The following is a 247,621-nucleotide window of genomic DNA, read 5'->3' as shown; positions in this document are numbered from 1 at the left end:
CCTGGGGCTGCTGTTCTTCGCCAGCATGAGTACAGGATGCTCCTGTCCTCCGGCGGTCACTCACGCCTGCATCTGCACACCACTGGAGACAGGCAGCCTCGATCTGTGGGCCAAAGTCCTACTGACAGGGACAGTGAGCTGGCAGCCCTTCTGGTTTGTGTGTCTGGGGCATCTTCAGCTTTCTTCAGGGTTTTTCTTTTTATTGTTTTTTTTAATTTTTTGTTTTGTGCTTTGGTTTTGGTTTCTACTTTTACAAGCCCCCACCACCGGGCATAACTTATTGCCTTAGCATGTCTTACTAAATATTATGCAACAGACCTATACAAACATTCACTTAGTGTCAGTCACACCATTTTTTAAATGCGGTATATTCACTTGTAAATAGTTTGTGTAAAATTTGACAGAAAAGTATATTTACTACACTGTAAATACATGTGATGATATATTGTATTATTTTGCTTTTTTGTAAAGCAGTCAGTTGCTGTACATGGATAACAAACATTTGATTATTCTCGTGTTAGTATTATTAACTTCCTACGACTGGGTTACATCATTTACAGAAAATGCTGTGTATTGTAAACTTACATTGTATATGATAATTTACCGCCTTTCCATTGGGCCTAAACTTTGACAGTTCCTTGTCTATAACCTTGTTCATATTGTAAGCAGTTGTATGCCAGCAGGAGAAATACTGCCCAACCGACAATACTGATCGTGATAGGAGAAATTCAGAGAAATGTGTCTCAGACCATTGTTGCTCCCCACTCCATGTTCCTCCTGTGTATGTACTCCTCTCCCCCTTTTTTAAAGTAAAATGTAAATTCAATCCGTTAAGATGTTGAGAAGTTATTTAATTTTTTTCACATATATCAAGTTCTGTTTTCTGGTTTTCCCCATTCCTCCCTGATCTTTTGACATTAAGGCCATTTCCTTTCTTTTCAGGACGATTTTTGGACTCTTTCTCCCCTCACCCACATGGGAAAAATGCTTCTCTTTCCAGACTGTCTAAAATAATTTTGGTGAAATGTTTTTTTAAGGCCTGCCAAACTCAGGGATGACTCTAGTCTCTAGGGTAGGCTGGCCTATTTTTAAATAAGCAGTCAGATAGAAATGCCAAGACAGCCTGAGATCAAGCAGTCAGAGGGCTTGTGTTAGATCCCCACAGTTCTCTGGCTTCTCACCTCACCTTCTGGGCAGTAGGTGCAGGTAGACCACCTCCACTGAGTTTTGCTATTTCATTTAGGCTGCCTCCCTTCGCCTAAGGGAGAAAGAATCTACCCCAGAGGCACATGGGCAAAATAGAAACACAGCAGTGTCACTGAACAAAGGACTGAAAGAGATGCCTGCAGCCACAGGAAGTGCTGGTCTATTTGTGGGCAGGCTGGGAAGGCAGGGGGCCCCACCTGGAGAGTTTGTGGATATTCTGGGTCCATCCCAAAGCCTACACCCTCCCCACGGCTGGAGTCCTGTGAGAGAGGGTGTATAGGTAAAGTCTCTTGGGCAAGTTTTCTAGCCACCCTGGTTTCAAGACCACTGGAATGGAGAACTGGAAATGCAAATAGTACAAATAGCTTTTTTTTTTCCTTTCCTATAACCTAAATCATCTTACTCAAAAGTAGCTGCCAATTTAAAACAAGCCTTTTTGCAATGTTATTTATGTTTCCATAAATGTTAGGACCACACTATAGCAACATAATCATTGCTGGTTTGAAACTCACATTTTGTTGTTACAAGCCTTAGCTACTCATAGATGAAAATTTCATAATGTAATGTGGAACTCTAATTTTAATAAATAGGTCTGACTTTTTAAAAAAAACCTTCTACAAGTCCCTTTATATTGTGTATGTACGTACGTATTAAATGTGCACCTATGTGCCTATTTAAGGTTCTCATATTGTGAGATCCTTAACGCATTGTCTACATCTGGGACAAAAAGCCAAGTAGGTAGTGATAAAACAGATTAAGCCTCCAAGATTATAGGGTTCAGAACTTCCCCACCCAACACTAGGAACCACTTTCTCCATGTAAAATGAAAAAGATAGTAGAATCTGAGTGGGGCCTTTTTCTGTTCATAAGTTCAGAAGGCATTGACTACCTTCATGGAAAGAAAATAGAAATATATCCTGTGCTGATTGTAGTCTTTGGTTCATGCCCTGCCCTGTGTCAGCCACTGCAGATCAAAAGAAGCTTGGCCTCTGCCCTCTGTGACCTCATGATTTAGTGGAGGAACTGCCACAGAAATGTCCCAAGTCTTGGGGTTACGAGAGAGGAGCAGGGCGACTGGCAGCACTAGAAACTGAGGCACTGAGGCTTGAAAATCCCCAGGAAGATTGTCCGAGTGTAGATAGGTCCCAGGATCTGTTGAAAGTGATCTTGTGTTGGTATTGTGGAGCATACAATGCATAAGAGGCAACTGAGGCTGTAGAGAAACTGCAAGTAGACCTGTGTCCAGACAGAAAGCAAAAAGACTGACTCGTGTTCTTACTTCCCTCCGTCTGTCTGTCCTCCGTTGGGGTTACAGTCTAATTTCCTACTTATACACATACATGGAGGCACACCTTAGCCCAGAACCACAAAAATAGCTGTGCTCTTTCTGTCCCTGCATATTACCAGGGAGCAAAGAAAGAAGACAGACCACATTCAGAACAGCACCCTCCAGTGGAAAATCCCAAACAAACAAGACAAGCAGGATGTAGCTCAGTGAAAGCCACTGCTTAGCATGAGGATGCTTTGAGTTCAATCCCTAGCACTGAAAAAAGGAAACTGTACTTCAGATTGAGGTTTCAATGATGAGGAAAATTTCTGAAATCCATTCCATCAGTTTATGCACTGATGAACAAGCAACAACTGTTATAACTCGGGCCCCAGTATAAAATCCAAGGGAGCAAGAGACCAAAAATTTAGGTAGCAAAGGCTTTACTTCCAGGCCTGGCGGTGAGTCTCCGGGAGCCAATTTGGAGACTGTGTCCCAGAGACTGAAGGGAGGACTTTAAAAAGAGGCTGGAGGAAAGGGGGGGGGGGAGAAACAAAGAAACCTGTAGAGCCATCAAACTTGTTGACCCGAGTCTGGAAACTGTATTGCTGTCCACTTAGCTCTGACAATCTCGGGAGTTCCTGGTGTTTCTCAAATTACTCCCATCCTACAGACTGACATTATCTCGGAGTGGCACATCTGCAGCAATATTTGGAGAAGAAAGTGGAGAGTTAATTATCCCAGGACAGCTCGTTTTCGCTAGTGGGTACGAAGGGGTCAAGAGTTACAAGAAGCTGAAACTTAAGTTTTACAAAGATCTGATATCTAACTCATTTGATGCATACAGAACAAAAGGAAAGCACCGATTGGGGTTTGGGCCATAGTATTTCCCGGTAATTTCTTTGAAGCTAAACAGTTCTTAAAATTGGGGCAGGCTCATTTTATGACAGATCATCACTGGGTCAGGAAGAGGTCACCAGAAACCCAAATTCTTTATGGCCTAGATAGATAGGTGAGGGGAGAGGGAGGCAATAAGGCGCCACACAGAACAGAAAACGGTGGTTATGTTTTATTTTTTCTTTCTGGAAAGGGAATCAAGGTCAGGTAAAGGGTTAAACTCATACGCAAATCTCTCTGCACACAAGCAAGTTACTTTAAACAAGTGTAAATTAGTGGGCCATCCTAGTTTTCTTTAGCTCTTTAGCGGAGAATAGAGGCACCTAACAGTGACTAACAACCCTTGTTAGCTTGTTTTAGCACAACTTCTGTAGTTTGTAGAAGGCAACAATGGTTAACATATCAATTAGGTGAGATTCTTGCAATTCTTTACAGAGGAGAGTATTGCTCAACATATCAATTAGGTCACTTAACATATCAGTTAGGGAAAAAAGGATTAAAAAAACACATTTAGTAAGCCATGTTGCAGGTTTGCTATAATACACATATAACAAAGCTATTTTCTTAGAGTACAACATTCCCCACTGATTTTGGTCAGTGAGTCAAATCACTGACTCATTGGCATCTGTTTATAACCTTGCATGTGTCTTTAAAATCATAAGCTTTTAAGATCTTTGACATAGTTTATCAACTTGTTTACAATACAAGGCCCAGTAGGAGGATTAACAAAGGTCTTGCAGCTGTCATTAAAGTTGTTAACCAAAAGGAGAAAGAAAACCAACATTTAAATTTACTCTGTTTTATCATACAAGTAACAATTTTTAAGTCAGACAGAGGCCTCCTCGGGGTCTCTGCAAAGGAGGAGAACACAAAATTATCAGTTACATTAGACAATCTTAAGTTTTAAAGTGTCCTTGGAAGAAATGACAGTTCACTTATCTGCAGGCTGATTGTCTTTTGAAGCCCGAACCTGCTTGCAGTAGGAACAGTGAATCCAGGCAGGCTTTCAGCTACTTTGACAGTCCATTGCAGCTCAAGAGATTCACGGTGAGGTTGCTTGTCCAGGTGCCTAGGCTCTTCAGCTCGCAGTGGGCAGCAGCAAAATAACCAGTGGATGGAAGTCAGAGCTAGCTGAAAAGTCTGGGGGAGACTTAATAAGATCTTGATTAGTTAAATCAGCTAATTTTTAGAAACATTTAAGGATAAGAGGAAGATCTCTCACATAAAACCTCAAAAGAGGAAATATCTGCAACATAGGGGGTGCATCACGCACGCAAAAGGGGCAAAAGGAAAAGAGACTCACCCAGTTTTCACCAGTTTTTAAGGCCATTAGTAATTATGGTCTTTAAAATCTGATTTATATTTTTACCTCTCCTGAACTCTGAGGCTGGTAAGCCCAATAGAGTTTTCTAATTGATCTACAAAGCTTAGGTTAATTTGAGTTACTAGGCTATAAAAGCCAGGCCATTGTTGGACCCCATGGATAAAAAGGGAGACCAAATCAGGGAAACTGCTATCAGAGCTGACTCAGACTAAGTAGAAAACATTTTTACCCATCTAATGAAAGTATCAACCATTATAAGTAAACACTTACATCCTTGAAGTTCAGGCTTTTTATTTTTGTAAAACCTATTTTCCAGTGTTTTTTAGGCATAGTCCCACGATAACCAGTGGTTTCTATTTGTTGCAGTACTTTTGGATTTACCAATTGGCACTGAGGGCATCTGAAGCTCACAGACTGGGCTAGCTTGATATTAGCCCCCAGGGATCTCTCGGAAGTTGAGCTACCAGATGCTGGTCTTTTCAAGTGCAAATGGGCTCTGACAAAGAAAGTAGGTGGGATCAGCAGTAATGTCAAGCTTATCTCAATCCCCACTGATTTTGGGGCTTTCTGGCTGTCTTTTGGAAGGTGGTATTTGCCAAATTATTTTCCCGTATAACAAGATCATCTTTTGCCCAATGGCTTATACAGCAGATAGTAGCCACTCTCCTTGGCATCAGGATGGCAGCCAACAAGTCCAAATTTGGGAAGCATTTTAATCTTTTGACCCCAGAAGACAATAAGCACCATTTTTGATAAAGACAACTTGGGGCCTCAGTGTGGGCAATGGGTTTAGCCCACTATGCTGATGTCTCTGGCTCTAAGATTTGTTCCCATAGAATCTGAGATTTTGTGTAACCGCAGCTCCCATGACCCGCTTACCTTGATAGACGTAACTGCTTCTATCAGAGAAGTAGGATGGAACTCTAGATAGTGGCTTATCCACTAGATAAGGTCGAAGTCCCATGAGGTGATCAATGACCTCAGTACAATTGTGGTGAGGCAATGAGGGGTCGTCCTCACGCAGCAAAGTAGCAGAGTTTGAAGCTGCTGTTTCCAGAAATAGTATGATAATGTATGGCTCAGGAAATAGACATCCATCGGTCTGGTGGGGCCTTGATGAGAGTCTCCAGTGAATAGGAGGAAACAATTAAGAGTTTGTGTCCAAAAGTCAATTTTTAAGCCTCCTTTATGAGGGGGCCACCGAGGAAATCACCACAGACAGGGTGGCCATCTGGCTGCCACAGAATCAAGTCTCTTGGAAAGATAGGCAACAGGCCTCTGCCAGGGTCCCAAACTCTGGATCAGTCCTGTGGCTCCTAGAAATTTTGCACTTGTCGTTTAGTCACAGGGACTGGAATCTGCTAGATGGCTCACAACAACCAGTGCAGTCTTTCTTTGTGTAGACTGGTTCTGACAAGGTCGGAGGGACTAGCATCAGAGCATTTACTTTCTCGGCTGGCCCCTCTGATGTGATTGCTACTCTTTGAGTGGCCTGATCTGCCAAATTGTTCCCTCGGGTGACTAGCAGCAGAGGTTTACTCTCTTTCCCATGGCTAGTTTTAGCACCTCAGTCAAAGCAATGAGCTCCGCCTTTTGGGCAGAGATGCCAGGCTGTAACCACTTAACCCAGAGTACCTCCTTTTCAGTGGTCACTGCTGCCCCGGCCACTCATCTGCCTCTGCCATTCTGGATGAAACTGCTTCCATCTGTGAAATTCTTCAGGTCATTGTCAGGCATAAGGGTGGCTGGGTTTAAAGCTGAAGAAGTCTTGAAAACTACTGATTCTAGGTCTAGGAGCAGGGCCTAATAGTGTGAGATTCTAGCACTCACATTTTCGGGAGGGGTTTTGATAACAGTCTCTAAACTGTGGGAGGTCACTACAGAAATCTTCTGTCCAAAAGTGAGTTTCTTAGCCTCTTTTAAGTGGCATTGCCACAGCAGCCAGAATTTTTAGGCATGGAGGCCACCCTCTTGTTACTGGATTGAGCCTTTTGGAAAGATAGGCTATAGGCCTCTTCCAAGGGCCAATGTCCTGGGTTAGGACTCCTTTGGCAATGCCCCTGAGTTTGTCTATGAACAAGGTAAATGGCTTGGTAACATCAGGGAGTCCCAGGGCTGGGGCCTCTGTCAAGGCCCACTTGAGCTGCTGCAAGGTCTGTTCACATTTATCAGTCCAGTTTAGTGAGTTTTTCCTCTAAGGGAGCCATATAGGGGGTGAGCTGTTTCAGTAGAATCCACAGCCTGGAGTATCCGACAGCTCCCAGAAATTCGCGCACTTGTTTCTTAGTTTCTGGGAATGGGATCCGCAATATAGCCTGGACTCTTTCTTTAGACAAAATCCACCCCCCCTTTTTTTTTTTTGCAATTTGTAGCCCAGATGAGTCACAGCCTGACGGCACAATTGGGCGCTTTTAGCTGAGACTTTATAGCCCAATTGCCCCAAAGTCCTTAACAGTTCCTCAGTTGCCTCTCGACAAGCTTACAAGCTTCTGGGGCAGGGGGGGTCGAGGCTATTAACAAGTCATCCACGAACTGGAGGAGCACTATCTCAGGGTGTTTTCCCTAAATTCTAAAAGATCTCTTGATAATGCCTCATCAAAAAGAGTGGGAGAGTTCTTGTAACCCTGAGGTAAACGTGTCCGGGTCAGCTGTTCTTTTACCCCTGTATCTGGGTCAGTCCATTCGAAGGCAAAAAGGGGTTGACTCACCAGAGTAAGAGGCAAAGTGAAGAAAGCATCTTTCAGGTCCAGAACAGAGTACCAGGTGTTCTCAGGATTTGGCACTGTTGGGTATAGACTCAGAACTCATCTATTAACCTCTCTGAGATCCTGTACAGGGTGATAGTTATTTGTCCCTGGCTTCTGGACTGGAAGCAAGGCCATGTTCCAGGGAGAAACACAAGGAATGAAAATATCATTTTCTCTTAGCCTCTGTATGTGGACTTTAATCCTTTTCCGGGCTTGCAGGCTTATTGGGTATTGCCGTAAGCAGATGGGGTGTACCTGAGGCAAGAGCTCCACCACAAGGGGGACTTGGTTGACTGCTAGCCCTAGAGGATTGTCTTCTGCCAAGACTTCTGGAATCTCCTGTTTCCATTTGCTCAACAGTTTTAACTCTAAGTCAGTTTGTGACGACTCAGGTACACCGGACAAATTTCCCAGTAGACGGTAATTTTTCCCTGTTTTAAAAGACCTTTTTGCTATCTCTATCAACTGGCTGAGGGGCATTTTTTCAAAACTCTCAAACCTTTGTAATTTTTTTTTCTAACATGTGGGGCCGACTGAGTTGCAAAGAGAACAACTGGCAATACTAGGGAAACCTCCTTACCTCTGGATGTCCAATCGGGGTGGGACAAAAGGAAAACATGGTTTTGGCGTTCCAGATCAGAGAGCAGGCTTTTTCTGGATGGCACACCACTTTTTGTCCCAGGGTGCCACGTGGCAGGCCATCATTTTACTGAAATTACATACTTAACGAAAAGAGGCTTTTTCATAGGTAACAAAAAATTGTGCAGATGTTTACAGCACATGCAAGAACTTGTATCTTATCTCTATTATCACCTATAATCTCATATTAATGGAAACACTTTGCAGCAAAGGTTTACCAATCTTATAAATAAATCTACCAAAACCGATCTAATACTGTCAAATTCTGAACAGATTTACTTCTTGTCAAACCTGTTATTTGCAGTACTATAAACCAAGACAAATAAAATTCACATCCTCTCAAACTTTCTGTAACTTACAACATACCTCCAAGTTCTATCTTCTTTCACATTCTGGCATAGCCAGACATTTTTACTTGAAGACAAACCACTTTCTTTGTCCCTCCTTTTTACTATTACCAGTCAATTACTTTTTCTCTCGCTTCTCAGACAACAATAAAACTCTCAACAAAACCCTTGAAGTCACCTTTTAGTAGTCTAAAACATATTTAATTATTTTATGTCTTTTTACCACATTAAAATGCTGTATTTTTAAAAAACTATAACCTTTTAACTGGCTCAATTATAGTATGATCTGGTTTTCACTTGGTAAAGTTGATATGATTCTTAAAAACCATAAATATACACATTTATGTGCACATATGTTTACATTTTAACCAGAAAGAAAAATACACCTTTTAAAAGGCATGCTGAAGTTGCAAGCAATCAATTGAGGACTAAAATATTAAACAAGGCACCACAACATTAAAGACACAAACAAAGGTTGCTTCGTGCACAGTTTGGTGAGCTAAAGAAAATAATTTTTTATTATTATGAACCTTGAGTCTAATAAGCCATATGGATCCTGTAACAGAAATGGGCAGCGAGCCCCTAAGTTAGTAACAAATCCAAACAGACAAACAATTTTAAAGTACAAAAACACTGCACATCAATATCTAAATCCCTTTGTCCATTTTGGAATTGTAGAAGGGGTTCCTAGGAGAGAATGTTCTGTTAGATTTGGGGTAACCAAAAGGAGAACAATTAGAACAAATGAACACACAGACATACAAGACAGGACAAGCTGCAGCAAAATGGCCTTTGCTCAAAAATTAGTCAAATTTTGGGATCTGGAGGAATAAACAAATTAACCAACAGAGCGGTTCCCCACCTGGAGCAGAGTCACAAATGGACGGAGGTTTGTCCCAAAAACCAAAAACCAAAAACCAATTGACTCTGTCTCCAGGAGGTTCCCACTCCCCGAACTGAGGGCGTCCTCTCAAAATTACAAATTGACCGTGGCCCAAACAAACCCTCCAGAGCACTTACTTTCAAATGTTCAGAAATGAGTCTGGGTTCTTGCTTCCATCCTGGATGAGCCCCCAAATGTTATAACTCGGGCCCCAGTATAAAATCCAAGGAAGCAAGAGACCAAAAATTTAGGTAGCAAAGGCTTTACTTCCAGGCCTGGCGACGAGTCTCCAGGAGCCAATTTGGAGACTGTGCCCCAGAGACTGAAGGGAGGACTTTAAAAAGAGGCTGGAGGAAAGGGGGGGGCAAAGAAACCTGTAGAGCCATCAAACTTGTTGACCAGAGTCTGGAAACTGTATTGCTGTCCACTTAGCTCTGACAATCTCGGGAGTTCCTGGTGTTTCTCAAATTACTCCCATCCTACAGACTGACATTATCTCGGAATGGCACATCTGCAGCAATATTTGGAGAAGAAAGTGGAGAGTTAATTATCCCAGGACAGCTCGTTTTCGCTAGTGGGTGCAAAGGGGTCAAGAGTTAAAAGAAGCTGAAACTTAAGTTTTACAAAGATCTGATATCTAACTCATTTGATGCACACAGAACAAAAGGAAAGCACCGATTGGGGTTTGGGCCATAGTATTTCCCGGTAATTTCTTTGAAGCTAAACAGTTCTTAAAATTGGGGCAGGCTCATTTTATGACAGATCATCACCGGGTCGGGAAGAGGTCACCAGAAACCCAAATTCTTTATGGCCTAGCCTAGATAGATAGGTAAGGGGAGAGGGAGGCAATAAGGCGCCATACAGAACAGAAAACAGTGTTTATGTTTTTTTTTTTCTTTCTGGAAAGGGAATCAAGGTCAGGTAAAGGGTTAAACTCATATGCAAATCTCTCTGCACACAAGCAAGTTACTTTAAACAAGTGTAAATTAGTGGGCCATCCTAGTTTTCTTTAGCTCTTTAGCGGAGAATAGAGGCACCTAACAGTGATTAACAACCCTTGTTAGCTTGTTTTAGCACAACTTCTGTAGTTTGTAGAAGGCAACAATGGTTAACATATCAATTAGGTGAGATTCTTGCAATTCTTTACAGAGGAGAGTATTGCTCAACATATCAATTAAGTCACTTAACATATCAGTTAGGGAAAAAGGATTAAAAAAACACATTTAATAAGCCATGTTGCAGGTTTGCTATAATACACATATAACGAAGCTATTTTCTTAGAGTACAACAACAACCACACAAAAAATCCATTTGTTTGCCAGTACTAGAGACTAAAAACAGGACCCTGGCACTGAGCTGCATCACCAGCCCTGCTTTATTTTCAATTTTGAGACATCATCTCAAAGTTACCCAGGATGGGCTCAACCTTACAATCAAGAGGGAGGGCCACCTGCATATGCCACTGTGCTTGGCTTTTGTTTTGTTTGTATGAGAGGCCATTTTGGCACCAGAAAAGCAGAGGAGAACAATAGCAGGGTAGAGTATAATTCTGCTCTATAAAACTGCTAACGTCTGCTTTATAAGGTCACAAAGTTGTCCTTACTTTTCTTCCATCGCTGCTGACTCAGTACCACATGGAGAGCTGCTGGGGAACGGAGAGACCAGCCAGGGTCCTGTTGTGAATGGTGCGCGTGGCAGCAGGGCATTTCATCCAGAGGAAAATCCTGATTGAACACAATTCCACAGTTGGGAGGCTGAGGCAGGAGGGTCGCTGTGAGTTCAAGGCCAGCCTGGGCTACATGAGTGTGTTTATGGCCAGTCTGCACTACATGCCCTGTCTCAAAAGATAATCCCAGTTAAAACCCCAGCAAAAACAGAATATCCAGAGAGAATGATCTGAGTCTACCTTACAGAATAAGAAGAAAGCATGGTTAAATTAAGAAGGTAGTTGGAAAATTTCTTTATTTGTAAAATACATAAGTGTTTTGTTCTTGGGTTTTTTTGTTTGTTTTGTTTTGTTTTGTTTGTTTTGTTTTTGAGACAGGGTCTCGCTACACATTTCAGACTGGCCTTGAACTCATTGTGTAGCCCAGGCTGCCCTCAAACTCACAATGATCCTCCTGCCTCAGCCTCCTGAATGCTGGGATTACAATTGTGTGCCATCACGCCTGGAAAATGTTTTTAATATTTAAAACTGTGATGAGAGTAGAAGAAATGTTTGACTAGCATTTTACAAGGCCTTGGGTTCATTCAACCGAAAGTACCACAGAAACCATGAAAACCCTGTTGGGCTAGATAATCATAATTGGGCTAGATAAACAGAATGAAGCCAACTAGTAGGCCCAGTTTATGTTATAGTTTTAAAAAAAAACAAATAACCCTCAAGTTTTTTGGCTTCAAAGTCTCAAAGTCTATTTTCCAGCCTGTTTAATGCCATCACCGACTAGCAGGAGGCTCTGCTCACCTGGTTTCTCCAGGTCCCAGAGTAACCGCTCAGCCAGAAAAAGAATTCAGACTGCACCACTCTATTGACCCTTCTGATGGTGAACATGTTTCCTATCTGTGCAGCCAGTAGGAGGCCCCAGCCATACCTAGCTGTTGAACAGTTGGGAGGTGGCTAGTGAGCACAAGAATTCCCTTTCATTGTAAGTAGGTGAACAATTTCTTGTGACTGGCTGGTGGCCACCAGGCTGGACAGACCAGCATCAGTCATTGAGGGCCCCCTGCTGGGATTGCAGGCCTGCTGCTCGCTCAGAGCTTCAGTGAGCACAAGAATCAGAAGAGAACCATCTTCAAGCCGGGCACAGTGGCTCATGGTTGGAGTCTCCACACTCTGGAAGGCTGAGGCAGGAAGATGGCAAGTTGCGAGCCCAGCCTACACAATTTAGGGACTTCATCCCAAAATCAAAAATAAAAAGCTGGGGATGTAGCTCAGTGGAAAGGCCCTGGATTCAATCCTTAGTTCAAAACAACAACAAAATTGGGCTGTCTTTAGTCAAGAGGAGAGCAAGCTGGAAACATTGGCAAAAATATTAATGAATGCCACAGCAAAAATGGATTTTAAACATAAAAGCAGTGGAAAAATCCTAAAAATTGTGCTTTAACTGCCTAACGCATTACAATGTCACCAGCTGCTGCCACACACCCCTCATCACAAAAGGCTAACTAGTGGTCTTTTATTTCACTATAAGCAGTCAGTAAAAATCAATTCTTAAAGAAGATACAAGTAGAAAAAATGAAAAGGGCAAAGAATATGAGCTGCTCTGTACCTGTAGCTCATTGCTAGATGATAAGCGTCACCCCTCTTAGCAAACAGCTTAGAAGCTACTTAGTGCTGGCCCAGACCAGGGCGTGACAGGCTTGCGTGCACTGAGGAAAGTCCCTACTGTGCCGAAAGGGAGCAGATGAATGGAGAGACCAGCTGCAGTCCTCAGGAAGAGGGGGTTTCCTGCTATGGCCCTTCTGTCTTCAATCCTAGCTACATAAAGATTGAGACAGGTAAGACTTTCACTGAAGACATAATTATATCCAAACTGAAGATGACCAAAATGTTGATGAAAGTACCTACATTCACCTGGCACTTTCTGGAAGCTGTTTCCTTATGCCGCCTTTAAAAGTGGCATGGTCAGCCAGGCGTAGTGGCACATGCCTGTAATCCTAGCACTTGAGAGGCTGAGGCAGGAAGATGTGTGAGTTCAAGACCAGCCTGGGTTACAAAGTGAGTTCAAGTACAGCCTGAACTGCAGAGAGAGACTCTGTCTCAAAAAGACAAAAAGAAAAGTGGCATGGGACAGTTCTTGCCTACCTTGTGTGAGGCCCTGGGTTCTATCCCTGACTCTGCTAAGAAGTGGGGGTAGTGGGTTGCTAAAGAGTAACGCTTAAAGGCTGGGGTGCAGCTCAGGTGCACGCACCTGCCTGGTAAGCATGAGGTCATGAGTTTTATTCCTGGTACCAAAAAACAGAGACGACAGAAGAATAATGCTTATATTGGGGGGAAACTGCTAATATCCCTGGTTTTGAAACTACTTATGACAGGACCGGAGATGTATCCTGGTGATAAAGCATTTGCATGGCGAGCCCTGGGCCCTGGGCTCCTGCAGTCCTGCACGCGTGCGCACACACACACACACACACACACACACACACACACACGCACACACACACACAGAGGCCTCATGAGGGCTGATCATCCTCAGTCATGTCAATAAGCAAATAAATGTGACTTTGTGGGGAAAGATGGAAAGGAAATACATCTAACATTTGTATTGACTAATTTTTGTTTCTTAAATGTTTATATTTTTGCTTTATATTTTTTACTTTATATTTTGCTTTAAAATCAAGTCAGGTTGCTAAGAGATGAGAATGATGCTGATCTTTTTTATCTTTCTTTCCTTTCAGAACTAGGAATCAAACCCAGGGTCTCATACATGTTAGATAAGTACCCTGTCACTGAGCCATACCCCAATTCCAGTGCTTTTTTCATGTACTATTATTATAGTGGAATTATTCAGGTGTTAAATTAACGACTATCTCCTGGACATTCTTAGCTCTTGCCATGTGTCAGGTGACTTTTGACCTCATGGAAATTTTGGAAAGCGAGGCGTTTCTCTTCCCTTAGTGGAATATTCCCATGCTGGATGTAGACTGGTCACTACTGGCGCTTTGCTGTCAGTACAGGTCCATATCCAGTTAACAGTCTGGCAGAATTAAAGGGCTTCTGGGGAAAGGTCCTGGCTTTTATGGAGTTCTCAGGCTGCTATGGACCTGTCCATACCTGGAACTGTATAAACACATCGTGACCTAATGATAAGCTAGTCAAGGTCCTCAGTCCTTTGGGCATCGAGCCACCTGCTCCCCAACCCTGTTCTCCTCCTGCCTCCCTGTCAGCACTTCCTTCCTTCCCCCTCAGCCCTCTACCCCGCATCCATTTCTGATCTCAGAGTGATCCCTATGACCTCAGGAGAGGACCTGGTGTGCTGGCCAGGGCAGGGGCAGCGGACAGGCCACGCATCCCTGTACATCACACAGGATCGGAGCAGCTGCAGGAAGTTCTCCAGCAGGGCAGTGAGGACGGCTGGGACTGGGAAAGCCTCTCAGACATGGCATTTAACCACCTCCAAGAGCGTGAGGCTGATGTCATCAAGTGGCAGGAACATGAGTTTGTCAGACTCACAGTTATTCTTTAGAATTTTTCTATTGATGAATGATTAATCTTAATTTATGAGTTTTTGTATTAAACAATTGAGTACTTAACAGGAAAAATCACAAAAATAAAATATTATTTATTTATTTATTTATTTATTTATTTTGGTACTGGGAATCATGCTTGTGCCACTGAGCTAAATCCCCAACCCCAAAATATTGAATTTTTTTTTATCGGTACCGAGGATCGAACCCACGACCGCCTGCTTGCAAGGCAGGTGCTTATGCCGCTGAGCTGAAATATTGAATTTTAATGTATATTGAGTGTTTATTTAACAAGCATCAAAATTTTCAACATTGACTGGTTTTTGGTATACAAAGTCTAAAAAGAACATCAGAAATAAACTCCAATATGAACTACAATGAAAATACCAATAGTACTCTACAAACTTTGCTTCACCTGAGGTGGTCTGTACACGAGAACAGCACATTCCACATACACACAGTGCGTACTTTTGCTTTCCTGGCCTTTTTGTATGACATGTTTGCCATTTCAGTGGTCTTGCTGTTTAATCAGAAGTTTCTTAATTATTCAGTGTGTAGTTTACAGGAGCATAATATATCAGTAAAATTAAGTTCTCAATATGTGTTGTGCCTTTAGAATACGCACTGACAGTTTCACATCAGCTGCGTACTTGCTCACAAAACCTAAAAGATAACATCAGAAATAAATTCCTATGTGAGCTACCATGAAACTACCAATGGAGCTCCACCACAGAAATAATCTACTTCAACTGTCACTGCCAAGGCAGTCTTCACACGTGACAGCTGCACATTCCGGGCATGCATCTCACTTACCCCGAAGTACGTGTGCTTAGCTTTCCTTTCCTAGGTGGCAGAGTATGGTCGCTTCTCTTCCTGTGTGTCTTTTATATTGTGCATCATGCATTCAGGAGGGAAATAAGATTCCAATAAAATAAAATACCAATTATGTAATGAGTGCTTACAATGGACATCAACTTTTTCATGTCAGCTCTTTATTTGCTTAGAGAACCTAAATGAGAACATCAAAAATAAAAAACTACATCAACTACAATGTAAACACAAGTCTGCCACAGAAATTAGCTTTGTTTCAACTGTCGCACCCAGGGCAGTCTTCACTCACCACAGCTGCATGTTCCATGCACATGTGGCGCTCACACTGACAGCAGCGTGTTTTGCTGTCTTGAACTTTCTTCTGGGGTGCAGCTGGCACCTTCTTTGTTTTCCTTTTGTCGTAGTAGATCTTCGTGATGCACTGCCTGTCTGTTCACCTGTCAGCTCACCAGTGTGCTCCACACTGCGGGATAGTTTCCTGGGTAAAAACATTTTTGTTTTTCCTCCACAGTAAAATATCTGTTATGAGCTCCAGTCCCAATCCTCTAAGAAAATTTCTCGGTGATATTTTGCACTTATTTTCTTTGTACACTATTAAACTATATATGCCACAGAAGTTTAGGATCCAGTAAAACACAACTTTTGGCCAATGCTTTTGACATCATAGTTGCTTCAAACTGATCCCAAAAATCTTCTCCACGTTTAGTTTTGTTATTGAAAGTTTCCATCTCAGACTTGCATTTTGTCAAGGTTGCCTTATCAGTATTTCCATCACTGTGCAGTGTTGCCATCAACTGTACCACTTTGTTTTTCTTTGCATAGGAGGCCAATGTTGTATCTTTCTGAAGTCCAAAGATTGTGCAATACAGTTCTCTAATTGAAACTGCAACATTTCATTGAGAATTTCTGCTTTGTTCCTGTGTACAGTCTATGCGTGGGTCAACTTGTGCTCTATTAGCAAATGTATAAATTAGAAGTCAGTAAAGCAATTGTTTTTTGGGGGGGTGCCGGAAATAAAACTCGGAACTTTGCAATTGCCAAGCGGGTGTTTGTGCTGCTGAGTTAAATTCCTGACCCCCTAAGCCAATTGTGAAATGTCACAGTCCAGTTGGTTTGGCAGCTGGGTACAAGTCTGTTCACAGCATCACTGGTTTTCCTATTATATGAATAAGGACCTGATGGCTGAGTTCCAGATAAAAGCATAGTAAGTCTTCACATCTATAAGGGCATAAGGTTTTATGTCACATTCTGATCCATCCCTCTTCTATAAGTCTTTTACATTCCTTTGATCACCATAAGAAATCCGGGCTAAGTGCAGCTGTACTATGAATACTGTCTGTTCAGCTCGTGAGGTGTCCTGATAAACACACTTTTAAATATGGCTGTGAGTGCATGCAGAGCAGTTTAGGCTCATTCTGGCCTTTGTGTGCTTCACAGCATCTTGTAACATTTTGTCTGTTACAGTTTCCAACACTGAATGCTAGTGCTGGCATTCTAGCCAATGTTTCACCCTAATAAGGCCCTCACTCTATTTTTGGACCTCCTTCTAATACTCCATTGTTCCATTTGGTTGCATGGCCATTTTGCAACACTTTCACTAGTCAAATATGTCCTCACATTGCTGCTTTCTCTGTCCTCTGAATCACGGAGGTCTGCATTCCCAGAGTATGTATCAGTTGATTCTCACTCTGTTTCACTGTGGTAGCAACTTTGGCTCAAATGCCAACATCAAAGATCATCATCATCATCATCTACCCACACCACTCTTCCTATATGACATCGTGTATTTTACCATAATGGATCACCTTCATAACCTATGCATGAATAATTTGATGATTCACGTTTGATCTCCTCCAAAACTTGTGAATCTGGTTTTTCACATGCCACTGTATTGAACTGGGCTACTTCAACCAGAAAAATCAAAAGAAAAATTTTTTAGCAAATCCTGAAGTTGTATGGGTCTGTTGGATCCTTTTGATGCTCAGGTAAAGATGCAAAACCAGCGAGCTGGAGCATAAAGGGTCCAAATCCTGTTTCGTCACTTTTGCGCACGTGCACACTCTGCCTTTCATCATACCAAGTGGGTAAGCAGGTAGGTTGCCTCAGGGAAAGCAACTGAGACACACATTGGGCTTCTATAATGCTAATGTCTAAGTTTCCAGTAGAAAAGTTAGGGATGGGTCCACTGAGCCCAGGCTTATGCTCCACGGTTAAAGATGTCTCTGAGGGTGGAGGAAGGAAGACAATCCAGGAAGAGGACAGCATTTCACTGGTCTACAACACAGTAAGTCCGGAGTCCGTGATATACAATGTGTGGGTTACAGCAGTAAATGTGTCCTGAGTGTGATCAGTGAAAGGACAGCGAACTGCAAAGGCCGGCTTGCTTTGGGCATAGGCTAAGGGCTTAGTAGTTTCTGTTTTGGACAGAAGGGGGCAGCAGAGAAGGGAGAGGAGGAGACTGACTATCCCTGTACCTTGAACTTGAAGGTAAGAGGTCTGACTCAGGCAGGAGGCCCACAGGTAAATGCTGGTGCCCCGATTTCTGCAACTAAGGGCAGGATTTGGAGCCCAGCTGGATAGAGTAACAAGGCTTTGCCATTTCTTAGAAACATGGAAGGAATTCTAGCAGTCTGTGTGTCCTGTTCCTGGGGGTCGGAGAAGGATCTGTGGCTCCCATCCTGACATGACCCCCTGTGGCAGAGGAAAGACGAGTCTCAAGAGGCCCTGATACACCCCATGGGCCCCCAGCACCCTCTGCAGCCTAGGCTATATAATATATATAGGCTATATAATATAATATATATAGCCTAGGCTGCAGGCATATATATATATATGTAAGTGCAACCCTCTGTCTCTGTGGTGAAGAAAAGTGCAAGAGAGGTTGTACTTCCCCTTCAAAGTAATAACTATTCATGATTTAAAAAGAAAGATGAAATTGAATGCAGATGACTTGTGCCCTGGGTGAATGATTTGGGGATGACAATGTGCAGTGTATGTACTACTGTTGCCCTCTGATTGACGTGTTTTGTGATTTTGTTTTGGTTTTTCTTTTTTTTTTTTTCTCCGTTAAGTAGAATGGATTTGGGGAAAAAGAAAAAAGAAATATTAGCAGGTTGGTAGCAAAAAGAAATCATGAGCCCTGTCCCATGTCCAGATGGTGTCGAGACCCACAGGAAGCAGAGAACTGGGCCCCCTCTTAGATGGGTTCCGGGCCACTCCAGGGGTAATCACCAACTACCAGGCCTTGGCAGGTGCTGGGTGGGCACAGTACATGCCTTTTCTCATTAAACCCTGCAGGACCCATTTTATGACAAGAAAGCAGGCTCAGAGAATTTAACTTGTCCAGAGCCTGGAGCTGAAACAGCAGTGGGTGTTGGTTCCTAGCTCAGCAGCCTGGGATTCTAAAACCTGGCTCTTAGGGCTGGGGATTTAGCTCAGTGGCATAAGCACCTGCCTTGCAAGCAAGGGGTGATGAGTTCAATCCCTGGTATTGACAAAACAAAAAACCTGGCTCCCCTGGCAGATAATTTATTTTGTAATTAGAAGAGATGCAAGTAACAGTGGTACGATTAACAACAGAGGAAGAAGTACATATAATCATACTATTCTGTGCATCTTTAGCATAGATTTAAAAAATTACTAGTTATGTTTGTAATACGTAGCGATGCACTGGTGCACACCCACCCCACATCTTGATCCTTTCTGCTTGCCTTCCTCGCCCTTCCCTCCTGCATCCTCCCATGTTTTTGTTTATTGAAGCAGGGTCTCAGTCCTGGGGGCTGGAAGGCTGAGATCAGGTTTTATGGGTTGTGCTCCCTGGGGTACGGGGTCTTCAAGCTTCTGCTGGCTGTCTATACTCCTTGGCTCTGGCTGCACCCCTCCAGTTTCTGTCCCATGTGTCACATTGTCCCTTCTATGTACAGTCTGCCTCCGATCCCTCTTGTAAGGTGCTTCTGTTTGGGTCTAGATGTCCCCCCAAAGCCTCATGTGGTCACAGGGTTTTTTTTTCAAAGGTGGCTGTATCTAGAGCATGTGACTGATTTGTAGTGCAATGCTGGGGTTAATGGTGCTGAGATTAAGGGTGGATGAGTGCTGGATCAGCCTTATCCCAGGAGACTGGATACAATGTAAGGGACAAACAGAGGACTGTCTCACTCTCCCTCATTGTTTTTGCTGTCCTCCACTGCCCTGAGCTGTTGCATCTCTGCCATGTGCCACCCTGCCTTGGAGCTAGTTGATTATGGACTGAAACCTCTACACACAGTGAGCTAAATAAACCTTTCCCTCCTTAATGTTAGGTGTTGTGTATTTAGTCTCAAAAACAAGAAAAACAACAAAGACATAAGGAATACGTGATTGCATTAGCCTTCTCCTAGTAACTCAATATAATATTCCCCACTCCAGACCTTACATCTTTAAAAATTCCTTTTTATTTTTAAATTTAACAAAATCTATGATAAATGCATGATTAAAAAATCCCTTTCTAATTAAGCAATGTCTACAGGTTGGGAATAAAGACATGGATATCTTCGGGTGAAGGGGCAAAGGTGTTTGCCCATTCCTTAATTTACTCCTTCTCAGAACTTAATTGCATGTATATGGGACACTGTGGGAGCTAGAAAAATTGAGAGAGAGCCAGGCACAGTCCCTGCCCTCAGGTACCTCATGCTCATTTCTGTGACCTTTCACACTTACCCCCCAGATACCCTTGTGATAATAATAAGCGGTGACAACAGCTTGGTTCTGAGGTTTACCTATATTACCTCCTGTATTGGTTACTTTTCTCTCATTGCTGAGACAAAATATCTGATGCCCACAATTAGGGAAGGAAAGGTTTGTTTAGCTAAAAGTTTGTAGAGGTTTCAGTCTATAATCTGCGGGGTTCCAAGGCAGGGTGGTACATGGCAGAAGTCAACAGTTCATGGTGGCAGAAAATGGCAAAAGCAACAAGAGCAAAAAGGGAGGAGCATGGGAGAAGACTCTGTCCCTTATATTGTATGCAGGCCACCCACCCTAGGGTGAGTGGAGCACTCGAACCTATAATGCCAGGATTAGACCATAAATCAATCACAAACTCTAGAAGCCAGCCCCTATGACTGCATAAAGCTTTGGAGGGACATCCAGACACAAACCATAACACCTCCCCAACTCAGACCTGTCCCCAGTGCAGGCTGGGGCTCCTCACCTGGCCTCCTGAATGAGCTGCCACTTTCACAGAATCTAGAGGGACAGGAAGAAATAGAGTAGGAAGGAGACAGGAGGAGGGCCCCCAAGCAGAAGGAGACAGGAAGACACTGGAATAAGAAGGGCAGGAGAAAGGTCCTACAGCTGCCAGCACAGGCAGTGGGGCCTCATGAGGTGCTTCCCACAGAGCAGGGACCTGACCAATTTTCTGTTTCTTCCTGGAGAATGGGTGGGAAATCCAGCTGTGCCTTCCATCTGTTTCCCAGCATTTTCCCAGCCTGCTGGAAATCAAAGGTCACCTGGAAGAAGCGGGGGACAGAAAAGAGGCTCATAGCCTTTCCTCTCACCTATCAACAGGGCACCCTGCTTTACTGGAGAAACTCCCTCTGACAGGCAGTCTCCAGCCCTGCAGTGGCCCCCTCAGTGAACTACATCCTGTTCCCACTTTCAAGGATCCAAGAACTTTGCAAATGGCACCGTCCTTGGTGCTCAGCAAGCCCTTCTGGAACCCCAGAATCTGGGACTTCCACACAGATCACACTCAGTCATTACTATTTAAGTGTCAAATTCAGCAGGGACCAGGGGCTGTGGCTCCTCCTCTGTCTCCCATCACAGCTCATACGTGTAGGTGTGTAGGTATTCAATGAAAAGAATGTGACAAACTGAGAGGACATGCTTGTGATCTGCTGTGCTGGTCCCAGCAGTCTGGTGGTGAACAAGAGAACCAGTGCTAACCCCACCTCTAAAGACCTCACTCAACAAAAGAGAAACTGCAAAGGGACCCATACAAAGAGAGCCAGGGGGATCAGGGCAGCTCTCTTGCAAAGGGACTTTAATTTGGCGAGGTCTTGTCTTGGGGGAGAACAGCAAATCTGGCTCTGGGCTGCAGGCTGGATTCCCTGGTAGTCACACGTAAGTCTGAGCCCCAACTTCCACCAGTGAGGCCAGTGAGGTTTCTTCTTCCCTGCCCACACCTCTTGGGGGATTTGTTGCCAGGGAGAGCTCTGAGAGCCATTTATTTCCGCAGCTCCCACCAGGGGGCAGACCCAGTTTCATCTTCTTTCTGTGCTGAGCATCTCAGGCTAGAGAAACCACAAGAGGGAACCCTTAGCAGGGTCCATGAGCAGGCACAGCCCCAGCGCCCACTCCTCACGTCTGCCGGGCTTCCTAGATCTCCAGTACTCAGCCTCTTCCCTCTCCCCTTTTACCCCCCTCCCCTTCCTCCCCCAGTTAGCAGGAAAATGGAAAGGAAGAATATCTAGCCCCTCCGCATGCATGTACTTTAACCTTCAGGGCCTGTAAGACAGGTATTACAATCCCCATCGTACAGACAGGAAAACGAGACTCAAAAATGTTGGCATCTTGCTGAGGGGCACACAGCCAGCAGAGAAGCCCGCGCTGCTTGCAGAGCAGCCTACCACCCTGAGTCTGTGGCTTCCCTGCTCTGCTTTCCCACGTCCCAGCCTCTCAGATCTTCACAGTCTCTTTTCCCAGGAGGTGCTGCCTTACATGGCTCCCAGAGGAATTAAAGTGTCAAAGGGAAAGGGAACTAAAGACCAGGTTCATCTCTGGGTGGGTGAGATTGCCAAGGAGGAGGCCGCCCCCTCTCAGAGAAGCCCTGTGGCTGTCCCCGCACAGGAAATACATAAGGTATTCAAGGTGAGCTGGAGAACCAGAGTGGATGCCAAGACTGGGAGAGCAGAGGCCTCAGGGTCCTTGTGCAGAACTGTGCCTGCCCCCATGCACTCCTTGCCTGGGCCACTCCATGGCTGTGGCTCTTGCAGGTAAAGACAGGCATCTCCTCTGGGCAGGGGTCTCCTGGAACTCAGACTAGGAGGTAAGGCAGGATGCCAGAGAAGACTTCTTGGAGGAGCACACATCTGGGAAGCGGAAGGCCTGAGCAGCAGTGGCTGGGCTTGGGGCTGACTGTTCCCCACGTGGCCTGTCCTGCTAAGCAAGGGACCATGGAGCGGCCTGAGTCCTCAGGGCTGGGCAGCTGGCTCGGGAACCTGTGTGAGAGCTGCCCTGAGGCTCCCTGTACACTACTAGAAGGAGTCTCAGGTCAGGCACTGCCACCAGCACTCAGGGCGAAGCTCCTGTCCTAGTACTGAGTTTGGGGGTGCAAGGTTTCAAGGGAGGGGGCCTCCCCAAAGTATGGGTGTCCCTAAGCCCCAAGGAGGCCATTAGGAGTGCCTCCTTTTTCTTTCTCCTGCTGCCCCAGTCTTCCCTCTCTTTGCCTTTCGGTGTCCCTGGGTTGGTCGCCCGCCCTAGCTGGCTCCACGCGTGCTGTGGAGAGGACTCTGGGGACCCGCGCGGCGGAGCGGGGCCGGTAGACTGTGCTTTTCGGAGCAGCACGGAGCCGGGCAGAATGGAGTCCCGATGACCGAGGAGTGAGTAGGAATCCGGGTCCTGACTCGCACAAGCTGTGTGGCCCGGAGTAAGTAATCCAGCCTTTGGGGCGGGGCTCAGCCTCCTCCTCTGAGTTGAATGTTAGCAACCTGGGAAGCCGCTGAGCGCTCGGAAAACGACAGGTGCTGACAAAGGGAGGACCGAGCCTCCAGGTGCTGGGACCGAGCCCCCAGGCCGGATGGCGGGAGCGGGCGCGGGCCCGGGTCTCCAAACCGCGACTCCTCCCGGGAGGGCGGGGCCTGGGGCGGCTCCCGATTTCGGGGCCCTCGCTGAGCTCGGCAGCGGCGCGGCGTCCCCGCTCCCGGCTCGGCAGGGGGAGGGGCGAGCGCGGTCACGCGGAGGGAAACTGAGTCCGCGGGGGGGCGGTCGTGCGCGGCGTGGGCGGCCCCACGCGGGAGGCGCGCGGCTCCTTTTGTCTCCGCGTCCCCGCCGCCGCCGCCCCTCCCCCGCCCCGGCGCCGCAGCTGACACCGAGCGGCCGCGCGTCGCACACCCGGGCGGCGGCGGCGGCGGGCGCGGCGATGGCGGTGGCGGCGCGGCGCGGGCGGCGGCGGACGCGGCGCGCGGCGCGGGGCTCGCGGTAGCTGCGGGCCCGGCGCGGATGGCGGGCGGCGCGGGCTGGGCGGGCGCCCCCGCGGCTCTGCTGCGCTCCGTGCGCCGCCTGCGCGAGGTGTTCGAGGTGTGCGGCCGCGACCCCGACGGCTTCCTGCGCGTGGAGCGCATCGCGGCGCTCGGACTGCGCTTCGGCCGCGGCGAGGAGGTAAGGCGGCCGCGCCGCGTCCCCTCCCCCGCCACCCTTCCGGGAGGGATCGGCCCTGTGGACCCCGTCCCTCCCTGCCCCGAGGCCGTGGGCGATGGACTCCGGGTGTTCCCGCCCGCATGTACCCTGCCTCTCCACGCCGAGCCCCGTGTGGCCCGCGTCATGCGTCCCTGCCCCCTGCGCTTCCTGGCGGTGCGGCGCCCTCCGAGCGGTCTGCAGATCCCCTCGAGGTCCGGGGCTGGGAGCTGTCAGATGGACCCAGTCACCACCGCACCCAGTGGAGACCAAGACGCAGGCGTGTTGTGTGCGCCCGGCTGGGCCTGGCCGAGGCCAGGGTGAAGGGCACCAGACTGGTTGCGCTGCAGTCTTGGCGCCTTGACTGCACCTGTCCTGCCTGGAACATGGAAGGAGATGTCTGCCTGAGGCCACTGTAGATCTCTAGGTCACGTTAGTGCCTGGTGACCTCATATGCAGACTCCGATGGGCAGGCCCGGCTGGCAGCTGGCTGTGTGGGCTGCGGCAGGCCAGCCAGAGCTGAGCCCGGTAGCCCAAGGCAAATGGTGTGTTTTCTTGGGGGTGGAGGTGGGTGGCAAGCAGGAGTTGTGTGCACGGATAACGCGACTGGACCTGCAATTGGTGTTATCAGTGGTGGACAACATAGTCTCCATAAATGCCAAGAGGCAAGTGTCCTCTTACTGCTGTCATCACCGGGACCGGTGACTGCTGGGGTGGGGGCGGGCACTGTCCTGGCTGGACAGCATCAGTGGTGTCATTCTCTTCTCACTTTTCAGTGGTCAGGGGTTTCTTCTGGGGACAGAAGCCCTGAGCGTTGGGTTTCCAAGGTGACGTGAGACTTGGGGCTCTGTGTGGGGAGCCTAAAGCCATGAGCCTCAAATGGGCACTGGCTGGCATTCTCTTCCTGGGACAAACGGGTCAGTAGTGGCATTTTGGAGCGTGGGAGGAGCAGGGTGATGACCAGTAAGTTTTGTACCTCCCTATCACGTAACAAGTGGGAGGGGATGGTGACCCCTGCTGGTGCCCCTGGGCCAGACCGGGAATCCCTGAGAGCGGTAGGTGGAAGGGACTGAGGCAGTTGTCAGGTTTGAGTACTTGGGTCCCTGTCCTAGGAAATGTGTGCTGTGATTCCCCTTGGCTGCTTGCTCAGAGTCATTTGCTGCTACCACCTTGATCCGTCTCTGTCCCCAAGGCCAACAAAGTCCCTCCTTTGGCCAGTGGCTCCTGCGTGAGGCAGGCTGAGCAGCCCCCAGCAGGAGGGGCTCCCCAGCTGGGGTACCACCCAGCTGGGGTATCACAGAGCTTTGGCCCTGGGAATGGCCTCTCAATGAACAGAGCTGGAAGCCTCCAGCCCCAGCTTCCCCCACCTTACCCCCGTGCTGGACAGCTATTGTCATTGGAACCTCTCTAATTCCAGTGACGGACCTGCTGGGCACTTCATCATCGTGGTACTTCCTAAGGACTCGCGTGTGCAGCGTTTAGATGTTTGAAAAGAGCCCTGCCCCCTTTCACTCCTTCCCCTCCTCACACCCAGCCTCCCTTCTCCATGCCAAGCCCCCTCTTATCAGAAGCCCAAGCGAATTCCAGATGGCCTAGCAGGGGCCTAGCTCTGGCTTTCCCCCGTGGTGCTGCCATGAAAATTTGTGTGACTCTTTGCCTGGCAGTGACATGCAGGGGCCAGATAAGAGACTGGGCCCCCCTTGGCACAAGGTACAGAGTGGGGCTTCCTTGCCAATGCTGCCAAGCCCTCCACTCACACTGTTTCTGGCCACAGAAGCCCCCAGGAGGCTGATTTCGAAACCTCTGCCAAGCCAGGGATTCTCTTTCTGCGGAAGGACCAGTGACTTCTGCCTCATTACAGAAGTGGTCTATGTGTATACTAGCAATTTCAAAATAAGATGCCTGTGTGACGCTTGCATTGATCACATCCTCAAAGAGCTGTTTCTGTGCTTGTCTGTAGGTCTTCTCTAAAATGAGATGATATTGTGCACAGTTTTGTAACCTAGTTTTTCTCCAGTGATGATCATCACCTTTCTGCTTTGATAAGTTTTCATCTCAGTTCATATGCAGACTTTTTTCACATGTCTGTATTTGATCCTAAAATGTACAGTTTGGTTGTTGTGTTTAAACCCATTCCAGCCCCAGGACTGTGCATTGCATTTGGTATTGCGACCCTCAGGTTTCTCTTATTCTAACACAATCCTTTCTGCACCCTCATCCCAACCCTGGAATCCTAATTCGAGATCAGGCCTGTGGTGTGTGCGTCCTTGACTGCTTGGATCTGAACCTGTCACTTGCCTCTTATTCCTAAAGTTTCTTCTTGGTCACATCATCTCAGTGCATGAGCTGAGAGATGTTGAGAGCCTTTCTCCTTCAGATCACTTCCAGCGCTGCCAATAGCTGGAGAGGCAGGCACCATGGTGTTTGTGGGAATCCAGGCTGATAAGATTCAGGGCAGGACCACGGACAGAGCCTGGAGGCTGGCAGGATGGCTCTGCCCACTCCTGGTGGAAACACATTTTGCAGCTGTCTCTGGGCGCACCAAATTCCCAGATGCATTTTGAAACAGGGGTGTCCTTCTCCAGAGGTGGAGCTCCATGACAAAATGCTGTGTATCTTAACAGTTTCTGTTTCATGTATTTAAAAATCAGGTGATGACATCAATGGTGCTTTAGGATTCACTAGATATGGGTTCAGTGTCTGCATTTTTCCAGGTGCCCTCAGGATGTTGGAGGTAGCAGGGTCCAATGCCTTGTACAAGTAGGTTACAGAATGTAGCATAAATAAGTGGTTTGATGAATGAATAAATAATGGGGAAACCTCCTTTCTAGAAGAAATCCAAATAATTTGTGTAAATGATTCCCCATTGAGAAAAGGAAATGTGAGGACACCCGGACCACTCTCATTAAACAAACAGCAGTTACCTCCATTCTGGCTAAACCTGGCCCTGGCCCCCATGTCCTGGTATGTACAGAGCTGGCTAAGCCTTTTCCCTTTAGTTGGCTCTGAGCAATATAAACAGGGCTGGCTGAGGTGCTGATGCGTAATCTTTGAAGCTGGGTGACAGTTTCTGTTTCCTACCTCGTGACTCCCAAAACATGGTTGGGCCCGGTGGGATGCAGAGTCACCACTCCAGGGCTGTGAACTGGATTTGAGCCTCAAGATAGGAGGCTATGACTTCCCAGAGCAGAGAAGGTGTGCATGTCGGAGCTGAAGCACCAGCCTCCTGAACATGAAATTCTACGTCGTTTGTGTTATGCAGATTGGACTTTCTGCTTATCCTCCTCTCTGCGCATTGCAGAGGGGCTTTCAGGCCTCCCACACAGCCCAGCTCTCAGTACTCACGTAAATCCTGCCACTCTCTCAGTCACTCAGCCTCTAGCCACTCCCTCTTCATGAATTAGTAAAATCCAGGTTATGGCTGGGGTTGAGGCCCTTGTTCTGTGAACTGTCATCTGGATTGGACTCAGGACCTTTGGCTGCCCTTAATAAATGTGTCTTAGTGTCTTTGTTCTCACCCTGGGCTGCACTGGAGGCTGTAGATTGGAATGAGCTTGCTAGAATTCCAATAACTTTTCCATGGAGTTACAAACGTAAACTCCCCAGACCACAACAAGGATGGGAAAGGGCCCGATATAGGGGAGTACAACTTCACCCCCTTAAGTATGAGAGGTGTAACAGCTTCCTTCTAAAGTATACAGTGCAGAAAGAGAGGCAGAGGCAACTCGATGGTGGAGACACCTGCTGGACTCGGGTGTCAGTAAGGTCAGTGTCCACAGGGTATAGCCAGTGTCACCCTGATGAGTCTCCCTCCCCAACCCTAGCCCCTGCATACACATGAGGAGAGCAGCAGTCATAGCCCAACAAGGGGCCAAATACCTGGTGCATACTCCTCAGAATGCTCAAGGTCATGGCTGAAGAGCTGTCACAGCTGAGGGCAGCCTAGGGAGCCAGGGCACTAAATGTAACATGGTGTCCTGGGTGGGATCCTGGAGCAAGAAGAGGAGGAAATTAGTTTAAAATGCAAGAAATTCAAATCAAGTGTGCACCTGAGTCAATTATATATACATATGGTTTTCCTCTAATTTAGTGACCTAGGAATCAGAAGGAAAAAGACAATACAGTGTGATGAGAATGTTCCTTTTAAGGAACGCAGAGCTTGGAAGGGACCCCACTGTCGTGACTCTGGGAGCTGTACCATGCCAAGGGCGTAAAGCGCCCTGAGCCACGCTGGCTTCTGACATCGGCTGTTTTTCTAACTGCTCTAGCTCTTTCCCTTCTCCTCCACAAAGTGGGGGGTAAGAATAGCCCCATTCCTTGGTGCTTGGCTGAGTTAAGCCTGGAAGGGCTTCACCGAATGGCTTCACAGACAGAACGCACAGAATTGCTCCTGCTCGTGCTGTTATTTCTGAAACACTCGACAGCGTGTTTGGCAGGCTGCTCTGGGCTAGGGAGTTGCTGGGGATTAAGATTGAGAACTGGGACAATCCCTGGTGTTTGCAGCCTTCCCTCCTCGCCCACTCTAATCTGTCAGCCTCTCTTCTCCCTTTCAACTGTGGCAAAATGGAAGACACTAAAACAGCCAGAAAGCCTGGTGTGTCGCTCAGGGCTGGAACATGAGCTCAGCATGCCGCTGGCCCTGGGTTCAACCCCCAACACCAGACAATCAGTCAGTCAATCAACCTGTCAATCAGTTGGAGATACCTTGGTCCACTCCTCCTTGTTATATATTCACCTTCTCTTTCTGGGTTGAAGACCATCCTGCTTGCTAGGAAACAGGAAACCTAGTAGCTCGCAGGTCTCTGTCATGATTAACACAGTGCCCTTTCCCCTGAGTCACAAGGCTGTCTTTCCTACTCAGAATAGAGGGGTTCTGTGGCTTCCAAAATAGGGTGTCACTTAGGGGAGTAACCAGCTTTAGCTAACCTGAACCCGGCCCATAATTTCTCCCTCTTTTGCAGCTTTGCCTGGACATGGCTGGAAGCAACCAGGCAGTGTGCTTCCTTGTTTACATGGAGAGCAGGTGACACAAGGTCTCCCCTTGGGCGCCCCAGCTCCTGCTCCTCCAGATTGCTGACAGCTATCAGGAAACACCGATGCCACTTGGCTGAAGCCTGGGTGTTGGGCCCAGCAAAGGGATGGGCTGCTGAGCCAGCCCAGTCAGAAGCCAGCCCGGCAGCCTTCGGAGGTACAGGAACTTCTGGAGAAGGAGAACCCAAGAGGTACAGCTGGATTCTGCTCAGAAGGGGCAGAGATTGGATGCTAGAGAAGAGAGGACTGTGTCCCCTACATCTGTGGCCAGCGGAGAAAGCAGGGAAGGCAGAGGCCAGACCAGCTGCTCTCCTAGGCGGGAGAAGACCCAGGCAGCCACACCAAGTATGCAAATAGAGAAGGGGCTGGGAAGATGCCTCAGGGCTGTGACACTTGATAAGAGGAGGCTGATTCTGAGGCAGAGTGTAAGAAAGCTCTGCGGAGAACAGGCCCTCTCCCTGTCTCTACCCCACAGAGCCCCAGTACAGAATGGCGGCGCTGGCCAAACAGAAGGAAAGCCCATGGCCTGGCAGAAAAGCGGATGTGCCCGTGACCTGCTGGGGAGAGCGGAGCAAAAATGGGCACACAGAGACGTTCTCATGCCTGCGTTTCCACCTCTCCGCATTCCTGTGCTCCCGGGCTTGCAGGTCATCGTGGGGGCCCAGAAAAGGCAACATCCTTTTGGGGCAGAGGGTGAGCCTGAGGCACCATGCTCTGGGGACCTGGATTGGGGGACAGGGCCAGTCCTGGCTGGGAGCCTAGCGCTCCAGGGTCCCTCAGACTCATGATTGGGGGACTTGTCATCTCCTCAGACAGCTTCCATGCAGCCTGAGGCCACCTGGCCAAACCTCACTAAGTGACAATGTATTCTCAAGGCCCTGGGGTCCAGAGCAGGAGGAAGTACCAGGGTTGGGGGGACTGGCAGGGGGTAGGGTGTGGGCTCTGCCTTCTTTGTTGGGATCTGAATGGGGAACACACTGGCCACTTTGGGGGAATTCGGGCCTTAATCAAGAGGTACCCTCAGAGGGGGTTCTGTGGGAGAAGAACCTTGAAGCACCGGCGAGCTCTCTTGGAATGTTTGGCTTGTGGAGTGACACTTTTTTTTCTTTTTTTCTGTGTGTGTGTGTGTGTGTGTGTGTGTGTGTGTGCATGCGTGTGCGTGTGTGTATGTGTGTGTGTGTGTGTGTGTGTGTGTGTGTATACTAAGGATTGAATCCAGGGTTTTCACATCCCTAGGCCTCTTTTAAAATTTTTATTGTGAGACAGTGTCTCACTAAGTCCCTAAGTTGCCCAGGCTGGGCTCAGGCTGTGTTTCTCCTGCCTCGGCCTCCTGGAGTGCTGGAATACAGGTGTGAGCCTCCTATCCAGCTGCTCTCCCACCTTTCCGCATGAGTGCTGAAGGGCACAGGGTCACCGGGCTAGGCAGGCAGAGCAGCCTGCAGACCCAGCCCGGGTCAGAGGCCAGAAACTTTCACCAGCACCAGAAGGGAAATGGAAGAGGCCGCCAAGTAGAAGGAGCTGCACAGGGGGAGGAGCACTGGGCCTGGGCTGGTGGCAGGGGGTGCTGGCCATGATCCTGGGACCTGGGTGGGTGGTGCTGAGAAGCTGCTCCTCCTTCAGGTCAGAGCTCCACCATCCGAGGAGTTCCATGCCAGCTCGGAGGTGCAGAGTCAGGCCCCCGAGTGCTTGTGCCCCGCAGCTTGGTGCAGGCAGGAGTACAGGTGTTCTGGGGCCCATTCATGTGGATCTGCGGCCCTGGAGTGTGTGGGGAATTCCTCCCCTCCTCTGCTGAGCATCCCACCAGGCTGGGGGCACTGGTACCTCGCTGGAGCTGAACACAGTCAGGCAGACCTGGGGCGGGAGGGAGGGGACACATCCACTGGCCTGGAAGCAGTGTGATCAGGCTGAGCTCACCAGCCTCCTTGCTCAGCCCCGAATTTTTATAGACTGCTTTTATCATCAGCTCTCCAGCTGAACGTTTTTTATTCCATTTACCTTGTTTGTTCCCACTCTGTGCCAGCCCTTTTGCAGATACTGGGTGATGGGACCTGGAGCTCACATGCTGGTGAGGGCAGGAGGCTTGACAGGAAAAGAGTAAACCCGACGTAGTAAATGAGCATTGCCTGCTCAGGGTGATGTCGCGTGTGGTCATTTAAGCAGGACCCAGTGACTTTTTGGTATTGGTGGGGCTCCCCAGGACCCAGGAAGGAGTGAGGGCTACCCACCGGGCAGAGCAGAGCAGGCCAGCAGTCAGAGCCGCAGCAGGGAAGAAGCTGAGGGGGGTTCTGTAGGTGCTCCCAGAGGGTGTGGGCTCTTGGTCTGAGTGAGGTGGCCCCCAGGGAGCCACCAGCTGACTGAGGCCTGGCTGGTGTGAGTCAACAGCAGGCCTGGGGGGAGAAGGAGACCATGGCAGGACTGATGCTGGTGGCATGCGGCAGGGGATGGCGGTGGGGCAGTGGCTGAGTTTTGCAAACAGAGCTGAATAGAAGCGGAGGAGAGGTCAGGAGAGAATCTGGAGACAGGTTTCTGTCTGCTGATGGAGAAGACCAAACAGGGCTGGAACAAGGACCCAGCGATGCTGAGATGCCCGCCTGACCTCCAAGTGCAGATAAAGAGCCAGAGGAACAAAGTCCAAGGCCCACGCCTCCACCCCACTCTTCCTCACCGACTTTTGCTCCTGCTCCTCTTTTTCTGCCCTAATGCTGTGTCTCACTGCCCACCAGAGAGGTTTACACAAGGAGAAGCCCAGAACCTGAATCAGGTGTCATTTAGCCCCTGCAGCGCTGAGGTGCAGGGACGCTGCCGGGTTGCCTTGGGCATCTTGCTTGGAGAATGTCGCCCTCGTCTTTCTGGGATGCTGCTGCCCACCTGCCAGCCGCTGCCTGAGAGCCACCCTGCGCCTGCTCCCTGGGCGGCCCAGAGCCTGCTGAAGCTGTCATTGCTTGGATGTACTGGGCTCCTGACCGCTGGCTGTCCCTAGTGGATCTTGTTGGGGTTTCATCCAGGGGCTGTTGGTACCCATCCACCCCTTTCTGTTTCCCACTTCCAATGTATTGTGATTCCCCCAGGAACCACAGCTTAGGGTCACCAATTCCCTGCAACCTTTCATGCTTAGGGACATAACTTTTGTGCTTTTGGGGACACAGGGAGCAGGGCATCCCAGAACCCAAAAGTTTGTATCCCAGTGAGCCCTCAGTCCTCCATGTAGCCATAGCCAAACTATAGATACAGAGATCCCTGGTCTTTATACCCAAGACTTCGACTCCAGCACTGACCACTTACAGGCACAGAGCTCAGAGAAAGCCACCAGCTTCTCCCAGGAGCCTTTACCAATTGCATACAGACCTTTGGGAGCACTGTCTTAGTCCAGGGCCAGCGGCTGGACAAGATAGACAGAGGCCTGGTTTGCACCAAAACAAAACCTGAAAGAGACCTTCCAGCCAGTGCTTGTGTCATTTCAGAATAGCCCTGCAAGAGACAGGGACTTCCTGCACCCCCGGCAGGTGCATTCTACATTGGTGAGGCTCTGGTGGAGCTCTCTTTCACATGAGGAGCTGAGGTCTGTTTGCTCGAATTCCATCTGTTCATCCTGCCCGTTCTCCCTCCCTTCACCTTCCCTCCCTACTTCCCGGCTGCCATGATGTGAGCAGCTGTTCCTCCACCACGCCTCTCTGAGCTGTTGATTCCTACCTTGGACCCAGTTAGACATGGACTAGAAATTCTCAACTGCAGACCAAATAAACCTCTCCTCCTTTAAGGTGTTGGTGTTGGGTATTTTGTCCCAGCATAGAGGAAAGCGGATGAGGCGGTGTCCATTTATGTACCCATTTATCCATTCATCTAGCTGCTTGCCATCCCTCCGCCCAGTCGTACATCCAGCTCTCCACCTGCTTGTCTCTCCACCCAGCCACCCCGCCACCCACCTGCCTGTCCTCCCACCTGCCCACTGAGGATCTGCGCACCCATCCTCATCCGTTTTCAGCCCCTTCCCCAGCCTGTGCCTCTGTCCCCTCAGCCACCCAACATCTGCCCTTCACTGCCTGCCATACATGAGGCACAGGCACAGACCCAAGGGCAGTGATGGCATTTTCACAGGGTGCTAAGTGGCTCTGTGCTGTGAAGGTACGGGAAGAGAAGGGCAAGTGAGCACCCCGGCTGGAGCAGGGGCAGATGGTGACCTGAAGGAGGAAATGGAAGCTGGGTTTGGCTGGCTCGGATGAATTTTGGAAGACAGAACCCCCCGGCACATGTCTGCCCTCTTTGGGATGAACTATTTTTATAATTTCACACTTCCCACATGGGCTGTTGGTTCCGGCAAGGGCAGAGACCTTCCTGAAAGCAGTGACAGTGCAAATTATTTTTAAAGGTGCAGTTGTGAAGGATGGACTTCAGTTTGCTTAGCTATAAAATAGAAATTGTAACCTTTATCTCTGGGACTGTTTAGAGGACCGGAAATGAGATAGATATGCAAGACGGTGTCTGTTGCATTTTTCCTTAGCTCCCCCACTCTGGGATCCTGCAGACATCCCTGCTGCCTCCAGTCCCAGGAGCGTCCCCTGGACCATCCTGTGGCTGGGACCTTCCAGGCACAGGGCCTTTCTGCTGCCCCTGGGGACATCCATGAACCGAAAGCAAGAGGGAAAGCGAGGAGCCGTCCCCTCACCTGCCACTGCCTTCGTGTCCCCCACTTCCTTTCATCCTTTTCACCCCGGAGGGTCTGACAGGTGAGGCGGCTTGTGCTGGGGTCCCCCAGACAGTGGAGGAGCTATGATTTGAAACTGGCCTGTCTGGGTCAAAAGCTGTGTGCTAAGCTGCCTGCATTTGGGGAGCCCAGGCACTTTGAAAGTCAGAGAGGCAGAGAAAGCTCAAGACAGAGGCTTCTTCTGTCTCCCTGAGCCTTGGTGGTGCTGGGGAAACGGGCACCAGCTCCGCGGAAGGCACCAAGGCCCTGCAGGACCCGAGTGGAGCTGAGGGGGCGCCTGGGAGCTCACCTGCGTTCTGCCTCTCTACTTCCTGTTCGGATAGTGGTTAAGTAGGCCCAGGAGTCGCTCGCAATTCTTGGCTGCTCTGTTCTGTAATCCTGGGCAGGCCAGGCTGTGTGGCGCTGGGGTCGAACACACTGATTATTCTCTGACAACCTGGCCTGTCCACTAGAGCTCTGACCACATCCTCCAGCTGCTGCACCTCCCCTGGCCCCACTGCCAGTCCTTCCAGCCACAGGCCCTGTGGCCACGGTGGGCACCAGCAACCTTTTACTGTCTGTGCCATGCTCCCCTCTGCCTTCTTCAGCACCCCAGTTCAGGCCAGGCTGGTTGTCATGTTGGAAACTGGAGTTCTGCCTCAGGTTCAGGTTTGAGACCCAGCCCCAGAATCTAATTTTCTGAAGTTACTGAGCATCTCTGTGTCTCGGTCTCCTCATCTGTCAAGTTGGGGGTGATGCGGGCGGTATGTGTAAAGCCCTCACTGCCCCACCTGAAGCACAGGAAGTGCTATAAGCCAGTGTGACCACAAGCACAATCTGGCTTTTTGGATATGCTCACCACGCATCACAGATTTGCCATTTCCTTTTGGGGGAAAACACTGAAAATCCCTCCTTTAGCAAGTCTGAAGTATACACTACCTATTATTGCCTCCCGTCACCTTGCTGTGCAGGCAGTCACCAGGCCTGCGGGTCAGGGACAGTCGGTGGCTTTGAGCAGCTTCCCCAGCTTCTGAGAAGCACTTTCCGCTCTGGGATGGAGATCAGCAACACACCTGTGGGCAGCGCAGGCCAGTCTTGTCCAGGTGTCCCTTGGAGCATGAGGACAGGGAGTTCCCTGTACTCAGGGAAGGGCCGTCCTGGCCAGAGGTGACACTGGGGCTCAAGCTGGAATGGGATCCTGCTCAAGCTGGAACGCTCTGCCATTGAGCTGCACCCCAGGCCCCTCGTCCCCTCACCCTTCACAGTGGACACACATTCTTATTTCTCCAGTGTGTTATAATCTATTTCATTATCTGTTCCAATGCTCAAAGGTATTTTGTTTTGTTTCAGTGGAATGTGGCAGGAGGGAAGGACGGGTGCCCCTGAGGACCTGCCCCCTGGCAGGAGGGACGGCAGGGAGGCAGGGAGAGACCGACCAGGCCAGAAGCAGGGCCAGCTAAGCAGAAGGGCCAGGCAGCCCTGGGGAGCTAGAAATGAGTCCATCAGCAAGAAGCCTGGAGGAGCTGAGCAGGGCCAGGCGGATGGGGCAGGACGGGTGGGGCAGCTTCCTGGCCTCTGCAGAATTTCACTGGAGCCCTGTGGTTCCTGCCTAGGTGACTGGGTCGGGTCGTGGGCCCTTAGTTGGTGCAGGGATAACCACTGGCTCTAGATGTCCTCATGCGTGCTGAGCCCACAGTTCAGAGGCCTGCCCTTACTCAGAAAGTCTCTACTTCAAAACAAAAACTGCCAAACATTATTGTCAATGTAGAAATTTCAGCTGGGCACAGCAATGCATGCCTGTAATCCCAGTACTCAGGAGGCTGAAGCAGGAGGATCACCTCAAGTTGGAGGCCAGTCTGGGCTACATAGTGAGTTCAAGGCCAGCCTAAACTCCAAAGGGAGACCTTGTCTCCAAAAAAAGGAAAAAAAGGAGAAGAAAAAGAAAAAGAAAAGATACTTAGATCCCTCGTAGGAAAAGAAAGCTAACTGGCCCTGAACGAGATTTCTGTGGCTTACCGTCCACATCGTGCCCTTGACAGTGTTCACCATGTGGCTATGATCAGTGAGAGCTGTTGGGCCTCTGTCCACCTACTACTGTTTCCGGTGTGAGAATCTCAGGCCCAGGACTGTCCCCACCCTTCACCCCAGTCACTGCTCCCATTTAGGGTTCCCTCTGCCCACAAACTCAGCCCACCTGGCAGGGTCCTGGGGCAGGTGCTCAGTCCTGGCTCCCAGTGGACTCTGCAGAGCCCACTGCTGAGCTGGTGCATGCAGAGTGGACCCCATGGGAAGCCCCCAATGGTGGAAGGGTGAGGGTGTGTGGAGCTGGAGTCGGGGGTGGAGGGAGGAGCCTGGACAGCCCCCGCCAGGCTGAACCTCGCTCAGGGCCCTCTCTCCCCTGGACCCACTCCCTGTCCCCTGGCCTCTGCTCCCAGCCTGGGTACCAGCAGAGCACTGGCCTCTGGTGTGTGTGTGTCTCAGAATCACTGACCTTTGGGGTCCAGCCCCCTTTTCTGGCATTATCTGGACTGTCCTCTGTGTCTCCCACCCTCCTGAGGCCTGAGCATGCCTGTTTCTCCTTATCCCAGGTCAATGTGAAGAGTACTCTGCATTCATTTAATAGGCCTGAGGTGGTATTTCAAACCATTTTTGTCTCCAAGGTACTGGGATTGAACCCAGGTCTTTTGCACTAAACCACATCCCCAGTCCTTTAATTTTTGAGACAGGACCTCAGTAAGTCACTAAATTACCCAGGCTGGGTTTAAACTTGTGATCCTCCTACCTCAGTTTCCCAGAGTGCTAGGTTTATAGGTTTGCACACCTGGCTTATGTATTTATTTTGCAGTGCTATGGAGACTACATTTTTTTTCCGTGTTGCTCTTTACTCCTTGTTGGTAGGTTGAGTTTTGGTCCTGGGGATCAACCGTGCATACTAACAATGTGCTCCGCCACTGAGCTACATGCCAGGCCCCTCATTCCCTCTCTGTGGACTCATGGATTCCTGTTTCTCCAGTGTGTCATAATCTATTTCATTATTTGTTTCCATGCTCAAAGGTATTTGTGTTTTGTTTCAATAACATCTTTCTCTTTTTTCCCTGTATTTTATTAGTTAATTTTAAAAGTTACTGAGTTTTATTATGGCATTTGATTTTTTTTGACATTTGATTTTTTAAAAATTTGTTTAATTTTTGTTTTTTTGAGACAAGGTCTCACTGAGCAGTTCAGGCTGGCCTTGAGCTCACTTTAGAGCCCAGGCTGGTCTCAAACTTGTAAGGATCCTCCTGCTTCAGCCTCCTGAGTGCTGGGATTACAAGTGTGCATCACCACACCTGGCTAATATTTTTACAAATTTTAATGGTCTAAATTAATGTTTCATATTTAGTGTGTTTTGTTACTACTAAGGTTAAAGTACTCTTTTTTCCATTGATTTTTTTTTCCTAGTTACATGTCACTAAGAATATAAGAATCCAACTGAGTTTTGTAAATTGACCTCTGTCTCACTGCTGCCACAGTGGGGATCTTGTCCAGGTTCTTGGTGTCCTGAACAAGGAAATGACCAGGACGACCAAAAGGAGCACTAAGATCAAGGGTTTATTGAAAGCAAAAGAACCCTCCATAAGGAGAAGAGTTCACAGTCCTGAGGAGGTTTGATGTTGAAGAATTTAGACATTAGGGTAGAGTCAGGTGTGGCGGTGTACACCTATAATCCCAGTACTCAGGAGGCTGGGTCAGGAAGGTTGCTGTGAGTTTAAGGCCAGCCTGGACTACATTGTGAATTCAAGGCCTGTCTGAACTACATAGTAAAACACTGTCTCAAAAATCAGTAAACAAAGCCGGGCATGGTGGCTCACACCTGTAATCCCAGCACTCGGGAGGCTGAGGCAGGAGGATCCTTGTGAGTTCAAGACCAGCCTGGGCTACAAAGTGAGCTCAAGGCCTGCCCAAACTGCATAGAGACCCTGTCTAAAAAAAAAAAAAAAAAAAAAAAAGACAAAAAAATCAGTAAACAAAATAAACATGAGGATTTGAGGCAGAACTGAGAGACTGGTCTGGGACTTTACTCTTACTGATGAGCAGGGACTCTGTCAGTTATTTGGGTGATGCATTTTTTCACTAACCCTTGGAGTGGTGCCCAAAGCCCATGGTGGGGTGGGAATGGGGAGCTTGCAACTGCCTTGCTAATGTTAAGCATGGCAAGTGGGTCCAGGTTTGGCTAAAGGTGGCTGAAGACACTGTGTGCACCTCTATAGACTGTGTGTGAGCTGGGTTAGCTGGTGACTTTCTCTTTTTGTATTTAAACCTGAATATCTTGGATCTGGGTTAAAGTTTAACTCAGAGAGCGAATGCAGCCCACCAGCCTTTCCCTACCTGCCTTTACCTACCATGAGAGACATAATCCTCATCAGTCACTCTGAGATGCCAGGGGACTGCAGGTCTCTTCTGAAACTGCTTCCGGCAGAGAGGGACACTGTTCCCGCCTACAGATTGTGGAACTCTCACCCTGACTGACCTAAGGGTTGGTGCACTACTGTGTAGGATTTGATAATATGGGGTGTAGTTTGGGTAATAGGGAAGTAGCGGGGAGCCTCCTTAAGGTCCAACGCGGAGAACCAACCAATGGAGTCTCCTGGAATCTGGGAAAGAATTGTGCAGTGTTTGGATCTGCCGCTAGAGGGTGGGGTAGAGTTACTGCCTCAGTGAGGAGCCGGAGGTCTTCCACACCCAGGCTTTGACCCTCCGAGAGAATGCGGATGTTGCAGGGAGACTGAGAAAGTCCAAGAAGCCCACATTTAGGAAATCCGTCTGCGAGGCTGCAGACTTGTATGTGCTGTTCTTTGACAGGATATTATTGTCTTCAGTGGGGAAATCGACTGGGATCTTCTAGCTTTAACTATGAGTGGTGCTGATTTTGCACTTCTGGGGATTCTGTGGTGCCAGGCAGCAGGATCTACCTGTGACTAAGCAATCTAGGGAGCTTTTACACAGTCTCAAAAGGCAGAACTCGCTTTCGCCTCTGCCAGTATTGAAGAGCAGCCCCTACTTTTAATAAGTCTCCTCCCATAGGGGAGTAGGGTGTCATGGGACAATTAAGAATTCCTGGTTAAACGCTTGATCTTCCAGGTGGCAGGTCAAAGCAGGAGTAAAGAAACTCTGTCTGAGGTTTCCTTCCTCCACAATGACGGCTCCAGACTTACAGGAGAGTTTGGTTAAAACATGTAAGCTGCCCCCATAAATGAGGAAACAAGTTTGCTCACCTATGATGCCCATGGTTCCCCAGAGTTCATTGGAGGTGATGGAGATGTTTTCAGACTGGACACTGCAGACTGCCCCAGGCTCCCTCAGTGCTGTCCACACTGAGTTCCCTTTAGAGTTTTGGTTGGTTGCATCCCTCTTGGGGGACTGGAGCGTTGATCCTCCATTTGCATAAGTGAAAGGCAGCATCTCAACCTACTGGGTTAGGCCAGTGTGTTCAGATTGAACCAGGGACCAATCTTCTTATGTTTAAAGCCAGAGCCTTGAGCCGGGAATTTAACTCAGCAGCTTAAGTGCCTGCCTGGCAAGCACAAGGTCATGAATTCATGAGTTCAGTCCCTGGTACTAAAAGAAAGAAAAAGCCAGAGCCTTGTTCTTGCCCCAAGTTTTATCTTTGGACAGCTTGGGCTTTGGGGTCTGGCTAATTGCAACAAACACCAGTTTTGCCTGCCTCTGATCTTGGCTCCTCTCTCCCTTTTCCTCTTCTAGATCCCAGTTGTTGAAAACAGAAAGGTCATAGCCAGCTCTTGGACCACCGAACTCTGGGTCCCATTTGTGACTTCTGCTAAATGTGGGGTGGAGTAACTTATGTAACCTTGTCCCTCATGTGAGAGCCCTTCCCTCCTAGGAGGGAATCATGTTTTAAAAAGCATCCTCTTGCCAGCTCTGAAGGATGGCTGGATTTTCTTTTCCTTGGGCAACCTCTCTGACCCTTCTCATTTACTTGGTTTTGTGCTGCTCATTTTTTGTGTCTGTGACAAGTGCCTGGATGATTTTGGCCCTTTGCATCCTTCCTCCCACTGTATTGTAACCCCCGTTGGGCTCCAAGGCAGGCACTGTGCCCTTGCTTGGGCTGATTTCTGTCTGTGCTGTTAGCAAATACTTCACTGGCACAGCACTGGGCTGTTTCTAATAGTCTTTGTTTCTCAGTTGGGGTGCAGCAGGTGGCTGAAACAAATTTACATCATGCCAAAACAGAACAACAGCCGAGGATAAAGTCTGAAACTCTTCTGTGCACCTAGAAGAATCTTCAGAAAATTGGCCTAAGTGTTCCTTGTATTGTTGGGTATCTGCAGCTGAAAAGGAGACTGAGACAATTCCTTCCACCGTGGGATCTCTCCCAAAAGCAGGCCAGGTTGTGAACTGGGAGATAAGAGGCTACAGTCAGTGGGGTTTAAAGCTGTCTTGAGGTCAAAGGAGAAGGCTGAGGGCTTTAGGTTTCTCTGGGGAGCTGGCTGCAGATGAGATTTCTGAGTGACTTGTGGAAAGTGGTACCAGTACACTGACTTTGAGACTATAAGGAACAGTTAAGAGAGTCACCCTTGGTATCCTGAGAGACGTGATGGACTAAGAGGAGATCCTCAATAAGATCACTCTCTGGCTCATGAATTATCTTACTTTTCTCTTTTGCCGGAACAACATACCCAACACCCAAAAGTCAAGAAGGAAAGATTTATTTATCTCACAGTTTGTGGAGGTTTCAGTCCATAATCAGCTAGTTCCAGAGTAGGGTGGCAGGGCAGAGGGCCAACACTTCAAGGCATCAGAAGGCACAAAAGCAGCAAGATCAGAAGCGGGGAAGACTAGCCTCTTTTCCTCCTTCAAATTGTAAGCAGGCTACCAACCCTTAGGGCAAGTATAGCAATCACTTCCCTGCTGTTTGCAGAGGCTCAGAATGTTTACAAAGTAAGGACCCTGGCTCCCAGCTGGATTGTTTAGTTAAACTTCTAAACTTCTCAAATTGACACAATGTATCAACCATTACAGGAGCCTTTCAAAGCTAGTATCTCTTGATCCTCTGAAGAAGAAAAGTTTTTGAGAGAGAGCTAAGTAAAAACCTGAACCTGAGGGATTTGGGACCGTTTTTTCCTTGCCTTTTGCTGAACAGATCCAGTTAAAGAATAGTATTGTAAAATAAATAGCACTGTAATTTGGATGGCCATTTTCTGCCAAGTGTTTTCCATTCCCTACTTTGTACTGGCTCCAAGCTACATTAAAATAGGAATAAACTGCTTTCCTCAGATTATTGGGATCTGATTGTTTCTAGGTTTGAGGGATACAGCCTAAAAAGTGGGTGAAATCCACCGAATGTTCCATGCTTCATGGGAAGAGGAGAGAAGAGCAAGTCTAGCGCTCTTCCAGGAGTGTCCCCATGGCAGGATTGAAAGGTCAGCAGACACTGACTTCTGGGGTGTCCCTCTAACGCTGTGGTGGTGAACCTATGAGGCACATGCTACAATGTGCTGTTTGCATCACTGAAAGCTCTAGAAGGTTCGCCATCAGCGAAGGCTGCCTGCTGTCAGATGTCTCTGATGAATAGCGTGGCACTGGTGCCCTTTATGCCTTGTGTCTCCTGTAACCTGTGCCCCTGAACAAGGGCTTATAGGCCAAGACGATGCCTTCACTGTATGTTTTATCCAACGTTGGGGGCTGCCTTTGTCTCAGTATGCACAAGGGAGGAGATAAGGAGGAGAGAGCCACACCAAAGGTGGAGTGTCGGGTTGGGCGAGCTGGGCATCTTGATAATTGCATCTAAAAAAGCCAACAGGGTTGGTAGAGACTGTAAAGATTTTGAAAGAACCTTGTCTGAGCAACTTTTAAAGCAGCATGAAGGAGCACTTCTAAAAAGATAAGCAAAGTGACAAGAAACCAACTGGCCCTTTAAATCCAGATGCAGGAATCCTGAATCCTGCTGGGAACCAGACCTGAAAGTAAGCTGCCAGGAATTAGAGCAGAAAGGGCAGCCTGGACGGGAGTGCACAGGGAGGTGGAATAAGGGGAGGTGTATTAGAACCCTGGAGTGAGGTCAGATGTCTGAATCAGCGGTGACAAGGCGTGTTTATGAAGCTGCACACACATAAAACAAAGAGCTTAGTGCTGCGTGGAGTAGTACTGTGCCAAGTGGAGCCTAAAATGTCCCATTCTGTGACCCGATGATCCTCTCTGTCACAGGCAGACACCCTCGCAGCCTTTAACTGTCTGACCGATGCCTGCCAGGAGCACCCAGAAACCAGACAAAGTAGAATTTGTCCCCTTACCTCCCGGGTCACTTCCCAATATAATGTTAGCAGATCCCAATATAATGTTAGTGAACAGAGAATTGATCAGGACACCAAAAAGGAACAGCAAGATCAAAGATTTCCTAAAAGCCAGAGTATACACCCCGGGGTAGCAATGCCCACTGAGGAGACCTCCAGCCCTGAGGAGATCCAGGTTGAGGGCTGTAAGCCTTAGAGTTTGCAGTGAGATTGAAGGGTTGATCTGAGGGTTTACTTCTGCCCATGAGCAGTTTAACTCTGCCCTAGTTGGGTGGTGGAGTTTTTTTTATCTTTTATGGCCCTCGGAGGAACTGTCACTGTACCAAGACCCACACAGGGTGGGGGTCATCACAGCAGCCTCATTAATGACACAGTACCTAAGACCAGGTCAACTAAAGGTTCCCCAAGACCACTGGGCACATTCCTGCAAACAGACTGTGTTTGAGCTGGTCTCCTGGTTACTGGCTCCTTTTTATTTAAATGGAGATACCCTGGAGCTAGGTTAAAGTTTAGCTCTGAAAGTGGATCTAACCCCAAAAGCTCACTCCAGGGTGGACTCTGCCTTCTCATGCTGCCCATTTTTAGCTACCTCCTACTTCATCGCCACTAGTCTGAACTCACTTATTGCTCCTATTCCTTTTCTGGTTGACTTCTTTGGATTTTCTAGATGAGACATCACATCTTCAGAAATAATCAATTTGTGATGCCTTCTTTTCTCATGCTTATGAGTCCAGTCATTTTCCCTTCTGAGATGGGAGCCACTAGCAATTCCTAGAACTAGTTACACAGAGGTTGGCTTGAGACACTTCTGCCCTGATGAGAGAGAAGGGAGTGAAGCATGCTGGGACATTAGTCACATGGCCCCATCATGAGTTAGGAAAATGGGCTGGCTCGCATAGCAGCCTGGCTGCAGCTGCCTGGACAAAGCCAGTCTCCCACCAGAAGTGATGCGTCTTGGAGAGGTTGAGGCTGGCGGGGCTGTAGGAAGGGTCTCAGGCAGAAGGAAGTGTGCTGGACAGAGTGAGTCAGGCATCTCAGCAGTGGCCCAGAGTAGGGTTCCAACCTGTTAGGCAGGGAAGCCAGGTCAGAAGCAGCAAAGCAAGGGGAACGGACAGGCTGATTCCTAACTGCTGGGCACAGATGGCTGCAGAGTTGGCTCCGGGCAGCCAGAAGCAGCTGGCAGAGATGAGATAGTCCTTGCCCTCCACAGTGGAGCCAGTTGGTGGACGCTGGCAGAAGCAGGACCCCTTCACCTTTTCTTTTTAATTTTAAAGAATGTGTTGTTTGAGGCTTTGCACCCCAAGGTATCGCGTTGGTGTTTGGATCAGGATCTGTGTTCACTACCGTGTCTGTGCAGCCCACCACCTCCTGGCTGCATTCTCCCTTCGGTATAGCTGTCCTGAGAGTGGATGGTACATTGTATCAAATGACCTCTCAGTGTCCATCCAACAGTTTGAGGAGGACTGCTCTTTCCCCAGTTGATGCAAAAAACTATCTGGAAGGAGCGAATCTGTGATTGGCCAGGCCTGATCAGGTGCTCATCCTCTGCCCCTCCCATGCCTGACTTTGGGCCACCCAAAACTGGGACAGGGGAGGGTTCGTTCCCAAAAGCAGAGTCAGGGTGTGTCTGCCGATGACAGTGGGCAGAGATTATAGACACACGAGACAACCTGGCCTCTTGGCCCATAGATGTCCATTCGCAGTCACCCTGGGAAGGTCCTTGGCTTCTGTGGTTCTCCCTGAGGACAAGTACTGTGCCTAACAAGGACACAGTCAGTGTTAATTGAATGGGTGAGTGACAGAGGGGTCGGGGCCCCTCCCAGAACTGAAGAGCCCAGCTCCTCCTCCCTGTGACCCCCAAATTGTGCAGTATGGAAGCTTCTGGGCTGGACAGGTCATGGCCCACCTCCCAGCTCTGCCTTGAGACTCTGCACCCTCCCCACGCTCCTCCGTGCAGGGCTCCCCAGGAGTGAAGGGTGGTGGTGACACGCTTGGCACAGTGCCCACTGCTCCTTCAGTGCCACCTTAGCAAATGGCACAACCATGTGTGGCTTTAGGGACATTTAGAAGACGGAGAACTGCACTGGCTGCCACCATCTAGGCTCGTGTGAGGGAGACACAGCAGCCAAGTTCACAGGGTCATTGCAGTTGTGCTTTCCTCTCTGGTGCACCTGCTGCCTCCACCACGCAGCCCCACGTTGATAATAATAGGGACAGTATGGACAATGGAGAGCCCGAGAAGAGCCCGTGCCACTGCAGATATGGCAATAAATTGATTTGTTGTTGTTTTGAGACAGGGTCTTGCTGTATATTCCAGGCTGGCCTTGATCTCACTATGTAGGCCAAGGGGGCCTTAAACTCATGGTGATACTCCTGCCTCAGCCTCCTCGGTGCTGGGCATGTACCACTGTACCCAGCAAATATAAATTGAAAAATGATACCTGTAGCAGAAAAGAGCCCAAGCTCTTGTGAATTTGGCTTCATCTCTTCCTAGCAAATCCATAGCCTTTTTTGGCCTCAGTTTCATCACCTGTAAAATGGGGCTAATAATAGAAACTGCTTCGTAGGCTTGTGATATATAGGTGGATTAATATGGGTAAAGCTCTTAGACCAGCGTCTAGCTCACAGTAACCACTCTTAAGTGTTATCATCATCATTGGTGTTGTCTTCATCACTATTACTCCAGGGAGCTCTCAGCCTAGCAAGGTGCTGATGGCCATGGTGGGACCGTGACATCTCTGGAATTGTTGTGACTGCTATGGGCTAAGTCTTCCCAGGAGAGGGTAATGGCACAGACTGTTCCCTTCCCCACCTCTGCCACCCAACCACCCTGGTGATGGCATCAGCAGCCCTGTGCTGGCTCAAAGACGGACCCTGGGTGAGATCTAGCCCCTGCCACTCTCTGCTCCACTCAGCCTGGATTCTCGTCATCAGATTCTCCCAGGGACTTTGGAAGTGCATATTCTAGGGATACCCCCGCCACACACCCCAGCTGCCAGCCTCCAAAGGCCTGTGCGGTGTGTCTAGGATGAGATTATGCTCTCATTCCTCCCTCCCAAGAGGGGCCAGGATCCAAACACCGGCTCAGACCTTGTTCACGGTCTTCCAGAGGAGATGGCTGAGCCCCTAACCCTCCTGAGCCTTGGTTTCCTACTGAGTTAAACGAGGGCCTGGCAAGACAAAGGCAAAGGCAAAGGCATTCACACACCCCATGCCTTCATCCTGACTGATGCCCAGTACTCTGTGGCTCAGGTCTCCTCCCTCCACGCAGGCCTCCACTGGGGGAAGAGGTATCTGTTATGTATAAGGGCCTAAGTCCTGGATGGGGCAGCTTGCTCCTGCTTCTTCCTGCTGTGCTTGTGGGGAGAGGGAAGGTGGGAGGTACCTCTTGTGTCAGTTACTTTTCTCTCATTGCTGAGACAAAATGCCTGGTGCTCAAAATGAAGGAAGGAAAGGTTTATTTAGCTTAAAGTTTTTGGAAGTTTCAGTCCATAATCAGTTGGCTCCAAGGCAGGGTGCTGTGGCACAGGTGCAGCTGTTCATTGTGATGGAAAGCAACAAGAATGAAAAGGGATAAAAAGAGAAAAGCATGCCTCCTTCCCTCTCTTGTATTATCTGCAGCTACTCACCCCTGGGCGGGTGCAGCACTCACACCACCAGTCCCAGAGCTAGACCACAGACCAATCACAAATGCTAGACTCAGCCACTTTCGAAAGGTCTGCCCCCATGACCCCACGAGGTTTTGGGGGGACATCTAGACACAAACCGTAACACCTCTGCAGAGAGCTCCCTCTGAACCAAAGGACTACAGGTCACACCCAACCAGGGATTCTGCCTGTTCCTGAGGAATTTCCCCGACTGACACAGGCCCTTTGTTTGGAGCTGGTCACTAATTTCAGGGCCTCCTTCCAAGGACAAAGACAGTAGCAGGGACCAGGAAGGCGAAGCATGGCAGCCCTTCTTGCTCCTCATCTCCACCCTGGCCAGGAGGGGAGGCTGCAGCCAGCTTGGGTGGTCTGGAGGGAGCCATCTTCTCCTGCACTTGAGAAGAACCCATCAGAAAGGGCTGGGGATTTAGCTCAGCGGCATAAGCACCTGCTTTGCAACTGTGCAGTAATAAGTTCGATCCCTGGTACCGTTTAAAAAAAAAAAAAAAAGAACCCACCAGAATCCACCCTTCCCAGGGGGGCAGCCTGAGCAGAGTGGAAGCTGCCAGCTGCGGGCAGTCGGGGTGGGGCGAGTGGACTAAGATGGCCTCACCCTCTAGGGATCACCAACACCACCCCCCTCCTCTCAGCCAGATTCCACTTTTTGCTGAAGAAATGGCCCATTTAGTGCTCTGGGAGAAGGAGAGAAACTCACTGGTGATGGTGGCACAGCATGGGCACCCCCTTGCGTGTGGAGAATCCTGGTCCTGCAAAGCAAAGGACGGTGCGGCTGGGGTACAGCATGGTGCTAGAGCACGTGCAAGGGCCCGAGTCTGATCCCCAGCACCACACAAATAGAAAAGTTCTCATGGCGGGGCAGGTTTACAAAGGGCACCTGTTCCCTCCTCACATGAGTCTAATAAAGGCTTTGGTTAGAGACGCTAATTTTGGCCCAGGGTGTCTCACACTTTCCCGTCTGCAGTGCTGGGAACCTGGCACACGAAGCAAATGCTCTGCCCTGAACTGCACTGCAACCCCGTTTAACAAGTGACTGCTTGATTGTTGCTAAGAAATGTCCTCCTAGGGCCTGGGGACAAGAAGCTGAAACTCTTGGGGTACCACTTGTTTCTTCAGTGAAACTGGGACCCTAATCCCATCTGTGCTGCACAGCAACAGTGGAATGGGAGGGCTGGATCACATTGGTCTCTGCTCCCCACCACCACCCCCGGCCTGGGAGGTCCTCATGGTGTCCCATGGTGTCCCTGCCAGGCTGGGCAGGAGGTGTGCAGTGAATGCCAAGATCCTGAGGGACAGACAGGCTGGCTCCCAGCAGTGGCCCCCCAGGCCCCACACAGGTGGCCTTGCCTGCTCGGAAGGCTGTGCAGCTCCCTGAGGACCCTTGTGGGACATTATCAAGCTTCCCTCAGCCTCCACCAGGGTCTGCCTGACGCTGCCAGTGACAAGGAGGAGTGTGATCCATTCAGGCCATTCAGAAGCAGACAGGTCATTAACGAGCCCCTGCACGGTGATTCCCAAAGGTCAAGAGCTCTCAAATCTGTATGCTCCCTTGGTTCCCATGGCAACAGCATAGGGTGCCACTGTCCCATTTCACAGGGGAGAGCCTGGCTCAGGGAGAGTGGGGTTCACCAGGGGCACCCTGTGGGTTTACAATGTGGCCATGTGTCTCCTCTCTTAACTCAGAAGCCCCATTGTGTGTTCCCAGAACCCAGTGTCCTTCCTTTGTGTTGACAGCAGCGATGCTGGAATTTCTGGCGGCAGCCACCAGGGTTTGCTTTGCTGTCAAAACTGAACCTCATCCCTGGGCATCAGGGGTGTCCTGGGAGGCCGGAGGGATGGTAAGGGTTCCTTGTGGTTTGAGAGTAGAGGAGGTGTCTGTGCAGGGCAGGGTGGGCTGGGGCTGGGCTGGGGTGGGTAACAGAACGGGGTGGGGATCAGCAGTGGGCTGTGTGGGCTGCAAGGGGCACAGTCCAGGCAGCCCAGAGCTCTCCACTCCTACAGCCCACTCTTCCCTGGACAGCAGCTGTGCTCATTAACATGACATGAACCAGGCTGATGCAGGGAGTGAACAGCAGCTTCTGCCCCCCACCAGGGACTCAGAGGTGTCAGCAGAGGATCTCACGTGGGGGCCACAGCAGGATGGATGATGGGGCAGCTGTCCTCTGGTGCCTGGCTTCACACCCCGCCTGCAAACCCAGGGTTCAGAAGCAGGCATCCCTGTCTCTGTTGGGTGAACTCCCTTCCCGAATTGTGAGGAAACCAGGCTACAGCTTGACCTCAGGACCCCAGTTTCCTCCCTACCCCAGAACCCCAGGTTCCAAGTGATTACACAGATGGGACTTCCTCTTCAGAATTCAAAACCAGAAGCCAGGCATTGGAGCACATGCCTGTAATTCTAGTACTCAGGAGGCTGAGGCAAGAGAATCATGGCAAGTTTGAGGTTAACCTGGGCAACATCATGAGTTCAAGGCCACCCTGGATCACATAGAGAGACCCTGATTTGAAAAAACAAAACCAAACAAAAGAACTCAGGAGAGATCCATAGAGGTCAGTGGGAAGTTTGTGGCCCCAGCTATGGCTGGGGATCAGTGGCATTGGCATCTCCTCGGAGCTGCTCAGAAATGCATCCTGGGTTCCACCCAGACCTGCTAGCCAGACCTTGCATTGAACAGGGCCCCGCTGTGCCCAGGTGAGCCTGGCCTGGGCCATTGACAGCCCTGAGTTCTCCGACTGCCACCATGGGGAGGGGTCAGGACAGTGCTGGCAGCCACCTGTCCTGGCCAGGGACAGACCTGTATCTAAGAGCCCTAGGGACTTGCCTTTGTCGTCAGAAAAGGACCCTAAGGTGTCATGTGCAGACAGCTAAATCACCTACTGCCTCTCCAGGCCTCACCCTCTCCTGGCACCCATCAAAATTATCCTCCCCAGACCCTGGGGCGGGAATCAGCCTCACCTCCTCCCTGCCTCAAATCCAGCAGGTCCTATCACCAACAGAAGGGGTACCCTCTGCTGCCCCGTCCCTGTCGCCCGCAAGGCCCTGGGCCCCCTCAGCCTCTGCTTCTCTACTGCGGAGGCCTTGCTGCTGGTGTCCTGCTCCCCCCACACTTTACCAGGAGCACCAGGCACCCTCCTAGGTGCAGACCGGCCTCACAGGGCCCCCAGTAAGAGCCTCACCGCCAGAAGCAGCGCCCTCCTGTCCATGCCCTGCCCTCAGCACCAGAGCCGAGAGGGACTCCCCAAACCCACGGCATCCCCAGAGCCTGGCCTCTGCTCCTCTCCTTCCTCTTGCTTCTGAGTCACCACCCCTCACAGCTGCCACCTTCCCTCTGCCATCCTTTAACCCAATGTGGCCACCTCCGCCCAGGCCCATCCACAGTGTCCCCCGCCCTCTGCACTCCAATTCCTCTGGGCTCCGAGGTGGGGGCTTTGGACCATCTTTTCTAGGCTACGTTATGATGGACTCTCCCTTACCTCCTCCTGCAGTTCTGAGCGCAGTTTGTGAGAAGAATGATCTTCTCCTCCCTCCCCCTAGCTTAAAAATGATCCTATTCATTTTTTAAATTCGGTCCATTAAAAATGGCTGGAGGCAGCTAAGGGAGGATCGGCCCTTAGTTTGCAGAGGTGCCTGGGCTAGCCAGAGCCTGCACGGCCAGCTGCCAGGCTGGGGCAGCTATCATTGATGTACCCCCGGAGCACATCTGCTTCCAGGCGAAGCCTCCGCAGATTGTTCCTCTAAATCTTAACACATAACGAGGCTGACTGGCCCAGAGAGGTTGAGTCATTCCCTCTTGGTCACACAGCTAGTACGTGGAAGAGGGACAATGCCAGCCCAGCTCTGTCCCTGCAGAGGCTGAGAGACATATAGCCAGTAGACATGTGGCAATATGAACAGTCCCTTCGGTGCTGTACCCATGGCTATTTTTACTTCACTCAAAAAAATACAGCAGGACATTTGTCCTTTCCCTGGGAGCTTCTGGGGCACGCATCTGTCTCCCTGCAGGGCTGAGGAAATGTTTAGCAGAGACAGGGACAGTTAGACACAGCTGGTTAGACAGACACAGGCTACTTCAGAGACCACCCAAGCTTTCGCCACCTTCATTTCTATTCAGACACCAAACAAAGCCCTCATGGGTGGCCACAGGGATTCTGGACACTGTCAGATGGAGCGTGAATAACCCCCATGCTGGGGTTCTCCTACAGGAAGCATCTCCAACTGTGGCCAGAGGAGGAGACACTGCCCAGGAAGCGGTGGCCTGGGTGCTGGGTAGACGGGTGATCCTGCTAGCTGGCCCTTCTGCATGCCTGGCCTGCCAGGGCAGAGACTGTCCAGTACTACACCATCCCTGCCCTGGGCATGCGACCTCCCTCCTGTCCTTGAGGAGGGGGCTCTTCACTGGGCCCTCAGGCTGTGGGAACAGGCACCAGTGCAAAATGACTTCAGCAAGTATTTTGTTTTGTTTTTGAGACAGAGCCTCACAATAGTTTAGGATCTTGAACTCACCGCATAACCCAGGCTAGCTTGCCGTGACCCTCCTGCCTCAGTCGCCTCAGTGCTGGGATTACAGGGAAGTGCCACCATGCCCATCAATGAGTTTTTTTGTTTGTTCTTGTTTCCTTTTTAAACAACACAAAGGCTTCCAGTAGGGCTGCTTCAGAACTGGTTCCATCAGAAAAGAGAGGCATCACCCAGGACCAAGCCCTCTTTTATGGGTTCTTCCTTGTGCAGCCTAAGATGTCTGCTCTCCACCAAGGGAAGGAGGGCGGGAAGCACTTCCTGTGGGCAATACTCCCCTTACCCCAAACACACACATCGGTCTCTCCCAGGAGCCCCCAGAAAGTATCCCTTCATGTCTCATTGGCCAAGGATGTTTGACACACCTTTACCTAAACCAATCACTGGCAAGGGGAATGAGCCCGCCTCACTACCTTCACCCAATCACACTCATGCCCCAGGAATGAGGCACCTTGAGATACCTGGTCAAAGAGGAAGTGGACACTTCAGCCACACTAGGGCGTTGTTACAGCAGAAAAGACAGCACAGTGGTGACCAAGAGGATCTGTTTCAGTCCTTGTCATTAGTTTTTGGCTTTGGAGAAATAGGGAAGTAAAAGGCTCAAAAAGGTTGAGTCCTTTCTCAGGGCCACCCTATGACTTGGTCCTGATGAAGCTGCATTGCACCACCCTTTCATTCCCATCATCTCTACTCTAGCGTTCTTCCTTCAATCCCAGGCCTTCTGCTCACCCCCCAGAAAATACTACAATCATTCGAACCTCCAAGCTGGCAGAGTCCTTCGATGTTAATGTCATTCCGTGCTTTCGTTTTCCAGATTAGGAAAATGAGGCCCAGAGGAGGGAAGGAAGGGGCGCGCCAAAAGCACATGGAGGGTAGAGCTGTTATGCACCTAAGGCCAGGGAAGCGCACCAGGCCCGAGGTTGCACAGGGCTGAGACCTCCCACCCCATTGCCTGGATTGGAGCTGAGGCCAGTTTTGTGAGGCTTTTGCCTGGCTATCCTGCCCTCCCTTCGGGAAAATTAACAGAGAAGGCTGCATTTGCCTACGCCCTTTGTCCCTCGGACTCAAGGACACAGGCCCTATTGTGGGCCTGACACAGGCAGCTGGGCTGCCTGGGAACTCAGGACAAACAGGCAGCTGGAGCATGTCGCCCTTAGCCCCAAGGGAAGGCAAAGCCCCCTGGGTGGCCAGGACCTAGAGAGGGAGCTGCCCAGTGTCTTGGGGCCCCTCCTCCTCTTGCAATTGACTGCTGTAGCCCAAGACCTGGGCTGCACAAGGGAAAGCCGGCACACCCCTGGGCTGTTGGGGGGCTCAGAGGGAGGATGTGTGGCAGGAGCTTCCAGCAGGTGGGAACCCAGCAGTGGCAGAATTCTCCTTCCTTCGGTGACCGGGAAGCTGCTTGCAGACTTTCTCCTTTGGACCCCTTTCTTCCACCTCCCATCTTGCCCACCCACCCACCTGCCTCTCTTGAGCGCCCCGTGCTGCCTGACACCCTCTTCCCCAGAGCCCCTTCACCTGGCCAGCTGCTAATAGGACAGTCCCCTTGTTCTGCTTGTGATGTCCCCCTGCCTCTCCCCAGGAGCACTGAAGGCAGGCTGGACCCTCCAGGGGTCCATGACTGTGACTGGTAATTCTGGCCCAAGGGGACCAGGGCAGCCCAGGCCTGGGCCGCCAGCTCCTGTCTGAAGCTGAGTCTGCCCTTTGATCCTGGCCGGCACTGGGAGCCCCATCCTCCTCTCTCTCAGCTTTTCCCCATCTGCCCTGTGATGTTAGAGTTTTGGCCTTTCCACATAAGGAAATCACACTGTATGTCACTTTTTGAGAATGGCTTCTTTCACTTAGCGAAATGCACTTGAAATTCATCCACATGGCTGTGTATCAGTAAGTCTGTTCCTTTTCATTACAGAACTCTTTGCTTAATCCACTCACTTAGAGGAGATTTGAGATGTATCTAGCTTGGTGTAATTGTGTAGAATGTGGCCTTGGACAGTTGTGTACAGCGTGTGTGTGCGTGTGCCTGCACACCTGTGTGGATAAGTGTAAGTTTCCATTTCTCTAGGATAGAGAACAATAAGGGAGGGTTCTCTCTACCCCTAATTTGCTGAGAGTTTTTATCATGAATAGATATTGAATTCTGTTAATTGGTTTCTCTACATTTTTTGGTAGGTTTTATTTATTTTTATATTACATTGATTTTCAAATGTTGAACCAGCCTTGCTGGATAAGCCCTACCTACTGCGGACATGTCTCTATTTCCATATGATTTTTCAGGATTTAACTGCTGATATTTTAGTGAAGATCTTTGAATCTGTGCCCATGAGGGATATTAGATATTAGTCAGGGCAATATTGGCTTTGTAAGATGAGAAATGCTCTCATTTTCTGAAAGAGATTGTGGAAAAAGAAAAGCAAAAGAATACACATACACATATCTTAAATATTTGGCACAAACATCTGAGCCTGAGGTTTACACTTTTGGAAAGATTTAAGTTAGGAAATCTATTTCTTTAGTACCCATAGGATTACTGAGATTATCTGTCTCAGAGTTAGTGTGCTCAGTCTTCCTTGTTAGCCCGCCTGGCCCCCACCCTGCTTTCCTTATTTCTTTGTGGTGCTGGGATCAAGCCCAGGTCTGTTAGATGCCAGGCAGGTGCTCTACACCTAACACTCCAGCCACTGCGTTTGCCTTTCAGAGTCTGTGATAACTCTGCTCTCATTTCCAATATCAGTCATTTGAATCTTCACACACGCATGCACACACACAGAGGCTGGTTACAGATCAGTCAGCTTTATTAATCTTTCCAAAGAACTGGATTTCAGCTTCATTGGTTTTTCTTTACCATGTTTTTGGTTCTTAATTTTCCTGACTTCCGCTCTTATGTTTATTAAATATCTTTCCTCTCTGTTGGTTTGGATTTGAATTTTATGTGTATTTTTATTTTCATTGAATTTAAATTACTTTTAACTTCCTGTTTGGCTCATGAATTATTAGACATCTGTTGTCATTTTGCAGCACTGGGGGTTGAACCTAGGTGCATCCTACTAACCATACCCCAGAGCTTTTTATTTGGAGAGAAGGTCTTGCTCTGCTGTCCAAGGTGAGCTCAAACTTTTGATCTTTCTTCCTCAACCTGCAGAGTAGCCTGGATTACAGGTCACCATCATACCTAGCTAGACATATGTCAATTCCCAGCTGTTTGGATTTTCAGTCTTTCTGTTACTGATTTTTAGCTTAAGTTCATTATAGTCAGAACATGTGCCTTGTATTATTTCAGTTCTTTTAAATCAATCTGTTAGGGGCTGGGGATTTAGCTAAGCGGCATAAGCACCTGCCTTGCAAGCAGGCGGTCGTGAGTTCGATCCCTGGTACCGATAAAAATGAAAAAGACAAAAAAAATATATAGTGAAATCAATCTGTTAAAGGCCCAGAATATGGGCTGCCTTGGCGAGTATTCTGTACACAGGAGAAGAATGTACACACTCTTCTCCTATTGGGTGGTCAGTTTCCCACAAGCCAATCAGGTTATGCTGGCTAGTAGTATTGTTCAAGTCTTTTATATTCTTGTTGATTTTTCATCTAACTGATTATATTGATTGTTGGAGAGGACTGTTGAAGTCTTTAAATTTAATGGCCAACTTGTCCATTTTTTTTCAGTTCTATTAATTTTTTCATGTATTTTGAAGTTCTGTTCCTAGTTACATGCCTGTTTGGCAGTGTTATATCTTCTTAATAAGTTGACCCTGTATTCCTTGGTTATTTTCTCTGTTCAGATTAAGTGATTCCTAGCTAATTTCTGTGATTATATTGCTGGTTTTTTGTTTTTGTTTTTGTTTTTGTTTTTTTGGTTGGTTTTTTTTGTCATCTCCAACCTGCTATTGGTTCTACCCAGAGAATTTTTTAATTTCAGATAATTATATTTTTTAAAGTTCTAAAATGTACATGTACCTTTTGGGGGGCTTTTTTCTGCTGAGGATTTCTGTATTTCCATTTATTGCAAAACTGTTCACCTTGCCAGAGATTTAGCTCAGTGGTGTAGCTCAGTGGGCTAAGTGCTTGCCTGGCAAGCATGATGTCATGAGTTAGATCCCCAGTACCAAAACAAAACAAAACAAAAAAACCCAAGAATGTTCATCTTGCTGGGTGTATTCAGGGACTCCTGTAATCCCAGCACTCAGGAGTCTGAGGTAGAGGGATCATTGCAAGTTCAAGACCAGCTTGGGATACAAAGAGAGCTCAAGGTCAGCCTGAAATGCATAATGAGACCCTGTCTCAAAAAGACAAAAAAAATTTTTCATCTTTCCCTCATGTTATGTAATTACATTAACTGCTTTAAGATCTTTGTCTACCCTAGTTTCTGTTCCTGGCAACAAAAACAAGACAAAATAAAAAAAAAATCTTTAATAATGATAACCTCTGGGTCATCTTGGAGTAGTATCTATCTTAGTCACTTTCTTGTCCCTGAGATGTAAACCCAAAATCCACAGTTGGAAGAGGAGTTGAAGCTCACCATTTCAGAAGTTTCATCGTTGGCAGGTTCAAAAGCAGAAATGGCATAATGGGAAGGGCCTGGTATAGAGGGAAGCTGCTCACATCATGGTAGCCAGAAAGCATCCAGAGCAGGGAAGGTGGGGGCAGACCTTTCCAGGCCACACCTCTCATGCCCCCCAGCCAGGCCCCACCACCTAATAGCACATTCAGCTCCATCACCCCCACAATCCAGTCACCTACCCCAAGCCCCACTTCTGAATGCAGGAGAGTTTTGGGGTCATTTTGGTCTAAACCAGAACACTATGGGCTGTCTCTTCCCTGGTACATTGCCGCCACCTTTTCCTGTTTGTTTGTATGTCAGGTAACTTTGGCTTGCGTCCTGGCCATTTCAAATACTATATTATGAAATTCTAGGTCCTGATACAATCTTCTGAAGACCATCAATCTTGTGTTGGTTTGTTTTCAACTGGGAAATAACCCCAGTTAGGTTGGAGGCTTAAATCTAGCTTCTTCTGGGATCTGTCCTTTTAATGGTGGTTCAATCTCTAAAGCCTTTACGGTGCTATTCAGGTGCACCCCAAGTGTGCACACCCTAGGGCCAGTCTGTTCAGCCTACTGTGGCCCATTCTGAAAGCCTTTGGGATATTATTTCTGCTGCATTCTATAAATGTGCTGGGGCCAGGACTTTAAGGGAATTCAACTGAGGTTCACTCCTCAGCTTCCTCCTCTGTGGTCTCACCCTTGCCAGCTCTCAAGGGCCCCATAGGCGGAAAGTTTACTCCTCTCAGATTTTACATCCCCTAGCTTGACTGTCTTGGCCGCCACCACCACCAGCTGTGGATTTGCCTTATAGGAAGGAAGCTGAGAGAGAGAAAATAAACAAACAAAAAGGACCATTCTCTCATTCTATTTGTCCAAAATGGACTCCTTCCCCAACTTCTCATCAGAAAGAGTTTGCATTCCTTTTTTGTATTTTGTTTGTTTTTTGAGGTCATTTGACACTAGATAGCCCAGGCTGGACCCAAGCTTATGTTGCTTGTACCGCGGCCTCACAAATTCTGGGAAAAAGATAATTTCTTTTGGAGCCTTTTCTCTTTACACTTGCTGTGTGATTTTGGAATCTGAGCCACCTGTGATGCATTAAGTACTGGACACCTTATAACACCCAGCTGAACTGAATTGCCCAGCATGGTGCTGGTGCGGAGGGTCCACCTGAGATTTGTTGCCAACAATATAAAAGCAGAAGTGAAGGGGATGATGGTGGGCTGCTGATTTTCACAGAAGAATTTGTCACACTGCTTTCCTGATACGAATTTAGCTCATTGTCATAGGAGCTCCGGTCCTCGCTGTCACCAAGGATGACTGCAGTTCTTTTCAGGGCAGCTCCAATCTTTACCTTGAGCATTGCTTCCTGGCTGCAGGGCAGACCTGTCAGCAGCTGGCACAACTCCTTCACCCTGCTGGCCCAGACTTCCCAGCTTCCACTGCTGACCCTTGGGCCTTCCTTCCCAGTGCAGATCCCTGATGCAGACTTGCATGAGATGTTGTTGTAGGCCCCAGCCCTTCAGCTGGATTCATGTAGGACATTGCCGTGGGTTGCAGGCGTGCGGCTGGAGTCTTTGGTCTCTAGTTTATGGACAGAGCTATACGTTTCTGCATCTGACTCTTTGGGTGAATATTATAAAATAATCCTATAAAGTTATGTGTCCTGTATTAAATCTATCCCCCTGTAAACCCCAAATACAACACTACCTGAGTCAAGATCAGAAAATATGCAAAAAAAGAAAAGAAAAAAGCCTACTCCTATATTCATTTGTGTTACTTCCAGGTCCTGTTTTTCTCACCCATCCACTTTACAGCTTCCTTGTCTGTTACATCTTCTGATCAGGGTTTTTGGTTGTAACCAGCAGCAAAGACAAAGTATGGTATATCTACTGTATTCCAGCCAGAGCCAGGAAGCTGAATTGTTTCTTAATATTGACTTCTAATTAGCAAAATCTGTCTGTCATAGCATGTATCTGTGGTGGCCTCTACTTTCACAGGTCAATGTCTTTTTTTTTTTTTTTTTTTTTTCTGGTACTGGAAATTGAACCCAGGGCCTGAGCTACATCCCATCCCTTTTTATTTTATCTCTTGGGAGAGAGAGAGACTCTTGTTAAGTTGCTAAATTTGCCAGGCTGGGCTCAAACGTACAATCCTCCTCCCTTACCCTGCCAGAGTGCGAGGACTGCAGCTGTGTGTCCCCTTGGCTAGCAGTACATCTTAAAATTAATTTTCCCTTTAACATTCAAATTCTTAAGCAAGGGTCCCATATGCCACAGATTGAGAACAGAATACAGATCTATGCTTTACCTCGTCAGAGCAAGCCCCCAACTTGTGCTAATAACAGTAGTGAGCTTAATTATTTTAGTAGAAATAATAATTACTGTGTAAGAGCAAGAACACTGGAGTAAGAACACACACTCCCTGCGTTCAACTCCTCCTACGAGTGAACGATCTTAACCTCAAATACCTGCGTCTTCCTGTGTCTGTTTTCTTACCCATGAAGTGGGAAAAGTTTTTGTTGTCTGAGTGATTGCGAGCCTTAAATAATGATTCTTAGAACAGTGCCTGGCACCAAGGCAGCCGCCTTCAGCATTTGCTAGGAATGGCTGTCATTTTTTGGCCGCTGGAGGAGCAGAGGGAGGCTCAGCCCAGCAAGATAAACCAGTTATGTTGTGGCCTCGGTTCAGAGGCGGCCACAGAGCCCTCAGGAGGCAGAGGCTTGCTGGAATCCATCTGGCCTGCAGCGTTGAACCTGATCTGGAGAGGCAGCCCAGGGAATGAATGGGGGAAATCAGCCTAAAGAGAAAAGCACCAGAAATAGAAGGGGAAAGCCTGGTAATTGAGTGGTCCAAAAAAAGGAAAGATCAATATTTTACTGCCAGGGAGACAATCACTTTCCCTGGCAGCACACTCAGCAGCCCAGCTGTGAGTGCTTCAGTGACAAAAGCTGCTCCTGTGGTCCCTGAAAGGCCCAGTGTGCGAGTGTCTGTCCTCGCCTGGGAGCCAGCAGGAAGCCCCCAGTGCTAAGAGCCTGAGCCCACCTGCACACATGGCCGTGCGCCACGGCCCTGGGTGGTCCTTCACTGTGTTCCCTTGGTACCTTGGGCAGCCTCTCCTCTGTCTAGAAAGGGAAGGGTCGGTTGGTGAAATGCAGCCCCTGGGTGTGTTACAAGGGGTTTCCAGTATCCAGAGGGGTCCTGTGATGAAAATGGGGCTTCTGGCTCTTGGGAATAAAGCTCTTACTACCCAGGGCTCATGGGGATTAAACCAATACTTCAGCACCACCTGCCCTTGGCCCAGGTGAGGTCAGTCACCTAGAGAGGCTGCAGGAAGACAGCATACTCCCCGGCCTGTGAGGGTCAGGGGTTATCTCTGTGAACCTTGCATCGTGGTATATGCCAGTAATTCCAGCCACTTGGGAGGCTGAGGCACAAGGACTGCAAATTTTAGGCTAGCCTGAATAATTTAGCAAGACCCTGTTTTAAAACATTAAAAAAAAATTTAAAGAGCTGACGGTGTAGTTTGGTAGTAGAGTTCTTGCCTACCATGTACAAGGCTCCACATTCAATTCCCACCACAAGAAAGAAGGAAAGAAAGAAAAAAAGAAAGACAGAGAGGTGGACAGACAGACAGAAAGTTACCACCATGGTGATTTTGGTTTAACATTTCTAAACCTCAGCTGTAAAATGACGGATGATGGTGGTGGCTGCTATCCACATTGCAATGGCAATGGGAGGAGACCGCACCCACTTAGCACCACTCTGTGGCTCCCTGAGCCCTCCATGGACCCAGCAGGGAGAGGTCAGACCTCCTCACATAATGATGCTATGATTTACTTTGAAAGTCATTGCACCTACTGTCGTGGTATTTATAGATATTAAACTGATTGTCTCCCTGGCAGTAAAATATTGATCTTTCTTTTTTTGGACCACTCAATTACCAAGCTTCCCTTCTATTTCTGGTGCTTTTCTCTTTAGGCTGATTTCCCCATTTATTCCCTGGGTCCCATCTCCAGTTCGGGTTCAAGGTCTGCAGGCCAGATGGATTCCAGATTATAGTCACTGCAGCTACTGTCATGGTATTTATAGATATTGAACAGGCTGCCTTTTTAAAAAGAATTTTGCCATGCTCCTGCCTGCTTTCTGTAGGGCCACCCTGCAGCGTGCATGACATGCCTGCAGCCACTGATGGGGACCACCACTTCTTGAAGAACCCGGTGGGAGTGGCCTCAGAGGGGCAGTCACAGCAGGCATGAACCTGCAGCTGGAGCTGGACCACAGCACAGGGTGCTCTGCAGATCATGAGGTGCCCTTGGAGACCCTGCCTACCTGCCCAGCACCCTCAAACACCTCAGCTGCCACCTGTTTTGGCCTGGCTTTCCTGAAGGAGAGGATGAGTAGTCCACCCTACCTATGTCCTCCAACCCCCTGGGAGATAATGGACTTTCGGATTCGAGGATCTAAATCCATTTCAGAATCCAGAATCTAAATGCTGCCTCATCATTATGGTCCAGCACTCTAACTGGGGCACAGCTCCTGACTGTGGAAAGGACTGGAGTGGTGGGCGCTGCAAGGCAGAGGGGTGCGGGTTGCCCTGACTCATCCCCATGTTCACAAGTGCCCTGCAGTGCTGGTGAGTAGCGTGCAGGAGGAGATGAAGTGGCTGCCAGCTGAGGCCGTGGGTGGACTCCCAGCTCCCTGCAGGGGCACCTGGACATTGCTATTATTGGAAGCCATGCCATTGCCTGGCAGTGTCAGGCTGGGTGGGGGAGGAGGGTGGCAGCTGCATTGCTGGGCTGCTCTGGTCAGGCAGGAGCTGGCACAGAGGCTTCCTCCCTCACTGGAGCTCTGTGGGCCTCTCTCAAGGCCACTGAGTACTAAGTTCAGGGATGTCTCACAGAGCACCTTACACAGCCTATCCACCATCCTCTCCTCAGATCCACATCAGGCCCGCTGACAGAGGTCCTGACACACAACCACCAAGCTCAGGAGGTCGTGAAAGGGTTTCTTTGCCTGTTGTGTTCATCTTCCGGAGCTTGCCGGACCCAGCCCTGAGATGCCAGGCTACTGTGACCAGGGCTTCAGACCCCTGCTGCAACAGTTATACTGCAGAAGTATCCTGTGGGTGTGCAGGAAAAAAAATCAGTTTGCGAACAGACAAATCTGCCAGCATAACTGGGCTCTGGTGTATGTGACAGGCAGAGTGGGAGGCAGGCAGGTCTCCCTGTCATGATGTGAACAATCACAGTAGCAGCGGGAAAATCCTTTCCCTACCTGCTGGGCTCTGTGGGCCCAGAGAAAGCTCAGATCCATCATCTGCAGCCCAGCCAGAGAAGGTTGTGGAGACAGTTTGTCTGGCCCTGCTGTGCTGCAGATGGTGATAGCTAGGGAGAGGGCAGGGCACTGCCAATAAGTGGGACCATGCGTGCCGTGTCCACGTGGCTGTGTGTGATTAGCCAGCAGGACCAGCAGGTGAAGGTACCACCCTCAGCCCCAGCAGAGTGCCTGACATGTAGGAGATGCTCAGCGAATGGATGAATGAATTTTGTATGTGTGCTGTGGAGGGGCTGCCACTGAGGATAGGCTGATTTAGAAGTAGGTTTCGGGAAGAAATGGCAAGAAACTGAAATTCAGGTGTTGTACCTTTTAAGGGGGAAAATGATTCTGGTTAATTAGAAAGATACTTCTTACAAAACAGACCATTGCCAAACAAGGGGAAAAATACACAAATCTAGCAAGTTTAAACTCAACTGGCTCTGACTGGGGATCAAATTAAGACACAATAATTTGGCAACTGTTATTAAAAGTCTTAACATCTTGGCTGTTCTGTACAGGCATTTGTATTAGTTTATTTAGCAAATATTTATGAGGCTCCTGCTGTGTATCTGCCCGCTGAGATAGGCTACTAGTTATATGGTCATAATCAAAACAGATACGCTCTTTGCGCTGAGGGAACTTACTCTGCAGAGGGAGATACAAATTCCTCAGAGGATCACCCAAACATGGAATCACAAATTGCATAAACAGTTTGAAGGAAAGTTTAGGGTACCACAAGATGGGGGAGCAGCACCCAGTCAAGGTGGTCAGGACAAGCTTGTCCGGGCTAGGGACAGAGGAGACCTGAAGGGTGACCACACGCTGCCAGGTGCTCAGGGGGAGCACAGGAGTTCAAGACCCAGGAATCGAGCTACACCTCTGCTACTCAGGAGGTGAATGAGGAGGATCCCTGAACCCAAGGGTTTGGGGCCAGCCTGAGTTAGACGGTGAGACCCTGGCCCACAAAACCTGAGCTGGGGAAAAAAGAAAAGAATTGAGATGTTCCCTGTGTATGAACCAATTCCCCACCATGAATGCAACCAGTATGTCCTGCAAATAGGTCCTAATAAGAGCATGTTTTTTTAAACCTTGAGCTAAGCTAGGGATACAGCTCAATAGTATTGTGTCTGCCTGGTAAGCATGAGGTCGTGAGTTCAATTCCTGGCACACACACCAAAAAAACCTAGGTAGGAGTTTAGCATATGCTTAGCGTGCATGCGGTCCTGGCTTTGATCCAAAGGGCAGCTCATGCCAGGGCTGAGTCAGTCAGAAAGGGGCTGGCAGAAGGCCAGTAGCTGGGGGAGAATAAAGGGAGAGAGTAGAAGGGATGGGGCTGAAGGGGGACCTTGCAGGCCGTGCAAGGGGTGGGTTTTATCCTAAGGGACAGAAATCGCATGATGGTTTTAAGCAAAGCAGTGGCGACTCACTCCATTTAGAGTGCAGAAGGGATTGTAGGGTGGAAATGGGGGAGGCTGGGTGCATTGGGAGAGCTGCATAGTCTAGGAGGGAGGAGATAGCAGCTATGGGGGGGGGTCCAAGAGGGCCATGTGAGGTGGCCCTGGGATAGGGCAGGGTGTGCGTCCGGTGTGGGGGAGAGGGAGCAGCACTGATCATGCTGGGCGGCCAGGAACCATGCAGTGGTGGGAAGGAAAAGCTGGGTTCGGCTCTGTGGTGCTGAGTGAGCTGTTGGAGGAGATGATGGCTGGTTTGTCCCAGGGACTCGGTGGCCGAGGCCATGGAGAACAGTGACTGATGTAACCGAGGAAGTCAAACATCTAGAATCCCCCAGGGGTGAGCTGCACTAGCAAAATGCTGGAAGTGACAGAACCACCAGCTGGGGAGATGATGGGGGGGGATGGCCCGGATGTGGCAGGGCATCTTTGAATCATTGTCCACAATGTGGGTGCACATGCCTGGCCGCGTGGCCAAGGGTTTCTGAGGCTCTGTTATGCGGGGAAGAAACTCCCTGACGTCAGGAGCCGACAACTGCTTTCGGCTAAACCTTTTTCTAATTTACTTTTAAACACTTTGTATTGATGCATAATGACAAATGGGAACAGAAGTGTCTGGGTCAGTGCGTTTGAACTGAGTCACCAGCACCCATGTGAAGAAACAGATGCACCTGTAATCTCAGGTGCTCAGGAGGCTGAGGCAGGAGGATCACTTGAGCCAGTGAGTTTAGAGGCAGCCTGGGCAACACAGTGAGACCACAAATAAAACAAAACAGACCCAGCCGCAGCCCAGACATCTCCCTGGTGGGCTTCCCATCCCACAGTGCTCACAGATAGAGCCACTCTCTACAGCGACCTTGGTTTTACCTTAAACTTCATTTAATTTGCAGTTTTATTTAACTGCATTTAATTAACAGGTTTCCATAACTGCTCCTTCTTGTTGCCAAAAGAGTATTAACCAAGGATTTCAGAACTACAAAATACAGAGTTTTTTTTAAAATGTGGTCAAAATTATGGACCTGGAAATCATAATACTAAGTGGAATAAGATAGACACACAAGCTTAAATCTTGCATAGTTTTCCTTCTGTGAGAAACCCAAAGTACAAATAAAAAGCAAAAACCTATGTCTCTTGAGAAAAGTGGGTTTCCAGGGTTTTTGTAATAAGTTTGTGTTTGTTTCATGTGAAAGAAACCATATTTTTAAAATAGCAGCATGATTTATAATAGCTACATCTTGAAAACAGCCCGTATGCCCATCAACAAATACATAAAGAAAATGGGGGGCTGGGGGTTTAGCTCAGCGGCATAAGCGCCTGCCTTGGAAGCAGGTAGTCGTGAGTTCGATCCCCGGTACCGATAAAAAGGAAAAAGACAAAAAAAAAAAAAAAAAAAAAAAAGAAAATGTGATGTTTACATTTGGTGGAATACTACAATACTACTTTGCCCTAAATAAGGAACACTTGAGTCATTTGTAGGTAAATGGATGCACACGAGTTTAAATATCACATTGCTTCTCTTGTGTGAGAAACCCTAAGGGTAGGCAAGGAGCACAATGGAGAATATTGGGAGGAAGGATGAAAACATAAGTGGGAAGGGGAGCAAGGGTGGGGGGAAGGAAGGAAGGGAAAAGAGATTAAGAAAACAGCGGAAGAAGAAAATGGAAACAAAGCTTTTGTAAATGGGGAGGGGAAGAAAGGTTAAAGGAGGGCAGGGCAATGGGAGAAAAAAGATATAAGATATATTATGTGTAGGTACAAATCCCCAGTGATGAATGTGAGGGCTGTGTAGGGCCAATAGGTACTTGCAGAAAATTTTAAAATAAAAAAGGAAACATGGCGAAGTGCGCTGGCTCCCTGGGCCTCCATCATGGGCCAGGCCTGCCGGGGAGCTCGAAGGGAAAGGCCACAGCCTCTGGGCAGCGGTGGTGTCTGCTTGTCCCCACCATGTCTTCTGGTCCTGGGGGTGCAAAGTGGCCCCACAGCCACCTGGGCCTTGATACGGACCCCAGAGGGAGAGGATTAGGCTGGGACGCTGGTTTCCTCCTGGCTCAGAGGCAGGGCCCCTTGGGTGTCTTACTGGTGTCCCTTTCCTTCTCACAGGTGGAAAAACTTGTGAAATATTTGGATCCCAACGACCTGGGAAGAATCAATTTCAAGGACTTCTGCCGTGGGGTGTTCGCCATGAAAGGTGAGACACTCTGGGAGGTCCTCTCGCCCGTCCTGTCCAGCTGGAAGCCAGTGGGCCTTGGGTCCCAGAGCCAGCGTGGGTCCCAGAAGGGGGCTCTGCCGAGGCTACCCTCAGGATCTGGGAGTACGGGTCGCATGGGATGTGGGGCTCCCTGAACCGCTGCCTCAGGGCCTCCCACAGGCTCAGGGAAACTGGATCCCTGTTAACAGGCTCCCCTTCTCTGTTCTTCCCCCTGTCTTTTCTTACTCATCTCCCCCTGAGATGACCACACGGGAATCTGGTCACGACCTGGGGGACTTCCAGCTCCTGGCCAGTTCCAGCACACCCGGACAGGCTGGCCCCTCTCTCCCTCCTCCCACGTTCCCTTGTCCATTTCCTCCACAGCAGGCGGAGGCTCTGGCCCCTCTCCGTCATCTGCCTCTCTGTCCATTGCAGGGTGCGAGGAGCTGCTGAAGGACGTGCTGTCCATGGAGAGTGCGGGGACACTGCCGTGCACACCTGAGATCCCTGACTGCGTGGGGCAGGTAGGAGGCAGGGCCTCTAACCCTGCCCTCAGCTTACCTTTTGCTCCGCTCACCTTTGCTCCACGGTTCCGGCGTCTGAGAGAGCAACCGGGCAGCCCGGTGGATCACAGTCAAGAGATGGATTGAGGGGTTGGGGGACAGGTTCAGTGAGGGCCCTCGGGAAATCGCAGCCCAGGCTGTGTCAGACAGAGCATCCTGCTGCCCCCCGCTGCTGCTGAGGAGAAACTGAGTCACAGGGAGGGAAAGTAAGGGGCTTGTGGTCATGCAGGCAGGGCTGGAGTTTCTTTTGCTCCTGGTCCACCACTTTTTGAGCTGTAGATCCCTGTGTGGTGTGTTTCCCCAAGTATTCTCTAGTTCTCTGGCACTAACCGGGGTCCGGAGTCGAGGGTCAGTCCCGTGAGACCTCTGCCCTTCTGATGCCAGCCATCTACAAATGTGGGGGTTCCCACGGCTCCCCATTTGATAATTCACTAGAAACTCGTAGGAAAACGCTGTATTTAGGATTATCGGTTAGTCAAAGAGCGTAACCACTTAGAGTTAACCACACTCACAGGACGAGACGGGGCAGGTTGGGACCGCTCCTCGCTCCGGGACACCAGCCTCCCTCGTGTCAGCACGCTAACCCTCATGGCTGCTGTGCTGTCAGCATCGCCCAGTGGTGTGTTTACTTGGGGTTTCATCCAGCAGAGAAACAGTCTGAGACGCACTTGTTAAGCCTCTGGTGTCCCTCTGGCTGAGGTGGCTCAGAACTAGGTAAAGACTTTTTGGTTTCTCAGCCAGGCCAGCTCTCATCTCTGGATCTGATTGGTGCCTCATTCAAACCCACAGCCGCCCCCATATTTCTCACATCTGACGGAGGCCCACGGTGCCAGAGGCTAAAGGAACCCTTTGCGTACTTCTTGGGGATCCCTCTGGGGAGTGGGCTCAGCTCTGGGCTCTGTGGACACAGCTGGAAAAGGGGTTCATAGTGCAGAAGACCACAACACCGAAAAGACAGAAGGACAACAAAGTTAGGGGGCTGGGACTGTGGCTTAGGGTACAGCATTCGCTCAGCTTGCAAGAGGCCCCAGGCTCATTCCCCCGAGCAAAATGTTACAGATCTAGTTGACTTTTGTTTGCTGTTGAGAGTCCCCGATGGACAATAGCACAACACAGGGCTTTTCCTGGTGCAAACAAGGAAATGGAATGGTAAATGAAAAAAAAAAAAAAAAAAAAAAAAAAGCTGATTGGTTCACGTCAGGTTGCCTCTGGTTACTTTTTTGTAAGGATTAAAGCTGAGGGGATTTCCTTATTATTGTGACAACACTGACCTGTTCAGGAGTGTGGCTGTCCTCTCTGCTCTAACCCTAACCCTAACCCTCAATTTTTGAGAAGGTCAGAGAAACAACTTAGTTTCTTCTAGTGGTATGAAACTTCAGCATGAGCAACTCCATTTTGCTTCAGTCTGCTGGATCTAGTGCTGAGCTCAGTAGCAGAGACCAAAGCCAGGCAGCAGGTGGAGCCAGGGTCACTGGACCTCAGGGTGCAGTGATCACAGTGAAAGCCCCAGGACGGGTCAAGATAATATGCAAAGCTGGCAACCCAGAACAGGGACTAGAACTAGGGTCCCCAGCGTGGGGCAAACACTGAGTGCTCCCAGAATGAACCTACCACAGATTGCTAGACAGGCTGCTGAGGCAGGTGATGGGCTCTGGGTCACCCAGAGCCAGGTCCCTACCCTACTTTGGGCACTGATGAGCCATGTAGCCCTGGGACAGTTCTTCTCAGCACCTCAGAGCCTCAGTTTCCTCAGCTGTAAGGCAGGGCTTGCCATACCAGTCAAGGTCCACTGCAAAGATTCACTGAGAAAACAAACTGGTGCCTCCTGGTGCTGCTCTCTGTGTGTTTTCCCCTTCACCCTGGGCCCTAGGGCTTCAAAATAATGTAAAAATAAAGCGGTCGGGGCTGGGGATTTAGCTCAGCGGCATAAGCACCTGCCTTGCAAGCAGGCAGTCCTGAGTTCGATCCCTGGTACTGATAAAAAGGAAAAAGACCAAAAAAAAAAAAAAAAAAAGCGATCAGGGAGCTGGAGGGCAGAGTGGGATTGAGGTCCCAGTCCCCCAGTGATGCCCAGAAACAGGGCCATGAACCCTGTATGTTCTGGCTGCTTTCCTGACCCAACTCACACTTCCGGAACAGATAGCACATGGAGAAAACTGAGAAATGGATGCAGAGGCGTTGGCCTCTGAGAGAACACACAGCTCTGTAGGGCAATATTGTGTTCCCTCCCAAGGCCAAAGGTTCTGAAGGGAGAAGGACAGTCAGCCCATCTCAGCAACACCCACGCTTCCCTGCATTTTCCTGTGGGACCTTACAGTGGTGATGTTTTGGTTTTAAAATTCCATCCAGGTGAACTCCATTCTGTCCTCCATGGCTCTACTGTCCAGAGAACAGCGCAGTGGCAATGAGTGAGCAGGACTTGTTGGTCCTGCTGAGTGGAACAGCTTGATTACCTGGGCTGGTTCTTCCCATGGGCTCCTGAGTGCCAGGAGCTGGTGAAAGGGACAGTTCTGAGGCCAATCTGCCAGGTAGAATTGCTCCTGTATCGGGAGTTCTTCATAAAAGGGATCAACTGGAATGGTAGCACACACCTGTAATTTTAGCACTCAGGATGCTGAGTCAGGAGGATGGCTTAGGAGGAGGTGAGCCTTAGCTCCTGTCTCAACAAAACAAAACAAAAGGGTGTTAGAGGGGGCCAGTGTGGGGCGCATCCTAATCCTATTGGCTGGCCCTCGGTGGCCTGCTATGTCCCTGCTGTCCCCTAGGGGTCAGCCTGAGAACGAGAAGTCTGAGATCCAGTTCATGATGCATTTCCCAGGTGCCTCCCTCCAGGGAACGTGTATCTGAGCAGAGGCTGGGGAGGGGATGATGGTTCTGGGTGGGAGCACAGGAGCACAGCCCCTGGTGTGCACGGTGGGCCCTTCATGGAGGGAGAGGAGGCCCTCTTTGCTCACCCTCCCAGAGATGAGTTGAGAGTTGACATCGCCACTGGATTCAGGTCATTTTAAAAGAGTAAAATTCTTCAGTGCAGCTGGCAGGTAAGAGGCTATTCTCTGGCCCCTGACAGCGCCCTGCTCCTCTGACTGCTGCTCTGGCCCTGTAATCAGGTCCATTCCGGGTGGTTGGCACCTGTGCTGCCCCAGCCCCGGCCTTGAAGGATATTGCTTGCCCTGCCTGTGTCTTCAGAGCCTGCAATGTCCTATGGGGAATTCACCGAGGGTTGGTGATCCCAGCAGGTTGTCAATGGATTTCCCAATCCAGGGGGCATAGCCGGGTCAGAGTCAGAGGGACTGCTGGGAACTCCAGGAAGGACCTGTGTCCTGTGGTGGTGCCCCAAGCTGCAGGCTGCCCAATGGCCTCCTTATTTTTTTTTTTTTTTAATCCCTGTGTGGTGTAGGACCCCATGGGGAGGGTAACATTGAAGTGGGGAGCCGACTCCCAGAAGGTGTCAAAGCAAGAGGAAGATTGCTGGGAGCCATGGTCATCCTTTGCAGGGGTAAGCTAAAGCCTGCTGCAGCTCTGTGAGGTCCAGGCCCTTGGTCATTTGCCCACACGGGCTGGTTAACAAGAAATCTGAGGAAGCAGAAAGTGTGTCACCTAATCCACACCAGAATGCAGTGTCACCACCTTTCCAGTATGCAAACTGGAAAGTCATCCCCAGGCCCACAGCAGCCAGCCTCTAGTCCTCTGCGCCCATGCACCCATCTCCACCACTGCCACCTACCAGGCGCCTTATTGCCCCTGCCACTTCTCCCTGCAGACCCCCAGGAACTGACCCTCCCGTGGCCCCTCCTCACCAGAAGTAACACCTGCTGCCAGCTCCTGCTGTCTTCTGTCACCTCCCCTCAGCATAGCACGGTTCACACCCCCAAACTGGCAGCCCCGACCTCTCCTCTCCTCTCCGGAAAGGGCCATGCTTCTCTTTTGTACATATTTTGTCTTTCCCCTGAGCTGTTCCTGTCATGAGCTCCTGTCTGCTCATCCCTTAAGACCTGCTAGGTTCCCTCCGCCCCAGCATGGAGAGAAGCCTGGGTCCTCTACACCTGCCTCATCTCCCCCCCACCCCGGGGCTGTGCCTTGTGCGCTGCACGGTCACATGAGGACCCCTCCAGGAAGCAGGACCCAGCCCCGCTCCTGCCCTTCACACCAGGGCAGCGCCATGGTGATATAGGAGTGGAATCAAAACCTCCAACTGTGATAGAAGGGAGCTCTTATAATTTCCAGCCTGTGGGTGTCTAATATGCCAAGTTCGTGTTCTCTACAATCAAGAGTGAATTCTAGGAACAATGGAGGTGAAGAGTAGGAAATATTTAGTGAGGGATAGAACGCTCCTGCCAGAGGGACATGAAGGAAAGTGGGAAAGTGTGTTGCCCAAGGACCCCATTCTTAGGGAAAATTTTACAGAGCACAACAACATGGGTACAAAGTGGGCTGTACAGCTGTGATCGACCAATAAGATTGTACATATAGCTTCTTGGGCAGTGTTGATCCAATGGGGAAACAAGTCACAGTGAACAGCAGAACTGCTCAGGTGGGTGACATACTGGGGGTCTTGGTTGCCCCCTGGGGTGACTGATGCCTTTCTAGACTATTAGACCAGATGTTATCGCCTCTCTCATCCCTGGTCCTTTGGTTGTTATCTTGAGGCCTGGCCTCCACCTCCCGTCTCTGGTCACATTGTGTTTGTACCTGTGTCCTGGCTTTCTCCAGGGCCTCTTACTGCCTGACTGCCTGTAATATTTCTGCCTAACTTAGCTGTCTATAACAACGGCCAGCATCCTTACTCCCCTCTCGAAGCACTGCTAGGTTAGGCTGATTTATAAGAATTTCTGTAGACTTGGACTTTTAGTCCCTATATGCTCCTTTTCTGCTGCTCACATTTCTGTCCTCCCTAGTGCCTTCCCTCCCTTGAAGCTGTAAACATGATCTCCTCTAGGAACTTCTCAAGTACTTTGGGGAAAAAGTGTTTACGCCCCACTCTTTGATCCACAGGGAGCTTGTTTTGGATCATGGTGGCATTAGTGACCTGTCGTCTCTTACTTTCCAAACTTTGCCAGCTAGTCAGGTTCCTACTGCCAAATAGCCCCATTCCCCCTCATTTGGAATTTTCTTTGTCTGGGGTGGGGGTGTCTCTTTCTGGACTCCAGTCTGTTGCATTGATCTGTCTACCTGTTTCTAAGCCAGAATCACTATTTTACTGCTTTTGCTATATCTGACAGGGAAGGCCTTCCTCATCATACTTTTTGAAAACGGTTTTTGTTGCTCTTCGATAGTTCTTCCAGAAATGTCTCTTTGTCAAATTCTTTTTTTTTAATCCTTCTAAAGATTCTGTTTGAAATTGATTTGAGCCAGGAGTGGTGGCTCATGCCTGTAATCTCAGCACTCAGGAGGCTGAAGCAGGAGAATCATTGCAAGTTCAAGACCAGCTACAAAGTGAGCTCAAGGCCAGCCTGAACTGCGTAGGGAGACCCTGTCTCAAAAAAGACAAAAAAAAAAAAAAAAGAAAGAAAGAAAGAAAGAAGTTGACTTTGTACATCAGATGGAGGGAACTGGCTTCTTTGCAATACTGAGCTCTACCATCCAGGAGCAAAGTATATATTTCATATCATCATTTATCCTGGCCTTTTTAAAACTCATTTTTGTTCCTCCTCGTATCATGACAACCTTTTACATACTGTTTTCTTATTTGCTTAATTCTACATATTAACATAGCCATGTAATTTTTCAGGTATGGGGCGGGGGGACAAACACTGGAGATGAGTTCCTTTATTTTATTTTTTTGAGACAGGGTCTCACTAAGTTTCCCAGCAAGCACTTGAACTTCAGTCCTCCTGCTTCAGCCTCCTGAAGTGCTGGTATTACAATTTTTCTGCATAATTTTAAATGACTATGTCCTATTTCTTCACATCAAAACAATCCAATTTATATGTCAGTTTCTTATAGCTGGCCTATATATATACTTTAACTCAATTTTGAAAATTAAGAAAGCAATGTAATAATCACCCCTGCTACACAGTCTTTCCACACAGCAGCCTTTATTGCATTAGAGTAAATCAGAGGCTCACAGATTATCATCCCCATGAGCCGAATCTACCAGGAGTCTTTCCAAATGAAGCTTCATCGGAGCACAGCCACTGCTACTGTTTACCTTTTCCCTATGGCTGTTTTCCTGCTGTAACAGCAGGGTTCGGTATGAGCATCCCTTGATATCCGTGAAGGATTGGTTCTGGAACCCCTGAAGACCCCCAAATCTATGAGTCCCTAATATAAAATGCCATTGCAGGCTGGGGATTTAGCTCAGCAGCACAAGCACCTGCCTGGCAAATGAAAGGTCATAAGTCCAATTCCCAGAATCAAACACAAATAAAATGCCATTGGATTTGCACGCATGTGTAATCTAAGCACATCTCCCTAGATACGTTAAGTATTTCTGGATAATTTACAATACATAATACATTCCACATGCTATATAAACAGCTGATACACTATATTTTTAGGAAATGACAAGGTAGAAAGTCTGTACATGTTCAGTACAGATGAAAGTGTGTGTCTGTGTCTGTGTCTGTGTCTGTGTCTGTGTCTGTGTCTGTGTCTGTGTCTGTGTCTGTGTCTATGTCTGTGTCTGTATATGTGTGTACTTTCCATGCTAAGGAGCAAACCCAGGAGCTCTCTTGGTAAGTGCTATACCACTGAACTACACCCACAGCTACCCTTCCTCCCCCTCCTCCTCCCACTCCTCCTCCCCCTCCTCCTCCCCCTCCTCCTCCTCCTCCTCCTCCTCCTCCTCCTCCTCCTCCTCCTCCTCCTCTTCTTCTTCTTCTTCTTCTTCTTCTTCTTCTTCTTCATTTTTTTTCGTTTTGTTGCTTGGGTTTGAACCCAGCACCTCTACCACTGAACAACCCCACCTTTGTAAATATTTTCTATCCATGGTTGAATCTGGAGGTGCAGACCCCGAGGCTCCAGATGGCCCAACCATAATCCCCACTGTATATGAACTTCAAATCCTGAAGTCATTACTGTTTCTTGCAGGAAAAGCCAGCTTCTCAGGTAAATTCAGATGTGCGAAGATCGGTGGAAACTGTTGAAAGGGGGGAGATACTGAAATCTCTCATCCACCTGCCAGATTCTTTTCCAGGAATTCAGTCAGGATTGTGCCAGGTTCTTACAGATTCTTTCTGCCATCTTGATACTGGTGTTGCTCATTTCTTAAATATTTCAAGTTTGACAGGCTAAAATTAGAAACTCTACCTTGGATGATACAATTTTATTTCTTAAAGTACAATTTTAGGACTGAGTGTGGTGGTACATGCCTATAATTCCAGCACTTTGGAGGCTGAGGAAGGAGGATCGCCATGCGTTAAGACCAGTTTAGGCTACATAATGCATTCAAGCCTAGCCTGAACCCCAGAAAGAGGCCTGTCTCAAAAACAAACAACAAAACATACTTTTCGGTCTTTAAGAATTCTTTTGTGATTTGCCTGACCCTGGTTTCTCTAGTTGTATCCACTTTTATTTATTTTTGAAGAACTAAAAATATGAACTTTGTAACATGTTACCTTTTTTAATCATTTATTTCTAATTTTGTTTACAACAGCAAAATTTTACATTTTTTATTGCCAGTTCATCCGTCTTTTCCATTATGATGTCAGCCTTTGGTGTAGTGCTTAGGATGGCTTTCCTGCCCAAAGAGTAAAACTGCTTTTTTAAAAACAATTTTGTGTGTTTGATTTTAATTGATACAGCTTTAATCCTCGGAATGAGTTTCGCTAGCTAGAGTGAGGAAGGACCCAGCTCACTCTCTCTCTCACCTTCCCTCACCCATGGCCATGGGCAGCTCCTCCGGGCTGAGCCAGCAGCCATTAACAGGCAAGAGGTGGGGTTCTGGGAACCCCAAAGGCTTCCACACCACTCAGAAGAGCTTTTAAACCCACAGCCGGAAGACCTGATGATCATTGCCTCCTTTCGTGCCTCCTAATACAAAGCGTTTCTAAACCACTTGAGACAATGACACTTTTAAGTTCTAAAAATACTGTTTCTGACAAATAGCGCTGTGATTCAGCTGTGCTGTGGAGGCGTGGGTTGGAGGGGCTTCCTTAATCTTAGATACAGCCTCTGCGTGGTTACTGTGCTCCAACGCATGCCTCCCTCCAAAAAAGAAAAAGAGGAATGATTCCTTACCGTAAGGCTCACAGCTTCTGGGAGGGTAAAAAAAGATCCTTGAAGTGGGCACAGTGCTTCCTGCTGTATTCTCAGCCACTGGGAAAATTGAGGCAGGAGGATCACATAAGGCCAGGAATTTGAATCCAGCCTGGACAATGTAGTGAGACCTCATCTCCAAATGCCAAACACAGGCAAATGCCAGGGAGCACCCCTGAGGACCGCCTCCGGGGCCAGTCCTTACACTCAGCTGTCTTTAGGACTCTGAACTCAGAGCAGGAGAGTGGTCTTACATCCCGTGCTCATGAAGCTCAGTATTGGAGACCTCTGCAGTGGGTTCCAGTGGGTAATACTCCTGCCAAGTGTTACAGCACACATGGCGGGAAGAAAGAGCAAGAGGCAAAATAGGGGTACAGTGGGGACCCAGGATGACCAGTTGTTTGCAAAGGAACAAAAGGCCACGAGCCACCCAGAAACTTGGTGCTTACTCATTGAGGAAAACACTAAGGGCATTGCAGCAGGATGTGTTCGACACACAGCGAGGCGGGCAAGGCTTGTAACAGAGGGGAGGAAGCATTTTTGCAGAAGGGACAGGAACAGCCAGGTTCAGGTGATGGTTAATGAGTAACCTGCTTTGTAGCCAGTTCTGGGAAGAAGTTTCCTCTGGAGTCACACAGGTCTCAGCCAAGAGGTTGTCCTGTATTTTATTCCCATGGTGTCACAATGTCTCTCTGAGCTCAGCCGTGACTGTGGGTGACAAACATTGCTAGTGGATCATCAGCTGCTTGCTTTCATGAGGTGTACACAGCCTGACCAGACCCACCGGCCACACTGAGAGCCAGTTCAGGGAAGTCACCCCTATACGGCCTGCACTGCTTGGAAGTAGACACAATCTCATTGAGGTCTGGGAATAGTGACGTGGCGGTCCGCTACAGTTGAGCAGAAAAGAAAAGGTTTGATTTCATCTCCCTGTAGGATTTTAACCAGTTTTCTATCTCATTTTGTAATCTTCTTTCAGCATTCATTTCATTCTCTGATTACACATACCTTGATCTCTCTCATTTCTTCTTTCTTTCCTCCTCCCACTCTCTTCCAGTGTTGGGGGTTGAACTCAAGACTTTCATACCGAGCTGCATCCCCAACCCTTGTTTATTTTTTAATATTGAGACAGAATCTCACTAAATCTCTAAGTAATCCAAACTGGGTTTAAATTTGCAGTCCTCCTGCCTCAGCCTCCCAGAGTGCTGGGATTACTGGCATGCGCCACCATGTCCAGTTGAATTATATAAATTTCTGACACATGCAACTATTGAAAAACACAGACACATGTGACACCCACAGCCACACAGGAGGGATGTTAGTTCTCAGAAGCAGTACAATATAAAACCATGTTTCTCAACCTTGGCTGTACACTGGAGTCAGGTAAGATGCTTTCAAAACATACCTGTTTTGCTGATGATTAGCTCAGTGGCATAAGCATCTACCTTGCAAGCTCATAGTCGTGGGTTTGATCCCCAGTGCCAAAAAACAAAAACAAAAAAAAACCTGTTTCCCATATCGCAAAGATTCTAATTTAATTAATTGGTCATCTATTTTTGAAAGCTTCCCATAATTCTGAGTCACATCCAAGGGTATTAACTTGAAGTGTGCAAACTAGAGCTTCTTGTGTGTGTTCCCTATGTGTTAGAATTCCCTTGGAACTTGTAAGATTCTCCAGGCCCAGGCTGCACCTCAGATTGGACCCCTGATGCATGGAGAGCCAGGCCTCTGCAGTTTAAAGCTTCCTCAGCAGTTCCGGGTCCCTGAAGCCAGGAGTGCCCAGGTGACCAGTCTGTCAACGCCCCTTTCCCTGGTAGCAGAAGGCAGAGGCGGAATGAGAAGGTGTCTTTCACCGTGAAAACAGCTGATGCAGGGGCTGGGGATTTAGCTCAGCAGCATAAGCACCTGCCTTGCAAGCAGGCAGTTGTGAGTTCGATCCCCGGTACCAATTAAAAAAAAAAAAAGAAAACAGCTAATGCCCAGCAGAGCCTGCATGCTCAATGTTGGTTCCCTTGGTACATGGCCTGGAAGGTGTCCTCAGGGAAGAGTGGTTTGGAACTGCTGGGCCAGCCTCTGACATCTGCAGTTCCCTGTAGATGACACCATCTGGAGGCTCAGGCCCAGCAGGGAGCATTCTTGGTGGTCAGTGAGCCGTGCTTTGCTTTCCCAGAATGAGGCCCTGCAGAACCCCCAGGAGACTGGGCGGGAAAGGGAGGGGTGGTGCTTCCCCTGTGGAGGCCTAAACAGGAGTGTACTCCCCAAAGGGCCTGCCCACCACCCAGTCAGAGCCACCTGGAGATGGGAGATGGCATGCACAGGCTGGGGTTGCATCTGTAGTTGGGCAGAAGGAAAAGGAACTTTTTCTTCAGCTTTTTATTTTGAAAGATTTGAGCTTTCCAGAAAAATCATATGAGCAAAACAGTGAAGCCCATCTACGCTTCACTCAGATTTATCAGTGTTATCTTGTGTGTGTTCTCCACCCTATCCCTGCAGGTGTGTATGTGAGTTTTGGTGTGAAAGCATTGCTTTTGGTTTTGAAGTTTTTTTATTTTGCCTGACCATTTGCTTTTTTTTATTCTTTTAGTACCAGAAAACCTTGTGTTTGCCAGGCAGGTGCTGTGCTGCTGAGCTGTTTCCCCTGCCCTTGCTAGACCATTCTAAGGTTGCAGACACTGTGGCACTGGATTCTGTTTGTTTATTTGTATGTTGGTTTGTTTGTTTCTTTTGAGGCAGAGTGTTGCTGTGCTGGGAGCTGGTCTCTCAGAGTGCTGGGACTATAGGTGTGTGCCACCGTGCCCTGCCAACACTTTATTTTTAAGCACCTAAACATCCTTGATGTGAGGATAGTCTCTCACATGATCACAGTAGCGTCACATGCAAAAAATTTAATATGGAGGCAGCATATTTTCCAACATAAGCTTCATGTTCATATTTTCCCAGTTATATTTCTACAGCTCTCATATTTGATATCTGATCAAAGCAAAAATTACAATATGTTTAGATATCATGTCCCTTCAATCTCCCTAGTCATTTATTTTATTTATTTCTAACAACATTGACATTTTTTAAGACTCTTTAATTCAGGTTTGCCTTTATTGATTTTCTAGTCCTTTAGTGATAGTGCAATTTAAATCTAAATTCAAAGCAGGGACTGGAGTTGTAACATCTTGAGCGTGAGGCCTGGGTTCAATCCTCAGCACCAACAGAAATGTCTGGGGCCTAGTGCTTGGGAAACTGAGGCAGGAGGATCAGTGTGAGTTTGAAGCCAGTCTGGGCTACAGAGTGAGACCCTGTCTCAAAAAACAAACACACAGACAAAAAGTCTGGGGGAAGAGTGATCTGCCAGGAAGAGTTGTTTTGCAGCTCTTTAGTGTTTATTTTGACGCAGGGTCTCACTAAGTTGCTAAATTGCCCAGGCTGGGCTTGCACTTGCAGGCTTCTTGCCTCGGCCTCCTAGAGTGCAGAGATTACAGGCATGGACCACCATGCTCAGAAGGAGTAGGTATCTCTCTTTCTCTCAAGGAAACTGTACAACAGGGTGAGTAACAGGAATCTCCCTGGGTCTTTGGGGTCTTTTCTGTCTGAGAAATGCAGAGAAGCGGGCTGAGCTCCTGGGGTCTGGGTGCGGAGCCCAGGGTGGCCCAGCCTCACCCTGAACCACTTGTTCCTTCTCCACCCTCAGCCCCAAGGTGCATCTCCCAGGCTCCCAGGTTCCCTAAGTGGCACTGTGTCCCCACCCTTCAGTTCACTCAGACCAAGGGCCAGGCATCCTTAATTCCTCCCTCCTTCCACCTCTAACCCATCAGGCCTGTTGGCTTTACCTCCAAAATACATTCTGACCCGTGTATCTGTCCCCTTCTCCCATCCCACCCTGTCAGAGCCTGGCGACCGCCCCCATGGGTGCCTGCTGTGCCTTTCAGATTGATGCTCCACGCAGCAGTCAGAGTGTTCTCAGCCAGCACTGCAACTCCCAGGCATCCTGCGGTTCCCATTCTGCTGGAACCTTTAACCTCGGCCCCGCCACTTTCCTGAGATTCTACTGCTTCAGCCTCATCAGCCTCTTTGCTAGTTTGTTTTTTCTTTTTTACTCAGGGCCTCTTTTATCTTACTGTTCCCTCAACCTATGTCCCTTGTCCCCAAAGCCCTTGCGCCTGCCACTTCCTCAGAGAAACCTTCCCTTCTCTACCCTGTCTCTCCCGGTCATAGCACCCCACTTACACCCATCACATGGGTACCACTGTGTGCTCCGTCTCAGTCACCTGTGTGTGTCCTGCCTGCCTCCCTTCCGGACAAGAAGCCTCGCTGTGTCCAGCACCCAGCACTGTGCCTGACACAGAACAGCTGTGGCTGCATATTTGTGGGTGAGGATCGCAGACCTTGGAGGTTAACTTGTCACCAGGCTGAGTCTAAAAGGTTCCCAGGGCTCAGATAAATAACCTATCCCACCCTTTCTGTAGAATAACTGCAGGTGTGTGGAGTCCTATAAAGGAAAAACAGTTTTCAGGACATGTCAATAAGAGACAAGATAATGGTTTGTTAGGGATTTTAGGTCATACTTGCAGGCCCTCAGAGAAACAAGGCACATTAGGAGCTGGAACTGGGTATGTGGATGGGTTCTTGGGGTGTTTTCAAGGTGGGTGGTCTAGGACATATATTCCCGCCATCTGTTACGTTACCCACCTGTAAACCATGTCAGAGTGTAAGCAGTTTCCATGTGTTTGAAGTTGAGATCCACTGCACACAAATACTGCTGTTTCCTTGAGGCTGGAAGAAGCACAGTTCACAGGTAAAAAGCACACATCCAGCCCTGAAGAACTTTTGGAGTGAGTTTCTTACCAGGGAAAAGCCTTGAGTAACTTCCATGTCCTGAAGCTGCAGTGCTGGTTGGTTGGTTTTTAAGTACGATTTTTAACATCTTGATTTCCTTGTCTCTTTTTTGCTCTAGTTTTTATTTTTTCAATCCTACCTCAAACTCCCACCTAGGAACCCAGGAGCATTTGGGGGACCAGTTCAGAGGCTGCAGAGCTCACACCTCAGTGCTGTGGAAGAGGGCCTGCTGAGGGCTTCTAACCATGGGAGAAACTCACAGAAGACACATTTCGTATTTCAACCAGGTGCCAGCCCGAGCTGTGAGGGTGTTTAAGGAATGTTTCCTTTCCTGCTATCTTTGGGTTGAAGGTTAGAGCAGCCTGGAATACAGCATGTCTTGTTCTGGAATGAGAAGGCCAGGTGGCCACGTATCAGAAGGAATATCCACAATGTGTGACCATGGATGGTATATCACTGGGGTTTGAGCCCTATGCGTTGATTGTAAATGCTTTATACATTAATGTCTTGGTTCTTTTACTCAATGTTAGATTGTGCTGTTTTGGCCCGCACCCTCGGCCCGGTTATGTGTTTTACCTGCCTAACGACAGTAAGGTGTGGAAAGAGCCTAGGGCTCCTTCCCTACCCACTCCTCCTCCCTTTCCCGCAAACTGTTTCCAACAGTGGCTGTCACCCTGGCATGTGGTGAGGCCTGCTAGGTTTCTGCTCCTTGCATCGCTGCTGCTGTGACAGACGGGACAGATTCTCTGCCAGGCTGTGTGCCCAGCCTCTTCATTCTGTCGATGCTCTGTTTTCTCCCAGGCCTCTGGCTCCCCATCAGGCACTCTTGGGGGATGTTGTACCTGCAGACGCCAGACTGGGTTATTGCAGGATGGGGCCACTGACTTGGCTGGGAATTGGGAGACGTTGCCATCCAAGCCCAGAGGCAATCTTTGGCTTCAGGAGTAGGGAGATGTGGACTTATTTGATGGACTCTAGAGGCAAAGGGTTAATTTATATTTGTTTTGTTTTATGAGGTGGGGATTCCACTTTATGCCCGGGTTGGCCTCGAACTCCTGGGCTCAAGCAGTCCTCCTACTTCCGCCTCTTAAGTAGCTGGAACTGCAGGCCCATGCCACCATGTCCAGTGCTAAACAGTTAATTTAAATTTATGGAGAGCCTAGGCCTGGGGGTCTGAAGAGTCTGGATTTGTGTCACCTGTCCTGTGGTAGTCAGGCCACCCTGAGCAACGTGCTTAATCTCTCAGAGCCTCACTATCTTCACTTGCTGAGTGGGGGTGTAACCAGTATCTTCTTGAGAGAGTTCTTGGAAAAATGAAAAATGGGAACGCATGAAAAGCACCCAGCGGGGTGCAAGAGAATGCAGCAGTGTCTTCATTCATAATGCATAGACTGCAGAGCACATTATTCTTGAGTGAATGTCTTTTGCACAGCCTGCTGACCAGCTGGTGGCCAGACCTGTGTCCCAGACCTCCTCACACACATGCACTGCCCACTCCAAGGCCTGCTGCTCCTGCAAGAATGGGCCCACCCAGTCTGCCAGACCCTGATCTGCCAGACCCTGATCCACTAGGCCTACCCCTGGGACTGGGCCTGATCTAACCTTCAGAGCCCAGCACGCCGAGGGAGAATGCACAAACATTCCCCAGGAGGGGTAAATAACTCTTCTCACTCATTGCTACATTCCTGCCCATGACCTGGGAAATGAAAACAGCTAAGAATAAGACACTCATGATCGATTATTTTATTTGCCATATTTTAATTTTACAGTTCTGGGAATCAAATCCAGGACCTCACACACGCTAGGCAAGTGCTGTACTACTGAGTTACACCCCTGGCCCCAAATTTTGCCTTTTTTTTTTTATGGTACCGGGGATCGAACTCATGACCTCACGCTTGCCAGGCAGGCGCTTATGCCACATCTCTCTCTTTTTTTTTTCTTTTCTTTCTTTCTTTTTTTTTTTTTTTTTTTTTTTTTTTTTTTTTGAGACAAAGTCTCCCTTTGTACTTCAGGCTGGTCTTGAACTTAATATGGAGCCCAGGCTGACCTCAAACTAGCCACAGTCCTTCTAGCCTTCTGTCCCAGCCTCCAGAGTGCTGGAATTATAGGCATGCTCCCCCACACCCACAAATTTTGCCTTTTGAGAGGATGCTGGTGGTATGGGCTTCATGCACACAGTGGAGGTCCCAGGCCACACGCCAGCTCTAAGTCTCTTTGATCAGCAACAGAGGGTAGACACCAGAAGAAGACTGGTCTCCAGCCTCTGTGTCCAGATTTAACCAGTCTGCAGGCAACAAGTACATTTTTTTTTACCCACTTAGGTGTTTAGTTTCTGTGATACTGATATAGGAAAAATATAACTCCCATCCTGTAGATATCAGATATACCAAGTTTGTGCCCCCTAAAATTGAAGAATGAATTCTAAAGGACAAAAAAGGTCAAGAGCAGAAAAAAGTTTATTGGGGAATAGAAATGAAGAATAGAAATAGCTCCCAAGAGGCAGGAGAAGCCCCTAGGGCTTGTTGCTAAGGTCATTTCTCCAAGAATGTTTTACAGGGCAAAATCATGAGGTTGGTACAACATAGGTCAAACTGTAATCAACCAAAAAGATTACAAAAATAGCCACTTAGCTAATATTGAGCCAATAGGAAAGCAGGACACATAGCAAGGAATATGGATGACATAAATTGATAATCTATAGTCTTAGTCCTTCTTTAGTCTACTCATAGTAAGTCTTAGATTTTTGTTTGCTTGTTTTTTGGGACAGGATCTCGCTATATAGCTCAGCCTGGCCTTGAACTCAATACATAACCCATCCTGGCCTGGAATTTACAGCCATCTTCCTGCCTTAATGTCCCTAGTGCTAGGATTACAGGCCTGTGCCATCACGCTCAGCTGGTAGTTTTAGTCTTTGGTTTCAGTGTGTTTGTGTGTTGTTGTTGTTGTTTTGTCTTTTTGAAACTGAGTTCCAAGCCAGGTTGGCTTACATAGTAAGTTCAAGGACAGCCTGAACTACATAGCAAGACCCTGCCTTAAAAAAAAATGGCAAAGAAAAATATATAGAGGTGATAGATGGAGGATAATTATATGGCATTTTAGCAAAAGCAGACATTGTGGGGAGGGACTAGATGAAGATAAGGGATTTGGGCTCCAGGGGCAGTAAACTGTGGGAGGGTAATTAGGAATGTAGGTCAGATAAGATTGTTTAGATACCTTATACAGATTCCCATCTGCTCTGGTTTCCTCCTCCTCTTCTTCCTCCTCTTCCTCCTCCTCCTCGTCCTCTTCCTCCTTCTCCTCCTCCTCCTCCTCCTCCTCCTCTTCCTCATGCAGGACAGAGACATCCTGAAAATGAAAAAAAAAATTTTTTTTTAGACAGGGTCTGGCTACATAGTCTAGGCTAGCCTTGAACTCATTGCATAGCCCAGGCTGGCCTCAAACTGTCAGCGATCCTCCTGCCTCAGCCTCCGTCATGCTGGGATTACAGGGACGGGTCACCACACCCAACTGAAAATTTATCTCTTTGTAAAGGAAGATTTTTGCCCTGCTTTCAGGTATATCTTGTCTGCTCTTTGATGACATTGGCCTTTAGCTCAGAATAATCCTTATGCCAAAGTGGTGTGTTGGGAGTGGCATATTCCGACCCTCTTCAGGTCCCTGCCTTAGTCTCCCCTAACCCCTGCTTTGTGCGCAGAGGGGATTTGGACTAGGCCCCCTCTGGCCAGGGCCTGGGGGCTAAGCACCCTCTGTGCTGAAGATGCAACTTGACAACCAGCACCACCACAGCTGTCCTTTCTCCTGTCCTGTGGCCGTGACCTCCCTGTCAGCTCCTTCTCCTCGGAGAGTTTTCGGCATAAGCTGGAGGAGACACCACCCATGCCTCCCCACCATGGGCCAAGGTGAGCCCCCCATCAGACCCTCACTGCACTCTGGATTCTGCTGATTCCAAAGGAGGTGGTGGCCCTTTCCTCAGAGAGTGCAGTCCTGAATCCACAGGTGCCACACAGGCAGCTGAGAAGGTCCCTTCCTCTGGACTTTCCAGTCTCCGCCCTGACTTCAGTTCTCTGTCACGAGGCGCAGTGCAGCACAGCTTCCCTTCTCGCACAGACCTCCTCTGTGCTATGCATTCCATCTCTATTCTCTTGACTCAGTAAAAATAGCCCCAAACTGAAGATTTCTTCACTTCCTTAAGATCACTACCGGAAACCTTTGACGACATGTTCTTTTTGATCCAACACATTCTTTTTAGGATTTTACAGCAGAATAAAGGAATCCTTCTCGGTGAAACAAAATCCTTTTCTATCAGGACAAGAATTAGAGCAAAACCAACCCCTTGCTTTCTTTGGTCTTGCAAGCTAGAAAACTTCAAGCTAGTAAGACTGGGGACTCAGTAGACTCTCTCCATTTAGTTACTGTGTCCCCCATATATAGTGTATTTTTCTCGTTAGTCTAACTGTTAGTGTGACTTTTTATTGTAAATAATTTCACAGATGTCAGGGGAGAAAACAATTGCTCATTTAATAAGGAGAAACTTTATTGGAAAAGGGTTATTGGGGTGGGCAGGCTGTCATGGTGGAGAGAAAGCTGGACCCTAGCATGATCAGCCACCTGTCCAAGGTCAGGTGGAAGGGCTTGTCTTATAGGGTCCAGTAGACCAGTGGGAAAGACTCAGTGCAGCAAGGAGACCAGAGAGGCAGCAGTCACAGACGCTGGATTGTTCTCCCCGAGGGTGTCAAGGACAAGTTGGGGGACGCCTCTAGTGGGAGCCCTTCACCCACAGCTGTAGGGAGAGACTGCACATTCTGTGGATTCTGACAGAACCAACCAGGCTCTGGTCCTTGTCCAAAGCACCAGGCAAGGAGAGGAGCATTGAGGTGGGGCAGGGAGTGAGCTGGGATCGGCGTGGCTGTGCTGGGAGGCCAGAGGAATGTTTCAAGATCTGTCTTTGAGGGACTGACAGGAGCTTTGGGGTTTTCTAGATGGGGAGAACAAAGGTGAGGATTGGGAGTTTGCATAACTGGCAGGGGCAGTCATCCTGGTAAAGCCCCGGCCTGGCTGATTGGTGTCTGGGGACTGGTTCCTCCAGGTTCTGGAAGTCACCATCACTGCAGGAAGGGGTGTTTGCTTTCTATCAGGAGATGACAGCTTCTGCCTGGCTGTGATCTCCACATGAGGTGGTCTGTGAGGCTCTGAGGGGGAGTCTGCAAGTCCACTTCCCCACAAATTGTGAACTTTAGGCAGTCCTGTCTTGGTGTCCTCAGTCCTGAAGGCAGCTGAGGAAGGAGAGGTAGCCTGGCTGAGTGCAGAGCTGAGCTGGATCTGAGGCCACTTTAAGGTGAGAAAGGAGACAGGAAACAAAGGCAGATGTGCCAGGCTTAATCTTGCTTTTGGTTTCCGTTGGGTGTCTTCGGGTTCAGTCTCTATGTCCCTATTTCAGAGTTGTTCTTCCACCTCTGTCTGCTAGGGGGTGACCCTTGGGGCCTCAGGGTATTGGGGGCTGCAGCCCATAGGCTCTGTGTCTCTATCTCCCTGGCTTCATCTCTCCCTGCCTCTCCCTGCCCCATCCCTGCTCTCTCTCCGTCTCTTATCTTTCTGTTATCTCCAGTCTTGGCCCAGGGACCTTCCCCGGCACCCAGTGTTTGCATGAGCCAGACAAAGGGTGAGATATGGGAAGGACATTTGGGGTTTCAGTGGGGTGCAGACACTTTACATGCCCAATGCCCTTTTAACCTCCATCCCATCTCTGCTCCTCCAACCAGCACAGCCTGGTGGGTACTGATGCAGAAGCTGAGGCTCACTGCTCTGTCGCTGGTCTGAGGTCTCAGGACAGGGTCAGAACTTTCATCCACACCTGTCTCTGGGACCTCGGGTGGCCAGCTCCCGGCCACTGTTCCTGAGGCTCTGAAGTTTCCCAGGCTTCTCCACACTCCCCTCCTCACCTTGTCCCAGCCTGGGAGAAAGGTCAGGGGGCTGGAAAGTCAAGCCAGTTTCTTGCTACAGGCTTGAGGGAAGAGCCCTCTTAAAAACTCACAGGCACCTTTGGGACCCCTAGCTGGGAGAGCAGGGCAATTTCCCAGTCATACTGGCAGCGGCATCTTTGTCACAAAAATGCAAAACTAACTGCCTTGCTGGACCCAGGGTGTGGTGTGAAATGTGTTTGGGTCATAACTGCCACTTCCTCCTCAGGAAGAAACAAAATGTGGAATCACAGTAAGTATGGGGTATGGCTGGCAGCTATTCCCCAGAGACTGAAAGGCTTGTGACTACACCCAATCCTGTGTAAGTCTGTCCCTCTATGGATTAGCTAGAGTCAGTACACTACACAGCTAGTCTCAGAGTTTGCCTATAGGAATTGTACCTCTGGGACCTGTGCAGTGTACAACTTGTGCAGCTGAACATGGCCTGAACATGTGCAGCTGAAGTCCTGGCCTTCACTTATCATGGTTGCCTAGCTGTTGCAATAGCCTCTCTGCTGACTTCCTGTCTTTAATCTGCTCCCTCTAAGGTTGGCAAACTGCATACTTCCTTTGGGTTACCTCCCCAGTCCTGCTTTCCACATCTCTTCTCCCCTCAGCCAGTTACCAGGTTGTCAGTTAGTGCTGTGAGCCATGCAGGGACCCTGGGAGTGGACTCCTGCCTCTGATGGGTGATGAATGGGCTGTGCTGCTGGGCGAATCATGTAACTTCTCCAGGCCGATGTCTTCATTTGTAAATTGGAGACACGGCGCTAGCTGGAGTGATTATAGTTTATCACTAGGAAGTCAGGGCCACCGGGTTGGTCCCTCAGCCTCAGAGCCTGGCATGTACTAGGTCCCAGTGAATGCATGTGGGAGAAATGAATGGGTGACACCTTGTGTCACCCTCTTTATCTCTGGGTCTGACAGATTTCCTCAGAGTTTTGCAACTCCCAACTGGCCCTTCCCACCTCCAGGCTTCTGCCAGCCTGGTGCCCTCTGCTCTGTCCTTCGGGATACTTGCAGCTACCCAGAAGGCTTGTCCAGTCCTCTCTGCTGACCGTGGCCTCCCTGCCCAATGCTGGGGCTGGGTTGCAGGGCATCTGCATGTTCCGGGTACAGCTCGGATTTTTTAGGCCAATTTGGCGTGAGGACTGCCCTGTGAAGCAAGAGTTGGCCTGAACCTGAAGGAGAGCACCACAGGCCACTCGGCACCACTCTGCTAAGGAGCAGAGGTGTGAGGTGCATTTCCTGTGTCCTCCTGAGAATCGGGGGAACCGGAGCAGAGCAGGGGACTCAGGGTACTGGAACTAGGGTCACCGAGGTGTTGTCTCCTGCTTCCTCCTCACTCCCAGCCCCCACCAGTGCCCTCACTGATGCCCTTGCTAATTCCCTGGATGGAAGGTAAAAAGGCAGGTGCCATGGTGCCAGCCTGGGCAGGATGGGCGGGATGGATGGCCCTGCTGCCGCCTGGGTCCCCTGGGCCCAGAACGGCCAGGTCCTAAGGCCTGGTGGGGTGGGGATGGGCCACTTCATGTTCAGGATAGGGACTGTTAGAAAGTTAATTTTGGGCCTAGGAGGGTAAGATCACTGGAGTCCCGTGTCTGTTTGGCTTACTGGTCTTCCAGTTGTTTACAGAAAAAAGAGCATTTAAAACATCTGGCTGAGAGGCAGGCTGGAGTTCACTGGTCTCTGCCATCCTCAAAGGAGGTGGTGGGGCTGCCCAGCTCTGAGTTAAAGACCTGGGTCTGAATCATGGCCCTGCCCTTCCCAATAAGACCTTTCTGAGTCTCAGTTTCTTTGTCTGTGAAATGGGCACCCTCAAGGCACAGTCCTCAGGCTCACCATGCATTCCAGGAAACACACAGAGCCCTTGACACCACTGAGCAGGGCACATCAGAGCCTGATGGTGGCACAGGGCACTGGAGATGTTGGTGGCTACAAATATAACTACTTTGCTTCTATTTTCTGGCACAGAACCGTGTATCTTGAACCTCTTCATGTTTCCTCTCCCTCCATGATGAGAGGTAGCTGGTGGCTTTATTTTGAGGTGTATTTTCATGGCAACCAAGTTATGCTTGTGTCCCATCAAGTCACAGGAGTCGTCCTATGTAACTAAAGATGGACAGCCCTGTGCTGTGGACCTGGTTGGGTCACATGCTGACCTCTCCACCAGTGCCACTGCTCCCAGCCAGGACCCAAACTGCCCACGGCCACTCCGCCCGCTCCTGCCTGATAAATACCTAAGGCCACCACCCCAGAGGTGCAGGTATGCAGGTGTGCAGGTGAGGTGGACACACACCCTCCGCCCCTGCCATCTGGCCTGGCTTTGACTCAGTGTCGCTGCCGGCCACACCTCTCGGGACTCACAGACCCTTGGCCATCCAGAAGTGTGCAGCTGGGCAGCAGCGCATGACACCAGGTGCTTGCTCCACTTGGCTGTGCGCACACCACTGGCTGTGCACAGGTTCAGCTCTGTGCAGGCCCTCTGGGCTGTCATGGGGGGCTTGAGCGTGCATGACAGTGGCACACAGACTTGGCTGGCGAGCTTCTGCTTTCCCCACTGCAGGTTACTCTGGCAGCATTCTAGGTCCCTGCCACTCCCGGTGTGGCCCGTGGACCAGCTTGAATCTCTACATCTCCCTGAATCCTGCTTAGAAATGCAAACTGAGGACTGGCCCCAGAGCTGCTGCAGCCCAAGCTGCCCGTTGACATCCCAGGTGATTTGCACCGTGCTCAGGAGAGAGCCAGGCACTTCCCCAGGTCCCAGGTTTGCTGCTTTCCTCTCACTTCTGATGCCTCCATCCTGATTTAATTAGTCTGTGGTTTAGTCAATCATTAGAATTTGAAAAACTCCCGAGGGGGTTTTAATGTGGGGCCAGCTGCACGGTTGGATGAATATTAGGGTCAGAAGGATCAGTTTGGAAATTTGCATTTAAAGTCTCAGGACGGCTTCAGTGAAGCACTGGGAGAACAAGGGACCATCCCAAGGTCCTATGGGGGGTTCTGTGGTCAGCTCAGCACTCGGGACCTTGGAGGGGCCACCTCACACCAGCTCCTGAAAAATTTTCCTCCCCACCTCTAAGCTTTTGATCCCCACACAAAAAAACCTGGATGGCAGCCTGATTGTGAAGTGCTTGGGCACTTCACTGGCTACTAGCTCAGGATTCCAGAAATCTCCAGAGCAAGTAGAGCTTAAGCTGTCAAAATGGAGAGGTGGTAACCACCCCTGGAGCCTGGGAAGCACAGTCCTGTTACATAAGAGTGTTTGCCTCCTGCTGGGAGGCAGCTGCTAGAAAGCTCAGGGTTCCAGGGAGATGTGGGGATGGTGGCCCTGGCACTGCCACTTCGCAGCTATGCTACCTTGCATTGCTCCTTAGGCCTCTCTGAATCTCAGTTTCCCTGTCTGCAACCTAGGTACACTGGTTCTGGTAGGTTAGTATGCTGAGGAATTAGATTTTTTTAAAAAAGGCAACAGTCCCAAACAGTGCTTGGTGGTACTAGATCAGAGCCCAGTGGGACCACCAAGGGCCCTTGCACTTGGCACAGATGCAAGAGGCCCATGGTTCTCAGCTGGCTCAGGCATCTCAGGCCCAAGGAGCTGGAGCCCTCAGCATCTCCCTGTACCCTACTGAGGCAGCCAGCAGGTACCTTTCTTTCCTCATGTTTGAAGACACCCCTTTTTTTTTTAAAACCAGGAATCAAACTCAGGACCTTGTGCTTGCCAGGCAGGCACTGTGCCATGGAGCTGTATCCCTGGCCCTGCTTATCTCTCTTGTGTCAGCCCTGCAGCTCAGTGACCGTCCCTATGTGCTTGTATGTAGCTAGGGGGACCTATGCTGCCACAGCAGGACTCCCCAGCCTTCCTAGGCTGATCAAGTAGCAGCACTTTAAAAAAAAAAAGCAGCAGCCCTTGATCGTGCTGGCCTCCCTTCTCACCATGTGGGCCCACTCCCAACAGGGCAGCAATTACTGTCTTGGCTATTTTATTTTTAGTCCTCCCTCTGAGAGCCCTGATCAAAGAGACATCAGCACCGCTGCCTCATTGCAACAAGCAGAGAACAAAAGGGTTGGGTGTTTCTAGCCAGGCCGGGGACACAGTCGCTGGATGGGACCATTTGGTGCAGCACTTTCATCTTCCAGATAGTTATGATAACCAAGGCTGTAGAAGACCCAGGACTTCCCCAAGGCTGCCCTAGCACTGGACCAAAACCTGGTTCTCTGGTCCAGATCTGAAGTCAGCCGGTATGGTAGTGCATGCCTGTGAGTTTAGCATTTGGGAGGCTGCAACAAGAGGATTGCTGGAAGTTAGAGGCCAGTGTAGGCACATGGGCTTGGCTGGCGAGCCCGAACTATGTGTTAGGCCAGCCTAAACTACACGTATCATACTGAGACCTTGTCTCAAAAAAACCAGCCAAAAAAGCAAACAAACAGATCTGAGGTCTTCCCTGCTCCCTGTGACTGGAAGGAGTGGGAGTCGGCGCCCACCATGCTCCCCACTAGGCCAGTGCGAAGTACAACACCCAGGCTCCATGGACCAGCTCAGGATCTGAGGAGCAGCTGGGAATCTGCATCTTTGGCACGTGCTTACCTGACCAAATTCTAAAATCGCCACTGTGGACTCTTCCCCTTGGTTCCAAAGGCCAGGTCCATGTGCTGGGACTCTCCTCTCCAATTCTGCACCAAAATTCACCACCCAGAGCTCACAGCCCGAACCTCATTCACCTGGCACACCTACCAGCAGTGCCCCCAGTGAAGAGGACAGAGATGGTATTGTGTCACATGCCCTGGACCCAGGTGGCCTGGGATCAAATTCTGCACCTCCTGTGACCTCAGTGTGTTTCTCTACCATGGCAGCTGCCTTTGTTTCTCCCTGCAGGGTGAGGAAGGAGCCTCCCGCCCTCACACTGTTATGAAGAGAAGAGTTAGTATGAACAGGCATTTGGATTAGTCTCTAGCACACGGTAAGTGCTAGCTAGTGTCAACTTGAGTGCCCATTTTTTAGGCTGAGAAGGTGATGCCTGCTGGGAGGTCCTGCTGCCACTGAATGACAGATTGGCTGACTGTCTACCCTTGTCCCCCACTGCCCCTGCCTGGGTGTGCAGAGCCATCGCCCTCATGCAGGCCAGCTGCCAGCTGTGCTGGGCTGGGATAACCCCTCAGTCTGCTCCCTCCCACCCCCGCACCCCTCCCACCCCGCCTTGGGGTTAGGATAAAGACCCCAGTTCCATCAGCTAGTGAGCAGTCAACAAAAACCACTGTGGCCGCCTGCACAGAGCCAGAGCAGCTCAGCTTCCCTTAGTCCTGAAAAGCCCCTTATGGGGACACAGGGCCACCGGGGATGCTGTCACCCTCAGTGCTGAAAGCCCAACATTTACTATGCTCATATCCATTTACACCCAGGACTTGGTTGCGTTTTGCAGAAGAATTCACTTAATGTCTCTAATTGGAGCTAAGGAGATGTTTTCTAGCGTGGCTATTCTGGTGTCACCGAGGCCACTTCCTTGTGCAGGGAAGAAGAGAGCTCAGGCAGGTGCCCTCCTCACACCACCTCTGTCTCTGCTCCCTGGATTCTGGAAAGGTGCTGCCCCTGGGTCTCCCCTTGCCTGCCTTCACCCCAGTCTTCTGGTTTCTTTCTGTCTGCTGAGTGGTTCCGGCGCTGTGTTGGGTCTAGGACCACTGACCCCCATCCTCAGCCTTGTAACCCCTCTCTCCTCGGGTCACTCTGAACCGAAGCCATTCAAGGCTGTGGAGGGGCTGCGCACAGTGCCCGCCTGCCACCTCTCTCCACCTCACAGCAGCTGCAGAAAGGCAGCTCCATTTCACTCTTTTTCTCTTCTTTCATCCCGCTGTGATAGAATCAGCCTGGCGGTCAGCACAGGCCAGCTCTCGGGGCCCATTCTAATGAAGGTAACTGAAAGCCTGACAGCCAGCACTGGCCCTTTGCAGAGTGGCCGGGGGAGGGCCTGCCTTTGAGGGAGCCTGCCAGCCCTTGTTTGCTCCAACCTGGCATTAGACACAGGCCGGGCCACACAGTCCCAAAGGAGGGGCCCAGGAAGGGGAAGGGGACAGAGAGCAGGTTTATTCAGGGTGAGCTGGGCTGGTCCCTTGCTTTTGGACTCTGTGTTTTCAGGAGCTGGAAAGGCAAACAATAGATTTGGGTCACCAGGGAGCGGGTGGGGGAGGAGATGGTCAGATATAGCAGGAATCTGATGCCAAGTAGCTGGTGCTGAGGATTTAGGACACAGGATTTGGGCACTCCTGATCAGAGAGTCTCCCTCTTTCTCTGTCTCCTAATCTCTGCTGGGAAACTCACACAGCTCCAGCAGACCCAGGCTACCCCACTGTTCCAGGCTTCCTTCCCTGCTTGGAACACCTGTGCAGAGTGGAAGGGGCTTTGGATTTTGTTTTGTTTTGTCTTTTTCCTTTTTATCGGTACCGGGGAACGAACTCACGACTGCCTGCTTGCAAGGCAGGCACTTATGCCGCTGGGCTAAATCCCCAGCCCCGAAAGGGGCTTTGGAGACAGGAAGGCCTGCATCCAAATCCTAGCTCTCAGTGTCCTGCGATGGGTTACTTATTTTTCTGAGCTCACCTTTCTCATCTGTGAAATGGGAAGAATAGTACATGCTCAGGTAGGCTGAGTTTGTGTGAGCCCTGAAGCTCTTACATTGTTTTTAAGCTTACATTGCCTTACTTTGACAAATTTGACTGAATACAAGATCACATGGCCACGCCAGCAGGGCCCCTACTCACATACATGAGGAAGCTCACACTTTGGTGTCTTCATACCAGTAGGATCAGGTACGGCCACGCCCACCTGTGTGGTTGTGAAGGGGAGATGAGCTACATGTGTGGTGTCCAGTGCTGGCTTTCTTTGTTACTGCCTCTCAAGGTCTCATGAGTGTTAGGTGGCTGCAAAGTCACCCAGGTAACCCCAGGTGTCCAGCACCTGGCCCGGTTGTTCATTAGCTCACCTAATTAGCTCACCATTAGCCAACATGTGATGCTCACAATGGGCCAGCTGGTGTTCTGAGCACTAGGGTGCAAGGGCCCCTCCTAAGACTTTTGTCTGGAGGGGGAACAGGAAAATCGGTGAATAAAGGGACAGGCAGTTCCTATGAGAAGCTGAGGGCCTGAGCTATTGCTGCTTCTGGAACCCATGGGCACCTCTTCTGCCCCCTCCATCAAAGTGGCTGTGACTTCCCCAGGGCATCAGAGTCCAAGAACAGTAAGTTTCCCAGACTTTGGAAGCCCCCTGCAGTCTTCATGCCCTGAGGCTGGGTACAGCTGCACACACGTGGCTCCGTGGCTACAAACCCAGCGCTCCCCTGGCTTCCGCCTCTTCCCAGAAGGTGAACCCATGGAGATGGATTCTGGGAGACAAACGTTAGAGCTCAGACAGCAAGTGGAAAAGCAGAAGAGCCTACGTATTGAGTCAAGCCAACCCAGTAACCAGAAAACAAGTTTATCACTGGGGCTCTCTCATGCCTGGCAGAGAGGAATGGATGGTGCCTGGCAGAAAGAAGTAGGTGGACCCAGGTGTGGGAAGCATGGGAAGAATGGGGACAAACACTTCTTAAGCACCTGTTCCATGCCCTGCTCTGCCAAGTGCTGGAGATGTGTTACTGACAATCTGTGGGGTAGAAACTTACATCCCCATTTCACACATGTGAGCCTTGGGTGCCAGATGTGAAGATGGGAACCCCCAATTGTATTACAGCCCAACTGTACCCTCCCCTGGCACTTGAGCTGGCTTGAAAGTAGGTGGCCTTGTCAGGCAGTAAGGTGCCTTGGGTTAGCCCTCAAATGCTGCTTTAAAAAGCAGGAAAGAATCTTCTCACCTGAGGCCAGGTCCCTAAACCCTGGCAGAGCGCTACCTGGGGCCAGGTCAGGCCCAGTGCCTTCGAAGAGCAGAGAGCAGTGTCATACAGTGGAGGCAGAGGTGGGAACGGAAAGGCTGGCAGTCACACTGCTCCTTGAAAGCTGAGTCATGATAATCGTAATAAAGCTTCATTTAGAAAAGAAACATTGCATCATCTTACTTCCTGTGGACTCTTTTTTTAAAAAGTCAAATACATAAAACACGTACAGAGGAGAATAAAGCTGGTTACCAGGGAAAGGTGGAAAAAGCAAGTTAGGGTTAGGGTAAATAAATAGAAAGGACAAGTCTAAAGAGCAAATGTATACTATGAAGACCACAGCTAAAAATATGTGTTGTGTCTGCGGTGCGGGGTGCCAGGAATCAAACCCAGGGCCCTAAGACGGGGCTGTACCACCAAGCCACGCCCCAGCCTGTGAATTCAGGATTTGTGCTAAGTGAGTAGAGGGTAGCTGTTCTGTAGGAGACAATGGTTATTTGTTCCACCGTAGTAACCGCTTGACTATTCATGTCTTGCATACCTTAAATATCCACGGTGAACGTCAGTTAGCTCGAAAGCTTCACTCAGTGGTGCTGCCATGTGCTCCGGAGAAGAAGGTGGGACTGAAAACACGGAAGGTGGCCGTGGTGTACGTCTGGTGGAGACAAGCGCTTTGAAACAAGGCCCAGCAAAGGGCAGAGGGCACTGGCCGGTGTTGTTCCCTCGGGAAGAGAGGGGACAGGTGACTGGAGCAGAGCGTGAGGTCCGTAAAAACAGAGACCTTGAAGGCAGGCAAGCAGGTTGTTAGGTGGTTTTGTGGGAAGAATGGGGCTGTGGCTGAGTGGAGGGCCAGAGCACACAACTGAGGAGGCCAGGAGGGGATTTCCAGAGGGAAGTGACCAGCCCTGTTTTGTGTTTTCGTTTTTGTCTTTTTCCCACACTGGAGATGGAACCCAGGGTGCCAGTATACCATATGCTGGGAAAGCTGCCCTACCTCTGGCCTTATTTTCTCATTTGTTTGTTAGTTTATTTGTCTTTTGCAGTACTGGGAACCTAAGGCCTTTGCACTGAGCTATATCCTTGGCCCTTTTTATTTTGAGACAAGTTCTCCCTAAATTACCTAAACTGGCCTCGAACTTGCCATCCTCCTGCCTCAGCCTCCTGAGTGGCTCTGATTATAGGTGTGTACCACCACCCCAGCTCTCCTACTTGGTATTTTAAAGAGCTCTGTACAGTGCATACATGAAGGCAGCACTGGCTTTAGGGAGGCCTGTCAGGTGGCTGTTCATTGGAGCAGGGAGACAGATTGCAGTGTGGCCTGGGCTGGTGGCAGTTGTGGGTCTGGCAGGACTTGCTGCTGAGTGTGGGGACTCATCTGGGGCTACTCTGAGGCTCACCTGACCTCCTGGCTGAGTGTTGGTACCCTTTGCTGAGGTGGGATGGGTTTTGGGGACTGAGAAAAGAGCAGGTTTGAGGGAAGCTTGCATTCAGGTTGTGGATGTGTTAACACGAGACGCCTCCTAGAAGTGGTCTTCGTGCTGTGATGAGGGTCCTGGCCCCTGCAGTCCCAGCCTCGTTCTCCTCCTGTAGCAAGAAGGACTGGCAGCAGACCCTCCCCGGGATCACAGTCCCTGCTAGAGCATCTCACATTCGGTCCCTGTGAGGATAGTAAGACTTGGTCCCTGGCCGTTTTCAGTACAGCTCCAAACCCTATGGGGTCGGCTGAGGCCCTGCTGTAGGCACCAGTGTAGTGTAATTCTGTGTACCTCCAGGGCCATTGCTGGGTACCCCAGACAGTCTGCTACAAGGCTCAGTAGTCTGGGGCAGAGGGGAGAGGCCCAGGCTGGACATAAGCACGTGATGACAGCAGTGTTTAATGGAACTGAAAGCCACAGGTTAGACAAGACCCACCCTCCCCCCAAGGATGAGAAGAAAAGGGACTGAAGCAGAGGCCAGGGAGGGTGAGAGCCAGCCAGGACCGTGGAGTCATTGCTAGGGACCGAGGGGGAAGGAGGGTGGGTGGATGCCCTAGTGCCAAAGTAAGAACGTGTTAAGAGGAGAGACTCCCTGGGCCAAGCACGCTGGTGATTTTTCAGGTACAAACAATCATTTGTTTCAACTAGTCCTGAATGGACGGTGGTTTTTAATTGTGTTTTGTGACATTGGGGATTGAAGCCAGGGCCTTGTGTGTGCTAGGTCTGTGGTCTGTGCTGTACCCTTGAGCTAAATTTCCAGGCTGCATGGGAGGATCTTTAAAGCTGGGCATAATCAGGAAAGGAATGAACCAGTAGGGACAGAGAAAGGGATAAAGCATAAGGTACTGAAGGGGGACCCCAGGAGCAAAGATCTTTCCAAGGGACACAGTTGAGGGCCCAAATATCAGGGTGCAGTGACGAGCCATGTACTGTAGCAGGTGGGAGGCAGAGTGTATGTGTCATTTAACGACCGCCCCCGCCCTCAACAGCCCTGTCCTGCAGGTATGGGGATCCTCATTACATTACATTAGTCCGTATCTATAAATCTCACCGTCCATAATAAATACTTGCAGTGCTTTTGTGGTCATCTGGAGACATTCTAGAGTGTTGGTAATTTAAGCTTCCCTTTGACAGTGGAGGTGGACAGGCTACCTTTTCATTTCAGCTCTCATACTCTAAATGAGTATCCTCTTTGGGTTCATTGAATGCCATGTTTTCTTCATTTTTGATCTTTTTTATAGGTGATTTCGCCCTTTTTTTTTTTAGAGTATCGGGAATTGAAACCAGAGCTTCCCCACTGCACTACATTTTCAGTGCCCTCACCCCCAGTTTTTGAGAAAGTCACTGAATTCCCCAAATGAGGTTTGAACTTGCAATACTCCTGCCTCAGCTTCCTGAGTCACTGGCATTATTGAATATGCATCACCATTCCCAGATAGTGATTTCACTACTTAAAATGGTCCCTAAGTGCTGTCTGGGTTCCTAAGGGCAGGATGGCTACCATGTGTGTTATGAAGAACGCGTCAAAGAAGCCTCCGCAGGTGCGGATGAGTTTCAGCTCTGCGCTCATGCATTCCACGGTAGTGAATCTGTATCGGATTTTTGAAAGGCATCTTTACACAGAGAGCGGCATAAAGCAAGGTTATGTATCCACTGCATGGCGAGTCAAGCTGGGTGTTTCTCTTAGGAGTAGTTGTGCAGTGATGCTGATTATTCAGCCTTGGTGGCAACTTTGTAGAACATTGATCCTGCAAATGAGGAAAGCAGATCTTACTGTTATTAACACTCTGGGCCACTGAGAAGCCAGGCTGGGAGATACTGGCAAGTGCTAGGTGATGCAGACAGGGTGATCTGGGACTACAGCCTCTGCTGTTGGGGCACCAGGGGGTCTCACACCCATGAATGTGGCCTTGTGGTCTAGTGGGGATGGCAGGGGACTTGGCCTGAAAGGAACACTTTTTAGGGCACCCAGGGCAGCCTCTGCTCCCCAGCCCAGGCCTCCTATGGGCTGGGCCCTCTTTAGTTTCCACCTAAACACAGCAGTTCCTTCAGGCTTCTGGGCGGTAGCCGGGCTGTGGTTTCCCCACGGGGGAGGAACACTGGCTCAGTGTCAGTGAATGCCAGGCGCCTTCAGTTTCCCTTTGCTGAGCCCAGCCCTGAAAGCGGAGCCACAAAGGAGGTGTGTGTGCCTGAGACAGGGCGGACCCAGTGTCCCCACCGGCGTCTCCAGCACTGCTGTGGCCTCTGTTTATTCAGGAATGGCTCTGCAGGCTGGAGTGAGTAAGCCTCCCCAGGCCTGGCTGCAAGACTGCCATCTCCTGGGCCCACCGCCTTCTCTCCAGGGAAGAGCCTGCAGCCCTGCGGAGCCCTGGGTGGGGTGGTTTGTTTGTTGTGGGCTTGGGGTGTTTTTCATTCCAGCCTCACTAAGATAATTCGGGCGATAACTGTCATGGACTGTGTTTGCTTCGGTATGTGTCCTTTGACTGGATGAAGGATGTAAAATTGTCTCTGCCCGTAACTATCCTTGAGGGCAGGGGATTTAGCTCAGCCGCACAGTGCAAGGTCCTAAGTTTGATTCCTGGTACCAAAATCAATAGACATAACCTCCCTTGAGTAAGAGTGGAGAATAAGTCTCTGAGATAAGGGACCAGCACCCTGGCGTGTGCCTTGGGGGAGACAAGAGCCTCCTCATGGGCTGAGAGCTAGGAGGCAGGGAGCCTATGCAGCCATGAGGAGGGACAGTGTCCATGACTGGTGAAGTCTCAGGGAACCTCCTGGGCACACTTGCTGAGGAGCTGCTCTGGGGAGGATTTGGGGGTGACCCCACAGACAGCATAGTCTGTGGGTCCAGCTGAAGGGCCATGGAGGGAGCTGGGGGGGGGCCCAAAGCTCTCCTACCCATTGTACACAGATAGGACCCCCACAGCTGGGGAGATGCAAGGCTATTGGGGCAGAGTGAGGACCCTCTCTTGGGCACTGGGTCTCTGAGGAACACGTAGCTTTGATACCTGCATGTTCACTGATCCCTGCAGGGGACCTGGCGCCAGCACTGTCCTGGGCTCAGGAGGGATGTGGGAACAAGTGGAACAGCAGCTGCTCCCGGGACACAGCTGCTTGTCCTTAGTGGCAGTGTGGTGCCCGGCCTGTGCATCCCACCCAGTGAATGTCATTTGAGTAATAAGGACACCAGAGAGTGAATGAGGGAGGAGTGGGTTTCACCAGGGTCACTTTGGGAACAGCACCTGAGCAACCTGAGCCTCTGTTTTCTGGTTAGGTACAGTTTTGTGTTGCTGGGTTTCCTCAAGCAGCCTCTCTGAGCCTCACTGTCTTGTCTGCACAGCAGGAGTGATGTCTGCTCCACAGGGGTGTGGGGCATGAGTCTGCATCTCGGGCTATGTGGGCATTGGTGTCATATCTTTAGTATTTGTGCTGCTGAAGCCAGCACTGCTGCTGTATCACTGAAACCAAAGTGATAACACCCCCTGGTGCACGGGAGTCTGGCACATGGTCTCCCCAAGCATGCTCCTCCCGGAACACCAGAACACCAAGTTTTCCCGTTGCTAAATGTCAAGTGAGGAGGTTTTGTTCAAGCCTGCCTTTACACAGCTGCCAGGTTTCTCTGCAGCCAAGGATCGCAGTGATGTTGCCAAGGGACACCTCGAATCACCTGCTGATTTGCCCACAGGACCCTTTCTTGCTCTCGGAGGTGGGAGTTCCCCAGAACATTTCTGGAAGCAACAAAGCCCGTTCTCCATCCCTGAAACCTCGGCCTCACTCCACTCACCTTCTCTGGTGGCACCAAGGGAGGTGCCACCATCTGTCTCATGGGCCTGGAACTGGGTACAAGGCAGCTCCTGAGTAGTAGTACCCTGCCCCATCCTCACCCAGGTGGTGGAGCTGAAGGCTGTCCTTGGGTCCGTCCACAGGGCCAGGCTCTCCCCAGATGATGTCACAAGCAGACGTGGGTGAACCCCAGCGGCCTGGCTTCAGCTGCTACTGCTCAGAACCTGCCAAACTGGACAGAGGTGCCTGCTCCCCAGGGATACTGGAGAGCAGAGGGAGGCCCTTAATGGTCCACTTTTTTTTTTCTTTTTCTTCTGAGACAAGGTCTCACTAAGCAATTCAGGCTGACCTTAAAACTCACCATGTAGCAGAGGCTGGCCTCAAACTCATGGTGATCCTCCTGTCTCAGCCTCCCAAATTCTGTGATTACAGGCAGGGGGAGGAGAATGATTTATGTGGTAGTGAGTATTCAGTCCCCTGATGGTGCTAAGAGCAGAGGAATGGGAAGTCTCCCCTCGGTTTGCCCTCCCCAAGGCCAGGTCAAAAGGAGACCTTCTCTACTTCCCCTTCCCACCTCCCCCTCTTTTAGGATGGTTACATGAGTCAGAGATGTTTGTTGAAGAGGAAATGGGTTTTCTCACCGTTTCACCCCTCCAGTTGGGTTTGAATGAGTAAGAAAACCCATCATTCCATGTGCACCGGTTGACAGAAATAGAGCTGGGCATCTCTGAAGACTTAGCCTGGGTTCCAGACTCAATAAAACCTGCTGAGGCTGCTGGGGCTATAACCCCAGCCCTCAGGAGGCTGAGGCAGGCGGGCTGGTTGAGGAAGCAGAGGTCATCTGTGACATGTCCCTGCTGAAGAAGAGGGGCCCTTGCATGCAGCTTTTTCTGAGTAGCAGCTTGGGGTCGGGAATCTCCTGCTGTCTCCTAAACCACTGCTTAGGGCCTCTGACACTGAAATTTAAGAGGCTGCTTTTATCTGACCTTGCCAACCATCATCACGGGGTACAGTATCCTCCTATCAACGACAGCCGAGACTGTTTCAACACATCAGAAGACTGAATCATAGTAACCTCCTTCTTGAAGAAATTATTCTTACATTCTCCAGAAGAATTCCCCTCTCCCTTTCTCTGAGACAGGATCTCACATAAACTATTAAATTGCCCGGGCTGGGTTCAAATTTACCATCCTCCTACCTCAGCCTCCCAGAGTGCTGCAGTTATGGGTATACACCACCCATCTGGCTGGGTTTCCATTTCTTTTTTCTTTTCTTTTCTTTTTTTTTTTTTTTTTTTTTTTTTTTGTCTTTTTCCTTTTTTATTGGTACCGGGGGTCGAACTCACGACCACCTGCTCGCAAGGCAGGTGCTTGTGCCACTGAGTTAAATCCCCTAAATTCTCATCTCTGCCCCTCTGAGCTCTGTGCCATAAAGACAATTTGTAGTGGCTACGTCTGTTAAGCACCTGCTGTGTACTAGGCTCTAAGTATTGTATTGTCTAATTATCTTGCTCTTCACAATAATCCTAAACATATGCTACTATTCTCTCCAGTTTACAGATGAGGAAACTGAGGCACTGGAAATTAAATTTGCCTGCAGTCATTTAGCTGCTAAGCAGTGAGGCCAAGACTATGCTCATGCAGAGAACCAGAGTCCCACTGGGGCTTGTTAATGTTGCTGGAGTAACTAGGCGCTATTTATTGAGTGCCTACACCAAGTAGACATTGTACTAGACACTTATGCCTTATTTCCGTTTTATAGAGGTTGAAACTGAGACCCCAAAACATTCAATGACTTCCTTGCTGGGCAGGGCAGCACATGCCTACAATTCCTGCACTGGGGAGGCTGAGGGAGGAGGATTATTTCAAGTTCAAGGACTAGTCAGTTGAAGGCCAGCCTGGACTACATACTGAAACTATTTGGGGGGGGGTATCGAAAAAGACTTCCTTTTGGTAAGTAAAACTGGGCAGCCCTCAAACCCACCCAGAAGTATTCATTGTCCATGGTCTTCCTCTTTGGCACTGCTTTTCAGGACAAATGCCAACCCTGCTACCTGTGGGTTAAATAAAGAAGGGTCTGCTAGAACGAACCCCTTCCACTGCCCTCTTGTAAAGCCAGTCTCCTCTTGCCATTCTGCCATTCTCCGAGGCTCCTGGGGCTTGAGGGGCTTGGCAGGTCTGACTTGCATATTCATCTCCATGGTGAGACAGCCCCCTCTCCCAAACAATGAAAGCTCAAGGATCTGCTACTTTCACCATGGGTGATCCTGCCATGTGACCTGCTTTCTGGAGCCCAGTCATCCTTAGGGGCAACGTAGGATAAGTTTTTCAAGAGAGGAAGGGAAACCAAGCTAGATTGCTTGCACTCAGCCACACCCTAAACTCCACAGGAAGCTGTCGGTCCCAGAGTGGAGCCAGGAAGGTACCTGGAGCCTGCTGTGGGATCCAGGACACATCTGAGTGTCACACCTCTAATGAAAACCAAAAACTGGGTGCCATACGTATGAGGGTGCACAGCATCCCTGGAATGTGCTGTCCCTGCCTTACAGATGAATAAAGTAGGTGTCACAGAGTTGACGTAATCTGTACTGAGTAGGATTCAAAGGCAGGCCTGCCTTACTCCCAAGCCAGAGTTCTTCAGGATGCACTACTCTAACTCCCGCATGGGAGGGACTGTGGGGTGGACACCAACAAGTCCGAGAATAGGCTGAGGCTCTGCATACAGATCCAAAGGTCAGCTCAGAAACTGCAGGCTGAGTTCCGAGGAGTTGTTTCCACCTCATGTCAACTGCTGCAGCCTCCCTTCCCAGGCAGTCTTTGGCTGGATGCCCCTCTTGCCAAGGCTGTGCCAAGCAGGTTTAGGCTCTAATGAGCTTGTGAACTGCCTTGCCCTGGTAAATGGGGGAGCCGGGGACTTATTTGCCTGAGAAACGCTGGGGAGAAGGAAGTTGAGAGCAGGAAGTGGGCAGAGAAGCTTGTGTGTCTCTGTGTGTATAGGGGTGCTGGACCAGAGCACACAGGTGCCCAGCTGATCCTGCCTGTGCCACTGTGCTGGAACACGGACGACTCAGGAAAGGCACAGGTGGCCTGGAGCCAGTCAGTCAGGAGAACAATCTGCTTGCTCCCCTAAATTACATAATGCAACATGGAGTCAAAAAGAAACCATATTTGTAGTATGAGCTGCTCTGTATTAATCGCATCATTTTTGTCTTTAGGTGTTTTAACCCCGAGCATGATACAGAGTTATGAGGGGCCGCATTTCTGATGTAAATTAGATTTACTGCTATTCTACGGAAAGAGGTCCTCCTCTTTTTGTCTGGTGGTTTGATTCTTGTTGCCGCTCGATTCTTTGCACTACTCAGCTGGTTTTACAGATAGCTGTCCCTTTACACCAAACGACAGGAAACATTGTGGGCAGGAATCCGGATAAAAGTCAATAGGAGCCATCAGACTCGGGCTGGCGGCGGTCTGGCCGGTCCTAGTTGGGGGTCCAGGAGCCGAGTCCGAAAGCCGGGAGCGTTGGCCGCAATCTCGCACAGCGGTGGCGGCCGGGTGTGCGTGGCACGAACGAGCACGCACAGCCTCGGCCTCCGGGAATCCCCGGCCCAGCTCACTTCGCGGCGCGGGCTCGGGCGGGCCCAGGCGAGCTCCACCCACTGACCCCAGCCCCACGGCCATTGGCTGACGCCCCGCACCTGCCCCTACCTTGAGTGGGCGAGGCTACCTGGGCCCCGCCCCCCGGCTCGGGTTCTCCGCCGCTCTTCCCGCGCCTCCCGGCCTGAGGCCCCGCCCCCCGCGTCCCCGAGCCCGGGCTCCTCGTGATGTCAGCGCCGCTTTGATACAAAGAGCCCCTTCGGCCCACGCGGGTCTCCCGGCAACCGGGCGGGCGGGGCCGGGGCCCCCTTCGGCGCCCATCGGAGCGAGCGGCCGCGCGCCGCCGCCGAGCAGTTGCTCCCGTGCACTCCGCCGCGGGTCACCGTGTCGCTGCCGCCGTCCGGCTGCCCCGCACCCGGCGTCTCGTCCCCGCCGCGGACCCACGGGCGGCCAGACGGGGATGCACACCCCGCCGGCGTCCGGAATCCTGGTAAGTGCGGCCGCGGTGCGCCGGGGTTCGGGAAGTTGACTGCTCCCGGGCCGCGCCTCCCGGGAGGTCGGGTCACCTGAACCGGCCGGGTCAGCGGCCGAAGAGCGGCGCTGTCCCTGCCGCCCGCCCCGGGCGCCAGGAGGGGTGGCCAGTCGAGAAAGTGTCTTGGGGAGCCCGGAGGCTGGGAAGAGGGCTCGTCGCCTGGACACTCCATCCCGCGCCTCCTGCCCCCCGAGCCTGGCGTTGTCCCCCGCGCGCCTCCGCCGGGCCTCAAGGAGCTGTGCACTGCGAAGTTTTCCGTAACCCTCGGCGGCTGCACCGACCAGGTTTCCTGGTTTTTCTCTTTCCTCCGGGAGCTCTGCGGGTTGAGGAGAGAGCTAGCTCAGCCCGGGGTATGGGTCGGGGCCCTGGTTTATCTCGGGGAGATGCTGCTACGGCTGGGCTGGCGGTAGGCACAGGCTCCCAGCCCTTCATCCTTCAGCCCCGAGTGGACCACACTCGTCTTTGTAGTAGTTGTTTACACAACCCCATCTCTGCCGGGACAAGTGTCTCTGCGGACCTGGACTGTGGAATCTGCTTGGGGAGCCTTGGCTCACACAGCCCTGGACCAGGCTCTTTCCCATTCTGGCAAACCTGGCTCCGTCTCCATTTCTGCTTCTCTTTGCTCCTGCTCTTCTGGAGCAAGGCTAGAAATCACTCATCCCTTCACCCCGAGAAGATGTCAGTTTTTATTGACTGACTCATTTACGGGCCTTCTACTCCAGGAATTTCGAGGAGTCTGGGTTCTTGTTTCTACCCACAGGCTGTTTGTGGCAGACCCCTGGCTGATTCCTGGTGACTCACCACACCTCTGCCCTGTCTCCCCAGAACAGGAGGTAGGTGGGCTCTTGGGGTCCTGGCTGTGGCTCAAGGAAGCAGTGGGGCAGGCACATCCCCACGGGGCGGCCCTAGGCCCCTCTTCAGGTGGAAGATAGCCAGGATGGGGAGAAAGAATCTTGGAGCAGGGGCTATGAATGCGGTGGACCCGCTTCTGCAATAGATATCATTGCCACCCAGCCCCAGTTTCCTCCAGTGCTGGCGCCAGGGCTCTGGCCCACAGCTTGTCCTGTCAATTGGCATTCATATCTAGGGAATATTATATGTGGGACACTTCCCTTCCCTTACGTGTCTGCAGGCCCCAGGGTTCCTTGAATACTTACTATAATCTAGTCCTGCCTGGTTTCCTCTAAGGTTGGACTGGTTGATCTGGGCTGTTTTGAGCTCCATTGTGGCTTTACTATGGAGTGTGTGACCTGCATGAGTGAAGTTAGTGAAGACCACAGAATGAGCCCCTAGGTGGCACACCTTGGACAAGTGCTTAGCAGAAAACAGCTTTGGAATGTTTTCGACCCTAGGCTTTAGGAGAAAGGGGTGGGGTAGGTTACTAAGGCTAGCCAGAGAGATAAGGCTGGGCTGAAGGGAGAGATGACCAGCTAGCTGGTAGAGAAGCGTGACCTTTGTCCCAAGGGAGATCTCGCAAACAGGACAGACTGCCTGGAGCCTGTCCTTGGAAAGGACTTTAGACAAGTGAGGGAAGAAAGGCAGTAGGAGTTAGGGGGTAGGGAGTTCTAAGCTATCTCCTTTGAGGTTCCAGGCTGGGGAGGGTCCTTTCTCCCTGTGCGCTTCCCTAAAAGCATCTTCATTGCCTCCCAGCCATATCCCCTCCATAGGACCTTTTTTTTCCTTTGGTACTTGGGATTGAACCCAGGAAGCATTCTGGACTATGTCCCAAACCCTTTTATATTTTTTACTTCAATATAGTATTTCGTTAAATTGGCTGAGGCTGGGCTGTGACTTTTCTATTCTCTTGCCTCTGCCTCTTTCTTTTTCTTTTCTTCTTGATACAGGATCTTGCTCTGTAATTCAGATTGGCCTTAAACTCACAACAACGATCCTCCTGCCTCAGCCTCCCAAGTGCTGGGATTACAGCTGTGCAGTACCATGCTTGGCTGCTTCAGCCTCTTGAGTAGCTGGAATTACAGGTGTGTGCTGCTACAGCCATTTAGATGTTCTATAGATGTTCAGCTAGGACCTTCACAACCTGCCCCCTGAGGTGGCTCAATGCCTCCTTTCCCAGGCTGGAAGTCCCTCTGGGTGATCTGTTATTCCCAGAACTTTTTTTTAACAATCAGTCCTGCTTCCAGCAACTTCACAGTTTGATTTCTGTGTCTGTTGTAGGTGAAGGTAATGAGAAGGTCAAGGGAGAATCTCCCATAGAAACAGCAGGGGCATGGTGGCATACATCTGTAATCCCAGCACTCTGGAGGCTGAGGCAGAAGGATCGCTGCAAGTTTGAGGCCAGCACGGGCTCCAAAGTGAGTTTAAGGCCAGCCTGAACTGCTAGCAAAACCCTGTGTCAAAAAGACTGAAAAAAAGAAAGAAAAGAAACAGCAGGTAGGCAGTTCCAGAGGGCAGGAATCTTAGGGTAGGGAACCAGCCTGGACGGAGCATCCATCCTGGTTGTGTTTTAAAAAGGACGCAAGGAAACAGCCTTATCTCATCTGCATGTGCTAACGCCACAGTGACCTGGCCTGGCCAGGTGTGCAGGCAGGACCCCAGCACTGGGCTCTGTTTCTCTGGTTGTTTCTGTGTGCTCTTGACTTCATAACTGGGTGTTTGTGGTGTTGAATATCTGGCCTTGCAATGAGGAAGGCCACTGAGATTTCACAGCTGGGTTACTGGGTGGTCCTGGCCAGGGCCAGCTGGGCACCACAAGATGAGCATGTTGATTTGGCAGGCCCACCTGGTGTCCTGCTGGACATGGTGCTCTCTTCTGGGTGGTAGGACAGCTTCGTCCGTATGATGGCATTTCAGGGCATAGAACTTCCCTGTTTCTGTATGTCCAGTCTCCAGGACATTGCCTGGCAAATGGCAAATGCTCCTGAATTCACTCAACAAACATTTGAGTGTCTCATTTGTGCCATATTCTGTACTGAAGATGCAGTTGTGAACAGAACAGGCAAGGATCCCTGCTACAGTGTGGCCAACCTGCTAGAAGGCGGGCAGTGTTTGAGCTGGATGGGAGTGAAAGCCTCCTCAGGAGGAGACTGCTGGGATTTAAATGCCAGGGACATTGGGTTTCTAAATATGGTAATTAGGAAAGTCTTCACTGAGAAGGTGACACCTTGACAAAGGCAGGAACAGCCAAAGGAGCTACAGTCACAAAGGCACAAAGGCTCGGGTGGTGGCTTCTGTCAGGCAGCAGCCAAGAGTCCCAGGAGAACAGGGTGAGATGGGACTTCATGGCACAGGTTGCTGTCCGTTGCTCTGCCCTTTGCAGCCCCTTTATGTTGAGGGCATTTGAGCACGAAGGCGTTTTCCAGGGAAGAGCTCTCTGTGTCACTCAGTTCGGGTTCCGTCAGATAAGTGCCAGGCTGTAGTGTTTCCTCCGCTCACATCAAACTAGCCAAACCCTCTCCGGTGGTGAGTACCTGCTGAGTCTTGAAGCTGTTTGGGGCCATCTCCTGGTTCCTGTGGGTGAGCTCCCAGCAGGGTAGAGTCAAGACCAGCTCACGAAGTAGCCGATAGCGTGTCCTTGTCCACGCTGGCTGGGCCCTGCCTGGGCTCCGTCCTGATCCCTCTTTGTACTTCTACTCTTGGGTTGTTGACAGCACAGTTCTTTGTCCTGGTTCCTCAGGGGCCCCAGAGAGGCACTTAGGTACCTGAGTGGCCGCTTTTGGGTTATTCAATGTCCAGCTTAGGCCCCTAAAGTGTGTGTGTGAGAGAGAGAGAGACATTCGAGTGGGCTTCACTGTGGGGCTCTTGGCTAAAGCATAGGATGCCCCTGAGCTCTGGTGACTGGGTGAGTTAGTGGCCAGCTGTCCGGGACAGCATATGCTCTCTTGGGAGGACTTGTGAGCTTTGAGCCGCCACAGTTCCAGGCACTGATCTGGAGCCTCCACGAGGTTGCAGTTGGAGGAAAGTGCACCAGAGGCCTAGGCACACCTTTGTCATCTGCTTTTGTGTGGAGCTGTTATTTTCTTGTGCCAGGTGTCTGACTGCAGGTGACAAGTCTTACCCAAGTGTCTGAGGCCTCATTGTAACAGTTAATGAAGTGGAATTGGCACTGGCCGGTCCCCATGGGCTCCAGTCAAAGCTGAGGCAGTGACTTGGCTCTTGTAGACCCGAGGCCTTCCTGAGTAGGAGCTAGGTTCTCAGAACCTTCCCGAGCTCCCAGGGAGGCTATGGGCTACTTCCTAATTTTTCCCATTGATCTGGAAAGAAGACGGAGGTGGGCAAAGCAGGCAGTCACAAACATGTACACACCAGAATGTGGGCTGAGGGTTGCTTGAGGCAGCTGTTATGGCCCAGAGCCATCAGGTCTGGGTGACCTCCAGCTCAGCTCTGCCTGGTAGACTGGCACTAATAACACCAACATGTCTAACCCTGCTGCTTGATTTCCTTTGACAGTGGGAAGCTTTCCAACTCTTGTTGGTCGTATTTTTAGTTAATTCAACCTGTTTCATCTTCCTAGACAAATGGGATCTTTCCCAGCCACAGTCAACAATATTCAAATAAAACAAAGCTCTGTCAAAGTTGCTGGTATCTGTGCTTCTGCCCATGCAAGCCTCTTTCTTTTAAAGGACCAAAAAGAGACAGTTTAGGCAAAGTGGGAGTGTGGGAGAGTGGGTGGGCATTTTTTGTAGTCATCTTGGGTTCCTCCCACTCTTCTGTACCCTGCATAAAATGGAATCCATACCTCAAAGGCAGCCCCTGTCATCTGTGTGGACTTAGGGTGCAAGAGCTGAGTGTTCTGCTCTTTGAACCAGACTGAAGTCTCTGACTTAGAGTAGGAGAAAGAGTAGGAGCAGGTTTCTCCTTCCTGCTCACTGGTTTTCCTGGGAGAAATACCCATCTTGTACAGGCACCTTCCTCTCGTGGGCAGTCCCTCAAAGCTTTTTTCTTTTCTTCTCTTGGTCTCTGAGAGAGGGTCTCAAAGTCTCCACCATCTTCCTACCTCAATCTGCTGGCTGCTGGAATTATAGGTGTACACCATCATGCCCAGCTAATCTTGGTTCTCAAGGCAGAACAAATGATTTGAAGCCAGAAAAACACCTGGATCTAGACTCTGCTCTGCTGCTGGAAGTTTGCACAAGCATCCTCATGCTTCTGAGCCCCACTTCCCCATGCGTAGAGTGGAGTTAGTGGTGAAGGTAAAGTGGGCCCCGTGATGTAAAACACTTCGGAGGGGTTCCGGCTGTTACCTGGATGGCACTCCATGGACAGCTAGGGAGTTGGCGAGGCAGATGCCTGGACTCCGAAGTCGGGGCTTGGATCCTGACTCTGCCACTTGGTACTTGCAAGCTGCAGAATTTCCTTGTGCCTTGTGCAGCACAAGAATGATGCAGGTAGCTGCCTGACAGGATTGCTATGGGAACTTAGCGTGGAAAGGCACGGGAGCACTTGAAAGAGCGTCTGACATGAGCCAGAGCTGCTGTTTCACTTCCTGCACCCTCCCACCAACTTGCTTCTTGGGACCCTCAACCTCAGCATGTAATAGTTTCTCGCAGGACATTATGAGTGCTGAAACAGGAAGGTAGACAGACACCATCACCAAGGGCCTGCACTGTACGGGAGAAGCAAAACTCTACTTCCTCAGTTTCTGTGTTTTTAAAGAAAGCACTGACGGCTTTGCAGACATAGCCTCTGGGCCCCAAGTGACTGGCACCTGCATGGCAAGCTGTAAATGAGATGCAAAGCACATTCCCAGCCGACAGCCTTCTCCCCAGGATTCACAGTAAGGTAGCCCACAGGGTGGCACCTAGCCCTTCCTCACAGAGGCTGTCTGCTCCTTTCCCATGGCAGACCTGTGCACCTTCTCCTTGTGCTCTTCCCCTCCCACTGGACCCTGCCTGTCCATCCACCTGTGCTTAGCTGGAAAAGCCAGGCTGGAGCAATGTTGCCTATCTACCGCTGGCAGCCACTGCTCTGCCTTACTAAAGCTGTATGGCTTTGGCTGGCTACAGGCCACAGAAGACCTGGAAAGGGGCCAGGCTGGAAGGTGCAGGCCGTGCAGCTGCCCGGGCACACTAGGTGACCGTCCTTGGTAGTTTTCCGAGGAGTAAACCTACCTGCTTGGCCAGCTTATCCCTTTAGTCCTGCAGTTCCACTGAGGAATGCTGGTCTGCCTGGACAGATGATTGAGAGAGCCTCCAAATGAGGTATCTGAGAATGGGCAGTCTCCTGGCCTTGCTGAGGGTTCTTGTGGGCAGGGCCAGTCTGGCCAGCCATTTTTGCATGATCCGATGCATAGCTGCACCAGTTGCTGTATTAGCAAAGACAGATCTTGCAGCAGCCGTGGTGAGGGTATAAGTGTACTTCTCTGTACAAGTGCGCGTGTGATTGTGGACTGCCCTGCCTTGTATATACACACAGCTGTGTGTATGTGACTAAATTCCCCACTCTCCATTTATGGTCACATCAAATTTTGCAGATTTGATTCTAAGACACATTATATATATTTTTTTAAAACTGGGAATTGAAGCCAGGACTTTTGCACTGAGCTACATCCCTAGGTCTTTGTTGTTTTGAGACAAGGTCTAGCTAAGTCACTAAGTTCCTCAGGCAAGGCTTAAACTTGTGATTCTCTGAAATATACCTTGCATCCCTTTACATTTCAACATCTGAGTTTGGTTCATGTTGTATTTGGGCTGGTGTGTTATTTCATTGTAAGTACCTTTTCTTTCTTCCTGTACTTAAAATAACAATGCAATTTAAAATCAGAGGCGTCTTGGATTTAATGAAACATGGAATCTAGGTAACCTCTGGAGGAGTTACATAATTTGCCTAGTTTCTCCAAGGAAGGGAGTATAACTGCCCTGTAGTGGTGGTAGGGTCGTAGGAGGGGAAGTCATGAGGTGGTTCACGGGGCAGGCTTGGACCCCGGGCCAACAGGGCTCAGATACCAGCTGGCTCCCCAGCTGTGTGGCCTGGGGAAAACAGAGCAACTTCCCTGAGCCTCAGGTGTGGATGCTAACAGTCACCCTGGTTAAAGACAAGGCAGCTATGCCTGAATCTCTGGCTGTGTGTCATCTAAGGTCACACTGCCCTGCTCCAACTGGGTTAAGCCAGAGAGCTGGTCACTGACGTGAGGCAGCAGAGCAAAACTGGTGTTTCAGAGCTCCTTGACTCTCCCACATCCTCCTCCTACTTTGCCTGTGTTTTCATTTTCAAATGTTTCCCTTTAGCAATTAAAAAAAAAAAACAAAAACTCCTTTTCCTTTCTCTCTCTGTTTTGTTTTGTTTTTTGACAGGGTCTTACTGTGTAGTCCAGGCTGGCCTTGAACTTACAGTAATCCTCCTGCCTCAGCCCTCCACCCCCATACTGAGATTACAGGCATGTGCCACCATGCCCCGTCCCTTTCCCTCCCTACATGATGCTTCCACACGTAGCTTCTGTGGTGGGGAAGTGGAAGAGGGCTGTGCTCCACGCCGAGTAGCATGGATCTCCAAGCTTGTGCTTGGTGGTCTCTGCAGCCTCTGTCCAGTGCCTGGTGCCACCCGCACTGTTGGCTCCTCCTGTTCCTGTGACCTGTGGGGCTCAGCAGAGACTCCCCAGGCGCTCCGTGTTGTCCACAGGGTGGCAGACACTGCACTCTAAGAGCACGGGGAACCCTCCGTGTCCTTGCTGCATTGAAGTCCGACCTCCTCTTCAGACCTTGGCCCTGCTCGTTATGTGACCTTTTCTATAAATCACGTCACAACTCTGAATCTGAGTTACAATGGCTGTTGCACAGGCATACCTGACACAAGAGAACACTTAATAGATGTGTGCTCCTCCTCAGACATTTAAGACAATGGATTTTGTGTTTCTTTAGCTAAGTGCCAAGAATTCCCAGGAGTGCCGGCCCAACCGCGGTGTTCGACAAAACGCTGTGAGACAGATAGGGGAGTTGTGGGCAGAGAGTACAGAGGGACCTGCGAGCAGGAGCCCCCATTGGATGACTGAGCTGCAGGGGGCTGGCAGGACAGGGAGAGGAAGAGCTTCAGTGGGAGGCTGTGCAGGGTTTGGCTAGAGCAGTAAGGGTCTGGCCTGGGCTGTTCTCAGAGGCCTGGGTGACATCTTTTTTTTTTTTTTTTTTTTTTTTTTTTAAATTTTATTTAAGGAGAAAAAAGCAGAGAAAGGGTACAAGTTATACAGATTTACAGAAAAAAACAGTAGGAAATCACTAGTTAATGGATTACATATTGTCATCTTAGAAATAATTGTTCAAGTCACAAAATTAAAGCTTGTAAAGTGGACATTCCAACAGTGAGACTGCAAACAGTTCTGTTCAATGATCCAACAAAACTCAGTGATATCATTATCTGTCTTATACACTTATATATACATGCAGTTATATCGTTTGGAGCACTTTCTTTTCCTCTCTTTTGTACAATGACAATTACCCATTTTGGATTTTGTTGCTCCCACAGTTCTTACTACTTTTTTGGAAGGGAGTAGAACCAAGTGTGACATAACAGAACAGAGTCTATCTTGTGGAGGGGCATGGCTGACAGGGCCACACCAGGCGAGGCTTGGCCAGAGCTGCTTGCAGGAAGGAGACTTTTAAGTGCAAGCATTTTTTTTTCTTTGTTTTTGTTTTGTTTTCTTTGGTATTTTGAGATGATAAGGTCTCACTGTGTGGTCTGGGCTGCCCTTGAACTTGCTGTGTAGTTCAGGCTGGTTTTGAACACCTCTCTTCAGGTTTCTGAGTGCTGGAATTACAGCAGAGGGTAATTTTAAGTCTTGTTTTCTTCAGAAGTCTCCTTTCACCTTTCCTTGGCCCCCTCTTGAGGTTCCAATGAAGACCAGTGGCTCCCTTAACTTTGTGTACAGTGTGAGGGACTTGAAGCCCCTCTTTGCTGAGCTGGTGTTGATGCCCCATGTGTAAGAAGCAGTGTGTGCCAAGGACAGGGTGGAAAAGGGGCAGGAGCCTGTGGTGTGGAGCAGAGGTGGTGGGTTGTCCTCAGGCTGAGGTCTGCTGGAGGAGGCTCTGCTGCTGGTCTGAGATGCTAGGACCTGTCTCTGTGGCCAGTGGGGAGCTCACAGGGTCTCTGAGGGGCTTCCCAAGCTACAGCTGCAATCAGACCTTATGCCTCCTCACTTCTCCCCACTGTGGGAAGCCGGGGATGGCCCCTGACCTGCCTCATCCCTCCACGCACCAGGATCTCCAAACTGAGCTACAGTTCAAGAGAGCAGATGCTAGAACATGTAGCTGGGTAGTGGCCTTCAGAGGCTACAGGACAAAGAAGGTCACTTGACCTGACCCTGCTAGGAGAATTGCTAGGGCCCCAGGCTGGTGAGAAGTATTAGAATATGGAGCAGGGAAGGGCTTGGCAGGAGGCAGATGGTTCTGATCTGATCTGGTTGGTCTGGAAGAACAGGTCAGGGGGAGCCTTGACCATTAGGTGTGGGTGAACTTTGGCACCCTGCTTGACTTCCCATGGCTTGAAGGCTTCTGGGGCAGAGATGGGTGGGGTAGGGACTTCTCCCCAAACCTCGGACAATGTGTCACTCAGTCTAGGTGTGCCTTCCCTGAAGTCTATAGTGGCCTGTCCCTGGGAAGCCCCACATTAACCCCTCTTTCAAGGGTACCTGGCTGATGGATTTCCAGAGGGGAGGGAGTGTGCCCAAGATACTGCCTTTCTGTCCCAAACCTTCACTTAGGGTCTAAGGTTCCATTATGATGATAAAATATGGAGCCTCCAAAGTAAGCCCTACAAGTTCTTGGCTGTGTGAGTAATTAAGCCCTCATTTCAAACAGCCACATCTTTAAAAGCTATAATTTGTAGCCCAGAATAGCTACTTATTCCAAGAGCCAGGAGAGTCCTCAGTGTGCGCCCTGTCAGTGCGCAGCCTGTGGCTTCTGCCTTGACACATGAGTTGCCCCAGCATGTGGCCCGTGGGTTTCTCAGGAGAACTGGAGTTGTGGTGGCTGATGGGAATAGGAGCTGCCTCAGAAGCCTTTGGGAACTTAAAGGGGTGTCTGAGGTTTGGAAGCCCTGATTCAGGTTTGCACAACAGTGACTCTGAATGCAAAGGGGAATAAAGAGAGTAACAGCAGCTTAACTTCTGGGGAAGGTAGGTGGAACACTGTGGACAAAGCTCCCACTCTGATAAGGAGGAGATTGTATTTCCTTGCAGATTTTAGGGGAGAAAACAGGAGCTGCTATAATGCATGGAACAGGTTGAGTGGAAGGTACTCTTTTCCTTTGCCCTCTGTGTGGCTCCATGAGCCTCTCATCTCATGTAGACAAGGAGACTGTGTGCATTCAGGTAGGTGATGAGGGAAATGCCTCCCTTGACCCGGCGCTTCTCACTGGCTGGCATGCCTGGAATTCTTGGACTGGCTGCTGAATTTGGTTTCCAGATGTGGAAGCGATTTAAGTTCTGTTTTCATAATCCCTGACAGTTTGTCTCTGAAGTCTACATTCTCATTTGAAAATCAAGGCTGTTGCTCTGGCTGAGGGGCAGGAGAAGACCAGATGGCCTGTTTAAATCCTTTTGGTCAGGAAGTGGGTTCACCAAGGCAATTAGATCTGAGACTCAGGGCTTTGGGGATAGTCACACCCCCTCCGGGGCTTGGTCAGAAGGTGGGTTCATCTTGGCTTCACCTTTCCTGTGTTTTCCTTGGAGATGAATCAGCCAAATTCAGCTGTACCTTCTGTTACCATTACTGACCCTGACAGCCATGGCACAAGGGGGAGATATGTTCGGGTCACCACCATGTCATAGGGAACCTGGATCTCAGCTGGGTGGGGTCCCCACGTGTCCCAGGAGTAGGAGGACCCTCCTTTCCACACTGACCACAACAGAAGGAAGGGATCTGCTCTGGGTTTTAAGTAGCCAGAAATACTGTCTGGTACAGGGAAACTAGAACTGTCTTGTTCAATTCCTGGACCCTTCTGGCCACAGGATTAGAGGTTGTGTGTTCAAAGCCTGTGGTTCTAGGGCCGACTGGCTGTCTCTTGTTCTGTAAACCAGTCACTATTTAGATAAAGTAGCTTTTATATCTGTCTTGTAACTGCACTAAATACAGTTTTGCACATGTAGAATTTGACTTGGCAACACTCATGTCTCTGAACTGTGTGCATACCTCTTTAAAATTAAGCTACAATAGCTGTGCTACTGAGAAAGCACAAGAAAATAGGAATAATTAACTTAGATTCCCATGTAAGTAGTGTTTCCAAAGCATCATCCTGCTCAGCACAGATCTAACAAATGTTGGTTTCAGAAAATGCAGTCTCTTAAGAAGCAGCCAGGAGCTCGGAAATGTAGCCCGGGGGTAGAGTGCCTGCCTAGAATGTGAGCCCCTGGGTCTGATCCCCAGTAATGAAATTAAAAACGGAAATAGTGGTATGTCCTGCTGAGATACTGGTAGGTGAATCCTGAATCTCTTGATGAGATTCTGCAGAGCCAGTAATTCTCTTGGGGTGTGAATTTAGTTGACCTTAAAGGCATTCAGTTTCATTATTGGGGTGGGGAGGTGGTTTCCCTGGAGGTGGGAGGTAGGAGGAGAGTATTGGTTGCCAGGGGTAGGGACCAGAGTACTTCTGCAAGAAGCTTGAACAACTGCAATTCTGGAGGCTAGAAGTCTTAAGATCAAGGTGCCGGAGCTGGGATTTAGCTCAGTGGCTCAAGTGCTTGCCTGGTAAGTGCAAGGTCATGAGTTCGATCCCTGGTACAAAAAAAAAGAAGATCAAGGTGCCAAGGCCTCTTCTGAGATCTGTCTCTGGTTTGTACATAGATATCTCCTCCCTGTGTCTTTGTGTGGCTGTCCTGTATTTCTGGGTCTGGCTCATCTCCTTTTTTAAAGACACAGGTCATTTTGGATTAGGGCCTGCCCTAATGTCTTTATCTTAATCACTTCTTCAAAGAACTTGTCTTCAAATCCAGTTATTTTCTAAGGTTCCTGGTATTAGGACTTGAGCACATGAATTTTAGGGGGATAAAGATCAGCCCATAGCAAAAAAAGTGTCTTGGGAACCTCCCTTCATGGGAAGAACAAAAAGAGAGTGGGCAGAGCCTGGCACCTGATTGGAGAGGGCAGCAACGAGGGATCTACTGTGGATGGTCTTGATCAAGCACTTCTCTAGTGTTCTGACATAAGAATAATCTTTGAGAGCCTGGATCAATCATTTTTTGTCTTTTTGAGACAGTCTCGCTGTGTAGTTCAGGCTGGCTCACTTTGTAGCCTAGGCTGGTCTCGAACTCACAGTGATCCTCCTGCCTCAGCTGGGATTATAGGTGTGAGCCACCACACCCAGCTACTCTTTTTTTTTTTTTTTTTTTTTTTTTTTTTTTTTTTTTTATGGGTACTAGGGATCCAACTCACAACTGCTTGCTTGCAAGGCAGGAGCTTATGCCACTGAGCTAAATCCCCAGCCCACCTGGGTCTGACCCTTTGGAATTCTGACTGCTTGCATAACACATTTTTTGTGCTAAAGGCCAATAATCATGGGTATATCAAATCCTTGTTTATTTTTTAGAATATTCCTATTGATGAATTATGAATTTTAATTTTATTAGCTAATGAGTACTTAACAGAAAAAAATATAAAAAAGGAATACTGGATTCTTAATATTTATTATTTATAAAACATAAAAATTTTCAACATCAAGTGTTTTTTGGTGTACAAAGTCTAAAAAAGAACAACACAAATAAGTTCCTAACTGGACCTGGTGGCACACACTTGTAATCCCAGCACTTGGAGACTGAGGCAGGAGGATCACTGAGTTTGAGGCCAGCCTGGGTTACTAAGTGAGTTCAAGGCCAGCTGGAACTGCATTAGATTAGTAAAACTGTCTCAAAAAAGATGAAAGAAAGAAATCCCTACATGAACTACAATGAAAATACCAATAATATTCTACAAAAACTAAATCTTCGCTTATCACACTGTAGGCAGTCTTCCCTAACATGTTCCACGCACTGTATTACTTACAGTGACAGCACATGTGTTTTGTTTTCCTGGCCTTTTTGCAGGACATACTTGACATCTCTGTAGTCTTCCTGTTTTGTCAGGAGGTTTTTGTTATGTTATGCAATGTACTGTTAGTAGAAACTTTACCAGTAAAATAAATTATTAAATTCAATATACATTGTGCATTTAGGATATCATTTTCACATCAGGTGTATACTTGCTTACCAAACCTAAAAGATAACATCAGAAATAAGTTCTTAGGTAAACTACAATGAAAATACCATAGCACTCTAAAAAAATCAATTATCTCAGCTAAATAATAAGAAAATAAAATGTCAGTAAGATAAAATATCAAATACGTAATGAGTACTTAGAATAGACATCAGCATTTTCACATCAGCTGTGTACTTGCTTACAAAACCTAAGAGATACCATCAGAAATAAAAATCTATATGTGCTACAATGTAACCACAAACAAAAGTCTACCACAGAAATCATCTTTGCTTCAGCTGTCACACCCAGGGCAGTCTTCACACATGACAGCTGCATGTTCTATGTGTGCATCTTGCTTACAATGACAGCATATGTGTTTTACTTTCCTATGTTACAGGCTATTCTTTGTCACCTCTCTTCCTGTTTTGTCAGGAGCGTCCTACTGTGTTGTACTACATGCGCATAGCAGGGAAATAAGATGTCAATAAAGTAAAATATAAAAAAAATAATGTATCAGATGTCCAAGTACTTAGACTAGACATGAACATTTTCATAAGCTGTTTACAAAACCTAAGAGATAACATCAGATATGAAACCTGTGTGAACTACTGTCATGGTTTATGTCTGTGTCCCCCAGGCCTCATGAGTTTGAATTGAATTGTGCATTTGGTATTTGTTCAGTTTCTAGTGCGTGGATTGATGGTGTCAGTGCTCCACCCACAAAGGGGTGGAGCCAGGATGTGATGTAATGGCAGGAAGAAGGTGTCTCTTTCTCTTTGCTGGTTTGAGCTTGCTGTTTGCAGCCACCGTAAACGGCGGCTCAGCCATGCCCGCTTGTCTTGAGCCAGCTAAGTGTGGACTAAAACCTTCAAAAACTGTAAGAAATAAACCTTTCCTTTCCTAACTTTGGGCTTCAAGTATTTTGTCTCAGCCACGAGCATAAAATAACTAAGACAACTACAATGAAAATACCAGTAGAACTCTACAACAAAAGTAATTTTTGCTTTAATTGTCACACCCAATGCTGACTTCACACATGAAAACCACATGTTTTATACACAAGTATCGCTTGCAGTGCTAGCGTATATGTTTTGTTTTCCTGTCCTTCCTTCTGGGGCACAGCTGACATCTTTTGGTTTTCCTGTTGTCACAGTGTGCCTGTTCACCTGTCAATGCACCAGTGTGCTCCACAATTTTTTTGCATAGTTTCCTGGGCAAAAATATTTTGCTTTTTATTTTGCTATAAATGATTTCTTCTGAGTTCCAGTCTCAATCCCCTAGGAAGATTTCTCTGGGGATATTTTGCATTTGTTATTTTATTTGTAAACAACGAAACTATGCCACACATGTTTAAGATTGAGTAAAACACAACCATTAGCCATGCTTTGTGTTTCAGGTGACATCATAATTGCTGCGTAACTCATCAACATCTATTCTGCCTTTGATTTTGTTGTTGAAAGTTTCTGGGCCAGGGATATAGCTCAATGGCATAAACGCCTGCCTGGTAAGCACAAGGTCCTGAATTTGATTCCTGGTACCAAAAAAATTAAAAGGAAGAAAGTACATAAGGGGCCAGAGATTTATCTCAGTGATACAAGTGCCTGCCTGGCAAGTGAGAGGTGGTGAGTTCAATCCCTGGTACAAAAAAAAAAAAAAAAAAAAAAAGAAAGTACGTAGGTTTCCATCTCAAGCTTCTGATTTGTCAGTTTCGCTCTCAGTATTTCCGTCACAATGCAGTGTTCACATCAGCAGTTCTGATTTTTTTTTTTTTTTTTGCCATTTATGAGGCCAGTGTAAATCTTTCTGAAATCCAAAGATTATACTGTATGATTCTCTTTTTTTGAGCTAGGTCTGGTGTCACATCCCTATAATCCTAGCACTCAGGAGGCTGACATAGGAGAATCTCTGTGAGTTTGAGGCCGGCCTGGGCTACACAGTGAGTTCAAGGCTGGCCTGAACCCCCAAAAGACAAACAAACAAAAAAAGGGGACAATTCTCTGTTTTGAAATTATAACATTTCATTTGAAATTTCTGCTTTGTCCCTGTGTACAATTCCTGCACTAGTCAGCTTGTAGTCTGTTAGCAAGCAAATGTATCATCAATGGGAAATTGGTAAACCAATTGGTAAATCACATTCTGATCAGTCTGGGAAATGGGAGCAACAAGTCTGTTCACAGTATCATTTGGTTTATTGCTATATGAATAAGGGCCTATTGATGATATATAGGATAAATGTCTAAACTGAAAGCATAATTAGTTTTCTCATCTGTCTTGGTTACTTTTCTCTCATTGCTGGGACAAAATAGCTGACACCCAAAATGAAGGAAGGAGAAGTTTATTTAGCTCACAGTTTGGAGGTTTTGATCCATAATCAGCTGGCTCCAAGGCAGGGTGGCTTGGCTGAGAGGCAGCCGTTCATGGCAGTGGCAGATACCAAAGGCAACAGAACAAAAAGGGCAACAAAGAGGGAAGAGCACACCTCCTTCCCTTCCTTATGCTGTATGCCAGCTACCTGCCCTGGGTGGGTGCAGCACTCACAACCACCAATCCCAGTGCTAAACAATGAGCCAATCACAAATGCTAGACACAGCCACTTTCACAAGGTGCATCCCCCATGACCACATGAGGCTTTGGAGGAACATCCAAACACAAACCATAACAGCATCTAGAGGCCATCAATTTTTTTATGCCATGTTTTGACCTATCACTTTTCCATGAGTCTTTTTCATTCCTACAGTGATCATGAGAAAGCCTGGCTAAGTACAATAAATGCATTCAGTTCAGCTAGTGAGGTGTCATAATAAACCCGTTTTTAATAAGGATATTGTTGTGTATGTAACATTTTACTTGTATTTAAGCTTTTATGTGTTTTACAGCATCATGTAGCATTCCTTTCTTTTGTTTTGTTGTTTTTTTTTTTTTTTTTCTGTTTTTTGAGACAAGGTTTCATTATGCAGTTATGGGGCTGGCCTTGAACTCTGTAGCACAGGATAGCCTTGGACTTGCAGCAATCCTCCTGCCTCAGCAGGAGTGCTGGGATTATAGGCATGCACCACCATATCCTGCATTCTTGTAGCATTTCATCTGGTACAGTTTCTAACACTGAGTGTCACTGCTAGCATGCTGTTTCACCCCTGCCAACACCTTCACTGTATTTGTGGATCTAGTTCTAACATTGGATATTCCATTTGGTCATGTGACGATTTTACAACATTTTTGACTAGTCAGATACGTACTCAGATTGCTGTTTTCTTCATCATCTGAGTCAAGGAGGTCTGTGTTTCCTTCCTGTGTCTGTATGAGTTGATTCTTGCTCCATTTCACTGTCACAGGTACTTTGGTTCACACGGCCACCGTCACCATCATCATCACCAGCATCATCCACCCACACCATTCTTCTGCTTTAGAAACATGTACTTTACCATCATGGATCATCTTCATGCATGAGTATGCTGCTGATCCACTTTGACCTCCAAAAGCTGCAAATTTGGTTTTTCATGTGGCATTGTACTGAGCTACTCTTCGAGAAAAAGCAAGAGAAAACTTTTAAAAAATCTTAGGGTGCTGTAGGTGTATCATACCCTTGCGATGCTTGTAAAACCTGTTAAGAGCATTGTGTGCATGTAAAGCCCAGTTTGACACTTTTAAACATGTGCACACATCTTGCCTTTTATCGTACCAAGTGGGTAAACACAAGGATTGCTTCCTGTATCCCCCAGGTCCAGCTACCCTTAAACTAAAGTTAAAATTTATACAGAAAAGTAAGGGATACGGTTGTGCTTTTTAATCCTCATGGAGTGCCTTGGGGCTCCCGGCTCTGTGTTTTCTGGTGCTGTCCCTCTAGGGTAGTGTTCTTAAGATTGTTTAAATAAATAAATAAAATAAAAAAATTTTTTAAAAAAGATTGTTTCACCAGTTCATAGTCCTTTTAAGTGGAATTTAAACTGTCAAGGATGACATTTTTCCTTAGTTCAGCAAGTTTGGGCCAGGATCTCTCTTTATGTCTTCATGTATGGTTCTTACTTCAAACAAATCAAAAAATAAACATCTATGGGGACAATTATAGCTCCAGGGACACTACATGCCCTGGAAAGCTGTTTGTTGAGGGTGGGGCCCAGCCACCAACCTGTGTACTCCCCAGAGTTTTGCCTGAAGCCAAGTACTATAATGGGTCACAATATGTACCCGTCTCTGTGGTTCCATTAACCATGTGAGCACAGAAGTTACCCACAGTGTTTCACCTACACCCCAGGCAGCCCCTGACCCTGGAGAGACCTCTGTCCAGGGATTTGTGTGTCCAGTTGCAGCCCAGAACTGCTGCCATAAGTGCTTCCTCTGTGTGTATAACTTTTTTCCTAGAACTGTTTGAGAGGAAATTAGACAAAACAGCAAAGCTGAGGACATTTCACTTTATGACTTACATCCATTAATACACAATGTAAGTTTAGGTCCCACATACCGCCCAGTGTATAGACCATATGTCTGCAATATGTCTGCTTTAAGAATTTTAAAACTTTTTTGGTGCATAAATGTGTATGAGTGTTCCATTTGGTTAAACAGACTCTATATAGGTATGTATGTATATAAGTACGTATGTAAGTATGTTTTGTGTTTTGAAAAAGCTCACTGTATAGCTTAGGCTGGCCTTGTGCTCTTGGCGGTCCTCTTGGCTCAGCCTCTGAATTCTGGGATTACAGACAGGTGCCCCCATGTCCAGCTGTATCATTTTAAAATGACTTTTATAGCAGAGTTGTCTGACCTAATTGAAGGTGATACTTACTTTTGTGTTCCTTGATTAATTTAGAACAGTTCTTAAAGTTGTGGTCCCACCAACGGCAGCACCTTTTCAGACCTTGTTAGCAATGCTTTTAAGTTGGGAGGGGTGCCCAGTACTGAGGATTGGACCCAGAGCTACGTCTTCGGCACCCTCTTTTGTATTTTGAGACAGAGTCTAGGTCACTAAGCTGCTCAGGCAGGGCTTGAACCTACAGTTCCCCAAAGTGCTGGGATTACAAGCTGGTCTCCCTGTACTTGTCTTTTAGAACCTGCCTAAGCCTATGGAAATACGCATTTTCAGACTTCTTCCCACTTGGGTAGAAACTGTTCACTCTGACTTTCAGCTACCCTTCTCCCACTTCTACCCTGTGATTCTCATACACATTCACGATAAAGTTTGAGAACCTGTGGTCCAGAAAAGCCCTCCATCTTTTTTATGGCATTCTTTTGGTAATAGACCAGGTCAGTTGTCTTGTAGAAGTTCCTGCATACTTTCTCCCTGGTGATGTGTGACTTGTTACTTTATGTGCTATTTTCTATTTTTCTAAGGCTTATTTAAATGTGAAGTATGTTGTGAAGACCGAATCAGGAGCTGCTGTGTAGCTTATTTATTTATTTTGGTTTTTTGGAGACAGCATTTCACCCATGCATTACAGGCTGGTCTTGAACTGATGATGATCCTCCTGCCTCAGCCTCCCAAGTGCTGGGATTACAGGCATGTGCCATTTGCTGTGTAGTCCAGGCTGGCCTCAAACTCACAGCAATCCTCCTGCTCCAGCCTCCTGAGTGCTGGGTCACAGGTGTGTACCACCACGCTCAGCCTGGTGTGTACCTACCTCTTCTTTTTTTTTTTTTTTTGTCTTTTTCCTTTTTATCAGTACCGGGAATCGAACTCACAACTGCCTGATTGCAAGGCAGGCACTTATGCCGCTGAGCTAAATCCCCAGTTCCATCTTCTTTTTTTTTTAAGTGGGGCACTGGATCAAGTTTACTGCACTTGCAACAGACTTTATTTTATTTTATTTTATTTTATTTTATTTTATTTTATTTGTTGGTACCAGGGATTGAACTCATGACCACGCGCTTGCAAAATAGGCACTTATGCTGCTTAGCTAAATCCCCAGCCCTTTACAACAGACTTTAAATAAATCTCAGTAATCCGAGTAAAGGGGAGGGGAGGAAAGGAGTGGGCAAAGAAAAAAGAGGGGCATTGTCAGTGCAGCTAGTGGGCAGAACCCAAGTCCTACAGGCCCACTGCCCCCTGTGTACCTCTTATTTTGCCATACTAGGAGGCCAGATTCTAATGTTCTTTTTAATTATCAATGCTATTTGGTCGCTGTGGTAAAGGACATTACTCTCCTGTGCAGTAAACAAATGCAGGGGCTGTTCTGAGTTGCGTTGATCCACATATGGGGTCATGCTTTGGTAGTGCCCCAGTATCTGCTGTCTCATCAGCCTCTAATGTGTGGGGTTGTGCTCTGCAGCTGTTGGGGAGGTTTTCTGTGTGTGCTGGCTCAGATTTATCATGGTCCCACCTGATTGGACCCTCATAGCTTTTGGTTCCATCTTTAAAATCTCCAACCCTGAGTTCAGTTAAACTCTATGTATTTCTGGAACTTTGTTATTTGAAGCATAAACTGTAGGAGCGTTACGTTTTATTAAATAATCCTTTATCATTTTAAGTGTCTTCCCGCCTCTTCAGTGTCCTTATCTGAGATCAATGTGGCTCTACAGCTTTCTTTCCGTTAGTATTTATCGTTTTTCATTCTTTTACTTTCATGTGTCTTTGTTCTTAAACTTAAATTGTGTCTTGTAAAATAGCACAGTTATTTTGAATCTAATATGACATAATTTATCTTTTGATAGGATTGTTTACTCCAGGTGTGTTTAATATATTACTGCTGTACGTGTCATCTATTTTTTGTCTTAATATGATGTTTGATTTTTTTCTTCTTTTCTTCCTTTATGATTCACACTTTTAACTCCATTAGTTTTAGTAATATAGTTTCATTTTTGTTTGTTAACTGCCAGTTTTTGGGGTAGTTAGAGGCAAGGTCTCACTCTATAGTCTAGACTGACCTCACACTCACTGTGTAGCCCAGGCTGGCCTGAAACCTACTATCTTCCTGTGTCAGCCAAGTGCTAGGATTATAAACATGTACCTCCCTGCCCAGCTAACTGCCAACTTTTGATGTGCTCTGTATCATTAGGGAAAAAGTGGCCCTGTGTAAGCAGAGGGGTTGGGGCATTTCCCCAGAGGTGGAGGATGTTTCCAGTGGGCTTGAAAGCTACATCTTACTGATGCTTCCCATGCCACTGTGTCTGCTGGAGTTCAAGACGATCCCTCACTGGACACACAGTTGCTTGAAAGCGAGAAACATCCCTGGCAGCCCTTTTCTCCTCCAGATCATCAGACTCCTGGTGGGGCGGTGTAAACTTGGAGCAGAGGCCTGGGTGGAAGGTTTGGAGACAGACGTGGTCTCCAGCGCTGAATTAGGGCTCACAGGCTTCAGAGCAGGGTGCACATTCTTTTGAGCCAGGCAGAACACCTTTGGCCAGGCCTGAGTGGACACCCCGAATCTGTCTCAGATCTACTCTGTTGGGACTTCCCAGAAGACCCTTCACTCCGAGACCCTTTGGGAACTTACCCATCTCTGGTTTGAGTTCAGCCTCAGGGGCTGTCTGATGTCCCGCCTCTATAAAGTTTTCTGGGAGCTGCAGCATGCTTCCTTCCCCAAATCTTCGGACACCCCTTAGCCATCGGTGTGTTAGAAGGATGCAGAGTGTGTGGGTTGCTGCTGGCGACTTGCAAACAGGGGTCATAATCACAGCAGGAGTTCCTTACTAAGCTCTGGATTGCATGCCAACCTCTACTGCTGCCACCTTGTATGGTGAGAGCAGTGGACCTCCATGGGCTATGGGAGATCTGAGCCCAAATAACCCCTTCCAGTCCCCTTTGGACATGGAGGCATTGGCACCTGCAAGTCAGCTCCCTAAAGTGAAGCTTCTGCCCATGGGAGAGACCCAGCGGGACCCTGCCTGACCCATCTCTGATTCCAGGTGGTCCGCTGGCTGGGGACATGTGTCGGGTTCCCTCACTGGCTTGGCCCTGCAGCCAGCAAACTCCTTCTCCATCAGCTCCCTAAGGTGGTGTTACACATGCACCTGCAGGTGCCTGGCTGTGAGGGAAGCTGGGATGTGCCTGCCCAAGCTATTTTTATCTGGCCTTGTCCCCACAGAGCTGTGCTTGGCTCCAAGTTACTGCCTGTGGAGCAGAGATGTTGCCAGGGCTGGGTGGGGGTGGATGAGCCCCAGCCTCAGAGCCTCCTGGACTCCCTTACCCAAGGCAGCTCATCTTAACACCTGTTAGAGGCTGTAACTAATGTGCAGACAGAGCTTCCAAGGGAGTGGGCAGGACAGGACCCTACTGGGGGGAGCAGAGGCAGCCAACCTTTGCGGGACAGGGTATGGAACTTGCAAAAATCTGGACTCCCAAAGCTGAGTCCAACCTATCTCCAGCCCAGTGTGTCACTGGGGGTCGCAGGGAAAGGGTCCCAGGGGCTGGATAGAATGGAGCCAGTAGCCCAGGAGTCTTCTTTCAGCATGATGATGGCAATAGTAATGCACATGTACTGAGCACTTTCTCTGTGTGTGGCCTGCAGAGTGCTTGAAACACTTGCCAACTCATTTAACTGTACTCATTGTTACTGGCTTAGGGAACTGAGGCACTGAGAGGTTCAGTAAACTAAAGGCTGTAGAGCTTGTGAATGGTAGAGCAAGATTTGAACCTATTGCAAGTGTGTCCCTAAAGACTAGCACCCTTCTCCCCCGTAGTACTGGGGATTGAACTCAGGGCCTATGCACTGAGCTATGGCTCCAGCTCTTTTTAAAATTCTTTGAGACAGGATCTTGCTAAGTTGCTAAACTGCTCAGGCTACTCTGGAACTTGCAATCCTCCTGTCCCAGCCTCTCGTAGTGGTGGTATTACAGATATGTACCACCATGCTTGGCCCCTCCCCTCTCTTCTTGCCAAGTTTTTAAGCGTCCTTGAGATATGCCGTGTCATTGTAGATTCTCTACGACAGTCCTGTCACAGAAGTACTCACCACTGTTTTTAGAAGTTCAGAAATTAAAGAACTTGTGCAGTGGTCACACAGTCAGACAGTGACCACATCAGAATTGGCACAGGCTTCGGGCTCCTGTGGTTGTATCTTTCCAGCTCAGGATGCCACAGCCTCAGTCCAGCCTGTGCTTGTTAATCACCTACCATGTGTGCCTTTCTGTTGGGGTTCAGACATAAAATCCCCGAGGCTCCCCTTCAGCATCTTTTTCTCTCAAAGGGAGCAAAGAAACGTAGTCCCTGGCCTCTGAGCATTAGCTACCGGGAAAATACAGTGGTGTGGTGGATGTAAATTTGAGACGGTTCCTCAGCTGGGCGAGGTAAAAGAGGGTGAAGGCCAAATGAAGCAAGCCCTGCTGCAACCCCCTGATGATGGAGACAGTGGGCCATTGTGAGCCATTCCAGGGCTGGGATGTTGCCCGTGTGTATCGGGTTTTGGCCTTTTCAGCCTGCATTGAATTCAGCCTTTGCCAGCTCCCTACAGAGGAAGAGGTGATGTTGGGTCCTGCTGGCGGATGGATTCAGCTCTCAAGACTGGAGAGGGTCCCTGCAGGCAGCCTATGTGCCTCCAGACTCCCTCTCCAGTGGGCCCCAGCTCTGGCCAGCCCCAGCTGGAAGCAGGATGGAGAAGTAGACATGAGGACACAGTGGCATAGACCTGCCCTTTCAGGGCAGCTGGCTAAATCCTGTTTCCCCAGCCTTGGGCCTCAGAGCTCTCTGTATGCAACCCCCAGCCTGGCTTCCGGCCTGCCCAGAGCTTGCCAGCTGACCAGCTGGGGACCCTGGCTGCAGGGGTGGCTCAGCCACTGCCACACACAGCCCCTCCAAAGGCCAGACCAGGACTTAAGCTCCCACACTGTTGTCTGATGCTTGTGAAATTGTTGTAGCCTCTGAGGTAGAGGTGAGAATCCCTACTCTGTAGGGGTGGTCTCAGGGGCACACAGTTTACAAGTTTTTCAGTCTACCAGGCTCCAGTACTGAGCACTCACGTGGTCCTACCTGCAGGATCCCCAGGTTCGTAGAGTTACCCACTGTATCTGCTCTGTCTCCTTCAATCCTGGGAGCGCTTGACATAGGGAGGAGGTGAACCTGGGGCAGAGTGGACCCAAACCAACTAAGCCCATGTGGCCCATGGGAGCTGGCCCTGGGCCCTAGGAAGACAGGAGCCCTGGGAGGCTCAGACCCTCTAGGTCTTCATGCAGTGTTTCCCGTTGAGTATTGGATCCTTCCCTAAAGCCCCCAAAGGACCAGCTACAGTTTTCTGTGCAACTCTTGAGTTCTTGTTAAGTTCGAGGCCTGGACCTGTCCTAGTGCTAGGGCCACTGGATAGTGACCGGAAGATCTTGCACAAATACCTGTTGCACACACTGGGGGAAGCGTTCAGGAAAGGGAAACTCTGAGGGGCAGTGTCAGAAGCCACCATGGGCTCCGACCTTGCCCACTGACATCTGGCTGCCTGGAAACCTGGGCTCCTGGGAAACCTGTTCCCTGCCTGTGATTCTGCCAGCCTTCCAGAGCAGGGGTGGGAGCCACAGAGCACCACTGTGGGTAGACAGGGCTGCCCTTTTGGTCTCTGGCAAGATGAGATAGGGCAATATCATCCTCTCTGCTGCTACCCTCAGCATGCCGGAGGCTGCCACAGCCTGGAATTCCTTCACCAGAGTCAGCCCTGGGTTTGCCCGGAATGGCTGGCATTTTGCATCCACCTGAATAGAATTTACTTAACCTTCCCCAAGTGGCTTCATCTTCTGACCCTCCGCATCCCCAAAGATCTCGGGGGCACAGAGGTATGGCTCCCTCCTCTGGGAGCTGAACACAGGTGTTCTGTGTGGCAGCAACCTATGCAAGTGACCTTCCTGGAGGGTCATTCACAGCCTCAGAAATCTGTGTGCCCAGCCATCTAGCACCTTGTGAGGGTGGCTTCACTATGGGTTGCTTCACCCTCTTCTTTCTCTGCAGCTTTTAAAAACATCACAGAGACACTGGCTCAGCAGGGTTTTGTTAGGACTTCAGGTTTTCTAGCTAGTAAGGAATGGCCAGGGAAGGAGAGGAGCTACCTTCCAGCACCTTCCACTCTGCCCCCAGCACCTCACTGTCTGAGGTATGGAGGAACAGGGCAGGCTACCCCCCTCCAGCAGTTCTCTACTAGGCCCAACCAGATCTTCCCCAGGGATCTAGGAATAGCAGCTGAGACCAGGGATTGTGGCTTGCTGGGAGGAGCAAGGGCAAACAGGTTGGGTCCAGGTCAGTTATCAGACTGCAAGGGTCTTAGGGAGGAACAAACGAGTACTGCCCTGAACTAATAAAGGTATACAGTTACTTTCCCTATAGCTGTTGTTAATAGCTATCCTTATATTTAGGGGGAAGTGTGAGGAATGGTTTTGAAGTTATAATTAAAATTTCCACTTGCCGTGGGCAAACAGTTGTGGGTTGAGTGAAGAGATGTTAATGAAGGAAGTAGCTTATTTAAAGAGGAAAAGCTGGACTGAGTGTATATAGCCAGAGGGTGGATGAAGGCCTGGCCTTGCGTGTCTGAGCCTGGCTTCACATCTCGCTGAGTCCTTGAAGCTGGGAAGCTCCAGGGCAGGAGCCCATCCTGGTGTCAGAGGGAAACAAATCCAGCAGCAGCTTGGAGCCCTCCCAGGGATGGTGTGAGAGATGGACAGACATCACTTTGTGAAAGGTGGAGACCAGGCAGGTCTGGACTCTAAACATCTGCCAAGGAGGCGCTGATCTTACTGGAGGATGGGACATTTATGTCCCTTCTGCCTGATCTGTGACTGAGTCAGACTGCTTGAGACCAATCTTGTCACCTGTCAGGAGCTTGGGCCAACCTCCAGGTGCATCACTCTGCTGCTGTGGGTTGTCAAGTGAGGGGCCAGTGGACCCCACCCATTGTGGACCATGAGTTGGTTTACCAGTTGACAGATCACGCCACATACACCTGGGATCTGTGTCCAGGCAGCCCAACCTGCCCTGCCCAAAGGCTGGCCAGATGCCTGAGGTGACACACTACCTGCTTTCTGGGAGCCAGGTGGACTGCACCTTCTTCAAGATCCCAGATGTAGGGGAGACTAGGTGATGGTGACGCACAATCTGGTCCCAGTCTCCACCATCCCAGGCAGGACTCTGCCTATGAAAAGGGGGAAGGAGTCCTACTCACAGGCCTATGGTGAAGATGGGAAGAAAGGCTCTTGGCCAAGTGGTCAAGCTTGTCTGTCAGCTTCTGCCTGTGTGGCCAGTGGGATGAGGTTTGCAGTTCTTCACGGACAGGTAAGGACACGACCACATGCAGTATGCGCCCGTGAGCTCTGGCTCCTGCTTTGTTTCTCTTGAGTGACCCTGGGCTAACCAGTCTCCTGTGAGGGCTGGAAGCAGGCAGATACAGAAGTTGCTGCATCAGGCAGAGCATCTGGGCAACACACTGAGTAACATGATTATAAAGTGCATCTCTGCCTTGTTACTTTGAGGTTTGAAAATGCATGGAAGTGCTGGTCATGGTGGCTCACGCCTGTAATCCCAGCACTCGGGAGGCTGAGGTGGGAGGATCATTACGAGTTCGAGACCAGCCAGCCTGGGTTACAAGTGAGCTCAAGGCCACCCTGAACTGCATAGCGAGACCCCATCTCAAAAAAAGAAAAAAAAAAGAAAATGCACGGAAGTATGGAGACACTGGTGAGAAGTGGAAGCACAATTAGGACAGCAGGAGGAGGCAAGGTCCCCAGGCTGCTGATCAAAGGACTCTGACAAGCTATGCTCTGAGTCTGTTTCCTTAGCAGTAACCTGAGAATCACATTATGTGTCTTGGAGGTTGTTACAAAATGCAAATGGGATAAAGTGTGAAGTCTCAGGCTCTGTCCATGGAACAACCTGACTATGTGATAATGGTTTCCTTTCAATTCTATTGGATGCAGCTTCATACTTGCTGATGAAGTGCTTGGTTAGGGTAATGAAAGATCTGATAGGTTTGTAGCTACTTGGGATCAGATTAGTGACATCTAGGGGCTGGGGATTTACCTCAGCGGCATAAGCACCTGCCTTGCAAGCAGGCGCTCATGAGTTCAATCCCTGGTACTGATAAAAAAATAGAAAAGAAAAAAAAATGTAAAAAAAAGATTAGTGACATCTAGGTAGAAAGGACCCTGTAAACATTAGGAGTGATTCTAATTACCCAGTGCTTTGTTTTCTGATGTCAGGTGCCTGATGCCAACTTTATTGGGCCATCTGGTACCTAGCCTGTATTATGGAGCAAGCAGGAAGCCCAACTCACAAATCATGCTTAGCCTGGGGGTCTCCTGCTGGGGCTAGAGCCCCAAGGGATGGTGCATGTGTCTGGGGCAGGTGCATTCAAGTCTGTCTCCCTCAGATGTTGTACAACCTGTTCTTCTCTTTTCTTTTTGAGTGGGAAAGGTGTACTGGGGAATAGGAAGACAGAAGGGATCCCAAGTGGGTTGCCCCAGAACCTGTTGCTAACTCTGAGACTGGCAGAGGCTTTTCATAGCCCTCATTTCTAGAGCCCTTTCTGCAATCTGGGATGAGGGAAGCACTTTGATAGAGCGCTGTGCCAGTGAAGGAGCGCACTGCAGAATGTTGGGGAGCATCTCCTGTGGGAACAGATAGATGCGGAACCACCTGGGAAGTATCTACCTCCTCAGAAGCAAAGCATGACCAAGGAATAGTTCATTAGGAGCTGCCCTACCATTAGGGTAAACTCTGGGGAGCAGAGCCAGAGCCCTTCTCGAGCTGGCTTCCAAAAAAGGCACATGTATTTCTTTGTTGTGTACCAACATTGTGCAGTGCTGTGCTGGGCACTGGACCCCAAATGGGCAAGTGGGGACCAGAGCTCAAAAGCGAAAACAAAACCTTTGCCAGAGCCAAGGCTGGACTCATCTCCCCAACTGGCATCACATCTTCTGGCCAGAATTTGTTCATTGTGGTCCTACTGGGTGCCTGGGGCTGAAATACCTCATTCAGTATACCCAGTGGTCCGGTCAGACTCCTAGGCATTCTTACTTTACCAAGGAGAGGATGAGGTTCCAGGACTGCAGAGTCATGGAGGGTTGATCTCGAGCTGGGCAGACTTCCCTCTGCCATGCTGCATTCGACGCATGAGGCCAGGGTGGTTCTGACAGCCACTCAGTGTACATGTCTCCTTAGTGCAGATCGCCAAGACCCTTTCTCCAAGCCACTTGGCATCCCATGCACTCTGATGAGGGCTCTAGGGTGCTGGCCAGGGGTCCTGAAGGCTGTGGCTGGCATGGCTGCAGCCCTACTCCATGAACGCTGTTTATTTGAGGTCCAGCTTCTTGCAGCATGAGGCCCCCCAAGACTAATCTGCTTTCAGGCTTTCTCATCCTCAAGGTGTCAGGTTCTTGGCCTTCTTGAGTTCCCATCTCCTCTGTTCCAGGCCTGATGATGCCTCTGCTGTCTGAAAGGAACACGCCAGTCGCAACATGCTGACTCTTGTTCCTTCTGTTCTGTTGTCTTTCCCAGGACAGCGAGGTTTCGGGCTCCACCTTTGCTGATGGCGAGCTCATCCCCAGGGAACCTGGCTTCTTTCCTGACGATGAGGAGGACGACAACCAGGAAGCTATGACACTGGCCCTGCCTGAGGGCCCTCAGGAGTCAGACATGGACAGCCCGATGGAGGGTGCCCAGAGCCTGGAGGGTTCTGTCGGGAGTCCCGGCGAGGAGAAGGAGCAGGGAATCGGGGGCCTGTTTCTGCCAGAGGACAAGTGAGTGAGACAGGAAGGAGATGGGATGTGGCCTCTGGGCCAAAAATGCAGGTCCTAGAAAGTCTCTCCAGGAAGTGCACGTTGAGACATCCTTAGGACTCACAGCACAGGTGTGACTTTCGGGGTTTCTTCATAGCAGGAAATGCTAAGCAGTTTAAGTGTTCAGCAGTAGTAGTAGTTCTGAAATCATAGGCAGCTGTGCCAAGTCAAGTTTTAATCCTGTTTTATGGTACGGGATTCACAATCTTATTCGTTTTTAAAAACAGGTTACAAGAATGCCAGTGAACTAGGATCTTAGCTTTGTTTTTAAAATACAACATGCCTATATATTAGGAAATAGCTGGAAAATATATTCTTTAGAAATTGAGGGGTTATTTCTGGGAGATAGGGTGATTGGTTATTTTAATGATCTCCCATCTGCTTTGGGATGTAATATGTATTTTCTGTATTGAGAGACCCATCTCATTAGATGTTTGAGAGTAGTATAAAGACCTAATGATTGAGGGGGCTGGGTGTAGCTCATGCTGGAGTGTTTGGCTGTGCATGTGGCTGTGTTTGATCCTTAGCACCACGGGCAGTCCATGATGATTGGAAGTGGTGACCCAGGTATCAGAAGGTGATGGGAGAGAAGGAGGAGGGCGGTCCCATCATGATCGGACCACGTGGAATTGCCAATATATAATCGTTCTCCTCTTTTCCCTCGGGAAGTAACTTCATGTGATTTAACCTGACACATTTGCTTCAGGCTGGTTTGTCAAACTGCTGTCGTTCTGAGGGTTATGATTTCTAGACAGTACCCTATGGAGCACTTTACCTATCATGGGGTCCGTGTTGCTTCCTGAAAGCAGTTCAGGTCCTGTACCCGTGATTAGCTAACCCAAGGAGAAGGGCTGTGGACAGGAGACCTGTTGATCTCTTTTGTTGTTGTTGTTTTTATTTTGGAGACCAGGTGTCGCCATGTAGTTCATGCTGGCTTTGAACTCACTGTGTAGCCCAGGTCAGCCTTCAACTCATGGTGATCCTCCTGCCTCAGCCTTCTGAGTACTAAGATAACAGGTATCCACCACTACACCTGGCTGACCTGTTGATCTTTTTTTTTTTTTTTTTCTTTTTTGTCTTTTTGAAGCAGGATCTCGCTGTGTGGTTCAGGCTGCCTTGGGCTCACTTTGTAGCCCAGGCTGGTCTCAAACTTGCCACAATCTGCCTGCCTCAGCCTCCCAAGTGCTAGGTGGCACACAGGAGTGTGCCACCATGCCTGGCTTGACCTGTTGATCTTGTAGTTAATCATCTGCCATCTGGTGGTCCAGTTGTTGCCTGTGACTGCCACCAGGAGGCTAGCCAGTAGTGGGGGGAGGGGCAAGAGTTTAGTAAAATTTTTAAGTAGAAGAATAGAGCAGTATGACTAATCCACCCTACAGTGCTAGGGAACCTGAGGATAGACTAATAAATAAATAGATAAATATAATACTGTCCCAGGAGACTTATCTTTAGATCCTGTCAAGGGGTTGGGGATTTAGCTCAGCGGCATAAGCGCCTGCCTTGCAAGCAGGTAGTCCTGAGTTCGATCCCTGGTACCGATAAAAAAGAAAAACACACACAAAAAAAATAAATAGATCCTGTCATTAACACTGATTCTTAGATAATCCTGGAATACCTCAGGGACATGGTTAAAGAATTACTACCTTAACCCTGACATGCTTTTTGCACTGGTCGGATTTCCCATTTTTGAGTGTGATGGCTCAGAGAGGTTGGGGAAATCGTGATCTGTGGGCCATAACAGAGAGATACTGCTGCACAGTGACAGGAGGACCCGCTTGGCAGGTGGGGCGTTGCAGTTCTCGTCATCCTTGGGTTGTAGACAGGCTCAGCCAGACCCCTTGAGCCAGAGTCCGTACCACAGGTCACTCGTAAGAGGGCCCTAGGCCTGCGGTCTCTGGCCCATGTTCTTTGGGCTTAGGATTCTTTGGACTAGAAATCTCCCCTGCTAAACTGAGATGCTTCTCACCAAATAAGGGCATTGTCATTTCATTATAAAAGATGTGCACATTGATTAAAGAAACCCTGGAACAGGTAGAAAAAGTGAGAAAAGGGAGGAACAACCTCCCGTAAACCCAAGTCCTGTTGCCATTTTAATATTTTTCCTATATCTTCTCCTCCCACATAGACCTTATGCACAGTCTTTTAAAAAGCATCAAAGTTATATCTAACTTAATTTGTATTCATCTCACTGCATCATTGCCAATGTTTTTATAAGCCTTTCAACAACTGTTGGATAATCCAATAACTTGGTTCACTAATAAGTGTTCTAATTTAATAACTGTAATTTGATTGTAGTTTTAAATCTAGTTTGTAGCTAAACCATTCAGTGGTAACCAGAGTTTCAGTACTTTGGGAAAGCTCAGGTTTGCATCTCTCCAGTGCAGAGAGCTTCCGGGGAGGTCTCCCCTCGAGGGGGCGTCCTGCAGATCAGACTTGATCAGACTTCATCAGGTTTCCGCTGTCAGCAGTACTGAGGGGTGCCTCTAGCCCTTCACTAACCCGGTGCTTGCGCCCCTAGGTCCTTGGGCCACACCCCATCCATGACGACCTCAGACCTTTCTACACACTCCACCGCCTCACTCATCAGCAACGAGGAGCAGTTTGAAGACTATGGCGAGGCGGATGATGTGGACTGTGCCCCCAACAGCCCCTGCCCTGATGATGAGACCAGGACCAACGTTTACTCAGACCTGGGCTCTTCAGTGTCTTCCAGGTGGTCCCTTGGTCTGGGGTAGTATTTGGAGCCCCAAAGAACAGGAGAACCAATCCAGCCTCAACCCAGGGGATCAGGCAGGCAGATTCCTGAGCTCACTGCCTTTCCTTCTGGCACATGCCACATGAGTCGGCTCCTGGGGGTGAAGGATGTTGTCCTTGAACCCTGATTGGGATTCTGGAATTCTTCCTTCCCCTTCCACCTTGGAAAAGAAAATAATTACTGACCTGGGAGGCTGAAGAATGAACTTTCAGGGGTGTACAGTGTCATCCTGCTTCCTATAATCTCAGTGTTAGAAGCTTCTTCAGAGTGCTTTCTGTGAGCCCTTCCCACCCACCTGAGTCATTACGTCTCACATTGACTCTGTTTTCTTATCTATTAAATGAGCTTAATTACTAGATTTTTCTCTTTGAGAGTGCTAGGAAAGCAAGGCTGTGTTGCTTTATTTCTGCTCCCCACATCCCCCATGTAGTCCTTGGGGCAGGGTGGGACAGGGCACGGCCTAACAGCAGCTGAGAAGGTGATCTCCTCCCCTTCTCTGGATCAGTGCGGGACAGACCCCGAGGAAGATGCGGCATGCATACAACAGCGAGTTGCTCGATGTGTACTGCTCTCAGTGCTGCAAGAAGATCAACCTGCTGAATGATTTGGAAGCCAGGCTGAAAAACCTGAAGGCCAACAGGTAAGGCTGCAGCCCAGTGGTGGCAGAAGCTACCAGGCTGGGACTGGGGGGGAGAAGCAGCAGGCAGGCACCCACTCTCTTAGCAGGACCAAGAAATCACATTGCCCCTTCTGGGGACCAAGAAGATGAGTGAGGTCCCTTCAGTGGAGGAAAAAGTCAGTCTTCAGCATGGGAGTCAGGGTAGACCAGAACCTCATCTGTCCAGTGACTGTTTCTTCTCTCTTTCTCTCTCTAGCCCCAACCGGAAGATCTCTAGCACAGCTTTTGGACGGTAACCACCCCAACCCGCCCTTGCTAGATATTCCTGTTTATGTGCCCCTGCTGCCTAGGGCTAGGGCTCCATGCCATCAGCCCAAACACAGCCTGTGCTACGTGCAGCTAAATGAGCAGAGAGGCATGAGGCTGTCCCAGGGGCACAGCAGAACAGCCAGGTCTGCTTCTGAGAAGCAAGGCCAGCCGCCTCCTTGGCCTCCTCCCAAGCCTGCCCTGCACCAAACATCATTCAACTTTTAGTGACCTCAGCCTGGGTAATCTGTGGGGTGCCAGAGACACAGCACACCCCCAGCTGCCTTCCCTCCATTCTGGAGCAGAAGCTGTGTTCCTGCTGGCAGAGACCCAGTGCAATGCCCCCCATCAGAGCACCTTGTCTGAGGAAATCTTGCAGCAGCTGACACTGGTTCCCCACAGATTGGCCCAGGTCCATACCCAGGGAATTCGGAGCTGCCAGTGAGCACCCAGCTTGCAGACCAGAGCTAACATGGCCCAGATCCTGGCTACTGCCTGTCGAGTGATAGGGAAAGGGGTGTCACTGGAGGGTAGCAGCTGGAATTTTCCAGGGGTGACCTCTTCAAGTGTCCACCTGTTTGCATTTTCATCCCTCAGCTGAGTTCCCTGAAAGGAGCAGGTGGCTCTGCCTCCCCTCACCCTCCTTAGGTTTCCCAAGATGGAGCCCTAGAGTGGAGGGGAGCATGCCTTACAAGGAGCCTGTGGAGGCCCACAGGGCAGACCTGTGGATCCATGCCACCTCTGTGGCATTTTCTAGCTGGAAGATGAGGCCCCTTAGGCCCACCGTGCTCGCTTGGTAGCTGCCAGTAGCACTGGAGTGAAACGGGTTCAGAGGTGGCAGGAAGGAGCTGTGACCAGTTGGCTGTGGCTGCCAGAGGCTCTGGAGAGATGGGCATAGCAGCTCCTCTGCTGTCCTCTGAGCATAGTCTGCAGGGTGTGGAGCTCAGGCCTCAGCTCCTCCTGTGCTGAGTGAGGGCCACCTGCTTCACTGGGGTTCCTGGCATTAGATGCTTGCCCAGCCCATGGCTTGAGCTCTGAGAGGCCTCCACAGCCGCCGCCCTCCTCACACCTGCAGGCAGCTGATGCACAACAGCAACTTCAGCAGCAGTAACGGCAGCACAGAGGATCTGTTCCGGGACAGCATTGACTCCTGTGACAATGACATCACGGAAAAGGTAGACCCTGAGTGGTGTAGAAGGAAGGGACTCAATGTGTGCCTGCTCCTGGAGGCAGTGAGGAGCACTCTGGGCTGCCATCTGAGACTTGAGAGATTCTGTAGCTGCCCAGGTAGGGGATGGGGCACAGGTCTCAGGCTGCCCCTCCCATGACTGTTGTGTTCATGCATGGTCATCTAGAGGTCTCAGTCATGAACATGGGTTTCTCAGTGCTGTGGCCTCAGAAGCCTTCTCCATTCCACCCCTACCCCACCATGCAGGTGAGCTTCCTGGAAAAGAAGGTGACGGAGCTGGAGAATGACAACCTGACCAACGGGGACCTAAAGAGCAAGCTGAAGCAGGAGAACACGCAGCTGGTACACAGGTCAGGCTGGGGTCGGGCTGTGGTCTTTGCTCTGAGGGTTGCAGGGCTGACCCTCTGTCCTCTGGAGCTTAACTTTGACTGTTGGTCCAAAGGATTTCCCAGGTGTACAGCCTCCAGAATGGTCTGAGACAGACTCTGGGGTCTCTTGACTCATTGGTTGCAGTAACAGGGTTTCCTGGGGACCAGTGCTGCACGGGGGAACCAGGAATGGGTCCAAGCACTGCTGTGTGTGGAGGTCCGTGGAGTGCAACATTCCCAGCACTCGGCAGTGGTGCTGGACTCAGTTGTCCTCTTCAGATGCAGGAAACCTGGTATCTGGTTTGGGACCTGGGCCCCTACCTTGTGGGACACCGTGGTGGGCTCTTATACAGCCCAGGTCAGCCAGGTGTATGATCTGCTGGCAGTGAGGGGTACCTGAGACTGATGGGCCAGAGAGGCCACAAGTAATGGGCTTAGAACCATTCATGGGCCTGGTCCTTTCCCAGGTCTGGGATGTTGGGGCCATTGGCCAGGATGTACCCATTTTTTGGAGTAACGGTGCCGAACAAGCTGAATTGTTGCCCAGAGGGGCCCTGGTTGGGAAAGCAGAGCAAAGAGATGCGACCTGAAACTCTGTGTCCAGTGTGAGGCCTACTACCCTCCCTGTGCTGCCCCCTCTTTCATGGTCAAATGTCCTCTGCACCTCTCTGGTGCATGTGACAGACACACCTCTCCTTAGATGTTGGGGGCCCTCATTCATCTATCAGCAAAGCTGCTGGCCCACAGGTCTAGAAAACACTCCCCACCTCCATTAGTAGACATGTTAGGACTTCCTGTGCCACAGCCTGTATTGGGAGGAGACGACAAAGGCCATGAGAACATGCCATGAGTTGTACCCTCCCCCAGAGTGCACGAGCTGGAGGAGATGGTGAAGGACCAGGAGACCACTGCTGAGCAGGCGCTGGAGGAGGAAGCCCGGCGACACCGTGAGGCCTACAGCAAGCTGGAGCGGGAAAAGAGCACGGAGCTGGAGCTGCTCAACACCAGGTGCACAGCGCCCAGAGCCTGCTACCTCTGTATGCCCTGCAGCCTCAGCCCTAGCAGAGACTGTGTGCCTGTTACATAGACAGGAAAACTGAGCCCGTATTCCAGTAATTCCATTTTGATACCTTAAAAAAAAATGGATGTTTTCATTAGGGAATCCATAGAAGAGTGCTTATGTCAGGTAAATGGAATAATACAGATGTCCACAAGATAATAGGTTAGAGCTGGGTGTGGTGGCACACACCTGTAATTCCAGCACCCTAGAAGCCGAGGCAGGAGGATTGCCACAAGTTTGAGACCAGCCTGGGCTACACAGTGAGTTCAAGTCCAGCCTGCAAAAAAAAAGTTAGAAGCTTTGACCTGCTCTGATGGCTAGAGCTGGAGCTCCCCCTGGTGTCAGATCCTCATGACCCTGAATACCTGGGCAGATGGACCCCAGCCAGATGCCAAGGGGAATAAAAAACCAGTCTGTGGGCACTTGTGCCTCAGGTGTAGGCGTGGCTTCACTGCTGAAACCTGAAGCAAGCAGAGAATGAGGCAGTACAGGATGGGCTCTGCACTGGCTCCTCATTAGCCCGTGACCTCAGGTGTACTGTGTCGTCCCCCCTTCTGTGTGCTGTCCCTCCCTATCTTCCCTGCCGAGCCTGGGGACAGAGGGGAGCTGAGGCACACTTGCCCGTTATAAGGCCTTGCTCTGCCTTTGCTGTTAGCCAAAGCTGCCTGGCCCCTGACTGTTCTTACATACATCCTGGAGCCTAGCAATAGTGTATTGAGCACTGGCTGGCAGGTAGTTTTGTGCGAGGCTCCCTTCCCAGCTCCCCTGTGCCTGGCACCTGCTTTGTCACCCTCATCGGCGGGGCGCATCTTAAATTTGAAATTGTGCTGTAAAAGCTGCTGTTTATACACTTTGGTTCGGGTGAGGGAGGTTGTTGCCTTAAGGGTGAAAGCTGTCACCTGTCTGCTACTGATGGCTGCCAGACAGGGGTGCCTGTAACCCCAGTTGAGAGAAGACAGCAGGAGAGTGGGCCAGAAGATGAGGCATATAAATCCCAGGAATCTCCTAACCCTGCCCCTGCACAGCTCCCCAAGGCGCTGTTCGTGCACATGGTCACTGAAGGCAGGCCGCCTTCCCCAGAGGGTCTGAATTCCTCTCTGGCACTGGCCTGAGGCTCTGCTAGGGACCCCTGTAGGCAGCAGTGGATGCCAGGAACCCATCCTCATCTCAGGGTGTGCTGCAGGAATCTGCCAGAAATGGTGCTGTGCACACTGACCCTCCAACTCCCCTGACTCCCAGGCCACCTGAATACCAGGTTCTGTCTGCTGCTGAATCACTGCCAACAGCCCTGTGTGAACACCGGCCCAGGGCCACTGCCACGGGAGCCAGGGCCTGTATACATCAGAGGCAGCCGCCTGAGTGTACAGAGGGCACCTGCAGAGCTGCTGGGGCGGGAGTGTGGAGAGCATATGTGACCATTGCCTTCGAAGGACAAATTCTGACAGGAGGACCCATCAGAGCCAATGACAGGAAGACTTTCTCAGTCTAGCAGAAAAACGTCCCTCCTGGGTTTTTTGAGGCTTCAAAGGATACATGGAAAAGGAATTCACTTTGCGGCAGGGTAGAGTGGCACACACTGTGATCCCATCACTTACTCAGACAAATGTTTCCTCTTTGAGGAAAAATAAGCTTTGGCTGCTAACAGGAAGTTCAAGGGTACACAGACTGTGTGTACTTCATTCAGGATGCTTTGGGTCCAGAAGTGTTTCAGATTTCAGGGTTTTGTTTCAGATGTTTTAATATTTACATATGCATAATGAGATATCTCCAGAAAAGGACCCAGGTCTAAACATGAAATTGATTTGTTTCATGTACAGTGACATATATCACCTAGGGTAATTTTATACAAATTTTAAATTTGTATATGAAACAGTCTCGTGGGATTTTCCATTTGTGGGATCATGTCAGTGCTTGGGATGTTCTTGATTTCGGAGCTTTTAGACTTCTGAATTAGGAGTGTTTAACATATATTTATCATTCAACATAACTGTTCTTTTTTGTCTTTCTAAGATAGGGTTTAACTATGTAGTTCAGGGTGGTTTTGAATGCACTTTGTAGCCCTGGCTGGCCTCAAACTCAGAGAAAATGCCTTGGCCTCCCCAGTGCTGGGATTACAGGCATGCACCACCATCCCCGGCCTCCACACAGCTATTGTCTCTCTTTTTTCTCCCTTTTGGTTTGCTTTGGTTTGGTTTGGTTGAGTCATGGTCTCTCCATGCAATTCAGGCTGGCCTTGAACTCACAGGGCAGTCTATGTTGGTCTCAAATACAATGATTCTCCTGCCTCACCCTCCAGAGTGCTGAGATTATAGGGTTCTCCACCACAATTGGCTTGTCTCTTTTTCTTAGGTGTTTTTTTGTTTTGTTTTTTTATATTTTCCCTTTTTGTGTTGTTTGTGTTTTCCCTTTTCCAGCAAGCAGCAGAGAGCTGCAGGTTGTCATTCTCTTGTGAAATGATTTCCATTCCGCATTCCTAAGATTGTGTCCTCCTTCTTTCCCCAGGGTGCAGCAATTAGAGGAAGAAAATACCGAGCTTAGAACAACTGTGTCACGACTCAAGGCCCAGACAGAGAAACTGGACGAGGTGAGCAGCAGGTTGGGGCAAGGTCTGAATCCACAGTAGCATTGTTGACCACGAGGGAGGGGCCTTTAGTTTTAAGTTTCTGAAATTCTAAAAAAACTGCCGTACCATAAAAGTTGCCAGAAACATGTGAATGATGATGTGTGTTTCTGACTTGCCGAGTTTTCTACCGTGAATATATAGCACGTGCTGTGCATTCCTTATGGTCCTGAAGGACCCTGGTTAGTTTCCAGTTCGCGGTAACAGCTTCTTCCCAGCTCCCCTGCACCATTGGATGACCTTAGAGGCCTGAGATGTTCTTCACTGTTTCTAGAGTTGTAGAAGACCTGGCTATTTTTGTAAGCCATGACTCAGAGAGCTCTGTCATTTGAGGTGTCCAATAGCTCCCTAGGGAAGTGCCTGGGCATTATGTGCCCGTGTCAGGAAACTCTCCTGCCCTGACTGGGTCTCTGGCTGCAGGAGCGACAGCGCATGTCCGACCGGCTAGAGGACACCAGCCTTCGGCTCAAGGATGAGATGGACCTGTATAAGCGCATGATGGACAAGCTCCGGCAGAATCGCCTCGAGTTCCAGAAGGAGCGGGAGGCAACACAGGAGGTATGTCCCAGGCTTGAGGCTCCTATGGCTCCCCACAGTGTTCCTGCTCTCACCAACCGGCCTGTCCCCCCCTGCAGCTCATCGAAGACCTGAGGAAGGAGCTAGAGCACCTGCAGATGTACAAGTTGGACTGTGAGCGGACGGGCAGGGGCCGAAGCTCCTCCTCTAGCTTGGGAGAGTTTAATGCCAGGGCCCGAGAGGTGGAGCTGGAGCATGAGGTCAAGCGACTAAAGCAGGTGGGCCTGGGAGCTGATACCCAGCAAGCCTCTGGGATTCCGGTGCAGAGAACACTACCCCAGTACATACACTGTTAAACTATCAGGGCCAGCCAGCCTGTTGCACCTCAAGTGGTCAAGCCACAGCTCTGGCTCTCTGATGGGTCCCAGGATCTTTCTCTCGTGTCGCACACTACCGTCCTGTCATTGGTGCTTGGGGTGAGGATGAGTTGACACCAGCTACAGATTAGTGCCTGACTGGCATGGGTCTCCAGAAGCAGAGCTCTCATTTCACATAGTTCTTGGGAGTGCTGCGTTCGTAGGAGACCAGTCCGGCAGTGAGGGTGAGGAAGTGGGTCATGAGAGAGGAGTAAGTACCCTGCGGGTGTGATGTCTGTTCGGGTCCCCCAGCTCAGCCAGACCCTGCAGCTGGAGGCTGTGGCCCAGTCACACCTCTGAGTTTGTATCACCACCTGTGGCAGAGGTGCTGGTGGCTAGGTGCCCATTAGGAACCCTAAACCCAGCCCATCTAGAGGAGCTCCCAGGTCTCGGGTTTGAGCCTTAGGTGCCTTCAGGCAGCAGGTGGAGCTTGGGGTCGTGACCCTAGGGTAAGCTGTCCTCAGGAACAGAGACACCCAAAGCAGCTGTCCAGTGAGAGGGAGTCTGGAGCCTGGCTTTGAGGAGCCGTGGGAATGAGCCATCTGCCTGCCCAGAGCTGCCCAGAGACAGCCCCTCTGAGCAGGACCAAAACTACCCCTCCAAGCCAATGAACTCGCAGGACACCAGGCCCCTAGACCAGGACCCAACCGCTCCACCCTGATACCCTGATACCACATCATCTGTAGGGCACTGGGACTGGCTGTGACACACACAGGGAGGGAACTGGTGGCCACTGGGAAGCAGTGGATGCAAAGAACTGGGCTCCAGCAGGCTCCGTTGCTTCTGGGAGCTGATGGTTATCTTTGGTTTTTTTGTTTGGCTGGTTTTTTGGTTTTGGTTTTTGGTTTTTGAAACAGGGTCTCACTGTGCAGTTCAAGCTGGCCTTAAGCTCACTTTGTAGCCCAGACAGGTCTCAAATTTGCAACAGTTGTCCTGCCTCAGCCTCCCAAGTGCTGGGATTACAGGCGTGCACCTCCATGCCCAACTGGTAATGGTATCTTTATCCTGTCCCTGCAGGAGAATCACAAGTTACGGGATCAGAATGATGACCTGAATGGACAGATCTTGAGCCTCAGCCTCTATGAAGCAAAGAACCTCTTTGCTACCCAGACCAAAGCCCAGTCTCTGGCTGCAGAAATAGACACAGCCTCTCGAGACGAGGTAGCCCTGTCCTCTTGTCCTTTGTGTGGGTTCTTCCCATTTCCTCCCTTCTGAAACCGTGAGCCCCAGGCTTCCCACAACCCAAATGCCAGGCCAGCACCTTCCTCCATAGAGACCCATCAAGGGTCTCTTGCCTGCTGCCAAGCAGGCAAGGGAACCAGTATTTCTTGTTTGCACATGTTTTCACTTAGCTAACTCTGGGGCTGTGTGACATCTCAGGGACACAGGTTCCTCCAGTTTGAAAGGGGGAGAGACCCAGGCTTTTCTGGTCATGGACCACTTTGTCACAAATACCAAAATACCTAACAGTCCTTTAAGGTGAAATGAAGACCCCATGTCACTTATTTCCTTCTTCTGCCTGGGACTTAGAGCTCAGATGAGGCTTCTAGTCTAAAGGAGTCCCTGGGGGAGCTGGCACCCTGGGGGAGCTGGCACTCTAAAGGATGTGCTGAGAGCTGCCTGAGGCAGGGCAGGGCTGGGGTGGGGAGAGGGTGCCCCTTACAGGTGGAAGACACAGCTTGCGGCCCCAGGAGTTTTCGGCCTTGGGACTGTGAATGTGACTGTCCATTAAAATGCCTCTGGCAGTGTTCTCAGCCTTTATGAAGGAGCACTCTGGCCTCTCCACAGACCAGTTGCATTGCCACAGACTCTTGGCCTCTGAGTGCTGAGGTTGGCCAGAGGCTACCTCACCCAGGGCCCCTCTTGTCATCGGGCACTGGCTCACTGCAAGTCCAGGAGTCTGGACTGTGGTCAGCTCAGGCCCAGCCCCTGACCATCTTTCCTATTCCTACAGCTCATGGAAGCCCTAAAGGAACAGGAGGAGATCAACTTCCGGCTGAGGCAGTACATGGACAAGATTATCCTGGCCATCCTGGACCATAATCCCTCCATCCTGGAGATCAAACACTGAGCCAGGCTACCTGCAGAGCAGCCTCAGGACCCTGGGACCCAGGGGCAGGCCTGCTCAGGGACACAGGCCAGCTCCACACTCACATTCACACTATAAATGTACCTCTGGCTGCCATGCATACCGTGTGCTGTTGTACGCGTGGAGGGGCCCTGAGCACACGCATGGTAGGGTGAGCATGGGGCCGTGGTTATGAGTGACCCCTGCACAGCGAACTGTGCCTGCACTTTGTGGGCCTTTTGCAGTGGGCAGAGGGCCCTGGAAGCGTGAGGGGGCAAGATGTGCTCTCAGGAGTTACTGTAATAATGAGAACTGGAAGCGCGTGTTTCAGATACTGGATAAAATGACTCTACCTCTGGGGATGAGGAGGAGGAAATACCCTAGGGAGAGGGCTCTTACCCCGCCTGACCTGCTGGGAATAGGAGCAAGATGGTGAGCTTTCCAGGAGTGACATTGTCCTTGCCAGGCTCTCTGGTCACTTTTCACATCTGGGTATTGAGGCTTGGAGGGGAGGAAGAGGTGTGGGAGGAGCTTCTCCCCTGGGCGTGGCCCTGTGTGGCTGGGGTGCGTGGGGACCAGAGGTTCACTGGGCAGCTGCATGGGCCGTTGTCTTCTGGTGAGGTTCTTAGCATTTTTAAGTTCTCTGTGTCTGCTCCATCCCTGCTTACCTACCTCCCATTTCTGCTTTTGTTCTGTTTTTAAAACAGTGAAATATAGGCACCATTCACTTGGGTATTAAATAATCAAAAAGAAAGGAAGAGATGGGGACATGGAGGTGTGTGAGGCCAGTGCTTGAGAGAAGCAACCAAAGAAACGACTTCTGGGGAGGAGCCTGTTCCCTAGGCTGCGTCTTGATGCGGGCCAAGGCCTGTCCCACCCATCATGGCTCCACATGGCTTGCTGAGAGCAGTGCTTGGGCTGGGTCTCGGAGTCCATGCTCTGGGTGCTCCTAGGAAGCACGACGTTCCTGTCCTCGCCCTGAGGAGCAGACCGGTGTCTGCTTCTGCCCCCTGGGAGCTCTTCTGCCTCAGGGAGAGGGAGGGGGAGGCGCACAGTTGACAGAGTTGCAGAGAAACCTTAGTCTTCCGACCTATGGTGGGAATTCACACCATGGATTTTTTTAATGTGATCTTTTATTCTGGGGGCTTGGAGTAGATACTGTACTTTCCTTTGAGTGTTCCAGTTTATCTCCATTTTGTATAGCTCGTGATTTGTTTCCTTAACCCAAGTTGGTAGAAACAACATGTGGTTTTATTTCTTCCCCCGTAGCTCCTTGTTTTCCTAAGCACATCTAGTGTAAGAAGCAAGGCTGGGGTGATGCCAGGAGGAGCAGGAAATGTGTGTGCAGAGAAGGAAGGGCACGGAAGGTGGAAGAAAGGCTTGGGACTTGGCTGTGCTTCCCGCTTGACAGGGACAGGGCTGTGGCCAGGACCAAGCTTCATTCCATTGCCATCGCCTTGCACGTTTGTTAGATCTCTTTATAATTGTATGTATGGGGTTTGTTTCTTGCTTCATATAAGGGGTTGCACTGACTATCGCCATCTACACCCAGCAGTCTGGGTAACAGTTGGTCTCTGGGAGCCTCAGCTCTTGGCATCCAGGTCGCCTTGGGCTCACCACGAGTCTGAGAAGACACAGGCCAAGACCCCCTGAGGAGTGGGTGTCTTGAGAACTTGCTAGTAGGCCATGACTTCAGGGTAAAAGACAGTTGATGGTGTTGGTCCGGGTTTGCTAGTAAAAGGTATCCCTCAGAAGCCAGTGAAGTCAGGGTCCTGGCCTGTGAAGGGCTTAGTCTGGGGTTCAGTACTGTACACATGTGTGCTCCTTAGCTGCATTGGTGCAGGTTTCCAGAGAAGGCAGCGGAGGCCAGGGTCAGAGTCAATAGGTGAAGGGGTCTGCCAAAGGAAAACCGGGCAGGCGGAAAGCTGTCGGCCTGCAAGGCCCTGCGGGCTCCTCCCTGTAGGGGGCGCCAGGAGAACTGAGTGTGCCAGGAAATGCAGTCTGGAAGCCACCTAGCTGGAGACCAGTGCCGGAGAGGCCAGACGGCCTTTTAACTGAGGAATTAAATTCCACGAAGCCCACCTTCTTACTTCCTTCAACCAGGATGTATGTCTTACAAAATCTCATCAGTCAGCTTGTTTTTTAAGATGATCTTGTGTTTTTGAAATGCACTGCTGGGCTTGAAAGTTGAGGCAGACAACTCAGGGTCTCAGGTCCCCAGCCCCTGGAGCAGGCTCCAAAACCATGCTTGGTAATTCAGATTTAAACAACAAATAACTTTTAACTTTTAGAATAAATATGATCCATGCCGTACTTGGGACATGTTGAAAATAAGGTTTTAAAAACTTGAATCTCCGGATGTTCTGGTTTAATCAGTGTAGGTGTGGCTTAGGCCTTGAAAATTTTTATGAGCACTCCAGCTGATTCTAATTCATCTGAGTGTCTTCTCTGGGAGGTTTGGTATTTCCTATTTTTTATTTGTTGCCAAACTTGACAACCCCAACAAATAGGAATTACCAGAAATTTGCCTGAAGTTAGTGGGTGATTTTCTGCAATTGAGGAAAGTGGGGGTTTTTGTAGAAGAAGGTGCTTTTGAGCCAGGTGAATAGCACATGCCTGCAATTCCAGCTACTCAGGAGGCTGAAGCAGGAGGATGCAAGTTTGAGGCCAGCTTGGTCAACACAAGATTCTGTCTCAAAAAACAGACCTAGAGATACAGCTCAGTGGATTTGCTGCCCAGTACCAGAAAGAAAAAAAATGCACATTTTACCTGACACTGAGCTGCCACTCTGTTTAGAACCTCTTGAAGCACCATATCCTGGAAGAGAAGTTTGCAGCCTTGGCTGTGCACAGGAGTCATCTGAAGAGATTTTCGAAAGTTCTGATGACTGGGCTCCCACCCCCACCACACACACACACACACACACACACCCCACACACCTATGGTCTGGATTTAACTGATGTGGGTGTGGCCCTGGCATCTGGAACTGTACAGACCTCCCCAGTGATGCTGAGGTATAGCTCAAGGAGAGGCCCCTTTATCCTGAAGGTCATTGCCCAAACAGAGAGGAAATGAGGCTTGCTGAGCCAGGGCTAGAAGAAAGCCAGTCCTCTGTGGGTACAGTCAGTGGTGGCTTTTTCCTGCAGTGATGCTGTCGAATGGTCTTTGCCCAGGATAGGAGGCCAGGTGCCTTCAGGACTGGTGGATCCTGCTGTTCTCAAAGCTGAAAGGTTATTGAGCCTGAGTGGGTGGCAGGCTCTGCCTGATGCCCCCATAGTCCCAAGTGACACGTGTTTGGATATACTGACCAAGACTCACACCCCAGTGGGATTAGAACAGTCAGCTGAGAGCTGTCCCCTGAAAGCAGTCTGGACCACAGCAGCCACCTACTTGTACCACAGAGCAGGAGGGGTCACTGGCCTTGTGGACTCTGCCCATTTCCTGACAGCAGCTGAAGGAAGTTCCCGTTCTTTGCAGCCTGCTTGTGCCACAGAGGCTCCAGGTGCCAGTCCTCTGGCCAGTCTGATCCTGGCCTAACAAGACTGACCCACTGAGGGGCTTAACAGCCAGCCAAAGCCTTGGGCAGGGCCTAGCAAAAGAAGGAGAAATACGATCCTCTTGTTGTGCTGTGTGTATGAGACATGAGCAGTGCCAACCCAAACTGTAGATGTGACTGGAACAGGGCAGGCTTTTGGGCAGTTACCATGTGAAGATCCCCAGAGACCCTGCCGAGGGCCGAGGTGGAGTCCGGGTTGAGGAGGGGCCGTTTAGGTGCTGGTACTGGCCCCCTCCACAGTCTTGACTCCCATGCTTCCTCTCTGGACCCATGGTCCCCTCCCTAACGTGGCACTTACAGTTGGTAAGACTGAAGTGTGCCCCATTAAAGGCCTCAAATTAGAGGGGCATGGAGCACTGATCATAGGGACCTCCCGGTCTGATGCCCTATTTACCCTACGTGCACTGGTGGAAGGCAGTAAGGACTGGAACCGTGGGCTTCTTCCTGGCAAGACAGCCCTGAGCCCCTCTGCCATCCCCCAGTTGCTCACCGAAAGAGAACAGCTGTGTTCCAGAAGGGGTTCCTTCTCAGTGTGGAACCAGGTGGGGGTGTGCCGCTGTCCTTCCTGGGAACTGGGTTTCCCCCATGACCTCACTGCCCCAGCCCTGTAGGCTCCCCCTTCTCTCCATTGTGACTGTCACGTTGGGGTGTCAGCCCCAGCCAAGGACAGCATCCCTGGCCACCTCCTGCAGGCCTAAGTGCTGATATCCCAGCGGTGACCCTGACTCCTTGTGGGGGCCGTTGCTTTGCTGTGCTGCGCAGGCTGTGATTTTTGTCTGCATGGTTTGGGGTCTTTGTCCGTGTGCCTTTCTCCCTTGTCACCACTGTACAGGATTCTCCGCGTTACCCACTGCCCCATTTTCTACGTTCTCCCCTTCCCTCCTCAGCCCTGGAAGTGTAACACACGTCTGCTTTGTAGCCTTGCGCCTCCGCCGTGTAAGGCCTTGCTCGAGGACACATCCATGAGTATCAGCCCACCACTCCTTGGCTCACCCAGTCTTGTACAGAATTTTTCCATTGTCTTAAGCTCGAGGGTGCTTAGGCCCTTAGCCTGCAGATAGTTTAGAAGCCTTGCTTCCCAGAAAAGGGTAACTTTGTGTAAAACAATGTCTCTCACAATCCTCTTCCTGTTTTGCTGTGGATATTTATAGAGGGCAGAGTGCACTTTTAACCTGGGGCAGTGGCCCTGGTAGGGATGTCAAGGTGCTGTGGCAGCTACAGTATCCACTCTGCCTCCAGAGGAAGCCCTCCCTGGGGGGTGAAGGACCACAGCTCTGGAGTATAGAACAGCTGTGGACCCCAGCGGGGCTGAAGGAAGAGGCTGCTACTCTCCCTGCCTGCTCTCAATACCTGCCCAGCTGCCCTCGTCTGCCGAAGGTGCTCAGACCAGAGTGCCATTAATAATACCGGACTGTGTCAGGACCTCGATGGGATGGTGCATGAGAGAGGACTCGTCCCACTGGCTCCCCTCTGTCCAGCTCTTGTCACCCTGGGCAGGGTCTCCTGGGGCCCAGGGCAAAAACACTGCCCACATGGCTTCACTGGTCAGGAGTTAGATTGTTTTGACTCCATGGTACTCAACTTGGGTGTTTTTGCCTCAGGAGCCCATGTCTGGAAACAGTTCTGGGGCTAGAGAGGGACCTGCACTTTCAGGTCCTGGGGAGCAAAGTGTGGGTGAGGTCCCAAGGCTGAGTCCCAGGTCCTGAGCTCTTCGCCTGAAGCCTGCTTTCCTCCAGCTAGGAGCAGGCTCTCCACGGCAGGCACCTTCCAGGGAACTAATGTACAGACAAGATGTAAATAAATCATTGGCTTTTCTTGCCTGACTTGCTGTGAGTTTCTGTGGTTGGAGGAGGATGGGCAGAAGAAGAGAAGCCTGGCTTCTGGTTCCAGGCTCACCGTGACATCTCCCTTACCAACAGCAGGCCTGCTGGTGCAATGCCTGGGGTGTTTGGTGCTAGGGGTCACCCTCCAGTCACCAGGGTTTTAGCCTGCTGTTCCCAGGGGGAGGAGATGTGGCTCCCACAAGTCCTTACAGGGTCCCCATTCCAGCCTTGGGGCCTTGATGTTTTAAAAGTCTGCAAACAATCATGTCGTTTCCCAAGGAGGGCCCCCCATGGTCTATCTGGTGGGGCCTTTGGGCAAAGCTTCCTCCCAGCAGCCTCCATGATACCCCAGGTCACAGGCCTACACCCTCCTCTCCAGCCCTTGTTTCAGACCTGCCAGTGTTGGGCTCTGCATGCCCCCAGGTCCCAAAGTGACCTTGGTTTGAGTCATCCAGATGTCCGCCCTCTCATCTGCCTCTTCCTCTTACTATTACAGGGTTCCATGTATTACAAGGGCTTTACAAGCCCGGGAACTTGGCTCAGACCCTCCACCTTCCAATGCAGGCCATAGTCATTCCCACAGCCCCCCTTCTCCAGTTTCCACCACCACCTGGGCCCAAGGGAGCCAGCACCAAACACTGGGAGGTGTAGGTTCTCAATCTGTATTTCCTCCTTTCTTCCCAGCTAGGGTCTTCACCTTTGTCCACTAAAAATTCAGGATATCCCAGTTAATTTGAACTGAGTTTCAGATAAATTTTAGCCTCATCCTAATTTGATGACATCTGTAGAGGCCTATTTCCAAATAAGGTCACATTCACAGGTCCCACATTGGCACTTTGTGTCTTTTGAGGGGACACCACCTATTTTAGGGGGCATTGAACTTGCCTCCATTTACCATTCTGGAGAGGGATGAGAGCAGGTGCCACTAATTGTATAGGTGATGCCCTCACCAGGTGCCCTCCCAAACCCACTTTAGAGAACGTCCACTACTCCTAACCATCATGAAAGATGTCATCCTGTGCCCCGCACCTGCGAAGGAGTTTCATCAGGTCCCATCAATCACACAGCCTTGAGTTAGCTGCCATGGGGCATCTGCTGAGCCCAGGCCAAAGTCTCCTGAGTATAGATGTTATTCAGCTAACCAGCAGTAATCCACCAAGCACCACTCCAGTGCCAGACAAGTACTCATGTGCCTGGGGTTGGCACAGCCAAGGCCTCAAACCTCAAGGAGCCCCCAAAGGCCCAAGCGAGAAGAGAGAATCAATTTCAGGCCAACAGATAGCACTGAGGGGTGAAGGTCGGGGGGGTCTTAGAGAGCTGGGGCCATGGGGTACAGCCGGATCAGGGTTCAGGACAGCTTCTCCAAGGAAGGGGCTTTTCAGCAGAGCCTTGGGGGACTGTAGAATCTAAGGGAGCCACCCCTGAGGGGAGAGCCCAGCTTCCCCAGGTGCTATAGGTGGGAGATGGCCACAGGCAGGGTGGGGATGGGGGACAGCAGGCAGATGGATGAGCCCTGAGCAGATGTTTGACCAGTGCCTGACAAGATGGCTGATGAGTGGTGCTGGAGCTTTCAGGATGTGTGCATGAGGTTCTCCAGCTCTGGATGCACATTTCACTCACCTGCGCTTTTTAAAATTCACAAATACACCCCACGGGAGTGATACCAATTGGCTTAGTGGAGAAGGGGTGGGCCACAGGATGGGACAGCAGGTAAGAGGGCCTGGACCTGGCGGGAAACAGCAGCACGGTGGGAAGCAGCAGTGGCACGCGCTGAAGGGCTTAACCAGGGGGCATCCTGGCCAGGCCTGAGGTTCAGAGCAGGGTACAAGAAGCGAAGCTGCACCTTAGGTACTGTCTGTTGCTGGGACCGCTGGGGCAGAGTAGAGAACAGGAGGCATCTGTGATGCTGCGCTTCCTCACAGTTCCGGGGCTGCAGGTTTAAGATCGAGACACCCACAGGACTCGGTCCATGAAGCCTCTCTGCTCCCTACAGGCTGCCATCTCCCTCTGTCCCCACAGACTTCGAGTCCTCCAGTGTTGGTTGTCTCTCTTAGTGTTACTAGATTACAGCTCACTTTTCTGGCCTCATCGAATCTTAATCACCCCTAATACAGTCACATCTACTGTAGTTAGGGCTTCAGCTCATTGGGCAGGGTGAGACATAGCTCAATCCACACGAGTGAGAGGCCTTTTCCTGGCTAGGGGCACAGCTCAGTGGTACAGCGCTTGGTAGCATGCAGCCCTAGGTCAAGCGCATGCTTCGGCAGCACATGTAAGACTGGAATAATATAGAGGTTGGCATGGCCCCTGCACAAGGAGGCATGCAAATTCACAAAGCCCTAGGTCAGATCCCCAGCACTGCAAACAAACAAAACAACAAAAGATTTTTTCCTTGCTTTGATGTATGAGAATGGATTTTCTCACTGGATATGGTCACTCGGGCAAAGCCAGGAGTCTCCCAGCTTTGCTGGGACAGTCTATCTCCAGGAACCCCTTTCCCCAAAAAATGACTGCAAGACCCCTGCAGACTCTCTTTAGTCCAGGATTCAGGCCCTGGACTCTGGGGAGCAGATCAGGGCAGCACTCTTAATCACTGGATCCAAAGGCCTGATTAGTGCTCGGGGTCTTATGCCAGGGCCAAGGCAGGTCCTCTCTGTGTCAGGCCAACTGGTGGCTGGTGCTCTCCAGCCCAGGAGAAATGAGATGAGGTATTATTATCCCTCCCTCTGCACACCTCCACTCCGCAGTCCCTGTGCCTAACCCAGGGTTTGCCACACAGGAACCTCCAATCAGTAGATAATACCATCCTCTCTCTGTGTCCTTTGGTACAGTATAGGGAGTTAATTCCAGAACCCCCAGCAGATAACCAAAACCCTTGGGTGCCCAATCCCTTATAGAAAATGCTGCAGTACCTGCATATAACTTACATATAGCCTCTAAATTATTTCTATGGCCAGCCACAGTGATACATGCCCGTAACCCCAGCTACCTAGGAAGCTATGGCAGAAGGACCACACGTTTGAAGCAGCCTAAATAATTTCACAAGGAGTGAGAAACTTACGTACCCCAAAATAAAAAATAAAAAGGGCTGGGGTTGTAGCTCAGTGGCTCAGCACCCCTGGATTCAATCCCCAATACTAGAGAGAAAACCTCTATAGATTAAATGTAATAACCTAATGCAATGCAAATGCTGTGTAAATGTTATACAGTACTGTTACTTAGGAAATGGCATGGAAAAATGTTTGTACATATGCATTATAGATCCAGGGTTCTGTTTTGTTTTTTATTGTTGGGGTATAGGGAGATTTTTTGTTTTGAGACAGGCTTTTGCCAAATTACCCAGGCTGGACTTACATTTGCATTCCTCCTGTCTCAGCCTCCCAGAGTGCTGGTATTACAGGCATGTGGCACCTATGGCAGCCCATTGGATAACACCAAGTCCCAGGGAGCCTGTGGACCTTCATTCCCTGCCTTGTGACTCTCTCTGAACTTTTCTAGTTGTCTGACCCTCAGCCATATTTTCAGGTTGGCCTTCCTAGTTTGTCCAGTTCAGCAGGTCACCCCATGGACAAAGCGAGATCTACCTAGTCTCCAGCAGAGCCTGGACCAGGTCTTCAGGTCCTTTGTTCTGAAGTTAGGGGTTGTGCGCATGGACTCAGAAAGTTGTCCATGCACAGGGAGTCTGCAAAGCACCTGCCCAACCTGTCCCATCAGACAGTCCTCCAAGGGTCCAGCCACTGTCTGTCTATCCCTGCATCTTCTGTAGGATGCAGCCCTAGGGCTGGGTCAGTGCCTGCACTCAAAGTCACAGAGTTAGGGAATGACAAATGTGATGGCCTCTAAAGAGAGCCCCTCCATTTATTCCCTCTTTGGGTATGGCTTGCTGTCCCCCCCGCCCCAGGTGTTTATTTCCTTTGCCTTGAATCTGGGCTGAGACTGCTTTGATAACAGGAAAAACACATTGCTGGCTGCAGAAGTGGCATTCTGGGACTTCTTGAACTCTGACCTTCAGAGAATTAGCAGTTCCTGTTTCCTTCCTCCTGAAGTGCATCTTCTGGGAGGGCTTGGCTGCCATGTGGAGAATGCCCAGAGGTTGCCTTTTACCTGTCTCAGCATGGCACACACCACCAGACACGGCACTGCCTGACTAGCCCACAGAATCAGGAAAAGTAATGAGTCCTTATTTTCTGCTGGAAGAATGGGGTTGCAGGTTATATGGCCATCGCTCCCTAAAATGGCAGGTTTTCTAGTTTCCCCTCCACCAGACTTTACTGGAGATCCATTTTTTCCAGCAGGAATCCACCCAAGCAGGACCAAACGGGCACAACTGGTCCATCAGTCCCCGGATGTCAACCAAGCAGAGCTGCTGCTGCCCAGGACCCTCATCAGAAATCCTGAGTGCCTACCACAGTGAGATCGTCTTAAGGGAAAGACAGATTCCCACAGGCTGCAGCTGGGGAGGATGCTTGCTGAGGAGTCTACCTTCTTTGGGGGGCTTTGGAGAAGGCCGGGTACCCATGAGCCCTCGCTGCCCTTTGAAATATCAAAATAAGAGTACATGCCAACAAGTAGAAGGGTCAGGAGAAGGTACTGGAACTAAACACTGAGAAGGGGAGACAGGAAGAAATATCTAAACTGTTAACCTGAAGTAGGAAAAGCAGTCTAACAAATGAGGCCATGCCCTCTCCAAAAGGTTTCACTACCTCTTCCCTCTCATGAGCAGCAGCCAGCAGCCTCAGTTTAGAGCCTGCTGCTGGCTGTGAAAGGTGATCAAAGGGAAACGTGCCAGGCTGCTCCTGGGCTGAAGGAAGAGGGCTCAGCCTTGCACTCACCTGTTAACTTTAGCAGTCAATACTGAAGACACCTCTTCAGTTTTTAATGAAGGCTGGGCTGTGTCTAATAGCCCTCTCATTTTGTGGATGAGCAGACAGGACATGGTGGCTGAGGGTTAGCCCCTGCCACACCAACCCAGCATCATTAAAGTTTTATCTACTCCGTGAAACTTGCAGCGGAAAGGTGTGTGACTCCAGGGGATCTCCTCTGCTGAAAGATTACTGCCACTGTGTCACAGATCACCCTCAGACCAGGGTAGCTTCCAGCAAGAATGATCTGTGTCTTCCCACCGTGGGTTAGGTGCAGAGTTCCTCTAAAACTCTGCTGGGTCGGGTTGAAGCTGTTTTCGGCTGAAACCTGGTTCAACTGGAGGCTGAGATGGCCACTGGCCACGTCTGGCAGGCAGTGCTGGCCTCAGCCTCCATCACTGGGCTGCCTGCCGTCCTCAGGGTTCTCGGGACAGCAGTTGTAATATGGTGAAGGCATAAGGTACCTCAGTTTCAATTTATACAACTTGTACATCATTTGTGCCACACTATTTTCATCAAAGCAAACCATGTAGCGCCCCTCTCCCACCCCCGTATATGGGTGGGTGGGGGTTTGACCCAACCTTGGATGAATAAGGCTACAAAGAATGCGTGATTAATTTATTCTGTCTGTTTTTGACAGTCTTGCTATGTAGCCCAGATAGCCTAGAACTTTTGATCTTTCTGCCTCAGCCTCCCAAATACTGGGATTACAGGCTTGTGCCACCATACCTCACTCAATTTACAATCTTAACCCTCCCTCTTTGCTCCCAGAACTTGCTATCCCGCTTTATTTTTCTCCCTGGTATAGTATTTCTCACCATGCCAGAGCTTGTGTTGGTTTCTTTAAGAAGGAAAGCTCCCCAGGCCAGGGATCTGAGCTGCTGTAATCTCAGGACCCCTAACACTACCTGGTACGCCATATATATACTAGGTGCTCAGTGAGGCTTTGTTGAAGGCACAAAGGACTGAATGTACCCAAAGCCACACAAAGGGAAATATGGCCTGATTTCTGCCTGTCCTGAGTGCTAGGTTCCCCAGCCAGCTCACAGCTCTTAGTCAAGTTTTAGAGCATCTGTGACATGCAGAAGTTGTACATTTAACACGGTATACAGTAATGATACACAGCCAGAAAACAGAGTGAGACTCCATACGCTCCCTCCTGGGAGAAAGCCTCTTAGGCCCACACAGCTGGCACAGAGGACCTGGAGGGACCGACCCATGGTGACCCTCCATGGAGCAACCACAGTGTAGATGAGCACTGATATGATTCATAGCAGGTGCTCAGAGAGGAACGGGTTCAAGAATTACTAGTATTTAGGTTTTTAAAAATTATTTTAATCGACTTTATTTTTTAAGGACAATTTTATGTTCTCAGCCAAACAGTGGAAAACAGAGTTCCCACATCCCCCTACCCTAATCCTCCCAGCACCCTCGGCCAGAGTACATTTGTTACCTCTGCTGAACCTATATGGCACCTTGTTATCGTAGGCCTCCCTGCTGGCGCTGCATGGAAACCACTGATCTTTGTACTGTCTCCGTAGTTTTGCCGTCTCCAAACATCACACAGTTGGAACGATATAGTATGTAGTCATTTCAGGTGGGCATCTGTTTTCATCAGCTTCATGACACGGTAACAGAATGCCACAAGACAAGGTAATTTTATTTTATTTTATTTTGTCTTTTTCCTTTTTATCGGTACTGAGGATCGAACTCACAATTGCCTGCTTATTTTATTTTTTTAAGACAGATCTTGCTATGTCATTCTGGCTGCCGTTAACTCACTATGTAGTCCAGGCTGGCCTTGAACTCTAGCCAATCTGCCTGCCTCAGTCTCCCAAGTGTTGGGATTATGGGTGTTGGGTGGGGTAATTTATAACACACAGAAGTTTAGTGTCTCACTCTGCTAGTGGCTGGGAAGGCTGAGATCGAAGGGCTGACATCTGGCCAGGGCCTTCTTGCTATTTCATGGCATCTCACAGTAGAAGGATAAAGAGAGGGCACGAGGGAGCCAAATGGACCCTTTGGTATGGACCCTGCTCCCAGGACAGCAATCACTGCGGTTGCAGCCCCCAGCCCTCTTCCTGAAACCTCCACACTGGGGTGAAGCTCCCAGTCCACGAGCCTTCTGTGCTTCTATGCCTCCTTTATCTTCATGGCATAGATGGAAGGTTCTTCTGTGTTCTCACAACTTGATGACTCATCTCTCTTACTGTGTCACAGTCTTTTTTTTTTATGCTGAACTTGACATTCATTTTAATTTTTTTTTTTTTTTGGTGGGTCACAAAAGAATTGAGTGCAAGGCACAGAGAATTAATTACTGTACGTCCTCTGCCCCCAAACAAGCACAGCTTCCTCCCAGCCAAGACGGAGCAAATGGAAGGATTCACATTTTAAGGATGTGGGAAATGTTTTCCCCACAACAGTTAGAAGAATCAGGAAAACATGCAACAGGAAAACTGCAAAACATACAAGCTAAAAACCGAGTCTGATTTTCCCATCCAGCTCCATATATATAAATTTTTAAAAAATTTTTTTTTCTTGTCTTTTTTAAACAGAGTCTCACTATGCAGTTCAGGCTGGACTCAAACTCACAACAATCCTCCTGCCTCAACCTCCTGAGTGCCGTTTCCCACCACGCCCAGCTGCAGCATATTAGCTACTGAACTAAAAGGCCTTCATACTGAGCTACATCCCCATCCCTTTTTATTTTTGAGACATGGTCCTGTTAAATCAGCAAGTTACCCAGGCTGGGCTTGAATTTGTACATCTGCTGCCTCAGCCTCCCAAGTGCCAGGGCTACAGGTGTATGCCACCACACCTGGCTATTCTATTTTATGAATTTCAAACAGACTTCTTTTTTTTTTTTAAAGACACTGAACTATGCAGTTCAGACTGGCCTTGGGCTCACTTTGTAGCCCAGGCTGGTCTCGAACTTACAACAATCCTCCAGCTTCACCTTCCCAAACGCTAGGATTACAGGAGTGTGCCACCATGCCTGGCACCATCAAACTGACTTTTAAAACTATTTTATGTGCCACTAAAAAGAAAAACAAAAGCCTATTAGTTGTATGATGCCATCAGTTGGAATAATTGCCATCCCAATTTCTGATTTATTAAAATGTGCAAAAGCCATCGGACCTCAGAAATATACTGCACTGTTTTATACTCACATGAACACATACACTGTGCTTCTCTAGTGGTGGAACATGAGGGCCTTTGAATTCTCCTCGATGTATTAAAAACCTTTCCTATCTCTTCAGTAAATGGTGCTGGGAAAACTAGCTATCCATAGGAAAAAGAATGAAGTTAAATGCTCATTTTACATCATACACAAAAATTAACTTGAACAGATTAAAGATGCAAAAATAGGCCTATAACTACAAAAAAAATTAGAAGAAAACTTTTAGGAGAAGCCTCATGATGTTGGATGTGGTAATGATTTCTGGATATGACACCAAAAGTCCAACTAGACAAATAGAACCCCATTGAACTTCAGAACAGCGCAGCATAGGACAAAAGCAACCTACAGAATGGGAGAAAATACTTGCAAACTTTTTTATCTAACCAGAAACACTTAAAATAGATTTTTTTTTTTTTTGTATTGGGGATCCAACTCATGACCTTGAGGCTTGCCAGGTAGGCACTTACACCACTGAGCTAAGTCCCCAGCTTAAAATAGAGTTCAAAAATATAACTCAAATTAGGGCCAGAAATTAAGCTCAGTGGCATAAACACCTGCAAGCGCAAGGTCATGAGTTCGATTCCCAGTACCAAAAAAAAAAAATATATATATATATATATATACTTAAAATAGAGTTGGTGCACGCCTGTAATCCCAGTAGTTGGGAGACTGAGGCTGGAGGATGCTGTGAGTTCATGGCCAGCCCAGTATGGGCTATATAGTGAGTTCAAGGCCTCTTGAACTACATAGCAAGACCCTATTTCAAAAACCAAAAAAGGGCAAGGCACTTGAATAGACATTTCTCCAAAGACAATATGCAAATAATATCCAACATCATGCACCATCAGAGAAATGCAAAGCAGACCCACAAAGAGACAGCACCAACACCCATTAGGATGACCACTATTCAAAAGAAAAATCAGGCAACTACCGCCAAGGATGTGAAGAGACCAGAACTCTTGTGGACTGTTAGTAGCAATGTAGGGGTGGTATAACTAGTATAGTAAACAGTATGGGAATTTCAAGTCCTGCTTGATAGGGCGTGTCTGTAATCCCAGCACTCTGGGAGGCTGAGGCAGGAGGACTCCAAATTTGAGCCTCGTCAGGGCAAGTTAGTGACTCAGCAAGACCCTGTCTCAACAAAACTAAACAACAAAAAACTGGGATGTAGCTCAGTGTGAAGGCCTTGGGTTCCATTCCGAGTATTGCTCCCCGCAAAGGGTGAGATACACAAACAATGGAATACTATTCACCCTGACAAAGGAAGGAAATCCTGCCACACTTTACATGAGTGAAAATTTAAAACATTATGCTAAGTGAAATACGCCAGTGTTTTAGGTGAGATATGTAGAAATCGTTATTTCTATCCAGGGCCTGGTGGAAGAAAATGAGAAAGGTTGGATGGGTAGGGTTTCTGTTGTGACAGGTTCTCACCTGTCACTGCTAAAAACACTTGTGCACACCGCGACCATTACTGCATGTACACTTAAAAAGGTTTGTGTTTTACACACACGCGCGCATGCGCAAAGCTTTCCTTAATTTCTTCCAGATCTCCACAATTTACATTTTTAAAAAGTTCCCCACGACTGGAGGGCTTCTCCTCCCGCTGGATCCACCCCACTCTCCCCTCCCCTGGAATAGACGCCCTGGCCACAGGCCCACAAGATTAGAGGGACCTACTTTCTTTTTTGAAAAACTTTTTATTACATTGAAAGATCTACAAAATAAAAGAGCCTCAAACAAGAGCACACAGTAGTGGCCTAAGAAGCACCCGCGTCTCCAACCTTTCACCTTTCACAGGACTGGAACCAGACCGAGACCTCCTGCGTGGCGGTGGAGCAGCTTTGCTCTCCAGACCCGCGCGGCCCCTCGCCCGCGTCCTTCCCGCAGAGGGTGGCGGAGCGCGTCTCGCCCTTGTGCACCGCACGCGCTCTGGAGCTTCCCCCGCTCCCCCGCCATCCGCACCCCGATCATACCCCCGGTTCATCCCCACGGTGCAGATGCTCGGCTCCGGATCCCCGCCTTGCCCAAGAGCCTCCGGGGTGCCCGAAGCGGTCCCCGGGGCGAGGTCCTCCCGTCTCAGCGGACGTGGACTCACGACTCACTCTACTCGAGCCGCACGCGGTGCAAGCAGGTTTGCTCCAGAGGCCGGCAACCCCGCGACTCCCAGCTTCCCAGAGCGCCGACCTGCCGCACGTGGGGAGCAGCGCTCCCCCTCCTTCCAAGCCGTGGGCCCCGCCCCGGAGGGGGCGTGTCTGGGGGCGTGGCCACCCGCCGTCCCGCGCCTGCGCCGCCTCCCCTCCACTGAGAGCTTCCAGCGCTCGTTCGGCTGTCAGGCGCGGTGGCCAAGTGGTAAGGCGTCGGTCTCGTAAACCGAAGATCGCGGGTTCGAACCCCGTCCGTGCCTGTAGGTGGAGCTTTGGCTGGGGGAGAACGTGTGTATACACATGCTCCCTTCTTAACGTGGTGTTTTTTCCTTTTCGGATTCTGTTCAGACGTCCTTCAATCCCTCTCTCCTCTCCGGCAGGCTCCACGTCCCTGCTCCGTCCACCCCCACGCAGCCCCGTTTCTCTGCCATCCGAGGGATGCGGGTCCCCGTGCTATCCGCCCGCTCACCCAGCGACCTCATTCCGGTGAATACCTGCCTATTCCTTCCTCTGCACTGCGGAGCTGACCCTTGAAATCTGGCCATAGCCAGTCATGACACTGCCCACATCATGGTTAGGGTAAACAGTCCGATTTGACACGACGCGACATGCGTGCTTTGATTCCTGGCCCCTCTTTTGTATCCTCCACTTCACCTGTCACGTTTTCAGTTGAACTTTCAGTGTTGAATGTGCTGCTCCAGATAATCTAATAAATAGAACTTCACCTCCCCCATTCTGCATTCCATACATCTGCTAATGTGACCAAGAAATAAAAAGCACATTACTTTTCCCAAGGCCTATTGCACAGTTGAACGGGGAACTTCAGGTGAACTGAATGTCACTAGTCAGGCTATCAAGATACAGGATATGCAGCTCCCAGCCTGAAGATACTGATCGTATTTCCCAATAAATGACAGACATGCCCTTGGTTTGGAAGAGAATGCTGAGCTATGGGGCTTGCCATCAGGAAATTTTAATGCAAATGAAAATGCTTTCTGTAAAGGGCCTAGATCGAGCCCAGGTGTTCAGGGAGGGGGAGGAGAGTGGTTCTGTACTGCTGGCTGTTATGGACTTGAATCCCGATCCTCATCTTGATTCCAGATGCAGGGGGCTCCTAGGCAGGACGGTGAGTGCAGCAGCTGGGAGAGAGGATTCCACTGCTGCCCTGAGGGATGAGCCATGCCAAAGTCCATTTGAAAGGTACAAGGCACAGAAGGGTCAATGTACAGATTTGGGGAAGCGGACCCCAAAGGTGAAGAGTCATAGACAGGGGTCAAGTGTGGTCCCCAAGTGTAGGTCGGTGAGAAGACATGGATGTAGATAGCAGGATAGGGAGAAGCCAGCAACCCAGAAGACCTGCAGTTAACCTGCAGGCCAGCAGGTGTCCACACACTGGTGGGCTGGAGGCTGGTCAGGCACTCAAGGGTGGGCACAGCTATGCTGAATTTACAGCACGACTGCATGGATTTTGCTTGCCCTCTCGGCTCAATTTTAAAGTTGAAAAAATGCTTTACATGCTTTTTATGCTCCACATTCTTAGTTTCAACCTCAGGGACTCACCCTCAGGTAAGTAGAAGAAACTCCAGCCGCCCTCCCATCTCTCCCATGAATCATAGTGGCCCTTTTTTTTTTTTTTTTTTAAAGGGTACCAGGGATCGAACTCACAACTGCACGCTTGCAAGGCAGGCGCTCATGCATGCTGCTTAACTAAATCCCCAGCCCCATAGTGGCCCTTTTCACAGGAGGCTGGCCGTTGTGACCTCCCGGTGAGGACGGTGTGACCCTGGAGCCCCCTCCAGAAAGTCTGCCCTTCCAGATGGACAGGACCAGAGCTGCAGAGGCCACCCCTCCCCCACTCCAGGCTCCCTGTGGCAGTCCTCTCCAGGATCCTCCCCCAGGGTACAGAACAGATCCCAGGGCCTCTGCACTGCAGTGTGAGAGCCACACTGGCAGGCACACTCTTTTGTGGGCAGGTGAAACCTCCAGGATATTTTAAAATATATAATCTATTTTATATCAGGCTTCTTCCTTCCTGTGAACAATTATTATTTAACTTAAAAGCAGAATTTGGCAACTATCTATGATGCCTCATGCTGTGAGGTTTAGTCCAATATTCCAGCCTAAAGAGGTATATTTTTAAATCTCTTATTATACAATGGAACAGATTCAGAAGTCACACAAACGAGAGGAATGTGTTAATGAGTTCTAAGGGAAACACCACCCAGGCCAGAGGCGTTTGTCAGCTGCTCCGGAAACTTTGTTCACATTTCCCTCCAAGTCACCACCCCCATAACCATGAAGACCACACCTCTTGTTTCTGTAGTAACCACTTCCTTGCATTTTATTAGCTAGGTGAACTTTGCATTTTTACCTTATAGTTTAATCTTGCTTATTTTAAAATTGATATATCCCTTTAAACTTTTTTTTTTTTTTTTTAAGTCAGGGACAGTCTTCTTCCCTCTCATTTCCTTGCAGTGTAGGTGTTGAGGAACCTGGGCCATCTGACCTGTAGGGTCTCCAGTAGGCTGTAGACTGGGCTGACTACAAACGCTGGTGTCATTTCATGGGCTCCTCTATCCTTTGCATTTCTTGCAAATGATCATTTAGGAACCACACTGGAGGTTAAGAGTTGGGTTTGATGCCTTTGGCAAAAAGCTGTTATTACCTCCTGTAAGAAGCCTCTGGGCCCCCCCCAGATATGGAGGCTCAATTTCCTGCCTGGGACCCTTCACCTATCTCCTGTGCTAGATGGGAAGCCCCTTGGGCTGGGACAGTGTCCCACACAGGTCTGGAATGGAAGAGCCCTGGCCTAAGGCAGGTCCTTGCTTCAGGGGTTAGGGAAGTGTTTCCTGAGGAGGTGACCTGGCTGGGCTCTACAGGATGAATAAGAATTCACAGAACACCATAAGATCAGTACTTCTATCCTTGTCCTTTTTGATGCTCAAATGCCATGACTGAGGTTGCATTATGCAGGCAGATCCCCATGGTGCTTCTAATGTACAGGAGAAATCAGGTTTTGAATTTAGAAAAAAATATTCTCTGTAGGGTAGGTTTGGTTAACAAAGTCTAAAGGCCCAACCTCATCCTTGAAGACAAAAGTAACCCCGGGAAATCATGGATGATGGCAGTGAAAGCTACCAGCCAACCCTCTCAGGTCATAGCCAAAGAAACAGGCAAAGAGAAGGGACGTGACTTGTCCCTTCTGGAGGGGACCTGGAGGTCACCCCAGAAGCTCCACCATTAGCACATAACCTAAGCTCTTCCCAGGATGAGCACAAATCTGCTTGGAAAAGTCATCTCCACTGTCACCCTGTGTTGCAATCAGGGGTTGCAAGCAGAACAATTACATACAGAATACATAATATATAACATTATTTTGATGATGGTCACCCAGAGTTAAATACAAAAAAAGTGCAGGAAATCTGTCCACAACACTAAACACCTAGAAAATCCAGCAGAGGGCCTGGGTTCCACAGCTGAAGACCTAGAACCATGACAATGCCTCCCCTGAGTCCAGATGGAGGCCTAGAGCCCAGGACAATGACTCATGCAAGCCAGTTCTACAGATTTGTGATGGGAAGGCCCAAAGGTCAGCAGTGGAAGCTAGAAAGTCTATGCCAGAGGGGTGAAGGAGCTGTGCCAATAGGTTAAGTGTTCTGTCATGAAGCCAAGAAGCAGTGCTCAAAAAAGGACCATGGCTCCCCTGAAAAGTACCACTGCCATCCTCAGAGACAATGAGGTCCCGAGCTCCTCTGACAATAACATCTGAGTACATATCAGGAAGCCAGAGTGACAAACTTCTGGAGATTAAACTGCATACATCTTTCTCTCCGCAGAGCTCCCAAGTGAACCACAGCCACTCTCAGTGACAAGGTCCCAAGCTCCTCCAATGACAATGGCTAAATTCGTATCAGGGAAGCCAGCCTGATAAGCTCCTCCAGGGGAACCAACAACTCCAAACAACAAACACTTAGGAGAACCCACAATGCTGCACTTCTTCGCCAGGTCTCTTTTTTATGCTAGCAACAGTCCTTAGGTGGGCCGTCTACACTCAGTACCAAGCTGACTCAGTTCAGCTGGTGTTTAGTTGACCACCAGTTACCAATCCACTATACCCTGAGATGGTCATCTCTGTACTGGCCTGTGGGCCACCAGGCATGTCACTTGTAGAACATTCACCCCTGCTCAAGGAGGAATATATATAGTTCCCCAAGCCAGTATTCAGGCTGTGGGGGCAAGGGAGGGCCACAGACACACTGCAACGGTTGGACTCTTCAGGTGGTCCAGCCCTAGGCAGAGATGGGTGTGTGAGAGAGAACTCTGCTCTACTTGGGAGAAGTGTGAGTAGGTAGGAGCAGACCTCTGGATCACTCCTTGGAGGTAAGTCATCCCAGGGGCCTTAGATCAGGTGACTCTAAGAGGACAGTGTGTTGATGCATCCTCTACAGGTGGGACAAACCTTTCCTTAAAGGGGTAGCACCTCACACTAACACACACACACACACACACACACACACACACACACACACACACAATGTTAAGAATCAGTTTTGCCCGGGAAGTGTTATGGTTTATAGTATATATCTGGATGTCCCCCCAAAGCCTCCTATGCTCATAGGTGAGCCTCCGGGAGGTGACAGGGTCATGAGAGTGTGACATCTATTCCACTAAGGAGTTTACAGCTAAATGTGACATTGGGAGGGGGTCACTGGGGGCTGGGCTGGGCTCTGCAGGATGGCTCTGTCTCCCCCATCCTCCCTTGATCACCCCTGCATTCCACTGCCAAGCCATGAGCTCTTCTCCTCTACTATTGCCCCTCTGCCATGCTTCCCTGCCTCGGAACTGGCTGACCTATGGACTGAAACCTCTCCAAACTGTGAGCCAAAATAAACCTGTCATCCTCTTAGCTGTGGATGTCAGGTGTTGTGTCTCAGTGATGGAAAATTAAGACAAGAGGCAAGGGCAAAGCTAAGACTCACAGGGCTCTGGCCAAGCCCTTCAGGGAGATGGTCACACCTGTGTTGGCAGTGATCCTCTGTCGCTGTGGAGAAGCTAACCCTCTGCTTTTTCCTGAGGGCAAAGATCATGTCTTTGAGGGACCTGGCAGACAAAGGGATTCTTTTCACAAGTTGGCTGAATGATCCAAGGGAGCAAAATCAATCGATCAATCAATCAATCAATTACCACTTCTCTTCCTCCAGTTATGGAACAATCAAACTGGGAAAAGTCATAGAGGCAAGAGATTGTACAGGAAGTGAGGGACTCAAGCAGGTCCTGAATGCCGACAAAACTGGTAATCCCAGTCTGGCCCTTCCGGAGTAAAGTGTTCACTCCAATCTTGTTTTGCCCCAGGCTTTGAGACTTGCTCTGTCCAGACCTATACTCACGGAGAGAATAAAAATCTATGTAAATTGCCACATGAGCAAAATATGCAGAGAAATTGAGCCCCATGAATTCCACAGGCACATACAAAAACTTCAGCTCTGAATAAAGTGAAGCCTGTGTGTGTCTTCTGCCAAAGCTTTCTGGTGGATGGCAAAAGCTGAAAAGAACCCAGCACAGTTTTATTGATGGCACCACAGAAGGGGCATCTGATGGACGGCACAGTCCAGAAAAGGAAGCTGAGTGGAGGGACATCAGTACACCGTGACCTGGGGCGAATCATTTCACTTCCTCAAGCCCAGGATCTTCATCAGGATCAGGGGGGTTCTTATTCCTACACTGCCACTTTCTAGCATTTCTAGACTGCTAGAAACATGGAAGGCGTCCATCATTAATAAGACAATGGCATCTCGGTGGGCCTATTGAATACTTTGCTGGGTTCAGGCCATGGAGGTCACAGCAAAGGTCCCCCCTTTGGCCTGTGGGGAATGTGCTTATCCTCTGAGAGGAAACTGGTACAATCAACACACGTCAGAACTACGTTCTCAGGGGAGGATATGCAGACTCGAAAAGCACTCAGCAGACATTTACTGATTGTGCTCTCTGTGTCAGGTGCAGGGCTGTAAGAATGTGTGAGAGACAAACACCCCATGTGCGTGTGGACTTACGTTCTGGAAGAAGGCAGAGCATCCACAAAATAAATGACTGAACAATGTGGCATAGGACAAGGGACAAGGGCCATGGAAGAGGCAAAGAAAAAAGAAAAAGAAAAACATGGACTAACAGATACAAAGAGATGCATCTGGGGCTGCAATTTCTTTTTTTGTCTTTTTCGTTTTTATCGGTACCGGGGATCAAACTCACGACTGCCTGCTTGCAAGGCAGGCGCCTATGCTGCTGAGCTAAATGCCCAGCCCAGGGCTGCAATTTCAAATAGGGAGGCTAGGGAAGGCCTAGGAAAACTCAGAATGAGGACAACCAGGAGACAGGTGTTTCCAGCCCTGTGGGATTTTGTCCCAGTTTGCCAGCTCCCCCCCAACCATTGAGCCGCATGGCAGCAGGGACACTAAGATCTCCTTCCACGTGATACCACACACACCCTCACACCACTTCTGTGTCTGCCGGGACAGCTTGTCAGGGAGCTTGGGTCCTGTGTGTGTTCGGTGGGGGTTATGTGTGGAGGCAAAAAGAGCAGAAGCTGTGGGTAGACTTGGAGAGTAGACTGCTATGGAAAGGGCAAGCGTGACATAAATGCCCTGGAGACTAAGAGTTCTGCTCTGAGATTTCACTCAGGACAAGCTGTGGTAGCGGGCAGCACGCAAGACCAGGGAGGAGTAGGGTGCAGTGGGGCTGGGCTCAGGGCTGGACTTACTGACCCTGGCAAGTTGCTTGGCTGGTAAAATGTGCACAGTAATAAGAGCTATGTAGTGGAGTCCTTGTGAGATGGTAAGGAGAAGCTCGGGGTCCAGGGCTTTGGCACCTAGGTTTTTCACTGAGAGCTTTCAATGTCATCGCCACCACCATCAGGCACTGCCCTTGGGCAACATCCCTCCAACTGCAACTGCGCAAGGTAACCTTGTGGAAGGAAATCAATCAAAGAGTTTGCAAGCAGCATTTTAAAATGGAATTGAATAGGATGACTAGAATATATACTTGTGTACATAAGATATGTGTGTGTATGTGTGTGCATTGTACACATGTCTACATAATGCACACATACCCCTACTGTGGGCTACGATGTAGGGTCTGTGAGCCACGGTGTCCGCAAAGGCAATGTTTCTAAAGGGGACATAGGTAGTACTTTGTAAGTTTAGTAAAGTACATATCACTATCTCTATTTTTGCCATGTTAGAATTCCACTGGTATCGTTATTTACCAAACATTTGTTTTTCTTTTTGCAAGGCTGTGTGACAGCGGGCAAGTCTCAATCCTCTCCGGGTTTCTTTCTGCACGTGGAGACAGGCCCAGCCCCACTGTGTTTCTGTGCTTGACCTTCCCATAGCAGTTATCTCCAGAAGCAAAGGACAGGTCCTGCCTGCTCATGGACTAGCTGGGGCATTTTCTAGGGATGTAAGAGAAAGAGGAATCTAGGGCCTTAGGATCTGCCTTTCTCTTGTACACTGAGTCCTGTGGCTGCCCCAAGTTTGCAGAATTTCCTTTCTTGTCCTGCTTTGATTCTATTGATAGGATTAGGTGCCCCCCATGGCCATGCCCTTTGATGTGGTCAGGGGGTAGGGAGGAGGTTTCAGTCCAAGGGAGCAAATCTTAATCTTTTTGGGCTTCTCTGAGATCAGCGCCTGGGTAAACCCATTACATCCCTGCCCTTTCATCCCCCCAGGACACCGGCCCTTCCAGACTCCTTGAATCTCATAGATCCCAAGGGTCCTTCAGATTTGGAGACAACAATAAAAGGGGAAGAGAAAATAGAGCAGGTGCCCTACCCCCTCCTCCAGCACCTGCAGCATCCCCAGCCATCGGTCAGGGCATCTTTCTCTTTCTTTCCTTCTAATCCTGGGCTCCCACAATATGGAGATTATAGAAGCCTGGGGCCAAACTCCTTCCCAGCACCGGGTGCTTCTGCCTTCCATCCCTCCTGGAGCCATGTTCTCTTCTGAGCACCTGCTCATGCAATCTGTCTATCCAGCCAGGAATCCCCTGGCCGGCAGTTAAGAGCAGAGAAACCATTGAGGCTGCCACCGAAATGAGGATGTAAGACATGATTGGGATTTGTGAAGGCAGGGAAGAGACGATAGCAACCTAGCTACCATCCATGCCAGGCCACTAACAGATGTATCTTAGTGTTTTTTTAGACTCCAAGGCTCCACCTGAAAGTGGGGAGACTCAGTCTCAGCAGCTATATTGGCTTCCCCATCACCCTCTCTTCCATAATCCCTGGTGTCCTGGCAGGCTGGAGGCCGGGCTTTTTGGCAGAGGCCTATATATGGTCTAGGGGGTCTTGGCTGACCACACGCAATTCCGGATGTGTGTTGTTTTGGCTTCTCTATAGACAATAGGACAGCAGGTCCCCACCAGATGGAATTCCACTGCCTCTCACCCCTCTTCAGTCTTGAGAAAGCCTCCCCTCAGCCTCGAACTCCTCCTCCACTGCCCCCTCCCCCGGAATTGGCATTTCAAAAAGCACTGTGCAGGCAACCAGCACCAGGAGCTGCAAACACAGATCTCAAGAATGCCCGCTGCCAGGTACCATAAGTGGCTCTTTGCGCTTATTTTCTCCTCGGTTTGCCACCAACGCTCTGCAAGAAGTGCCCGGGCAGCCCCAGGTTCCCAGAGTGCGAGGTCGAGGCCGGCCGCAGGCGCGCTCGCCGGGCAGGGGGCGCGGCCCGGGATCCGAGCGGCCGGCAGGGGGCTCCCCGCGCCGGTCTCCGCGGAAGGAGGCGCTGGCAGCGGCTCGGACGGGTCAAAGGAGGAAAAAGGAAAATTACTGAAGCTCGGGGGCGGGAAGGGCTGCGTGACCAGCAGGAAGGCACCCGAGACTGTCGAGTCAGGCCGCAGGGGTCCAGACCCAGTCCCCAGGGGGACACTGGCAGTGGGGAAAGGGGAGGCCGGAGCCGCCCCTGCCCCCGCCGGGTGTCCTCCGCCGGTGCCGCAGGCTGCGGCTGGCATCGCGGCCGGGGGCGGCGCCGCCGAGGGGCGGGCAGAGGGCGGGCCGGGGCGGGGCGCCGTCCGCTCGGCTGTGGAGGCGGTGCCGGCGGGCGCTGGTCGCGTCCGCCCGCCGAGAACCGCGGGGCGCAAAGCCTTCCTGATGTGTCACCAGCACGTGGAGCCAGGTCGGGTCGTGCGAGCAAGCTGAACCCCCAACTTTCGAGGGGGTCTCGCTACTGTGTTCTCGTCCCAGTCGCGCCAGGCGCGCCCCCTTCGGGGATGGAGCACCGACAGCCCCCGGGTCTGGGGCAGGGGGAACGAGGCCGGGGTTCCGGGCCAGATGCGCGCGGGCCGCCCGAACGTCGGGGCGCGGAGCCCTGGCTTGAGGCTGAGCCACCAGGGTCCTGGCGGCGGCGCGGACTCGGCGCGCGGAGGGCGTGGCCCGCGGCGGGCTGGGGGTGCCTGCGCCCCAGCCCTTCAGCCCTTCAGCCCTGGCCGGCGCCCCTCGGAGCCGAGCTCAGGTAACGCGGCGGCGCGGCGCGGCGCGGGAGCGAGTGAAGTTTCTCGACGCATAACTCGTGCGCCCGGCGGGGACGCGGGGTGGGGAGGCTCGGGCCCCGCACCTCCCCCATCGCGAACTGTCCTTCGGCCTGCGCCGGGGCGGCCGGGCGGCCTGGAAGCTTCAGAGCTCGCTGCTGGTCGAGGTCTGGCGGGACAGGTGACCTCTCTGGGGGAAGGTGCTTGGGGGAGCAGAGTGCGGTGCAGAGAGGAGGCGGGCTGAGGAAGTCCGTCGGGGGACTCAGCGCACCCCGAACTCCGAGGCGGACGGGAGCTGAGGGCTGGGTCTTTGCGGGCGAGATGAGGGTGTCGGTTCAACTGGCCTACAAAGTCCCAGTCCTCGGCCCCCAGGACCGGCGTCTCCTCCGCTGTCCTCGTCCCAGCCTGGCTTCCACCCGGGTTCGCCCCTCGGGGCGTGGGCTCCAGCCCCTGCCCAGACTGGAGCAAAGGGTTGCAAGTCGCACGCAACGCAGACTGCGCAGATTGGGGGGACCCCCGCGATGCGCAGGGTACGTGGCAGTGTTCTCTAAAGTGTGCGGCGAACATTCCCTGGGGGCTGTGCTCTCCCGGTGGAGGTGGACCTGGGGTGAGAGGAGAGACAGCCGCACTCACTGGTGGCCGAGCCCAGCCGGCCCACCATGGTCTAGCTTTTGGGCTGTTCAGGGTGGCAACCTTGAGCTTGAAAGTGGGGAGGACCAGTTTATTTCTAGACCTGCTTCTGAGGAGGTGGGTTTGGATGTGGTGCTTTAGCCCCTGTGGAGTGGGAAACCTCTGTCTCTCCCCCAAAACCATGTCTTTAAAGATGTGTGTTTGTGGATGTGTCTCCTACTGGCTGATCTTTTGTTCCCTGACACATGCAACATTGGTGTCCTATGCCAGCCCTCTTCAAGTTTTATGATGAAATTCTTTAAACTGAATTCCTCAATAAGTTTGATTCTACCTCCCTCCCCTGAAGAAAACCCCCCACTAACCTCTGAAATCTGAAGTTGACTTTTTTGTCATTTTCTGTTGTGTTTGGTTGTTTTCTCAGGGAAAGCCTTGCAAAAACATGCAGTGAGGTGACTTAAGTTGTGTGAAGAGCAAGTTGACAAAATAGGCCACCTCTGGCCCCCTTCTTGGCATTGGGAAATAGGAGAGGTTTCTAGAAGCATGGAGGAGCAATTAGAAACTAGCCTGGCCAGGCTGGCTCACCTCTTGGGAGGTTGTGCAAAGATCCATAAAATGGCATTTTCTGCCAGTTGGGGCACACTTGTAATCTCAGCATTTGGGAGGCTGAGGCAGGAGGATCACTGTGAGTTTGAGGCCAACCGGGGCTGCTTAATCAAGTTCAAGGCCAAACAGCCTGCACTATGTAGTGAGACCCTGTCTCAAAAATAAATAAAGTAAGTAATTAATTAATTAAAAGCAGCATTTCCCCCCAGGCTCAGTGGTGACCTCTGTTTGCTGCCTACAGAGATGTCCTTGTGGGAATCATGCCAATGTCACCATGCCTGTGTTGGTAGGACATAGGTCTGGGGACAGGTATAGAGGAGAGTGAGGAGAGCTTTGGGGTTACTGAGACAGAACTGGGCCCAGGAGCTCTGCTGTTGGCTAATTTTGGCCATGCAAGCCCTGTCCTACAGGTCTCTGTTAGTGGAATATGCACATGCCAGCATTATGGGAGAAACAAGTTTCTTTGGCTGTGGGGTAGATTTCAGAGATTCTTGACAAATTCTAAATTTTGCGACTATTGTCTGGGAGTGGAATTGGTAGGAATTAAAACTGGAGATCTTGCCCCTAATTAAAAATGCTGTGTTGGGCACCGAATCAGATTGGGAAAACAAAGTTCTCCCTTTGAACCAACTTTTCTCCCAGCCCCAGGATCAATATGGAAAGTAAATGAGATGGAAATCTCCACAATAGTTTATGGTCAGGAGTGGGCTTCAGAAGAAAAGCATGCCAAGCTGGATACTTATACCAACCCTGGAGGGGATGGCAAGAAAAAAAAGGCTGGAATAAGGCAGACAGGAGAGAGGAGCCCTTTTGGCCTGGTTTTAGTGTCTTAGTTTTCTCTCCAGCTGTGCTTCATTCTGTCTGGCTGGTCAGGGCTTTAGGGATTTTTAGGAAATGACTTTGATACTGCATCTGTTTGAGAGAAATAAGTGATTAGAATTTTTTCCTTGATTTGTTTGTTTGTTTGTTTGTTTGTTTGAGACAAAGTCTTACTTTAGTCCAGGCTGTCTTTGAACTCACTATGTAGCCTAGGCTGGCCTGGAATTCAGCAATCTTTTTTGTCTCAAGTTTCTGGGTGCTGGGATTATAGGTGTGTGCCACCACGCCCAGTTCTCTTACAATTTTTTTTTTCCTTCTCACAATGTGATTGAATCAGCTAGGCAGTGGTCTGAACTGGCCTGGTCTGCAGAAGCCAGTTGTTGCTGTGATGGAAGTAGATTCATTTAGGATTTGCATTTTAGTTGAGTGCTTTGTGACTTTGTTGTCCCTTTTGAATTCTCTGTCCTATAACAAACCTCTCCTTCCTGCCCCAACCCTACCTCTAATCCTTCAGAAAATGGATAGGAAATGTAGCTGGACAGTCAGGTTTGTTTGCCCCAGAGCCTTCTTCAGGAAGCAGCTAAATGCAAGGTGGAAAGCTGGTGGGAGGGGAAAGATTTTAGCCAGATCCCCAGGGAGACCCACACTGGACTCCAGGTTCTGCCTGCTGGGAGGAAATTCACATTCCCTCAACTCTTAAGTAAATTGCAACCTGGTGAATAATTAACTTCCCCTTCTGGCTTTACTTTTAAATAAAACCCCCACCTATTAAAGATTAGAGATCAATTTTTGCCCAGTGGCACTGGAATGACAAAGGATATGTTGGACTAAGTGGTGTCCTTCTCCCTACCTGTAACCCTAGCAAGCCAGGCAGTCCTGGAGCAAGTTTACTTCGAAATGCCTCCAGGGTTTCAATGTGGCCACCCCTGCAGGGCCTCAGAGCTGCTTCACTGGGTCTCTTTCTGTGTCCCTGCCTGAAGCTGAGCTGTCTGAACTGTCCTGGATGGTGAGGATTTTTGCTCCTCCACTTTGTGTAGCAAAAGCTTGGCCTTCACTACTTTGTGGAATTGAGTCCCCCGCCAGGCTGGTTTGCGGCTTTCTGTGCGGGCTGGTAAATATTTGGGTAGTCTGAGTTCTACACTGAAGCACAGTGCTTTAATCTCTGATAAGTCCCCGAAAGAGAGTTGTCTGTGAAGGAAGAACCATTTTGGTTTCCAAGAAGAGTTTTTTTCTTTGGAAGCAGCCCAATAAAGGCCATGAAGGTGTATAGCGGCTCCAGTTCTAACTCCTCAGCCAGCTGGGTGGCCTTTCCCAGTGACTTGTCTGTGTCCCAGTTTCTTCCCTTGTGAAATAAGGCTTTTGATACCTACCTTGTCAAGGTGTGGCAAAGCTTGTATGAGAAAATGTATGTGTAGTTCCAAGAACAACCCAGTGAATCTTCAGTGGTTAGCCCTCATCCTCTGGGCTCTTTTCTCTTGGAACTGCTTGGGTATGCTTGTTGCTTGTTGTGGAGAGATGGAGGCCTCAGGCTTGTGGGCCTGACACATTCTCAGGTTGACTCCGTAGTTCACCAGCATGTGGCTTTGGATAAATTATTTAATCCGCCGTTTGCAACAGCTTCATGATCAGAAGGCGGGGTGATACCCCAGAGGTGTTCCCTGGCCTAAGTCTGGGTTCTTTTGGTTTTTATTATTAACCACCTCTTTGCCAGATGCTGGGGCAACAAGAGATATTGTGGGTAAAGATGGGCTTGGTTCCTCACTGCCCACATAGCTTTTACCCCAGTCGTTAAAGTGTGTGAGGGGTATCGGGAGGCCTCATTTTGTGGCTGAGACTGAAATTCAGAGATGAATGGGCTCTTCCTAGGATCTCTCCGCTGGCCTTTGGGGCAGCAGAAACAGGCTCCAGCCTTTGGGGTGCAGTCTTCCAGATCTGAAACCAGCAAGCTTCAGCTGTAGCTCAGGAGGTAGATGGGTCCGGATTAGCTAGAGCCCTGCCTTGCAGATGTGGCACCTAGCACATCTGCTCTGCAACGCAACCAGCCTGGAACGCCCAATGTCCGCTTGACATTGAACACATTTCATAAGAGATCCCAGAAAGGCTTTTGAGCTGCCACAGCCACTGCAGGCCTGCTTGCTTGCTGGCACCCAGTGGGCAGGCTCAGCACACTCTTACTGGGACAAAGAAATGGGGAAGGAGAAAAAAAAAAATCATGTTCCAAGAAACAGGCTGATAATAATGATCAGATTGGAAAAATCAGAATTTTAGGGGACTTGTCCTTTTTTTATGTCACAGTGATATTTTTATTTGGAATTTTACACGGGAGGTGGGGATCCACCCTCATATTTTCAGTGCTTAAGTCTTAAGTAGCCCTGACTGTCCCTGGAGCTTATAGTACAGGTGACTTCTCCCCCATTGAGCATGCTACCTCCTCCCTTTGGCACGCGCTGGGGAATTTTGAAATTTCCCTATAGCCAGACCACCTTATGTTTACTGCCCTGGAGAACTAGACAGAAAGGTGCTGGGTGGAAAGAACTGTTTTAATCTCAGGTCTGCAACACTGGGACCGAGCACCCCTCTGTCCAGTAAGTGAGTGAGTGAACTGAATGAACTGTCCCCCTTTGGAGCCTTAACAGGCCACTGAGAGTCAGAGCCAGGAGGTGATGCTGACACTGAGGGGAGCCCAGCTAGAACCTGGGGCTGTGGTCAGGAGGAGTGGGAGGGACTCACTGCACCTATGAAATTTGGACCTTCCTAGGAAGACTATGTGGTTCATTCTCAGGAAGCCAGCTTGTGTCTGTTCCGTCATTGGCTTTTTGGCCTGGGAGCTGTGGGGTTGAAGGGCAAACACTGGCTTCTGCTTCTTGGTGATGAAGGTTTAAATTCTCGTGTCCCAAGCAAACATGTTGGAAATAATCCTTAATCTACCCCATTTGTGAGGTAGACCTCCTCTCCAAGGCTTCTGAAAAGACTGAAACTGCTTTGGGCTTATTTGATGCTACCAGCTGGCTACTCAGGACATTCTCAGAGACAGGAAATGTTTTCTTGTTTTATTTTGTTTTGTTTTTTTAAACGGAGTCTCACAGTATAGTCCAGGCTGGCCTTGAACTCACTATGTTGCCCAGGCTGGCTTTGAATTTGCCATGATCCTCCTGCCTCAGCCTCCCAAGTGCTGCGATTATAGGTGTGTACCACCATACCTGACTGCTTTCTTGTTTAAGACAGGATTGGGGAAAGGGCGTTGATGTTAGAATTGGGAGTCTGGCTGTCCTGGAGATTAGCTGGATTGAGCCTGGAGATTTAGTTTACCTATCTGACAATAGGAGCCTACTTTCTCAGGCATTACAAAGACTGTAAAAATGAAATATGAGGTGCCAGCCTTTGGGTGGAGGCTGGTACATCATGGCCGCTCCCAAGTGACACCAAAGTTTATCCTGGAGTGTATAGGACCAATGAAGAAACCTTAGGGAGGTTCAGTCAGGATGATCTGGGACTGGCATTCTGCTTGCCAGCTGGATATCTGGGGAGAAACACTACAAGAAAGGCCAGTCCTAGCTGAGGGAAAGGTGGTCCCTGCTTCTGGAGAGAAACTTGCCTGGTACAGCTTGGGAGAGGATGAAGGGAAGTGGGCTGGAAGTCACCTGCTTTCCCAGTGGTGGTTCCTGCAGCCACTGTGGAGCACGGGTCCCGGGAAGATGCTCTCAAATCCCAGTCTGTGGAGCTTGCTGGGGATTTAACAACATGGGGCTGGGACCCATTTTTAAAAAGGAAATATGTCTGCTCTTGGAAGTTGTAGGTGATTAAACCAATACTTGGATTTAGAACTTGAGTGTGAGTAAAATGTTAAGTCTCCAACATGCCTGGCTGGGAAAGTCAAGCAGACCCCTTGTTCCCAGTGGTTTGGTGTGGAGGATGGACCCTCGCCAGTCCCAAGACATCCACACACATACACTCACAATCCTCCCGGGTCTGGTAGCGGGAGCACTCATCTGCTCACGTCCGAGTGCATGGTGTACGTGAATATTGGCCAAATTGCTGAATGTTAAATCATCTGGCAAAAGATCACATTTTGACAATGAGTTTTTTCTGGAGAGATGGCCTTAGAGGAAGCAGTGCTAGGATGCTGGGAAACCGCTTTAGCTCTGACCTGGAAAGGGGACAGGGTCCAGGACCATGGCCTGAGATGGAAGGGGTGTAGGCATGGAGCAGAGGGCAGCCGTGAAAATGAGAGGAGGCAGAGTGGGGCGGGGGCCGCCGCCAACCTGTCCTGGCAGTCTCTCTTTCACCTCTTGGTGGATTTTGTTGTGATTAGACAAGTTGTGACAAACATCCCATTGCTCTTTGGGCCGGAGAATTGTGAGGAGTCCTGCCTGGAAACCCAGCCTCGCTCACTTGGGAGCCATAATTAGGCAAAAGAACAGTTCATGGGCCCTTGATTCAATAAAGACCCTTTTATGATGTTGGTTTTTCCCAGAAAAATAATACCACTTTGCTCCGTTTATTACATTTCGATGTGTAATCATATTAGAACTGAGCAGCCCAGGGGACTGAAGTTACGTACTTTGGGTTTTCACCAAAGCCTGTTACCCGCTCTTCAGAGAAAAGCTTGTCTTCAGGAAAAAAATAAAGAAGAAGAAAAAGAAAATGACAAGGAACATTGTTGAGGATTTTTCTGTCCTGGCATTTAGAGGACACTTTCTCCCTTCAGGGTGAGAAGTGATCCAGGGAAAAATCCCAGAGAGTTGAGATGTGAGTGGTCTGAGGCACTGGTTCTGGGAGCTGTGTTTCTCACCCAGGCAGTGCATACTTCCTGCTGTATTTCTCAGATTGTAGTATGTGTCCTGCAGAGGACCAGAGAAAATGCCCAAGAGGGCACCTGTGTCCCCTCTGCCAGGAGTCCAAGTCCCATAGGGATCTCCACCTGGACAGCCAGGTTGCAGGTGGTAGTGTTTGCAGATGGCAGCCCTCTGCCTCTTGCCCCCTCCTGTGAGGGGTGGTCCTACAGTGCAGTGGCAGCTTTAGGTTTATTTGGAGGGTGTGCCAGGTCCCTGTGGACAAGTGACAGGACATTTTTTTTTTCTGGCATTTGGTGTTTGGAACTGTGCCGAGCTGGGGCACTGTCCTGTGCATGCTGCCATCTCCTTTTGTTATCTTGCCCCCAAGACCTGCACTCAGGCAGACAGAAAGCATTTCCTAATCATGGAGTAAAATTGCTCCAAGAAATCTGCCCAGTGCTGGGGTGAGGTGAAAATCAGCAGTGGAGTCAAGAATCTCTTTCCCAATTCAGGGTGTAGCAATCTCAGCCGATGAGGAAATTTCTGGTAGTCATTCGTAGGAGTATTTGATTAAGAAACAGAGGGTATGACCTTTCAGAATGCCTAAGACTATATGTTGCATTAAAAAGGGAAAAAGTACACCTACTTCCAGAACATCTGAAAAGATACCCTTTAATACAGAAGAACTGTGTTTTGTAGAGGATGGGTCCTCTGTATATGGATAATGTGTTGAATCATTCTTGCAGTATCACTACTATAAGATTTTCTTAACCTTATATCTGGCTTTCTGGATATTTTACACTTTCTGGAAGAAGCGCAGTTACATTCTATGTATATGTATATTTTTACTTCCCCCCACCAAAGGAGTATAATTAGAACATCTGAAACCAGATTATCCAATTAGTACATTTTTCTTTCTAATTAGCTGTTAGGAATTTGTGATGAGATAAATTATTTTAGATTTCCAAATGGAACTTTGGCCACAGGGAGGCTCTGAGGAAGTACACGAGGGAGAAAAATAATGGATTTGTAAAGTTATGGCTCTCTCTCACTCACCTGCTGAGGACCTCACATGCCTGCCCGTTGGGCAGCCACAGTGACCAGAGATAGTTTATTGTCCTTGTCCCCAGTAAACAGCGTTGGAAAAAACTTCATTGAAGTTGGCATCTCTTGCTCCTGATAATGAAGCAGGCAGACAACAGTTGGCATTAAAAGCTACTTTCGCCATTTTTCGGCAGTAATGTCAGTGGCTGTTCCTTAGAGGCACAGAGAAATTCTGGCAGTGTGAATTCTCTCGGTGTGTGTTTACTGTGTGCCTATGAGTGTTTTCTTTGTGTCCAGTGGCAGTGAGGGCCTTCTGCCTGAGACCAAGGTAGTGTCCAACCACAGCCAGCAGGGTGAAGTTGAGACCCAGAGGCCGTCCTTTATAATTATTGCTGATGGAGGTCCACTGCCCTTTATCCCAAATTCTAAACTTCACAAAACTCTGAAAAGCAATACTTGTTTTTGTAACTAAATTTGTGGAAACCTGACCCAAACTGACCTGAGACTATTAGAGTCTGAATTTATCCCGGGGAGTGTGAATAGTCAGGGGTTTCATTGCAGAGATATTAAAAGTGTTTGATTATGGCTGCTGTCCTGCTGGAGCACTGCATTCCCTTCCTAAACCCAGGAGAACTCTGAAACACATCTGTCCTGAAGGTCTGGAGTAAGAGATCATGGCCTATAATAGCATTCATTTGATTAAGGTGACAACAGCTGTGTCCCCAGAGATAGAGAGTTTTCTCTTCAGCCATGGGAGGAGCCCACAGGCTGGAGGAGACTCCAGACAGCATGTCACCATGACAGTTTCACCTAACTGGGGCAGGTGGCTGGGCTGCCCCCAAGACCCCTGGGGTCCCTCCTTCACCTGTCCTTGAAAGTACAACAAGTTTTGCTTCCTCTCCTATCCTGGATTTAGCTCAGTATCAGCCAGAAATAAATACCAACCAGAAACAGAGGGCAACTCAGTGCTTGGTACAAATATTAACTAGAAACAAGGGCAGGGTACCTTTTCTGTCTAATTCCAAATAGTAAATACTTTATGTTGTGAGGACCATTGTGTCTGATTTGTAACCAGAGATAGTCCCTGACTTATGGTGATTTAGCTTATACTTTTTTAACTTTACAAAATATGCAAAAACAATAACATTTCGTTTTCTTTTCTGTTTTTTTTTTTTGTTTGTTTGTTTGTTTTTGGTCTTTTTGAGACAGAGTCTTGCTTTGCAGTTCAGGCTGGCCTTGAGCTCTCTTTGTAGCCCAGGCTGGCCTCGAACTCACAATGATCCTCCTGCATCAGCCTCCTGAGTGCTGGGATTACAGGTGTGTGTGACAATAACACATTTCAAAGAAGCCATATTTAGAATGCTGCTCCTTTCCTGGGCCAGCAGTATGCTCGGTTTAATTCTCACAATGCTGGCCACAACAGTGAGGTACCGCTATCTAATCAGCCCTGCGATCAGGTGGGGAAACAGCTCCTGTACCACACCACTGAGCAGGGACTTTGTAGAGGTGGCTATATAGTAAACAAACATTTTTAACTCAACAATGGGCTTTTCAGGACATAACCCCATTGTAAGTTGAGGAACATCTGCTTCGTGTTACTGTAACCTGAAAGCAGCCATAGACAATACATCAGTGAATGAGGGCACATGTTTTCCAATAAAACTTTATAGAAACAGGTTGCAGACTGACTTTGGCCCATGGGCTAGCTCACCTATGCCTGGTCTAAGGGATAAATGCATCCTTGAATGTAGACTTTTCTGCCTGCTCTCCTTGTTTCCTTCCCCAGGGGTGTCACATCTAAAGGGGTAAAAGTGATACTGCTCCTGTCAGGAACCACACTTGCCTGGGCTGCTCTAGATGAAAGGAAGGGGCTGCCCCTATAGCAGGAGTGTGTGTTGGTATAGACAGATGCATTTGGGCCCTGATCCAGCCTTGCGGAGGTGCGCAGGGACCTCCCGTCTGCTGAGGAGCTTGAGGGTTGAGTCAGGCCCCACGTCCTCCTGGCCATCAGCTTTGAGCCAGGCGAGGCTGCTGACGGGGAAGCCCAGTCTCCAGAGAGCTTGGTGGGGCAGGGGACAGGGAGGCTGGGAGCAAGTGTTCTTACCAAAAGAATTTCTGGCAGAGGGAGATTGGTTATCGTAAATGTAGCAGCTCTGATGGATGAGTTTCAGCTCTCCTGGCTTGGTTCATTCCAGCCAGAATGTCCAGCAAGGGTGGGCCAGGCCAATGAGGCCAGCAAGGGTTTTCACTGCAGCCAAGGCTGAAATCCAGCCCAGGCCTTTGACCCCCACCTCCATAGTGGGCTGACCTGGAGCAGGCTGGCCAGGATAGGAGGGTGGGATGTAGCTGACATTTGGCCCCTAACCTGTGAGCCTGGCCAGACCCTCTGTTGTCCAGCTCCCGCCTTGGTGGCTTCTTTATGCAGGAGGGGTTTCCCCCTCTGAGGTTTTGGGACTGGTGCTTTTTGCCAGGACCACCTTCCTTGCCAGCCAGGGTGGGGCTGATGCATAGTTTTCTTTCTAGAGCAAATTCCAAACAAGGGCTGATGCCTCACTGGCTTTTTCTTTTTCCTTCTGTGTAGTTCTATGGGTTGCTGGCTATTTTAGGGATTCTCAAGTTCAAGTAGAGCCTCCTCTGCACTCCCTGGTAAGCCCTGCTGGCTCCTTGGCACATCCAGAGGAGGGGCACACCTCAGTGGCTGTGTGTCCAGTACAGGCCAGGTAGATGTGGACTTGGGGCAGACTGGTGTTTGGTGATGGGTTAGTTCGGCCAAGGCCAAGCTGAGAAGGACCACTTTCACATATCTTGTGTATCAGGGGACTCTGACAGTAGCCAAAGACAGTCCTCCTGACCCTACCTCTTTGTTTTGGAGCACCTGGAACAAGTACTGCACCATGATGATAAGACAGCCCAGAGGAGGGATGCTAGCACATGGTGTCCTGGGGGCCACAAGAGGAGCCCCTTCCCATTGCAGATTCCAGGGTGCTGAGAAGACTGAATCACCAGTTAGTAACTGCACATGTTGGTCACACGGGTGGTGCCAGGATTGTGCTCTAGTGGATGGACCTGTAGGTGCAGAAGAATGTGCACGCACAGTGTGATGTGCGCTGGGACAGTGGAACAGAGAAAAAGGGGTTGTTGCTTAGATCAGGACTGGAGCCAAGGGAGGTCACCCAAAAAAGGTGGGTAGAGTTTGGAGCCCAAAGCAGGGAATGGCTATGGTGGCTAGTATGGAGTAGCCATTTGGGACCAGGACAGGCACAGTTCTAAGCCCGTTATGCAGATGAACTTAGTCCTCTCAGCTGCCCAGTGACACAGCCAAACCTGAATCTCACCAGGCACAATCCTGTAGCTGCCTGCCTGGGCTTATGGGCGCTTGGCCAGTAAGTGGTGAGCTGGACCTTGCCCTGTTTCCATGTGGCACTTCATGGGGCAAGGAAACTCCAGGCATCTGAGCAGCTTTGGGTGGCTGTCAGAGCTTGGGGACACGGGACAGGGCTTCTTAGTAGGCAGAGTGTCCAGTTGACTCAGATCCTAGTATGTGGGGACCTTGTGGGCTCTGTTTTGCTTGTGGAGCGCATGGCCATGATCCTGGTTAAGCAGAAGGCTCCAGTGAGGGGATAGATTCTAAGGGCAGTGGGGGTACCAGGCACTTCCCCAGCGCGAGGAGGAAAGAGCCAGCGAGGCCCACTCAGCCCAGCACTCCTCAGAGGTGCACGGTCTCTTCTCCATGGTCTAACTCTGCCCTTGGCACTGAGAAAAACATACTCTTGTTGGGAACCACCAAGCACCCTGTACTTGTTCCTTCTTTTTGTGCTCACATCGCCCTACAAAGTGCAGTGTGTTACTCATTTTTACAGCTTCGAAAGCCCATGGCCTGGAAGCAGAACAGTTTACCCACACGTGCACGTCAAGTGAGCCCACAGTGACCCCAGGCTGGACTGTCAGGTGTGAGGCCATGCTTTTCACCACCACAGCCCCCCATGTATCCCAAGAAGCTGAGTGTCTTGCACAGACAGCAGGAGCCGTGGCCAAGTACACATGGAATGGGTGCAGTGCCAATCTGGGCAGGACAGGTTCCTGGCAGCCTAGGGGGCCAGATTCCAGCCTTGCTGGGGCCCCAAGTGGTGTGGCCTGGCTTTAGTGGACAAGTTCCCTGTCCTGAGTTGCATCTGTGAAGGCTGGGGGTGTCTGTGAAGAGGGGCCTGTTGGGCCTTCTCTCTGTGTCCTGGTGCTGTTGGGAGTTGACCCTTTGCTGTTTTGGAGGCTCTCCTAGCCCTGGGGCAGGAGAGTGTCCCGTGAAGACAGATCCTCAACAAGGCCCTGATGCTAGAAGCTTTGAAAAAAAAATTTTTTTTTTAAGTCTTCCCCTTAGAAAAATTGGTGACTGGCTTCTTCCCTTTCATCTTCTTGGTGGCTCCTTGGCTGGTTGTCATCTTCATTTCTTTGAGCCTGCACTTCTAGCAGAACCTATCGGCCTGTTCATTTGAACCTGAATACTATCTGGTGCATTCCAGAAATCTTCAACCTGTCTTGTTACAGGCTGCGGACTGTCATGGTAGAAAGGCTTGGGGTAGAGCTGCTTTTCCACTCGGGCCACTCAGAGAAGCGGTGGGAATTTTGCTTCTTCAAGAACCTGCTTATGGATACTCCAAGCTGTGACTGCTGGTGAAAAACAGGATCCGAGCCAGGTGCCTGTGCTCTGGGAAGCACATGTAAATTGTTCTGCCATAGGTGCTGGGGCCAGTGGAGGCAGTGCCTGTCTGGATTGCTCTTCTTTCTTCTTCTGAAGCAGGCCTGTTCTCTTTTGTCCTCATTCCATGTCAGGCCCAAGACGCTCACTTGGCCTCCGGGGCCCACCTGTGAAAGCAAGGGCCACACTGTGGCCTTTCTCTCGGTTCTCAGCACATCCTCTCGTTCTAGTCCTTGGCGTGCTCTGAGTGGGGTCTGGGTGAAAAAAGGCTGATTATTCCTGAGGATGCTAAAAACCATCCGCTAGGGGACCCTGCAGCCGCACCACCGTCACAGAGCTTTGGGGGTGTGGGCAGAGTGGGCTAAGCAACACCATCTCCACCTTGGCGCACCTGGGCCAGCAGATGACTGCCGACTCACCTGGAGACCGTTCAAGGACAGCAAGAAAAATGAGGGACTTTCAGGGGCAGCTGTGTTTTCTGACTCAGTCATAATGCCCCTAAAAATCCTTATTGTTCTTGCAGTGTGCATCGGGCAATTGCAGCTGCCACCAATCTATCCCTAGCCCCTCTGGGACAAAAGGGGCTTTTGGGGGCCAGGTTGGAAAATAACGTCAAGTGAGACTGAAAGGAGACTTGCCGATCACTGAAAGAGTTGGTTTTCCAGGACATTGATTTGTTGTGCAGCTTTTCTTGATGAAGGACTTGGGGACTGTAGGCTGGGGGGCTGGGTGTTGGGGCGTTCATATGCAGGGTGGAGCCCAACTGAGTGTGGAAGGCCCTGTTTCTTGTACATTGAAGGTTGGTAAGAGCCCAGCTGCCTAGGCAGTGCCCAGGAAAGTCACACTTTCATTAAAGCAACTGTGGTGGGCTGGATGGGATGCCCTATTCCCCCCTTTCCTGAGAAGTCAGAGCAGGAGGGGAGAAGTCACCTGGCAGGAACCTGCATTGTTTTTTAAAATAAAAGGGGCCTCTCTGGCTACTCTTTGAGACCTAGTGACCTGGCTGTCTTAAAAAAACAAAACAGGGATTCAGGGTCTTTCTCCTCTCTGCAGTGACCCTGAAGCTTGCTTTTTCTTAGCAGGATGTTCTCTGTCCCTTTTCGACTTCATGGTTTCTTCTATTCTCAGCAGGTGCCCCCACTTTTTCCACTCCTCCCTCCACAGATATTTTGATTGGTCTATTGTCTTATCTTGGGAGGGCTCTACTGTCAAGAAGTAGAAATAGTCTTTTAAAATAGGAATTCCTTTGTCGTATGCCTCCCTTAATACCACAGATCCAAAGGGATGTCACCGAATTCTCAAAGCAATGGAGTCCAGTGGCTTGCCCACAGGTAGACAGACCAAGTATACTTAGTGACAAGCAGCACTGGGCCTGCTGTGCTGGGCACACCCTGTGACTGCAGGAGAAATTTATCCCAGTGGGAACAACTCTGAGCCCGCTCCCCACCAGCAGCCCCCCTGGGAAATCTCCCAACACCTGTGAAGATGGTCTGGGGCCAGGGGCCAGGGGCTGGGCAGGCATTTGCAGGACTTTGAACTTCAAGACCTGCCTTCCTGCTAGCCCAGCCCTAGCTCCAGGGCTTGTCCTACTGTTACCGTAGGGATTGGGTGCACTTAGGACCCTCAGTTACATCCTGCCCAGGAGAAAGTCCACCTACAAGGTGAAATTTAAACATGAGTGATATTTAGCTCCCCTTGGTAAAATAGGGGTGAGGCCCCCAGACAATGAGAATCTCACACCTCCAGTGGGCAAGGGTGGTGCAGCCATCCTTTTAGCCCTGAGCACCTTTGCTGGCATTACCAACTTCAGATCACCCACCCCCTCCTCCTAGGTCCCTTGCCCTGCCTTTCCACCCCCCATACCGTCTCATTCCTGTATGTGTTCTTCATTCTGTACCCAAAATGTTTGCAAAAGATAGCACCTCAGTTTTGTCTTAAAAAGACGATACATTAAAAGTAAACTGATTACTGCTTTTCCCAATTACAAAAGAATTATCGTCATTTGAAAAATTGAAAATCGAATTGCTTTCAAACACTGTTCACCAAAAGGATGAAAAAAGCTTATGAATGTCCTTACCCTGGGATAATGTCTGCTAATGACAGATGTCCTTTCTGCACGCGTCCCCTGCCCAGGTAGGAAACTGACACTTCTACAAGAGACAGCCCCCAATGCACACGAGCCATAGCTCTGTGCCCATGGAAGACTAGTTTCTTTCTTTCTTTCTTTCTTTTTTTTTTTTTTTTTTTTACCAATTTGGGGGTTCTGCAACCTCTGTCCGCCTCTAGCTAGGAAGGTCTTGGAGAGAGTCTGAGCAGCAGTGGATCTGTCTGAACTCGGATGGGTGGGATTGCCAGTGAGAAGTGCAGGTCATATCCAACGGATGGCCAGGTGGGCTTCTGAAATGCTGCTTGACCCCCATTGCACCCAGAACCACTTGGGGAGTATTTTTTAAGAAGCCAATCCCTGGGTTCACCCAAGCCCAACTGGGTCTGAACTGCCAGGGAAGGGATGTCACAAAGATCCCCACGGTGGGTGTCTTGATTTTTTTTTTTTTTTTTTTTTTATTGTCCTCCTCAGTAGATTCTATTAAGAGCTAGGGGAGAACCTTTGGATCACCTGCCTGTAGGTAGTGATGGAAAATTCCCTTCAGCTCTGCCTGCAAATCCCCACAGAGGATGTGACCATTTGTATTTGGCGGGTTTCACTCCCATTATTTTGTGTGCTCATCTTTGATCCTACTTTCAGACAGGGAACAGGCTAAGGAGATGGGAGCAGGGGGCATTTATTCACAGATACAGAGCTGGGGTATGACAGAGCTAGCATTCAAACCTGTAGCTCTTCACTCTGAAGATTGGTGATGCTTTAGTAGCAGGAGTAGTAATATTCATAATTATTAGTACATGTAAGAAATCTATTACAAGGCTTAATAATAAGCAGCACTTGGTCAGCCGAGCCCTGAGGGTGTGGGTGGGGGCCACTGTCTCTGGAGGAGACAGTAGTAACCTGTCTGCCAGCATCTTCCCTTAGAGTCTCCTCATGCTCCTTAACCCCCACCAGCTGGAGCCACAGCTGCCCACTCAGTCTGAACCACTGCTACAAAGACTTACCCCATTTTACACCCCAAGAGGCATGGCCTGAATTTCCTGGCTGCTGGATGCCAATGGCAGGATGTCTTGTTAGCCACTTTCCTGCTCAGAGGTGCCCAGGAAGCACCACAGCTCTGTTGAGGCTTGCTTGTCAGTGTCCTAGGGGTCAGAAGCCCTGCTGGGGCTGCATAGATCCCCCCTCTCTCCTCCTTCCAAGAAGCCTGGCCTAAGGACTGACTAGGTCAGCTCCAGAGGGTATGCAGAGCTGGCAGGCCAGCCTTGGAGATGGGAGCCAGGGGCTGAGGGCACCCCTTTCCTGCAGCCCTGGGGCTCTGGGCCAGGCTTCCCTTTGAAGAAAGGGCCTCAAGACCTTGGCCACTCCTTCCTTGCTTGGCAAGGGCGCACTTCGTCTTCAGGCCAGCAGTTACTCCTTTCCCTACCCAGCTCGTTGCTGAAGAGTGCACACACTTGGAAATGGCACCTGTGAGAGGCAGCCAGCATTTCAGTGGGAAAGAGTGCATGGATGTGTGCTCAAGCCTTTATTACCCACACTCCTTAGGTACTGAGTTTGGAAGCTCACTGTCAGATGCTGTGGGTTACCTGGGTCAGGAAACCCCAGCCCTCTGGGTATAGTGGCACATACCTGTAATCCCAGTACTCTAGAAAGCTGAGGCAGGAGGATCACAAGTTGGGATCCAGCCTCAGTGACTTAGCCAGGCTCTGTCTCAATAAATACATAAATAAAAAGATGAGAGTGGGAACACTATGGATGCTATTCAGTGAAGGCCCTGGATTCAATTCTTAGTGGGGGAGGGAAGCAAAAGGAGGGAATAAATCAATGAACAGAAAGAAAAACTCCAGCTCAGAGCATCCCAGCTGTTAGACATGGCTTAGACAAGAGCCTTGAGCACAGGGTTGGGTGGTAAAGCCTTGGGTATGGAGTCTGGTCAAATGTAGTCACTTAGCTGAGGACCCTCGAGCCTGCGTGTTTGGTGGGCTGCAGCCTTTCCTGTAGGAGTGTGTGTTTTCCAACTCATTCTGCATTCCCTTTCCTTCCAGGAGTGCACTTGTGTGCACAGGCGGCTGCTGGGCCCAGGAAGATACTCCCAGAATGGCAGTTGTGACACACTTCCCAGGAGGTCAAGTTTGGCTCTCAACCTGGCAAATGTACCTTCTCTTTTTGGTTCTACAAGAATGACTTCCTGGCAGTCTTCTCTGGCCTCCCATCTGGCTGACTCCTGTTGGGATGGAGGTTCTGGATAGGAAAGCCTGCAGTCCTTGCCTCTTTACCCTGGATTTCCTTGTGATCCAGGCCACTAAAGCCCAGGGCCCATGGAGGCACCTTTCCCTTCCAGAGCCAAGGATAGGGCTTCTCCTGTTAGTCTAGACCCAGTAGGTCTAGGTTCATGCTGGTCCTGGGCCACTGTGACTCCTGCAGAGCGCCTCCCCCAACCCCACTCCAGCCCATTGCCTTGGGGTAGACACCCAGCATGGGAAGGAAGGGCTTTGAATTTGGCTTGACTAACGGGGAAGCAATTGGTGCATTCTTTGTTTTGACTCATGTCTAATAGCAGACATCTGTAATCTCTGTAATTCTACAGAGAAGCGGCCTTGGGCTTGAGTGAGGGGGGATCCATCTGTTCCAGGTGACATGGCTCACTCTTACAAAGTTGTCTGGATATGGGAAAGGTGATGACCCATTTTTCTGATGATACCTCTTTCCCCTATCCTGGATCTCTGGGGTTCAGGTGGGGCCAGCTCCACCCACTGGCTTTGGACACAGACATCTGATCCAGGCCTGCCCACAGGCTCCCCCAGGGACTTGTATAACAGCCATGGGGAAAGCTTTCTCTTTCTGTGGGAGTTGCTAAGTCCACAGGATATAACCTTGAAGCTGCGATAGCCACTCTGTTACCCATTTGAGGATGAAGCCAACAAAGAGGGAAGAGAACTAAGATGGACAGAGTACTGTCCAGATCTGCCACTTGCTGCCCAGGAAGCTCCTGAATCCAGCCATGCTGGAAGCCAGCTGTACCCCTGGACTACCCTGATTATGTGTGCCAGCACTTTTTAAATTTTTCCCTTCCTTTAAAACCAGACTGAGTTAGGTTTCTTATCATAGAAAGCCTTCTAATGTAGGAAGTGCTTTTCTGTGGTCTTGCTTTTTTTTAAAAGTCCGCTTTATTGAGATGTACTTCACATGCAGTGGAATCACCCCCTTTAAGCATACACATCATGAGTTTTGCATGATGCACCTTTATAACTACCACCGCAATTAGATGCAGAGTAGTTCTTTTTCTTCCCAAAAAGTGCCTTATCTCCCTTGATGGTCAGTCTCCCCTCTCTCAGAGAACCACTGACCTGCTTTTCTAGAGATTACTTTGGCCTTTCTTCTAGAGTTTCCAGTGAGCACTCCATGTTTGGTTTCTTTTTCTCAGCATGTTTTTGACACATCCTTGTCCCATGCATCCGTGGACCATTCCTCTTACTGCTGGGGAGGATCACATCACGTGGGTGTGCATCTGTGCTCAGCCATGTACATGATGCACATTTGAGCTGTTTGTAGATTTTGGCTATTATAAATAAAGTCATTTTGAAAGTGTCATGTATCAATCTTTGGGTGAATGTTTTGACTTTTATGCATCAGGCTCATTTTTCAGTTGAGGCAGTAAGTTTGGATAGGTAGATTGTTTTGTTCAGAGCCATATGGCTGATACTCCCGGTGCTGGCACAGTGACCCAGAGTGGGGAGCAGGAGGGTGGAACACCGTGTTCCTTAACAAAGGGAATGCAGAGCTGCTCGGCAAAGGGGCCTTTGGGTTCCTGGTTCGCAGTACCCCTTCAGACCGGTGTTACAGTGTATCTGTGTCGTGCCCCCCCCCAATGGATTCCTAGGTTTGAAAGATAAAGTCTAAATAGGCTGCAGTCATGAAGCCAGCATCTGTTTCCCCCAGTATACTTAAGATGTATCCAGAACTGGCACTCACTGTGTGCTGTGAGCCAGGAGCAAGAGGGGCTGAATCATTCCAGCCAGAAACAAAGAAACCTTTTTTTGGCAGGGGGAGTAGCTCCAGCTCATTACAGAGGCTTTCCAGAAATGTAGAGTTTGTCAGGTTGGTTGTCCCACTAAGTCCCTTTCACACATGCTCCAGCTGGCTCTCCTGTGTGGACTCTGCCTGTCAGCCTTTGGAGGTTATGGAGTATATTTCCTTGATACTCATTCTGGGAACTCCTTGAGTCATTTCCCTTGGGACTCTGAGCCACCTTTGGTCCAAGTGTGCTAAAGCCAGAGGTATGTGTGGACCTCCTCGTTTTGGGAGCTGACCTTTTCTTTATTTGAGCCAGCTTGCAACTGAGCAACCTGGTACTGCGGTTTTGCTGTGACATCACCCTTCCCACTTCTGAGACCTCCAGGCAAAATAAGCTGGCAGCCAACCCACTTTTCCCACTTGGGACCTGATTGTGTACTACGTACTCTATGTGTATTTTCTCCAGGCCTCTCATCAACCATAGAGGTAATGCATTCCCAGTTAAGTATAAAGGAAACTGAGGCACGGAAGTCAGCTGAGATGCAGTTGTGTCACATACTTACATCGAGTATGTCTTCCTGAAGGCGTTCAGCTCCTTCTGTCCACCAGACTCTTGGATACTTACTGTGCTGTGGACAAGGATTCTAGGTGTCCCATGTGCTTCACCCCAAGCTGACCTGCTTTTTTGAGTCTGAGTCCCTAGTAGACTTCAGTGCCGAATATGGGACTGGCTCTCAAGTGACTGCCAACGAGGCTGGCGAAGGCAACCAGCAGCGCAGGGGACTTCATTCTCAGGGATGAAATTTGAGTAATAGGAGCTGGGAAGGTAGACTCCTGTGCTCTTTTGGTGTGGCATTGTGACACCTTGCAGAATTTGCCATCCTTCACCTCCTCACTCCTCTGTTCCCTTGCTCTTTCTTTCTGGGATTCTCCCTGCACCTTGAAGCACAGCACTTAATCCCTTGCCGAAGGCTGTTTCCGGGGGGACCAGTCTAGTTCCAGGTCTGCACTGTACTGCTTTAGTAAACCCTGGACTGAAAGATAGATGTGTGGACTGCAAATAAATTACATACTCATGAAATGGGGATGGGGAAGTAAAGAGACAAACAGTGGTGCTAAATTCAGCAGCCACTATTTCCTTTCACTTTTTCCCTTCCATTCACGAGGTCTGGTCAAGTCTTCTCTGAACCCCCAACTTACTTCTCAGTCTGGTAGAATTGAATCAATACTTTAATTCTCCTAATTCACTAAGTATGTGACACTCGCAAGATAGCCTCTCTGAGCTGGTTTTCCCATCTGTAAAATGGGGATTAAAATCTCATGACACAGGACTACTGAGAGGGTTAACTTGGTTCTGAGCATGGTACATGGATGTAGGAGGCTGTGTTAAGGCCGTCTGTTCAGCATCACCTTTTTTTTTCTTTTGGAGACAGGGTCTCTATGCAGTTCAGGCTGGCCTTGAGCTCACTTTGTAGTCCAGGCTGGTCTCAAACTTGTAAGGATCCTCCTGCCTCAGCCTCCCGAGTGCTGGGATTACGTGAGCCACCACGCCTGGCTCAGCATCACCTTTTTGAAAGCCAGCCTGTTCTCTTTGAAACTATACCTCTTCTGAGCTGAGTCACCACTGGATAAGTGGTACTGTTCCCTCGTCCCATCCCCAGCTGTCAGATCCAGGCTAATACACACATCCTGTGTTCTGATCACAAGAATTGCCAAAAACCTGGGCATGGGACCTGAGTCCAGCCAGCCATTGAAACAGTACCCCAAGGTTTTGCTGGAATAGTGAGGATGGAGGTACCTTGGAGCTACTAGGGACCATGTTTACTGTTTGATCTTTTTAGAGTGAAGTTAGAAAAGTGAAGCCAAAAGATGAAACAGGATAACTGACAGAGTCCTGATGATGTCTGTGCTATAGGGCCTGGATCAAGCTATACCAGAACTCAGCACGTTTTATTTAGGGATGAATACATTCTGTAGAATTTTTTTTATTGGCTTATGCCAATTCAAGTTGAGTTTTTGTTACTTAAAATTGAAGTGGTCCTAAGACAGTAGATTATTTATGAATGATTACTGCTATTCTTGTGATTAATTGTAAACACATTTTGGGTAGATGTATCTGTAGGAATGCATAGGCCAGGTTCCCAGAGGCTGCTCTTATCCTCATATGTGAGGCCCTGGATGAAGGCAGGAGGCATGTTGGTCCACGTACTGCTGATCCATTGCCAGTGTCTGTGTCAGGCATATGGCAGGTGAATAATAACCATATGTTGAATGAACAATGAACTGGGCTTGTGCATTGTCTCCTCCAGTGTGTCCTGCCTTCCAGACCCCATGGAAGGGGACAAACTTTGTTCCCTGTTTGTCTTTCACTGACTTCTGAGCTCACTAGAGTGGCCACCCAGGAGTCCATCTTGGTAAACTGATGTCCTGTTTTTATAATTTCATAATTTTCCTATAAAGTGTTCTTTCTGGAGCCTCATTTATTCCTATTCCCATTCATTTATTCAACTGCAAGTTTTTTTTTTAGTGTGTCCATTTTGTGAGGTACCAGGGAGAGATGCAAAAAGAAATAGTTCTTTGCCTGCCTTCAGGGAGCTTCTGTTTTAGTGGCATTGTATGCTGACACTTTTGGTTCAGTGAGGTTTTTCTAGATATTTGGATTACTTGCTCACATACTTTTATAACCAAAACAACAAACTCTAAGGGGATTGTTTGGTCTTAAGCTAAGTTGCAACAAATGCGGTGGGTGGGTGGCTCTGGGGTTCTGAGGCAAGTGCCCACTGTCTGCAGAGCTTTGACATCAACTTTCTGAGAGAAGCTCATGCCAACCTGGAATTACAGACTTACGGATAGAGGCTCAGAGAAGCAGTTCACTGAGCAGAAAGGGGATCTGAATCCATCTTTGTGTTGTATCAGGGAGCCCTGGAAGGGGGTCCCCCCTGAATTTATAAAATGCCTTAACTGACAGTGGGTGATTATGTATAGTGTCTCGTAGAACTGTGTGAATATCCTTGAGGCTCTTTCCACATTCTCCCTTGGATAACAGTGACTCATTACATTTCCCACACCTCTCATCTTGACTGTGAGTCAGAGCTTCCTGTTGCAGGCATCTTCCATTTCTATACCCTGCACTTTGTACCAGGCACTGACCCCTGAAAACCTCAGTGCCTTAAGCATGTGTTAGTTTTGTTCTTCAGCATCCATTCTCTCTTCCTGTTTGGTCCTGGATGTTTCTGTAGGGATTTTTTTTGTGTGTGTGTGTTTTTGTTTTGTTTTTTTGAGGATGTGTTCAGTCATGTGGCATTGGTTGTGTTGTTTTGTTCTACTTTGCAGTGCTGAGAATTAAGCCCAAGGTGTATTGCATGCTAGGCAAGCACTATACCCTAGAACTACATCCTTGGGCCTTTTTATTTTGAGATACTGGCTTGCTAAGTTGCCCATGCTGGACTCAAACTTTTGATCCTCCTACTTAGACCTCCTTGTAGTTAGACTTACAGATGCGTACCATCAGGCTTGGCTTGACAACCAAGTGGTCACACGATCCTAGTGAAGCCAATCATAGTTTGGCTCATCCTGGATTGGTCATGTGATCTAATCAGAGCTATTCCCTGGAACATTGTGAATTCTCTCCCATGGATCATGTGCTAGGTGAGTATCTAACTCTGGAGCTGCCAAAGGCTTTGGCTGGGAACCTGAGATAATAAAGTTCTGAAATTGGCCTGCCCAGATCAGACCCCTCTGTCTTTCTGTCTACCTTACACAGGGCAGTAGGTTTCTAACCCCCTTTTAACCTTTTAATTAGAATAAAACAGGAGTCAAATCAAATAGAACAAAAGAATTTATATACTTTTTGGGAAAGGGTACTGGGGATCCAACTCACGACCTTATGCCTGTCTGCCAAGCAGGCACTTGGGCCACTGAGCTAAATCTCCAGCCTCAACAAAAGAATTTATAAAGGAAATCCCCAGACTCTTGCCTTATTCTTTCTTTTTCACCCCTGATTCACTCTGAAGGCAAATTATTTCACATATTTCTTTTGTGTTTTAGGTGATGGATTACTCTGTAACTCTGGATAATATACTACTGACCTGGTTTTATGGGGGGGGGTTGTTTTTAATTTAATTCAGTGTTGAAGATTGAACCCAGGCTGCCTCATTCATACAAAGGAAGAACTCTACCACTGAGCTGCATCTGCTATTTTTTTCTTTTGGGGACACAGTTGCACTAAATAGTGTACACTGCCCTCAAACTTGTGCTCCTCCTGCCTCTGTTTCCCAAATAGCTGGGCTCACAGGTACCACCATGCCCAGTTTACTTGTGTTTCTCAATTCGTAACTTCAGACCAACATTCATTGATTTGTCTGTAAGAGCAAGACAATTTAGCTTATTCATATCCCTGACTTCCTTTTTTTAAAAAGCAATTATAATCTAGCATATATCTGCTGGCTTCCCTTAGTTCTTTGTAAACATCGATTCCATCCCACCCTACTTAGGATAAGAAGCATCAAGGATGTCCCTGCCATCTCCTCTTCTTAGTCACATCCAACATTTGTTGTAGGGTCCATGTCATTATAGTCACATTTTCTTCCACTTGACAATTAAGTCTTTGCATCTTTGGCTACAGGTTGATTCAAAATATGAAAATCCAAGAAATAGCTTTCACTTGATGAGATTTTAAGTGTCACTTACTTTTTTAAGTGTCACTTACATTTTTACCCCTTCATCCCCTGCTAGTTTGATTTGGGTTTGTTGGGTGTGGCTACCATGTCCCAAACACCCACTCAGATTTTACTGAATTACGACAAATGTGTCCATGTGGCTTCACTGCACACAGGGAAGGCTCCCCAAGCTGGTGTGGCCTGAGGTCTGCACTGTTATATGGAGTTTTGAGCTCAGGATACTATCCATGGGCTAATTCTCTGTGGTCACTGTCTTGAAACTGTTAATGATTTTTAACCAAAGGAGCTGCACATAATATAGTGATCCAGAGTTCACATCTTGCTGAGAGAGGCCTGAACTTTCCAAGAAACAGTTCCTCTGTTCAACATCTGTCAGGCACTTGAGAGGGAAAATGGGCTCCATAGGCAGGTCCTGAAACAGCCATGGAAAATCAAGTGAGGAGCCATGGGCTCTGAGTTCCTTGCTACAGTGTCCAAACCTTGGTCATTCTGGTGTGAGGGAGATAGGATTATCCTCATTTAGAGACAAGGGTCTGTCCAAGTCTCAGTGCTTACTAATGACAGATTCTAGATTCAAGTTGGAGCCTCTGTTTCTAGACTCACACCTTACTTCTTCCACCATGCTACCTGCAGAACCATGCTGCCTATGACGATGCAGACTCGAGGTTGAGTTGTCTATGTGTCCTACCCCTGATGAGGGACTTACTTTCTCTGACCCACTTCCCAGGGGCCCATTGAGATAGATGATCAATTTTTAAAGTTACTTTCAGACAGAATCACTCGGTAACCCCCAAATTAGAGGAGGGGAATCTTTATAGATGAGTCCAAAGAATCAATGCAAAAAATGAAATAGAATGGTTTTTTTTTTTTAACTTTTCATGGGTATCTGGGATCAAACTCACAACCGCCTGCTTGCAAGGCAGGTGCTTATGCCACTTAGCTAAATCCCCAGCCCCGAATGTATTGGTTTTTTATAAATTGCTTGAAGCATCAGCAGTTTACAAGTGGCCTGTCATCAAGAGAGAATTGGGCACTACATGCCTCCTGATAGAAGAACTCAAGGGACAGCTAATGACATAGTCTTACCCGAACCAAAGCCAAGGACTTGAATCTGATCAAGCTTCTGCTTCTAACCATCAATATACAGGAAAAACAGAGGATAGAGGAACCTGTTAAAATATAATACAAGGCAACAATCTTCCAAATCCAGACAGCACCAGATGCCACAATAGCTAGCATCTTCCAATAAAGAAATTAACCAGAGACCAAAAAAAAAAAAAAAAATCTCTAGACTAAAAAAAGACACAAAGACATACTGACCAATCATAATGTGTAGACCTTACTTATACCTAAATTTCAACAAATGATCATTCATTATGTGATCATTAAAGGTCTGAAGATTGACCAGATTTTTTTTGGGGGGGGGGGATACTGGGGATCAAACTCATGACCAGGCAGGCCCTTATGCTTCTGAGCTAAATCCCCAGCCATTAGGTTGTTGCTATTGTGGTTTGTTTTGTTTTGAAATAATAATAGGAGTTACTACTTTTTTGGTGTGATATGGTACAGATTATGGTTCTTTGAGTTTTAGTAAGAAACAAATCTTTCAGAAACACACAAAAATATTTATGGGTGAAATAATGCCATGCCTGGTTTGTTTCAAAATAAGACTTGGGAGAGGAGGATGGGGGAGTGTGGATCTGGATAAAGCAGGATGACGGTGGCCTCAATTGAGTGATAGAGATGTGGGGTTGTTACCCTATTGTCTCTTTTCATGTATAAGTTTCCATTTGTAGCAGATGCCTTGCAGCCTGTGGTAGGGATCAGGGTGGGATATCTGGGGAAAGATAGCCAGGCCTTTGCAGAGCAGGGGGAGGGCACTGATCTAAAGGACACTGGTCTTGTCTCTCCTTCACCACCTCCCCTGGTCAAGCTGGGCTGTGCACTGTTGTGGTCACTTATGTCCAGGTATAGATTAAAAAGGTGGCTTTCTTTATGTTTGAACCTGTATGTTCACAGGACACGGTAGTTATGGAATTCTGCTTCCACCTTCCAAGCCCAATTTTCCACTCTGTGGTCTCCTTAGCCATCTGGCTGCCAACAAGAGAAGGAGAAGGTACAGCAGGTGGTGGGAGCTGCAGGGCATTCCCAGTGCCTTTCCCACAGCCTCCATGTGCTGGCAGTGTGGCCCTGGCCAAGCCAGGGTGGAAGGATTTGGAAGATCAAGGGGCTACTCCCAGGAGGTGAGTGCTCCCAAGGGGAGTGAGCCCAGAGTTCCTTGGTGTCCAAATTGCTGTGTGACCATGACAAGACCTGGCCTGGGCCTCCCTATGCCACAGGAGGCAGCTTAGTATCTTTTGGTGGGGTGCTGTCACTCTTTGGGGAGGGACAGTGCATCCTAGTTAGCGTTGCTGGACCCCTCCTGTTAAATGCTGGCCACAGCGCCCATCACTGTGGCAATCAAGAAAAGACCTACATGTTTCCAACTGCCTCTGACTTAGGGACCTCTGCAGGTCATTAAGATCCTTGCCAGTTCCTTAGTCTGCTACATCTGTGCATTTTGAGAATGAATTGGAGAAGAATAGAAACTGTTGATGTTGCCCACAGTCTTGCAAGGACATGAAAGCATGCTGAGTCTTGAAGTGTATCTAGAAGTTTGCAAGGTAAGTAAGAGATGTGACAGAGCAAGAGGGGCTCAGTACCCTCCGGGGGAAGGATCAACTCACAGGGCCAGAGACATAAAAGAAAATGGAGTATTTAGGAGAATGTGGAACTTCCCAGCAGCCCCAAGGATTGACCAAGACGGTAAAACCGAGCTTCAACTTACAGACAATAGGAAACTTTTGGGGCTTTGCAACCGGGGCAGAATTGACTTTCCGCTCCTGAGCAGAAGTAGGTTTTCCCGCCCTAGTCCCTCTGAACTGAGAAATCACTGATGCCTACCTGTGGATCAGGAAAATGTCTTACTCCTCCTGGAAGAGCTGCTAAAAATTTAACTGCACAGCTGGAATTTCTGTCCCAGTGGGAGAGCAATTTGAAGGTGACAGGAGTGAGCTGCTTCAACTTATTAAGCTGTGCAAGATCCCTGTGTGTGTGTGTGTGTGTGTGTGTGTGTGTGTGCGCATGCATGTGTGCATGTACCTATGAATGTGTGCCTATATTCCTTTCCTTGTTCAGTAAACTCTGACACATGCCTCACACCCGTGGAGCATGTGGTCCAGTGGCTGAGAAAGAAATGAATGAGAAAACAAAATGAAATGTGCTCCAGAAGCTAAGGGTGAGGTTACTAGGGTGGGGATGGCGGATGTTCCAAGAGGAGGGGAGAACCTACTGGCTGGGGTGGTGGCACAGATGGCTCAGAGCAGACTGCATTCGGATTAAGCATTGCCAGTGGGCATGTGCTGGCCAGGGCCACCACACTGCCCCTTACCGGGCCTCTTTTTGATGGATAGAGGCTGCAAGGTTCCTTTTGCTCTCCCCTACCAGAACGAGTTGGTGACTCCAGCCAGCTCAGAAGAATGTCCATTCCTGCAGTTCTTGGATAGAATGACATTGATGGCTGGAGTTCCCTGGCTGCATCCTGCCACAGATTCCTGTCCCAGATCTGTCTGCCCTTCTTGTCACGTGGCCCATGGAGTCCAGTTTTCCAGCATTCCCATCAGTTTTCCTCTGGGCAGATCTGTGAGGGTCTTCTTTCTGACTTTTTAATGAATAAGGGTTCTAGAAGAGCAGAGGAATTAGGAAAATCCACTTCGTAACAGACTCAGCAGAAGCTGTTGAGCTTCCTGGAGCTGGGCCCTTTTCCACGGTGCGCGCGCGCACACCCAGGCACACACTGGACCCTCCGAACGCTCCCTTCTGAGCAAGAGCAGGACAGAGTGCGGCCCTGGCGGGCCTCCCAGGGAGGAAATGCCAGCCGCGTTTCTTTAAGCCTCACTCAGCCTCCCTGGGGACCCTGGGGCCGCCCCAACGCTTCCTCTGAGGCCTTGTCAGGCTGCACGCCTGGTCCGCCCCGGGTGGGCCTCCGGCAGGGGCCTGTGACTCAGGGCTCAGTCAGGCAGAGGCAGGATGTCCGCGCCATTCACTGGGCCACGAGGAATCTCGCTCTTCTATTTATAGGCAGCGCGATGACTGGGCCAGCCTGGCTGGAGGAAGTGGCCGCTCCTGCCATCGAGCCAGGGGAGTGGGGCAGTGACTCAGGAACCAGGACGTGCCACTCCCTGTGCCTGCCCAGGGTGACTTCCAGGTTCAGGCTAGCTTTCCACTTCAGGGTAACCACAGCAGGACAGGCCAGTTCAGTGACACTGTATGGCCACGGGACTCAGCAGCTGAGCAGTAAGATACGGGTACTGAGCGGGAGATATGGGTACCATGACCACGAACCTAGGTTACTTGTTCTTAGGAAACTAAGATCTGTACGAAGGGCTGTCGTGGAAGTTCTTCAGTCTTCAAGAAGTTCATAATGTACGCCTGTTCAACAGGAACAAAACTGGCACCCAGAGTGCTTACGGGACAGTGGTACCTCAGTTCCCCAGCACTTTTGTCTGCAAACAATTTGATTTGCAGACAGAAATATTTGGCAAAATTTGTTTTCATTTGCAAGCTCTGTGTCTGGTGACCAACACAGCCACTGCCACGTTTCCCACATAAACAGACGTGCCCATCTTTTTCAAACTCCTAGAACAAATTAAGTTCGTGAACCAAGGGACCACTGTACTTGCCCGCCTTCATGGACAAATACAAGTGATCAAAAAACAGTGAATATTTACATTAAGAGTTTATTATAGTAGAATACATATTGCATATCAATATCATCCCCCTTGCTTTGGACACATTCATCCCACCATACCTGCCACTCCAAAGCCGTTCTGTAAGTTCTCTATTCTGTCTTTACAAGGTACAATAATCAATGCTACAGCACATGCTGCAGCGAGTGCCATCCAACAGAAAGGCAGGCTCATAAAATGTTATAATACACTCTAATCCACCTTATTCATGGGGTCTGGCACTGACTCCTAGTTCTCCCTCAAAGTCAAAATTACCATGAATGGTTAGTATTTTGAATCAGTTCAGGACCTGAAGCAGCCACAACAGTGCAAGTGATGATGATACTCATGCAAGAGGGCTTCCAGAGCTGCTTTGCAAAGTGGCCAGAACAATGTGATAAGTACGTTTGAAGGGAGGGGGAAGAGTCTGAGGATTAATGGAGATAAAACTTTTACTGTAATGATTTTTTAAAAATTAAGCATTCACCATGTTTCAACCATACCTCTCATGTCCTCTGTGTAAAGTGTGTAGAGTGGGAGCTGGCCATTTGTGGGAGGGGTGTGGTGATGGGTAGGGGACTACTTTGGCCATTGTTAATTTGATGCCATCCCTCAGTAGGCATGGCTGTCTACAAGGCTGACCTGAGTTCTCAGCTGAGCCTGTATCTCTGACTGAGTTGAAGGATGGTTATGTTTGTTTTCTGAACTGGACAGAGTCCCCTAAAGTTCTGAAAGAGAGTCTCACTCCTCCTGTAAACCCCTCACTCACAACATGCACATATACTTAGGGTTTAGTATCTGGCAGGTGCTTGGTCGAACCCTTTCCGCCCATCCTGCGGGCCCTCACACTCTGTCTTTGCTGGTAATAGCCCTTCTGGTGTCTCTGCCGCATGGGGTCAATATACAGGACAGATACTCAGAAAATACAGAGGACCTGGCTTCTAGGAGGCCATGGACTGGGAGCCAGGCTGGGAATTCCAAATCTTCTGTCCCCACGTTCTTTGGATGGATCCAAATTCTTGATCAGCAGACCCTTCCAACATAGCCCACTTGGGACCAGTTCAGAGGATACCAGCCAGGGGCTGCAGTAAATAGTGCAAATCTGCCCTGGCTGTTGGGAAAACCCTTATTCCTTCCTTTGTGTTCCTTGGAGCAGGCTCCCCAGTGCTGAGTACCTTCCTGAACCCAGACCTGACCACTCTCCCAGGGTCGTGTGACCACCTGCTTGCTGGTCCACTTGCATGTCTGCTGGGCCAAGGGTACGGTTGTCTCTCTCTGCCTCGCTGACTCTGGAGAAGCTGAGCTCAGGGAACCTCTCCACAGCCAGAGGGAGGTAAGGAGAGCGTGGCAGAGCCCGGGTCAATGGGAGGCTGTGCTCACTGCCTGCAGCCCCAGGGAAGCCTCTCCTGGCCTCTCCCAGCATCCCTGTCTCCATCCCTCAGCCCCTTCTTCTGTGCCACTGATTAGCCTTGAGACTCTCCCCACAGCTCACCCGTAATGGGAGGAAGTGTGACCAGAGAGGACAGGGAGCACTCCAGATGGGACTGGAGTGCAGCCCCTGGACCCTGTCCACTGAGCCTGCTGGACAGTGCCTAAATGACATCATTTTCGTGTACTTAACACAAGGTAAACCGGGGAAAGTCCAAGTACTTATTATCTAACTTGGCAGCAGCCAGCTGCTGCCTCCTTAACGACCGGTTTCCTGGGGTTCTGGTATCCTCACACAGAGCCCAGAAAGCACGCCTGGGCCGTGCTGGGGGCTTTGCAGTTTTCCCTATTAGTTGAGAGAACTTGGCCTGCTGAGGCCCAGGCATCAGGGCAGGGAGTGCGGTGCAGTAGAAACTTAAAAATGTATGGTCAGGTTCTGGGATTCTAGTAACCAGGTGAGAGGCCATACAGAGAAACCTCTTCCTCCTCAAATGCTGGTTCTTCACCTGCAGGCCTGGAGGCAAGAGGAGGGGCTTCCTCCTGTGGATGTGGCCCAAGGGTAACCACCAGCAGCCATCAGCAGCCAAGCAACCTCAGAAAAATGCATGGGGAACTCGTGACTCCTGCCCTCCATTCCCCTGGCTCCACATTCCTTTCCCTGAGATAAAAGAAGAACCTTTCAAAGAGCCTAGAAGAACAGAAAGTTCCTGGTGCTACTCATACTCAGGGCTTTCTCTTGCAAAGCAAACCCCCATGAATGATCTGGTAGATTTTGTTCTCTGCTTTAAAAAAAGACACCACAAAAGATGACAGCAATCCTCCTCTTTTTCTAATGTCAGTTGAGTAAAACACACAGCAGCATGGAGAAAAGCTGGAGAGGCCTGTAGCCTCGGTTCCTCATGGGTATTGGTTTCCCCACTGATACTGAACCCTAAGTATCCCAGAGCCTCACTGACCTGTGGGCTCCAGTAACTTCACATGAAAGGACAGAGTTGCTCTCTCCAAGGCCCCTTCTGTTCCCAGGGGGAAATAATGCCTGGCCTCTTGTGTTATGTGGTCAGCGGGGTAAAAAGGCCTCAAAGATGTCCACATCCCACTCCCAGAACCTGTGACCATGTCACCTTACTTGGAAAGGCATTTTATAGGTACGATTTAAAAAGAGCTTTGAGGTGGGGAGGTTTACCTGGTCGTAGCCGCGGTCCAAGTCTCAGCATCTTTAAAGAGGGAGGAGGGAGGGGAAGTGAGGGGACCGAGCAGAGGGAGAGGAGACAAGCAAGAGCCCAAGATCCAGGGTGGCCCCTAGAAGCTCAAACAGTAAGACAACAGATTCTCCCCTGCATCCTCTAGAAGGGCCACAGTACACCACCCTGCTCTTAGACTTCTGGCTTTCAGAACTTAAGACAGAAGTTTGTTGTATGAAGTTTACGGTGGTTTGTTCAGCAGCAATGGTAGATGAATGCGGGTTAGGACAGCTGGAGCCCACAGGCATCCCAGATGGCTGTTCTGGCCACCCTGCCTGGTCTCCGTGTCCCTCTTGCTGGGCACAAAGACACAGCTGCCTCCGTTGGTCTCAGGCTCCACATGGCTTCCTTGAAGAACCACCCCTGCCTGGGGTATCAGCCTGACCAGCCAGCAGGAACATGGGCTATCTTTGAGGAACGGTAGTCCTCTCCCGGCTCCTAAGTGCCTGTTCCCCAGTTCCTAGCACAGACCCCACCCCAGGCTTAGGACCACCCAGATCAACACCCAATACCTTGGATGCCTCTTAGCAGGGATGTTGATAGCCCCATCTCATCCCATCTCCAGGATGTGTGTCTTCTGCCTCCTAAGGGGCCAGCCCCCTCCTGTGGCCCATTGAGGAGTTTCTTCCTGGAGAAACTTTGACAACAGTCTGTTCTGCAGGCTCACTTAGGCATTTTTCTTTGAAAGACATTTTAAACTTTCACTGAATCACACAAGTAACAAGTTTCCTGAAGGAACAAAATCAGAAAACAATTAGGCAAAGAAAACCCCAAAAACAACAACAAAAAAAGCTAAATAAAATGATCTCTAGCCCTTCCTGTCTGGAAATAATAATCCAATAATCCACTGCCAACATTTTGGTGTATATCTAACATAGTAATCTGACAATTTGTAATTTCTGGAATATCATTTCTTTAACACTACCACAATCCTATCATTCCAGCTACTCCAACACAGCTTTTCTTAGCAAATGTCTGATGAACTGCATTCTGTGTCAGCATACATGTGTCCACGATGCTGCTTTTCGTAATTGTATAATTTTTTGCTCACATGCCTGTGCTATAAGTAATAAAGTCAGTTATTGAATACTTTTCTTCTTCCAAAACTGTAAACAAGCTGTAATCCCAGCTTCTGAGGAGGGCAAGGGGATTGCAATATAGCAAGACCCTATCTCAAAATAAGAGGAAAAGGACTGGGGTGTAGCTTAGTGGCAGAGCACTTGCCTGGTGTGGGTTCATTCTCAGGAACACACACACACACACACACACACACACACACATGTACACACACACTCTCTCTCTGTTGTGAACAATGTTCTTTTGCACTACCTTCTTTGCCTCATACAACTTTCCCAGCTAGTTGGTAGGTCATGTTCCTAGAGGCGCAATGGCTGCTGGACTGTGCACATTTTTTAAATGGCTTTTAGTGCCTGTCCCTGGTCTGCCCTTAAGTCCAGTCCCATTTCTTACATGCTCTGGATTTGACTTCTATGTTAGCATTAGCTCACCGACAAATAAATGTAGCTAAATCTGCTCTTTGTAATTCTCTGGGCCACTTCTCTCCATTAATATGTATGACTGAAAAAAATGACTCTAGTTGTCATTTTTAAAATGCCAACTATGTTTTCACCCCAATGTTCTGCCTGGCTGGCTTTTCCTGGTAGTTTTGGGAATTGGATTAAATTCTAATTTCTTCTTAGAGTGAGAAGTTCCTGGATGAAGCCAAAGACTGAATGATGTCTCTGAGCCTCAGTTTATTCACCTGTAAAGTGACGGGTACTTTGTGGAATTTTCGTGCAGCATCTGACATGTGGGGCACTTTCAGCACCTCAGTTCCTTCCTCCTCTCCTGAGACCAGACGGTGTGCAGTGGGGCCTTGACACTGGCACCCGACCCCTCCTGGCCCTTTCTGGCTGTCTCTACACAAAACTGATGGGCTCCCTCCAGCACAACCCCCAGCTTTGCTCCACCTTAAAAGGTCCTTGAGCTCTCAGAAGGACAGCCAAACAACAGAGCAGAACATTAGAGAAAATTGCTGGTCTCAAGTAGACAAATAATTTTCATTTCATTCTTCCCTCTGTGTTCCACTTTCTCTGTCTCCTTGCTGTCCCTTTTCCTTGATAAGCCAGGCATGAGGCTGATGTTATTCTTATGAATTGTTGAGACAGATCATGTAATAATCTAGACTGGAGACTGAAACAGTGGTGAATGCACTGACATCTCTGCAGCTATTGTGGAAGATAAAGCCCGGGCCCCTTCTGGCCTCTCCATGCTCAATAGCAGAGGAGCCTCATCCTCGGGGCCCTCCGGCCACAGCCCCCGCCACAGAGCTCCCCTGCGCACCTCCCCGAGGCTCCAAGTCAGATGCAGATGCTGGGGCCCAGCCTAGACCTTCCGAACCAGACTTTTCTGGGGAGTGTTTAGACACTTACAAACATACATTGTCTGTTTAACAAATGACCCTGGATAATTTGTACGTGTGTGCATATCTGTAATACAGAATAGTGATGTCTGTTTTGGGGAGCTGTCACATTCATATCACATACCTTGTTTATTTTCAATCCTTTTTCCTGCCTTCCCATCACTCCTCCTTTCCCTAATCCCCTTGCAACCCCTAATCCCAAAAGTCTACCTTGAGTTTCCTATTATCTGTCCTTTGTTTTATTCATTTGTTTATTTCTTAGCTTTCTCTTATAAGAGAACATACGTGATATTGAACTTTCTGATTCTTGCATATTTCTCTTAATATGATGGTCTTAAGTTTCATCCATTTTCCTGTAAATGACATGGCTTCTTTTTTATGGATGAATACTATTCTGGTGTATATAGATTTTCTTTATCAGTTCACTTATGGATGGGTTGCTAGGCTGTTTCCAGAGCTTAGCAACTGTGAATTGCATACCTGTAAACACGAGTATGCAGGTGTCACTATGCAATGATGTCTTTAATTGTTTCGAAAATATACCCAGGAGTACAGCTAGGTCAGATGGTATTGCTGGTTTTCGTTTCTGAGGAAATTCCATACTCATTTCCATGGCAACTATACCAGTTTACATTCCCACCAGCAGTGTAGACGCATCTGTCCCCTCACTACCCACCCCGTCTTCTTCGGTCTTCACTGATTTTTTTTCCTTATTGAATTAAATTAATTATCTAATTAATTTTGAGACAGAGTCTCATTTGTAGTTCAGGCTGCCCTTGAACTAGCTGTGTCACCCAGACTGGCCTTGATTTGTGGTGATCCTCCTGCCTCAGCCTCCCAAGGTCTGGGATTACAGATGTAAGCCATACCCACCTGTACTCGTGTTTTTTGTGTCCTTGATGGCAGCTATTCTGATGAGAGTAAGATGGAATCTCAGAGTCCTTTTGATTCATATTTTCCCAATGGCTAAGGATGACAAATGTTCTTTGCATGTACAGTATTTACGGGCCATTTGTCTGTCTTCTTTTGAAAAGTGTCTTTTTACTTCATTTGCCCATTTTTTGAACGAGTCATTTGTTTTTCAGGGTCATTTAGTTTTTTATTTTCTTTACATATTCTAGATATTAGCCCTCTATTAGAAAAGTGACTAGCAACAATTTTCTCCCGTTCAGTCGGTTGTCTTTTCTCTCTGGTTGTTTCTTTTGCTGCACAGAAGCTTTTTCATGTGCTGATCCCAATTGTTGATTCTTACGCTACTTCCTGTGCTGTGTGAGCTCTATTCAGGAAGTCCTTGCTTGTGCCTAGGCTCCAAGTGTTTCCCCTGTGTAGCTTCCAGCAGCTTCAAAGTGTTTGTTTACGTCTAAGTTCTTGCTCTTTTTTTATTTGATTTTAGTCCAGGGTGAGACATATAGGTCTAGTTTTGATCTTTTGCAAGTAGATATTCAGCTTTCCCAGCAACATTTATGAAAGAGATCATCTATTCTCCAGGGCACGTTTTTGACCCCAAAAGACGTGGCACCCTTGCTCTGTTTTCTGCTCTATTTTGGTGGTCTGTGTGTCTGTTTTGTGCCATTATAATGTTGGTTTTACTCTTACAGCTCTGCAGTATAATTTGAAATCAGGTATGGTGAGGCATGTAACATTGCTCCTTTTTTTTTTTTTTTTTTCTTTTTTAAGACAAGATTTTCCTATGCAGTTCAGGCTGGCCTTGAGCTCACTTGGTAGCTCAGGCTGGTCTCAAACTCACAACAGTCTTCCTGCCTCAGCCTCCTGAGTGCTGGGATTACAGGCATGTGCCACCACCATGCCTGGCTTTAGCACTGTTGCTTTTGTCCAAAATTTGCTTGGGATCTTTTCTGATTCCATATGAATTTTAGGATTTTTAAAAAGAATTCTGTGGAGGATCTTGTAATTATTTTAATAGAGATCACATTACATCTATAGATCACTTTTGGTACCATTTCTGTTTTCATGATATTTCGTTGAATGCAAGAAAAAAGGGTGCCTCTGTTTCTTTAAATTTTATTTAAAGAGGAAAAAAAAGCAAAACAGAAAAAGGGTAAAAATAATACAGAATTTTTTAAATAAGAAATCGCTAGTTGATAAATTACATATTGTCCTCTTAAAAATAGTTGTTCGACAGAATTGTTTGCAGTCTCCCTGGTTGAATTCCCATTTATATGTTTTACTTGTGTATCTTGAACAACTATTTATGGGGGGAAATATGTATACATCAACTAGTGATTTATTACTGTTTATTTCTTTTCTTTGAAAGTATGTACTATTTCTGCCCGTTTTCTATTTTGTTTTATCTTTCTTTAAATAAAAAAAAAAACTAGAAATAGTTGTTCGAGTACCTCTCTATTTTTTAAGGTCTTCTTTATTTTCTTTCTTCAGAGTTCTGCAATTTTCATTATTAGATGTCTTTTATCTCCTTGGTTGATTCCTAGATATCTAATTTTTTTGAAGCTACTGTAAATGGATTGTTTTCCTTACTTCTTTCTCAATGTCCTAGATTGAGAACGATAATAAGATAATATAGTTGGTGTTGCTACTAGAGGGAGATAACCTAAGTAGTCTTTAGCCTTGCCTACAATAGAGACTACTAGGGACCTTTAAAACCCCTTGCTCAGTTAGATCAGAACCCTAATCTTGAACTGTGTTCAGGAGTCTGACTGTACGCATCCAGAGTCCAGAGTTCCCACTTGGCTTTGTCACTAACGCAGTGAATGATGTCTCTAAGCCCCAGGTTCCATGCATACAAAATGCAGAATGTGGAAGACAGTTGAAGGGAAGTGTTTTCTGTCCCCCACGTTAGGTTACCTGAGCCAGAATATTGAGGAGAGTTCTGAGGCTGGGACACAGGTGCAGATCAGAGGGTGGTGGCTTGTGTGCCACAGCCACGGAGATGAGTGCCCCAGCCTAGAGCATGGGTACATGAACCCGGAGGTGAAGGGCCCTGGAGGAGCCTTCTGAAAGTTTCCCTAAGAGAAGGCAGTTACTGGGCAGGGTGTGGTGCTGCATGCCTGTAATTCCAGTCATTGTAATTCCAGGCTAAGTCAGGAGAATCTGAAGTTTGAAGCCAGCTTGAGCAATTCAGCAAGACCCTGTCCCAAAATAAAACTAAAAAAAGGCTGGGGATGTAGCTCAATGGTGGATATGCCTAATATGCAGGAAGCTCTGGGTTCAGTCCCCAGTGCTACCAAAAAAAAAAAAAAAAAAAATCGTGGGACATCTGTTATGATCTGTGTCTAGATTCCCATCCCATCACAAAGCTTCATGCAGTCCCAGAGGGGGCTTTGCAGAGGTGTCTGGATCTAGTGTGTATGGGACTGGGAACATGGGTGTGTGATTACCAGATCAGTCCACTATTAGTTTGGCATAGTCCTGGCTATGATTAAGGGGCTGAGTGAGTGCTGCACCCACCCTGGGCAGACAGCCTGCATACGATATAAGGAACAGAAGGAGAGCTAATGTGTTCTCACCTGCCTGCTGTGGACGGTTTCTCCTCCTGTCATGTTCCTCTGCCACGCCACCTGCCTTGGAGTCAGCTGACTATGGACTGAAGCCTCCACACACTGTGAGCCAAATAACCCTGTCCTCCTTTAACTGTGGGTGCCCAGTATTTTGCCTCAGCAACAAGAAGAGTAATTAAGACACTGTTCAGCCATCCGGAGGGTTCTCCTTTATGTCATGCAAGTCTCTTCTGTTGTGAGCTGGAAATTCAGGCCCAGTGGGAGCTTTACCTCCCTGGCTGATGAGGAGGAGGCAGTGACACACACACATCACAGGACTGGGTGAAAGTGACACAGAGTGAAGGATGTGCCCAGGCCAGCGAGTCCACACTCAGCTTCTCCCCTCCGTCTTCTCCACGGGGATGGAGCGCTGCTCTCTCTAAAAGCATTCTGAAGGATGCTGAGTCATTTTATTACAAAGCGGAAAATGACAAGTGTTCCCTCAGATGACTGTCTCCGGAGAAGCAGCTAATAGCAGGGCACATTTATCCCAACTCAATCACATTTTAGCATGAAAATGGAAAAATTGATGCTCTGAGTCTCCTGAAGCATCAAATAAAAAAAAATACATGAATCTCCTGGTTCTGGATAAGCATTTCTTGCCTGGCTCCAAGTTCCAGCCCTGTTAACCGACCAGCTGTTTGAGCTGAGCAAGGTTTTTAATGCCCTGAACTGTCATCCTCCCATCTATAAAACATGACCTTCAGGAGTCCTACTTGGGCCTGGCACTGTCCTGTGTTGTTGGGGGGGGAATGGCAGTCTGTTGCCTTCTGAGAGGAGTGGGGTAATGACTAGTAAAATCACACATGGTTACCATTTGACCTAGCAATCCTAATTTTAGAAACCTATCCCCAAACCACAGTGGCAAGGCTATATCCAGCAAGCCACTTGTTACAGCAAAATTTGTACTGGCAAAAGGCTGGAAACCACTCACATATCCATCAGTCAGGGCCTGGTTAGTCAGACTATGACTCATCTGCACAGTGGAGTACTATGCAGCTAATAAAGGGAATGAGGATTATTTCTGTGTGTTGATTTGGGGTGGTCGCCAAGATAGAGGGGTACATGAAAAAGGTAAAAAGTGGGCTGCAGTTTGGCTCTGTGGTACAGTGTGCCTAGCAGGAATGATAAGGCCCTAGGTTTGATCAGTAGCACCACAAAAGTGAAAAACAAAAACGAAAAAGAAAGGAAGGAACTAAGGGAGGGAGGGAGGGTGGAGGAAGAGACAGGAGGGAATGAAACACACACACACACACAGGCACCACTTACATACACAAGTTTTTTTTAATTGAAAGGATTTTCAAAAAAATGATTGCCTATAAAGAGAGGTAGAAAATAGCAGAGGGCCGGGGGCTCAGCAGCATAAGTGCTTGCATGGCAGAGATCAAGAGTTTGATGCCTGGTACCAAGAAACCAAAACAAAAAAACAATAGCATAGACAGGCAAAGAGAAAGTCTGTACTTCTCTGAAAGTGGTTCATAATGCATGTGTTTTAAATCTTCTATAACGACTTTTTAAAAATGCTTGTTCTTGTTGGGAATAGTGGCACATATTCATAATCCCAGCATTTGGAAAGGCTGAGACAGGAGGATCACAAGTTCAAGCCCAGACTGGGCGACTTAGCAAGACACTGCCTTAAAATTGCAGGGTGGTGGTGGGAGCCTGGGGACACAGCTCAGTGCAAAGGCCCTTGATTCAATCCCTAGTACCATAAACAAATGAGAAGAGGAAGGAAGGGAGAAAGAAAGAAAGAGAAAGCAAACATGCAAGCAAGCTAGGCAAAATAGGAAGAGTGGAGGAGAAAAAGAAAGAAAACCTTGTTCTTTTCGTCTCTCACTTGCCAGCAGACCCTACAGTATAGAGCAGAGCCAGTACCAACCTAAAACCCGACCCTGGACACGTGAGACAGCATCCTGATGAGATGCTTGGCATCTGTTTGTTCCATGCCCACCCTGACTGATGCACAGTCCTGCCCTTCACCTTCCAGCTCTGACCTTGGGCTTTCCCTCCTGGCTGGAAAGGTCTGCACTCACCTCACAGAGGACTTGTCTCTAGCTTGATCTCCAGTGTTTCTTTTATATTCTCAAGGAGAGCTGGGCAGGGTTGCGTACACCTGTAATCCCAGCACTCAGGAGGCTGAGGCAGGAAGATCAGAGGATTGCTATGAGTTCAGGAATAGCTTGGGTTACATAATGAGTTCAAGGCCACCCTGTACTACATAGCAAGACTCTGTCTCAAAAACAAGCAAACCTCAGTATATTCTCTAGGAAATAGAAACCAAAGAGCCCAGATTCCAATCTTGCCTCCTCCTGGGGTCAGACTGCAGGCCCACAAAGGACGTGGACATACAGTGGAGGCCTTGTTTATTGCTGCCCACTTGTTCTGTAACTAAGGGTCACTAACTTTGGTGCAGTGATTTTGATTATTCTCCATCTCATTTTGTTCCTCTTCTTTCTTCCCCTCTTTTTCTTCTAAATCTACCTCTTCCTCTCACCTTACTATCGTATGTGACTTCTGTTAAGTCTCCTTAAAGGGCAAGGTGGACTTTCTTTTTCTCACCTATATTCTACTTCTTGAAACACAGATACAATGGTTGGAGCTCTAGTAGCCATCTTGGACCATGAGGATAAGGGTCACGTATATCCTACACATGACAGATCAGAGAACTGGGGGCAACTCAAGAGGCTGCCTGCTTATGAGGCCCATAAAAGAAATGTAACCTTCTGTTTTAAGTCATTATTGTTTTGTGATTTATAAAGACAAAGTTCAATAAATCTTCCCCCCTCCCCCACCAAAGAAGCTCAGAAGCAGCTCTGCAGGGCTCAGACTACCTTGGAAAACTTCCTTGGCCAGCAGAGGACTGATGGCGCCCATGTGTACAGCCTCTTAAAGCTTCTGCCTAGAACAACGCCTGTCATTTCTGCTCACATTTCACCGACTCACACAAATTACGATGACCACACCTTCAGGCAGTGGGGTGGGAATGCATAATCCTCCCGGGGAAGGGTGGAAAAGATCTGGAAATAATAATACAATCCACTTTAGCAGTGAAAACAGAACAACACCACCAACAAAAACAAGCATGGAGAGGCCACGGGGCTCGCCTGGGTCTCTTGCAGGCCAGTAGGAGGCAGAGTCAGAGCCAGGGGAGACGGATTCCAGTGCTGACGCTCTTCCTGCTCTACCTGCTCCCTCGAAAAAGGAAGAGGGTGCCTGCTAAAGCCAGGCTCACATTCTGCGGCAGATCCTGCTTGCAGACAAGGCCCCTTCCTGTTCTCTACCTGGGGACCCCAGTCCTAGTGGTCCCAACTCTCTCTCCTACGCTTCCTCACGTTTGCTTTCTGAAAGCACAGGGAGTAGGGACATGTATAGCATCCAAGGTACCCGTCTCCGAAATGTTCTCGTTTTTTTTTTTCCTGCTATGTAGTTCAAGCGGGTCTTGAATTCTATATGTAGCCCAGGCGGGTCTCGAACTCATGACAATCCTCCTAAATATATTTAAAATGTAGGCAAAAATTGGGAGGACAGGCACATTTCCAAGTGAGATGCAGGCGGAAGTGAGAGTAGATTCTGTGTTTACATGTTCTCCCATACCCTAAGCTGTCTCTGCATCTTGATCTTCTGCACCATTAGTTCAATTTCTGGTAGCTAATCTGCCTTTTAACAGCCCGCATGCATTTAATACTAACATTTATAGTTTCTTTAATTCCCGAAACTTTCTTATGCTCAATTACCTCAAAATTTCTGTCTCTGTTTCCGTTAATTTTCTTGCATAATTCTTTCATTAGTTTGCTAGCAGCCACTTACTTGACTAAGGAAAAAAACCCGAAAAGTAGCCCTTGAGCACATTAAAGGATAATCAGTGTGACCGTGGACAAGGTAAATGCAGTGAAAATGGGAATCTCTCCATTTTCTCTAGTTCCACCATAAAGAAAAAAAGTGGTAAAGTGGACAAGTTCATTGGCGAACACAAGTTATTGAAAGTGACACAAAAAGAAACAAAAAGCAAAATAGGTAACTATAAGGTACATTTAATCCACAATTTAAAACCTCTGGTTAAAAAAAACCTCTTCGGATCTAGACAGTTTTATCAGCAACTTCTGCCAAGTACCTCACAAGACTGAGCGCAGCCGGGCAATTGGGAGACTCAGTGAGACCCTGCCTCAAAATACAAGAAACATGTAAAGGACTGAAGACGCAGCCTGATCAGAGGAAAGGCCATGGATTCAATCCCCATACTGAAAGGGGCAGGGTGGGGACAAGGGACCCAGCCCAGTGGTGGAGCACCCCTGGATTTGACCTCAGTACCACACACACATACACACACACATGCACGCTTACACACACAGGAAGGAAAAAGAAAGAAAGAAAAAACAAGATATATTTCGAGAATTAATGAACAGGAGTAGTAAGCCATTAAAAACAAGCCAACATGCAAGAATTTCATGTCCTTATGTCAGGAAAAGCATACAAAATGAAACAAAAGTTAACATTTGCAGCAGCAAAAAAATGCAAAGCGCCTAAGAATAAATCTAATAAATTGTTACAAAGTAAACCTCCAAACAGGAGAAACAGCAAAAGAGATGAAAATAAGTAAGAGACATTTACCATGTTCATGGATTGGAAGGCGCAACACTGTGAAGATGTCTATTATGCCCAAATTCTTCTATCCATTACATGTACTCTCAATCAAAATCTCCCTTTTGTGTAGGGCTTAAGAGGCTTATTCTGAAAGGCTCAATAATTGCCACATTATTTTTAGGAATGGAGATTAAATCCAGAGCCTCTCACATGTAGGTAAATGCTCTACCACTGGGCTACATTCTTCAGCCCAACTACACCATTCTTAAATGAGAAAAAGATGGAACTTTAAAAAAAATAAAGCATCAAAAGTTATAATAAGGGGCTGGGGATTTAGCTCAGCGGCATAAGCACCTGCCTTGCAAGCAGGGAGTCTTGAGTTCGATCCCTGGTACCGATAAAAAGCAAAAAGACAAAAAAAAAAAAAAGTTATAATAAAGCTATAGGGCTTAAGATAGTGTGGTGTAAGGACAAACTGATTAATCAGTGGAATAGAGCTGTAAAAAGTTCAGAAACAACTCCAGGTGTATATATACTGGTGATTTACAATAAAGGTAAAAGACTAGATAATTGAGAGTCTTTTGACATTTGCTGCTGGTGGGATTTTAATGTTTTGATGCAACTACTCTGGAAAACTGGTATTGTATAGTAAAGCAGAGAATCCACACAGCCTCTGACCTAAGTTCACTCCTAGGCGTACACCAGCCGAAATGCATGCATTCTATTAATTCTGCGGTACCAAGAGACACATAATGCTCATAGCAGCATCATTTACAAAAGGCAGAAACCAAAAATAAACCAAGTGACCATCAGAAATGGAATGAACGATTATGTTTTGATATGTTTAGGGAATGATGCCCTACAGTGTGGGCATCATGACTATCATGAATGTAGTGTGGATCAAAATAAGCAAGCATAAAGGTACACACTTTTAATCCCACTTATATGAAGTTTAAAAACAGATAAAACAATACAGGAGTTTAGGGATACAGGGATAGTGGATAAAGTAAGAAACAAAAGTAAGAAAGACAACTAGGCGTGTAGCTCATGGGAGAGTGCTTGCCTAGCACCTGTGAGGCTCTGGGCTCCATCTCCAGTACCATGCGCACACACACAAATACACACACACATGCATATACATGCACACACAAATGCACGCACACATGCACACACACACACACACAAATGCATACACGCCCATGCACACACACAAAGAGAGTAACATTAAGATTGTCATTATCCAGGGGAGCAGAGGGGGAAAGGATAAGGGAAGCTTCTGGAATGCCAAATGTGAACTGTTTCTTTTTTGACCTTTGAAGGGCAGTGGCACACTGCTGTTTGGTTTATACTAATCCACTGAAATGTAGGTTGTGATTTTTTCCCTTTGTGTATCTATGTTTTATATATATATATACTTTTTTAAATTAAGTGTTTGTTATAAATAGTATTATGGCCAATATTTAGAAATAAAGAATTAGAAAACACCGGGAAGGGAATTTTTGGTTTGATTAGTTTATATAGTCATGAGGAGTTTTTATCTTGGATATCTGTCACTTTTGCATTTTTTCCCAATAATGTAACTTCTAAATAAATACTAGAGAACAGTATTAGGGAAGATAGATTAATCCAGAGTGAGCAGAGGCCCGTAAAATGTGTAAATAAAACACAAAGGCATTTTTAAAGGACTACTCAGAGAAAGGAGGAAAAAAAGTTAAGCGCTTGGAGATCTTGATGTGGTAACATAAGCAAGGTGAAGGGGAGAAAGCAGACTCATTGAGCTTTGATTTGGCTTCCGAACAGTCTTCCCGCTAAAGAAGACACATCACAAACAGGGAGCGAGAGCCTAGATGGGTGCAAACCGGCCCTCGTGAGCGCGGGACCATCAGAGTGGTTAGTGAGGGGTCAGGCAGCTCCAAACACAGAGGTCCAGCCAGGAGTCCTCAGCGAAGTGGAAGCATGCGGTGGACACGTCTGCAGAGAGGGAACCTGGAGGAACCTCTCCTGTCTGGGTTCAGAGCCTCCGAGGACTGAACACAGCAGACAGAGTTCAGGTAATTTTTTTTTTCCAATCAGATTTTACTGGTACATTTTAGATATGTATGACGATCATATTCATCATAAAGAATTGTACCTGTACATGATATCTTGGTTTTTTCCTCCCATTCCCCTACCCTCCTTTCAATCCCTCCCCTATTTACAGAAGCTTTGTTTCCATGTTTTCCTTCTTTTCTCATTTTTTTTTAACATTTCCCATCTTTTCTTCCTCCTTCTCCCCTCCATCGTTCCCATCCCCATTTGAATATTTTTTTCCTGTTATACATTTTGGTCCTTATTTACACTTTTGGTTTCCCAACCAGAGAAACAATGTGGTATTTAGACATGTGTCTGATTTATTTCACTTAAGAGTATGGTCTCAAGGTGCATCCATTTACTTAGAAATGTCTCCAGCATATCTTTTTGGTACAGTAGTACTCCATTGCATATATTAAAAAAAATCTTTATCCATTCACCAGTTGATGTTCTCAAGATTCAGCTTTACAAACTGTGCTGCTATAAACATGGGTGTGCATGTATCGCTGTGATATGATGCTTTTATTTCTTTGGAGCAGATACCAAGAAAGGGAATAGCTGGGTTGAACAGAACCTCTAGTGCTAATTTTCTGAGGAATCCTCACACTGATTTCCATGTGGAGACTTTGGTAAATTTGATATAGCTTAGTTGCTTTCTAGAAGAATGGGGTGACTACTGACTACTTCAAGTGACAAACACTGATTCAAGGTCCTAAAATTGGGCTGGGAGGCCAGGAGCTGGGATTTTTTTTTTTTTCTTTTCTTCGGTACCGGGGATTGAACTCACGACAGCCTACTTGCAAGGCAGGCGCTTATGCCACTGAGCTAAATCCCCAGCCCCGAGGAGCTGGGATGTTTGATGCTGCAGTAATAATGGGACTCTGGATCTTGGCAGCTTGAAGCAACAAGGCTGGACTTTTGTCCCTGGCCTTAGTTCACTGCTTGGGAGCAGCTGGAGGCTCCACCCTGCATCTGTCTCCTCTGGGGCTGAGGCAGAGGGAGTAACCCCATAAGGTGGGCACCGTGGCAGGGGGCAGGAGTGTGAAGAGCCATGAGTTGGCTCTGAAAGCAACGCCCAAGAGTGACAAGGCAAGGCTTATGGCCAAGGTTCATTTCAAAGGGGTGAGCAAGGAAAACCCTGCTCCACGTGAGGAGGACGAGGAGCCAGATATATGTGGGCACAGCACCACAGACCTCCACAGATCTCCACAAACCAGGCCACCAGCCTCTCCTGCAGTGATGGAAGTTTACTCAAAATGCGGCTCTGAGGCGGGCATGGTGGTGCACACCTGTTATCCCAGCACCCGGGAGGTCGAGGCAGGAGGATTGCTGTGAGTTCCAGGTTAGCCTGGGCCCATAAGTGAGTTCAAGGCTCACTTGCAAGACCCTGTTTCAAAAAAAAAAAAAAAAGCGAACTCTGGGTAAGAAAGCAACTGGATAGAAACTCAGCATTTTGGCATTGACCGGAATCCCAGGAACAGGATCAAGCCGGAAGGCCCAGAGCAGCCCTGCTGGTGGCTGGGGACAAATAGCCAGGGCAGTAGAAGCAGATAAAGGCAGCCTTCACTGGCCCCACCCTTTCTCTGCAGCAGCAAGCTCAAGAACCTTGTTTCTCTTCTTCCCTTCTGTTCATCCTCTTCCTCTGAGCTCCTGGCTTTAGGGCTCAGAAATGATATACAGTGTATCTGTTTCAGCATTACTTGTATCAATCTCTCTACCAACACAAAAACAAAAAAGAAACAAAAAGTCACCAAAAAAAAACCCAGAAAACAACATGAACATGCAGCAATGGAGGTGTTTAAATATTTGCCAGGCTAATTATTTACATAGACTATGAAAGCTACTTAAAGTAACATTGTAAATGAGCATTTGTTGGCAACAAGCTACAGGACCCTAAGTGTCCTTTTTAGGAAGAGGCTGCCTGTTGTCCAAGCAGCACCTTGCAGAGAGGGACTCAGGTGGTGTTTGCATCTGTGCTGATGGGCAGGAGGTGTTCAGGTCACCTGGTGCTGGCTGAGAATTCAGGAGGTTGAAGAGTTACCATCTGGAGACACCAGTGGCATCAAGGACGGGACGAGGAGATATATTCACATGCCAGTGTGGCAACTGGCATTTCTTCCAGAGCTACTGACTGATGTCATTTGTGTGCAAATAAGTGTGAGAAAATCCAACCCTGGCCATCCTCTGGCTGCTGCTGGCCAGGAGGCTCCTTCAGGAAGTTGTGGTTGCCAGGACCTAGTGTGGAGCTGCAGAAGGGAGCACTCTCCAAGTATGACTGTGGGAATGTGCACATTTCCTGGATGTGACCATTTTGTTTCTCTGCTCCCCAGATTTTTATTCCTAAAGTGAGGCTCCACAGTGTGATTAACAACACAGGCTGCTAGAGCTGGGATCTGGCTGTGTCACACTGAGGAGCCTTACGGGAGACATTTGACCATTCTGGCCTCAATGCTGCTGAGTGTGAAATGCTGCAATATTTCAGAGACTTGTGGCCAGATATAAATTAAATACAAAGGGCTTAGGAAAGAACATTCAATAACTATTAAGCACTTTAAAACATACTACAGCCTCTGAATTTCAGCAAAGAATTTGCGAGCCACTTTGTGGGCAAATGGGAAAATCTGAAACGTAAATGGTGACTTAGTTACTTTTTTTCTCATTGCTGAGACAAAATACCCAGGATTCAAAGTTAAAGGAGGAAAGGTTTATGTAACACTCACAGTTTGTAGAGGCTCAGTCCGTACTTGGCTGGCTCCATTGCAGGGTAGCTTAGCAAAACAGCATCACGGAGGAGAAACAGTTCATGACAAGCAGTAGACAGCAAAATCAAGCAAACAGCAACCACAGCTCTTTCTAACTTTGTATCTTATCCAGGCTTCTCAAAGTGGCAGCACTCACATCCTTACCCCCACTGCCCTTGAGTTTAGCATTGCATCATGGGTTAGTCCCAGCATCACACAGTCTAGATTCATCCACATTTGAAAAAGCCTCATGTATGATTGCATGAGGCTTTGAGGGGACATCTAGACCCAAGCCATAACAAATAATAGAATCTTATGAAGTCTAGGGTGGCTGGACACCTACCAAGGAGAATCATTAAGGAATTAGTGTTACCTTTCAAAGCAGTTGTTTAATGGCGTGACTTAAATAAGCAGTTCAGAGTGTAATAAAGTGGTGCGTCACATTGGTTTCTTTAAAAAAAAAATCATTCAATATTGTTAACCCTGAGGGGAAAAGGTAAGCCATTCCCGCAAGGCAGTATTGCACTCAGAAATGGAATCCTGAAGATGACGGATCCCATAGAGGTGCGTGAGAAGAGGTGTACAAGGGTATCTGGGCAAGAAACAGGCATCAGTGTGTGCATGGGATGTGGTGTGTTCATTTCTCTACCACTCGAGGAAACTGCTGGGAGCCTGGGATCCCCAACAGGGAGCCAGGAACAACTGTGTCCCCTCAGCTCCTCTGGGACCCTATAGGACCTGATGGGTTGAGTGTGGTTCTAATATGCTGAGACATCTATTTCTTATGATACAGCCTTTATGCAAGCCACCTCTGCCACCCAGAGCTTAACCAAAAAATGATTCCAATTCATTGATTAAAGTCATGACCATTTCAATCTGTATCCATTTCAATATTGGAGGAGAAACTGTTGTCACTTCCAGCAGCAATAAGGCCCCTTCTGTTAGTGGCTTTCAGCTTACCTCCTGACTAAATCCCTAAAAGACAAGGGTGGAGCTGATCTTCCCGCCCAGTTCATCTCCCTGGAACCCCTCATTCCCTGACTCTGCTCTGATTTCCCCCTCAATGTCATTTATCACTTTCTAATATACTATAGCATTTACTTATTTGATGTCTTTATTATCTATCCCCTAAGGGGGTTCAGGACATGTCACCCCCAAAAATGCCACATTTAGCATATTATTTTGAACTCAAAGAAATTGAGAACTGACCCAAGAAAAGTCAGTTATTTACTTTCCCTGAATGATCTAATATAAGTAATGTATTCATCTTTTTTGTAAGGGAAATTTTCATTAATACATTTACCTGTACCAGGAAGAGAGCTATCCTGCACAATCTTTATCACTTGACTTTTTTTGATTTTTATCGGCATAGTATCCATCAGATATTTACCAGACGTATTTACCTCCCCTCACACTACCATAATTTGTCTGCACCACTGCCCCAAACCCCCAAATTCCTTCCTATTCCCTTCCGTAGCTCGGGATGCTGCATAAACTCCAGCCACCTGGCTGCCTCCTTGGGTCTCATGTGTTTGTGGGACTCCCACTGAGTACCTTTAGAATTACACTTGTTTCTCTCTAGTTAATCTGTTTTATGTTACTGTAATTTGAAGACAATTCAAAGAATCCAGAAAAGTTTCTTCTGGAAGGAATTTTTCCCCTTCTCAAACTATGAGCTCCAGAAGAATGGGATTTTTACCTTTGCTCACTGACAGACCCAAAGCAGCTAATATAGACATGTCCTGGCAATCGGCTGATAATTAATAAACGTTTGTTACAGTAATGTATTCCAATAGAAAAAAAGCTTTCTTTCATTTTCTTTCTTTTTTCTTCTTTTGCTTGCTTGCTTCCTTCCTTCCTTCTTTCCTCCCATCCTGCCTTCTTTTTTTTTTGAGACAAAGTAACCAGCCTCAGGTATCTTATTATAGTAACAGACTAATACCAGAAGAAAGTGCTGCACTTAAAACAAGGAGGACGCCCTCTTCCCAGAAGGTGCCTGTTACGAGGAGCTGGATTTGAGAGAGGTGGGTTGGGGAACGGTTTAATGAGTGAATGAGGCAGTGCATTAGAGACCAAATGTGATAAGTAGGGTGCCCTATGGGGAGGCAGCCTAGCACACAGTGTCAGAGCCTTAGTCTGTTTTCTGCTGCTGTGACAGGCTTCTCAGATTGGGCAAATGATAAAGAGAAACAATTGATTTCCTAAAGAATTGGATGCTGGCAGGAGCACCCACTTATGTCCTGTGTCTGGTGGCCTCAGGGAATCAGACTCTTACTCGGAGCTTCTCAGCTCCAGGAAGGAATGTTCAGGGAACAAAGGCAGATGCTACATCACCTTTGCTGATCTGGCCTTTGAAGCCACACAGCGTCATTTCTGTGACCTTCTTGTGCTCCAAGCAAGTCACAAACCTGCCCCGATTCAAGAGGAAGGAAACACAGACTGTGCGCCCCCCAGCCTTGTTGAAGTCATGTTGTCAAAGAACATGTGGTGCAAACGATACTGTTGCTACTATTTTTGTAAAACACAATCTGTTGCAAATATCAATGTTTGTTTCCTGATTTTGCTGGTGGTGTTGTGTTTATGTAGAAATATGCAGCAGAGTATCTGGTGGGTGGTGGGGCATCAGATCACAAGCAATTCCAGGAATAAAAAGTTCTTTATATTGTATCTGCAACTTTTCTGTAAGTTTGAGATGGTTTTAAAATACAATATACTTAAAATTCAGTAAGGAGGTACACATCCTGATAGAAAAGCAGATGGATATTTGAATAGGTATATTATGAAGAATAAGCAGAACTGGTAAACACATAATAAAATGTTCCCTCATGGTAATCCAACAAATGCAGATAATAAATAGCAAGTGGATGCCCTTGCAAAGATTTTTATCATACAAACCATTGGTGGGATTTATGATAACATGTCAAATGGCTGCAAGAACTATCACATTACACGTATGCCAATTAATTAAATCAGGCTCCTACTATTGGATATTTTTTTTAAAAACCCAAATAATCCTATAGTTAAACTATTTGTGTATGAAACTTTATACATACCTTGAAGTGGGATTATTAAAGACTGGTCTCCCTGGGGGATGGTGCCAAAACACTGCTGCCTGATCACTGAGTTTGTGTCTCAACAGATTTTATACATCTTGATACTGTGTCTCTCACCGACTTGGATGCACCCCAAGGAACAGAGGGAATAATATTCCAGCTGCCCTCCCTCTGCCTGGCCTCCAGGAGAGGCAGTGCAGAGCTGGCTGTTGGTGGACCCCCGTCCAGCCAAGTCTGGGAACACAGCCTCTGAATTATAGGTTGAAGCACCTTAAATTATTGGCTTCCTGAGGATCTAACTGACATTTGGTGAGCCAGAAAACAAGAGGCAAACACAGCTCTGTTTACACAGGCACCTTCTCCTCGCTTCAGCCCTAAGGGGCTGATTTGGGTCTCTTGGCTAAGTTGCAGTGTGACCCTCATCCCCTCCACAGGGCACACGGATGTCCTGAGCCACAACACCATCCCTGCAGGTCTAGTCTGCCAGGGCAGACTCACAAGCTGCAAGCTCTTCTCAAACACTGTGCGTCCTGAGTTTATCCATCTGCATCACGAAACTTGCAGAAAGCTGCCCTCCAGCACTGGACTCCCAGCAGCCGTCTGTGAGGCGAGGTCTCATTCACTGCCCACTTCCTTGACTCTCTAGCTCAACTGCCAATTGCTTCAACCCACTTATTCTACCTCTGTGCCTCTTTGCAGTCTCTCACAAGGTCTTGGTAGTTGCAATACATGAAATTGATAAAGGAGTAGAACCTACACTATATAAAAAGCTCAAACAAATCACTAAACAAAGGAGAGACATTTAAAAATTGCCAAAAGAATCTGAAATGGAGACCATAGAAGGAAAAACCCATTAAAAGTCAATAAGCCTATGAAAGAATGTTCAATTTCACTTGGAAAATTTTATACAACATTGAGATGCAATTTCACACTCATCAAGTTGGCAAACTGTGTTTAATTTGACAACACTATCATGAGACAGTTGTAGAAATACGGAGGCTTTTACGTAGATGATGAAAATATAAATTGGAATGTCTATTTTTGGAGAGCAATTTGGCATTATCTAGCAAAGTTTAAAATATATACATAAATAATAACCCAACTATGGTGTATTAGAGGGAAATGTAAGCCTAGCAAGTGGTGCACACTTATAATCCCAACACTGAGGGAGGCTGAGGCAGAAGGATCACAAGTTTGAGACTCACCTGGGTAATTTAGTGAGACTATCTTGGGGGGAAAAAAAAGCTGAAGGTGGAATTAATATTATTAAAGTGGCTATATTACCAAAAGCAATATACAGATTTAACATAAATCTCTACTAAATCATCAACAACATTTTTACAGCACTAGGAAAAAAATTCCTAAAATTTATACAGAACCAGAAGAGACCCAGAACAGCCAAAGTCATTTTGAGCAAAAAGAGCAAAGCAAGAAGCATCACAATTTCCAATTATAAAGCTATAGCAACAAAAACAGCATGGAAATGGCACAAAAATAGCCACATAGATCAATAGAATAGAATAGAAGATTCAGAAAAAACCCCAAGTGCCTACAGCCAGTTGGGATTTTTTTGCTTTCAAGCCAAGGCCACACTACTGAGTTCAGGCTGGTCCTGAACTCATCTGCCAGCCCAGGCTGGCCTTACCCTTGCAGTGGTCCTCCTGCTTCCAAGTGCTGGGATTACAGTGGTGCATCACATCACCATATCTGATTTTTTAAAAATTTTATTTAAGGAGAAAAAAAAAGGGTACAAGTTATAAAGAATTTCAGAAAAAATAAACAGTAGGAAATCACTACTTAATAGATTACATATTGTCATCTTAGAAATAGTTGTTCATTGAGGACCTAAAAAGACTTCATCATCCTGTAGTGATTTGATTAGTTCTATAATATGCAATAAGTATATAAAGTGGGTGAAGATAGGGACAACTATTTGTAAGAAGCTAGAGACAGTTAGATAAAGAAGATCTCCAGTGGACTTGCTTTGAAATCTGTATTTCTTTAAATTGTTTTTTATTTTTTTTAAATGTTCTGTTCTGTTTTGATATGGTTAATCTTACCCTCTTTGAGATGTAAAACAAATGTGTAGGACTGATAATCATATTACTGAGCTTTTGTTCGATCATAGAGCAGAATGGTTTGTAGGGTCACTTTTTTGAATGTCATTCTTAATACTTTAATTCTATAACCTGAACAGCTATTTCGAAGATGACAATGTGTAACTTATCAACCGGCAATTTCTTACCTTTTGTTTGTCTGTAATTTTGTATTATTTCTACCCTTTTTTTTTTTATCTCCATGTATTTTTTTTTCGTTTCCTTTTCTTTAAATAAAAAAGAAAGAAAGAAAAAAAAAAAGAAATAGTTGTTCAGGTTACAAAATTAAAGCATATAAAGTGGACATTCAAACAGTGAGACTGCAAACAGTTCTGTTCAATGATCCAACAAAACTCAGTAGTATGGTTATCTATCTTATACACTTAAATATACATGCAGTTATGTCCTTTAGAGCACTTTCTTTTCCGCTCTTTTGTACAATGACAATTATACATTTTGGGTTTTATTACTCCCACAGTTCTTATTACTTTTTTTCTGAAGAAAGTAAAACCAAATGTGACAGAACAGAGTCAGTCAAATCAAAAGGATGGACATAATACATAATGTAAAAACAAAATACAAGGTCATCAACAATGGTTACCACAATGCCTCTTACTATCTTAAAAAGAATTGCCTATATCATCAGTTATAATATAATTGAACAAAACAGTAAAGAACAAAACCAATAAAACCAAAACATTGGAGACATTACAGGACTTCAAAAGAAGATAATAGTCAAATGAGAATGGGCGTCATAATGAATCTTATTGTCTTCACAGTTGTTGCCTATACTCTCGAACTTGGTACTATCAAGCAAAACAGAATAGCATAAAATCAGTCAAAACAAGATTGTGAGAGCAATATAGGGTTTCAAATCAAGTTAATAGGAAATCAAAGTGGGTTACTATAATATATCCTGCTATTTTAATTTATTTTTCCCTTAATTAAAAAGATAAAAATAAAAAAGTAAATAATAAAAAAAGGAGATAGAGATAAAAGAGCACATAACAACAAAACAGCACAGGTCAAAACATAACCATTTAAGCAAAATAGTGTTTCACCACAAGAGATCCTGACATAAAAGTAGTTACCATAGTGTCTCTTTCCTTGAAGTCTTTGAGTATAACTCCGTGTACTGTAGCATCAAACGTATCAAGACAATGTAAAACCATTCAAGAGAATGACAGTATTACAGGGTATTTAGAACCAACTAACAGAAAATGAACAATGGTTTCTGTATAATCTCCTTGTCTATAAAATTTTTATTTATATTATCACATATAATAAAATCCAATAAGATACAACATGTTTAAGACCAATGGAGACAGAATAATACAAGTTTGATGGGACTTCAAAACAAGATGATACTAAATCAGCACTAGCTATTATGATGTCTTGTTTCTCCAAAATAGCTGTTCCTACCATCCAATCTTCTCTGCCCCATTTCTGTTGAGCTCTTTTTCTGTCAGTTTGTCTTCTTTGTTTCTCTTTCTGCTCCATTCATTGTGGCCTCTCTGCCACTGTTTCAGGAATCTTGGTATTTTTCTTTTTTTTTAAATGTCCTGCAGTATTCTCTGTAGAGTTGAATTGGTGGTTGCAAATTCCCCTAGTTCCTCTTAATCCTGGAAGCACCTTGTTTTTCCATCAATTTCTAGGGACAGTTGTGCAGGATATATCAATCTTGGATGGAGGTTATTATCTTTCAAAGCTTGAGTTATTTCCCCCCACTCTCTTTGATGGTTTGTGCCAAGAAGTCTGCTTTGATGGTTTGTGCCGAGAAGTCTTCTGTAATTCTGATGGGTGTTCCCTTGTAAGTGATCTGTTTCTTGTCTCTGATGGTTTTTAATATTCTTATATTGGGTTTCTGGAATTTTGATTATTATATGCCTGGGTGTAGTTCTGTTTGGGTTGTAGTGGCTGGGGTCCTGTATGCCTCATACATCTGAGTATCTTTACCTTTTGCTAAATTAGGGAAATTCTCTTGGATTATTTCTGTGAATAGCCTTTATAGTTCATTGTTTGTGTTCCTACTTCTTCTTTTACGTTCTTAATTCTTAAGTTATAGATCCTCTTATCATCTTCTAGCCTTTGTATTATTGCTGTTTGTTTCGTTGTTATTTTTAAGAAGTTTTTCATTTCATGCTCCCACATTACAAATATGTCCTCCAGGTCAGATAATCTATCCTTAGTTTCTTTCAAGCTGTTATGCCAGTTTTCAATAGAGTTTTTAATTTCCTGGTAATCTCTTTGAACCTGCTTCACGTATTCTATGTTTTCTCTATTTTCTCCATCAAACAATTCTCCCCTTTTTTTCTGTTCTTCCATTCCACCACCACCATTTTCTTGGGTGGTGCTTAGCATTTCTCTAACTATTCTACTTATATTTTGCTTTACTTCATTAAATACTTCACTTTTGAACTCGTCTATGAGGCTCCGGAGATATTGCTTTACGTCTATTGGTGCCGTGTCTGATATTGCATGTTTTCTGTCCTCATTCTCCTTTGCATTTACCTTTCCTGGATCAGTGTTCTCAGGATTGGGGGCCGAGGACCCTTTCTTGTTGTTCCCTCTTCCCATACTTTTTGTTCCTTCTATACAAGGCGTTTATAGGAGGCCCAGTTTCTTTCTTTGTTGGTTAGTTTGTTTGAATTGCGCTGGCTAGGTGTTCCCACACACTGCAGTGTACTAGGGAGACAGAGACCTGGGCAGCCTCTGCTGGGCCCGCCCCTCTAGGTCAACCCACTGAAGGCTTCACTACTAGGGTGCACCTCCAGGCGCTGGGACCTGGTTTGGGCTAGCCTACTGGGTCTTAGTCTGCGGCATCACCCAGGCCAAGTGCTCCCCACCAATACTGCTTGAGAGGGGAATATGCGACTAAAGTCACTGCAGTGTCCTGTTCTGGCTAGTCTGCCCAGTCCAGAATGTCCTCTGTTGGAGCCTCCTTATGTATGGAGGGGTCCCTGTTCCTCTCTCTCACCGCAGGTCAATGCAGATCTCCCTGCTAGTCCCGCTCTCAACTCCGTTCGCTGATTCCCGCTCTCAGAGGTTTCACGTTTCTATCTCTGCTGTGCCGATTCAGGCGCAGCAGCGGTGGCAGGAAATTCAAATCGTGGCTTCCAGAGTCGCAGGTTTCATCTTCAGTGCTGAGATTTTATCTGTTCTGGTTATAGCACTGGGATTGCATTTCCAGTTGGTTTCTCTCAGCTTAGTTCGTTTCTGGGTCGGCAGGGTATATCTCCCCTTGCTTAGGACTCCTCACACCGCACCATTCCTGGATTCTAAGCTGGTTATCTCGGAGAACCTCCATAGCTGCTGTTATCTATCTGCCATGTTCTCCCAGAAGTCTACCATGTCTGATTTTTGACAAAGGCTTAAAAGCATACCCTGGGGAACAGATTACCTCTTTAACAAATGGTGCTGGGAAAATTGGTTGTCTACACGTAGAGGAAAGAGCCTGGACCTATATCTTTCACCCTGTACTAAAATCAAATAAAAATAGATAAATGATATAAATATAAAAACTTCTGGAAAATAACATAAGGAGAATACATGAAGTGACAGGTACAGGCAATGATTTTTTTCACAGAATTCCAGTCGCATAAGAAATAATACTAAGAATCAATACATGGGACTACATCAAACTAAAATGTTTCTGCATGGTGAAGGAAACAATCCACCATGTGAAGAGACAACCTGCTGAATAGGAAAGCATTTTTGTTAGCTGCTCTTCTGACAGAGAACTAATATCTAGACTACATACAGAACTCAAAATAATCAACACCCGCAAAATAAACAGCCCAAACAAAAAATGGTCAAATGAACTGGATACACAGTTCTCACAAGAAAAGTACAGATGGCATATAAATACATGAAAACATGTTTATCACTTTTTACTCGTTGCTGAGATATCATCTTTGGCAAATGAAAAAACCTGTGAGATTCCATCTTACTCCATTCAGAATGGCTACCAAGAACTCCAAAAAGCTCCAGATGCTGGTGAAGATGTGGAAAGAAAGGAATCCTTCCACACTGTTGGTAGAAATATAAATTAGTACATCTGTTGTAGAAATCAGCAGGGAGAGGCCTCAAAAAGCTAGAAACAGAAATTCCACTTTACCTAGCTATACTTCTTCAGGGTATATTCCTAACAGAGTTTTAAAAATCCCACCATAGAGCTGGGGATTTAGCTCAGCACCCTAAGCACCTGCCTGGCAAGCATGAGGTTGTGAGTTCGATCCCCGGTACAAACAAACAAATGAAAAAGCCCTGCTAGAGTAATGCTTGCATACTCATGTTTATAGCAGCACAACTGACAATAAATGGGCTCTGCAAACAGACTTGGTACCCAATAATGCATGAACGAACAGAGAAAATGGGGTATATATGTACATGGGTGTCTTAATCATGAAGAAGAATGAAACCATGGCATTTGCAGGAAAATGAATGGATCTCAAGACCATAATGTTAAGTAAATCAGGCCCAAATATAAATTAATTAAAGAGAAAAATAAACAGACTTTTTGGAGTTGGGGTATGGGAGGGAAGGGGAGAAGAACGGGAAGAGGGATTGGAAAATGATGGATATAATAATATATGTATCTATATTCTCAACACCCCCAAATGAAAATATTATGTATGGTAAACATAGACCAATAAAAAAAAGATGTAAAAGGAAAAGGGCTGGGCGCATAGCTCAGAGGTAGAGCACCCTAGTTTGGTCCCCAGCACTGCACCAAGAATTTTTAAAAAGCCAAATGCACATTCTTTGGCGCTCATCCCACTGAGGAATGGAGTCTATTTCTACTTCCCTACATCCCGGTTGGCCTACAACTTGTTTTGACCAAAAGAATCCTGTGGGAGCAGTGCTTTGTAATTTCAAGGCCGTGCCTTAAAAGAGCCTCAGGCTTCCGTGTTGGTGTTCAAGACGCTCCTTCCTGGAACTTGCACCATGCCATAAAGAAGGCCCAGCTCGCCACAGGAAACCCCAGGTCTTCCACTCATCCCAGCATCTGGCTGACACCACAGCAGATAGAAGAACCTGCCACAGAAAAGTAGTTAGTTCTCACTGTTGGCTGTAAATTCCTTAAATAGCTGTAGGAAGTGGAAACACAGCTGTTCCATCACTAGGTGTATACTCTGGAGATAGTCTCCTATGTGGGCACAATGACATAGGTACAGTATCTGTGCATTTACCACAGCATTCCCTAGAATGGTTCAAAAGAGGAAGAAGAGGAGGAGGAGAAGGAGGAAGAGGAAAAAGAACAGGAGGAGGAGGAGCAGGAGGAGGAAGAGGTGACCTAATGTCCACTAACAGGAGCCTGGGTAAATAAATAAAGAATAGTTACGCAACAGAACACTGCATAGCTCTCACAATCACAAGCCAGGCCTACGTACGTCACCCAGGATACATCTAACAAAATAATACATAAGAAAGGAGGCTGCGTGGCTCCTTCATGAAAAAGGTACAATCATGCAAAACAACCTCATGCATGTTTATGGATGCTTTTGTGTTTAGCCCAAAAAACATGTTTAGGATGAAAAGCCACAGTCTTGGGCCCTCTGTGAAGAGAGAGGAGGATGGCGGGGAGGGATGGCAGATCCCGGGGCTTCGATGTCTCCTCCACATTCTGTGGTCCCATCAACCCCAAAGAAGCAGCTCCGTGTGACACAGCTGCCTGGCTTGATAGGGGGCAAGGTCTAGAGGGTTAAACTCAAAGTCTTGAGCCTAAATATTCACTATAACCTGAACATTTATGCTCCTTCCCCAAGATCCTAAGCCCCAAAGTGATAATATTAAGAAGGCCTTTGGGAGGAGATTAGGTCATAAAGAGACCCCTGTCCCTACTGCCATGTGGGGACACAGCAAGAAGCCCCCATCTATGAACCTGAAAGCAGGTCCTCACCATGTCTCAATGTGCCAGCATCTTTTTCCTTCTTTGGTGGTACTGGAGATTGAATCCAGGCCTTTGCACCCTGCTTCATCTGCAGCCCATTTTAAATTTTCAAACAGGTTCTTTCTAAGTCTCTAAGTTGCTCAAGCTGGACTCAAACTTGCAACCACCCTGCCTCAGCCTCCTCCAGTACTAGGATTCCAGGCTGCGCCACTAGGTCTAGCCTGCTGGTATGTTGACCTTACAGTTTCTCTCCTCCGTAACTATGGGAAGTACATTTCTGTTGTTCCAAGTTTCTTTGTCTAGCATGTGTTGTTATGGCAGAGGAAGCTGTCTAAAGTATTTTCACATACTGTCCACATTTAGACTCCTGGGTATCCATGATGCCCAGGGAGGAGCTGGCACCTGAAGCACAAGGTCATCGTAGCAGGGTAGGTGGACCAGGGCCTTAGGGCCCCCCTTCCTCCCTTCACTTTCCCCTTCCCTCTGTACTTTCCTTCTGTCACCTGGCATCTTGGAACCCAGGAATGGCATGCAGAATGCAGGCTCTCTTAGTCCCTCTTGGAGAAAGGTCAGCTACGAACTAAATCTCACTCTTCCTATAGAAATGCACTAATTATCCAGCCTTAGGAGGCTCCACGTATACTCAGGAGCCACTGTTTTAAGAAACAGCTGATATCCCCCAACAGGGCTTCCCTCCTGTCTTCCTTCCTCTGTCTCCAGGGCTGGCTCATCCCAGCGTCTTCCCAAGCATTCTGAGGCTGCTTCTTACTCTGCTCACTTGTTTGGTGATTGGTGCTCCTGGGCTGTGTGCACACAGGAGCCTGGTGAGCTTCTAACAAGGCAGGCACAGCCCTCTCCACACTGCACGCTGAGTTTCAGGAGAAGCAGCAGTGTGGAAAGGTGTGGAAGCACAAGGACTTAGAGTCCACTATGGCCAGACGAATTTGTTTCTAGAGCCTCAACCTCCCTGGGCCTCATGGTCCACATCTGCAAAAGAATAGGGGGAAACTGGGGGACTTCCCTGACTTCCAGCTGGTGCACTGGGAGGGAGCTACTGGCATTTAGAACAGGCTGTCTTTGTTGTGGAGGATTATCCCACATGTTATGGGATGTTTAACATCCCCGGCCTCCGCTCCCTCAGTGTCAGCAATGTCTCCGGTCCTTGGGAAAACCAAGATAAATTTCCCAGTCAACTGTGTCAGCCTATAAGCCAGTCAAGAGCCCTGAACTCCCTGACAGCAAGAACCATGATTTTGGGTCACCATGCCTGACTACCCTGCAGGGACTCTGTGCATTTACCCCTTTCACATACTTTTGTTTTTAATAATAAAAGCATCCCAGGGCAGCTGTGTGATTTGCAAACACTTGTGCAACACAACACAGTGACCACTGCTCTCCCCAGGCTGCAGCCAGGCCAGAGGATGACCCTCACCTTATAAGTCCTGGAGCTCAGCTCGACTGGACTTGACTGTCCAGAACCCCAAGCCCCTCGATGGGTGAGGTGTCAGAGAGGGCGTGCCAGAACCCAGGGTGACAGCATAGAGCTCCAGGGCACAGTGACATGATCCTTTCAGCCAGACTGGCTTGACTTTAAGCCAAATGACCTGCCCTCTCCAGCTATTCAGCCGGGTCATGGGCTCTCAGCCCAGCTCAGTCCAGTGAGCACTGTGGATATGTCCACCCCATGCTCGCAGCCTCTTTGGGGCGGTATAGGCACTGCCCCTTGGGTGTGAGTGACACCACCCACCTCTGAGCCTATTTCCTCTTTTGTACATAGAAATCACACGATGCAGGAGTCACGTAGTATATCCAGAGGACAAACGTGCAGTCTTAGGTGCTGCTGTCTGTGACTCTGTTCCTTCCTCCTCCCTTCCTGCCAAAAGACCTCCCCATGTGTGACAAAAAACCCTGACTGTGGAATCCGGTCCTCGAGCAGGTATTTTCTAGCTGGAGGATTTTTAGTGATTTTACTTCTCTGAGCATCTGATAGCTATGAAATAAACAGGAAAACTAGTGCTGATCTTCCTACCTACAGAAGCTGTCCTGACAATCAAATGAGTTAAGGCTTTGGAAAGATGTTTTTGCAAACCAAAAAAAAAAAAAAAATCCAATACACCCTCACATCTGCCTCAATCCTATTTTCTTGCCCAAATCCCAAAACCACTGGTGCAGGGGGTGATTAAGGCCCTGAAGTCCATTCCTAATCTGTCCCTGCACCAGACAGCTCACTGGCTTCCAGCACCTCTCAAGGATTTTGGAGTTGAACATTTATTCGTTCCTGATTTCTTTCTCTTTGCTATGTAAAAATCATTATTTTTCTTTCAAACTGGCATTTTTCTTTTATGTGTGTTTTCTGTTCCCAAGGGTGGAAAGCCTCCCCCCGCAGGTGTTCCGGACAGAGTAGGCTGTCAGGGCCTACAGTGCTGGCCCTTAGCAAGCACATTTGGGGACCTAAGGTCTTCCCAGGAGTGACTGTCATTTCACTGGTCAGACAGGTGATTTAGTGATTTTACTTCTCGGAGCATCTGATAGCTGTTTGCTGGATGACAGACAGAGGTTTTATCCCTGGCACTGCCCTTGCCCACTTTAGCTTCTTGATTAGGAACGAACTGTGAAATGCTGGGGAACACTTCTTGGAAAACACAGCACAGACCTGCCAAAGTATAGCCCAGTCATTCCCCCCATACCCTTGGGTCTGCAGCATTTGAGTCACTTTGTGCTGAGAGGCTGGGGTGGGTCCTGTCCTGCCTGATAAAAGCCATTCCCTCCAAAGAAGACTTAAAATCAGAGTTATCTGTGCATTTCACCCTTTTAAAGAGAGTCTGCAGCTCCAAGCAGGACAACTTTGATGGGTGTGGCTTAATCCCACTGTGGGGTCCTCATGAAACTTACTAATCCCCAGAAGCTGAAACTCAGAACCCAGCCTGGAGCTTTGTCCCGGAAGGTGGTTTGGCTCACACAGCACACATTCGCAGCTCTGAGTGGATGCCTCACCCCTTGAATTTCCACGACACTCTGTTCTGTTGTCTGCAGACTGTTTACGCTTGCAAGTATTTATCAGGGCCTTTCTCAACTACACCACTGCTCTGTAACTGTGAGCTCCAACAGCACAGAGACAGTCCTGCTCTTTGTCACAGAGCTGGCCCCCAAACGACCAAATGAGTAAGATATCACTCCCTATCCTCTTGCCTGATCACCATCTTTCAGCTGTAGAAAGGTAGAAACTTCCTCAAAGAACAAGATTCAAATGTTTCCCTCCACTGATGGGTTCTGCCCATGTGAAGCTCTGCCAGGCTCAACATAGCACCTGCCCAACATAGTGCTGGACCCTAAAGATCAGCGTGTCTCTTCAATACTAACGTCCGTGGTTTTCTAAGCTGAAATTGAATTTTCTGGGGTTTTTTCCATGTATGCCAACATTCCCCCAATCAGGTATCAATATGTCATTCTGCCTACCCCTTCAAATTCCACTCCGCCCCCTCAAACCAAATAAAAGCTGGCTGCTTCTTTGTCTGCCTCAAGGGGATTTTGCACTCTTCTGCAGTCCTCCTGTGCCTGCAATAAAGGCCTTTCTCCACCCTTGTTTCTCTGCTGCACCAAGGAAACTCCTAACATCCTCTGCAATTCCATGTAACTGGTTCATGTCCAGCATCAAGCACAGAGCTTGGTGTAAATAACCAATTATCTATTGGATTAAATTATAAAAGTATTGAGCATGTACTCAGAATGTAATTAGGGTTAGAAGGAAAATAGCACCCTTTCATTATCACTGATGGACTTTTTTTGACATAACCTTCTTCTTCTTCTTCTTCTTCTTCTTCTTCTTCTTCTTCTTCTTCTTCTTCTTCTTCTTCTTCTTTCTTCTTCTTTCTTCTGCTTCTCCTTCTCCTCCTTCTCCTCCTCCTCCTCCTCCTCCTCCTTCTCCTCCTCCTCCTCCTCCTCCTCCTCCTTCTCCTCCTTTTTTTATGGTACTGTGGATGAACTCACAATCTTGCACTCATCTCCAGGCGCTTATTCAGCTGAGCTAAATCCCCAGTCCTGATGGAAATTTCCTATGACTATCCAGGGAAATGTGCTGGGTCCAGACTTGTCGATTAAAGATAGTCCAGGTTAGAGAGATGGCTCAGGCCTAGCATGCCCAAGACCCTAGAAGCTTCAGCTCCTCCACAGACTCAAATGCCAGGACACAGCCATTCTCCAGGTGTTTTTAGGGCCCCTACAACTATTTGCACATTTCTTATCTCAAACAGGGGAACTTCGTTTTCAACAAGGTGCCACGGGACTGGAAATGGTACTATTTGGCCTTGTCACTGTCCCTGCATTAGATTCACCTTCTACCCCAGAACAGCCAGCTGGGGAGTCTTTCGGTGCGTGGAGAAAGCACCAATACTAGTGGGTCTGAAATACCAGATATTTGTTTTTTCATAGGCAATCTTAGAGGCTGAAATATGAGATCAGGGTGCCAGCACGATGAAGGCTGGCATCCTGGTGTGAGGAGAGATTTTTCTCATAAGGCCACAGTCCTACTGGGCTAGGGCTCCACCCTCATGATCCTATTGGAGTCTCCTAAACACCCTATCTCCAGATACATTCTTACTGGAGATTGGGAGTCAACACATGAATTTGGTGGTTGGGAAGGAGGACATAACTCAGGCCATAACTAACCTCCAAAGGGCTTCCTTAAGTGGGAAGAAGCTGGGCTGGAGCCAGAGACCAGAGTGCCCACCAGCATGTTCTTCACTGCCAGCAGCTTCAAGAGGGTCTTGTGTGGTCCTGGCAACATGGAAAATGAGAAGCTCCAGTCAAGCCGCCAGGCTCCTCCTCTTGCCGTCTTTGAGAGCACCAGGCCCTTTGCTTGGCATTTGTGAGTGGCATGGACTGAAGGAGAAACTTGGGGAAGCAAGGGGAGTATTTCACCGTCTCCTTCAACTTCTGCTCCCTGTTCCCCATCCCTTGGCCACAAGGAGGGAACAATTTCTGTCCTGCAAGACTCAGCTCTTCTAGTCTGGATGTTTATAAAGAATCAGTCTGGAGGAGGGATGAGAGATCAGTGAGGTGCAAAAGCCCTTTCTCAGTGGGGCGCAGACTGACAGTCCCAGCACCACTAGAAGCTTCAGTGGTGCTGAACACAGTCTCAGGCCCAGGCAGACCTCATGAATCAGAAGCTGCATTTAGCAGGGCCCCCACGAGTTGATGTGTGCATTAAAATTTCAGAAGCCCTGGAGTGGTGGAAAAAATGCCAGCCCGGAAGCCACAAACCTGTCGCAGCATGGCACATTGGAGACCTTCTGAAGTATCCAGGAAGCCGGCGTTGTGGGGAGATGGAGATGTAAGGGGAGAAAGCTATCAGAGCGGCCTGCGACTGCTGGAGACACAGCAGAAGCCCGAGGCTTCCATTCTTTCCTCCTTATCCACCTTCAGCACAACTTGCTTTCAGTGGGGAGCTGGATGTCCTAGAGAAGGCTTTGCCAGTCTCCTGGGTGACTTTGGGCAAGATGCCATTACTTCTCTGAGTCTAGGTTTCTGTAAATGGAGAGCTGAAAAGCACTTTCCCCCGCTAAGGTGTCATTACTTCCCACTGAGATGCTCTGCATGGAACCAGTCAGTTTGTCCTGGACATCTCACCTGGTGTTGGAAACAGCTATGCTGATTGTAATGACCCAGTTACTCTGCAGAGGCCTGGGACTTCATGAGACCCCAAAGGGAAGCAGAGCCTTGCAGAAACCGAAAAGGCTAAGTATTCATGAGACCTTTGCTGCAATTAAACTGGGAAGTCAATGCATCTAGTCAAAAACAAAAAAACGCCCAGCCAAAAGGAAACAGGACCTGGTGTTTTGGTAGAAGGCGTTTGGGGAGGGCTCATCTCCTGTATACCCCACGTCCTGGTACAGATCATTTGGTAGAAAGTATCTTAAACTTGAGCACTAGGAACACACGGAGGACCGTTTCAACCCCAATTCCTGGGCCTCACCCTGAGTTCCTGACTCAGAAGGAGCCTGCATGGCATTGTGTCTCCAGCCGATCGGGTATTGAAGCCTGATTTTCAGTAAGACTGTACATACAGCTAGCTATGGGTATCCACTGGTTACGCATCTGTGGAGTCAACCAATCCTGATTAGAAAATATTTGAAAGAAAATTGCCTAATTATTGAATGCACAGACTTTCCCCCTTGTCATTATTCCCTCAACACTGCGATATAGCACCTATTTACATGGCACTTACATCGTGTTAGGTATTACAAATTATCTAGAGATGATTTAAAGTACGTCACTGTGAGTAGGTTATATGCAAATATCTCACCATTTTACATCGGAAACTTGGGCATTTGCAGATTTGGTATCTCCTGGGATTGGGTGCCCCAGATTCAATCCCCCTGGTGGCCAAGGGAAAAACTATTTGGAGATTGGGCTTTATGGCGTTATTATAGAGCATGGTGGCACGTCTGTAATCCCAGCATTTAGGAGGCTGAGGCAGGAGGACTGCTGCAAGTTCAAGACCAGCCGGGGATACATAGTGAGTTCACGGATGGCCTGAATTACATAGCAAGATCTTGTCTCAAGAAACAAACAAACCAACAAAAAGGTTATTAATGTTATGTGATGTCATGGAAGTACGTTCTTAATTCAATAGACTCTGTGAATTTTTAAGAAGAGAGAGTGCTCCCTCCCCTTGTGATCCCCCTTGATCACTTTGCTTTGCTCCAATAATGATACAACGTGGTCACTCTAAACCTTTCCAACTCTGAAACCAAAAATGATTGGATCTTTCAATTCAAGATATTTCTAGAGAAATTGTATCTCATTGGTTATTGGCCAGCAAAGGTTAGCTTTCTTTGGGTCAGGTGATTAGCTTTCATCCAATCAGAGATGAGAGGAAAGAAGAGGTATGTCACATAAGACAAACGTTGCTGTAGTAGGCCGACTTTTCAGCAGAAGCTAAGGGAAAAATTCCTAGAGGAGGACTTGTGAACAGGATAGCACTTGTTAAAACAAAGAGTCAACTAGATGTTCTACAGAGGTGCTTTAGCTTCCAGGGTTATATAGGCTCACTTTGGTCTATGAACAAAAAGGACCAGGGTTAGGAAGCTGCTCACTATAGGAAGTTCTGCTAGACTCCAGATACCCTAAGAAATGCCTCTCTCACCCCAGCCTGGCACAGCATGGGTTTCCTGCCTTTGCCAGCGAGTAACCCTCGATCTCAGCTCTCATTGGAAGTCATCAACTTCTACCTTCAGGATGACAAAGAGAAAGCCCCTTCATGGGCAGATGAACTGATTCATGACTTTTGCCAGGGACTGAGCCTAAGGTGACACCACCCAGACCTGTGCTGAGTCGACCGGACCTTGGAATTTTTGGTTTCCTCCTCTACCTGTTGCTTCTGGTTCCTGGAGAGACAGAGCCCTCCTGGGCTCCTCAGTGTTCCCCACCTGTGGGCTCAGCCAAGTCAGGAGCTACACAGGACCTATCCTTGTGGCACAGGACTCCCCACACCTGCACCAGGTGTGTTATGGCATCTTCCTGGTCCCTGGCTGAGGCCCTTGCCTGCTCTGCTGAGCTGGCTCTGATCCCTGCTCCTCCAAGATGAGAGCCGCTCACTGGGTCCTCTAGCACTCACTTGGGTCCCTCCGGGACTGCAGTGTGAGGTAGACTGACCCTGTCTCTCATGCTCCCAGTAACCTTTCCCTTCTGTACAACCGACCCATGTCTGGAAAGTGCCATAATGATAACCTTCTCTGACAGATGGAGGATCTAGAAGGACCAAGGCAGCGGTTCTCCAATGGGTGCTCAGGCCCACAGAATCAGACAACCTCAGAGCGCACACCCTGGACCTACAAGGTCTTAGTGTGTTTGTGCAAAAAAAATCATACATGGGTATGATTTTTACCCATGTATGGGTCTTCCCTCCAAGTCTGGTTCCCTGCCCACCCTTCACTAGCTCAGTGAGAGGCACCATGGCCATCCAGTTAAACAAGTCATAAACCTTAGAATCATCATGTCACCTCCTCCCCTCACAACATCTAAGCAATTGTCACATCGAGTTGCTTTTACTTCCTTAATCTCTCTCGAGCCCTGCTTCTCTCTTCTCCCCTGGCATCCTCTAGTTATGACACCACAGTCATTTGCTCACATCTGCCCTCCAGTCTCTGAGCTCCCCACTCGTTCTGTAGTCAGGACGGCCTTTCAACACACACATCTGGTCCTGCCATCTCCTGCCACACATCTGGCCCTGCCTCCTCCCAGGCCTCTCACCACCTGACCTCTGTACTCAGCACACGGGCTAGCCTCCTTACAGTTTTCCCCTCCTACTGCCTGAAAATGAAGTATGTATTCAGAAAAATGAAAATGAAGAGAATTCACTGGCAGTAAATCTGCTAAAAGTAAACAAACAAACAAATGCTAAAAAGGTCTTCAGATGGAAGGGAAATGATAGCAAATGGAAATTTACACTACAGGAAGGCACATAGCGCACCATAAATGGCCAGGGTATAGATAAATACAAAAGGTGGTTTCCTTCTAATTTCCAAATGCATGTGATTAGCAGATGCCTAAATGGGTACCTACAGTGCCAGCTACTTAGGAGGCTGAGGCAAGAGGATTGCCAGAGCCCAGAAGTTCAAAACCAGCCTGGGCAGCATTTTGAGAGCCTGTCTCAAAATAAACACACACACACACACAATATATATATATATATATATATATATATATATATATATGGCTATTTAAAGAAAAAATGATAACAGTATATTATGTTTATAGTGCTGGTAGACACAATACACATGACAGCTATATATTATATGAGGAATGGGGTTCATGGGTAAGGGACCTATATAGGTGCCAAGTGGTACCTATTTAATGAGTGGCATAAGTAAATTGCCAGTGTTGTCTAGTCAGACTAATAAGAGACAAAGTCTGACTTATGTCCCCATTTTACCCTCTTTCTTCTGTGTCAAACAGGAAAATGAGTTGGTAGGAGGAGAAACTGAGGCAGAGAAGTGTCTGATAGTGTCGAGTAGCCTCGTGCCCCCATGATTGTTGAAGTGGGAGGATACCCAGACCTCCAAGTCTGAGCCAGTGAAGACACGGCCTGGTGTGCACCAGGGAATGGCTAGAGCCAAGAGCCACCTTCCTGGCCGGCCTTGAAGTCAGCCCTTGTGTCTGAGCAGACACACCTGTGAAAGGCTGACCTCTAGGGAGCAGGAGGGTGCCTACTGCCACAGCAAATCCTGTTGCTGTCCCCTGGCCTGGGAGTGGCCCGTTCTCTCTCTCTACTTTGCTAGCTATCTGGACTCACCAAGGCCTCTGCAGAAGTTCTGGGCAAAGCAGGCTGGAATTCTCACTCAAGGAGCTGGGGCTGGGGAGAGTGTTCCTCCAGCGCCCAGGGGTCTACGTTGCAGGCTGTGAGAAACTTATTCTGCCATGCAGTATACCTATTAGAGCCACAGACTGGGACTCCGAACCCCGCTCTGCACCCTGCACTACAGTTCAAAGACAGAGAAGGGGACAAGGATGGTTTTGAGTCTTGATCTGGGATAAGCTGAACCTTTGCAGGAGTGGAAAAGGTGTGAGATGAAATTAGCCTTTCCCAGAGGTGGCTCTGTGATGCTGGTCTGCATCATGGCAACTTCATTTCCCAGATGCCTTTGCGGGCTGGATTTCTATTCGGTGCTACCTATATGAGCCCCTGAGAGGAAATGGAGAGGGAAGGAGGAAAGGAGTGTTGCCCTTGCAGCGCCCCAGTGGCAGCAGGTCCCAGCAGCAGCTCGGCTGTGCCAGCTCAGAAGTCCCCAAAGAGCTGGACAGTGCCCCTCCTCCACATCTAAGCTGTGCTCCAGGGGCCTCCTCTGAGTTCCTGTAACCCCATCCTGTTCTCTTCTGTCCTCCAGCCCTAAAGCAGCAGTGAAAGCGGCTTTCTATAGTTATTCTCGTTGGATCTTCCTAAGTATTTTCTTTCTTTTTTGCCCTGTGTAACTAAATACTCCGATTAGACTTCCTTGGCTGAGATCCTAGCATGATTTCTGCTTTTCTGATCTGTTCCTAGAAATATAGGAAGAAACGGAGCTGTTGCAACAGAGGAGAACCAAGGACAGTGAACAGAGGGAAGGACAGGACAGGGGCTTGGCCAACAGAGGAGAACCAAGGACAGTGAACAGAGGGAAGGACAGGATAGGGACTTGGGGGTGAGGCGGCCTTGAATTCAAATCTTTCCTCTGCTTTTATCCCCGAGTGATTTCGAACAAGTTACTGGATTTTTCTGAGCCTTGGTTTCCTTACCTGGAAATAGGATTGGTAACACAAACCTGCCCTGGCAGTCCCTGTGGACACACACACACACACACACACATACACGCACGCACATTGATCCAAACTAGATTAGGCAAGAGGGTGAAATTTTGTTTTTTATCAGTACTGGGGATCGAATTCACAACCGCCTGCTTACAAGGCAGGTACTTATGCCACTGAGCTAAATCCTCAGCCCCTAGAGGGTGAAATTATTATGGAAATTTCTAGAAAAATATCTATCAAGGGAGAAGGTAAGAAGGCAGGGAGAGGCGAAGCTTGGCTCTAATACAGTTGGAGCCAGAAAGTCACGCACATTAGGTTTCCCTCTTCTCAGCATGAATCAGAAGAGACCAGACCCTCAGCACAGTCCCGTGAGGTGCCACTTTGCCCAGAGAAGACGGGGCTCCTCTGCCCTAGACTCAGCTCTGTCATCCCACGGGGAGGGCCCTGCTGCCTAGGGCTGGCCATGTGCCCAGTCTCACACACATGCACATGGCCTGGGAGCAGGGTCACACACAGGAGGACAGGTATCCATCCATCACATCATGCCTGGGTCATGCACAAACTTGGTGGTCCTCTTTTCCTCCCTGGCTGCCTGGGGGCAGGCCACCATCATGAAGGACACAGTAATTATTCAGACTGGAAGTCCACAACCAAATGACCACTGCAGAGGAAATGAATGGTCATTGATGTACTGTATTTCCTGCTGGAAGACCACAGTACCCGAGACAGAAATGCAGGAAAACTCACCAAAAGGCACACAGTCCTGCCACATGTCTTTGTATCTGCATTCACAGCTCATTTGGGTGACTGTAGAACAACTGGCTCTGGTGTGATTTATGATTCCTTGGGCTGTGCAAAGGAAAACGAACCCAAACACGGATTTGCCAGACACAGCCTGTACGAGAAGAGAAAGATTTCAAACCAAACAAACAAACAAAGACAGCAAAAGGAAGGCGAGACCAGAATGAAGAAAGTCAGCGGAAGTGCCAGGGCCGGGGTCCATACTGGCAAAATTGAGCTGGAGACTGGGCAAGAGGAAAAAGAGTAAAAATTCTTCTATAACTTCATCTGTGGTGATTGTACAACATTTTCATGACAGGATTAATAAATTGCAAAAACTTGAAAAAAGGAAAAAACTCCACAAAATTTGGTTGTTCCAGGATGACCATCTTTATCGCTAAGGCTCAGAGAAGAAAGGGCTGGACCCCAGAGATGGCTTTTATCTCAGTAACAAAACTGGGCCCTGTATCATCAAAAACCAGGTGACTAGAAGCTCTTTAGGCTGAGGGAAGTAGCTGGATACAGTTGGGGGCAGGCAGACAAGCCCACAGGAGCTGGAACCCCAACCCCTGCAGGCTGTTTTGAAAGAGAAGAAAATTCAAAGGTTCAAAGAGACTGTAAATGGCTTACAGTAGGCAGGGCTGGACGTCCCGCCATGATCTTCTGGCTTCTCCCTGTGATCCAGTAGCTGCTGCTGGTCCTCTCGGGAAATGGGCCGCTGCTGGACAGCTAAGAGTGGACAGCATTCTCTGGCTCCACTTCCTCTGGTCCCAGAGATGCCAGCAGGGTACATGGGCCCTCTGGAAGTCTCAGGCTTTGAAAAAAAAATGTAGGGAAAGGGCACAGGGCAACTAAAATTATGGTCAAGGGGAAATAAGGGTCCTCTGAAAACAGACAAGGGCAAAGAGGGGTACCTGACTTGCTGGTGACTTGTTCCTGGTACTTCTCTCTTACCCTCCTGATAGTCAATCACGCTAAATTAGCCTCCTGTACATGTCCCTATGTTGTGCCTCCATAGCTTTTTAAAAACCGATTCTTCAGGCAGGGGGTTTAGCTCAGTGACATTAAGTGCCTGCTTGGCAAACACAAGGTCATGAGTTCAATCCCTGGTACCAAAAACAAACAAACAAACAAAAAAACCCGATTCTTTTACGTGAACACCTTCCACTCCCATCCAAACCATGTTCTGAAAAACTCCTACACATCCCTCAAAACACATTTCCATCATCTCCTCTGTGCAGTATTCATGTTTGTTAGTAGTGAAATTTTACTGATCTCCACACCAGGATCAGTGGTTCCCTTTTCTCTGCACACCGACACACTTAAGACTTCTTCCAGAACAGCTATGGATCTGTTGCAAACTGAATCACCTAAGGGGTAATTTCAAAATATTCCAGCCTAGGACCCACCCCATGAGAAAATGACTCAGGGAGTCTGAGGCAGGTCCAGGTGTCCAAAATGTTAGTGGCTGCCACCAGTGCTTGTGCTTCCCAGTGCAGGGCGAGGATGGCTGGATGCATCTCTTAGAAACAGAGTTTTCTCCTATATTCCAGGGCCAGGCTCTGAGGGAGAGAGGGAGGAAGGAAGAGAAAAAGGTGGAGGGTAAAATGGACATGCTCCCAGAAGGGGCAGAAAGCAGGGGTCTTGGGGCAATGCTCCTGGACCACTGTACTTTACCTCCACTGCCAGAGGAACCAGTTTTGGAGTGGGACACACCAGGGGCTGAGCCCTGGGTCTGCCACATACTGGCTGCATGTACCTCGGCACCACACCACCGTTTCCATTGCCTGACGCTCACGAGGGCCGTGCCTGCCTTTAGGGTCATTGTCTTTAGTCTGGTGCAGGTACACCAGCAGGGGCCTTGGGAAAACGCAAATTCTGATTCACTGGTTTCTGGGCTGGAACCTGAGGCCTGCAGTGTGGACAGCCTTCTAGAGAGTATTGGTGCTGCAGGTCTGCGGCTGAGTGAGGACATCCATCTAAAGTGGACATTGACCCTTTCAGGGAGGCAGCCTGGTCCTCTGGAGTGGGCTGGGGATGAGGCTGCAGCACGCTGTGTGCCAGGCATGGTGCCGACCCTCCACCCCCACCCCATCCCACAGAGCTGGGATCCCTGTTTTCCAGAATGTGAGCAATCCTGATGGTGCATTGCTTAAGCCCCAATGAATGCGTTTCCTTTCCCTACTGTAAGAAGTCACCTTATACCTGGTGGCTTTAAGCCACCTCTTTTTATTCCAGAGGTCAGAGCTTAAGAAATATATCTCAAATGCTGGAGCCCACAGGGCGACCCACCCTTTGGCTCCTGTAATGTCCTGAGGCTGCATCACCCACTCCCATCTCTGCAATGCTGTCAGGTTGCCTCCTCCAGTCTCTGACCTCTTCTTTGTGTCTTCCAAGGCCCCTTGTGATGATATCCAGCCCACTTGCATAACCCAGGATATTTCCCCCAGGTCAAGATCCTTAACTTTATCACACTTGCAAAGTCCACTCTTAGCACATAAGGCCACATGTGGGAGGCTCTGGGGACTGGGAAGGAGGCCATCACCTTGCCTAGCATAGCCACCGTCCAGGTGTTCCAACGTAACCTCTACAAGTCAGACCCTGACACAAGCCTTGAGCCGCTCATCACTTCCTGGGGCTGAACCTTCCGTCATAGTCTCAGCAGAGTCCAGGCTCTGGGCTGTCTATGAGCCATGAGAGTGACTCAGGAGCAGGAACTCTGTCAGGAGACTACTGGCAGAAGCCCTGGTGAGAAGGCAGACAGAGCACTGGCCATAAACATAGAGTGAATAGTTATTAAAAAGGAAAAAGAAGCAGGGTAAAAAGTCCAATTGTGAAAAAAAAAAATCCAGTTGTACTATATATTTTTTTAAGTAGGTAAACCCTTTACCCTGTGCTCCTGACACACAATACGCTGAGCTGAGCGCCTGGTGGCCGGCCACGTGTTCTGAGCCTTCTAAAGGCCCTTAGAGGTGAGCTGAGTGACAGGTATCTGTCCTGCAAACTGTCGGGGTCAGAGGCTGGAGCGAGAGCAAACAGAGCAAGCTGTGTCTTGCCCACCATCTCTGTAAAGCAAAGCACAGGCTCGGAGTTTGCCAACAGAAACTCACTCTTTCTGACTTTCCTGGAACTGAGGGTTTTCCTGGGAGAGCAGGGACAAACAGGTCATCTGATTTGTAGGGCAGCTATACAAATCCAGCTGTGGGCTTTGGTGCTGTAGACCCTTCACCCCAGGTGACTTGACAGCTGCTGGCTGGGCTCATAGCTGTTACAAAAGGCCACCCACATGAAGCAGGGGGCGGGGACAGCTGGAGCTCTCAACTATGACAGAGGACTGTGGCTGGGTCACACTGGCTCGAGGTCTGAGTGATCCTGGAGCAGCTTCCGTCTTCCCAGGTCAGTAAGTGCAGCTGGGGGTACAAGACAGAGGTGGAGGTCAGGTTGGAGGAGAGGGGAGAATAAATCCTATAGAAGACTCCACTGAAAAAGCTGACCACCCTTTCAGAAGTCCACGATGGGAGCCTGCCTGTTCAGGGGCAAGGGTCCTCCTACCGGGGGCCCAGGACCCGCTGCTGGAAGTTCAGTGTGATAGGAAAGGAATCCTGGGGCCCGGTGGACCCTGTAGGTCCTGCCTGCCAGCACTGTGTCCTTGAACAAGCCTCCTAGACCTCTGAACATTATTTCTCGCTTGCAAAATATGGCTACTCATGACACCTCTATGCAGAGTTAAGAGAAAAACCAACATCCAACTTGTCACTTGCCTAATACTCAGTAGGCTGCTTCTGTCCCCAAGCCAGACCCAAAATATGGCTACTCATGACACCTCTATGCAGAGTTAAGAGAAAAACCAACATCCAACTTGTCACTTGCCTAATACTCAGTAGGCTGCTTCTGTCCCCAAGCCAGACCCAGAAAACAGATCGACCTCCAGAAGGGACAGCCTTGAATTGGGACAAAGGGAGCTGGGTAGACCCAGGGCCATTGCACCCACACTTTGGACCCAGGGCACCTTCTGTCTTTGGGTAAATTCTCTCCTGTGCTCCTTCTTCTGGATTTCTCACCAGCCCCCTGGCAGGCCCTCCTTCTCACATTACCTCATGTTGGCTGGGTTACAGATGAGTTAGACTGTGGTTCCACGATATGACACACAGACACCCTGGTAGGCTTTTCATGTTTTAACATGTATGATTTCGTTAGACCATCATGCAACCCTTTGGAGTAGCACTCTCCCCATTTTATAGATGTAGAAAAGGAAGCTACTCGTGGTTAACTAACTCAGGCCCCCTGTTAGGCTGCAAGTTCAATGTTGCTTGAGGAAGGAGACTTCGTGATGTTGCCAAGGCTGTTAGGGGGCAGCCCACTCTGGTGGACCGGCCACAGTCACGCAGAAACTCTACACCACTCTGGCCTGTGGACAACCGCTCAAATGACAGCCCAATTACAGGGCTGGCAGAAAATTCTAAAGAGGATGCGCCTCCCTGTCAGTCCCCACTCTGCTGTTGAGAGCTAATGCTCCGGTTCTAGTGTTGGATTTAACCCCTCTCTCAATCCCTCACCAAGACAATGTGGGCCAGCTCCCTTACGCTGCTAAAAATGGAAGTGACAACTACAGCTGCCTTTTATGAGAGAAAAGGGAATTTATTAGTTTGAGCAGAAAAGGATATGCTCGAGTAGGAGGGTGATACACATAAATTGCAGCCAGGGAGAACCCGTCCCAGGTCAGGCGGTGGCTGTGCCAGCCTGGATCACGTAGGCCAAGTGTGGCACTGTGCTACAGTTCTCCAAAGACCTGAAGTCCTGCCAGGCAAAGGGGCAGGGATGGGTCTGTGGATCCACTTTGATCAGTGTTTCCAAAACTTTGTTTATTGATTTTGTAGAGTGGGAGGTTTGGAAGCCCAGAACTGCCCAGAAGTTTGATCTCTGAAGGTAACACCAGAGCGCCGGAGAATGGAGCGGCTGCACCAGCCTCACAGTGTAGAAAGGTGGAGAGGAGCAGAAGGCAGAGGAGGGGTGAAGGGCAACCCCCAGGACCTCAAATGAAGACGCTGTGTCCTGTGTCTTTATTACTTGGGCTCAGGAACTGGGAATGGCCAGTTGGGTAGAGGAAGGATCAAATGGACAGCAGCTGCCTCACGCATTTCAAGGAATTCTCTGCGGTGTTTGCACTTGAATGAGGATAATTTGGTCAGATTAGGAAACAGTGTATCATTTGTGCTTAGCAAATTAGGGCAATTATGTACACAGGTTCATGAACACAGGTGAAGGAAAGATACATCAAACTGGAAAAAGCAGTTGGATTGCTGAGGTGAAGGTAAAGAGGGGATTTAGCTGTAATATTTAGACTCATAGCCCTGGATTATGTAATTGGAATTATTTATTCATTGATTCATTGCCACGCTCCCCTACGTACTTAGCCACTTCCACAATGTAAATTTTACAGTTAATTTTTTTTTTTTATTGGTACTGGGGATCGAACTCACAACCATGCACTTGCAAGGTAGGTGCTTATGCCACTGAGCTAAATCCCCAGCCCTATCGTTAGAAATTTTAAAAAAGGCTTTTGGCAAAATGCAAGTGGGAGAAGAGTCCCAAGTGAGGGAGAGATGGGTGAGCCTCTGGGCCAGACAGGGTAGTGTTTCAGGGTGGGCCCTGAAGAACTGGCTTTCTCCTCTCTCTGTTGTCTCATGAGGGATGTGCTGGCCAGAGCACAGAGGAGAGCTAACTAATACTCTCCTGGGCCTCTGGCCGACCTGAGCCACTTTCTGTAAGGGCTCTGGCCACATTTGTACCTGTACCTTGGACATAGGTGAGAGCCACCTATGTGGCTCTGAGTTCCTGTACAAGGTAAATGATGCAAATTTTTACACGGCTGTCCCAGGGCCACCATATGGGACTAGTTCTAGGACCCTGCAAAGTCCTTTGTATAAAACAGTGTACTATTTCCATACACATACACACAGACCCCTTAAACTTTAAATCACCTCTGGGATTCCTTCTAATACCTAATACATTGTAAAAGTTACATAATACTTGTTACCCTGTATTTATTTGGGGCTTACTGACAAGAAAAAAAGTCTGCATAAATCTAGTATTCATGATTTTTAAAATTTTTATTTATTTTTAGAGTACTGAGAATTGAACCAAGGACCCTGCCACTGAGCTACATTCCATTTTGTAATTCTGTATAAACTGCCCAGGTTGGGCTAGAACTTGTGATCCTCCTGCCTCACTCAGCCTCCCAAAGTCCTGGCATTACAGGAGTGCACCATCATGCCTGCTTCGTGCAATTAAAAAAGAAAAAGTTTAGATCTGAAGTGAAATCCATGAATGCAGGATGTGTGGGTGTGGGCGGCCAATGGTGCTACCGGGAGAAGTAGTGACCCATCCACGCTGCTGGAATCAGCTGACCTCCACCTATCACGCAGGCAGGGAGAAGGGAGGCCTATGGGAGAGGAGAAAGTTGGAGCCAAATTGCTGGCCTGCTTCGCCACAGCCTTACATTTCCAGCACAGTGGGAAGTGGGAGCTATCGGGAGAAAGAGAGAGAGGCTTGGAGTCAACATTTACCCAGCTAAGATGTGTAAGCCCCTGGCAGAAATCTCCAGCAGCCAAGAGCTCAAATCCTGGGACTAACACAAGTAGCTGAGGCCTGGATTTCAATGAACCATAACAGGGAACTTCCCAGGACAGGGTCCCAGCACCTGCTGCCTTGTTGTGTGACTAGCCAGACCGGTTTCCCTGTGGGATTACTACCAACAGCCTCACAGGAGCAAATTCAGAGATCTATAATCAATAGAGGGAAAAAGATCTAGGCTGGAAGTTCTGGCACAAGAATGAAGAACAAATAAAATGGCAAATTGGGGTACTTCTAAGTAAAGATGGCCACATCAAATAACAAACACAACATCTAGGAGAGTGCTCCACACTGAAGCCAGCCACTGCCCACCCTTGTCTTCTGCTGCAAGCTGAGGGGCTGGAAGCGTTTGGTCAGATGCCCAGGTGAGCAGGATCCCGCTGCCGGCAGCGAGGAACATCTGTCTCCACGAGATGAGGAGATGGCAGAGATACAGAGGCCTCCTTGCTTCTATCCCAGTAGCTGTGCCGGGCAGGTGAGGACACCAAGGGGCTTTGTTCCGCTGTCAGTAGTAGCTGCCTGCAGTTCCTAACGTTCCTCTACGCCTATTTTGTTTCAGTAGGCTTTCCAACCAATTTATAACCGAAGGAAATCTGCTTGACACACCTGGAGTAACCTCTGCTTCATTGACTACACTTGCTGTTACACAAGCTCTGACACACACACCCTCACTCACACAATGGAATTAAAATGCATAGCGTTTACACTGGGAAAGAGTTAATGAGGTCAAGTGATTTAAAGTTCTTGCTTGTTTGGGAAGAAGGCAAAGGTTTCAATTAACTTCTGACTGATATATTAAGAATGCAAGCTGTGCCTTCTGGGTAATCACTAAGATAATGGAAAAAGAGTTTGAGAAAGTGGAATTAATTTTTTTAAAATAGATACAGTTATTACAAAAGAAGGCAAGAAAGGTAATATGGAATAAGCGAGACAACTAAAAAGCAAAACTAAGGGAGTAAATTTAACTCACTTGTATTATAGGATCATCTAATTTAGTTAAAAATAAAGATTTTCAGCATAAATTAAGAACAAATGTGTTTTTTACAAGAATACATAAGAATACACGAAAGAGTAAAATAAGATAAACCATGAAACCCTAACAAAAGATTGCCTTTGTATATTATGTTGTCATGTTCATTGTATTAATATCAGACAGATATTAAGACTACAAGTCTTACAAAAGATAAAGAGAACCATTTCATAATGGTAAAAGCTTTCATTCATCTAGGAAATATAATTGTGTATCATATGCCAAGGAAGAAAAAGAAAGAAAGTGGAAAGGAAAAGCATTTTTATATAAAATGTATGTCCAAAAGAGTCTATAAATGAATTATTAGAATAAGTTGGAAATATTGCTAGATATAAAATCAATATATGTAACTCACATTTTTGTATCTAGCAACAAAAAGCATACAAAAATGTTTTTTTTAAAAAAAATGCCATTTACAAGAGCATCAAAGAAATTAAATTACCTGGAATAAAACTAACAAAAGATGCGTAGTCCCTTTGTGGTTTAATTATAAATCTGTATAAAAAGACGTCTTAAGAAGACTTCAAAAAGGGCATAAATATACCTTCTTTGTTTGATCCATACCTTTCAACACATACCAAAATTAACTCAAAGTGGATCACAGACCTAAATGTAGGTCCTAAAACTACACAGAGAGAACATAGCAGAAAACTTCTGCAACCTTGCATTTGTCAAAGATTTCTTAAATACAAAAACAGAAGTATAATCTATGAAAAACAAATTGATAAATTGCACTGCATCAAAAAACATTTGCTCTTCAAAAGATACTGTTAAGAGAATGAAAAGGCAATCCACAGACCAGGGGAAAAATTTTTTGCAAACCATTATCTAATGAAAAAGTTGTAATCAAAATACAAAGAATTCTCAAAACTCAAGAGTAAGAAAACAATCAGTTACAAATGAGCAGATTTGAACAGACACTTCACCGAAGGAGATATATGGATGGAAATAAGCACATGAAGAAAGGTTAACGTCACTGTGGAGGACAGGTGAGGAGCGTTAGGGAGAAGGGATTATAAAGAAGAGTGAAGAAATATTTGGGGCTCATGGAGATGCTCATCAGCTGGATTGAAGGGTTGGTTTTATGGGTATGTATATGTCAAAATGTATCAAATTGAATGCTTTCAATAAGTGTAATTTATTGTATGTCAATCATGTCTGACTAAAGCTATTTTATAAAAGATTTCAATAAACCAGAAATACGCCATGTTTGTGGGTTGGCAAACGAAACAGTCTCCCTTGTTTGATTTATAGATTGAACACAATCCCAGTAAAAATTCCAGCTGCTTTTCTGTTCCTTCTGTGGAACTGATGAGCTCATTCTAAACTTTATATGGAAATGCGAAAGACCAAGAATAGTCAAGATACTCAAGATTTCCCCCTCAAGGTTGGAGAATCTGACGGATAAAATAAGAAGTTATTACAAATCTATATTAGACAGCATGGTCTGAGTATGGATAGACTGGCAGGCCAATAGAATAGAAGGGTCCAGAAATAGATGGATCCTTCTATGAATGCTTGGCATATGGCAGAGGTGAATCACAGAGCATAGCGCAGAGCAGACTTCGTAGTAAATGGTGCTGTCATAACTCAGCGTTCATACAGGAGTTGACAATTGGGATCCTATCTCAAGCCAAGAACAAAAACCAATTCTATTGGCTAGGGGTACAGCTCAACATTGGATTCTCGGCAGACATACAAGATAGTCCAGTCACCCAGGAGGTTGCTTCCTGCCGCGCTGGGAGCCACTCCACCTGCAGGTGCAGCTTGACCATCAGCTGTGATGCCCCTCTTTGAAGAAGGGTGGGGTGGGGGGACACCCTAACGTGGCCTGAAAGGAGGTACCTGGGCCCATTAACAGGCAAGTCAGTAGACATTTGGTTAATTCTTTCCCAGGCCCTTTGAAAAAGAGAAAGTTCAGGTGGCTAATCAAAACATAAAAAGATGTTTAATTTCATTAATAATCAGGAAAATTCAAAATGGAACCCCAAAGAGACATCACTATGCCCATATATACCACAGGACAATCAAATTCCGACATTACCAAGTATTTAGTAAGAATATGGATTTATGGGAACTCATACATGGCTTAAAAAACCAATACATTGATGCAACCACCTTGGCTAACAGTTTGGCATTTTGTGGCATTGCTGAGTATAAGCGTAGACAAATTCATGCAGCATAGCTGTACCAAGAGTTGGGGGCAATGAACCAGGTATAATGTCCCATACTTGTAATCCCAGCTACTTGGGAGATTGAGGCAGGAGGATCACAGGTTGCAGGCCATCGCAGGCAATTTAGTGAGACTCTCTCTCAAATTAAAATTAAAAGGAGTGGGGGGAATAGCTCAGTGCTTCAATCTCTAGTACAACCAAAAAATAAATAAAAGAGTTATAGACAAGTGTCTATAGCAGCTTTGCTGTGAAACTGGAATACTAGAAGCAGTCCAAATCACCACTAATAATTTACTAGATAAATGAATCACAGAACATTAAAAAATGGTTGCTATATAGCATCAGAAATTATAGATAGCTATATTCAATAATACAGATAAAGCTTATAAATATGATGTTGAACAAGTAAGTATGAAAGATACATGTAGTATAATTCAGCTACTTTAAAAATGTGTGTATCAAGATACATAAAATAAATTTAAACTGTTTAGGTGTGAATACACAGGTAAAGATGATAAGCAAGAAAAATATTGTCTTGAAAGTCAAGATAGTAGTTATTGGGGGGAAGGAGATTTTCCTAATGGAAGGAATTTCCTTCCTAATGGAATTCTTCCTAATGGAAGAAGTACGCACAGGGCTTCTTGAAGTGTTATATTCTAGGGTTTCAAAACTAATGACTGTCCTCCTTAGTCACGGGATTGAAGTTCTTCTAATCGTTCCGTTTGATCCTACCTAACTGGTGTGTCTAGCACTGGCCAATAACTATGGTTAAAGGAACTCCTTTAGCTGATTGCCTGAATTCTCAAGTGCTAAACCAATCCCCTGCAAGACAGATAAGGCTATTTAAATTTAGACCAATAAGATTCAAGGCCTGATTCCACCACTTGCCTACTCTGAAATCTTAGGCAAATCTTTTAAATTTTCTTTGCCTCAGTTTCCTCATCTATAGAAGGAATATTTACTATGGAAAGTCACTATGAGTCTCATGGGTTTGAGACTTTGCAGAGTTCCTGTGGAAGATGCTGTAGGTGATGGTGTTATGACAGCACATGGCCTGGGCTGGGGATACAGCTCAGTGGCACAGTACCTGCCTGGCAAGCACAAGGTTGTGAGTTCCATTCCCAGTATAAACAAAACCCCCCAAAATACCATACATGGCCCAGTTGCAAAAAGGAAGAAGCAAATATTTACAATATTCCACTGTCACTATAGAAAGAAGGAGAAATTTTTTAAAATCATATATTTATATTCTCTTATATAAGCATAAAATAATCCCACAGAATATTTAAGAACTCATAACCATAATCACAGAAGACGGAGGTGGGGTGGGGGAGAGAGGTGAAGAAGGGAGCATTAGAGTGACTTCGCTCTTTACCCATTTGTGTATTTTGTCTTTGCATTTGAATCATACAAATGTGATATTCCTGTGTAAAATTGAACATTTAACTTAGTCTGTGTTCCTGAGAAGTGAATGCAGCGTTCTGACCAAATTAAGGAAGAGTCGCTCTCTTCCCTCCCTGACCCAAATACTCTGTACCTGGTACCTTCCTCAAGGTGACCTTGCTTGGTTTTGCACACACCTCATCCAGGGTTTCCAGAGAAATCCACAGGGGCATTGGCAGCAGCCCTCTGCCCTGGCAAGGCCTGGCTCTCCTTGAGGGAGCAGTGTGGACAACACCTCTGCTTATAGCCTGGGCCTGGGTCTCCCACTCTGCCCTGGTTTTCTGGTCTTTTCCTTCCACCCGCCTGGACCTCATAACATTGCCGAGGATCCTGATTCTAATTGCTGCCTCCCTGTCTCTCCCTGGACCTGCCTTCCCAGCGAGGCCAGGCATTGCCCTCTTGACTGTGGCCTCCTCACAGCCTGGGCCTCATCCTTGGGCTCCCAGCTGTCACCCAGACCCTGCTGAAGTTCTGCTCTTAACCACTTGGAACCTCAGTGCCAGCCCTGGCTTCACCAGTATCTTCCTAGCCTTCCTACCCAATCTGGGACATGAACTGGGAAACAAAACAAACAAACCACCACACCCCCCACCCCCCCACCCTCCCACCCCCACCATGCGCCAAAACTGCAGTTCCTTTGAGAAGCCAGCAGTGTGAAGTTCAAGAGCTGTTGGGGATACACTTATTTTTTTATGATGAGGGACACATTTTTGATCCCCCTTCACAACTTATGAGCATAATCACCAGCAGGGGAAAATTGTGCATGTTAGCATGGAAGCTGGAAAGAGTTATTCACCCACCAGAGTACAGTTTATGCTGACTGTGCCTGGCATGTCAGGCTGTAAACACATGGCAATATGAGGACAGATCAGAGAGGGACTTTTGGGGACCAACCCCCAAACTAGCTGGTCTGGGACAGGCAGATTTACAAAAGCAGCAGCAGAGAAGAACAAGCTGATGGAGTGCTCAGGAAGCACTCAGGGTGTGAAAGTGCAGAATTCAACCAGGACGAGAGTCCCTCCCCCACGTCCTTCTGAAGGCCAATGCAAACTGACCAGAACCATTTTCAAACGTCACTCAACGGCAGCAATCCCACCAGAGCCCATAAATATTTTTGTATTGACTTTTGTTTTAGTCTTTAACAGTATCCTAAGAACTCTTTCAGTAAACAGTGCAAGGCAAAGGGAGAGAAGATCCAGAGAACAGGCTGTAATGTCATGATGCTGAGCTTCGGCCAGCTCTGTTTGGGTTGCCTGGGAGGAGCCTGGGTACTTAGGGACTCAGTGCATAGAGCAGGCGTAAATGTGGCCATCGGGGCTCTGCAGGCACCTCTAGCAGCGCCACTGGGAGGAAAAGGAAGGAAGCTTGGGCAAGCAAGCGATCAGATGCTAGTTTCAGAACTATGCATGGCTCTTAACATGAATATTGCTGGATTAGGAGCTCTTGTGGGCAGGGACCATGGTTTTTGTGCTGCTACACTTTGGTGACTACAGGATGGGGTGAGGGGAGCCCACATAGGACACTGGGAAAGAGAAACCTTTAGGACTGTGGCCAAGAATGAACACATGAAAGACACAGAGCAGAAACGTTCAGTGAGAGCACGGGAATCAGCTCAGTGGTAGAGGACTTATCCAGCATGCACAAGGCCCTGGGTTCGATCCAAGCCCCACAAAAATTAAATAAATGGTCATTGAGGTACGAGGAGAATCAAGGGGGTATGCTTTAGCCAAGAAATTAAAGGATAAGATCATTTTTCAGAAGGGTATCATGGGCCAGGCATGGTGGCACATGCCTGTAATCTCAGTACTTGGGAGGCAGAGGTAAGAGGATCACTGTGAGCTTGAGGCCAGCCTGAATTACACAGTGAGACCCAAAACCAAAAAAGAAAAATAAAAGGTATCATTTGCTGTTGACAGATCATGGGGGGTGTGTGAAAATTTTGCAATCAAGAGGAGCAATCAAGATTTTGGCAACTAAGAGGAACAGGAGGCCTTTGCAAGAGTGTGATCGGATGAAAGGGGCGTGAATGGCCCAGGGGGAAATAACAAGCTTGTGCCAGTACAACAGGAGTAGCTGACATCTGTGGAGCCCCGAACACATGCCACTCACTGTTAGGCACATTCCCGGACATTATTCTAGTGATTCTGCTCCACAGCCACGTGAGATGTGCTGCTGTCCCCACACTACACAAAGATAACATGGTGAGGCCAGAATGGTTAAGTATCTCCCCAAAGTCACACAGCTGGAAGGATATTCAGGAGTGAAGCAGAGAACTCTTGGACTTTTTAGCCCAAGTCTTAACCAATGTAGAAAAAAAGGGGAGAAGAGAAAAGAGGGGCCTCGAGGAGGTGGGACCCTGCATCCAGACCTGGGGGACCAAGGGCATCCCCTTCTTTCAGTTTATGCCCCTCTGAGCCCTTTAGGTGACAAGAGTCACCTCCATGGCATTCATTCTACATCTCTGAGTTGACCAAACTCAAGAGCTGGCCCTCTAACTGGCCGGCGTGGACACACAGATCACCATTTGACAGACATGACAATTGAACCACAAAGACTTCGTTAGGGTCTGAAGTAGCCAAGTACTAACCTGCTCTGCAGAGAGAAACAGTTGTGGTTTTTTGATCAGTCCTGCAGACAAAAGCTAGGACCTTGCACATGCTAGGTGAGTACCCTACCCACTGAACTGCACCTCCAGCCCGGAAGAGTTAATGTGGTTCTCACTGATCAACTGTTAAAGAGGGCAAAGAACCTGAGACCCAAGGAAACAAGCCAGAAGGAGCTGCTTACTCATCACTTTGGCCTCTGGGTGCTCACCACCTGCTGTGGGCAGACGGTGGACAGAGATGCAGATAGAAGACAACAGTCCTGACTTCAAGGTGGGGAGACAGGAGAGGACAGATGGAGACTCCACTCTCCTCTCAGAGGCAGGGACGCCCGAGATCTGTGGAGCGAGGAAGCTAAGGTGGGGAGGGGCTTGCTGCCTGGGAGGAAGCTGGGGTGGCCACCCCACACCTCCCAACACCAGCACCATCTTCCCCCTCCAGGTGTTCTCACCCTGACAGCCAGACCCTGACACACTTCGAACACCCTGGCCCAGATGGTCATTGCTGTGCGGTCTCTTCCTCTCTGGCAGCCCCAGAGGCCAGCCTGGCCAGACGCTCTTACTGAGATGAG

The 247,621-nt window shown here is 48.5% G+C and overlaps 1 protein-coding gene, 4 long non-coding RNA genes and 1 other non-coding gene across 9 annotated transcripts; 5 read left to right on the top strand and 1 right to left on the bottom strand.

Moving 5' to 3' along the window:
* Positions 1-23,506: 23,506 nt before the first annotated feature.
* Rab11fip4 (RAB11 family interacting protein 4) lies at positions 23,507-145,227 on the top strand. Of its 4 annotated transcripts, XM_023565006.2 has the most exons (15): positions 23,507-23,680; positions 63,276-63,363; positions 63,799-63,887; positions 127,650-127,891; positions 130,449-130,643; positions 131,191-131,325; positions 131,561-131,596; positions 132,686-132,785; positions 133,046-133,149; positions 134,035-134,175; positions 136,730-136,811; positions 137,268-137,405; positions 137,483-137,641; positions 138,797-138,940; positions 139,734-145,227. In XM_023565006.2, the coding sequence occupies exons 1-15, from the start codon at positions 23,522-23,524 to the stop codon at positions 139,848-139,850; spliced, it is 1,929 nt and encodes a 642-aa protein (XP_023420774.2). In that variant the 5' UTR covers positions 23,507-23,521; the 3' UTR covers positions 139,851-145,227. The 4 variants fall into 4 exon arrangements, with proteins under 4 accessions (XP_023420774.2, XP_013007646.1, XP_023420773.1 ...); XM_023565005.2 differs by lacking the exons at positions 23,507-23,680; positions 63,276-63,363; positions 63,799-63,887 and adding exons at positions 99,883-100,106; positions 100,909-100,981; XM_013152192.3 differs by lacking the exons at positions 23,507-23,680; positions 63,276-63,363; positions 63,799-63,887 and adding an exon at positions 99,835-100,106.
* On the top strand, positions 29,288-40,683 carry LOC134476487 (uncharacterized). The gene is made up of 2 exons (XR_010048186.1): positions 29,288-29,419; positions 39,150-40,683. It is a non-coding gene; the product is annotated as an uncharacterized LOC134476487 (long non-coding RNA).
* Positions 90,644-96,957, bottom strand: LOC134476485 (uncharacterized). Its single transcript, XR_010048185.1, has 3 exons — positions 96,385-96,957; positions 96,025-96,285; positions 90,644-93,988 (listed from the first exon to the last, which is right to left on the bottom strand). It is a non-coding gene; the product is annotated as an uncharacterized LOC134476485 (long non-coding RNA).
* A 10,378-nt stretch (positions 145,228-155,605) lies between the features above and the next one.
* Positions 155,606-155,677, top strand: Trnat-cgu (transfer RNA threonine (anticodon CGU)). The gene has a single exon. It is a non-coding gene; the product is annotated as a tRNA-Thr (tRNA).
* An 8,813-nt stretch (positions 155,678-164,490) lies between these two features.
* LOC106027612 (uncharacterized) lies at positions 164,491-224,255 on the top strand. The gene is made up of 2 exons (XR_010048184.1): positions 164,491-164,923; positions 181,650-224,255. It is a non-coding gene; the product is annotated as an uncharacterized LOC106027612 (long non-coding RNA).
* An 11,933-nt stretch (positions 224,256-236,188) lies between these two features.
* On the top strand, positions 236,189-240,973 carry LOC134476484 (uncharacterized). The gene is made up of 3 exons (XR_010048183.1): positions 236,189-236,563; positions 238,045-238,478; positions 239,292-240,973. It is a non-coding gene; the product is annotated as an uncharacterized LOC134476484 (long non-coding RNA).
* Positions 240,974-247,621: the final 6,648 nt, after the last annotated feature.

The sequence above is a fragment of the Cavia porcellus genome, unplaced genomic scaffold (assembly GCF_034190915.1).
Source record: "Cavia porcellus strain 051 isolate PalLab524CR breed Dunkin Hartley unplaced genomic scaffold, mCavPor4.1 scaffold_6, whole genome shotgun sequence".
In the NCBI taxonomy this organism is placed as follows: domain Eukaryota; kingdom Metazoa; phylum Chordata; class Mammalia; order Rodentia; family Caviidae; genus Cavia; species Cavia porcellus.
This window is presented reverse-complemented; position numbering and strand designations above follow the sequence as displayed.

Excerpts from the sequence above, each read along its gene's own strand:
- Rab11fip4 (XM_023565006.2), top strand. The coding sequence starts at position 23,522 with ATGGCGGGCGGCGCGGGCTGGGCGGGCGCCCCCGCGGCTCTGCTGCGC. Across the intron at positions 130,644-131,190 it reads GGCTCTTCAGTGTCTTCCAG|TGCGGGACAGACCCCGAGGA; the intron begins GTGGTCCCTTGG and ends TCTCTGGATCAG. Across the intron at positions 138,941-139,733 it reads ACACAGCCTCTCGAGACGAG|CTCATGGAAGCCCTAAAGGA; the intron begins GTAGCCCTGTCC and ends CTATTCCTACAG.